The sequence below is a fragment of the Mauremys mutica genome, chromosome 3, assembly GCF_020497125.1.
Source record: "Mauremys mutica isolate MM-2020 ecotype Southern chromosome 3, ASM2049712v1, whole genome shotgun sequence".
NCBI lineage: Eukaryota > Metazoa > Chordata > Testudines > Geoemydidae > Mauremys > Mauremys mutica.
The window spans coordinates 941,533-1,224,669 of NC_059074.1; the positions used below are offsets into that span (position 1 = coordinate 941,533).

The following is a 283,137-nucleotide window of genomic DNA, read 5'->3' on the forward strand; positions in this document are numbered from 1 at the left end:
GTCACCAAAGGCCTCCAGAGCTAGGACACCATCCCCTTCAAGGAGCAAAGTTCCAATTCTCAAACGGATGCTAATGTGCCTCAAGAAAACCTGCACTAAGCTTCAGAACAAAGTGAAGTCCCAAATGTCCAAGGACTCTCGTTCTAGAACACCCGACACTAAATTTCCAAAGCCACCCTTTTGGAAGCGCCGAGAATTCCCGGCGGGAGTCCTGTGGGGTCAGCTCCGAAAATTTTCCCAGGCACCCCAAGATGTTAAAGGTGTACCGGGAAAGGAGCGCCATTTGGTTCGCTATGCGGAGCTGAAGGCCACCCGCTGAATAGATTTTTCGCCCCAAGAGGTCCATGCGCCGCGACTCCTTAGATTTTGGCGCAGCGGCCGGCTGCCCGTGCCTCTCCCGGTCGTTCACCGATTGGACCACCAGAGAGTCCGGGGTTGGGTGCACGTAGAGATATTCGTACCCCTTGGGCGGGACGGAATATTTCCTCTCCACCCCTCGCGCCGTGGGGGGGACTGAGGAGGGCGACTGCCAGATGGTAGCATTATTCCGCTGTATCGTGCGGATAAATGGCAGTGCTACTCTCACGGGGGCCTCCGCTCCCACGACATCGGTGACTTGGTCATCGACCTCTTGGACCTCCTTAATGGGCAGGTTAATGGCCTTCGCTACACGTCGGAGAAGGTCCTGGTGTGCTTTCAGGTCAATAGGCGGGGGTTCGGATGGTGATGCCCCCGCCACCGCCTCGTCAGGTGAGGAGGACGAGGAGTGTCCTGGCAGTACCTCGTCCGATGTCTGGTCTGCCCTTGGGCGATCAGCCGCCACTGCCTCCTGCCCTAACGCCGGGCCTTGAGGCGAGGTGGTCTTTCCCGTTGGAGAAGGGGGGGGTGGGCCTGCTGACTGTGGCCTCCGGCACTGAACGCTCCGTACCCGCCTGCCTCGGTGGAAGGGGAGGCCCTTGTTCGTGTTGGGCCCAGGGAACCCAATATCCCCAGTGTTGGGGTCCATGGTCCCGTCCATGAGACTCTGCCCTGAAGTCCACTGCACTGCCCTCAGGGGAAGCAATGGAGGGCTCACGAGAAGGCCAGGGAGGAGCTGTGGCGATCCCCGAGCGGGCGACCGATGCCGGCGTCAAGTGTCTTGCCGGTGCCGAAGGTCGGTGCCGGTCATCGCGTGACCTAATTGGGGAGCGGGACCTGCGCGTGGCGTGGTACCGGGAGCTCGACCGGCGGTGCCGGGAGCTCGACCGGCGGTGCCGGGAGCTCGACCGGCGGTGCCTGGAGCTCGACCTCGAGCACGAGCGGCGGCGGCGCGAGTGGCTCCGGGAGTCTCGGTGCCGAAAGCGATCCTTGGAACCGGACCTCCTGCGGTGCCGGTGACTCGGGGACCGGGACCGTTGCCGGGAGTGCGACCGGTACCGCGATTGAGACCGGTGCCGAGACGGGGAGCGGCGTCGCGATGTTGACCGTCTTCGGGATCGGGACCGGCGCGGCGGCGACCGTCTCCGAGAGTGGGACCGGGATTGAGACCGAATCCTGGAGCGCCAACCGTCTTGCTCGTCCGGGGAAGGAGGCCGCATTATCAGCGGTTTGCCCATTGACTTAAGCGCCCGCACCGGCGGGGCCGGAGGCTCGGAGCTTCCGCGAGCTCGATCAGCTCCCTCGCCGTCGCAAACGCCTCAGGCGTGGACGGGATCCGCAGCTCCTCCTCGGTGGGTACCGGGGAGCTGGGGGGTGCCGGACTCGACGGCCCTTGCGGCGCCGGAGTCGACGGCACGGTGCACTGCCTGTGCACTGCCTCAGCCTGAACCGGTTTTGTCGGAGGCGGCTGGGCTAACGGTCTCTGCGGCTGCTTTGCAGAGGCCGTCTTCGGCACCTTATGCTTCCTTCCTGGGGAGAGGGAGCGGTGCCGGGACTTCGGTGCCGGGTGTCGAGGGGCCTCCGCGGCACCGGAGCGGCTCGGTGCTGCCGGTGTGCTGCTAGCCGAGGAAGGCTTCGGCGCCGGTGGAGTTGGCGCCGGAGGCTGGAGCGAAGCCTCCATCAGCAGCTGTTTGAGGCGAGAGTCCCGCTCCTTCCTCGTTCGGGGTTTGAAGGCCACGCAGATCGGGCACTTGTCAGTCCTGTACGACTCCCCGAGGCAGCGGAGGCAGGAGTCGTGCGGGTCACTCACCGGCATGTGCCGCTGGCAAGCCACGCAGGGCTTGAATCCCGGTGCCCCGGGCATAAGCCCGCACCGGGAGCGGAAGAAGAGGGCTAACCCCTCTAATTCCCTACTATACTACACTATACAACTATATTTACAACTACAACTACTAACTTAACTAACTACTAACAACTATGTACACTAAAGCTATGGAGAACGCTAGGGCTGTGGAGGTAAGAGAGCACTCCACTGTTCCTACTGGCCGTCACGGGCGGTAAGAAGGAACTGAGGAGCGGACGGGCCGGCAGGGGTATATATCCAGCGCCATAGCGGCGCCACTCCAGGGGGCGCCCAGCCGGCCCGCCGGAGTTGCTAGGGTAAAAATGTTCCGGAGAGCCGTGCACGCGCGGCGCGCACACCTAAATGGAATGCATAGGAGCAATCACTCGAAGAAGAACAGAGGAGTCACCACCGAGACCGTGTCTAGACCTGACCTATGGACTCACGCTCTGATTGAAAAAGGGAATAAACATGACTGCCCCGAGGTTACATTAGAGCAAAGAATAGCCCTGATACAGGCACCCCCCTTGGAGGAACTAGATACCATTGGGATAGAGGGACACGTGTGGTTCACAGATGGGAGCTCAATGGTGCTTAAAGGCATAAGGAAAATTAAATATGCAGCAATTAACTTAGAAGAGGCAATACTACAGGGCTATTTGGATCATGGGTCAGCCCAGCATGCTGAACTCCATGCCATATATTGGGTACTACAGCAATATAAGAACAACCCCAGACCTGTGTTTATCTATGCAGATAGTGATTTCTATGTCAAGGGAATACAATACTGGATGCATGACTGGGAAAGAAATGGGTGGAAGGCAGCAGATGAGAAAAGCATTTCGTATGTAGAGGAGTGGAAATGGATTTACCAATGGGTAACACAACATCCTGGCTGTTTAAAGGTCAGGCATGTAAAGGCACATAGCAGACAGAACACTCCAGAGGCTTTTTGGAATAATAAAGTAGATGGTATAGCACGGCAGTATGATATAGCTGCAGTAGCAACTAGAAGTCCGGCGGGAAAGGTAATAGGGGATCCACAGTCAGTTGATGAATTTATTAATGACAATAACTGTTTAAATTCCCCAAACAGAACCCCAGGAAAGATAGAAAAACAGGAACTGGTTAATGTTGCACATCAGTTCATGCATGAGGGAGTGGAAGGGACGCTAAGCAGGCTAAGAGAGGTACCATATTTTCCGGCGTATAAGACGACTGGGTGTATAAGACGACCCCCTAATTTTCCAGTTAAAAACATAGGTTTTGGCCTCTACTCGCCGTATAAGACTATCCCCCCCTTCTGAGGCAAATAATTTTAATTAAAATGGTTTTGACTTACCGGTACTTAAAATCCTTCAAAATCCTCATCATGTTCATCATCTGACATCATAAGTTCATCAATGACATCTTGTGGTATATTTGTAAGACAGTCATCATATGGATCTAATTCCGAATCAGATGGTGTGGCTTCAGCTTCGGCTTCCCCTTCATCTTGCCACAAGAAGTCGTCCTCTATACCATCCAAAGAATTTGATATGCCACACTTCTTGAAAGACTTGATTACTGTTTCTGCATCAATATCATTCCAGGCTTTTATGACAAAGTTACACAAAACATCCAATTGTGGCGCACGCATGTTTCCTCCTTTTGTGAATGACTTTTCGCCGCTAACCATCCACTCATTCCACTGTTCTCGAATGCGATCTTTAAATGACTTGTTTTGGCACACATCCAGTGGCTGTACCAATGATGTCAATCCTGCAGGAATAACTGCCGCATCTGTGTTTATTCTTGCCAGCCTTTTCTTTGTGCTGGTAGTTAAATGAGCCCTGAACATATCCCACACCAGTAGGCTACGTTCTTGACGTACTCCATACATTATCAAGCCATAGCTTTACCCCTTCTTCATCCATCCAGCCTTTTTCATTCACATGTACAAAAACTCCAACAGGGAACTTGATTTTCGGCATTGTTTTTCTTTTAAAAATAATCATTGGTCTTAGTTTGGCGCCATCAGCTGTACATGCTAGTACCACTGTAAATCTGGACTTCTCATGTCCTGTTGTTTTAATTAACACTGTTTTTGCACCTTTTGGATTAACAGTTTTATTTCCAACCATATCAAAATTCATAGGAGTTTCATCCATATTTCCGATCTGACTTAACGCATAGCCATGTTTCTTGCGCTGTTGTATTACATATCGATGGAAAAGACTTACTTTGCCATCGAGATCTGCAGGTAATTTTTGTGCAATTCTGGTCTTTTGCCTCAGTACCAGACTATGCCTTTCCAAGAACCTAGTACACCAGGATACAGTGGCCTTAAATCCTTTGCTGTGATCTGGGTTAGATTTGGCCCACTGAAGTGCAAACATACGTACAGTCGAACCCATTTATCTCGACCTCGGTTAACTTGCCAACCCTATTAAGTCGACGTTTTACAAGTGGAACCGCCAAACTCCCTCTTTGTCTTATGGGTTTCTCATCCCTTATGTCGATTCCCCGAACCCTAATATTTCGAGCCCGGCTCCCCGCGTCCCCGACCCACCGTGTCCCCATCCGCCCGCTCCCCGGCTCTCCAGCCGCGCGGTTCCCCAGCCGCCCGCTCCCCGCGTCCCCAGCCGCCCAGCTCCCCGCGTCCCCGACCCACCGTGTCCCCAGCCGCCCGGCCCCGCATACCCGGTCCCTGCCCGGCCCCGCCCGGCCCCGCATACCTGGTCCCCGCTTCGCCTGCCGCCCGCCCGCCCGGCTCCGCTTCGCCGGTCCCCGCTTCGCCGCCCGCCCGGCCCCGCATACCCGGTCCCTGCCCGTCCCCGCCCGCCCGCTCGACCCCGCATACCCGGTCCCCGTTTCGCCGCCCGCCCGTCCGGCCGCCCCGCTTCGCCGGTCCCCGCTTCGCCGTCCGCCCGGCTCCGCTTCGCCGGTCCCCGCTTCGCCGCCGCCCGCCCGCCCGGCCCCGCATACCCGGTCCCCGGTTCGCCGCCCGCCCCGTCCGTCCGGCCCCGCTTCGCCGGACCCCGCTTCGCCTGCCGCCCGCCCGCCCCGCTTACCCGGTCCCGCTTCGCCTGCCGCCCGGCCCGCTTACCGGGTCCCGCTTCTTTGGCTGCCCGGCTCCGGGTCCCCGTCCACGGCCGCCCGGCCCCCACTTCCCCGTCCTGCTTCGCCGGATCCAGCCACGTGCAGGCACCGCGGTAAGGGGGCAGGGAGGGGGTGTTGGAGAGAGGGCAGGGGAGTTCAGGGGTGGGGGGGTGGATAGGGGTTTATCTCGATCATCGGTTATCTCGACGCTTTTTGGCAAACCCCTAGGCCGGCGACATAACAGGGTTCAACTGTATTTTGTTTCGTGTCACTACATAACCATTTTGACGATGCTCATGCACCATGTCTGCTACGTGCTTTTCAAGTTCTGACCAATGTGGGGTGCCTCTTCTTAATGCACACTTACTCCTTGGCATACTCTTTAATGCATCTTCATTTGCTTTCCAGTCTCGGACCATCTTTTCTGTTACTCCATATTGACTTGCAGCAGCACAGTTATTATGTTCCTTGGCAAAGTTTACAACTTTCAGCTTGAAACTGGCTTCAAATTTCCTTCTTCTTGCTGGAGCCATGATGGGGCCGCTGGATGTGCGGTAATACAGTCAGTGATGAGCTGCCAAAATGTTAGGAACCGGTTCCCTATGGGTCACTGAAACAAACATTGTGGCTGGATTTTTAAATGAACTAGGTAATTTTGACCATTAGTAACACTTACAGCTACACAAGCTAACAGATGAGAGTAACCACATTTCATGATTCAAAGCATGGCATGATTTTTTTTTATCACTTGAGAATGTGGGGTTAGGAAGGAATTTCTCATATGCAGAATTGGGGTTGTTGACATTTAATTTTGGGTTTTTTTGGAGTGGGGGGAAAGAGGGACAGTCACTTTTCTCTTCAGTATCTGATACTGAACACTATTGGAAGAAATTGAATGCTGAATTGCCTGCGCCAATAGATCTGTTCTAAGTTCCTTTGGTATAACTGTCACTGTTTATTTGCAATACAATACACAGTGCCTGAATTCCCTGCATACCAAATATATCTTATTAAGTAATGTTTATTTTGTTTATACAATAACGATGATTTTGGCATGCAGTTTATTTATAAAATGGTTTTGCTGCAACTGCCTTGATTGCAGTGAAAATAGTTAAAACAGTCTCCTCAGCTTTTATGGCTGAGGACTCAGGCTTTATTGTAACCCGGGATGCTGAGGTTAGCTCTGCTTATCTAAGTGTGCAGACTCCCCGGGCCGACACCGGGACTGGCGCCGCAGCCGCGGGGCCCGGCTCCCCGGGCCGACACCGGGACCGGCGCCGCAGGTAAGCCGTCCCTCCCCCTCCCCCACATGGCCGGAGCCGGCGCCACAGCCGGCTCCCCGGGCCGACACCGGAGCCGGCACCGCAGGTAAGCCGTCCCGCCCCCTCCCCCACCCCCACACGCCCGGCTTACCTGCCCACTCCTTTTTTCAGGCTTCCCGCGAACATTTGATTCGCGGGAAGCCGGGGAAGGGGAGGAGAAGGAGGGCGGAGCATTCAGGGGAGCGGTTTCATCTATTAAGCCTGCTCGGATTGGCTGAGTCAGAGAGGCGGGCCATTACAACCTTTGCCAATCCGAGCAGGCTTTGTATGCATTAATAGCATACAGCAGTGAGACCCCTCCCAGGGATTGGCTGTTTATACCCGGCGTATAAGACGACCCCCGATTTTTGGGGTTTTTTTTTTAAGTTTAAAAAGTCGTCTTATACGCCAGAAAATACGGTACATATTCTACATCAATCTTACAATACAGCAATAATACAGCAGTACAATAATAATACAGTAGTACAGCAATAATACAGTTGTTTTTACACAGTAACCAAGTTGAAATTAAATGACAGTTTTTCTGGTCCAGCTAGTGGTTTTTAGCTGTTTGTTAAATTAATTGTCCATATATGGTAGATAGAGGTGTATTTGACCAGTCTCTTATTTATAAAGCACTTCATTTTTCTTTTCTTGATGCTTGGGGGTTTCTTCACTGTATACAGATATGAACTGGTGTCTTCAGGGTGTGATATTTTTTGGCATCTTTTATCTGTGGGATGCAACTTAAACAACTTTTGTTAATTAACAATAAAGGTTTTGTTGTTGTTGTTTTTTGTTTTCAATAACCCAAACTTAATACACAGTTTTAACTTACTTTGTTTACAATGTAATAAGAACAATGTAATAGGGACCGAGTCTTTTATAACACAAGCTATACTTTTGCAATTGTTGTATAGACATTCATTTTCATTTGAGGTGCATTACTAATATTTCATAGTAAATATAATGCTTAACAGCTAAAATAAATGCTCACAATCTTCCATAAGAAGGTGTATTGCTTTTCCTTGCTGAACACTTTGTTTCAGCAAAAGAGTTAGTAACATAATTTTAACTAGCTTTTTAGAATTAATTTGCTTGTGATACCAACTTTATTTTTGTTAACTGTTTAGACGCACAAACCTTAACAACCATTGCTTCCCATTAACATAACATAACAAAAGAAAAGCATATAAAATTAAACCAACTATAAAATTAAACCAAAATAAATTTTAAATACAGATACATGCAAATACTTTGAGGGTATTTGAGGGTATACTCAGGGGTGAGCTGCAGACGGTTCGCAACGGTTTGCGCGAACCGTTTGCTAAAATTAGACACCGGACAGAGAACCCGATGCTAAAGTTCTCTGTCCGGTGTCTAATTTTAGCAAACGGTTGGCGCGAACCGTTGCGAATTCTACCTCCACCTCCTGCCATGAAGCTCCTCCTTGCTTCTCCTCCCCCACGGCTTCCCGCGAATCAGCTGTTCGCGCGGGAAGCCTGGGAGGACTGAGAAGCAAGCAGGCTTCCCCGGCCCAGGAAGACAACGCTGAGGTAGGAAACTGGGGGCGGGGGGGCGTGTGCCCCGGCCGGTCCCTGGCCGCGGCCCATCCCCGCCTCCCCGGCCGTGACCCTGCCCGGCCCCGCGTCCCCGACTCCCCCCGAATCCCTCTCCGGCCGGACCCGGCCCTGCCGTGCCCCCACCTACCGTCCCCGGGTCCCCGGCCGACCCTCCCTGGCGGCGTCCCCCCCCCCCGCGGTCCCCGCCGCGCCCCGGCCCAGCCCCCCCCCCCCCCCCCCCCCCCGCCCCGGGTCCCCGCCCGACCCTCACCGGCCTCCCTGGCCGCGTCCCCCCCCGCGTTCCCGGCCGCGACCCTGCCCGGCCACCCGCCCCCGGGTCCCCGCCCGCCCCGCCCTGGCCGCATCCCCCCCCCGGGTCCCCGCCCGACCCTCCCTGGCCGCGTCCCCCGCCCCGCGTTCGCGGCCCTGCCCGGCCCCCCCCCATCCCCGGGTCCCCGCCCGACCCTCCCTGGCCGCGTCCCCCCCCCCCGCGGCCCTGCCCGGCCCCCCCCCCCCGGGTCCCCGCCCGACTCTCCCTGGCCGCCCCCCCCCCCCCGGGTCCCCGCCCGACCCTCTCTGGCTGTGTCCCCCACCCGCGTTCCCGGCTGGGACCCTGCCCGGCAACCCGGCCCCCCCCGTGCCCCGGTGCCCCGCCGGCCCCTCCCTGGCCGCTGTCCCGGCCCCGCGTTCCCGGCCCTGGCCGGCCCCCCCCCCCCCCGTCCCCAGGTCCCCGCCCGACCCTCACCGGCTGCGGCACGGCCCCGCGTCCCCGACCCCCCCCCGAACCCCTCCCCGGTCGCCCGGCTCCGGCCGCACGCCCCCCGGCTCTGCCGTGCCCCCACCTACTGGGATGCTCGGCTCTGGACACGGCCCCCCATCTCCAGCCCAGCCTGGCCCCATGGCTCCAGCCGCCCCTGCTGTTTTGCCAGGGGGCCGGGCTCCGGCAGCGCGGGTCTGGGCGTGGCGGCGGCCCCGGCTGCCCAGCTCCAGCTCTGGCCGCAGCCCTCCCTGGCTTCACCCGGCCAGCCACCTGGCTCCGGCCGCTGGGCTCCCGCCGCATCCTCCGGCCGCGCGACTCCTGTCCCGGCCCAGCCACGTCCAGGCAGCGCGGTAAGGGGGCAGGGAGGGGGTGTTGGAGAGAGGGTAGGGGCGTTTGGGGGTGGGGGGGTCAGAGGGCAGGGAACAGGGGGATTGAATGGGGGCAAGGGTCCGGGGGAGCAGTCAGGAAAGAGCAGGGTTGGATGAGGTGGTGGGGGCACTCAGGGACAGAGAGAAGGGGTAGTTGTATGGGGTAGGGGTTCTGGGGGGCCATTGAGAATGAGAGGAGGGGTTGGGTGGGGCGGCAAGGGGCAGTCGGGACAGGGAAGGGGGGGATGGGTCAGGGGTCTCGGAGTGTGTGTGTTAAGGAACATGAGGGGTTGGATGGGGCACGACCCCCCCCCCGGAGGGGGGGGGGAAGGAGGGAACCCGTTGTTAAAATTTTGGAGGGAGGAGGGAACCCGTTGTTAAAAATTTGGCAGCTCATCACTGGGTATACTTTCATGATGCTCTGTTATGTTTGGGAGCCAAAGGTGGAAACCTTTTGAAAATGTGGAAACCTGTTGAAATTGTTTGATTAGCTTTATGCATAAATTGTTATTTTAAAACATTTTGGTTATGACATTCTTATAACTATATTTAAAAGTGCAAACAAGTTTATAAAAAGCCCAAACAAGAAATTAACATTTGTTAATATTATCTTTACCTTAATGTTGAGGTTTTCCCTTACATTTTTTTTTCTTTGAATAACAAATTTAAAAAAACCCACCAAAAACTGTGATTGATAAAAGAGAATTCTTTTTGTTTGCAATTGCATTATTTGTTGAGGCAGAAATATATGTACATATATTTGTAACTGAAACCTTTTTGAACTTTGCACAAAAATTGGTGCTAATACTACTATGATTACACCCCAACCATGATTTTAAAATAGTGTTGTACTGCATCTTATATATATATTTTTAAAGGGTATAAAATTGACTTTTGTTGCAACAAAATAAAAATAATTTTAAAAAAATAGTCACGTGACACACACAACATAGACACAAGACACACACATGACATACAGGACAAACTTACAATTAAAAACAAATGGCGCCAAAATTCTATTCATAACTATACAAAATAACACAACCAAAAATAAAAAGGGTTAAACATTTGAATAAACAAGTTATTACCTTATTTAAAACTTGTAGCATAAATTTGTTAAAAATATATTAATATTTGCCAAATGTATTGTATTAATTTGGTAACCAGGAATTTTGCATTACTTTATATTTAACATTATTTTAAAACTCTGCTATATGGAAATAAGAAAAGCCCATGTTTCAAATATTAGTTAGTGCTTAGGATTATAAGCAGAGAATGCATTTCTGTTGCTTGGCAACCATATCTTCAAGAAAGTTAGGAATAATTCCAGCTGTTGCATTCCTGAAGGGTTAAAATAATTAATTTACTGGGTTTAAAGTTTTTACCTTGTTTTCTTTTTGTTTCTTGTTTTGTTCTGTTTTCAATTGCTTTATTTTTTGGAGATTTTTGTAAAAACTATAACTTTTAACTTTTAAAATAAAGAGAGAGCGCAGAAGTGAGCAGAGATGGAGGGGAGGAATGTGGGGGTGAAGAGCAACCTAGGAAGGTAGCGAGACCTGAGCCAAGAGAGATTAACTCCATCAAGGTATTTGAAAGTACAGGCAGCAGCAGCAAGTTTAGCAAACTGAGAAAACATATAAAGGACAAAACTTAACTGGTATGTAAAAATATTTGAGAAAGAAGGTTCTATTTTCAGATATGAGCGCAGAGTGTGGTTCCATGGGTCAAAGCAATTGGGAACCTGCACAGTTGGGAATTGCGCCCCTGGTTTTTATTCCAGCTTTGAGGGGAGATTGGGGGTAGTTACCTGCTCTTGTAAAACCTGAATTTGTTCCCCCAGTGTCTGTTGCTTTTGTGTGCCTGCCAAATGGATAGTGGGAGTGCCCTTTTTTGCTGCAGTTAACTGTTTTTGGGCAGCTTCATGTGTTAATGCATCAATTCTAGGCGTTAACCCGCTTAACTTCAGTTTTTTACTTTGAAATTCTTTTTTATTCACTCGCCTGCGATCGAGTCGCAGCTCCTGTCTCCTCATGTGCTCTGGGAACTGTTCCATTTTTTCCTTCCTTTGCTTTACCAATTCAGTGAGAGTCTTGTTTGCTACTCTTTCCTTCTGTGCACTTACTTGTCCCGTTCTGACAGGCACCAGTCTAGGTTCCGGTTTAAGTTTAACTGGAACCTGGCTTTTATCATACGGTGATGGTTGCAATGCAGTGGACCCCATTTCATCTTTTAATTTTACTAGGGCCCCCTTTTTCCACTTCTGTCCCCATTCTTCAGGCACAGGGTAGCTACCTGAAGCCTGCTATTTACCACCAATATTTATAACAGGGGACGGCACATGTATTTTTTGTAAGTTCCTTACAGCTGTTTCCAGTGTTTCACTCTGTTCCTGTACTGGTTCTCTGGGCTGCTTGCCACCCTGCAAGGGGGGTGGGAGCATTCCAGGGCTGTGTAGCTTCTTTTGATTCTTTTAACTCTTTCTTTGTTACTGTTACTTGCTTGGCCAGCAGGCCAGCATGCTGTTTAAGCCATCTCACTGCATAGACATGAGTTGCAAAATTCTTGCTTTTTTACTTTTATTACTATTTCTCAGAGCCTCGGTTTCTACCATCACTCTACATATGGCAGTCCATGTTTCCCCACTCTTCAATTCATATGGACCCCCCTTACTGGCACTCCAGCGGGTCCAAGAGTTATCAAACTCTGTGGGGATCATAAGGGAGGGGATCAGGGGGTTCCCTAGCTCGAGGTTTGCTGCCATGTTGGATTGCGATTCTTACCATGGCAGGTTCGCTTACTCACCAGATCAGCGGTCGGGGTCACCGCTGGGGCAGAGTGGTACCGGTGTGGTGCTCTGCTCTCTCCAATGTTGATATCACTCGGCTGCGTGCGTGTGTTCCCTCTGTGTGCTGCCCCAGCTCTGCAGATAGCTGACACAGCCGACCCGACGAGAACCTACAATAACCACAGAGTCTAGTAAGATGCAAAGCCACGTCGGCTAGGTTTATTGCGACCTCGGACACGATTGCAGTTCCCTGTAGGTTTCTTAGCCTAATTCAGGGCATACTACGAGAAAGTGCCTCTTGGCAGTGGACCCGGCTCAGTCAGTGGCGGGACTTTCCACTGCCCCCTCGGCCGGACAAAGACACCGCCCCAGGAATGCATTCTTACACACAGATTACACATCACACCTGACGTATTGAGGTGCAACCCTTCTACGTAGCAAGGTTCAACCTCTCTACGTATTACGGTGCCGCCTTCTACCTTGTACATGTTGGTTCGATCAAAACAACTCTATCCATCATTTTACCCTTTTGCCCCTGTCATTGGGATGGGTTGGCCTGTTCTTTCGTTATCTATGGAATGTTTCAGTAGAGTGTGTTCTAGTGCTGTGTTTATACTTCGGTATGCTAGGTGAATATATGTTTATGTCAGCCTTTCTTCTGCCAGCTTCTGTGAACTGAGCCAGCCTTCAGCTCACCGCCTCACTTTGCTTTTTAGCTAAGTCTTGTTCATTACTTCAGTTCAGGCCTCAGGCCTCATACTGGGCCTTTATCAGGGCCTGCACTTTGAGTACAACACAGTGCTTGTCTGCTGGGGTTGGGGTGCCCATTTTTCCGGGGCCCCCCAATTGGCCAGGGCCCCAGGCATGGGTCCCATGAGCCCATTGGCTAATCCACAATTAGTCACACCTAGTTTTGTGAGAGAGCCCCATGCTGGCTTCCTTCAGGAAACCCAACTGAAACCTTCTTGGTCTCTTGCAATCCGTGGTGTCTCGGGGACCCGTATGGCCAGTGTCCCCCTTTCCCTTGTTTGAAAGGACGTTCAGCAAGGTCTTTTGGCACATTTGGCTTTCTGTAGGAGTCAGGAGTTCTGCGTTGTCTGCCACTGCGTGATACGGAGGAAGTCACTTCCCCTTTGTGTGCCTTGGTTGTACTGTCTGTAGAACAGGGATGAGAAGACTGACCTACCTCACAGGGGTGTTGTAAGGTCTAATTAACCAATGTCTGCTAAGTGCTTTGAAATCCTTCCATGAAAGCTGCTCTAAAAGGGCAAAGTCCTGTATTATTAATTCTTATTTATTGATCCCTGTTTTATTTCATTGTACACCTGTAATCTGATGGGGAAATCCTTCCAGAAGCTAAGGACCAAATTCAGACCCCACTGAAGACCATGGGAGTTACTGCCACTTACACTGAGGCTAAATACAACCCTAAATAAGAAGGGATTTAAGCATTTAAATCTACCGCCATATCAAGGAGACATTTAAAAAACCAAAACACTGGCTACTACTTTGGGACCCTTTGCTACCAGTGCAGCCTGCTCTGTCCCTGGTTGGGAGAGGTCTAGTCTGGCAATCTGAGCGCAGGATTGGGAGCCGGGAATGCCTGGGATCTGATCCCAGCTCACTCACTGGCTCTGTGTGTCCCTGGGAGAGCCATTTTCACCGCTCTGTGCCTCAGTTTCCCCATCTGTACAGCAGGAATCGCAGTGACATCAGTCCAAGGGGCAGATGTAATGACTGATGATTTGTTTGTAAAGCAGAAGAGGAAAAGCAGATTGTGCTTTTGCCCTGGCACAGGTGGGCACAGTCCCCCAGGCTGACAGGCATCGCCATTAGCCACGGCACAGCTTTTAGGCTGGCTGGCTCAGACATCCATTGGGCTCTCTTACAGTCTAGGCCAGAGGTGGGCAAACTACGGGCGTGGGACCATCCTGCCCGGCCCCTGAGGTCCTGGCTGGGGAGACTAGCCCCCAGCCCCTGCAGCCTCAGCTCGCCGTGCCACCAGCACTATGGATGCCGGGGCTGCGAGCTCCTGTCTGGCAGCGCGGTGGTGTGGCTGGCTCTGGCCGGGAGGCGCAGTTGCTGGTCTTGGTGCTCTGAGCGGTGTGGTAAGAGGACAGGGAGCGAGGGGGTTGGATAACGGGCAGGGGGTCCCGGGGGCAGTCATGGGACAGGGAGCAGGGGGTGGTTGGATAGGTGTGGGGGTATGGATGGGGTCGGGGCTGTCAGGGGACAGGGAGCAGGGGGTGGTTGGATAGGTGTGGGGGTATGGATGGGGTCGGGGCTGTCAGGGGACAGGGAGCGGGGGGGGTTGGATGGGGGTGGGGTCCCAGGGGGCCAGTTAGGGGTGGGGGATCCCGGGATGGGGTGGTCAGGGACAAAGAGCGGGAGGGGTTGGATGGGTGACGGGGCAGAGAGGCGTCCCCAGCTGCTCCAGCTCCCAGAGACTCGGACCACTTGGCGAAGCGAGCGGGAGTCAGGGGAGGCTCAATGGCAGGCCTGGGTCTGGATTTCTGGCTGCCACGCACTGCAAATAGCTGGGCTCCCCCACGACGTGTCCCCCACCACCTCCCTGGGCTCTCGGGCCCCTGCCAGGCCTGGGGCAGCTTTGGTGGTAGGGTGCTGCCTCGGGCACCTGCCCCAGCCCCACCATTATTCAAATGCAGAGGCTGGACCATGCTGGGCAGGAGGCAGCATTGGTTCCTGGTGGACGAGCATCCTGACCAGTGAGTGCTTCTTGCTCCAGGTCACCCCCCTCAGCCCGGGACCTGCGGAGCAACTGGTGTCCCTTCACCCCATCCCCCCACCAACGCCCCTGGGGAAGACCCAACACCTTCTGCCCCATCGCCCCCACCAGCACCCACCCATGGGAGAGGCCCATGTGTCCCTTGGTCCATCTCCCCCACCAGCTCCTGATCCAGTTTGGTCAAGCTGCAGCCAGGTGTGGCCCGGCTCGGTTTGGAGAACAGGAGCAGATTGACAGCAGGGGGTGGCTCTGGGCTGGGAGGCCCGAGAGTTGTCTGGCTCCAGATTCGGGGCGGGGAGGACTCTGGTTCAGGAGGAGCCCTGTTCTGGGAGGCGGTGGGGAGGTTCAGGTCGAGAGGGATCAGTTCATAGAGGGGTCTGGTCCAGTTTGGGCTGGAAGGGGGGAGAGTCTGGTCCAGTTTGGGGGCTTTGGTCTGCAGAGGGATGCGGGTCTGGTCCAGTTTAGCCTGGGGAGGGTCGTGGGTCTGGTTCGATTTGGAGAGTTGGCCCGGTCGTTTGTGGGCACAGCTGGTCCTGATCCTAGTCTCTGGGCCTCTGCCTGGAGGGAAGGAGGGACTGGCAAGACTAGTATGAATAATGATGCTGTAAATAAAATGTATTAAAAATATGAAAATTTTTTATTGTTAAACTATTTTAAACTGTTGTTTAAATCAGCCTTAATTTCATACAATGATGTAATTCAAGCCCTGGTAGTTCATGAAGGACGAGCTGGTGAGCGGGTCCCTGTTAGTGGGAGCAGCGCGCTGCTGGTGGTTTGTCCAGCTTTGGCTTTTGTTCACTCCTTGTACCCTCTGTGTTTTATTCTGTATTTTTTTTCTTTTAGAATTTATTCTATGTGCACTTGTGTGTATTGTTTTGCCCATGGGCTGCCAGTGCTGGTACCCTAACGGCAGCCACCTCCACCTGCAACGTAACCTTGTAAATACCGTAAATAAAACCTGTGCAGCTGTGTGCTGTGTCAAAGACCACTCCTGTGTCGGTCTCCTGTCTTCTACAATCGTTCCCCATGGGGGCCTATGGCGGGGCAACAACTCACTGGCGCGGCGCCTCCTGCTGGTTGTCCTGGGAATTAGCTCTTCCAGCCTCTGGAGCACCCTCTGCAGGCCGGTGTCTCCCCTGCCACTGGCCCCCGTGTCCCTCCCGGACCCCGGTGCCCTTTACATCAGGGTTCTGCCTCAGCAGCAACCCACAGTCTGGGTCTCCCCACCCAGGGAACCCCCAACCCTCTATCCCCACCTCACCTCAGTGACTACTGCCAGTCCCCATGTAGCCCCCGCTCCCTGCAGTCTGGAAACCATCAGCAGCAGCAGGGGGGTTGGACCAGCCGCCTCCGCCTGTCTCTGGGCTGCTCCTCTGCAGCCCCGGTACCCTTTGTGGGCCCTTAACTCAGCCTGCAGCCTGGGGCTTTGCCAGGCTGGAGCTCCCCAGCTCCCTCTGCCCTTCCCCAGCCCTGCTCCACCTCAGGCGCCCTGCTCAGCTCCCAGGCAGCCAGGCCCTTCGCTCTCTGAGAAGCTAGAGAGAGTGTCTCTGGCCCTGGCCCTCTTGTAGGGCCGGCTGTGGTCTGACTGGGGCGTGGCCCCACCTCCGGCGGCTTCCCCAAGCAGCCTGGCCTTTTTCCAGACACAGCTCTCTCCCAGGGCTGCTTCGACCCCTTCAGGGCCGGAGCGGGGTGACCACACGCCCCACAACTATCTATGGAGCCAGGCCCACAAGAAGTTAATGTGTCCCTGGCCAGGTGTGCCTCTGATACTGCCGTCTGCGGTGGGAGAAGGTCACGGCTCCCAGGCGGTTACACTGAGGGAGCGGCAGTGTGAGCTGATGCTCTGAGCACACAAGTGGGAGTGCGCTGGTCTAGTCTGCTGCTGTGTGACCTGGGGGCCGGCCAGTCCCCTGCTCTGTGCCTCCCTTTCCTTGGTAACATGGCAAGAATCACCGGCTGCCTGGAGGATTAACCCGCCTCTCAGCAAAGCGCTTTGAGAATGTAAAACCAAAAACCCTGTGAAGGGCTCTTATTCAGTGTCTCCTTGGGAGGCTCCAACCTGCCCCTCGGGCATAGGAGCTGAGTATTACTTCTCCCTGGGGGTGCTCCACCCCTGCTTTGCCCTGAGATCCGGCCCCCACTCCTCCCCGAGGCCCCACCCTTTCTGCCGCTTCCCACCCCTGCTCCGCCCTCACTCCACCTCCCACCCCCACTTTACCCCCTCCCCGAGGCTGCTGCTTGCTGCTCTCCGCCCTTCCACCAAGCCCCTCCCCGAGCCACCAAACAGCTGTTGAGCAACCCACCCCCCCCAGTAGGTACTTGGTCCTGCTAGTGAAGGCAGGGGGCTGGACTCAATGACCTTTCAAGGTCCCTTCCAGTTCTAGGAGATTGGGATATCTCCAAATATTACCTAATGTGAAATTGCAGAACTACTAACTGTAGTCTGTAACCTATCATTTAAATCAGCTTCTGTGCCAGCTGACTGGAGGATAGCTAATGTAGCACCAATTTTTAAAAAGGGCTCCAGAGGTGATCCCAGCAATTACAGGCCAGTAAGCCTGACTTCAGTACCGGGCAAACTGGTTGAAACTATAGTAAAGAACAAAATGGACAGACACATAAATGAATATAATTTGTTGGGAAAGAGTCAACTTTTTTTTTTTTGTAAAGGAAAATCATGCCTCACCAGAATTCTTTGAGACATGTGGACAAGGGGGATCCATGAGATACAGTGCACTTAGATTTTCAGAAAGCCTTTGACAAGGTCCCTCACCAAAGGCTCTATAAGCAAAGTAAGCTGTCCTGGGATAAAAGAGAAGGTCCTTTCATGGATCGGTAACTGGTTAAAAGATAGGGAACAAAGGGTAGGAATAAATGGTCAGTTTTCAGAATGGAGAAAGGTAAATAGTCGTGTCCCCCAGGGGTCTGTACTGGGACCAGTCCTACTCAACATATTCATCAGTGAGCTGGAAAAGGGATAAACAGTGAGGTGGCAAAATTTGCAGATGATATGAAACTACTCAAGATCGTTGAGTCCCAGACAGACTGTGAAGAGCTACAAAAGGATCTCTCAAAACTGGGTGACTGGGCAAGAAAATGGCAGATGAAATTCAGTGTTGATAAATGCAAAGTGATGCACATTGGAAAACATAATCCCAACTAGACATAGAAAATGATGGGTCTAAATTAGCTGTTACCACTCAAGAAAGATCTTGGAGTCACTGTAGATAGCAAAGAATCCTGTGGCACCTTATAGACTAACAGACGTTTTGCAGCATGAGCTTTCATGGGTGAATACCCACTTCTTCAGATGCAAGTGCACTTGCATCTGAAGAAGTGGGTATTCACCCACGAAAGCTCATGCTGCAAAACGTCTGTTAGTCTATTAGGTGCCACAGGATTCTTTGCTGCTTTTACAGATCCAGACTAACACGGCTACCCCTCTGATACTTGTCACTGTAGATAGTTCTCTGAAAACATCCACTCAATGTGCAGCAGCAGTCAAAAGAGCAAACAGAATGTTGGGCATCATTAAGAAAGGGATAATAATAAAACAGAAAATATCATATGGCCTCTATATAAATCAGTGGTATGCCCACAGCTTGAATACTGCGTGCAGATGTGGTCGCCTCATCTCAAAAAAGATATAGTGGACTTGGATAAGGTTCTGAAAAGGGCAAGAAAAATGATTAGCGGTTAGGAATGGCTTCCATATGAGGAGAGATTAATAAAACTGGGACTTTTCAGTTTGGAAAAGAGACGACTAAGGGGGGATATGAGAGAGGTCTATACATCATGACTGGTGTGAAGAAAATAAATAAGGAAGTGTTATTTGCTCCTCATAACACAAGAACTAGGGGTCACCAAATGAAATGAATAGGCAGCAGGTTTAAAACAAAAGGAAGTATTGTTTCAACAATGCACAGTCAACCTGTGGAACTCCTTGCCAGAGGATGTTGTGAAGGCCAAGACTATAACAGGGTTCAAAAAAAGAACTAGGTAAGTTCATGGAGGGTAGGTCCATCAGTGGCTATTAACCAGGCTGGGCAGGGATGGTGTCCCTAGCCTCTGTTTGCCAGAAGCCGGGAATGGGTGACAAGGGATGGATCACTTGATGATTCCCTGTTCTGTTCATTCATAGAATCATAGAATCTCAGGGTTGGAAGGGACCTCAGGAGGTCATCTAGTCCAACCCCCTGCTCAAAGCAGGACCAAACCCAACTAAATCATCCCAGCCAGGGCTTTGTCAAGCCTGACCTTAAAAACCTCTAAGGAAGGAGATTCCACTACCTCCCTAGGTAACCCATTCCAGTGCTTCACCACCCTACTAGTGAAAAAGTTTTTCCTAATATCCAACCTAAACCTCCCCCTCTGCAACTTGAGACCATTACTCCTTGTTCTGTCATCTTCTACCACTGAGAACAGTCTAGATCCATCCTCTTTGGAACCCCCTTTCAGGTAGTTGAAAGCAGCTATCAAATCCCCCCTCATTCTTCTCTTCTGCAGACTAAACAATCCCAGTTCCCTCAGCCTCTCCTCATAAGTCATGTGCTCCAGCCCCCTAATCATTTTTGTTGCCCTCCGCTGGACTCTCTCCAATTTATCCACATCCTTCTTGTAGTGTGGGGCCCAAAACTGGACACAGTACTCCAAATGAGGCCTCACCAGTGCTGAGTAGAGGGGGATGATCACATCCCTTGATCTGCTGGAAATGCCCCTACTTATACAACCCAAAATGCCATTAGCCTTCTTGGCAACAAGGGCACACTGTTGACTCATATTCAGCTTTTCGTCCACCGTAACCCCTAGGTCCTTTTCTGCAGAACTGCTACCCAGCCATTCGGTCCCTAGTCTGTAGCAGTGCATGGGATTCTTCCGTCCTAAGTGCAGGACTCTGCACTTGTCCTTGTTGAACCTCATCCTATTTCTTTTGGCCCAATCCTCTAATTTGTCTAGGTCCCTCTGTATCCTATCCCTACCCTCCAGCGTATCAACCACTCCTCCCAGTTTAGTGTCATCTGCAAACTTGCTAAGGGTGCAGTCCACACCATCCTCCAGATCGTTAATGATCGTTAATGCCCTCTGGGGCACCTGGCACTGGCCCCTGTCTGAGGACAGGACACTGGGCTGGATGGACCTTTGGTCTGACCCAGTGTGGCCATTATGAGTTGCTGGTTTAGGGGAAGTTTGCAGTTGTGTAGCAACTGGGGATTCAGATGCCGCCGCAACCATAGCAGGAGTGGGGCTCAGCAGAGGTTTCATGAGTAGATGCCGTGGCCAAGAGGGCCTGCACGTGTTGGTTCAGGGACCGCAGCTGCCTTGCTGACTCCACTAAGGAGCTCCACAGACTCCGTGGAGCATTGGCTATGCCATAGCCACCTGCAGTTCTGCCCTCATGTGACCTCAGTTGCCCTGTGCCCTGGTGAGCACCAGTTGTGGCGAGCAGGGCAGAGAGGAAGCTGAGTGCCAGCTCCCCAGGGTGAGGAGAGTCACTAAGGGCAGCGTGGACCAGTGCCCTGACACCTGGACTCACAGACCAAGGGGCTGCAGAAGGGCCTGTCCAGGGACTCTGAGGATCAGGAGGAGCGGATCAGGGCCCGGAGCCTCTGCATCGCAGCCTGGCTGGAGGCCCAGCACCCTTTGCCATGGACCCTAGCAAGGTTGTAGGGGCAGGAAGTGAAGAGGGAGCAGGAGCCAGGCAGCTCTCTCTGCTCCCGCTGCTCCGCTTCACTGCACATGCGCGCACACAGGCCATGCTGGGACGCGGTGCCTTAGAGAGCTGGGCTCCTGAAGAGAAAGCGGGATGTTGCTGGCGAGGCCGAGAGAAGGGGCGCGTTGAGGAGCAGGGAGATGTCAGATGTGAGGGAAGTGGAGCAAGAGGAGGGGCTAGGTGATGGGAGCAGGGACTGGGTGGGGAGAAGAGGAGAGAGGGTGAGAGCTAACTGGGACTTGGTTGGGCCACTGGCTGGGGTCAGGCTCTGGGGAGGCCAGAAGGAAGGGGCTGGAGCCTGCTGGAGAGGACAGACCTGAACCTCGCCTGGGGACTCTGAATCCAGGCTGACCCTCACTACAAACCACGTGGGGGGCAGAGTAAAGACACAGCACAGGGCTTCTGGATAGACTTAAAAATAGCAGGTGGCCCAGGCCGACACCAGAAAAAATGAGGAGGCTGGAAGTAGGCTGGAGAGGGGTTGGTTCTGAGCAGCGATGCTGGGGGGGCAGCGGGCGGGGCAGCGACGTGGAACCTGGTCCCATAGGCCAGGGCAGGGCAGGGAGCTGCAGCGGGGGCAGGCTAGGGGCAAGGAGCCTGGGGCTGTGCAGGGAGGTCCAGGGGCAGGGGTGGGTGAAGGGCAGGGCAGTGGCAAGGACCCTGGACCCATAGAGCCGGGTGGGCACCGGGCGGGGGTGGGGGGTGCAGGCCCCCGGAGCTGCAGGGGGCCGGGGGGGCACCGGGCGGGGGTGGGGGGTGCAGGCCCCAGAGCTGCAGGGGGCCGGAGGGATTTGCAGGGCGCACGGGGCAGAGGCCCCCGGAGGCCGGACCCAGGCGGCTACAGGGAGGCTGGGAGCGGGTTGCCAGGGGGCGGGGCCGGAGCGCGCGGGTTGCCAGGGGGCGGGGGCAGCGCGCGTGTTGCCAGGGGGCGTGGTCCGAGCGCGCGGGTTGGCAGGGGGCGGGGGCAGCGCGCGTGTTGCCAGGGGGCGTGGTCCGAGCGCGCGGGTTGGCAGGGAGGCTGGGAGCGGGTTGGCAGGGGGCGGGGCCGGAGCGCGCGGGTTGGCAGGGGGCGGGGGCAGCGCGCGTGTTGCTAGGGGGCGTGGTCCGAGCGCGCGGGTTGGCAGGGAGGCTGGGGGTGGGTTCGTAGGGGGCGGGGCTCGAGCGCTCTTGTTCGCAGGGGGCGGGGTCCGAGCGCGCGGGTTGGCAGGGAGTCTGGGGGCGCGTTCGCAGGGGGCGGGGGCAGCGAGCGTGTCAGCAGGGGGCGGGGCCCGGTGCTCTCCCCGCCCGAGCTCGCGCTCCGCCCCCGACGCCTCGCGCCGCGTTGCTTAGCGACGCTGGGGCCGGACCGGCCGGGCTGGGGGCGGCATGAGCCGGGCGGCGCTGGCCGAGGGGGAGCCCGAGGGGCCGGGGGAGCCGCGGGCGCGGCGCCCGTCGCTGAACTCGGAGGAGCAGGAGGAGCGGATCGCGGCCCGGCGCCTCCGCATCGCGGCCCGGCTGGAGGCCAAGCGCCGGTGAGAGCGGGGGGGCCGGGACCCCGAACCGGGCCCGGGCCGAACCCCCCGAACCGCCCCCCCCCGAACCGGGCCCGGGCCGAACCCCCCGAACCGCCCCCCCCCCCGAACCGGGCCCAGTGCGAACCGGGCCCACTGGGACTGACCAGGTAGGAGCCTCCTCTCCGGACGGAGACTGACGTGCTCCGCCAGGGCAGTGACCCCGTATTCAGTGCCAAGCTCTCATGCCATGATGGGGGGACCCCGTTATCTCCCGTCAGAGTCCGAGAGCATCTGGGTCCCTCTTCCGTCCCAGCCCTGAGCTGGTTCGCCCCTGTGGGATCTGACAGGGTCACAGAACCAGGTGGGGTGGCCCCATGGAGACCTTTCAGAGACGGAAGATGACGTGTTACTGAAGTGTTTCTCCTCCCCACGTCCCCACGCAGGGAGGCCCTCGGAGAAGATCCCGATGCGAAGAAGGCTGAGGCAGAAGAGCTGAGCAGGAGCCACAAGCAGATAGAAGAAAGCAGACAGGTTAGAACTAAGCTGTGGCAATATAGATCAACGCAGGCACGTTGATTAGGGCCAGTGACTCACATGTTTGGCTCTGTTCTCCTATTCGGGTAGCCTTTGATGTCACAGCCCAGAGTAAACCAATGGACCTGTGTGTTTTGACAGGGCAAGAACTAATGTTTGAAAAACATGTCCATATGCCAGGGAGATCTACAACCATAAGCTCATGAAAAATGTTGCTTCTGAAGCACCCAGCTTCTTCTACCTCTTCACCTTTAGGAGTTCCTGAAAACAGCCTCCTGCTTTCAACTCTGCAGCTAAAGCCAGGCAAATACACAATATACTGAGCTTCCAAGTACAAAACATGTTGTGTGATACTCTCATCACACTAAGGGTGTAGCGAAGCTAGAACCCACTGTGAAGAACTGGTCCTCATGGTGGTAACGATGATTCTTCGAGTTGATTGCCTGCAGAGAGCTGCCCTGCAGGTGATGCACATGCCTCGGGCACATTTGGTTCCTTCCTGTATATCGAGACTCTGTTGTGAGGCTCTGACGCAGTGAGGAAGGAGGGTGGGGCATGTGGGTCCATGCAGGGAGTCATCTCGAAGACCCACAGTCACCAGGGGAAATGAATCTTTTTTTCTTCTTCAGTGGACGCAGCAGGTGCACAGACTACTTGTATTTAAGTACCTAAATATGGATGTAGGAGGCAGACTTTAGACACCCTGGCTTGAAAAATGCTAGCCAGGTAGTCCTCCATTGCAATGAGTTTGGGCCTCTTTGCCTATGTGGGTTGCTCTGTCATTTTGCTGTGTTCACAGAGGCTAGCTGTGATGGAATAGGGAGGTTTGTGGGGTTGGTAGGTGAGAGCAGGGACCGTCTGTGTGCTTGGTAAGCGGAGACAGGTATGCAGCTGTAACATGAGCCTGGCCTGGGGGAGGGGAGGTCTCACCTCTGGCTGTAGCTAGACAAAGGGAGGGGGGAAAGTGGAATCAGTTTTTTCGGTTTGGAAGCTGGGTGGTGGGTCTCAGGGGATCCTAGGCTGGGATCTAAGCACCCTGAACCCCCCAGAAAGGCCAGATTGGGGGTCCTGGCCCTGAACCCAAGCTGGGCTGTATCCTGTGTTCCTGTTGTTCAATAAACCTTCTGTTTTACTCGCTGGCTGAGAGTCACTGTGAGACCAGGAAGAGGGGTGCAGGGCCGGACTCCCCCACACTCCGTGACAACTGCTCTGTCATTTTGCTGTGTTCACAGAGGCTAGCTAAGCTGCTCAATGACGGCACGCAGCTAGTGACAAATATCCAGGTGGCTGCAGACGCAAGGGAGACCCAGAGGAGGGCTGAGGAGGACGAACTCAAGCGACAGAGGTAAAAGATCCCACAGCTCTGCTGTGTCACTGGCAGGAAGATCTTTGCTCCTGTGCTAGGCCCTGAGCATCCCCTGAAAGCGCCAGCTTCGGAGCAGGGCCACCCACATGCCCATCAACTGGGGGCCTCTTTGGCAACTCACTGGCAGGCGAGAACTGGGCTTAATTTACACAAAGGAGCAAATGGCAGCCACCCTCATCTGTAATAAGCAGAGGTAGCATGGGGAAGCTGCAGGTCCCAGCATGCAATGCGGCCTGCCTGATTGGATCTGGATAGAGCATTGCATGCTGGTGTGTATAGCTTCCCCAGCCTGCACTCAGGCATGGAAGGTGATGGTGATTCCTTGTGAGAACTGTGTGGCCTGCAGGTTCTCATTTAGCCACCACCCCTGGTATAGAGGAACCAGCACTGGCCTCTCCTCTTTGGGATTGCAGTAGAGAAGCCTGGTTGTTCAGACCCATCTCTCTGCTGTGGGACTTACCAGTTGTCATGGGCAAACAAGTCCAGTGTTGCTGAATGGACCTGTGCCTCCTAAGAGCCCCCAGTCATTTTCATGGCACTCCTCAGGAACGTGCTGGTACCAGAGAGCCAGAGGATCGATACGAAATTGGGAGCCTTTCACTTGTGGGTCACTTTGGGAGGGGACCGTGTGCAGTGGTTTAGTCCTGGGCTAGTTCACTACGTGACCTGTGTCCATCTCTCGGCTGGCAGCCTTGCTGGAAGTCTCATTAGGAAAGACAAAACCCCTCAGTCCCTGGCAATGGCCCACTTGCAGGGCACGTGTGTGAGGGAAGCGTGTGCTGCTGCTGTGTGTACTGTACCTGCTCCATGGATGAATGGAGGTGTTGGGTCCCTAGTGCTGCAGATCCAGCACCTTCTGCTAATGCCAATCTTACTGGATCGGTGACAGCTGCTGGAGCTAGGCTTCCTTGGCCAAGCCTGCTGTCAGCAGTGGTAATGGTGCAGGGTGTCTGCGACGCTGGCCTCCTGACAGACCCAGCTAGCCAGACGAGCGTTTCCACAGTCAGTTTGTTCTGACCAATTTCTGCTTCTGTAATGTGCTCCCTTTGGATCCAGTGCATTCCCAGGGCTCTTGTACAGAGACCAGTCCTGCAGCCATGTTTTTAGTGTCCTCTACATACTGGCTGCAGAGTCGTCTTTGTTAGTGCATGGAGCCTGTTCAGATCAGGAGACGGAGCCAGGGATGAGCTGCAGCGGGTTCGCACGGGTTCGCGGGAACCCGTTGTTAAATTTAGCAGCCATTTTAGAACCGCTTGTTAAGGGCTGCTAAATTTAACAAAAGTTCCCGCCCACTCCTCTCCTGCTCCGCCCCCTTCTCCTCCCCCTCCCCTGCTTCCCGCGAATCAGATGTTCGCGGGAAGCCTGAACAAGCAGCATGGAGGCAGCCAGCAGGTAAGCTGGGGCGCGGAGGGGGAGGGGAGGTGCGGCTGGCTCAGCAGCTCCCGGTCCCAGACCGCGGCTCCCTCCAGCCCAGCGCCGGCCCGGGGAGTCGGGCCCCGCGGCTGCCGCCGAGCGGCCGGGCCCCGGTGCCGGCCCGGGGAGTCGGGCCGAGCGGCCGGGCCCCGGTGCCGGCCCGGCCCGGGGAGTCGGGCCGAGCGGCTCGGCCCCGGCGCCGGCCCGGCCCGGGGAGTCGGGCCGAGCGGCCGGGCCCCGGCGCCGGCCCGGCCCGGGGAGTCGGGCCGAGCGGCCGGGCCCCGGCGCCGGCCCGGCCCGGGGAGTCGGGCTGAGTGGCCGGGCCCCGGCGCCGGCCCGGCCCGGGGAGTCGGGCCGAGCGGCGCCGGTCGTGGTCCTGGCAGAGTGGACCCGGTCCCCAGGCGGTGTGGTAAGGGGGCAGGGAGGGGGTGGGTTGTGGGGGGGTGGGTAGGGGTCAGGGCAGTCAGAGGGCAGGGAACAGGGGGATTGAATGGGGGCAAGGGTCCCGGGGAGCAGTCAGGAAAGAGCAGGGTTGGATGAGGTGGTGGGGGCACTCAGGGACAGAGAGAAGGGGTAGTTGTATGGGGTAGGGGTTCTGGGGGGCCATTGAGAATGAGAGGAGGGGTTGGGTGGGGCGGCAAGGGGCAGTCAGGGGACAGGGAAGGGGGGGGATGGGTCAGGGGTCTCGGAGTGTGTGTGTTAAGGAACATGAGGGGTTGGATGGGGCACGACCCTCCCCCCACGGAGGGGGGTGGGAAGGAGGGAACCCGTTGTTAAAATTTTGGAGGGAGGAGGGATCCCGTTGTTAAAAAATTGGCAGCTCATCACTGGACGGAGCCTATCGTTAGGGCTACAGAAAAGCTTGTTGCCCCACTAAGATCTTTTCTACCCTTTGGTTTGAAACTGATTTAGTCCCTAGAACTGGTTGTCCAGGAAGACACTAACATGGCTGGAAATCTCAATGTGGACGGGGCCAAGGGCAGCCGCCAAACCCTCCGCCAGCCCCAATTGCATTATCTCCTTGTGCTGGCTGCTCTCTGCAGGATCGAGAAACTGGAGAATGAATCCAAGACTAATCAGGACAAGTTTGAAGAGATCACCTCAAAATGGGGCTCGGCCAAAGAGAAAACCATCCCGCAGGACCTGTGGGACGTGCTCAACCAGCAGCAGCAGCAGTGTGCTCTGCTCATTGAAGAGAAGAACAAGCTCATCAGCGAACTGCAGCAGGTAGGTTGCCAGAGCCAGGAGTGCGGGGTGTGTGTGTGGAGACAGCTGTGGGGCACCGAGGGACTTGCTGGAGCATGTTAATGTTAGAGAGACACTGTCCAAGAGTAAGTGACCCAGAACTGACTGTCTCTTCTCTTTGGCCAGGGTACTGTGCTACCCTACAATAACAAATCCATATACATAGGCTCAGCATGCACTCATGTCCTGGCAGTAACAGATCAGGACCCAAAAAACCTGTTCCATACTTTTCCCACCCAGATCCAACAACCCTCCAATTTCACACCAAGGGTTCTTCCCAGCAATTTGCTTCCCTCTCCTTCAGCTCCTCGATTACCCCGACTCCTCCAAGCCTTTGCACTGCTTCGAGGGGTGCGGGAAAGACGTGTCTGTATTGTAGTTTAAATTAATTACTCAGAGTTCTGTATTAATATGCCTAGTAAGGAATCTATTTGTCAAAAAACATTTCCTGAATCTTTGTTGTTGTCTGTGTTGTTACAGACGTACTTGCTGACAGGTATTATGAAATAACTGACCAAAAATAATTGAAACTGGTGTGATTATACAGTATTGTGTAATTTTGACAAATAAACTATGCAGAATTTTAAAATATTGTGTGCACTGTGACGGGTTCGGTCACAGAGACCCCCTTGGGACTGTCACCTGATGTGCTGAATTTACCTCTGAGCCCATTTTCCCAGCCAGTTGGGACTCCAGAACCCTGCCTTGCTGAGCCAGACACACTAGCCTGCTGTAGCACATCCCCAGGTCTGGTCCACATCCCCAAAGCTGCAGACTTTAACCAAAAACTGCTCAGCAGGTCACCTATCTCCAGCACCCAGACACCCAGTTCCCAGTGGGATCCAAACCCCAAATAAATCCGTTTTACTCTGTATAAAGCTTATTCAGGGTAAACTCAAAAATTGTCCGTCCTCTGTAACACTGATAGAGAGAGAGATGCACAGCTGTTTGCCCACCCCCAGGTATTAATCACTTGCTCTGGGTTTATCAATAAACAAAAGTGATGTTATTAAGTATAAAAAGTAGGATTTAAGTGGTTTCAAGACAGAACAAAGTAAGTTACCAAGCAAAATAAAACCAAACACTCAAGTCTAAGCCTAATGCATTAAGAAACCGATTACAGGTAAATCTCACCCTCAGAGATGGTCATAGAATCATAGAATCATAGAATCTCAGGGTTGGAAGGGACCTCAGGAGGTCATCTAGTCCAACCCCCTGCTCAAAGCAGGACCAAACCCAACTAAATCATCCCAGCCAGGGCTTTGTCAAGCCTGACCTTAAAAACCTCTAAGGAAGGAGATTCCACTACCTCCCTAGGTAACCCATTCCAGTTCTTCACCACCCTACTAGTGAAATAGTGTTTCCTAATATCCAACCTAGACCTCCCCCACTGCAACTTGAGACCATTGCTCCTTGTTCTGTCATCTTCTACCACTGAGAACAGTCTAGATCCATCCTCTTTGGAACCCCCTTTCAGGTAGTTGAAAGCAGCTATCAAATCCCCCCTCATTCTTCTCTTCTGCAGACTAAACAATCCCAGTTCCCTCAGCCTCTCCTCATAAGTCATGTGCTCCAGCCCCCTAATCATTTTTGTTGCCCTCCGCTGGACTCTCTCCAATTTATCCACATCCTTCTTGTAGTGTGGGGCCCAAAACTGGACACAGTACTCCAAATGAGGCCTCACCAGTGCTGAGTAGAGGGGGATGATCACATCCCTCGATCTGCTGGAAATGCCCCTACTTATACAACCCAAAATGCCATTAGCCTTCTTGGCAACAAGGGCACACTGTTGACTCATATTCAGCTTTTCGTCCACCGTAACCCCTAGGTCCTTTTCTGCAGAACTGCTACCCAGCCATTCGGTCCCTAGTCTGTAGCAGTGCATGGGATTCTTCCGTCCTAAGTGCAGGACTCTGCACTTGTCCTTGTTGAACCTCATCATATTTCTTTTGGCCCAATCCTCTAATTTGTCTAGGTCCAATAAGCTTCTTTCACAGACTAGACTCCTTCCTAGTCTGGGCCCAATCCTTTCCCCTGGTAGAGTTCGTGTTAGTTCCAGCAGGCATCTTAGGTGAAAAGCAGGGGTGTTCTCATGACTGGGCCCCCCTTTGTTCTGTTCCACCCCCTTTATATCCTTGGCGCAAGGCAGGAATCTTTTGTCTCTCTGGGTCCCCACCCTTCCTTTTAAATGGAAAAGCACCAGGGTTAAGATGGATTCCAGTATCATGTGACATGATCACGTCACTGTAAGACTTCATCCTTCATTACCCGGGCTGGCACACACCCATACAGGAAGGCTTGCAGGTAAATAAACCATTTGCAATCAATTGTCCTAGTCAATGGGAGCGCTCAAGATTCTAAACCACCATTAATGGCCCACACTTCGCATAATGACAATAGGATCTCAGAGTTATAGTTCATATTTCTAGCTTCAGATACAAGGATGATACATGCATACAAATAGGAGGAATATATTCAGTAGGTTATAACCTTTGTTATGATACCTTTCAAGAGACCTTTTGCAAAAAGCATATTCCAGTTACATCATATTCAAATTCATAAAGCATGTAGAGTGCAATGTCACATGCAGAATTTTTAATTTGTTGTTGCAGAATTTTTATTTTTTTGGCACAGAATTCCCCCCGGAGTAATCTCCCTGCCAATGCGTGATTATTCCCATAGTTTACTCTTGGGGCTTTCTAGTCCTGCCCCCTTAGTCCAGACAAGAGTTACATAGCCCAAGCATTGAGGCTTCCTCCTCCTTGCTAGCAAGTGTAGTAGATCTTCCCATCATCTCTTCTCCCTCCTAACCACTGTTCTGTTCCTCAGTTCTCTTCCCTAGTCACTTTCCATAATGTCTGAAGGGGCAGATGCAGGATATTGATTGTTAGGTTCTCTGGCTTGTGCTGAAGCTCTGCAGAGCGGCGTTTATCAGTTCAGTGTCTGCTCTTCTCCTGCAGGAGCTGAAAAGCAAAGATGACCAGTATGTGAAGGATCTCAAGAAGCAGTCAGACGACATTAACCTGCTGGTAGAGAGAATGGAGGAGCAGATCAGAAACCTAATGAAAACTTACCGTCGGGAACTCACGCAGATTGAGGTAGCAAATGGCTTCATAGCAGGATGGGAGCAAGCAGTGAATTATTCCCACAGTAAATCCACCAGGGAGTTCTCCTTAATGGAATTACCTCCGGCAAAGGGGTTTCTCGCTCATTACACTGGCATTTCAGCAACGCTGGGTTCTGGGCTGCAGTCAGATGTTTCTGTGGACCAGAGCTCTCACTTTGCCAGGTAGAAGTAAAACTGGAGATGAACGGAGCGCTGCGGTTCTGGTTATGTGATTCTGGGGTCTTTCCCTCTCTAAGTTACTGGGGATCCAGTGCAGCCCAGGTCCGTAGATGAAAAGTTGCTTCTGTGTGATGGCTGTTCATTCCCAGATGTGTAAGGCCAGAAGGGACCATGCTGATTATCTAGTCCGACCTCCTGTAGAATGCGGGCCAGAGAATTTCACCCAATGGCCCATACGTTTTGGTTGAGCTAGAGTGTATCTTTCAGTTTAATGTAGTGGCTTGTTGTGTGAGCTAGATTTCATCCTCGCACCCACGCTAAACTGTTCACAGACATCTTCCTACAAACGGAGAGAGCTAACAGCCCGCTTAACCCCAGACCCAGTCTTTATACCGGGCAACTGCTGGGTGTGGGGTGCTGTCGGGGCAATAGGGAGGGCATGTTGTTAGAGCAGCGCAATTAGAGTCCCAGGGACTAGAGTTTCCAGCCCTGCCACTGAACCCTGGTGTGACCTCAGGCACAGGGAGAGGATGCTGTGCCTATGTCTGGGTGGCACCCGGTGGCGATCTGGAGCTGGCTTCTGTCACGGAAGCCTCTTGCCATTGCTCCCAGAGCTTGGCCCGGTAAACAAGGCTCATCCAGCGTGGCGGAGCTGGCAGCAAGCTGGGAGCAGGCCTTGCGGTGTGCACGGCGACCCGCTCACAGCACTGTCTCCTCCTCAGAAAGCTTTTGAGCTGGAACGGCGAGAGCAGCTGAGCAGCAACAAGAAGAAATGGGAGCAAGCCATGCAGGCCCACAACGCCCAGGAGGTAAGGGCCCTAAGGGGAACGGTGATCAGCGAAGGAAGGCTCCTGGGCAGAGTCTCAGTCCCTGGGCCCGCTCTTGACATTGAAGAGCCTGGGGTCAGAAGGGGCCAGGTGTGGGCAGAGAGCAGGTGGGCCGAAGGGATGGTCTAGGTTAACTCGGTCCTGCCTTAGCGCAGGGGGCTGGGTAATGAATGCTTCACTCCGCCCTCCTCTTGGAGGGTTCATGCTTGCTACAGGGCAGGCGGAACTCGGCAGCCCAGCAATGCAGGGTCAGGCTGCCCTGCGCTCCCTGTCCTTATCGCTCTATACCTTGAAGAAGACACGGGAGGCTGGTGAGACCTCAGCTGGAGCACTGTGTCCACTGGGCGCCACATGCTGGGAAAGATGTGGGCAAACTGGAGCGAGACAGAACTGATAAAAGGGTTAGAAAACCTGACCTGTAGGGAAAGGTTAATAAAACTGGGCCTGTTTAGTCTTAAGAAAAGAAGATGAGGGGGGGACACCTGATAATAGTCCTCAGATCTGTTCAGGATGGAGATCGATTGTTCTCCATGTCCACTGAAGGAAGGACAAGAAGTGATGGGCTTTATCTGCAGGAGATTCATGTTAGTTGTTAGGAAAAACTCTAACTCTCAGGGTAGCTAAGCTGTGGAACAGGCTTCCAGGGGAGGTTTTGGAATCCCCATTACTGGAGGTTTGTAAGAGCAGGTTGGACAAACCCCTGTCAGGGATGGTCCAGGTTCACTTGATCCTGCCTCAGTGCAGGGGGCTGGACTAGACGACCTCGCGAGGTCCTTTCCAGGCCTACGTTGCTGTGACTCTGTGATTCTGTAACCTCAGAAAGGTGGGGCCCCCTGCAGCCACAGATCGTAACAACACCCCAGATCACACCAGCTTAGCTCTGGCCCCGGGTTTGTACACAGACTCCTTGCTGCCTGGGGCTCCTTGGTGGCTGTGATGTGCCTGGTGAAGAATCACAGCAGAGCAGGAGCAGCCGGCGTCACTTCAGGGGCCTGAAGGAAAGGGATGGAATGGGCACCCGATTAGCCTGGCTAGCAGCACATACCGGGCGGGCAGGCATTCCGGGACTAGAGCAGCTGGCTGGCTCTGTACCGCCTAGTCCAGTCACACCCACACTACACCCTGCATGCACTGTGTGTAAGGGAAAGACATAGTGTTGCACTCCTGCCTGGTTCGGTGATAGCCCGGGGTACGTTGTCCCCACTGGGCTGCTGCCTGGGAATGATCCGTATCCCTCCTTGCTTCGGACTGGCCAGGGCCGCTGGGATCCGGAAGGCTGAGCGGCCGATCAGAACCATGGTGATTCTCTGCAGTCATTTGACTCTCCTCTGGTCTCCTTCTGCCCCCAGCTGGAGAACCTGATCACCCGCATGCAGAAAGTGGAGGAGTACGAGAAGCAGCTGAATCAGCTGCGGGTGCAGGATGCTGAGGAGTACACTACCATCAAAATCCAGCTGGAGAACGACGTACAGGTGTGGAGAGCAGGGCCCTGGGGGAGCAGAGACACGACCCCACTGAGTGCATAGGGCCCACAAGGAGAACACAGCAACAGCTTTGTGCCTGTCATGGGGAAGGGACTCTTCTGTTTCAGCAGGGCTAAGCTAAATGGCTACATTTCCGCAAACTGCACAGCTTGTACTGAGACGGGAGAGACGGGCAGCAGAATCAAACTCTCAGCCTTTCTGGGCTTGGCTTCTGTGTACAAAAAGTTAACAGTAGCAACCGTCCCCCTCAGCTGGGCTACCCCTAGGGTTCCTCCCTCATGACCTCCTGAGGTCGCCACCCCGATATTCTACGATTCGATGATTGCTCAGCGTGCCCCCTAGATCCTCTCAGACAGTCACTTCCAGCTCTCTTCTCTCCAGAGCGAGTAGTGAGCCACATGTATTAGTGAGGGAGCAGTGCTTACTTGCGATCAGCACCTGCTAAGAGGGTGCGGGTTTCAAGCAAACACTGCCTGCCTCTTACAAGGATAGAAACCTTCATGCATGTTACCTTTTATCTGACTGCACTCAGGAGGGCACTTCCCTCTGGATAGATTATTCCAGAATGATCTGTGATTGTGGCTTCCTGTGAAGCCATCAGTGCTGGCCACTCAGCCGAGAGACTGAACTAGCTGGATCCCTGGTCTGCCCGGCATAGCAATTTCCATCTTCCTAAGTAACCACCATTCATATTGCAGACCTTGTGACTGAGCAGTAAAATAACCCTCTTCCTACTCATGCGTCTTCAAGTGCTTGAATGACAACATGTCCAACAGGAGGGCGGCAGAGAGGTTCTCACACCCGCCACCTGGATTGTGCGGCTTTACCTCGGACGGTAGATGCTGCCTCTTGCTGTGTGCTGCCATGACAGCTGAGGGCCCCTTAACACTCGTGCTGACATCACTTGTCTGGGGGCTGCTGGCAGGGAGTTCTGAGCCTGTGACTCTCCTTGCCAGCTGATGGAACAGGACCTACAGGGCCTGGTGCAGGGCTGTCTGTGCTGCTGCCTGAGGGGTTGGCAGGGGGTGAGGAAGCTGATGCACTCCCTGTCCATGGTACTGAGTCGGTGGGTGACAGGCTGAGTGAGGGGTTCGATAGCATGTCAGGACAGTGAATGTCGGTAGCACCTTTCTACCAAGGAGGGCTTCGTACAGGGCTTGTCCTTTAGAGAAGGAGCTTCACTGTAAGACTTCTGCACTGCCACTAGATCCTAGGGAGTCTGGCCTAGGCACCCTCTTTCTAGAGCCCCCTGGCCAGCCATGGGATGGCAGGGAGGGGCTCTGTAGTTGCAAACCTTTCCCTGTACACAACAGATGATGGCTTTTTATTTTGTTTGGAATCTCAGATCCTGGAGCAGCAGCTGCAGCAAATGAAAGCCATTTACCAGCTGAACCAGGAGAAGCTGGAATACAACTTCCAGGTGCTAAAGAAACGGGATGAGGAAAACACCATCATAAAATCCCAGCAGAAAAGGAAACTCAACCGGTAAAAGATCAGCCCAGTCGGTGTGGGGTCGGGGCAGCGCCTGCAGTTGGTGTGGGGCTCGGGCAGCGCCTGCAGTTCGTGTGGGGTCTGAGCAGCACTCTCTGGGTCAGCGTCCATGTCCTCACTGCAGCCCACAGCCCTCTCCCTGCTCCCACAAAGACTGAATATAATTGGGCTTTGCACAGGGGCTCTGTCAGCAGAGTCCTTCCCCCTCCAGGGGTGCTGCAGCCATTGGGCTGGGACGGGGGTGAGGAGTGGCCCATGTTCAGGCGCTAGGACATGCTTGCCCTTGTATGTCCGGCTCTGGCTGTGTGTATGGATTTATTTACTCCTGGGGGAATTCTGCACAGATACAGAGTTTATGTCCCCCCCAGATTTCTTTGCTTCCCCACAGAAAAATGACTTTCTGATGGGGAAGCAAAGGGAAGCCCCAAGCGCGGTCATGCGACCCTCCCCAGCAGTGTGTTCTGGGTGCCCAGGGCAGCCGGCAGAGAGGCAAATCACTGTGGGGCGGGGCCAGGACTGGGGAAGACCCGACTGGTGGCTCCTACCCTGCGCTGGGCTTAGCTGTTAGTCCCGGCTGGGCTGGGGTGGACGCGATTTCCTCTTCCCCTGCACGGCATCCGGGGCTGGGTCAGACCCACCCCCAGATTTCTCCCCTGGCTGCAGGAAGCTCTGCAAACTCCCCTGCTCACTTCCTGCACCCATCACTCCTCAGCTGCAGGGGGAGGGATCCCTGTACGGGGAGCTGCTCCCACATCTGACCAACCCCCGTGCATCCAGACCCCCCTCATCCCCAGACCCTCCCACTGAGCCTCACCCCCCTGCACTCAGACCCTTCCACCTGATGAGCCCCACTCCCCCTGCACCTGGAGCACCCCGATGAGCCACCCACACCTGGATCCCAACCCTACCAAGCCCCAACCAGCTGCACCTGGATCCCCACCCCATTGAGTCCCACTCCCCCCAGTATCTGGACCCCCATTGAACCCCCCAAACCCTGCCTGCTGAGCCCCACCCACCTTCACCTGCCCCCTCCTGCAGAGTCCCATTACTGTTGCACCCAGAACCCCTCAACAAGCCCTTGTGCATCCAGATCCCCACCCCGCCCCGGATCCCCCACTTTGCTGCTCACACCCGGATTGCCCCAGACAGAACCCTCTCAGCCCACACCTGGGTCCCTCCAGACTTGGATCTTGCCTTGCTGAGCCTGCCTGCCCACACCTGGTGCACCTGGCACAGAGGGGCAGGGCTCTGGGGTGTTTCTGGGGCAGACCCGGTCCTTGTGCTGTGTCAGGGTTGGGTGCAGCCTCACGGCTGAGTCTGTGCCCTGGGATGCGGGGTGGAGCTGCACCGTGATCTCCCACCTCTGTGCAGCCAGTGGCTTGTGCTCCCCAAGGCCAGGCTGGAGCCCCCACATTTATCTGACAAATAAAATTTGCAGAATTTTAAAATATTGGGTGCAGAATTTTAATCTTCTTGGTGCAGAATTTTTACTGTTTTGGCACAGAATGCCCTGGGGAGTAATTTGTTGTTGTTACCAGCCTGCCCTCCTCCTCAGGCTGCATGACGTGCTCAACGCCTTGAGAATGAAGCTGGCCAAACAGATAAAGCAATTCCAGGAGGAGAACCAGACCCTGACGGCCGACTACAAGCGCATCGTGGAGCAGTACAAGGATCTGCAGAGAACGATGAGGTACGGTGTGTCCTGGAGGCGCGGACTCTCTTTGAGTGGGGCACTTGAGGGCAGCTTGCCAGGACCCAGGGCCTCCTCAGAGAGCGGATAGCAGCCACCCTCCCCTGGCTGCTTGGCTCAGGGTGGAGCATTGCTGGGCAGCCTGTAGCTGTGGGGAGAGGGTTAATCGCGGAAGCCTGTGACTCAGCACTGTCAGGGGGCGTCTGAGCCACAGGGGGACCCCGTGGTCCAGAGCGTGGAATGCTGCCTGGGGCAAGCCTGAGTCACAGGCAGGGGCCTTTCCCCGCTCTGCAGACACTTTGCCGTCGTCGATGCCCAGAAGTTCCTGGAGGTCTGGCTGATGAACGAGGAGGAAGCCAAAGGGCTGATGTGGAAAGCCCTCGAGGCCGATCGCATCATTCACACCCAGCAGCTGGGGCTGCCCTGGGTGGAGCCTGACTACTGGTTCCTGGACAACGTGGGCCCCATCGTGCACCGCAAGGCCATCAGATCTGCCAGCAAGCTGGCCCAGGAGGTGATGGCATTAACAGGTGGGATACGTGGCGTCTGTAGTTCCCCGAGGATCTCAAAGCCCTTCCCATGCTCTGATTGCTGACACCTCCCTGCACCCCATCCCGGAGGAGGAGGCTGAGGCCCAGAGGGGTTCAGTGACTTTCCAGGAGGGCTCAGTGAGTCGTTACGAGCTGGGGATAAAACTACCTGGCCCCCAAATCTCAGTGCTGTGCTCTGCTTTGCCTCTCCGGGGCGTGGAAGGAAAGCAAAGGGACCTGTCGTCATTGTAAAACCCCTGGGACCGCCAGACCAGATCTCTCTCTAAGGACATGCACCTCTGCCCGCTGGCCGACGCTGGGGTGGTCACAGCCAGCCCTGCACCTTTTCTGCAAATCCAGTTTTAAAATGGAAATTCCTCTACCCCCAACGCCCCTGCTCCTCATTGTCTCCAGCTGCTAGAGACCAGTGCAATGACAGCCGCACCTGCTGCTGTGAACTGCTTGCTGAGGTTTGCATCAGCTGCTGAAGTGGTAACCACACGATATGGCTGGCACTGCTTCCAAACAGGCCTCCCAGCAGCTCCCCTTGCATGGCTCTCTGTCCAACAGCTCTGAATAGATTCCTGTGCCGATTCCCCGGGGTGGTGACCTGTGCCAGGGGAGGAGCGCAGCAGGTGACGCGCGTCTTCTGAGCTTCCCTCTCCCCTTGTGCTTCAGAAAGCAGCCAGCAGGAAGAGGAGGAAGGTGCTGTGGAGGAAGGTAGAAAAGAGGCTGGAGAGGAAGTTAAGCCTCCCCGGCACATCTCGGTGAAGTCTGTCAAACACATCCTGGAGCTCCTGTGCGACGAGTCGGTGAGTTGGGCCACCCTGGCCAGCTCCAACCGCAGGAGGCTCTGTGCGGGAGACAATGTCGGCCCTTAGCTGGGCTGCTCCTTCGCAGACCAGCTTCTTGGATCTGAGGATTGTCTTCATTTCCTCCCCCTGCCCACCCGGCTTCCAAAGCGTTCAAACACCACCCGGTCTGGGGACAGGTCCCCGTGCTTTCTACAGCAGCACCCGGCACAGTGAGCCCGCGATCTTCCACCTGAGCATGCAGCATCTCTGCTGCAGAATGTGTGTGTGAGGGGAGATGCTGACGTGTGTTTGGTGCCACCTGCCTGCCACACCTTGGGGGAGGGGGTAGAACGGGGCTGGTGCAATAAGGGATACATCGAAATAGCAATTGGCTAAGCTGCATTTGCAACAGCATGTAGGGAGCTAAACACGTCCTGGGGAGTGTCCTATGGATCGGCAGGGTCAGACAGCTGTTGCCCCATGGCACGAGCCCCAGGAGATCTGGTATCCTAGTGTGAATTGAAACACTTGTGAACGTCTTCCTGTGATTGCCTTCCAAGGGCTTCCTGATAGAGAGCAAGCTGCTGGGACTCCTGCAGCCCCTGGAGAGGCACGAGCGCTCCCTGATGAGGCTGGACGCAATCTTTGCGGTTAGTTGGGCATCTCGCGCAGAGCACATGCAGGAACACACCCCAGAGCCAGCCCCAGTGTGCTGGGGAAGGAGTATGGCGCCCACGGGCTGAGAGCTGCTGCTGGATGATGCAGCTCCACAGGGGCGGACCTGCTGAGACGCTGCCTTTAGAAGCATGTCACCTGCAAGGGGGGGAAGGGAGGAGGGGCATGGCCCGTGCACAGGTGACTTCCCTAGGACTCAGCGGGGCCATCTTGTGTGCTCTGGTGCCGGAGTTTAGCTGGGGGAGGGGCGGGGGGGAGGCTCCCTTCCCAAGAGGGATTGAAAGGCAGAAGGAATAAGAGATGGGACGTGCCTGAAGCCGGTTCCTCCCTTTGCCACCCCTAGTGCCGTCAGCTCCCGCTCCCCTGGCACTCCCCCCTCGCTCCCACTGATCCCCCATCCCCAATACACTCCTGGGCCTTCCGGCTCCCACCCTGTCCTGTGTCGTTCCCAGTACAGCCCTCCATTCCCCCCTGCAGCTAGCCCTGCCACTGCCACTAAGACTCCCTTCCCGCCGGGGCCTACCCTCTTGAGGTCCATTGTGGCCACCACCCTTTTGCCTGAAGAGAGCTGGGCTCCTCTCCCCTTATTTGGGAAGAGGGATGGGTTTGGAGCTGCGTGACGTCCTCTCTTTCCCCGGGGAAGCATGGGCTGCTGCAGGGCTCCCGGTGTCTGACATCTCACTGAGACAGACCAAGATTGTGATCTGAACCTGGTCCTTCCCTTGCCCCTGCTGAGCACTGCTGCTGGCTCTGCACTGGGAAGAGAAGGGCTGGGAATTCAGCTTAGGACCCCGGGCCGCTCCTCTAAAGGAAGCGGGAAGGGACCAGAGCAACATCTCGGAGTCCCAGCTGCCACCCGACCTGCTGTTTCTCTGCCTTTCGCCAGGCCCTCGACATTGACAATGAAGACGACGTGTATGCGCTGGTGGATTTCTTCTTGAAGTTCAAAGCCCAGCAGGTCGGCTCCAGCCAGGTACGATGAACGTGGGCGTCGCGGGATGAGAGCCCGCAGCCCTGGGAGGAGATGGGGCTTGGAAAGCTCCTCGCTGGGGGCGGGAGTTGGTGTCGCTCTTATCAAGAGAACGGGCGTGGTCCAGCGGCTGCAGCCGTTGAAATGGGAGAGGTCTACGCTGTTTCCACCAGTGCTGAGTTTGGCTCCCACGCCCCTGTGTTTTGTGCCCAGTAAATACAGATGTCACTGAACCAGGGCTCCGGATGGCTGGAAGCCTCCCGGGTTTGCAGTTCAGGGTAGAGGTGCTGTGGGCTGGGGGGAGCGTGAACGGGTTAGCTGTAGTTGGCTGGAATTCACTCCTGGCGCGTGTGGCTGCCGTGCAGGGCAAGGAGTGGGCAGAGGAGCAGGTCCCTGAAGAACTCGCTGTGGATGCAGCAGACAGCGATGAGGGATCCGCTGCCCTGCAGGAGGAAGGCACGGCCCATCAGAGCTCGGCAGCATCGCCGTCCTCTGTGCTCTTCCATCCCGATGACGTCCTCAAGGCCCTCAAAGCATTTGTCCTGGACTTCCAGAAGCCGAGGTGAGGCTGGGCCGTGAGCAGAGCGCGTTAGCTGGGAATGGGGTGGGGGGCTGGTTGGGAATACGAGGAGCAGGAGAGAACGGGCTGCAGGAGTAGCCCCTTGATCCGAGCGTGTGAACTGGAGGAGGGGCAAGGCACGGGAACCGCGGGAGTGAGGCTGGGAGAGCAGCGGGAGAGGGGCATCTGGGCTGGGGATTGGCTGCCAGGGCACTGGGCGGGTTTGCTGGGCTACAGAGGTTGGGCTGATCTGCTCAGCAGCAGAAAGGTCCCCGCCGTCTCCCCCCGGCACAACTGGTTTCTGGCGGCGACGTTGACAAGAGGTGGGGCAGGGTGGGTTCCCCACGGTGCATGGGGTTCACTCTGCGTAGCACAGCTGTGCGGTGGGGAGCAGGTTGGATTGCGTGGGGCAGGGTGGCTTCCCCACGGCGCGTGGGGTTCACTCTGCGTGGCACAGCTGTGCGGTGGGGAGCAGGTTGGATTGCGTGGGGCAGGGTGGGTTCCCCATGGCGCGTGGGGTTCACTCTGCGTGGCACAGCTGTGCGGTGGGGGGCAGGTTGGATTGCGTGGGGCAGGGTGGGTTCCCCACGGCGCGTGGGGTTCACTCTGCGTGGCACAGCTGTGCGGTGGGGAGCAGGTTGGATTGCGTGGGGCAGGGTGGGTTCCCCACGGCGCGTGGGGTTCACTCTGCGTGGGACAGCTGTGCGGTGGGGGGCAGGTTGGATTGCGTGGGGCAGGGTGGGTTCCCCACGGCGCGTGGGGTTCACTCTGCGTGGGACAGCTGTGCGGTGGGGAGCAGGTTGGATTGCGTGGGGCAGGGTGGGTTCCCCACGGCGCGTGGGGTTCACTCTGCGTGGCACAGCTGTGCGGTGGGGAGCAGGTTGGATTGCGTGGGGCAGGGTGGGTTCCCCACGGCGCGTGGGGTTCACTCTGCGTGGCACAGCTGTGCGGTGGGGAGCAGGTTGGATTGCGTGGGGCAGGGTGGGTTCCCCACGGCGCGTGGGGTTCACTCTGCGTGGCACAGCTGGGCGGTGGGGAGCAGGTTGGATTGCGTGGGGCAGGGTGGGTTCCCCACGGCGCGTGGGGTTCACTCTGCGTGGCACAGCTGGGCGGTGGGGAGCAGGTTGGATTGCGTGGGGCAGGGTGGGTTCCCCACGGCGCGTGGGGTTCACTCTGCGTGGCACAGCTGGGCGGTGGGGAGCAGGTTGGATTGCGTGGGGCAGGGTGGGTTCCCCCCGGCGCGTGGGGTTCACTCTGCGTGGCACAGCTGGGCGGTGGGGGGCAGGTTGGATTGCGTGGGGCAGGGTGGGTTCCCCCCGGCGCGTGGGGTTCACTCTGCGTGGCACAGCTGGGCGGTGGGGGGCAGGTTGGATTGCGTGGGGCAGGGTGGGTTCCCCACGGCGCGTGGGGTTCACTCTGCGTGGCACAGCTGGGCGGTGGGGAGCAGGTTGGATTGCGTGGGGCAGGGTGGGTTCCCCACGGCGCGTGGGGTTCACTCTGCGTGGCACAGCTGTGCGATGGGGAGCAGGTTGGATTGCGTGGGGCAGGGTGGGTTCCCCACGGCGCGTGGGGTTCACTCTGCGTGGCACAGCTGGGCGGTGGGGAGCAGGTTGGATTGCGTGGGGCAGGGTGGGTTCCCCACGGCGCGTGGGGTTCACTCTGCGTGGCACAGCTGGGCGGTGGGGAGCAGGTTGGATTGCGTGGGGCAGGGTGGGTTCCCCCCGGCGCGTGGGGTTCACTCTGCGTGGCACAGCTGGGCGGTGGGGGGCAGGTTGGATTGCGTGGGGCAGGGTGGGTTCCCCCCGGCGCGTGGGGTTCACTCTGCGTGGCACAGCTGGGCGGTGGGGAGCAGGTTGGATTGCGTGGGGCAGGGTGGGTTCCCCCGGGCGCGTGGGGTTCACTCTGCGTGGCACAGCTGGGCGGTGGGGAGCAGGTTGGATTGCGTGGGGCAGGGTGGGTTCCCCACGGCGCGTGGGGTTCACTCTGCGTGGCACAGCTGGGCGGTGGGGGGCAGGTTGGATTGCGTGGGGCAGGGTGGGTTCCCCACGGCGCGTGGGGTTCACTCTGCGTGGCACAGCTGGGCGGTGGGGGGCAGGTTGGATTGCGTGGGGCAGGGTGGGTTCCCCACGGCGCGTGGGGTTCACTCTGCGTGGCACAGCTGGGCGGTGGGGAGCAGGTTGGATTGCGTGGGGCAGGGTGGGTTCCCCACGGCGCGTGGGGTTCACTCTGCGTGGCACAGCTGTGCGATGGGGAGCAGGTTGGATTGCGTGGGGCAGGGTGGGTTCCCCACGGCGCGTGGGGTTCACTCTGCGTGGCACAGCTGGGCGGTGGGGAGCAGGTTGGATTGCGTGGGGCAGGGTGGGTTCCCCACGGCGCGTGGGGTTCACTCTGCGTGGCACAGCTGGGCGGTGGGGAGCAGGTTGGATTGCGTGGGGCAGGGTGGGTTCCCCACGGCGCGTGGGGTTCACTCTGCGTGGCACAGCTGGGCGGTGGGGGGCAGGTTGGATTGCGTGGGGCAGGGTGGGTCACCCCCCGGCGCGTGGGGTTCACTCTGCGTGGCACAGCTGGGCGGTGGGGAGCAGGTTGGATTGCGTGGGGCAGGGTGGGTTCCCCACGGCGCGTGGGGTTCACTCTGCGTGGCACAGCTGTGCGGTGGGGGGCAGGTTGGATTGCGTGGGGCAGGGTGGGTTCCCCACGGCGCGTGGGGTTCACTCTGCGTGGCACAGCTGGGCGGTGGGGGGCAGGTTGGATTGCGTGGGGCAGGGTGGGTTCCCCCCGGCGCGTGGGGTTCACTCTGCGTGGCACAGCTGTGCGGTGGGGGGCAGGTTGGATTGCGTGGGGCAGGGTGGGTTCCCCACGGCGCGTGGGGTTCACTCTGCGTGGCACAGCTGTGCGGTGGGGGGCAGGTTGGATTGCGTGGGGCAGGCAGACGTGAGGAGAGGAGCCTGTTGCCGCCAGCAGAGAGCCGTGAGGCTACGCCGGCGCTGCCCCAGGCAGTGGCCCCTCCTTTCAGACCTGGCTGGGTGACTGAAAGGCTGGGCAGAGCGGTGCCCTGAGCCCAGGGCTCCTCTCTCTGCCCCGTAGGGACAAGCGGCCGCAGCTGAAGAAGGTGTTGGAGGAACGGGACGACTCCAAGGACTCTGAGTATTGGGAGGCCCTGGCTCACGTCATCCCAGAGCCAAAGCTGAAGGTTTGGGACGCGCTGGAGGCGGCGTTGGAGAAATACTAGTAAGTGCCCCAGCCAGGGGCCCCCAACCATCCCACCCACGGGTGTGAGGGCACCAGGCCTGGCAGTGCTGATGGGGCTTGTCATTAGAGACGTGCTGCAGACACCAGCCCTCTGGGCCGCTTGCCCCCCCAGCTGACAGTGCACACCTGGGGGGCTTGTCTTCACGTGCCCTGAGGGCTCAGTGCCTGTACAAAGGGTTAACTGGCCATTAATTAACTCCAGTGCAGTCCCCTGCCCCAGCGCTGCTTCCTGGCCCAAGATCCCTTGCTGGGCAGTGGCTGGAGGTAGGGTGACCCCTGCTGGTGGGATAGGAGAAGATCAGTTTCTTGTATGTGTTTGATTCGTGTGTGGCTCTTTCCCATCCCTGAGTGCTCTGTAAATGACCAGAGCGTGACAGACCCCTTCCCAGCCCCTGGGCCCCCTGCAGTCAGCGGGGACCGTGCTGTGTTCGTGGCGTTCTCCGGGTGCGCTCAGCCGCGGAGGGCGAGCTGGGGAGAACCCAGCATCCAACTGAAACGCCAGGGGCCATTTGTGGGCACCACAATCAGTTTAGCCAGGTGGGGGCACCGCTCGCCCCCCGCTCTTGAGAAAAACAGGGCCACAGCTGTACGTGTGAAACGCAGAGGGTGCATTAAAAGCCCCCAGGCCCACGAGGAAGACACGCTGCTGTCGGGAGGTTTCACCCATTTCCCTTCTTTGTGAAGCTCTGTGCTGAGCCAGCGGTCGAAGCTGCTCACAGATCTTGACGGGCTCCAGCAGCAGAACACGGAGCTGCACATGCTGCTGCATCAGTACCTCACCTCCAAGGTGAGTGGCAGAGCCGGTGCCGCTCTGGGACAGGGGCCCAGGGCCTCTGGGGGCGTCACTCACTGACGGGAGCGCTTATTGCTAAGGGTGCCAGAGGCCCTGCATGGCAGCTGCCCCCATGGCCCTGTGGCAGCGAGGGGAGGTGATGCAGGGTGTAGCCTCGCGGGCTGCAGGCAAGCAGAAGAGGTGGTTTCCGAGCTGTGGGAGGTGAAACAGACTGGTCCTTGGGGCTGCAGCCAGGGCCTACCCGTGCATCCTCTGCCAGCCAAGGCAGGCAAGTGGAGGGGTGGAGAGATGCCAGGGGATGGGCCTAGGGCCAGCAGAGGGTTGTATAGTGGGGTGGGCCCAGCAGAGACCTCTCCAGGGGGTGAAGTGGTGGCGTGTGTGCAGAGAGAGGAGGCCGTTGGGCCAGATGAGCAGAGCAGGAGAGAGAAACCAACCCCGCAGTGTTTGGGCTGAGATGGGCAAAGGGCCCTAGGTCCCCAGTGTGCAGGCTTAGCGAAGGTGCCAGGTTGGGGGCGGGGGGGGGGGCATGCAGTACGTCCCTTATTGTTCCACGACGTGAGTATTCAGGGCTGGGAATCCGGTGCACTCGCTGGACACGGGGAGGAAAGGTGGGGATGGGCAGGGGACACTCACTGTCTGAGCCCTGCTGAGCGGCAGTCACCTCCCGTGGGAACGGGGAGCCCCAGTACTAGAGCCCGCCTGGACCCGGCAGGGGAAGAGAGCAGCTCATCTCCCCCCCACGGCTAGGAACCGGAGTGTAACACCAGCAGGCAGAGGGCAGTGGCACCACGTCCCCGCCCAGCGTGAGGGCCCCGGGGACTCTTCCAAGCCGGTGGGTGTGCTGTGCCCCCCAGAGCACCGTCACCCTCACTGTGGCCTCGGCTTGTCCCGGCGCAGGTGAACGAGGAGCTGCTGATTCCACCCACCCACGTGATAGAGCTGATGCCACCGTGACCGTCAGGGGGCCGGGAGCCCTGGCAGGCAGCGTGAGACCGTTGCCGTACGTCCCTACCCACGAGCCCTCGGTGCCGGACCCGGGGCAGTCTCTGGATGGCAGCGGCTGGAATAAACCCCCCTTTAAACCAGCCGGGCTGCGGGGTGTGATTGCTCAGGAGACACGCTGCCCTCTGGGATGATGCCAGGGCTGGCTGCCCTCTCACAGAGCAGCAGGCCCTCAGGCTGGCAGGGGGGTGCCCCTCGCTGTCTCTGCTACCTGGATGCTGAGAGCTGGGCTGGCCCATTTCCCTCCCCCCGTCTCCCATCTGTTTCCGGGGCAGCAGTCAGTGCCTGACAGGAGAACACACCCAGGGATGATAAGGCCAATTACTTCGGGCTCCCCAAATCCCTGCCCAGCCCCCCCACCTTAGCCCACCAAGCACCCCACCCTGCTCCGCCTCTTGATCAGCCCTGCCCCCGTGCACCCTCCCGCCCAGCCCTGGGGTCAGCCCTGGTCTCCCGCAGTGGGGCTGGCAGGTGGCCATGTTGGGGGGGGGGGCGAGTTTATGTTATGTTAGGCTGAGTGGTGGGCCCTGCACTGGAGTCCAAAGGGCGCATGGGAACAGTGCGCAGACAACACCCATCACCCCCCTGCCGCGTGAAGTAACAGCCGCAACCTGGAGACGCACACAGGGCCCGGCATGGCCCAGCCCAGGGATGTGTTGTGCAAGATGCACGTGCATTGCACGGCTGGGGAGAGCACGTCCCTGCTTCACTAACTGACACAGCTCAGTCCCACGGGGGCCCCTTCCCCCACACGAGCTGACAGGACGCCCCCCCCCCCACAGCAATGGCCGGGGGCAGGGCAGTGTGTGTGGCTGGGCCTGTGCTTAGCGACTATGGGGTGTGTGAGAGCATGATCTGCTGGGGAAACTGAGGCACTGAGCGTTGGTGACATGTCCAGGCTCACGCGCCAGGCGGTCTAGGGGCAAGTCCTGGCTGGGTGTAAGTGCTAAACTCGCCCCAAAGACCTGCTGGCTGCTCCTCTGCCCGCAGCCCAGGCCTGCCTGCTTCGCTAAGCCACCCGCCCAGGCTACCCCCAGGAGCTGTGCTGGTTACTGGGGGCTGCCCAAGTGAGACTGGTACACCCCACCCCCACCCCCGCTGCCGACCCGGGGGGTGCAGGTCGTTCGAGACGACTGGGATCGCTGGGCCCAAGCTCTCCCGCTGCGCGGCACCATTATGTAGAAAGCTGTGTCTCCCCCCCCCCCCCATCCCCATGCTCCAGTTACACTGGTACAAAGTGGGGTGGGGGGACGTGCAGGCCTCAGCCTGGGGCCTGGACCAGGCACATGAGCTACTTTGGCCAGTAAGTGCGTGAGCCCCGTGACTCATGAATTCCTGGCTAAACAGCCGTCTGGCTCTCTGCGAGGTGAGGGCTCCTGGGGCTGGGGGGCACTTTGGAGTCACCCTGACGGCTGTGCTGCTTCAGTGTAGACGCTTCCTATGCTGACAGGCGGGCTCCAGTCCCCACAGGCAACCCACTGCCCTGGGGGGAAGCCTGCGTCGCTCACCCTAGGGCTGGCTCCAGGGGGGCTAGCTTGGCTGGTGTTTCCCCCACGCCCCTGAGCAATGTGGCTACAGCCTCCAGACGTGTTAGTGGCGCCCAGGCCGTGGGCTGCTGCAGCAGGCGGTGGAGACGCAGCAGCGCCCGGTGAGGAGCCAGCTCTCCGCCCCGCAGGCCAGCTGAACCAGTTCCCGTTAGCCAACAGGCCAGGGCCCGATGCCTGCTGCAGGGTCCATGGGTCAGGGCAGGGTCGGGTGCTGCTCACTGACCCCCTGCCTCCGTCATGTAAACATGGAGCTCCTGCAATGACTGCGGGGGCGTCAGTCCCATCAGCCCCATTGTGCAGGGCTCCTTCCCCGCCCCACTGCAGCAACCAATCTAGGCACAGGGAGGGAGAGTGATGTAGGCTCCAGCCTCCTGGGCCTCGCCTGACTAGGGCGTACTCCCCCCCGCCCCCGCAGGTGTGTTGCTGCTATGCAGTGAGTGGCTAAGCTACGCTCCAGAGGGCAGCCAGCACCTTCGCTCCCAGCGCCCAGCGCCACACCAGGCCCACAACTGGGGCGGTTCCATTTTCTTTCCTCTTTTTTTATTGTCAGATAAAACACAAACATCATAAAAACAAACAAAAGAGGCTCCCCACCCCCAGCCCAAGTGGCCCCTGGGCCGGTGGCTCTCGTCCCCGGCAGCGAGTGGCTCAGACCCAGGGCCAGAAATGAGTGAACACCAGACACACGCTCTCGGGCCCGGGGGCGGGGAAGGGAACGGCTGTAACACGTCAGGCCAGGCATTAGCAGGGCTTGGGGCCAGCAGGGACCCTCCCGGGCTCCCCTGCGGCAACAGGCCCCGCTGCGTTTACTGGGCATCGGGGCTAGAAAAGGGACCTGCTGGGTGGCCCTCCAGCCAGCACCGAAGGGTTCCCACGCAAGCCGTGCACCGGCTCCCATGGAGTGGCTGGGGGGGGGGGGGGGGAAAGGGGGCTGGAAAACGGGCCCAGGCTGGGTCTTGGCCCACCCCACACGATGACGGCAGGCTGCCTGGTGAGCTGCCTCCTCACAGCCTGGGCATGTTTCCCCGGCTCTGCTGCTGCTTTCTCCACCGCCTCCGGGCTGACTGTCACCCCTGCCCGGGGGCTTTGGTCATGGGCAGCCGCCCAGCCAGCATGGGATTGTGGGTTGGGGGACTCGAGCAGAGGGGGCTGCTTGTCTGGAGCGTCCCACGGTTCCTCTCCTCAGGCTCCTCTGATGTGACCTCTCAGGGTGCAACGCCCCCGTCCTCCCTGGCACCTGCTCCCCAGGGCGGCGCTGGCCGTGGTGGCAGGAGGGCATGGAACAAACCAGAGCCGCATGTCCCCCCTTGCCAGGCCAGCCGTGAGCTTGGGTGACTGGCCTCCTGGGGCTCTGGGAGCCAGAACCGGGCCCGGCTCAGAGGCTCTTGCTGTGTATTGGGGGGGGGGGGTAATCCTAGAGCCAGGTGGGCCGCCCTGTATTCGCCGCCCTGCTCAGCTGCATTCACCCAGAGAAAGCGCTGAGGGAGCCTGGCGCCCCTGGCCCAACGTCCTTCCCTCCAGCCTCAGGAGAGAAATACACCAAAGGGAGCCGCCAAGAAGGAAACGCAAACAAGGAGAAGCCGCGGGCTCTTCCCCCAAGCCCAGTCCCGGCGCCGCCCCAGCCGGGCCGCTGCGCGTGGCGAGCGGGTACGTGGCCCCGGCCCCGGGCGGCCTCACGCGCCCAGCAGCTTCTTGACCATGTAGCCGGGCATGGAGTAGAGGAAAAGTCCCACCATGATGAGGAGCAGCAGCGCCAGCACGATCTTAATGATGAGCCACTTGTAGCGGGTGCAGATGAGGTACTTGATGGACTTGAGCGGGTTGAGGAACCAGATGAAGGAGGTGTCGGGGCGACTGGCCAACGGGCAGCGGCAGCAGGAGGCGGGCGGGGGGAAGAGCCGCACGGCCGGGTTAGCAGCATTAGACACAGCCAGGCCCCCGTGTAGGGGAAGAACCTTCTCCCCACCCCACCCCACCTTCGTGCCCCCCCCCGCTGCCCCCCTGCCTTGGGCTGAGCCAGTTCCCCTCCCCCTCGGCTGTGCCCCCAATTCCCGACTGCTCCCGCCTTGCCTTAGCCCAGCTGCTCCAGCCCCGGGAGACCCAGCCGGCCTCCCGCTGGCCAGGCTCCAGTGAGTCACCCCTGGGGCTGGCCAGGGCCCCTGGCAGCCCGACTAGGCCCCACCTTAGTCCCTCCCGCGCACCCATGCTGGGGTGTCCGGGGGGGAAGTACCATGAACACAGGGTGGTGCCTCAGGCCCCCAGCAGCCTCTTGACCAGGTAGCCGGGCATGGAGTAGAGGAAGAGGCCGGCCAGGAGCAGCACAAGGAGGAGCAGGAGGAGTTTCAGGAGGAGCCAGCGGTACGTGTGCCAGATGAAGTAACGGATGGACTTCAGGGGGTTCAGGAACCAGATGAAGCTGGTGTCGGGGCGGCTGGGGGGGCGGGGGGCGGCCGGAGTGACGGGGAGGAGGTGAAGAGAGGCAGGAAAGAAAGGTTGACAGACAGACAGACAGAGACACAGAACTGGACGTGTATGGGGGGAAAACAGCCCGTATCATGGGGTGTCCCCACCAGCTGCCCAGCCCCCTCCCTGCCCTGTAGCATCAGCTCCACGCACCTAACCCCCCCTCTCTACCCAGCCTTCATCCCCACTGCCTGCCCCACATCCTCCGCCTCCCCCACGCCCAGGGCCCCGCAGGCTCCGGCTCAGGCGTGATGTTTGTGGGTCCCCTCGCCGCCCCGTCACTTACTTGGGTTTCTCCAGCGGGTCGGGCTCGTTGCGGGCCAGCCCCGCGGGGGATTTCTCCGCCTCCTCCGCGGTCAGCAGGTGCAGCTCAGCCTCCACCTTGCCCTGGGGGAGCAGAGAGAGTCGCTCTGGGGCCCGGGACGTCCATGGCTGAGGACTCCCCCGGGCCAGGGATCATCCCGCAGCCTGGGATGGCGTCCTGGGGCCTACGGCTGGAAAGGTGCCGAATCCTCCCCGCAGAGCTGCCCCCAGCACACATCACCTGAGCTGGCGGGGTGACTGGAACCCCCCCACCCTGAGAAACGGTCTCACCACTCCCAGGATCTACCAGCGCCAGAGAGCGGAGCCAGGAGCGTGCCCAGGGCCAGGCAGTGCGGGTCGGGCTCCTGCTGGCTCGCTCCGATCTCACTCAGCGCCACGGGGCTCTGCGCTTCCTGGCTACAGCTGGACCGGCTGCACCGGCCACGCGGCTGGGCAGAGCACCCAGCCCCGAGAGCCGCATGGGGCGGAGAAGGAGCCAAACTTCTCCAGCCCTGTGGAGCCCAACCTCTGAGGGGAATGAGTCACCCGGCGCTTCTGCCCGGCAGCCCCCGCCGGCCCGGTCCCGGGTCCCCCACCCCCAGCTCTGCCGGCGCCCCTCAGTCCCGACCCGTGGCCCCCGGCTGGCCCGGTCCCGGGCCCCCCACCCCCAGCTCTGCCGGCGCCCCTCAGTCCCGACCCACGGCCCCCTGCCGGCCTGGTCCCGGGCCCCCCACCCGCAGCTCCGCCGGCGCCCCTCAGTCCCGACCCGCAGCCCCCCCGCTGGCCTGGTCCTGGCCCCCCACCCGCAGCTCCGCCGGCGCCCCTCAGTCCCGACCCGCAGCCCCCCACCCCCAGCTCCGCCGGCGCCCCTCCGTCCCGACCCGCGGCCCCCCGCCGGCCTGGTCCTGACCCCCCACCCCCAGCTCCGCCGGCGCCCCTCAGTCCCGACCCGCGGCCCCCCCTGCTGGCCCGGTCCCGGGCCCCCCACGCCCAGCTCCGCCAGCGCCCCTCAGTCCCGACCCGCGGCCCCCCACCAGCCCAGTCCCAGGCCCCCCACCCCCAGCTCCGCCAGCGCCCTTCCTGGTGGTGCCTGAGGCCGGGCGCACACTGTGGTGCTGCATCGGTGCCCCACTCCCCGGCATCCTCACCGTGAGCTCCAGCTCGTCGTTCTCATTCCTGGCCACAAAGGGCCACCAGCCCTTCACCCTCTTCTGCTTGAAGATGGAGACCAGGGGCAGGTCGCCCTCGTTGGTCACCATGTCCATGCTGCACTGCTTCGCCGTCTTGGCACCGCGCGGGAAGCGGTTCAGGTCCAGCTCGATGGCCCCTACCGGGGAGAAACAACAGCAGCCGTCCCAGTGCCAGCTGGGCCCCTGGACCTCTCGTCCCCTGCTCTCCCTCTCCGCAGGGCTCCTTGGGGTCTCCCCTGCCCTGATAGATCAGCAGCTCCATTGGTGGCTTCTCCGTCCCTGACCACCAGGTTCTCGCCTGCCGTCCCCCCTTCTCTTTATCCTCTCGCCCTCTCCCGCCAGCCTCGCCTGCCCGGCCGCGGGCAGCACACAGAGCGGGTCCCCGAGGGCGGCCTGGTGCTGCACGGCTCTCCCTGCCCCACCGCAGCCACGTGCCCAGGCCTGGCAGCGCGTCACCCCCCCACCGCCCTCGTCCCCTACGCACCCAGGAAGTCGTCAGCAGAGAAGTGGTCGGCGTCCCAGACTTGCAGGGTGAGGCGCGCCGGGATCTTGTACTCGGTCTCGTCCCAGGAGAACATGGACTCCTTCTTGGAGATGACGATCTTCTCCTCCGCCATCAGGTAGTCGAAGGGGAAGACGTAGCGCCAGTTGAAGTTGCCCTCGCCCGTGAGCGAGTGGTAGTGCACGTCCGTGTCCTGCTTGTCCTCCTGCTGGCCCTTCAGCCACCTGCAGGGACCAGACAGTCGGGCAGGGGGACGGGGCTGGTCACGGGGAGCAACGGGACAGCCCCCCAGCCCCCGTGCCAAGGAGCTGCCGAGACAGCCCCTCAGCTGCAGCCTGCAGCCCAGAGACACACACAACACAGGGGAGCAACCACCGCAGCAATGGGCTGGGGGACTCGACCAACGGGGCAGATCGCGCAGAGCTCAACAGCCGACCACTAAGGGCAGGGGCCCAAGGACTCGCTGGAAGGGCCAGCAGGGGACGCGCACCCAGAGGGCTGGGAGAACCCGGGTGGCCCAAGGGGACATGACGGGGAGGAGAGGGATGGGATTGAGGAAGGGGGGTGGGTGGGTGGGTGGGTGGGTGGGTGGGTGTGTGTGTGTGTGTGTGTGTGTGTGTGTCAGAGAGAGAGAGAGAGAGAGGTCTGCTTTGTTCCTCCAGCAACGCTGCCAGCCAACAGACTCAGCAGCGAGATGGGGCCTGCACCTGCGAGGTCCTGCTAGGGACCTGCCGAGAGCCAGGCCCTGGAGGACACTGGTGCGACCATCGGCTACACTGGCCCCACACAATGTGTCTGTGCACCCCCCTGCCCCCTTGGAGAGGAGACCCCTGGGGTAGGTGGCGCTGCAGGGAATCGCTGAGGAGCTGCAGGTTCTGGTTAGCGACTCTTGCTTCGGGGGACTGCCCGTTTGGCACCGGGGGCACCAGGTGGCTGTGGGGAGGGCGGGTTTGCAGATTCATAGGGCCCAGTGTGCTCAGCTCGTCTGACCTCCTGGCTAACACACGCCAGGGCACTTCCCGGGCAGCCTGGCTGCGGCGGCTCCTTTAGAAAAACATTCAACCTTGAGTTAAAAATCACCAGTGCTGGCGACTCCACCCTGACCCTTGGGCAACTGTCCCGGGGTTAATTACCCTCATTACTCAAAAATTACGCCTTAGTTCCTGTCTGACTTTGCCCAGCTTCAGCTTCTAGCCATTGGCTCCTGTTAGCCCTTTCCCTGCTGGACTGAACAGCCCACGATTCAATCTGCTCCCCGGGTATCGGCTGGGATCAAGTCACCCCTTAATCTTCGCTTGGGAAGCTAAATCGATTGAGCTCCGTGAGTCTAGCACTGTCTAATCCCTTAATCAGTCTCGTGGCTCGTCTCTGACCCCTCTCCAATGGGTCAACATCCTTCTTGAGCGGCGAAGCCACCAGAACTGGACACCGGATTCCAGCAGTGGCTGCACCGGTGCCAAAGACAGACACAAAATAACCTCTCGGCTCCTGCTCCAGACCCCCCAGTTGTGCAGCCCAGGAGTGTGTTAGGTCTTTTGGCCTCAACATCTCAACTGATTATTCACTACGAACCCCCCAAAACTTTCTCAGCGACCCAGGCTGCCCCTTCTGCCCTGCACCCCTCAGCAGCCCTTGCAAAATCTGTACCCAACCCCCACTCCCTGCCCAATGCCACGTGTCCCCATTATCCCAGGGACCCCTCCCTGCAGAGTAATGGCATGAAAGCCCAGCCCCATGCAGAGGGCTCAGCTGGGAGGGGTCCATGCAGAGAGGTGGCCAGGCTGGGGTGGGGGTGGGGATTCCTCCTTCAGAGGTGTGAAAAGAAATCTACACACTAACTATTTGCCTAGCTTGAAGCTACAGCAGCAACCCTGCCCCCCACCCCCACCCGGGGCCTGTGTGAGTGTGATGGTGAAGTCCCTGGGAAGCTCCAGCCCAAGGCAATTCATAGTTCACACTGCCCTGATCTGGGGTGACACAGGCTGCCTGCTCATGGGGTCCCAGAGCCTGGCAGATCAGCGACACCCCAATTAAACAGCCCCAGAGCCTGAGCCCCACATGCATGACATGGGTCGGGCGTGGGGCTTTAAGTGCAGTGTAGACGTACCCGTAGTCAGGGCTTGGGACTGGAACAGCACGAACTGGGTGTCACAGCCGCAGCAGGGAGTGCCCACGGAGCGCAGGGCGTGCCCACACTGAGCGCAGGGAGTGCCCACGCTGAGCAGGGAGTGCCCACAGAGCGCAGGGAGTGCCCACGCCGAGCGCAGGGCATGACCACGGAGCACAGGGAGTGCCCACGTTGAGCGCAGGGAGTGCCCACGCTGAGCATGGGGCGTGCCCACGCTGAGCAGGGAGTGCCCACGCTGAGCACAGGGAGTGCCCACGGAGCATGGGGAGTGCCCACGCTGAGCAGGGAGTGCCCATGCCGAGCGCAGGGAGTGCCCACCGAGTGGCTGAGAGCAGCTCTCAGCAGCTGCTCACCATGTAACGGCAACTGGGCACCAGACGCGGAACTAACCGGCCACTGAACTCGTCGGGCATCGGCCCAGGAATTAACGGTGCCTCATTGGGCCCCGGAAGGGGAATGAACGTGGCGGTGCCACAAGACACTAGCCGAGTCCTGGCTCACCGCTGGCACCAAGCGGCGTTGGGAGGAGAACTAATGGGGCCCTGGAAGCCAAATTCAGCCCTGGCTGCTGGGACTGGTCATGACAAGGAACCCATCGGCGTGTGGAACTGGAGTTAACTCGCAGCTGGAGCTGAGTGGGCTTGGGAGGAGCCCGGGGCCAGACGTATCGGGCCAGGCCTGGCTGATCCCCCCAGATCCCCAAGCTCTGGCTTTGGGTGGGGCAGCGAGGAACGGCGGCGACACTCGGGACAGGCTGAGCGGGTGCGCGGGTCCCTCTGCACAGCCTGCAGGGGAGGGGGCCGGGCGGCAAGGCCTCGTCCGTTACCCCCTGACATAGATGTCAGACATCTTCTCTCCTGTCATGAAAGCATCGTCCTCCAGCTGCACCTCGTCGGTGTTCCAGATCACCACCCGCAGCTCATAGCTGGGCGGCCGGCGGGGTGGGAACACAGGGACAGCCCACACCGGGCGCGGGGCAGACACGGCAAAGGGGGGTGGGGGGAGACACACACAGAGGCAAAACAAAGAAGCAGAATGTCTGTTATTCACCCCCATGGCCCCCAGACCAAGCGCCAGCGGGATCCCGGAGCGAGGCGCCGGCGCCGCGCTGTACCTACCCCCTGACAAAAATGTCACTGGATTTCTCCCCAGTGAAGAAATCATCGTCCTCCAGGGTTACCTCATCTGTGTTCCACACTATCACTCTAAGCTCATATCTGGAAGGGAGACAAGGAGGTGAGGCGAGGCCGGCGGGGAAATGCGGGGCAGAACGGCACAGAGCCAGTGGGGCGCTGGGGTCGGCTCCCCGGGACAGGACCCCTCTCCTGAGGGGAGCCACGGTGCAGGCCCACGAGGAGGGCTCAGCTGTGAGCTTCATGGCAGCCTGGTCCTGGGCCTTGCAGATGTTTCAGACCAGAAGGAGCCATTAGGATCCGCTAGTCTGACGTCCTGCCGGACACCGGCCGGGGGACCTGGGCAGGCAGCCCCGCTCCCGGGCTTGGTCAGCTTGCTCCCAGCTCGGGGGCTGGAGCGGGGCAGCCTGTTGCTGCAGCAGCCGCTGACACCTGGGCCCACAACATACACCTCCGAGTCCCTGGGGCTGCACCGGGGGCCAATGGGAGCCGAATTTCCCCTCCCTGCTCAAACCAGCATCCCGGCAGCCCAGATGTTCCAGCAGAGCCCTGCCAGCTGGGAGGAGCCAGAGCCCATGTCCCCTAGGTCGCGCTGTGGGTTTCATACCTAGGGAGCCCCCTCTCCTGTAGGCTCATTCGGGCAGGGGCCCAGCCGAGGCCCCTAGCATGCTGCTGAGTAACAGACTCATAATGAATACAGTTTAGGGCTCCAGCAGGTATGACCTGGGGTGGCTCCTTGCAATGGTTCCCTGCCAGGGATGCTGCCCCACAGCAGCTGACGATCATACGCATCACGCCCAGGGCTGCAACGCCCCCAGGGCTGCAGCCTCGGGCTCGCGGAGCCTGGCTCTGTCTCACGCGCAGGCTGGGCACATCCACACTCACACGCGTGCACAGAGCGGGCGGGGGCTTTGCTGGGTGTTTCACATCACTCAGGTCTGGCCCTGGCCACCAGTCGCCATCGGGAACAGACGGCAGGGCCCTGGCTCAGCTGTCCCGGTGGCGGGCAGGCGGAAGGCGCTTTGGTGCTGGAAGCTGTTGAACCCGCCTCCCTGCCCCGGCCACGGTGAGAAGGGCCCAGTGCCGGTTCATGGGCTGCTGCTCAGAGCCGGTTCCTCCATCTCCCTCCCTGCCCCGACTCTCTGTCCCCATCCCGCGGCTGGATCACGCCCTGGTCCTGAGCTCTCCTGCTCCCCTGGTAGACCTGGCCCAGTGCCAGTGCAAGGAGCCTCACTGATTTCACTGGCTTCGGATCAGACCCTTCTCTCTCTGGCCACGGAAGCTCACGGCCCTGCAGGAGCTAACAGCACCTCGGTGCCTGGTTGGGGCCCCGCACACTCCCTCCCTGTGGGCAGCCGGCGGGAGCAGGAGACGGAGAACGTCACCTCCCAACTCCCAGCCACCTCCCAAATCAAGGGGCCAGGAGCATGGGCTGGAGGGATGTGGGAGGAAGGGGTGTGGGCTGACCCCAGGCGACCACTCGGTTCGTTACCTCTTCGGCTTCCTGGGAGAGATGTCGATGGCGGGGCCAGGTGCCGGCATATCCATGGGGAACATGTCCACCCACATCTCCAGCCGGCCCTGCAATGTTGGGGAGACCCAGTTAGCTTCCCCCTGCTGCCTCCTCTCCTCCCTTGCCTGGGATCCTTCCCTTCCTGCCTGGCAGCACCAGGCATGGCAGGCCGTGTGCGCAGAGATCTGTGCCAGCTTGGGGGCTCAGCTGCACCCCGCCTCCGAGTGTCGCCTGCCCGGGGAGCAGAGGAGAGGCAATAGACGGGATACTGAGGGGACATGGGGTTTGGTGGGAAGGGCGGGGAGAGGTGTGGCCATGGGACGGGGTTGCAGGGTGGAGCTGGAGGGGATACAAGCGCATGAGGGTAGAGAACAGGGTCTGGGTATGAGGAAAGCAGCCAGGGCCGTGCAGCTGTGGGCTTGGGGAGCTCAAGGGAACGGGAGCTTGGGGAGGCATGGAAAGCGGGGGGGAGCTAAGCAGACGGTGCTGGGGCCTGGGAGGCAGAGATAATGGCTATTATTGCCCCCAGGGGTGGTTTTTTGTGGGAAGGGCTCCCCCTGCAGGATTCTCCAGCTGGGGGACAGGATGGGGCCGGTCCATATGGCCTTGGATCTGCCCTGCACGTGGGAACCCATGAGGCTCAGCAGGTCTGGCGTTCCCCGAGGGCGAGACGGGGTGCTGCGTTCACCTCTCCGTCCCTCCCGGCACCGGGCCGGCGACCCCGATGCCAGGAGGGCGGGCGGTACCTGTTCGATGCCGGGCTTGTCGGGATTCAGCAGCGGCCGCGTCTCCACGTGCTCTGGGACGAGCTTGCAGCCCACCCGGGGGATCTCCTCCCAGTGGCGCAGCACCGCCAGGGCCAGGTGCTCGTCCGTCTGCTTCTTCTGACCTGCGTGTGCAGAGCGAGCGCTGAGCCGGGCCGGCCGGGCCGCGCTCCCCGCAGCCGGCCCGAGGCAGGAGAACGCAGGGGCACAGAGCACGGGCTGGGCGTGGCCCAAGCCCAGCAAAGTCAGGAGGAGTCCACTGAGTTCAGGCCCCTCCCAGCGCCCCCTGCCCGGCCCGGCTGAGCCCCACCCTCGTCTCTCCACTGCAAAGCAGGCGCTCGATGTGCTGGCACGCGCCCTGCCTGACCTGTGGGGGTGCTCAGAGCAGGGGTGGGGGTGCAGGCGTCTGCAAGGACCGGGCAGGGGGGAGCTGCGGAGAAACCCCACGGCACTGGAACAGCCGGGCTGCCCCCGATCAGACACTGCGGCTACTTTCCACATAGCCAGTTCAAGCCGGCTGACGGGCGGCAGGGGTGGGGAGAGCGATGCCGCTGTCCGACCCAGCCCTCCCACCCAGCCGGGGCAGTGCCGCGCCCTCGGCCCCATTACCGTTTTCATCCTCCATCTCCCTGGGGCCGGTGAAGACCCGGTTGGCGACTTTCACCCGCCCTCTGGGGCCGTAGTGGGGCCCGTCCACCTTGCCCTCTCTGCACAGCTTGGCGAGGATCTGCGTGGGCTTCCCGGGGTCCCGCCACGTGTTGTAGCCGTGGCTGTGAACAAAGGGCTGGGGTCAGGGGGAGCCGCTGCCAATCTCACCGCGTCCAGCTCACCCAGGGAGAAGGGGCGGCCCCGCTCCCCCGGGGCTGGAAGGAACCGGGAATCGTACGGGAAGGGACTGTGCAAATGTCCCCTGCAATCCCAGCCCTGAGCGCCCCACACGTGGATCTGCCGGTGCCTCTCAATCCCGAACCGCAGCCCTTGTGGTCCCTGCTCTGCATTCCCCACACATAGCTCTGCTGGTGCCCCTCAGTCCTGACCCGTAGCCCCTTGTGGTCCCGGCCGTGGGCTCCTCATGCACAGCTCTGCCGGTGCCCCCCAATCCCGACCCACAGCCCCCTGCTGCCCCAGTCCTGGGCTTCCCCCGCCCCCTACAGCTCTGCCGGTGCCCCCCAATCCCGACCCACAGCCCCCTGCTGCCCCAGTCCTGGGCTTCCCCCACCCCCTACAGCTCTGCCGGTGCCCCCCAATCCTGACCCACAGCCCCCTGCTGCCCCAGTCCTGGGCTTCCCCCGCCCCCTACAGCTCTGCCAATGCCCTCCAATCCTGACCCACAGCCCCCTGCTGCCCCAGTCCTGGGCTTCCCCCGCCCCCTACAGCTCTGCCGACGCCCCCCAATCCTGACCCACAGCCCCCTGCTGCCCCAGTCCCGGGCTTCCCCACCAAGCTCTGCCAGTGCCCCTCAGCAGGGCCGCCCAGAGGATTCACGGGGTCTGGGGTCTTCGGCGGTGGGTCCCAGGGTGGAAGGACCCCCCACCGCGGGTCTTCAGGGCACTTTGGTGGCGGGTCCTGGAGCAGAAGGACCCCCCGCCACCGAATTGCCGCTGAAGACCCGGAGTGGAAGAAGCTCCAGGGGCCCAGGCCCTGCGAGAGTTTTCTGGGGCCCCGGAGCGAGTGAAGGACCCTGCTCCAGGGGCCCCGAAAAACTCTTGTGGGGGCCCCTGTGGGTCCCGAGGCCTGCGGCAAATTGCCCCACTTGCCCCCCCTCTGGGCAGCCCTGCTCCTCAGTCCTGGCCTTATGTGTCCCCTCTTGGAGTGCCTATGCACCCTCTGCTGATGCCCCATAACCTGCTGTTCCACGTGGGGTGCCCCACTCAGGAGCCGACAGGCCCGGGGGTAGGTAGCACACCCTGCGTTTCCACGTGCCCTGCTGGGCTGGGGGCGGTATAGGCCCGGGGCTGGCGCTCGGCCCGGGGGCAGTTTCGTCCCCACGCTGGCAGGGCCCGAGGCGGGAGGTGTTGCCGTACGTGGAGTAGGTCTGTGAGATGCCGCAGGTGGCCCGGTGCTTGCTGTAGTATCGGTTCTCCAGGTCGATCTTGGTCTCCCCGATCAGGTCGTCAGAACCCACCAGGTCCCAGTCGTACACGGCCACCGTCAGCATGGACTCCATGGGGAAGGTGGCCTCAATGTCGAACGACCTGGGGGACGAAAGAGCATTTACCCCTGGGCCTCGGTGCAGGCCCCACCCTTGCCAATGGCCCTGGCTCACCTCGCAGCCGGCTCTGCCCCAAGGCTCTGCCCCACACTCCACCCGAGGCCCCGCCCCTGCTCCGCCCACATTCTGCCCCGAGGCCCCGCCCCCACTCTGCCTGCGCTTCACCCCGAGGCCCCGCCCCTGCTCCGCCCACATTCTGCCCCCAGGCCCCGCCCCCACTCTGCCTGCGCTTCACCCCGAGGCCCTGCCCCCACTCAGCCTCTTCCCCCAAGGCCCCGCCCACTATTTGCATGGGGACGGGACAGAGAGGAGTGAGCCGCGGGTGCGGGGGGAAGGGATGGAGAGGAGGGAGCTGGGGGCGAGGCCCGGAGGGAGCCGAGAGGAGCAATCAGTGAACAGAGAGGAGCGAGTGTGGGGGCGGGGGCTGAATGGGGGCGGGGACATAGTCTGGGCACCGGTGCCCCTTCTGAGTGTGGGCCCGGCGCTGGATGAAACGGGGACGCCAAGCCTGCCTTTGTCCCGCTGCTCTGTTCCCATCACGAGCTCCTTGGCAAAGGGACTGTCTCTCACTTTGGCTTTGGCTAGCACTGAGCACAACAGGGCCTTGATCTCCATTGGCTCCTTGCCGCACGACCGGAAATCTACCATCCCTCAGCGCCCCCCGGGCGGCTGACAGCAGCCACCCGCTCAGCGCTTCTGCGTTCCTGCTCCTCTCCTACCCTAGACTTTATACTCCAGCCTCCCTGGTTGCCAAGACCCGGTTCTCTGCCTCCCTCTGAAAGCACTGGCCAGGACTGGAGACAAGCCGGCAGGATGGGCCAGTGCCTAGAGCACCGGGCTCTCTTCCTGACCCCGCTTGCTCTCTTCAGGGCAAGGCCTGTCTCCCACTCTGCGTCCGGACCAGCCCTCGCCCAGCGAGCTCAGCTGTGGCCACCACAGTAACGCCGCGGTGCCTTACTTCCCGAAGATGGGGTTGAGCTGCTTGGAGATGTAGCTCTCCTTGTCTCTGATGTCTGTCTTGCCCAGCTTGATGGCGATGTAGGGATCAGCTTTCCCGTTGATGTCGGCTGGGTGCAGGTCGGTGGCCTGTGAGGAAGACACGAGACACACGATGTCCCCTCGGGGTTTCCCTGGGCACACGTGGCCCCCATCAGCCATGTGTTCACTTTATGTAGGGTGGCTGCAAATCTCTTGCTCTTCAAACCTCCCCTCCCTCCATTTCTTCCAAGAGAAAACTGACAAACTGCGCCCTGACTTCCCTCCGCCCGTCGGAAGAACGTAGCTGGGCCAGCCCAATGGTCCATCTAGCCCAGGATTCTCCCTCTGGCTGTGAGAGGCCAGGGACACCCAGGGACTGTCGGTTTTGACATACAGCGCCGCTCCTCCACCCCTCTTGTCCACTCGCTCCTCTCTGAAGAGTTTAAGCCCATTGATTTTAACACATCCCTGGACTGGACCCCGTAGCTCACGCTGTCCGGCAGGTTACACTCACCCTCACGATGTACACTCGGACCAGCACGTTGATGGGGTCATTGCTTGGAATGCCCTGGAACATGCCGAAGTTGGGGTCGTATCCTGCCTCCTTGGTGATGTCGTCGGGAAGCGGCACTTTGTAAACACACATGGAGCCCTGGTGCAAGGAAAAACACATCCCGAGTGGGATTCCACAGTAGGGCTCAGCCTGAGGACCAAGCACCCCTACAGACCACATCCTGATCGCCGTTAACCCGGGGTAAACCCAGAGCCACAGCGCCCGCGGCTCCAGCCGTCACACCTCTGAGTTATGCTGCGATGGGTTCAGAGACTGAATGAGAAAATAGCATCAAGGATGCAGCAACGTTTTGGTGAGTCCTGTGAAAACAGTCCGCAGTCTGACTGGCCAGGGGTGAGGGCCGCGCAGGGTGACCACATGTCCCAATTTTATAGGGACAATCCTGATTTTTGGGTCTTTTTCTTATATAGGCTCCTTTTACCCCCCACCCCCTGTCCCGATTTCTCACACTTGCTGTCTGGTCACCCTAGGGCCGTGGGGGTGGCCGATACACCGAACCACTGAAAATCCGGCCAATAGCCCGCCTCTAGCTAGGTAGCTCAGATTTTGAAGCTTCACCAAACTTGCAAGTCTCTCTGTTTTATGGACTCTGAATGAGGAAAACGAACTCCCCGTGAATGAAGTCGGCAGGATGGCTGGACTATCTAAGCCTGTCTCGTCCGCTGACCTGGCTGCGTTTATTCTGGGGGCTAGGCTGGCGCAGGTCAGGGCGTGGTTTTTTCACACCCTTGAACAAGGTAGCTATGTCAACGTGACTTTTCAGTGTAGAGCAGGGGTGGGCGAACGATGGCCTGTGGGCCACATCCGGCCCATGGGACCCTCCTGCCCGGCCCCTGAGCTCCTGCCCCAGCCCCTCCCCTGCAGTACCCCCTCCCCCGCAGCCTCAGCTGGCTCCACCGCCGGTGCAATGCTCTGGGTGGTGGGGCTGTGAGCTCTTGCCGGGCAGCACCGGTGCTCTGTGCTGGGCAGTGGCGTGGCTGGCTCCAGCCGGGTGGCGCGGCTGCCTGTCCTGGTGCTCTGGATGGCGTGGCAGGGAGCGGGGGGGGGGGGGGGTGGATAGCGGGCAGGGGAGTCCAGGGTGGTGGTCAGGGGGTGGGGGGCTGCATAGGGGTCAGGGCGGTCAGCGGGCGGGGAGCAGGGGGAGTTGAATGGGGGCAGGGGTCCTGGGGGGCCGTCAGGAAGGAGAGGAGGGGTAGGATGGGGCAGCTGGGGGCAGTCAGGGGACAGGGAGAAGGGGTGGTTGGATGGGGCAGGAGTCCCGGAGGGGCCCTCAGGGGTCGAGAAGCAGGAGGGGGTCGGATGCGGGCGGGGGCCGGGCCACACCCGGCTGTTTGGGGAGGCACAGCCTCCGCTACCCGGCCCTCCATACAATTTCGGAAACCCGATGTGGGCCTCAGGCCAAAAAGTTTGCCCGCCCCTGGTATAGACTGAGTCTCAGCATCTGCAGGTAGCGAGTTTGGAGGTGGAAGCGGCGAGCGAGAGCGCCATGAAACCTAGAGCAATGGAGGGAGAGGACATTTCCTGATGGGCCAGAGAATTCAGGAGACACCACACATCTGCTGCTTTCCATGTCCCTGAACTTACAATAGGAGACAGGGTGGGCAACTGCCGGCCAGTTTCTTCTGATGGAAATTCATTGCGGTCATTTTGAAAATTGTCACTGGAACTGGTTGGAAAGCGTTTGTGGAAATCGTTTTCCAGGAGAAATGTCTCGTTTCAACATTCGCGGAACAAAAAGTTTTGATGTTTTTGTATCAAAATTGACTTAGATTTAAAAAAAAATGTAAAAGGGCCAAAATCAAAATGAAACATTTTGAACATCTCAGAACAAACCATTTCCATTGGCCAGACGCATGTTTTTTGGCAGAACTTTGGTTCGCAATAAAAATTTGTTGTTTCCTCCCAACCTGGGGATGAAATCCCCCCCCCCCCCCAAAAAAATAATCTTAACACTTTTGGCAGGATGGGAAACAGGTTTTCCATCCTGCCAAAAGTGCTTGTAACGGGCTGTGATTCCACCCCCGTGTGAAATACCTTTGTGAGGGGCTGTGACGTTATTGATAGAATCTGGGACCATATAGAACATGGCTGCAACCAAAGTCCTGTAGTGGCACCAAATCTTGTATAAAGGGGGTCAAATGAGGTGTCTAAGACCAGGTTCTGGGTTGCTGGTTATGATAATGCTGTCTGTATATGTGTCATTTTTGTAGTTGAAGTTATGAGTATTGGCTCTATACTGGCTGTATTTCAAATTTGTGCTGTGCTTCTGTGTGATATCCCAGACAAGTTGGTGTCAGCTCTGCCTAGCCTGCTTGATGGCCCATTAAGGACCATCAGCTACACAATTGACCCATGGAGAGAAGGCAGACACGCCTTGTGACTCAGCAAAGTATGCAGGGACTGGCCCATGTGACTGCAGACTCCATTTTGCTGTAATTTTCCACAGTAAGGACAAAGAGGTTCTTACACCTGGAAAAAACCTATATAAGCCTGATGCCTCATCTCCATCTTGTCTTCAATCCTGCTTCTTACCTCTGGAGGGACTTTGCTACAAACTGAAGCTCTGCACAAAGGACTGAATGACCCATCCCAGCGGGGGATGTTCCAGAGGCTTGATTTGAACCTGCAGTTTATTCCATCACTGCTACAAGCCTGAACCAAGAACTTTGCCATTACTGTATGTGATTGATTCCATTTAACCAATTCTAGCTCTCATCTCTACCTTTTTCCCTTTATGAATAAACCTTTAGATTTTAGATTCTAGAGGATTGGCAACAGCGTGATTTGTGGGTAAGATCTGATGTGTATATTGACCTGGGTCTGGGGCTTGATTCTTTGGGCTCGAGAGAACCATTTTCCTTTATTGGGGTGTTGGTTTTCATAACCATTTATCCCCAGGACGAGTGGCACTGGTGGGGATACTGGGAAAGTGGAGTGTCTAAGGGAATTGCTTGTGTGACTTGTGGTTAGCCAGTGGGGTGAGACCAAAGTCCTCTTTGTCTGGCTGGTTTGGTTTGCCTTAGAGGTGGAAAAACCCCAGCCTAGGGCTGTGACTGCCCTGCCTGAAGCAATTGGTCCTGAACTGGCACTCTCAGTTGGGTCCCGCCAGAACCGCAGCGTCACAGGGGCCAATCTCGTAAGCCCTTCCTCGCTGGAATGAGTATTTGCATAAGCCAATAGCCCCACTGGCATCAACAGGGCTACCTGTCTGAGTCGAGAAGAGGCCAGTGGAGGAGTCACAGGACTGGCCCGTAATCTGGGAAGCCTGGGGAAGGGAAGGATTTGCTGAGGGTCTGGGCACTGGCTCTATTTGCGGCCAGCCCATGTGGACACTGCAGGAGTTAAAGAGACGCTGACTGACTGGGGCAGGTTGTGACCAAGGGGGGGTTACCCCACGGTGGGCAGGGCAGGGCAGGCCACATGGTTCCACCCCTGCACTCTCCAGAAGCAGCTCTTAGCCCATAACAGTCTTGCTGATAGATCTGCTGGGGGTCTCCCATCCGTGTGCTGGTCTGTCTCAGCCCAGGAGAGCTTGCTCGGTCTAACGGGCTAACACCCCAAGGGAGCAGGGTTGCAGGTGCCGGAGCAGGGTTCAGTTGGGTTCCCTGTGAATTGATTTCTATTGTAGCTGATCCATTTCCCTGCCCGCAGGGGGGTCTCGCGGCTGGGCCCGACTCACCTTGAACCGGCCCACGATCCGCTCTTCCTCCGTCGTGGTGTCGTCGTTGTCCCCGATCTTGCCCCGGAAGAGGCTGAACGTGTGCAGCCAGTCTTCAAAGCTGTCGAACTCCATTTCCAGCTCTTTGTTGTAGACCTAGGAAGGCGGAGCGGAAAGTCGTGGGGCGCGCACGTTCCCTGTGCCAACAGCAGCAACCCAGGCTGGGAGCCCAGAGCACCCGCGGCAGTGGGCTCCCAACTCCCATTAAACGCCATTGGGGATTGGCCACCTAATGCTGGTAATTCCCAGCCAACAGCAGCAACGTGCGGGATGACTCCCGAGCTTCCTAGGGAACTGCCAGGCCAGACCTGGCCTCAGAAAGCAGAGAAGGAAAAACCAGATTACAGCCCAGCTCCTCCCATAGCCAATGCCGGTCTGCTTCCTGCAGGACCTTTCCCGGGGCTTTACCAAGTCCCCTTGTAACTGGAGCAAGTCAGGGGGTTTGCATCCATTCCCTTGGGCGACTGTGCCGTGGCGTAGCACATCTCGCTGCTAGGCATGGCGGAGCCCCAAGGAACGTCCTGTGTTGAAACTAACCTCGGCTTCCCTGTGACCCGCACAAATAATGAGAGAAACGCCCATGGCAATGACCACGGGGCTCTGTTCTGTTTGGGTTCTTATCTCCTCCTCCCCGCGTTATCTGAGCCCCTTCCAGTCCTAAGAACGTAGGAACGGCCAGACTGGGGCAGAGCATGGTCCATCTAGCCCAGTGTCCTGTCTCCAGCAGCGGCCCGTGCCAGAGCCCCTTGGGGCGTGTACAGAACAGCAGTTACGGGGTGATCCACCCGTCTTGTACTCCCAGCTCCAGTCAGAGGTTTAGGGTTGCTCCAAGCTTGGGGTTGTGTCCGTGACCATCGTGGCTAATAGCCATTGATGGACCTGCCCTCCGTGAACTTCTCTGGTTCTTTCTTGCACCCAGTTATAGTTCTGGCCTTCACAACATCCCCTGACAACAAGTTCCACAGGTCAGTTGTGTGTTGTGTGGAAAACGTACTTTTGGTTTGTATTAAACAGGTGCCTAATTCATTTCATCGGGTGACCCTTGGTTTTTATATTTCGGGAAAGTGTAAACACTTCTCTAGTCACCGTTGCCACATCACTCACAATTTCATACCCCCGATCACATGCCCCCTTAGTCGTCACTTTTCTAAGCTGAACAGCCCAAATCTTTTTAGTCTCTCCTCGTCGGAAAGCCGTTCCGTACCCCAATCATCTTTGTTGCCCTTCTCTGAACCTTTCCAGTGCCCCAGATCCTTTCTGAGACGGGGCGACCAGAACGGCACGCAGTATTCAAGCTCTGGGAGCACCATGGGTTTATAGAGCATCTGTCTTATTTTCTATCCCTTTCCTAACAGTTCCCAACCTTCTGTTACCCGCTGCTGAGTATTGAGCGGACGTTTTCATGGAACTATCGATGGTGACTCCAAGATCCCTTTCTCAGGTGGAACAGCTAATTTAGACCCCCTCATTGTGTCTGTAGAGTTGGGATTATTTTTACTTTGCACCTTCGGAGGTGTAACGCTTTCAGGACAAATGGCCAAGCCCATGGGTCACCAGCCCCTCCCCAGGCTGGGATCTGGCACCCACCCTAGCCCCTGAGCGGCTGGCACTCACCTTCAGTTCGTCAATCTTCTGTTTGCTCTTCTTCTCGGGGGCCTCAGGTGGCTGTTGCTGCTTCTTCTTCTTGTCCTCTTTGGGCGCCTTGACTTTCTCCTTGGTCTTTGCCTGGCCCTTGGAGCCTTTCATAGGAGAGTCATCAAGTTTGATTTCTGAGTCCAAGGGGAGAGACGGGTGGGAAGGAGGTGGAGATGGGGGTGGGGGTGGGATGAACACAGGACACTCAACCATGGTGTGCATGAAAGCTGACAGCCAACGGCTAAACCTACAGCCTACGGCTCACATGGGCAACCCCCATCCCAGCAGGTCGAGTCAGCCGGCACAACCTTGCCCCGGGGTGTAACGTCCAATTTGCTGATGGACCAGTGGTTAAATGTCCTTTTGGTCTCAGGAGCTCTGATGAAGGGCTGGATTCCCTTCTCACACAGGTGAGATCCAGGGGCAACTCCCCGGAAGTCACCATTGCGACACTGGAACAAGTGAGAGGAGAACTGAGTTTTAAGCCTCAGTTGAAAGAAAAATATTGAGGGCACCTTATTTACCCCAATAGGTCTTGCCATCCCACTGCCCTTGAGCAGAGTAAGTCTCCATGCCCAGCACCCATGATGCTTTGCAGCAGGGGAACAACCCCAGCATGGATTGTCAGCAGGTCTGAAGCCTAGATCTTCAGCCCACAGCACAGAGCTTGACCACTGGAGCTAAAGGAGCAATCCCACTAGGTGGCAGCAGTTGTAGGCTGTTACCCTCTATGCAGAGCAGCCACGACACACAAGTGTGTTATCCAGGCAGCCAACACAGGTTGGTTCGAAAGGGAACTGTGGACACTCATTCCCAAGATCTAAGGTTCCCCCTGACCCATCCCAAAGTCTTCGGGGGTTTCCTCTTCCTTTGCTGTCTCTGTCTTGCCAACTTTCATGGCGTCTTTGCCGTGCAGATGTGAACAGACAGACTGGGACAGACAAATGTGCAGTGTGAAAGGGGGTGGGTAGAGCATGTGGGGCGGAAGCTGACCATGGCCAGGCTCCGCTTGGGAATGGCTGGCAAAGACAGGTGAGGGAGGCCAGAGACACCGTGCCAAGAGCAGCCAGAGTGACCTCGCGACTGGGGTGAAGGGACTTGGAGCCAGGGCTGAGCGCTGGGGGTTCTGCAGGGAGCAACCTGGCGCGTCTCGTGGTGCAGAGCCCGGGGACTGAGCTGAGACAGGCCCCTCCTCCCGACTGGCTGCTGATTCCACGCACCCCGGTGCACCGGTGACCAGCACCCAGGTACACCCAGGCTCCCGCTCCCCCGGATGTCGGCCACGGGCAGAGACTACGTGGCAGCTGAATCGCACTGGATGCAACGGGACAGATCCCCAACAGGTGCGTGCAAACAGCGTATTGCTGCTGATGGCAACGGGCCAGATCCGCAGCTGGTGCAAATCAGTCCAGCTCCACTGACATCAATGGGCCAGATCCGCAGCTGGTGCAAATCAGTCCAGCTCCACTGACATCAATGGGCCAGATCTGTGGCTGGTGCAAATCAGTCCAGCTCCACTGACATCAATGGGCCAGATCTGTGGCTGGTGCAAATCAGCCCAGCTTCACTGACATCAACGGGCCGGATCCGCGGCTGGTGCAAATCAGCCCAGCTCCACCGACATCAATGGGCCAGATCTGTGGCTGGTGCAAATCAGTCCTGCTCCGCCGACATCAATGGGCTGGATCCGCAGCTGTTGCAAACCAGCCCACCGGGGTCAGCAGAGCTGCACTGACTCCCACCAGCTGACGGTCTGGCCCTACACGGTGAGAGGTGCTGGGCCGATGGCTTCCTCCCCAAAGAACAGGTAGAGATGGGAGCAGCACGGCGAGCTTCCTCCTCACCAACCACCCTGCCCCCAACGTGATGAGCCAGCCAGCGGGGAGCTACGCGGTACCATCTATGGCCCCGCCCTATAGCCCTTACCCACATGAGCGGCTCCGCTGCAGCCAGCGGGGATGACTTCCGGGAGTAAGGGAGAGTGGATCAGCCCCTAGAAGGGGATTGCCCAGAGACACCCAGCCACCCCAAACATCAGTCCTCTGAGGGGAACTGACCGGGGTCCAGAACTCAGAGGTGAGAGTCCCTACACCCCATTCCTGGAGCCCCCCCTCCCAGACTGATGGATTCCCAACGTACCGACCGTTTGCTGCACAGCCCGGACCATCCTTGGCCAGTTAGACACGGCCACTGACATTCGTAGCCAGCGTGGGCTGCATTAGTTCTTCCTGCTAGTCTGAATCAATCCCCCAGCGACACATGGACGGGGCCTGCCTTTCGCAGCAGGTCACTTAACCTCAGAACCTTCAAATTATTAAATAACCTAGCAAACAGGTGTGACCAGTCCGCCGGAGCAGCGATTGCAGGGATCACAACCACCCTGCGCGCCTCACCCGAGTGGTGAGTGAGATCCCAGAAGGGCTCAACTCCCGGAGGGGCCAGATCAACCCAGCTGCTTCTTAATGCTACTGGGATGCAACTGACATGATCAGCAATGCCTAGTGGGAAAAGCACAGGGTTGGGCATCAGGGATTCTGGTTCTGTTCCTGGCATCATCTACAGACTCACCGTGTGATCTTGGGGAAGTCACTTAATTGCCCTGTGCCTCGGTTTCCCCATTTGTGAAACAGGGCTAGTGATGCCTGCTCACCTCCCCAGGGCAGTGTTAGGGTGGATGCCTTTGGGGGGGTGAAGCGCTTGGAGATCCACGGGTGGCACGCACTGGAGACGCGCACGGCCATGTCTCAGGGCAGCCTGGCAGGGCAGGCACTGCTGTATGCTAGTCCCTGAGCTACGCCCACCGCCTCCCTGAAGGCAATGACATGACACCAGCGTAACAGGGTGCGGCCCAAGGGGATATAATACATCCGAGAAACAGGCCAGCCTGCTTCCGGTATGGCTGTCCTGGGGGTGGGGGCAGGACAGGCTGGGGAAGCCTGGCACGCTGGGTTATTATTAAGAATGATACTTGCCACTTCTATAGAGCCAAAGATCTCTGAGCGCTTCCCGCACACCAGCCAGAGGACCCCCGGGAGGAAGGGATGGACAGAGAGACTAAGTGACTCTCCCAAGGCCACACAGCGAGGCAGTGACTCTTGCTAGATGCTAACCACTAGACCACATTGTCTCCCTGCCATGGCACATCTAAGCCAGGCAGGCTGGGTCGGACAGACCTCTGCGCCGTGATCCATCATCGCAAGACGACGTGTGTCAGGTTTGGCCTCACTGAAATACGTGGCGAGACCCCAAACTGCAAGTTTGGAGCCAGAGGTACAGAATTTGGCAGAGGCTCAGATTTCAGTCTGAGCTTTCCGAATGCTGAGAGAGATCTTAGCGCTGACCCCAGTTTTATCGATCTCTATGTCGCTTTGGTATCACGCTTTCAAAAATTTACCCTCTGCAATCTCCAGTTCCTCCTTCTCCTCGGCTTCTGCTGCGGCCGCTTCCTGCTGCCGGAGTTGCTGGAGAGAGATGAGACGGGCAATGAGATGCAGAAAAGGGCAGGCACAGGAATGACACATTCTATTTCTACAAATACCTTTCAGCCTGCAGCCTGTTAGAAAAGATAAAATGTAGCACCACTGAAATGCAGCCTGCCCTGGGGTGAAGCACAGCGACTGTATAACAGCACAGTCACCATTTAGGACAGGAAGTGAAGACCAGCTAACATTGCATGGGGAGTTTTATGCATGCAAAATGTAAGCTGGAATTTGTCCAAGACTTTGGGGCTGATGCTAGATCTAGGTGAATAAAACTGATTTTTCAATTCACTGGCCATTCCGAAAAAATTTTAAATTTTTTTTCAGTGAACCAATTTTTTTTTCATTATTATTTTGGATCAAACAAAGCAGTTTGTTTTATTTTCAAGCCTTTAGCTTTTTCATTTTTTTAAATAAAACTGAAGTAAATTTCACAATGAAAAGTCATTTCAAAGCTAAAAATCTCAGAATCTGTCAGAACAAAATATTGTCATTTTAAAAATTTTTGGGGGGAGGTGTTTTTTCCCCCCGACTAAATCAATTTGGCAAATTTGACATGAACTTGCAAAATATTCAAAAATCTGGGGAAGGTTTTGACAAAAAAAAAGTTTCAGATGAAAAATTTCACCCAGCTCCAGTTCTTTGGGGCAGGGACTCTCTGGATTTGTACAGCACCGAGCGCACTGGAGGCCTAGTCTGTAACTGAGACTCCTTGGTATTACAATAATCGAAATACTAAATAAGAACAGTTAACATCCAGTACTGCAGTACACAAAACAGAACAAAACGTCCCATGGACCTTTCCTAACCACCAGCGGTCAGAAGCTCTGCTTCATTTCTGTTCCCAAACGAGACACCAGCTGCAAACTCCTCTCTCATGCCCACAAGGCAGGAAGAGAACAGAGAGGGGCTGTGAGAAGTGAGTTGGCTCATGTGAGGAGGAGTAAAGGAGGCTTTAAGTCACCTTAGTATCCCATAGGCCTTTGGGCCCAGCCAGAGAGTTGGCCAGACCCCTGTGTAAGTTAGAGCTGCCTTGAGGCTGCTCTAAGCTATGTTCTGGATGCTGGGGTCGCTCATGATGCTGAAGGCATTTACTGGCTGGGAGAGCGTCTACTTTGAAGGCCCCTGTATGCCGCAACGGGGAGTGGACTCAGAGCGGATAAGAATCAGCGACCTAGAGACAAAAGGCTCAGCATCTCATTGTCAGCTCCGATGCTTCCTCGGGGACAATGTGTGTGTCCATATCCTCTGCAATGCCCAACCTTTGCTCGTAGGGGCCAGATTCGCCGGGACCTCGGCATCGCTCTGGTGCCACAAAGCAGCCAAGCTACCGGAATCTGGCCCTAGAATGTTAACCGAGGAGATGAAATAGCTGCGCCTGGCAGTGTGAATTCTCCCATGGGCTGGACCCCATGCCCCCTCCCTCCCTGCCCCACTCCTACCTCCTTCATAGTCTCAATGGAAGCAAAGTACTTGGACCACCAGTCCAGCATGCTTTCGTCTGGCTCCTCCTCCTCGATCTCCTCTCCCCCTCCTTTCTTCTTCTTCTTTTTCTTTTCCTTCTCCTCTTCTGACTGCCGGGGCGGGAGGAGCACAGCAGAGGGGGAGAAAGAGCGAGAGAGAAATGGGGAGAGGCTGAAGGAGCCCTGCAGCCCAGATGGGGAACTAGATCCCCTCCCAACCCAGCCTGTGTACTGTTAGCTCAGGCAGGGGAAACCGAGGCACGGAGCAGTGACGTGACTCATCCAGTCACACAGGGAGTCACCGGCAGCTTTGGCGCTGCACTTGGAGACCACGGGGCCGGCCCAGGCTTGGGACATTTTAGCTACTGCTCAGAGCCCAGCTGCCAAGAGAGGAGCCCAAAGCTGCAGAGGTCCAATCCTGAGCTCAAACCCGCTGGCGAAGCCTGAGGTGTTGGGAGCGGAGGTTTGGGTTGAGGCTCCTCACTGCTCTGAACAGCATCCACTGCCAGCCCCCCGTTCCCAGGCAGCCCCCAAGGGCCAAACGCCACCCGCAGCCCTCCCGGGCCAGCGTCTCAGCCGGCGTCACTCCCGATTGCTCCACTGATGTCCACGGAGCCCGCTGAGGATCTGCTCTTCGCTGGGAGCCAGGTGGGCGGGTTTGGTGGCCGAGCTTGGCCCTAATAAGCCCATTTGGGGCTCCCATCGGTTGGGGTCATGCTGGCTCTGGGCTCGCCGCACCGTCTCCCCCAGGGGTTCTCACCCTTTTTCTCTCTGACGCCCCCCAACATGCTCTAAAAACTCCACGGTCCCCCTGTGCCACAGCAACTGGGTTTCTGCATATAGAAGCCAGGGCCACTAGTGGGTCGCAAGCAGGGCAACTGCCCGGGGCCCCACGCCACAGGGCCCACCACAAAGCTAGCCCAGGTGGCCGGGCTCAGGGCCCCGGGCTTCGGCTTTCTGCCCCGAGCCGCAAGCAAGTCTAATGTTGGTCCTGCTCGGGGGACCCCCTGAAACCTGCTCCGGACCCCTGGTTGAGAACTACGGCTTTAACCCCGTGGCTCCGGCTTTCACCGACGCTGCTCATCACAGATGTGCACAGATGTGCAGTCCAGTGCCCAGTGAACAGACAGGAAGGGCTCCCTTGAGGTCCATGGGCTGGGGGTCAGGCCCCTGCTGCGTGTGTGCCCGCTGGCTCAGCTCCCCACGTGCCCCATAGCAGCACCCGCTGCGTGTGTGCCAGCTGGCTCAGCTCCCCACGTGCCCCATAGCAGCACCCGCTGCGTGTGTGCCCGCTGGCTCAGCTCCCCACGTGCCCCATAGCAGCACCCGCTGCGTGTGTGCCCGCTGGCTCAGCTCCCCACGTGCCCCATAGCAGCACCCCCAGAGCCAAGCAGAGGGGCAGGGGCAGGGCAAAGCCCACCAAGCCCAGCACTCACCACGTCAACCTTCACCACCGCGTCCGAGTTCTGCCACATGGAACGAGAGGGAACGGGGGGGAACAGTTAGTGCAAATGCCCAGCAGCGAGCGAGGATGCACCTCTGTGCTTTGCACACGCATGCACGACACCCACCCAGCCACAATGAGCTGGGAACAGAGACCCACGACACACACACACCAAGGAAATGAACAAGGCGTCTGGTGGCCTGAAATGAACAACTGCAATTACTAAAAGTGAACAGGCACGGACACCTCCAGGGAAGTTTGCAAGATGATTCGCTGGGAGATGCTGCTTCTCCTGCTCTGCCAGTTAAATATCACGGGGCTAGATAGCAGGGTGATGGGCTCAGGAGAAATGCATGGATCCACAGAGCAGATGCAGCCATTTCCCTCTTCTTCAGCTATGCATGCTGGTTTGTTATTGTAGGGTTGCTCACACATGCCAGGGTGGGGCACCCTAGTTTGTTATGTGCTGGGCTGTGGGTGCTAGTTGTTATTGTAGGGTTGCTGAGGCAGGTACCCTGGTTTGTATGAGTGCTGTGCTGTGGGTTCTGGTTGTTACTGTAGGGTTGCTGAGGCGGGTACCCTGGATTGTATGAGTGCTGTGCTGTGGGTGCTGGTTGTTATTGTAGGGTTGCTGAGGCGGGTACCCTGGTTTGTATGAGTGCTGTGGGTGCTGGTTGTTATTGTAGGGTTGCTGAGGCGGGTACCCTGGTTTGTATGAATGCTGCACTGTGCGTGCTGGTTGTTATTGTAGGGTTGCTGAGGCGGGTACCCTGGTTTGTATGAGTGCTGTGCTGTGTGTGCTGGTTGTTATTGTAGGGTTGCTGAGGCGGGTACCCTGGTATGTATGAATGCTGCGCTGTGAGTGCTGGTTGTTATTGTAGGGTTGCTGAGGCGGGTACCCTGGTTTGTATAAGTGCTGCGCTGTGGGTGCTGGTTGTTATTGTAGGGTTGCTGAGGCGGGGTACCCTGGTTTGTATGAGTGCTGCGCTGTGTGTGCTGGTTGTTATTGTAGGGTTGCTGAGGCGGGGTACCCGGTTTGTATAAGTGCTGTGCCGTGTGTGCTGGTTGTTACTCTTTGAAGCAGAATTCCAATCTCTATGTGCTCTCAGTCCCAGACGGGGGCTCTCTGTGCACGTAGCACCGTGTGCACCCTCCCAGGCCAGCGTGGGGCCAGCCTAGGCCTTTCACTCAGGGCCTCAATTTGGTTGCACGTCCCACCAGATGGGTGGCCCCTGCTCTGGGTGGAGCAGCCCCGGGGGGCTGTAGCTTGGCAAAGAAACACGCCGCTCAAGGAATGAGCTTGGCTGCTCGGATACTCACAGCCTCCAGCTTCACCATGGTCTCCATCTTCTTGATGGGCACGTCCGGTTCCATGTTGATGACAATGTCACCTGGGGGACGATAGTATGGGCCTCCGTTGGCCAGGGCCAAATAGCCGTTGAGCAGTTTAGCTGGACAGAGGACAGAGAGAGAGAGGCAGAGAAGAGCCAGTGTAGAGGAGACCCGAAGAGATCGGGGAGCAGGAATGCGAGGGAGGGGGGTGATGGGGAAGAGAGACAAGAAACGGGAACGGTCCCGGGAACAAGAATCCGGGGAAAGGAAACACCTGCCCTCAAAGGGAAACCCAACCCGGCCGGAGTCGCCGTAGGGGAAGGGCCACTCGGCCGGCGCTCAGTACCAGCTAGCACACGGGGATGAGTGGGAATTTCGTGCTGGAGCACGGAGCTGCGGGGATGGCCTGGGGGACGGTGGCTTCTACCTCTCCACAGCACAGGTGCCGTGTGGACGGAGGCGTCTGCCGAGGCCCCCGTGCCCTCGCTACGGAGGAGCCTGCGTGGCTGCACAAGAGGTGGCCTTTGCCCCACTAATCCCTGGGTTATTTCTTCCTCACGCGGTGCCATCGGCGCGCACGGAGCTCTCCAGGCACGGTCCCTGCCCCAGGGGATGCTGCGGCCGTCGGGCACTGGGCCTGCACCGGTCCGGAGGTGGGCTGGGTGGGTTCCACAGGGATACTGATGCCTCGACCCACTGAGCAAGCCCCTGAATCTCCCACCCATCTGACCCCCGTCCCTTGTCCTGACCTGACGCTCCCTCCCTGGAGCCCTGCCTGGCTCTCGCCTGCCCTCTGCTCAGTTAGACGCGTTAATGAGCAGGAAACCCCACATCCTGTCTATCACTCTCTGCCCAACCCCGCCCTGTTCTGTAGCCGGACGGGGGCCACACGCAGCCCAGGGAATCCGCCCCTCCCGCCGGTACCTGCAGTGCTCCAGTGCTGGGATTTCTTGTCCGGGGGCCGGTGGATGAACCTCCGCAGGGAGCTGACGGCGTGGGAGCCCACCAGCGTGTACCGGCCAAAGGCCCGGCAGTCCACCACCCGGATGTTCAGGGGTGGGTGGAGCAGCTCGTTCTCTGGGAGGTCCTGGAAGGGAACGGGTCCCCGTCGTAGGGGGTCAGGGTCATTTCGGGGGAGGCTCAGACCAGGGTCCCATCGGAGGGTGAACGCTAAGTCAGTTTCCTTCGCCAGCCAAGCAGGACTCATTCCCGTTGGGGGAAGGGCAGCCCTCAAGCGACCCCTCGGCAGGGGAGAAGGGGATTGCTTTCCAGTGGGGGAGAGCGCAGGGCCCCGAACCACGCGGGAGCGGGATGGGCCCTACTAATCGGCCTACGTTAATAGAGCCCTTTGTGACACGGCGCTGCGCCAGCACTGCCGAGCAGAGCCCCGCAGCCCTATCAGCCCAGTGGGGAAACCGAGGCAGAGAGGGTCAGTGACTTGCCCATGACCACCCAGGGAGTCGCTGCCCGAGTCAGGGTAAGAACTCGGGTGGCAGCTGGATCCCAGGCCACTAGCCCCCGCCCCCCCCCCACCAGCGGCTCCCGCTGCCCCCCTCCCCCATGGGACTCCCACCCCTGGCCCTGCCCAGGGGGGGTAGGAATGGCCTCTCCCGGCCAGGCAGGGCTCAGCTATCCCCCTCCCCACTGCCCCGGAGCAGGCCCGACTCACCACTTCAAACCACTTGACCAGGGTGCTGAAGTTGGGGTTTTTCTTGTAGTTCTGGATCAGGGCCGACTGGACGCTCTTGCCGGCGCACTCGATGTCCACCCGGGGCCGGTCCACCTGGGCCAGGTTCACCCGCTTCAGGTCCCGCAGGCCCCAGAACAGGATCTGGGCCAAAGGGAAGGCGCCGAGGTGAGGAGCTGAGAGCCGCCCACGGCCTGTGTCTGACAGCCGGAGGTGGCACCGGGAGCCCCGGGTAAAGGGCCGGGGTGTGATATCGGCTGGGGACGCACAGCCCCGGGCTGCCTGTTCCTGGATGAGAGCCTCCGCCTCTGCCATCCAGCAGCTGAGCAAGCTTCCCTGCCCTCCAGCCGTGCCAGGGTGCCCCAGCACTGCGTCTGGACCCCGCCCCAGATAGTATAGTGGGCTCTCCTACGCACTCCCGGCGCCAGCCGAAACAGCCCCACGCGGCCTCTGCCGTGCAATTCGGACGTGGCCGTTTGGGCTGTTTATTGACACCACTGTGAGCCCAGACACCGAAAGCCAGTGACCCAGGAAGCAGCCGGGGCCTGCAGATGAGCAGCATCCCCAGGGTTGTTACCTCCACTCTGTATTTACTCAGCACAGGTCGGATCCCCAGGGGCACCGGCAGGATGGGACCCTGCTCCGTGTCCGTCGGCCCATCGATCGGAGGCAGGTCCGACTTGCCAGCCGGGCCGATCTGGAAGAGACACGACACCGATTAGGAGCCGCTCCATCGAAACGCCCCGCGAGCGTCTGCTCAGCGCCTCCTTCCCCGGTTCCCCTGTGCCCGGTCGGGACAGGAGGGTTTTACGTTCCTGCATTCGCTCCTCAGGGTTTATTGCTCCACCCCCAGCTGACTGACGCCCTCCCAAGTGAGGAGCACTGAGGAGACGACGTTCAGCTCCAAGACACCCCGTCCCGGCAGATGTGCAGCTAAAACCCCGCCAGGCAGCTCCCCGGCATGGTGCCAGGAGACACGCTCCTGCACTCACAGGCTGCACCCCCAACGGAGGCGATCGGCCCCGGGGGGCTCTCAAACCTGAGGCAGCTCTGCTGTTCGAGCTCCAGGAGACGCGCCCGTTGGCACCTGTCATGATAGCGCTGGTGCACTAGAGTTGGCGAGAAGCAGGTGGGCGGGCAAGGTTCACGCCGGGCGTCTTTACCAGCGCGGTGATTAACCACCGGAAGGAACACCCAAGGGAGGGGTGGATTCGCCTTCCCTTGGCGTCTCCCAGCCCAGGCTGCCTGTCTGGGAGGCCCGTCAGCCAAATGCCAGTCGTGAGGGTCCGTCCAGGGGTGACTGGTGAAATGCCAGTAGATCCCCACCCCAACACGCTGCCCCCTGCTGGCCCACTCCTCAGCACAGGCCTCCGCCCAGCCGGCGGGAAGCGGGGACTCGCTGAACGAGGACTTAGCCAGCCCCTCTGCTGCACCTCGGCCAGGAGAGCCGGCAGGCTGAGCCGGCAGGGGCTCTGCTCGCCCGTCTCTCCTGGGAGCATCTCCAGCTCACGCCCGCTGCGATACACGAGTCGCATCCAGCACCCCGCGTTGCCTGTGCAGCTCCCAGCGCAGGGGGGTCGCGCAGGGTGGCGTTATCTGCTACCTGACTCCGTGGGCTGGGCTGTTACCTGGAGCAGCTCGAAGGCCGCCAGCAGGTCCCCGGCCGTGGAGTTGCCCCGGTAGATCTGGTAGTACTCCAGCTGGGGCGGGAAGCGCGGGGGGCCATAGTCCTCGTCCGACATCTTCACCACCGGCTTGGCAAAGGTGCGGCCCATGAAGTCCGCCTTGCCCTGGAAAGGCAGGGAGAGAGCTTGGGCTTGTCCCAGGAGGCCGCTTCCCACCCCCCAGCCCAGCCCCACGGCTCGCCCCAGCCCAGCCCCACGGCTCCCCCCAGCCTGGGTGGGCAGGTTTGTGCGGGAAGCTGATCGGCAAGTGGATCGAGAGGAAGAGCCGGAGGGCTCGCTGAATCAAGGGATTCTGCCCAGTTCTCCAGTGGGCTGTGGATGCCAAGGTTGCTTCGTGGCTGGCACCTCCTTAATATACCACAATCCCTGTGTCCTGTGTGTGGGGAGCCCTGTGCTGGAATAGCAGGGGGCTGCAGGTCGGGATAGGGGCATCAGCAAAGCGGGGGGGGGGGCAGGTGTTGATAGCAGGGGGCTGCAGGTCTGGAGGGAGGGGCATTGGCAGTGTTAGGGGACAGGAGCGGATATCAGGGGGGGCTGTGGGTCGGACTAGGGTGACCAGATGTCCCGATTTTATAGGGACCGTCCCGATATTTGGGGCTTTTTTTTATATGGCCTCCTATAACCCCCCACCCTCAGTCCTGATTTTTCACACCTGTTATCTGATCACCCTAGTCAGGACATGAGCGGATACCATGGGGCTGAGGGTCAGGAGGGAGGGGCACTGGCATTGCTGGGGGACAGGAGCGGATAGCGGGGGGCTGTGGGTTGGGAGGGAGGGGCACTGGCATTGCTGGGGGACAGGAGCGGATTGGGGGGGCTGTGGGTCAGGAGGGAGGGAGGGGCACTGGCAGAGCTGGGGACAGGAGCGGATACCAGAGGAGCTGTGGGTTGGGACACGAGAGGATACCATGGGGTTGCGAGTCGGGAGGGAGGGGCACTGGCAGAGCTGGGGGACAGGAGCGGATGGGGGGGCTGTGGGTCGGGAGGGAGGGGCACTGGCAGAGCTGGGGGACAGGAGCAGATACCAGGGGGCTGTGGATCAGGAGGGAGGGGCACTGGCATTGCTGGGGGACAGGAGCGGATAGCGGGGGGCTGTGGGTTGGGAGGGAGGGGCACTGGCATTGCTGGGGGACAGGAGCGGATTGGGGGGGCTGTGGGTCAGGAAGGAGGGAGGGGCACTGGCAGAGCTGGGGACAGGAGCGGATACCAGAGGGGCTGTGGGTTGGGACACGAGAGGATACCATGGGGTTGCGAGTCGGGAGGGAGGGGCACTGGCAGAGCTGGGGGACAGGAGCGGATACCAGGGGGCTGTGGATCAGGAGGGAGGGAGGGGCACTGGCAGAGCTGGGGGACAGGAGCGGATTGTGGGGGCTGTGGGTCAGGAGGGAGGGAGGGGCACTGGCAGAGCTGGGGACAGGAGCGGATACCAGGGGGGCTGTGGGTTTGGTTCAGGAGCGGATACCAGGGGACTGCGGGTCGGGACTGAGGTGCTGTTACAGAGGTAAAGGCCTGACTAACGTCCCCCTGCCTTCGGCCTCACAGTCGCTGTTACATGCAGCACTGGCTGTGTAACTGGCCCAGGCCTTGTGTTCTGCAGCCTCTTCCTTCTGCTGGGGGTGGTGCCCGGGGTAGTTAGGGACAGTGCCGGGGACAAGCGGCTTTCCACAGCCAACACCAACACCAACACCGTGTCTTCTGTGTGCCCGTGACTAATCCGCCCCCCTGGTCCCTGGCATGTGCTCCCAGCGGGCCGCGCCGGGGCGCTCCCTCACCACCGTGTCCTGGTCGTAGATCTCAATGACGATAATGGGGGGGTCGTCCCGCATCTCGTGGGCTTCCCCGTAGAGCTCCAGGTTGTCGAAGACCAGCAGCTGGTCCCAGGTCGGGCACAGCGTCTCGTTGAGCACCTGGAGGAGCAGGGAGGGGAAGGAGCACCAGGGCTGTGGTTACAGGGAGGAGAGGGGCAGACGTCCTCTCCTGGTACTTCCCGCACAACGCACTGGAGATACACGACGGGACGCCCGAAGGCAATCTCCTCCCAGCTTGCAGAGCTTTGCCTTTGCTGGTTGAGCCTTGACCACATCTTGAAGGCCCCGAGTGAAAGAGAAGTGAGGTCTAGTGGCTGAAGCACAGCACTGGGAGCTGCCCAGAGCTCCGACACTGACTCGCCGTCGGCCCTCAGGCAGGTCACTTATTCTGCTCGTGTATCAGTTTCTCTCCGTGTAAAATGGGGATTACAACAGGCACCCCCAGGGGAGCTGCCAGGATCAGTCAATGGTTGCACATTGAACAGCACCCAGCAGGGTTCAAACCCCAGATTTTTACACCCCAGTGCAGCCCTCCCTGGCTTGAGCTAAAGGGGAATCTCCACCAGCTAGCAGCACTAAGTAGACTGTTATCCTGCCGGGGGCCAGGCCCAGAGGGGCACCTGTCGCACACCTTGCCAGCGTGTTATACATCCGGGCAGCACCTGATGTGCGGTGTTTTCATTACCCCTCACGCTTCCACCAGGTTTGCTGCAGCCCAGAAATTCAGCCCAGCGAGTTCAGATGCAAACCCACCCACCTCCCTGTCCCCGATTTAGGGGCCTGGCTCTTACCTCCGTGCACTGGCCCTGGGTGATGAAGAAAACCCGGGCAAAGGGGTCAGAGAGGCCACTGCTGTCTGCGGCGAACAAGCTCCTGGCCTGGTACATGTGGGCTCGGAGCTGGAACACCTGCTTCTCTGGGAGGAAAGGAGGGGGTGAGACTCCCGGGCAGCACCTGAGCCGCAGAGCTCAGAGCAGGACACCCCAGGGCATTCGGGGCAGGGATTAGCCCTGGCCCAGCATGGACGGGGGCTGCTCCGGACGGAGAGGTGCCTGCGGGATGTGCAGTGTGCTGGGGCTGCCTTGCAGATTCCTGCTGCACAGAACCAGCGGTGGCAGGCGTCTGGCGCAAAGCCCCACTCCTGACCCATGGCTGAGGGGCTCAGAAGGGAAGGGCCGTGTGGGGCAGGAAGGCCACCAGAAGTAGAGTCCCCTGGCCGGCTTCCTGTGGGGCAGCACGGCTCCCCACACCGGGCTGCCTTCAATCCCAGCGTCGCCCTGGGAGTGACTCACCGGCAGGGCCCCCAGCCCTCGCCCAGCACGGCCCCAGGAGCAGCCCCCGAGGGAGCAGAGGGGGAGCGGGCGGCTCTTACTCGTGTAGAGGAGGCTGATGGGCGGGAAGGCCTGGAGGCCGAGGCCCTTGCTGGCTTTCTTCTCCTCGAAGCCGCAGGGCAGGCCGCTCAGGAAGTCCTTGCGCTGCTTGGTGAGGCCCAGCCACAGGTAGATCTCCATCTTGGCCTGCACCGTCCAGCCGGCCGGCCCGAAGCCCCTCTTCCCGGGCAGCTGGGCACGGGGGGAGAGCTTCAGCTGGGGCCAGACCAGACCAGACCCACCTCCTGCCCTCTGGGGTCAGACCCACAGCGCCATTCAGCCCCACCCCCCTCCCCCTCTCCTACCTCCTGCCCTCCTGGGTCAGACCCACGGCGCCATTCAGCCCCACCCCCCTCCCCCTCTCTTACCTCCTGCCCTCCTGGGTCAGACCCACAGCGCCATTCAGCCCCACCCCCCACCCCCTCTCCTACCTCCTGCCCTCCTGGGTCAGACCCACGGCGCCATTCAGCCCCCCCCTCCCCCTCCCCCACCTCCTGCCCTCTGGGGTCAGACCCACGGCGCCATTCAGCCCCCCTGCCCCCTCCCCCGCCTCCTGCCCTCTGGGGTCAGACCCACGGCGCCATTCAGCCCCCCCGCCCCCTCCCCCGCCTCCTGCCCTCTGGGGTCAGACCCACCGCGCCATTCAGCTCCCCCTGGCGCCCCCCCCCTGCCTCCTGCCCTCTGGGTCAGACCCACTGCACCGTCCAACCCACTCCCCACCTCCTGCCCTACGGGGTCAGACCCACTGCACCGTCCAACCCACCCTCCACCTCCTGCCCTACGGGGTCAGACCCGCTGCGCCATTCACCCACTCCCCACCTCCTGCCCTGTGGGCTCAGAGCCACCTGGCATTTTTCGTCGTCTTCCCCACCTACCCCTGCTCCGTGTAACCCAGCGGGAGGCCTCCCACTCGTACAGCTCAGATACTGGTACCTCACCTGCAGCAGCGCCCAGTGCCTGACACTCAGCTCCTTCCTGCCCTTTCCCCAGGCTCTAGGCACCTCCCTGCCTCTCTTCACCTCCCCTCCTCCTCCTGTCTCTCTCTCCATCCCCCCCGCGAGGGCCGCGGCGGCCCCACCCGAGCACAGGCCGGTTACCCTCAGGAAGACGGTCTTCACTTTGGCGCAGTCCTTGCCGGTCTCCTCGTCCACGATGGAGTACAGGATGTCCTTGGAGGGGATGCGGGCGTAGGCGATGCGCTTGCCGTTGCTCATCATCCAGATGAAGATGTCGGGGATGCTGTGCTGTGGCTGCGAACCCCAACAAGGCCCCGCTCAACACGGCAGGCATGGCCGGGCACCCTTCTCCGGGACCGGCGGGAGGCGTCCCACCAGCTCTCCCCTCCTTCGTGATACTGACTGAGGCACCAGCGGATGGACTTGTCTAGTGTCTCCCAGGGCTCAGTCACTGCAGGGTCCCCCACTCCCTTCCTTAGAGACGGTTTTAAGCCTCCCCGTGTGGATCCACAGATTCCAGGCCAGAAGGGACCGTGGTGATCACCCAGTCTGGCCTCGTGCAGGGCACCCAGGCCGTGTGACTGCCCTGAATTAACTTCATGAGGCCTGACTGCTCCGGGGCAGTGCACAGATCTCACGCCCCGGTGAGGCCTCAAGGAGCTTTAACTCTCTGGCTGGGCTCCCAGCAGCACGCCGAGTCTCTAGTAAAGCCGGGAGGAAATCGGAGTTCCATCCCGCGGGACGGGCCAACATTCCGCCCTTTGGTTTTGCCCCAAATTGAAATTTTAATTTGGAAATGTCCCAATGTAGCGTTTTTATTTGCTTGGTTTGACAATGAACTGCCTCTGCCTGAGCTGCCCAGGGCCTCAGGAGAGTTCATAGACTCCGAAAGATCAAGGCCAGAACAGACCATTGTGATCAGTGAGTCTGACCTGCATGACACAGGCCAGAGAACTGCCCCATAGTAATCCCCAGAACAGATCTTTTAAGAAAACACCCAATCTCAATTTAAAAATTGTCCATTTCTCAACATCCTTCCTGAATTGTGGGCACCAGTTGTTATTCAGTCACATTCTTCTCTATCGGCTGAGCTCCCTGGCCAGACTACATTTCCCATGATACATTGCAACCACGGCACTCTTGCAACCCAACCAGAGGGGGCACTGTGGTGCATCATGGGAAATATACGCCACGCAGAAAGCCTGGTCCATAGGCACCAACAAACCGAAATGTTTTGACCCCACCTGAAACAATTCTGCATCACTGGAAGTTAACCAAAAGTTAGGAGGTGGCCAGTCGCATGCTGTCAGGAGCAGGGACCAGGCTGCCTTCGCTGGCCGGTTTACGGACAGACCTTCAGCCCTGTTCCAGGCTGGTGATTTATGAGAGTTATTAACCTCATCCCCGTTTTCACAGCACCACTCACTGCGCAACCTGAGTCCCACTCTGTTCAGCAGGTCCCAGCCCCCATTCAGCCGCCAGCCTCCCCACCAATTCTCCCCCTTCGGGCCACGCCCATGCACAGGGCAGAATTGGCTGCGTGTCACCCACGTTAACACTGTGTGGCTCTTTGTCCCCCTCTAGCAGCTGGCCCATATGAAGAGCTTCCCAGAGGCTCATAGCTCAGGAGCTAGTGGCTCATGCCTTTACCTGCAGAGGTTCCAGGTTCAATCCCTGCAGAAGACCCAGCCATTGCTACCTGCCCATTCAAATCAACCAATGCACTTTTGTACAGCAGGCAAGTCAATGAGGCCCAGACACCAGCGTGGGTATCATAAGAACGGCCAGACTGGGTCAGACCAAAGATCCATCTAGTCCAGTGTCCTGTCTTCTGACAGTGCCAGGTGCCCCAGAGGGAATGAACAGAACAGGGAATCATCAAGTGATCCATCCCCTGTCGCACATTCCCAGCTTCTGGCAAACAGAGGCTAGGGACACCATCCCTACCCATCCCGGCTAATAGCCACTGATGGACCTATCCTCCATGAACTTATCTAGTTCTCTTTTGAACCCTGTTATGGTCTTGGCCTTCACAACATCCTCTGGCAAGGAGTTCCACAGGTTGACTGTGTTGTGTGAAGAAATACTGCCTTTTCTTTGTTTTAAACCTGCTGCTATTCATTTCATGTGGTGACCCCTAATTCTTGTGTTATGAGAAGGAGTAAATAACACTTCCTTATCTACTTTCTTCACACCAGTCATGATTTTATAGATCTCTGTTATATCCCCCTTTAATCGTTTCTTTTACAAGCTGAAAAGTCCCAGTCTTATTAATCTCTCCTCACATGGCAGCTGTTCCATACCCCTAATCATTTTTGTTGCCCTTTTCTGAATCTTTTCCAATTCCAATAGATCTTTTTTGAGATGAGCCGACCACATCTGCACGTAATATTCAAGATGTGGGGGTACCATGGGTTTATATAGAGGCAATATATTTTCTGTCTTATTATCTATCCCTTTCTTAATGATTCCCAACATTCTGTTTGCTTTTTTGATTGCTGCTGCACATTGAGTGGGTGTTTTCAGAGAATTATCCACAGTGACTCCAAGATCTCTTTCTTGAGCTAATTTAGACTCCATCATTTTCTATGTCTAGTTGGGATTATGTTTTCCAATGTGCATCACTTTGCATTTATCAACACTGAATTTCATCTGCCATTTTCTTGCCCAGTCACCCAGTTTTGTGAGATCCCTTTGTAGCTCTTTGCAGTCTGCTTCAGACTTAACACACTTAACTGCGAGCAGAACCCAACTGGACACCTTTAAGGAGAAGCAGAACCCAACTGGAGTGGGGCACCTTTAACCCACACAGGTTTATAAAGCCTCAGTAAGCCCGTTTCCCTGGTCCTCGGCCTAGGATCGATGCACAAAGCAACAGCCACCCGCAGAGGCTGCTTGTTTTCCTCCTCTGAGGGCCAGCAGCTCCCCGTTAGCGGCCAGCCAGGCTCACACCCAGGGTCAGTGGGGGAAGGCGGCTCCTGCTCACCTCGTCTGCCAGGAAGCGGAGCTTCTGCAGGAAGTTCTGCACCAGCTTCAGCTTGTCCCGCATCGTGTTCTTCTTCACCTGCGACCGCAGGGTCTTGGCTTGCTGGCCCATGTTCTCCTGCGGGTACGGTGTCGGCGAGCGAGCGGTAAAAGGACCAGAGAGAAGGGAAAAAGACAGGGCAGGTCTGCATGCAGTGAGGAGGGGTGGAAGGACGGTGCCTCAGTTTCCCCATCTATAATAAGGGGATGGTGATTCCGACTTCCCAGGCAGTGAATTCGTTAACGCCTGTAAGTGCAGGAAGGAGCTATGCCAAGGGACAGAGAAAGTCGCCCTAGTGCAAGGGGCTGGCGTGGCAGCCCTGGACACCTCTGTGCAGTGATTAGGGACAGCCTGGGAGGTAACAGGGCAAGTCTCTCCCCTGTTCACCGCGGGAGCGCAGCTCCCATACTCCATACGGTCCTGGAGGCTGCCAAGCAAGAGCCAGGAGAGCCAGGAGCAGCGGTGGGTAGCTGGGCTGCCAATCCCATTTCACTGAACACCACCAGCAGGTACGGCTTCCCCCTTGCGCACTGGGCTCCATATCCCATTGACAGCACCCAGAGACACGCCCCCTACCCCTCGCTGACCTTTCACCCCGCCCCACCCGCCAGGTGCTCTCACCAGCTCCCGCATGCAGGATTTGAGCCGCTCTCGGTCCAGTCGGGTCCGGGCAGAGAGGCTCTGGTCTTTGTTGGCGAGGGTCACAAAGCGGCTGGCGGGGGAGAGAGACACGTCGTCAGTCCCGTGGGGCTCAGGAGAGGAGAGACCGCGGCCGAGGGCGTGGGAAGGGCGTGAGAGGGATGGAAGTGGGGCGCCGGCCACGCACGGGGTGAATTTCACCCAGTGGGGACAGACCAGGATGCCTCCAGCAGGATCCCCCGCTCCCAGCCAAGGATCTGTGCAGCAGGTAGATCGCCTAGCCGCCCACCAGGCCCCGTCAGCCGCCCTGCAATACAGCTAACGGTAACTGGCTTGATGGCACATGCTGCTGGGGGACGCCCCGTGTACGAGGCTGTAACGCTCACAGGGCCCTGGTGGCTGAGTCCTTGAGACTTTCCGCTGTCTCTCTGCCTCTTTCCCTTCCCCCTTCCAACTCACAAGCATCCGCTGCTCAGCTCCTCCAGGACCCCTCGGAGCCGGCGCTCAGGGTGCGGCTTCTCGGTCTTGATCATCTCCTGCACGTCGTTGAGCCCCTCCTCCTGGAACAGCGAGGAGAGAAGGAGGCGACGTGTCACCGGGGCAGGACAGAACCGCAGCTCCCCCGGGGAGAGCCACGTTGGGCTGGCGAAGCGCCAGCGAGAAGCCCCTTCCCCTCTCTCTTCTGGGCCGGGGCGGGGGAGTCGGGGGTGCCCTATTCAGCAGTCCAGCCAGCCAGGTACAGCTGGCTCACACAGTCAGAGGAGACCAGTTCTGGGCCTTCTCTGGGGCTTTTCCCCAGCGACTTCACACCTCCTTGGGTGGGGCTTCTGGGATGTCTCCTTGGGGATCCCTCACCGTTAGGTTAACGAGGCCAGTCTCTGGAGCTTTCTGCTCTCCCTCAGCTTCGAGCTGCAACTAGGGCTGCCCCCCGCATCCCTCTGGGCCCCAGGGTCCTGGGCTTTGGCTCCCTGCGCGGCTGGGTTCACCAGCGTGGTCCCTGCGATGGGACCGTTCATGCACAATGAGCAGCTGCAGGGTGCAGACACAGATGTCAATGCAGGGGAAGTAGGTGTGGTGTCCGCTGCCCCCCTGGGCTCCTGGTCCCCTGGGAGCCCTGCCCCATCCTCGGACTGACCAGCTTGTCCGCGATCTTGTCCATGATGTTGGCGTTGTAGAGCCTCCGCCTCTGGTCCTGCCACCAGCTCTTGATGTAGATGCAGGGCTTCTTCTCGAAGTACGGCAAGTGGAAGTAGTTCCTGCAGGGAAGGGAGGAAGGATACCCCGGAGCGTGAGCGCACCTGGGAGGGAACCGCCGGCGTCCTGACAGGCCCGCAGAGGACAACGTGAGGGCGCTGATGCCGCACAGGCTTGCACGGTGCCCAGCAGGGAGCGCGCGGTGGATGGGAGTGGAGGTCACACTAAGTGCTGGAGGCCTCTTCCAAACCCACTGAAGTCAACAGAAAGACTCCCATAAACTTCAGGGGGCTTTGGGCCGAGCCCCAGGATCAGACCATTGCCCTGAGCAGAAGGAAATTGCTGGTCGCTCGCTTGTAAATAGCCTCATTCATAGGTTCAAAGATCCCAAGGCCAGAAGGGACCGTTGTGATCATCTGGTCTGACCTCCTGTATAGCACAGGCCAGAGACCGGCCCCAGAATAATTCCTAGAGCAGAGCTCTTAGAGAAACATCCGATCTTAATTAAAAACTTGTCAGTGACAGAGAATCCAACGCGACCCTTGGTAAATGGGCAATTACCGTCACCGTCACACATCTATGCCTTCCCACCAGAATCTGTCTAGCTTCAACTTCCAGCCATTGGATCCTGTTAGACTTTTCTCCGCTACACTGAAGAGCCCATGATTAAATATTTGTTCCCCATGTAGATGCTTATAGTCTGGGATCAAGTCACCCCTTAACCTTCTCACTGCTAAGCTAACTAGACTCAAGGAGCTCAACCTATCACTGCAAGGCAGGTTTTCTGTTCCTTGAAATATTCACGTGGCTCTTCTCTGCTCCCTCTCCAGTTTATCAACATTCTTCCTGAACTGTGAGCACCAAAACTGGACCATTGTGATCGTCGGGTCTGACCGCCTGGATAGCACCGGCCAGAGAGCTGCCCCATAGTAACTCTGGTGTAAGCTCCAGCAGATCTTTTCGAAAATCATCCAAGTGTCATTGAAAATTTGCCAGCGACAGAGAATCCACCCAACCTTTGGCAAATTGTTCCAATGGTTAATTACTCTCAGAGTCAAGAACTTGCACCTCGAGAGCAGGAGAAGAGGTGGAGTGTGGACAGAGAATAGACAAGGCAGAGGGATCATAGAATCATAGAAGCTCAGGGTTGGAAGGGACCTCAGGAGGTATCTAGTCCAACTCCCTGCTCAAAGCAGGACCAACCCCAACTAAATCACCCCAGCCAGGGCTTTGTCAAGCCTGATCTTAAAAACCTCTAAGGAAGGAGACTGACACTAAGGGAGGAAGGACTGCCCAGTGGTTAGAGTGCTAGCTTGGGTCTCAGGAGATTTGGGCTCCGTTCTCTGCTCCAGCAGAGATTCCCTGGATCAGTCAATTAGTCTCTCTGGGCTTGTCTATACTGCAGTCAAACACCCACAGCTGGCCTCTCTCGGCTGCGTGCTGGAGCACAGATCAGAAGGGACCCTTCAAAGCTGCCCGGAGCTCCAGCAGCTTCTCTGCCTGGAGGGCCTAACCTGTTCTCCTGTAACCCTGCTGATGGCTAAGAAGGCAGTATCCCCGTCTCAGTTTGAAGCACCAAACTCACCCGATACTGCACTGTAGTGTATCCTAATGAAGCCAGCAGGGTGGGAGGAGCCCAGTCACTCTGCTTCCCCACCGCCTGGGAGGCAGGAGACCCCAAATTCTGTTCGATCTAATTACACACCACAAGGGTCCCCCCTCTTTTATCTTCCGCCCCCCAACCTTCAGCAACACCCCATCCCATTGGCCAGCCAGGCACACTTGCCTGTCAGTGATCAGGGGCTTCATTGGCTGAGTCGAGGAGACGGAGACCAGCTCCCCGTCGTCATCGGCTTCGTCCTCGCTCGAGTGCTGGAGCAGCTCGGAGTCCTCCTGCTCGCCATCCCCGCCCTCCTTCTTCTTCTTCAGGCTGGGCTTGGCCATGCCGTCGATCTGGTTCCCGTAGTTGCCTTGGGAAGAGGGTGGCGAAAGGAAACCCTTACCCTCTCAGCCCACCATGGGTGGGACTCGCCCCAGGTCCGTCAAACGCTGTGGATTTAGGATGGGGCGGAATTTCCCCCAGGGATCCTGGGGAGGTCAGGGAGGTACAGCGACCGTGAACACTGACCGGGGCTCATATCCCAGACTCCTGAACATCTTCTCTCCCTCCTTGGTATTTATTTCATCCCAGGATGGATTGCACCAAGTTCTCCAGCGCTAAAGGCAGGAACCACCACAGCTTGAGCTTGATGACTTCCCGTCCGTCTACACCACCGCAGCATGTGTAGACCTGCCTGAGCGAGATTTGCTGGAGCTACTTCCAGCAGCACTAGCAGCGAAGCTGGGGCAGCCTGGACCACTAGCCACTTACGTACATAGCCCGGGGCTCAGGTGGACTTCCCCAGCCCGTGCTGCCGTGGCTTCACCGCTACCGTTATTGGAGCTAGCAAGATCAAAACTAGTTCAGGTATGTCTACACGTGCTGCGGTTTCACCTCTGATTGCAGTGTAGACAGACCCTACGTCTGCCAGTGGGGAGGCCTGTCGTCATGTGCGGATCAGGCCTGGTGGGTTACGTTTACCCCCATAGAACGTGGTGATCATATTCTTTCTAGTGCAGCGAAGGTGTGTGTCAGCCTGCCTGGCTTTGTCACGTGTTAGCGTAGATACGGAGCCAACCAACCCTCTTGACAATGGAGGATTCCTTTGACCCTCGATACTGCATCCTGGGCCATGGGCCTTCTCCTGGGATTTCATCGACTCCATTGATTGAAACCCATTTCACAAAAATACCAACCTATTGTGACCTCAAAGTTGATGGGTTTGTCCCCGATCTTCCTGTCAATCATGGTTGCCTCCAGGAAGGCTCCAAAGAGAAAGAACTCTTCCATTTTGCCAGTGCAGTTCTGCAGGCGAAAGTACTGGCTGTTAACATGGCGGGAGGGGGCGTTAGGGACTGGCTGAACTGGCTGATGCAACTACAAGGTCCCTCTACATAGCAGTTGTGAAGCCTGCAAATTGGCAGTGTGTTTTGGTACCCACAGTAGCTCTCAGTTCAGGGAGGCAGTTTTGTTGGTTTCCAGTGGACTTTATTGCCAATAAAAGATGCCAGATTCACAGCCCTACAGACTGAAGGGCTGCGTTTATTCACAACATGAGCAGTAGCAACCCAAGCTGCACTGCTAATGTACCTTAATCTTGATCTGTGGCGCACCCCTCTGGTTGATAGAGGGTAGCTTAGTCTCTCTTAGGCCTTCCGGGCCGTGCTGAGATTGGTTATGAGATAAGAACAGAGCTGGATGAATAACAGGCTTCTCAGTTTGTTTGCAATTTAAAAAAAAATCATTTTGGGTCGGACCAAAAATGAACATTTTGTGAAACTTTTCATGACCTGAAAGGTAAAAATCCCAAACGCTTCAGGTCCCACAAAACGTTTTGGTTTTGATTTGGAACATTTTTCAAGGTTTTTGATTTAAAGAAAAGAAATAAAGGAAACTTTGAAACCAAAAGGCGTTTTGAGCTGAAAATGGCAATGTTTCATTTCAAAAAGTCTGAAACAAAAGGACGCCATTGTTCAGAATTGGTTCTTAGTTTCTTTCTCCCTCAACGAACCATTCAGTGAAATCAACACAAAATGGCAAAACGTTTTGGGTTTGCCAAATCTACATTTTTTCTTTGGCCGAAAAAAATGTTTTTGTTGAAAAATGTCGTTCACCTCTAGATACGGAACCTTTCACTGCTTGGTCGCTGGTTCAATCCCCGCCAAGAGGTGGTGGGGGGGGGGGCGGAGTGGACACACAGCTGTCACCGCATGAAGGGCTGTTTGGTAGCCGTGTGAAACCAGGGTCTCTGGTGACCTGTTTCTAACAGGACCGATGTCTCCAGATCCCAGAAACCACCCCATGGCTGGCACTAACTTTCCCTGTTGGTAGCTGTCCCAATAGGGGCCAGGGTTGGAATGACACAGAAACGGCCCATCTCTACAGGGATGGCAGGACTGCCCTGCCCCAGGCTTGCTGCACTGAGAGACAAGGGGTGAACAGGCCTTGGCGGGGTGAAGCAACCTGACCGTCAACTCTTAAGATGTGTTACGGGAGCCGGCTAGGGAAAGTCGGGGTTGACTCACGTCAGCGACCGGCGTGGTCTGTTCCACTTGCACCTCGGTGGAGCTGGTGATCTCTGGGTTGCTGGTGTCCAGGATCTCCACAGCAAGGCTGAGGAGGAGCCGGGCGCGGAAGGAGACGCCCTCGCCCAGGCCTTCGTTCAGGTCCTGGTGCTCGTCCATCAGGGTGTAGTTCCGGGTGGAGCCATACATGTTCACCCAGGCTGGGCCGAAGGTGGGCAGGAAGCCTGCAGCAGAGAGAACACACCTGGTGAACGGGGTGAGGGCAGTGCAAACCCCAGGAAATGGCCTCACCTGAGTGGCGTGGGCATGGAGGTCTGTGTGAATGTGCACAATTGCACCGGTACGTGCTTTGACGTGTGCCCAGACGTGTGCGTGTGAACACAGGCTGCCGGTGCGCAAATACCACTGCCTATCATCACGCTGACCAATATCATCTCACCGTTTCCTTGTGCTCCCCCACCTGCCTGTCTCCATCTGCTGCCTCTCATCTTACACTTGGCTGGTTAGTTCTCTGGGGCAGGGTGGACTTTTGTTCTGCGTTTGTACAGAGCCTAGCACCGATTAGGGTTCAGAGGTGCTACGGTAATACAAATAACAACAACAAGGTGGAGTGTATTAGATTTGCACCTGCCTGTGGCAGAGCTTGTGAAAGTGACTAGTGGGTTTGGGGATGTCTTACAAGGGCCTGATTTGCAGAAGATGGGTGCGCAGCTCTTTCTGAAGCGAGGCCTCTCAGGCCGGGCACCCAAGCTCACTAATCTCTAGACTGAAGGGGGAGGTAAGTGGTGCCTACGCCGTCATGTCGGCCCTTTCCAGCAGGGTGGAGGATCAGCCCCCAGGCTCTACCTTTGTCCCCTTCGTTGGAGATCTTGCGCAGGTCGATGAAGTGGGTGCCGATGGCCATGTCATTGACCTTGTCCGAGTCCCGGATCTGGACTTTGAGCCGCTTGCACAGAGGGGGGAACATCTCCGTGAAGATGACCTGCTCGTTCCACAGGGGCTCATAGCTGCTTTTCTGCACTGACGTTTTCCCCTGTCGGATGGGAAGAGCGGGAGCAGGATGGCGGAGTGGCCTAGGCTAATGCCACTAGGCTGCCTTCGCCTGTTGCCCCTGCCGGTGGTAACCAATGGACCATGCACTGAGCCAGCGATTCCCCCTCCCAGCATAAGCAATGGGACCGTCCCATGACTGGTGACTATCGCAAAGTGCTCAACAACATTGTTCACGGTGTTTGGACACAACAGAGGAACGTGGCAAACGGGGAAGCTTTGCCTGGTGATTGCCTCTCCCAGGGGATCTCCCAGTGCCACAGCTCAGCAAGTAGCCCGCTTACCTTCTGCCCTGCAAACAGCACCTGGACGTAGGGGTCTACCAGATCCTTGTTCTCCCCAATAAGTGCCTTCTTCACGTTGGCCATGAGGCTGGTGTTCATGCGGGGCAGCCCCTCCGCACGGTAGATCTTGATGTAGAAACGGGCCCACTGCCGCTCTGGAGGGACGCCATCTGGAAGAAGCAGGTTCCTGCAACATGGACACAGACAGACAGGGCTGGAGGTGATCACTGGGCCCGAGGGGAGGAGTTGGTTAGTCACGCCGTGGTTGAGGGACCGACTCGGGGGGCGAGACTTTCAGAAGTGGGAACAGCTTCCCCTGCACGCTCTGCCGTCTGAAGAGCGTCGATGGGTGACCACGTCTGGAGCCTACTTGGCTTCATTGCTACATCTCTGCCAACCCCCCGATTCAGCATGGAGACCGGCCGTTTTATGCAGGGCTCCCCATGGATCTGGCCTTGCAATGCATGTGACCAATGGGCTGGATCTCATGAACAGGTTCTCATCATCCATCTGGCCTCTGGCCTTGCTATTTATTTCTACCCTGAGATCTGTCCAGGGATAAGTTGCTTAAAGGGGTGTCATTCTGAATGGGCAATGACCAGAACGCCCCCGCCAGTGCGGGAACACCCCCGCTAGCGCGACCTCCCACGCACCGAGCAGAGGATGCCATTTCCTCAACTAAATGGTATCTTCCATGTAGCGTGATCATCACGCTGAGCAGAGGACGCCCTTTTGAGAACAAAATGGCATCCTCCGTGTGGCAAAAGTGCCAGAATGCCGCTCCGGCCCCTCTACGGCTCAGCAAGTTATTTATTTTATTTATTTACATCACTATGTTGTCTGGGGCGAGGCGGGGGTAACTTCCTGGCTACAGCAGTGGATAGCACTACCTGCTGGGCAAAAATGGGCCGGCTTGCGCCCTCAGTCACCCCTCTGCAACCTCAGTGATGTCAGATGGGGCCAGAATAAAGCCTGGGGTGGTTGCAGCACATGGCGTGGGATGTCCCTTCTAGCCTGGTTGCCGGGGATGCCATATAACCAGGGGGATGCTAGGTAACCAGACAGGGACCCGGAGTTTGGCTTTAAAGGGCACAGGCACTGCTAGAGCCATTTCATTGGTCTGTGGGGCTGAACTAAGTTTTGAACCTCATGGACTTTTCTCCCGAGGATTTTGTAGGGATTTTCAGTGCTCTGCATTGACCCCTCTACAGGCTTCCCACCCGTGTCCCCCACAGACCCAGGCCAGCATTGGGAGTGGCAAGACAGCTTCCCTGCAGTACCCTGCCAATGAGTTTAAGCAGGATCTGAATGAACTCTCTCCCGACAACTAGTTCAGGAGGGGAGAGACTTCGGGAGCAAACTGTATTTACATGAACACACCTGCTCTGCATAGGTATCCAGCAGACAGGAGTTGTGGAGCTCCAAGTGATCAGCTTTGGCTGGTGTTGGGTTACAAATCACTGAGTGCAGGGGTAGTGAAATGCTGTTACTAATGTTGTTATCTTCCTAGTGTGACTAAAGGGGAGCAGAACTGTGCTGAGCTTGTCCCAACTGAGGGGTCACCCTCAGCTGAAGGAACTTGCTAAGCCAGGGGCTTGAATGCCCAAGGCCTGTGACCATAAGAGGGGTGGGGACAGGTTTTTCAGACAGGACATGGGAATTCTGCTAAAGGTTTTTGGTCAGGTTTAAGCTATTTCTACCCACTGTTAAAAAATTAAGCTAAATAGGCTTCCTTAGGAGACTTTTGTTACGTTAAAGTGCTCAGAGAGGAGCTGACGTCACTTGCACCGGGGCAGTGTTTCTCCCAAGCCTGCACAGAGCTGATAATCACTAAGAGATGGTTCTGCAAAGGTCACAGCAGAGAGGCAGGTGGCAGCAGAAGGTGACTGACAGTCGGACAGTGAATGAGCAGCTAGTGAGGCTGCCAGGAACTCACCCATGTGCACCTCTGAGCCCTGGGTGCTCACTGGCCAAGGACAACCACTGTGAGTGGGGTGCAGTGAGGGAGGAGAGGGGGTTATAGTAAAGGAACTGTTGTTGGTTGTAGCACTCAGGAACATGAGGCAGAAGGCTCTGCCCCACGCACTCCGGGGTGGGCATCCTGCTCACAGTGTTATGATTATGAATCCCGCTTGTGGCATTTTCCCTAATTAATGTCAGGTGACTTCCCTCCTTTCATTAAAAGTTTCTTTTCTACACTCAGACTCTGTGCTTGTGAGGGGGAAGTGTTGCCTCTCAGAGGCACCCAGGATTGGAGTATAAATTTCCCAGGTTACTGGGTGGGGGCTCGAGCCGGTTCTGTGTTGTAGTGTTGAAAAGAAACCCCTCGCTATTGAACCCGGCACTGACTGCTGCTGGCTCCACCTGGCAGAAGCTACAACAACCCCCTTTTCTAGAGGGGAAGACAGCCTCCCTGGCCCCACAGTCCTTGGCATCTTTGCTGAGGCTGCCAACAAGGTGGCCTGCTGGCAGGGCCGGCTTTAGGAAGCGTGGGGCCCGATTTGAACAGTTTCGATGGGGACCCAGGAGGGATGACTAAAAAAAACAAAAACAAAAACACGTTAAAAAAAACACATGGTGCTTGTATTCACCGGGTGGCGCTCCAAGTCTTCGGTGTCGGGTCCTTCACTCGTGCCAGGTCTTCGGTGGCACTGAAGGACCTGCCACCGAAGTGCTGCTGAAGACCTGGAGCGAGTGAAGGACCCCCTGCCGAAGACCCAGAGCCCTGCCGGGTGAGTAAAAATTTAAAAGGAGCCTCTAGCCAGGGAAGGGATTCTCGGGCATTTGCCCCACCCCCTGGCAGCTCTGCCACTGGGTGTGGGGCCTGATTCAGGGGAATTGGTGGAATTGGCTTAAAGCCAGCCCTGCCTGCTGGAGCAATGGTTTAACCTCTCAAAGGTGTTTTGCCAATGGACACCAACTTGGCTGTCAGTCATGACTGCTCTGGCCTGGATTGGAACTGGTGACCTAGCAGTGGAAGCCCTGTTACAAATCATAGATTATTAGGGTTGGAAGGGACCTCAGGAGATCATCTAGTCCAACCCCCTGCTCAAAGCAGGACCAGACCCCCAAATGGCCCCCTCAAGGATTGAACTCACAGCCCTGGGTTTAACATGCCAATGCTCAAACCACTGAGCTATCCCTCCCCGCCAAATCCCTGCAACCCATCAATCTACCCCATGGGGATCCGCGGCACAAGGATGGTCCATGAACCGTGAGAGACGGCAAATGTTTGGAGGTGGCTGTGGCAAGCTGGAAGACAGACAAAACCCAACAGGTAGGGAAAGCGTGCGGCTAATTCCAATGCGGTGAGCCTGGCTCCGCACCGCCTCACCCCTCGATGTCGTCCTCATCTGTCTCGTTGGCTTTGTGCGGCGTCTTTATGTTGTCCCCTTTCCCCACCACAGCGACGTCACACTTCAGGTACCCTTTCACGCCGGCCGTGATGTCCTCGGGGTCGGACAGGATGGCCCATTTGTGGTAGAACTGGTGCTCTGGAAGCCAGGAGGCAGGGAAAGTCAGTCACCAAAAGAAAGTCCGGGGGTTATTTATGGGTAGGAAACTGTCCGACCCTTTTCTGCGTCCTCCATGTGGGCGTGAGGAATACAGATGGCGCTCCGTGCTTTCTATGCCCAAAATCTTTCTCAAAGGGGAAAATCCCAATGATCTAGCCTGTAAAATCAGGGCTGCCCCGGGGGGGGGGCAAGTTGCCCCAGGCCCCGGCCCCGGCAGGGGCCCACACGAGAGTTTTTCGGGGCCCCTGGAGCAGGGTTCTTCACTTGCTCCGGGGGCCCCGGAAAACTCTCGTGGGGCCTGGGCCCCTAGAGCTTCTTCCGCTCCGGGTCTTCGGCGGCAGTTTGGTGGGGGGGGGTCCTTCCGCTCCGGGGTGGAAGAACCCCCCGCCGCCGAATTACTGCCGAAGCGGGACCTGCCGCCGAAGTGCTGGGTCTTTGGGGCACTTCGGCAGTGGGTCCCGAATTACCGCTGAAGCGGGGGCCCCCCACTGTGGAACACCCCAGGCCCCCTGAATCCTCTGGGTGGCCCTGTGTAAAATACTAGCTGCCTGTAATCTGAAGCTCTCCTGAGCCCACTCCAATGCCTATATATTTTGAGAGCTATATCAGGGTTTTGTGAAGTGCTCATAGCTTCTCAGTGGAGGCAATACCCATATGATAGATAAACTGCGGAGTGACCTTATCAAGTGCATTTTTCACACCCTTTTGCTTGTTTCACCTGCACTCTGCCCACCAATCCAGCTCAGTCGGGACAACCACTAACACACTAACGCTGCTGTCAGTTTAAAAAAAAAATCAATCTGCCACAAACAGGTTTCCTCGGACCCCACCCCAAACGTGCCATTTCTCCCCAGTTTCACACCGGCCAAGGTGCCGGATGGGTGAGATTCATTCCTGGACAAGAGGCAGGGTGGTGGGCCACTGTCTTGTGAAACGCAGCAAGTAGCGATGGGAACTTCCTGGGGCCTGATTCTCGAGTACACCTGATGGTCCGGGCCCTTTCACGGTGCCAGAGCAGAGTGAAAGGGCCATGGCCTACAGGAAAACCAAGTGTGGAGCCTTTTCCAATGGGATACAACCTTTGGCATATTGTGCCTTAAAATTGCACCATTATTCTGTATAGAAAAAAAGTAATTTTAGGCCCTTTTTAGAGGTTTCTTAAATGTGTTAGCTATGACATATCTCCTTCCAAGGCAAGCCCACTGTGACTCCTGGGTCTAGATAAGCCCTGCGATTCAGGGATCACTTGATGCCAACTGGCGGAAGGTCTAAGTGGTGTGTAAGGGTTTATAGGGATCCCCTGGAGCTGATGTCTATATAATAATGGGCCAAAGGGTGGAATGTGAGGTCTCTCCCAACAACTAGTCATCACGGAACGTATGTAAGGATCCTATTTAACAAGTTAAGTATCTATACTGAAAACTATGCTCTTAAGGTACATAAGTTAAGACAGGTCAGCTGAAGGTGACAAATAGGTTCTGTTCAGGCAGGGTTAGGAGACACTTATCTCTCCTTGGCTGACCATTGTGCATGTTGTATCTTAGGATGTAAGGCTCTTTGCATACAGAGCCATCAGCTTATCAAGACTGCGGAGACAAGAGATCTCAAAGTTTCCAGGAAGGAAGACACAACAGGAAAATTGCAGAATTAGTCAGATAGATCAGGAGAATGCAAGGGAATACATGGTTTCCTTTCCCTAGGAGACAAGCTGAGAACGTAAAAAGGGATCACAGCCAACCTGGCAGAAAAACAGTGGGAAAAAGATTTTGAGTGAGCTAAACATCCTTAGAGAAGACGTATCGGGGGGTAGCCGTGTTAGTCTGTATCCATAAAAACAACAAGGAGTCCGGTGGCACCTTAAAGACTAACAGATTTATTTGGACATAAGCTTTTGTGGGTAAAAAACCTCACTGAAGAAGTGGGTTTTTTACCCACAAAAGCTTCTGCCCAAATAAATCTGTTAGTCTTTAAGGTACCACCGGACTCCTCATTGTTTTAGAGAAGACGGTGTCTTGTTAGTTAAGTCTAGACTCTTGTGGAAGCAGGGAAAGATTCAATAAGGATTTGAAGCGGATTTTAATGCGTGTCAGTCAGTTAGCAAGAGTCAGGCCATACTGTAACCCTAATGACGTGAGACTTGTAGGAGCAAAGATAGTGCGAGGCGACAGGACAAGAACTGTGTACAAAGTTATTACGACCTTGCAATCACTAACCAAAATGCAGGCTTGCTTTTCTTAGGATTGAGACAAATAAGATAAGCCTTTCTGCTATGTATAAACAAAATGTATTTGTTGCTTTTTACTGTCTCCATGATTGCTAGAAATTGTCTGTAACAAAGGTATAAAGGCTGCTGTAATTGTTTACCAGTTGAGAGACCTGTCCAGGACTGGGGTGACCCTGTGTCCTATGGCACTCTCTCCCTCCATTGTAATTACTGGAGAAATAATAAAGTATTTGATTTTGCTGCACCCAAACAAAAAGCGAGAACTGAGTTTTTCTTCGACACTCTAGAAGGCGTATTATGATTTTAGTTTAGATGTAACCAATTGTTTCCAATACTTCTACCTACTTGCAATAATTTCTCTCTGTCTTTGTTAAATAAGCGTAAGCTTGTTTTCACAATAAACATCGCTAAGCCCTGTATGCAGTGCAGTTGTAGCCGGGGCGGTCCCAGGATATTAGAGACAAGGTGGGTGAGGGAATATCTTTTATTGGACTGACTTCTCTCCCCAACAGAAGTCAGTCCAATTAAAGATATTCCCTCACCCACCTTGTCTCTCTAATATCTCAGTGCTGCGAGTGATCCGGAGATGTGACTGCTAAGCAGAGGTGCCCTCGGCCTAGTTTGACATAAGTAACTTGCCTCGTTTTTCAGTTGGCATCACTGGGAAGGTGAAAGGAAGGCTAAGCTGTAAATAGGGAGTTAGGAGGTCTGTGCTCGCTAAGAAAAGCAGCTAGGGACTATGGACAAGAGAAACCTGGGATGCAAAGCTCAGGTTTCACATGCACAGCACATGGCCAGAGCATGCTGTGCAGGGACTGGTTCCTGCCAAGTAGCCAAGCCCAGCATGTGTGGTGTAACGTAGAGCAGCGTTTCTCAAACTGGGGTCCGTTGGCCCCGCTGATCAACTCCTCCTCCTCCCCTCTCTCTCCCAGTGCCTCTTGCACGCTGGAGAACAGCTCGTCCACGGTGTGCAGGAGCTGCTGGGAGCAGCGGGGACGGGACTCACTCAGGGGAGGGGGTGGAATCATGTCCGGAGCCGCTGGCTCTGCTGATCAACTCCTCTGCCTCCCCCCCAGTGCCTCCTGCACACCGGGGATCAGGTGTTCAGCGGCATGTAGGAGGTCCTGGGAGGGAGGGGGAGGAGCGGGGACGGGACACACTCAGGGGAGGGGGTGGAAAGAGGTGGGAAAGAGGAGGGGCAGGGGGGAAATGGGGGGCAGGAAGAAGTGAGGCAGGGGTGGGAGCAGGGCCTGGGGCTGAGCGGGGGGCCTGGGGGGATTTAAATGGGGATCCTCAGATTGCTGAAGTTTGAGAAGCGCTGATGTAGAGCAATTGCTACACAGTGTGTAAATACATCGAAAGGAAGAGCTGTCTGGAACTTCGGACGTGTGGTACGTCCTATACCCAGCCCCGATGCTTGAGTCTGATCAGCCCAGCGAAGCTTTGCTGTGTGCCAGATAAAGGCACCGGACTGAGGAACCCCAGAGGCAAAGGGAGTGTTCTGGATCCCAGCGAGCTGGACGAAGTGTCCTCCCAGAACTGGACAAGGTGTTCTGGGGAAGCCGAGCGGGAAAGGTCTCAGAGGGGATCCCAGCAGGTGTCCTAGTCCTTTGGGAACAGCGTATCTGTCAATACGGGGAGTGTCCAGTGGACCAGGGGCCAGGTGCTCCAGGGGAAGCTTGGCGGGCTCAGGATGTGCCTATTGCTAACCTGTGGAGGGACAGCAGAGCCCATGTCGGGTGGGTGGGGTGCGCTCGAACTGCCGGGGGCTGGTGGATTCAGGGACCTCAGCCTGGCAGGTGGTAGTGAGGTGCCTTGCAGCCCTGGATAGCCCCGAGAAGCGTCACCACCCTGCCTTGCCAACTGGAGGGACGGGCCAAATGAGTCCCAATAGTAACATTTCTTGTTCAGGGGAGAAAGCAGACGGGGCGACATCTCCTTGACAGGCCTATCAAACAGCTCCCTCCGTCACTGGCGGGGCAGAACGAAACACACCGTGGGACGGGGGCGGCCCGAAGGTTCTGTCGGCACATCGCTCGTGAGCACGGCAGCCATCCCGAACGAGCGCTGACAAAGCCTTACGCCCCCATCCCCTTCTCTCCATTTCAACTGACCCCTCTGTTAACGACGTGGGGTTTGAGCACAGACGTTTCCCCAGCCATGAACCCCCCCCTCCCCAAGCCACTGCTACGTACCAGGCTGCGTGTAAACAGTCCCAACATCCATTTTGAAGGAGCCCACCAAGGTCCCACTGCGCAAGAGGTTCTTAGAGTGGATGACCTTTCAATCAACAAAGGCACAAGTGAGTCAGTACGCGCAGAGCTACTGCGCCGCCCCCAAGCCGAGCCGTGCGGGGAGTGGGGCAGCAGGTCCCAGAGCGAGGATTCAGCCTCCCAGATCTGGGAACGTCATGAACGAGATGGGTGCGTGGGGGGGGGGGGTCTCTGAGTCTCTCTTGAGCGTGTGCCCACAGATGGCGAAACCCAGCGTCTCTGCTGAGGACTGGAACGGCAGGAGGATGCTGAGCGGCGTGTGACCGGACTGGAGGAGCAGGATGGGGCTAAGGTGAACTGGCTGGGAGTGAGGTGCTGAGACCGGAACTGCAGCATGTGCTCTAGTCTACAAGCGAGCCCTGCGTGGGTGTACCCAGGCCTGCAATAACGGAGGGCCCTGGACTAGCAGAGGGGGCTGGGGGCCAGGACAGAGGGGCACCGGCAAAGCTCTTGGTCAGGGAAGCTTGCGCAGTGGCTGACAGCGGCATCCCCCAGCTCCTTCCCGAGCTCTCCTTCCCTGCAAACGCCACAGGCAGGCGAAACGGACTCTTTCCACCAATACTCGGAAAGGGCAGTGAAAGGGCACACGTGCTCGCTCATGCACGCTCCCACGCGCACACGCCTCGCACGCACACGCTCATGCACTTGCTCGTGCACGCTTACCGACAGTTTGATGATTTTGTCGAACATGACGTCCGGGGGCACGTGGAAATCAAAGACGAAGTACTGCAAAGGAAAGGGAAGCCGTAAGGGAGGGGGAACAGAGGGAGGGAACGTCAAAATGGCTGCCAACGACCAGCCCTCGCTACCAGAGACAACCGTCACATGGGACTGGCTCTGGGCGACAGAAGTTGCTGGGGAGGTGGGACTGGGGGGCGGAAGGGGGGGGTGGAAGGAAGATCCAAATCACCTTAGAAAATGACAGCGTTTGTGGTCAAATGGAATGGAAAATATGATCCACAATGAAAACTGGATAAATCAGACGAGGGTCAGTAAATTCAGCCTAGATCAAGCGAACAGACGCTTTCTCTCTTTGTAGAAGCACTCCGAGGCATTGGGGTTTTGCCCATCCTGGTTGCACAGGTGCTGTCGGGGCAGGTGGGATCTGGTTCTGAATTCCGTCCCCCTGACCCTGTCAGGAAGCAGGGCCTGCAGCAGAACCAGACTCAGGGGGACCCAACGAGCACGGGTGGCCTGCAGCAGGCTGCCCGATGGGGAGGAAGCGTCAGCAGACAGGCTGCTCAAAGCATTTGCCCCTGGCTCCGATAGCGCTTCGGCTGCTTGTTTCCAGCCTTTCCTCACTCCAGTTCTGACATCTAGGACCTGCGGCTGCAGAACCACCAGGCAAGCAACAGCGCCAGGCCGTCACCCAGGGCAGCTGTAACTAGCTCGCGCTCTACTGCCCATGACTCACGGTGGACACAGACCACAGGAAGTCCTGCCTCAAGGGTTGTGACAGGCAGCAGCCTCCTGTCTCCTTATTGGCTCCCAAGGGGTGGTCCAAGATGTGTCCACGCAACACGGTGGATCTCCTGCATGTGCCAGGACCAGCCCTACTCCTGAACTGGCTGCAGGCTTGATTTGAACTTTGCCTCCTGACCCGGACCCTGAAACCTGACTTGAACTCAGACCCTTGGCGTCGACCCTGGCCTGGAACCTGACGGCAAACTCCCCCGCTACTCCCAGCCTCAGGTTTGACTCTGCTCTGACCATTGGTCCTGACTGCCCTTCTTAGGATCCTAAGCCTGGGCTCTGATTCCTGGCTATTGACTCCTGCTCCAATCACTGGCATGACTGCCCATGTCCCAGGCACTCACAGACCCATCCCGAACACAAGGACACGTATGTTCAGAGTGGACGGACCCTGGGCCAGGCACTGCCTCGTTCGCATGGAAAGCCCACAGCCAAGCAAGCCACTTTCTGTAGTGCTGGCATGCTTTGAAGAGCCAGTATTCTGCTGGAACGTGGGGCAGGCCCCACGGCCTCTCCTGCCCCGGGCAGCTAGCCCCACCAGGCCCATGGAGCAGTACAGGAGGGGCATTTAATCTCAAGTATTTGGCTCGTTAGTCAGCAAGGCAGCACTTCTCCAAGCCCGTGTATTGCCAGTGAGGTGTCCTGTGACTATCAGTGGCTAGATCCCACCTTTATCTTCCGCTAACCCTGACCCAAGAAGGCAAACGCCCAGCTCAGCGGTCCCTTCATCTGCCTACAGCCAAGGCGTGTGGCTCAGCACTCCGAGCCCGGAGCCAGGTCTGGGGAGAGGCCAGCTCACCTCGTTGTAGTAGGGGCAGTTGGTTGACTCCTTCATGGATGTGTATTTCTTCTCTTCCCCCACCTCCACGCACACCACGGGGTCCATGTTCAGCCCCACCAGCTGCCGGGCCTCGATGACTGTGATGCTCACCTGGGGAGGGGAGATAGGGACACCCACCCTTGTGAGAGCCGGGTTCGTCGCTTCTCCGCGGTACCCACTGGCCTGCATCCGCCTGCTGATGTGAAATCAGTGCTAGCGGGGAGATGCCAGAGCAACAGCCCTGGAGACCCCAGGCAGGGTCAGCTCCCCTCCTCCCATGCTGCTGATGTCTGTGTTTGTAGCAGGCTAGCGTGTCTGGCAAACCAGGCAGGGCACTGAAGTCCCAAGCTTCCAGAAAAACAGGCTTAGAAGCAGGCTCAGCACATCGGGTGGCAGTTCCCAAAGGGGTGTCTGTGACCCAACCCATCACATACGGCACGTCTCCCTTGCTCTTGCAGGATCGCAATGATCTCCCAGCTGGCCTGCCTGCTCTTCCATCTCTTGCTTGCGACTGGTTCAGAATTTACCAGCAAGCTGCATTTCCCCTGTACCCCTTGACACTTCCATTACCCCAGCTACACTGGCTCCCCATTAGCCTCCCGATCCGGTTCAATTTATAGTCAAAGCTCTTTGGTTTATGTCTCTGTTGTATTTGCCTAATTTTATTTGCACTGCTGCTCCCGCGTGGGACTGGCCATCCACTGGCGATGCCCTCCTGGGGCATTCTCCCGTTTGGTGGAATGCTCAACAAGTCCACCTGTGGCCGAGCGAGTCACTCGTGTCCCTTTCCCCTGACCAGCTGTGATCTAGACGTTTGAGGGTTCTCTGGGCAGCTGCCTGGTATTTGCAAAGGACCACGGATACAATCCAGCCAATCAGTCAGCAGCCAGACTTCTCCAGGACTCCCTGGCATGAGCTGCCCTCCCCAGGCTGTTTCAGAAGGGTCATTCAGAACGACCAGACCCCTCGGTGGGTAGGGGAAGTGCCGTATTCTGCACATGGATAGCCGGGCATTGTCACCCTCTACCAGAAACATGGGGAAGATGGAAACATGGGCTCATGCACATGTCAGCCCTTTTCTGGCACAGGTCTGCTCCTTTAATTCAGAGGATGCTAGAGACCTGGGATTATGGAGGCTGACGGTCCCAAGAGTGAATCCTTGAGGGTCTCAATCCTGTGCTCCCTACGGTCAATACATCATCTTGAGAAATCGCCACAGTGACAAGCGCCGGTCTTTAGCCCAGCCACAGGTCATGAGATGTGGCTTGGTGACTCTTTCCAATAAGGAGGAATAAATAAAGTTTTTGTGGCCACTCACCCAAGCTTTAATGTAATGTTCCCTAGACCTAAAGGCATCTCCTTGTAGCTATCTATAACAGACAGGAGCCTGCTTCAGAGGTCTCCGTGTCAGACCCTAGCCATAAGTTACATCCTGGCCTTTCAGACCAGGGAGTCCCTCAGCAGGCCGGGACAAACAGAAACGAAGACACACTCTGTAAATAAATGGAACCCTGGGCATCACCCGTTTCTGTCCCACGCCTTCGGCCCCACGGCCTGACCTGCCAGCTGCTCGGTTGGGATGGGGTGGGGCGCGCAGCTCAGCTCACCAGGCGGGGCTGGGCCTCTGCCCCTCCCCTAATCAAAGGACCCTCTCCCAGACTGCCCGAATGAGTCTTCTCTTCCTTTCTGGAGAATGTCTGGCCTGAGCATCCTCAGCCTTTCCTCAGCTGCTGGCGTGCACCGTTTTCTAGCCCGTCCGCAATAAACTTCCCAACTGGCCTGAGAGCGGCGAGGCAGATGACTGAGTTTGGAGGTTCCCCCAAATGTTCTCAGGGAGTCTCCTTCTCCCCCTCCCTCTTTTAACCTCCCCAGCAGGGCATTCCGGCCCCCTCCCCCCAGCCTCTAGCCCCAGGAGCATGTGGAGGGTAGGAAAGGGGTCACAGCGGCTCCACTTACTTGGTAATCCATTGGCCGGCCAGCACTGGGCTCCATTTTAATGTCAGGCTTTGACCTTTGAAGGGGGGGAAAATTAATGGTCATAAAACAAAGAGAGGAACAGCGTATTCTGGCTGCTGCAGATGTGGAGCCCTTGACAAACTATTTGCAAAGTTGTAGAGTCTCTTCCTGCCTCTCTCTCTGGATGTAAGCGATATGAACCCCCACCCTCACCCCCGCCCCGAGTTTTGCCTTCTGCAGGTGGCAAACTATCAGGCAGGTCTTTAAAAAGCCATCACGGTAACAACCCTGGCTCTTCACCCCCCACCCCCAACGCAAGCGGAATGTGCATCTGGACTGTGGGACGTGATATGTCACTTCCTGTCTCGTATTGGCTCACATCCTTCCCTCACCTCTTATTCGACACGTTGGTGGTAACAGCTGTGACCGAAGCCAGAGAAATGGTGTCTGGGTCGAGGCCTCCTCCGAGCCGCATGGCTTTCCGGTCCAGGTCTTCTGTCTCCAGAATGGCAGGTTCATCTGACGGACGCACATGAACACAGGCAAAAGAATGAATTTCCCTGGTGCCTGTGTCTCCTCTATATAATAGCACGTTAAATACCGAACGGCTCAGCGAAGACCAGTCAGTAACTCCTATTCCTCCAACCCAGAATGCAAAGGCAAGAGTCACTGCCTCAAATTACAGGGAACAGTTTTCAAACCGAGAGAGAGGAAGTCTGCTTCTGTGCTGCATATAATTAACCTGTGACATTTGCTGCTGTAGGATGTTATGGAGGCAAATATCTTAGGAGGATTAAAAACCACAAAGGATCAGAAACATGGAAATTAGCATAACATCTGCAGTTACACTGGCCAGGAGAAGAGTTAGAAAGGCTAGCAAATCTCATAAATTCAGGACATGGTGGATCAAGAAGAATTTCCCCCTATGGTTCAGTGTTGCTCAATTAGATGTATGATGGGTGTACGGGGGGTCCCATGTTCTCCCCTAAAGCACCTGGCATTGGCTACAGCCAGAGAAAGCATACCAGACTTCATGGACTGCAGATGTGGCACAGAGTGGCATAAAGAGGGATAGAGGCAGTTCCTGTATAATATGAGGTGAGATGCTGAACTGGATGGACCATTTGTCTGCTTGGAGATGGCAGAAAGTGGAATACCAGACTAGATCATAGATGTTTGAGATGGGGGAATCATAGAATCATAGAATCTCAGGGTTGGAAGGGACCTCAGGAGGTCATCTAGTCCAACCTCCTGCTCAAAGCAGGACCAACACCAACTAAATCATCCCAGCCAGGGCTTTGTCAAGCCGGGCCTTAAAAACCTCTAAGGCTGGAGATTCCACCACCTTCCTAGGGAACCCATTCCAGTGGTTCACCACCCTCCTAGTGAAATAGTTTTTCCTAATATCCAACCTAGACCTCCCCCACTGCAACTTGAGACCATTGCTCCTTGTTCTGTCATCTGCCACCATTGAGAACAGACGAGCTCCATCCTCTTTAGAACCCCCCTTCAGGTAGTTGAAGGCTGCTATCAAATCCCGCCTCACTCTTCTCTTCTGCAGACTAAATGAGACAAGTTCCCTCAGACTTTCCTCGTAAGTCATGTGCCCCAGCCCCCTAATAATTTTCATTACCCTCCACTGGACTCTCTCCAATTTGTCCACATCCTTTCTGTATTGGGGGGCCCCAAACTGGATGCAATACTCCAGATGTGGCCTCACCAGTGCCAAATAGAGGGGAATAATCACTTCCCTCGATCTGCTGGGAATGCTCCTACTAATGCTGCCCAATATTCTGTTAGCCTTCTTGGCAACAAGGGCACACTGTTGACTCTCATCCAGCTTCTTGTCCACTGTAATCCCCAGGTCCTTTTCTGCAGAACTGCTGCTTAGCCAGTCGGTCCCTAGTCTGTAGCTTCTGTCCTAAGTGCAGGACTCTGCACTTGTCCTTGTTGAACCTCATCAGGTTTCTTTTGGCCCAATCCTCCAATTTGTCTAGGTCACTCTGGACCCTATCCCTACCCCCCAGCGTATCTACCTCTCTCCTCATTTTAGAGTAATCCGCGAACTTGCTGAGGGTGCAATCCATCCCATCATCCTGATCATTAATGAAGGTGTTGAACAAGATCAGCCCCAGGACTGACCCCTGGGACACTCTGCTTGTTACCAGCTGCCAACTAGACATTGAACCTTTGATCACTACCCGTTGAGCCTGACAATCTAGCCAGCTTTCTATCCATCTTATAGTTCACTCATTCAACCCATACTTCTTTAACTTGCTGGCAAGAATACTGTGGGAGACCATATCAAAAGCTTTGCTAAAGTCAAGATATATCACATCCACCATTTTCCCCATATCCACAGAGCCAGTTATCTCATCATAGAAGGCAATCAGGTTGGTCAGGCATGACTTGCCCTTGGTGAATCCATGTTAACTGTTCCTGATCACCTTCCTCTCCTCCAAGTGCTTCAAAATAGATTCCTTGAGGACCTGCTCCATGATTTTTCCAGGGATTGAGGTGAGGCTGACTGGTCTGTAGTTGCCCAGATTCTCCTTCTTCCACTTTTTAAAGAAGGGCACTATATTTGCCTTTTTCCAATTGTTTGGGACCTCCCCTGATTGCCATGAGTTTTCAAAGACAATGGCCAATGGCTCTGCAGTCACATCAGCCAACTCCCTCAGCCCCCTCTGCTGAATTAGATCTGGGCCCATGGACTTGTGCACATCCAGCTTTTCTAAATAGTCCTTAACCTGTTCTTTCACCACTGAGGGCTGCTCATCTCCTCCCCACACTGTGCTGCCCAGTGCAGCGGTCTGGGAACTGACCTTGTCTGTGAAGACCGAGGCAAAAAAAGCATTGAGTACTTCAGCTTTTTCCCCATCATCTGTCACTAGGTTGCCTCCCCCATTCAGTAAGGGGCCCACACTTCCCCTGACCTTCTTCTTGTTGCTAACATACCTGTAGAAACCCTTCTTGTTACCCTTCACATCCCTTGCTAGCTGCAACTCCAATTGTGCTTTGGCCTTTCTGATTACACAGCTGCAGAGCTCAGGCAATATTTTTATACTCCTCTCTAGTCATCTGTCCACGTTTCCACTTCTTGTAAGCTTCCTTTTTGTGTTTAAGCTCATCAAAGATTTCTCTGTTACACCAAGCTGGTCGTTCTTTCTGCACATCGGGACGGTTTGTTCCTGTGCCCTCAATAAGGCTTCTTTAAAATACAGCCAGCTCTCCTGGAATCCTTTCCCCTCACATTAGCCTCCCAGGGGATCCTGCTCATCCAGTCCCTGAGGGAATCAAAATCTGCTTTTCTGAACTTCAGAGTCTGTATTTTGCTACTCTCCTTTCTTCCTTTTGAACATCTAGGCCATTTTCCCCAGGCTTGTTCCTTACAGCACATGTCTTATCTGGTCTAGTTTGAAATGTTTCCTGAAAAGGGGCTTCCTTCTACCATTTCTCCTGGGAGCCTATTCCACTGCCTAACCCATCAATCTCTGCGATGAAGATTGTTGTGATATTTATCTTGAGTTTCCTTTTCCCAATTCCACATCATGGTCCCTAGTTACATCTTCCAGCACCATGTTAAACTACCCCGCTCCCTCCCAGGGATTAGAGTTTCAGAAACCCATCGTCATGTCTACACTGAACCGTCACTAAGCCAAGCTAGACAGGTGCTTGGTCTGCTCCAGTCTGGGATACTGGATAAGATGGACCAGCTCTGGTACAGAATGGGGCGGGACACCAAGCAGAGGGCCCAGTGATTTGTCTGGTGTGGTGAGAAGAAGGTTTGACACTGTGCTGGATGCACCATTGCTCCGTTTATTCCCACTGGCCAGTCCGATGCTTCTCTTCCCATCCTTGTTTCGTTGCAAAGGAAGCTGCGTTACAGAGCACTAACCTATCGTGTGACAGTGCCCGCTTGGGTCACACGTGACTGCTTGACCCACTAGTGACACGGTAAGTACCGCACAGTGTATTTCGATATTAGCGCAATGCAAGGCAAGCGGCCTTGTAATCACAGGGTGCAACATACACGTCTCCTGGCCTCTCAGCTGCCAGCACCGAGGTGACATGGTAATTACACCTAAGCCAGGTGAGCCCGCTACAGCCCTCTTGAGCTGCCACGGTTATTTAAGCAGAGAGGCATCTGCAGCTGGAAACACAGAGCCACGGCACTGGGGGAGAAATGGATGGATGGGGACAGGATATTCCTCCATTACACCCTGCACTGATGCTGCACACGGTGCCCAGCCCCTGCAGCCCAGCTGCAACATCAGCCAGGAAGAGAAGGCCCAGCCTGCCCTCACCCGTGCATCCTGCCCAGAGATCAACGCTCCCTTGTCTTAGCTCCCATGTGGTTTGAACAACGACGCAGGGCAGGTGCCGAGGTGTGTATCAGTATCGTATTTCTATAGCGCCTTCCTTCTCCAAAACTCTAATCAGAGAAGTATAGGAGTGGAAGGGACCACTCGAAGTCATCCAGTCCAGTCCCCTGCGCTCAAGGCAGGACTAAGTAATAACTAGACCATCCCTGACAAGTGTTTGTCCAACCTGGTCTTAAAAACCTCCAATGATGGAGATTCCACAACCTCTCTAGGTAATTTGTTCCAGTGATTAACCACCCTGAGAGTTGGGAATTATTTCCTAATGTCCAACCTAAACCTCCCTTGCTGTAATTTAAGCCCATTGCTTCTTGTCCTGTCCTCAGGGGTTAAGGAGAACAATTTTCATCCCCCTCCTTGTAACAGCTTTTATGTCTCATTTTTCCTACCAATCCCTTTCCTGTGGCTCTATTTCCATTGATGTCTCCACACATGGGGGAAAATCCTAAGCATGCCTACAGAGCCGTCCGCCTATCACTCATTCGGGCTGGCTGGCAAATGGTAAGGATTTTCCATGGAAAATATTTGAAAAGAAACAAGATTTTTCCCTCCCCCCAAATTTGAATTTTTTTCATCTAAATGAAAAAAATTGTTTTGATTTGAACTGAAAGAAAATGAAAAAACCAACCAACCTGTTTTCCTCCCCCCATATTTTCCAGGGGGAAGAAGAAAAAACCTTGAGAACGAGGGTTTAGTTTGGTTTTGATGAAAAATGGGACATTTAAAAAAAAGATGATTTTTTTTAAACATTCACCCTCTCTCTCCCGGCCCCCCAGTCGGTCTGCAATATACAACATAAAGAAGCAATGGAACAGCACAAGTTCGTAATGTCACTGCTAACTCAGCCAGCAGCTGCCTGGCCACCCAGGCTTTGACGTATTCTCCCCCGACCGGGGCCCAGCTCTGCACAGCTGCACGTACCTTGCTTTCGGTGAGGGTCCTCCTTTGGGGGCCGGATCTTGCCCAGCTTCATGGCGGAAAAGACTCCTTTCCCAGCTCTGCAAGAAGTGGGGGCAGAAGGCAGAACTCATTGAATCGGGTAGTTGCAGATATTTTTCTGTGGGCATTTCTGAACAGAAGAGCACTCTGGGGATTAACCTACCCCAAACCAGGACATTCTACTCTGGGACTCAGATGCCATCTAGATTTTCATCTGTAGATCTCAGAGTGTTTTGCAGAGGAGGTCAGCATCATCAGCCCCATTTCACAGATGGGGAAACCGAGGCACAGAGCAGCGATGTGATTTACCCAGGGTCACCCAGCAGAAGAGGAGGGAATAGAATCCAGCTTTCCTGAGTCCCAGTCCAGTGCTCTATCGACTAGACCACTCTGCCTCTCTTGCTGAGTACCCATACCCCAAACTAGGGTGAGAATATCAGCTAAAACAGTCCACTCTGAAGGTTAAATACTAATTAGCCTGTCCCAGGCTAGAGCCAGAATACCCCCAAACTGGGGCTAAAACACCAGGCTGAAATGGTGCCAAGACACCGCAAATTGACAACGGTGACGCACCACGTACTCTTTCAGTGATGTGACTTTTTGTCCATAAGCTGCCTACCAGCCACAGGTCAGCGGGGGGTGGATTTCCCAACGCAGAGGGGCCAGCACGAGCCCCAGGCACCACCAACACCCCACATCGGTTGTGCTTGGTCTCTGCGCCAGGGGGAAGTTTCACCCTGAATCATTTTGAGCCATAAGACTTGGCCTGCAGCATGTCTGCCAGCCGCTCCCTGCAAATATTCAGCATCCGGGCCTGGATCCCTAACTGGCGCGAGTTGTCCTGGAGCGCCATTCACTGCAACGGAGCAGCCACAATTTATAGTCACTGAGGAGCTGGCCCCTGAAAGCCAAAGTGTGTTGATTACTTTGGATTGGCTACACAGATCACATGGTATTTTTTATGTTGCCCGATTGGATGAAAGTGTTTCAGGTTTCTGGCATAAATATTCTCACTTATGGGTTCAAATTCACTTGCTGTTAATATTCACTGAAAACTCATCAGCCCCACGGACATTCCTGCCAGGAAAAAACGCTTGCTAGACTATGTGCTCAACACTTGCTGATTTATACTGGCATTAAAAATGGGGATCAGGGGGTATTCTGGCTACCTTAGACTCATAGACTTTAAGGTCAGAAGGGACCATCATGATCAACTAGTCTGACCTCCTGCACTTCACAGGCCACAGAACCTCACCCACCCACTGCTGTAACAGACCCAGAACCTCTGGCTGAGTCACTGAAGTCCTCAAATCATGGTATAAAGACTTAAAGTTACAGAGAATCCACCATATACACTAGTTTAAACCTGCAAGTGACCCATGCCCCATGCTGCAGAGGAAAGCAAACTCTCTCCCCCTCCTCCAGGGTCTCTGCCAATCTGACCTGGAGGAAAATTCCTGCCCAACCCCTAATATGGTGATCAGCTAAACCCTGAGCATGTGGCCAAGACCCACCAGCCAGACACCTGGGAAAGAATTCTCTGTAGTAACTCAGAACTCTCCCCAGCTAGTGTCCCATCACCGGCTGTTGGAGATATTTGCTACCTGCAGTCATAGATCTGATTTAAAACTACATCATGCAACCAAGGCAAAGCTAGGCACAAAGTGGGTTCAAAACACAGCCAATGTGAATTTAAACAGATAGCCATGGCAAACATTTAGTGGTGTTTGTGGTTGGTTCAGTATAATATGCTAATCTGACATAATGATAATTTAATATACCGGCTCCCAGGCTGAACAGAACTTGGTATGCGGGGCTAATAAAATACAGCTCTTTAATACACTGACAACTTTAGCACCGCAGACTGGGTTAATTTCATAAGATGGCATAATAAATATGCCGAGCTTGTCAAGTAATAGAACAACTGATTGCAAGTATTTTTGCTCGTTGGTTTCACTGTTATTTGAGTTGGGGAAAGAGCTAGGTGAAATTTTTCAACCAAAATTTTTTAGCTGAAAAATTCTGATTTGACTAAAAGGTTTCACAAATTCCTGTTGATTTCACCAAATTGTTCATTTCAAAGCACCGCCCCCCTCTCGCATTTAAAAAAATCAAAATGTTTCATTTCAACATTTTCAAAATGAAATGTTTGGATTTTTCACTTGGAAACAACTTTTGGTTTAGAAATTTAATGTAATTTAAAACAATTAGAAAACTTAAAAAATGCTCGAAATTGAAACAAAACATTTCATTTTGGGTAGAACAAAACATTTAGTTTGACCCCAAACAATTTCTTTTTTACTTTGATTTGCCAAAAATGTTGAAAATGTTTCACATCTTTTCTACCCCAAACCATTTTTTGTTTCAATTTTTCAGAATTGCCAGAGATCCAAAAAATCCCTTATTCAGCCAGCTGTAGCTGGGGGTTCACTGTTACTTGTGAAATCATTTTATCTGCTGTTGGTCTTGGACGGGCACCAGTTATCTTGGTGAAAATAGTGCTGAATCTGGAAAGTTTCATGAATTTTTCGTTTCAAGAATGATTCAGTTGGAAATCAGGATCAGAAAGAGTATTCTTCGCTATTCGCCAGACATCAAGAAGCAGAAACAAGGCCACGTGGCACAGCTGGCCAGTCCTATGCCACAAATACCAAAGAGCAAACAGTTGTAGCTATAGAGTGAACTACTTGTGAAGAACCCAATGGCTGAAGTTTGTTTGCTAATCTCTGAGTAGGAATTTGCTTGAGGGTCACACATACATCCACAGCAATGAGGATCGGGGAAAAAAGGATCCATTGGATAATTTGTACATTCACGATGAGTGAAACTCACCCCGTGCAGTAGGGCAAGGCACAAGACCCGTCACCCACGTCCATGCAGCGTTTAAGTGGGACTGAAGTGATGTAAGCAGGGTTAAACTCAAAGGCCAGAGTTCTCCTTGCTGTTACTCCACACGTGTGAGTTTGTCTGGAGGTGATTGAGGAAAGAGCAGAACTGCAAAGCAGTTTATAAATGTACTGATCTCTGCTTAACAACCACCGTCTAGTATTCAGCTTGCAAAGAGCTTTTGCTTTAAGAACATCATTCTCTCCAACATCCTGCTTCCACTTGGCAGCTGGAGAACTGCAGCAGATTCTGAGCCTTTGGGCAGGACTGCAATTATTCCTCCAGATGTAATTAAATGTTGTTCTTTTTAATTAGTCGCTCCAAACCCAAATCCACCTCCAGCCCAGGGGTGGTACAAGAGAGCAGCTAACTGGCAGCTGATTAGCACATAATGAACAGCCACTGAAGCCATGTTATTAAATATTAAGGTTTGTTTTAATTTGGGAACAAAAAAGAAGGCAGATGGCGTGTGTGTGTGTGGGTGTGTGTGTGTGGCAGGGGTGTTGTAGTACTGCCGGGTGGGCTGCTCAGAGAAGAAAATAATGCTCCTAAAACTCCCCTATGGACAGCAAAGAAAGGACTCATTCCAGTGGCATGAATGGGAATCACAGCTCCCATTCAGCACAGCCCTTCAACACACATCTAATCCGGCTCAGCAAACCAGTTCAGCACCAGTGTACAGTTCAGCATGTTCTTATGCCCTTTGCTGAGTAGGGATGGGTTTAAGTGTCTGGTTGAAGGTTTGCACGTGGGAATCATTAAGAAAGGGATAGATAATAAGACAGACAATATCATATTGCCTCCATATACACCCATGGTTCACCTGCATCTTGAATACTGCGTGCAGATGTGGTCACCCCATCTCAAAAAAAAAATATATTGGAATTGGAAAAGGTTCAGAAAAGGGCAACTAAAATGATTAGGAGGATGGAACAGCTTCCATAGGAGGAGAGATTAATAAGACTGGGACTTTTCAGCTTGGAAAAGAGACAACAAAGTGGGGGATATGATCGAGGTCTGTTAAATCATGACTGGTGTGGAGAAAGTGAATAAGGAAGTGTTATTTACTCCTTCTCATAACGCAAGAACTAGGGGTCACCCAATGAAATTAATGGGCAGCAGGTTTAGAACAAATAAAAGGCAGTATTTCTTCACACAACACACAGTCAACCTGTGGAACTCCTTGCCAGTGGATGCTGTGAAGGTCAAGACTATGGAGGATAAGTCCATCAATGGCTACTAGCCGGGATGGGCAGGGACAGTGTCTCTAGCCTCTGTTTGCCAGAAGCTGGGAATGGGCGACAGGGGATGGATCACTTGATGATTCCCTGTTCTGTTCATTCCCTCTGGGGCACCTGGCATTGGCCACTATCAGAGGACAGGATACTGGGCTAGATGGACCTTTGGTCTGACCCAGTGGGGCCGTTCTTATGTTCTTATGTGCTCCAGCGCTTTGCTAAATATTTCAAGGGAGGACTACGAATAGCCCCCTGTACTGTCTGATCTTTTCACTAGGAGGCTGTCATGATTGCCCCACCGCTGCCCTCAGTGTTCCCCGAGCACCTTTGCAACTGTCTCCAGGGACCTCATCCCCAAGCCCAGCTCTCTGCCTCATTCACCCACCCTCTGAATCCAGTCAACAGAGGACACCCCTGTGCTGGCACTGGAGCCGGATCTGCTTCATTTAAAGGGGCCAGCTCCCCCGCGACACAGTGCAAACGGTGGCTCCAAAATACGTGTCTTGCCTTAAGGTCACTACCGGATCGTCTAGCCCGTGCTGGAGGAGGGTTCCCAGCCGTGGCTGACCGAGGCGGAGTAGGGTTCATAGGAACAGGAGGCTTCCCCCGTGAATAAGAGCTCAGGGTTAGGACCTGCCACACACGTGCACCCCTTCCCCGCTCCTTCCATTCTCTGTAAGGAATGAGGCAATTTCCCCTTCTTTCGGTCTTTTTTCTTAAAGGCTGCACGCTCTGGGAGCGAGGACCCAGCAAACTGCCGGCCACGCGGCAACGGGGAAGAGCTAGAAAAATCGTTGGACAGAGAACGCTCTAGCTCGCTACCTCCGCCTGTCCCCAACCCTCCCATCGCTCCACGTCCCACCTGTCACCCTTTCAGGTCCAGGCAAAGTGAGAGATGGCAAATACCTCCCCCTCCCTGGACCCCCCATTTCCATGCACGGCCAGGTTCTACCTTCACCAGCTGACAGTCCACAGTCCGGCTTTCCCCGCGAGATCGGCAGAGACAGGAGAGCACCTACCTGGCTGCTAGGGCGCGTGACGGCGGCTTTACTGGTGCCACGCAGCAGCCATCCCTGCCAGAGCCCGCCTGGGGCAGGGCGGGGGTGCTACGAAGCCTCTGGCCGTGCTGAGTTTCCCGGGGTGGCCTGGGGGTGATTTGGGGGTGGATGAGGAGGGGATCTCCTGCTGATTCGCCGCTCCCAATGCCTCTGGCTCTTTGCTGTACCACACAAAGGTTAAGCCCCCCGCCCCCCAGACAAAGAGGGGAGGGGAAGGGAGCTGGCTGGGAGGGCGGCGGTGGAGAGCTGATACCATCCCTGAATGAATATTGGATGAGAGCCTGAGAACCTGAGATGCCAGGGCCTGCTCCGCAGTCATTGCAGGTGGCACCAGCCCTTTGCAAAGGGCTCCGGCCTGGGGTTTTTCCGGGTCACTTTGAAATCCAGCGTCCGGGTTCCCCTCCCTGTCTCTCCCACTAGGGGTGCAGATAGAGAGGCGCCCTGTGGGCATGTGTATGTGCAGGGGTCCTGGCCGCCTCTCCCCACTGCCTGCGTCCCAGCTGGGGCCTAGGCCTGGATCTGGTTACAGGCTGCCGCTGAATTATTCACAGCTGACTGACTTTTTAACCATCACTTTTTTGGGGGGAGAGGGGGAGGGGTCACTGGCATCTTTCATCTCCTGCGTTCAAACCAAACATCCATGATAGTGCCTTAAAGAGACAGGATGTCAGCTGAAAACCAGTGGCCGGCCCCTGTACCCCCATCTAACAACCCCACCCAGCAGAGCCAGTGGGTCAGGACCCCCTGAGGATTTCCCCTCCGTATGCAAGTCTTTGCATGGTCACAGAAACGCCATAACTGCTTCTGTGCCACCTCCGCCCGGCACCGAGCGCTTGGCTGAGGGCAGGGGTGGTGGGCCGAATGTTACGCACCCTGGCAATCATCCACAGAGAGTGGCATGGCCCCTTGGGGCAAGGGGCAGCCAGGTGTAAATTAGAGCAGCCCCGAGGCTGCCAAATCAGAATCCTCCACTCATTTGTATCAGTGTCAGTGTCCGATACCAACCTGGCACAAGGTGCACGGCCTTGGGAACCAGTATTGTTCCTATTCCTTTTTTCAGAGTGGATTGAAATTCTCTCCAGGGCAGAGAGTCAGCACCACGTCAATCCAGTGGGGTTGTGAGCTGGGCTTTGCACTGGAGTCATTTTCACCCAGTAAGAAGGTGAGAGGCCAGGGGGTGGGCTAGCACTGTACGTTACCGTACGTTACGCTAGCCCACCCCCTGGCCTCTCACCTTCTTACTGGGTGAAAATGACTCCAGTGCAAAGCCCAGCTCACAACCCCACTGGGGTTGTAACAGGGACCTCGTTAACTTTGGGCATGCCAAAGGCATCACAGACACGGTAAGCCATGGTCACCACAGCTGAACCGGAGAGCTCAGAAACCAGCCAACGGCACCCTCCGATTTGCCCCTACAAAGCCAGGGATCCAGGCGGAGCAGTGCTGCCGAGTTTGCTCTCTAGCCCCCAGGGAGCGCTAGGGAGTCCTCGCAGCAAAAGCCAACTCTGAACAGGATGGAATCGGAAAGCTGAAAAATGTGGATGTTAAAATAAGGGAGAACAAGTTTGAGTCTGTCTTGGGAGAGAGCTGGGGGAGACTTGGATCAGATACAACAGAGAAACAGAACATGGCTTTGAAACATCTTAGTGCCATTTCTTAACACACATCAGAGAAAGTGGGTTCTTTGTCCCTTTCTATCAGCTGGTCCTTGTAAGAGGATAAAAGTCTCCTACTGCTGCCAGCTAATGGAGCTACTCCTCTAGCTCAATAAGTAGAGGCTCATGCTTTTAGCACTGAAGATCCCGGGCTCAAACCCCACTTTTGGCCCTAGCAGGGTCTCGCTGGGAAAAAAGCCCCCAGTCCTGGGCTCTTTCTTTGATCAGCGCTCAGCTGACAGCCCTGCAGACCGAAGACCCCCAGCCCAGCACCCACACTGTGCTCTGCCAACGTGCTTCCACCCTGCCAGGGCCGGGCTGCCGAAGGGAGAGGAGGAGAGGAGATCGCTCGCTCGCTTGCCAGGCCCACTCTGACCTGGGGCCCTCTGCTCACACTGCCAAGAGAGGGGCCATAGGTTCATAAGAGATAAGGCCACGATGCTCATCCCGTCTGTCCTGGACGATTGAATTCCTGTCAGAACTAGGGCGTCTTTTAGAAAACCGTCCAGCCTCCCAGCCGCAGCCCTGAGAGCGAGCGAGCTGGCTTCCCCTGGGCCCGGCGGCTGAGAGTTTCAGAGGAGGAGCGCCCCAGAGGTCGGCTCCGCCCCGCCAGCCGTGCCCGGGAGCTAGCGCGAGCGCGCGGAGAGAGGACACCTACCTGTGCTCGCCGTCTTTGCCCCTTTTCGTCTTCTCTTTGCCTTTGCTGAAGCGAGCGGCCGGGCAGCGAAGGAACAAAAGGGAAACAAACCCGTGGGTACCGTTTACAGACTGGTCGCCGGCATCAGCCAGTCAATAAAACGTACACGCCGCCCCTTCCCTGGCCGCTTTCTCGGTCCCCTCTAACTCGGCTAAGTGGAGCTGGCCATCACGCAGGGGCCCATCCCCAAATGCCCCCAACGCTGATGCCACCGGGCTCAGGTTTGGGTTCAGAGGTCACCTTTAGGACCTGGACCCATCTCTCTAGGTCTAACCCCCCTTAGACCTCTGAATGAGCATCCACTGAGCGTCCGCCATAGGGGGTGATGGGGGGACCACGTAACAGAGCAGTGGAGCTCAGGGGAGATGGAGGTGATTTGCAGATGAATGAATAACGTGTGTGTGTGTGTGTGTGTGTGTGTGTGTGTTCGTTCTCCCCACCCCAGGCAGCACCACCTTCCTCACCCAGTTTTATACGTCCGGGGGCCCTTGCACAATGGATCAGAGTCCCTCAAAGTGAGGCTGGAATTTGGGATGCCTGGGAGAGGTGAATGAATTCAGGATGTTCTTCCCGATCCACGCCCCCATTCCCAGAATCCTCTGGGTTTCCACCGGGGCTGATCAGAGAATGGAGGAGTGAGGAATTGGTGGGCACGGTGGTGTCCTGGTTTTCATTAGAAAGTCCTGATCATGAACACGCCCATCCCCGTGGTATCCAGGCCCTGACTCAGTGCTCTGAATCTCAGCACATTGTCTCTCCTCTCTGCCCTCAGCCCTGTTTCCTTTTCCTGTCTTGTCTTTCCTCTCTGTTTCCCTTTTCTTTGGTGCGTCCGCATGCCTTTAGTCTGATCCGGCCTCCTTTTTCCTGCCACTTCTCTTTCCCTTCCTTGCCCCAGGCTGCTTTCCCCTCCTCGTCCCTTTCTGCTCCGCTCCTGGAGCCTCTGGCTTGCCCCACGGCTGCGTGGAACGGCAGACATGCTCTGATGTGCGCTGGTACTTTTGGAGAAATGTCATGTCACCTCTGCTCTTCTCAGCCTCGAACTCTGGGAGGCCGAAGAGCAAGGGAGTGGGTGGAGAGAGAAATTAACAAATTCTAGTGCTAATGGACCCGGCTGATTGTTAACCGGAGTTTGCTGCTCTGCGCGCAGAAGCTGGAAGGGGAGCAGTTGGTGAGGAGGAATGGAGCAGATGAATTCACTGAGCTCCTAGATCAGAGGTGGGCAAACTACAGCCTGCGGGCCACATCCGGCCCACGGGACCGTCCTGCCCGGCCCTTGAGCTCCTGGCCAGGGAGGCTAGCCCCCGGCCCCTCCCCCGCTGTCCCCGCCCCCCATAGCCACGCCACTGCACGGGCAGCACTCTGGTGCCGGGGCTGCGAGCTCCTGCTGAGCAGCGCGGCGGCGTGGCTGGCTCCAGCTGGGTGGCACGGCTGCCAGACATGCTGCTCTAAGGGGGCCGGGGGTTGGAGAAGGGGTGGGGGGTCCTGGGCGGCAGTCAGGGGACAGGGGGAGGTTGGATGGGGCGGAGGTTCTGGGGGTGGTCAGAGGATGGGGGATGAGGGGGGTTGGGTAAGTGTGGGAGTTTCGGGGGGGGCTGTCAAGGGGCGGGGGTGTGTGTGTGTGGATAGGGGTCAGAGCAGTCAGGGGACTGGGAGGAAGGGGGTTGGATAGGGGGTGGGGTCCTGGGGGCAGTTAGGGGCGGGGGTCCCGGGAGGGGGCGGTTAGGGGACAAGGAGCAGGTGGGGTTGGATGGGTAGGGGGTTCTGAGGGGGAAGTGGGAGGGGGCGAGGCTGTTTGGGGAGGCACAGCCTTCCCTACCTGTCCCTCCGTACAATTTTGCAACCCCAATGTGGCCCTTGGGCCAAAAAGTTTGCCCACCCCTGTCCTAGATAATGACCTTCCCCGGGGACCCCGAGAACAGCACGTGGGCCTAATACACACGGTCCATTCCCACTCCTGGCTCGAAGCCGCCTAGCCTGGTCGGGGTTCCCTTGGGGCGAGATTCCACCTGTGCAGAGGGGTCAGTACAAAGTCTCACCTCCGCTTAAGCTCCTGGCACTGGCCCTCGGCACAGGGGGAATTTCACGCTTTGTGTCTCACCAGGATATTCTGACAGCCCTGTAGCAGTCGGCTGAGCTATTGGTACGTGAGGGCACGGTGGCATTTCTTGTTAGGGTGAAGGCGGCTCACTCCACGTCTTGAGTCCAGGCAGAGTGAAGGCAGGGAATTAAAGGCACCTTCACGTTCTCACTCATACATGGCAGAAGCTTCCTGAAAACATCTGCAAAGCCACCTGACTGTCCTCCTTAAAACTCCCCTACCAAACCTCAACACCAGCAGGGTTGTCAACTCTCACAATTTTATCACCAGCCTCCTGCTATTTGGGGTTTTGTCTTAAAGCTCCAGCTCCTGGGGTCACGTGAATCTCTGAGAACCAACTTTCATTTTTAAAAACAAGTTTCTAGCCCTCCTGATTGTGAAGAAATGCAGGAAAAGGTGACCCCCCCCCAAACACAGACACCAAAAGCCAAATATTGTTGGATTTTTAAGTGAATCTCATGATTTGGGGGGCGTGTCTCATGATTTTGGAATGTGCGAGCAATACTGATGTGCTGAGACCGCTGCCTGTTACGCGGACCAGCTCTCCTTGCTTACTTGCACTCCCCGTCTGTCTATATCTCTCTCTCTGGCCCTACACTTAGGTTGTACGCTCCTTCAGATAGGGACTGGTTTTTCTGTGTTTTTACACCTAGCACAATCTGTGACTGCAACCCCTAGGCGCCATGGTAATATAATAACCAAAACAATATATGCGTGTCCGCTGCACTTGTGCAAGCACACTGCTGCCCTCTGCTGGCTGCAATCAGACATGCTCAAGCTCTTTTGGCGGCTACGTCTCCCTCTAGTGGATGGAGGTCCACATGGATGATCTAAGACCCGGTACTACGAATAGCTGATGGAGATTGCCCCTCAGAGGCCTGCATCCCGGAGCAGCAGGTGCTACATTCTGCTCTCCTGGCAGCCCACGCTTGGCTAGAGCCCACGGGGCGTGGAGGTACTGAGTACAGACTGTTGGGAGGGTCTCACGCCACCTGATGGCGCAGACAGGGACTCTCTCTCTAGGGAAATCACTTTCTTCCCCCTTTTCCACTTTGCAGAATGTCCAGATTTGACTCACCTACTTTACAAGGGGGCGTTTCGCGGACCTCTGGGCTACCCGGCCTCCTCCCTGCTCCCTCACTGCCTAGCAGAACTACCGTTCCTCCCGCTGCCTCCAACCAACATTGGGCTCTTTGTACGTGAACCCCGGTGGAAGGACGGATAACGGGAGAGATGTACCACCGGCCCCTGGACATCAGCATACACAGCCCCACTCCCGCCAGCAGGGAATTTGACCCTAGGTATTTTCATTAAGATAAATTAAGACAACACCAGGGGAATTGAGACAGGAGCCAAAGTCCCGTGACTTCAGTGGGCTATGGATCAGGCCCTTAAACTACAAAAACCACATCAAAAGAAGCAGCAGCTTGTACTGGTGCTGAGGAAGAAATGAAAGTAGACTCAGGCATGAAATAAGCATCTATAATAAATGGCTCACTGGCAGCTTTGCATCTATGCGTGTATATATATATATATATATGTACTCATCAGCCAATAACCAGACACAAGTAAACAGCAGAGAAAAGAGAACACAAAAACTAACATATATACATACACATGCCAAAAGATGGCAACTCAGACATATGCATATATGCCATATATATATACACACCCACGCTAAAGGGCTTGCATTCTGGGCCTTAAAAGCAGAGGTGGCTCTAGGAATTTCGCCACCCCAACCACGGCAGCACGCCGCGGGGGGCGCTGTGGCGGTCGCCAGTCCCGCGGCTCCGGTGGACCTCCTGCAGACCTCCTGTGGGAGGTCCACCGGAGCCGTGGGACCAGCAGACCCTCCGCAGGGACGCCTGCGGGAGGTCCACCGGAGCCGCCTGCCGCCCTCCCGGCGACAGGCAGAGTGCCCCCCGTGGCATGCCGCCCCAAGCACGCGCTTGGTGCACTGGGGTCTGGAGCCGGCCCTGCTTAAAAGGTAAAATGTAATCGGTAGCATTTGCTTTTAATACTCAAAAGGGTTAAATGTTCATCGTTTTGTTGTGGTCACAATTCAGCAGCCCTAGTCCCATAGACAGGAAGGAGCCAGTTAAATCCCCACATATGGTACTTAATAAGTCTGATTTGTTTCTCTCCATCCAGGTGTGTGTGTACCTGCCCACACACATGCGCATGAGTGAACCCGAGTGAATTTCAGTGTGCTGTGTCCCCCTCTGGTGGCCAGTTCCTCTAGTGGATAACAATCTACTGCTGCTGCCAGCGAATGGAGTTTCTCCTTTAGCTCAAGTGGTAGCGTTACACCCTTTTAGTTCTGAAGAGCTAGGGAACAAACCCTGCTGGGGAGCCAGGACAGGGGCTGTCATGTGGAGGAGTGACACAGCAGGCTACAGCAGTTGTATTCAACCTTCCCAGGCCGTTGCTCCCCTTTACTAGACTCAGACCCCCACTGTGCCAGGCAGTGCCCTCTCCCCTGCCGCTGTATGTGCCCTAATGTGCTAGATGCTGTGGGTTATAAAGCACGCTCAGCTGGGCGGGAGGCTGGCAGGGACCCAGCATGGTGGCTTGCTGACAGGGCAGCGTGGAGCTCCGTGATTACATGGGTGATCTCTGAACCCTGGGCAGGGTCTGACCGTCCCTCTCAATTCTTCCCTGCCGTCGGCCAACGTTCTCTGGGTGGGGCCAGAACACGTGGTCCTTGGCGGTGCCCAGTGTCGATTCCAGGGCTGGGGCTGTCCCTCCCCGTCGAACCAGGAGCAAGGCACAGGAGAACACAGGGGGCTTGGGTCTGATCTGTTATCCTCCATGTGCCAGCCGCAAGCCTGGGTCCAGCCCCAGAAGATGGGCTCACTGGGGTCCGCTCAGGACCACAGATCCTGGCCTCACAAAGACCCTGTACTCTGGCCCTTGTCCGGAAGGAAAAAGGTTTCACACCAACCAGAAACGTGGGGAAGAGAGACCAGCGGCAGCCCTGCTACTGAGGGCTATGAGCTGAGGCTGGAGAGGGAGCGCCGACCCCTGCTAGCAGGGAGGTGGGGGGTAGGGTCAGGGTACCTGAATGGCAAAATGAGGTGCTTTTTCTCTCTCCCCTTAGCTCTGAAATCACAAAGATCAGTCGATTCAGACACAATCCGCTCGGCTGCAAGAACACAGCCCTCACCCCCCACGCGCCCCCAGAGCTCATGCACCAGGCAATCAAGCAAACCACGGCAAAACCTCACCGCAACGTCCACGAGGCAGGCCAGGGCTCCGGGACTGAGAGAGCAAGGCCGGGAGACGGGGGCACCCGCAGGGCCCAGACACGGTGGGGAGGGGTGTGGCAGACAGGCAGGTAGATAGATATGCATGGAAGCCCCACACCCCCAGGGCAAGTGGGGAAAAGGGAATGAGCAGAAGGAAGCCCTGCCCCCATTCCAAAGCCACGCCATGCCACGTGCCACGCCAGGGCCGACACGCCAGCACACACACACACCACCGGCCACGCGCCCAATACCTGGGGTCTCCGTGTGCGTCGCTGTTCAGGGGAAACACCATTGATGGGGTGAGTGCCGGGGCAGAGCGAGGCCAACCACAGCCCCCCCCCATCCTTCCCCTGTGCCATCCGCCCTCAAGCACCCACAAGGAGAGGGGAAGAGACCCAGGGCTGCAATGAACCCCAACAGGACAGCTCCCTGCTCGGGCTGGGATGTACTGAGAGCAGCTCAGAGCCCCTCCTTGGGGAGCCAGACGCCTGCCCAGAGCACCCATTAGGCTGAGACTCCATCACTGCCTGGGGGAACCTCCTCCCAGCTCACTGGTACCACCTTGGCCCCCATAGCTCAGCCTACCACCCCCAATGGCTTGCCAAGTGCAGGCCTCTCCCCTCCCTCTCCTGTGAACCCCCCAGCCCCTGCACTGCCTGGAGGTGCAAGTCGGCAAAGCCCTCAGGAGCCCGTCAGCACCGCTCGGCCCGCCCGACCCAGGGAGTGCTGAGCGAGGGGTGCGGGTACATCTGCCGGGACCCAGGAGCTTGGGGCCACAGACACGCAGGGAGAAAATCTCTGCTCTGCCTTCCCGGGTGCAGGGCAGCGCTCCCTCCCTGCTGCCTGCGCAAAGGAAAGAGATGCCGCTGGCGGGAAATGTTTCCCGTTGTGAAATTCAGTTTCCCTGAATTCAAAACCTTCCCCAGCAACGTGTCGCCGTTAATGGAATTTTGGACAGCAAAGAGTTGAAATGACCCGCTTCGCCCTTCTCCTTCCCTTTCACTGACGCCAAAACATTTCGTTTTGATAAAGTACAAACGTTTACTGTCGGCGTCATTGTGTCAATTAATTTTGGTTAGATTTCTCTATTCTACTAAAATATTTATATTGGTAGAATCCGAGACCCATAGGGTTTGAAGGGACCGCAAAGGTCATCTGGTCTAACCCCCTGCGGAGATGCAGGATTGGCTGTGTTCATTAGGTTTATTAGGTTGTATTTATTAGATCTATAATCTGTTTAATGCTGTAGAATATAAGAGATGAAACAAAATAAATCAAAACAACAAAGACAAACCAGAGCATTTCAATGGTTCCAAATCAAAATGGGTCCAAATTTTCGTTTCACGGGAAATTTCGTAGTATCTGCTTGTGCGATTCAAGAAGAAAAAAGTTTTGAGATGTGGGAATTTCCCACGGAACGGAAATTCTCCCAAATGAGGGTTTGTGCCTCTGTCCTGTCCCCCAGCCACCCCTCGGAGCTCAGCGTGTGTGAGATTTTCCTGCTGCTGAACAAGGCACTTGGGTCACAGGCCTTCGGCCCCAGGACACGTAGAGCACTGGCGCCGTGCGACCTTTCCCCATGCTGCCCTGGGATAGTCCAATCTCTAGGTCCATTCAATCCTGGGGCCTCGGCAGAGAATGCCCACAAGGGGGGCTAAGGTGGTGGCTCTGAGACCCAAGACACAGGGGAAGCGGATACCAGCGGATACCAGCTCATTGCCAAGCAGATAAGCCAGGTGGTAATCGGATTTACTGAGACCCTGAGTGTGTTTCTATGCAGAGTCATACGGGTTGGCAGGATCGTGGGGTGTGGAACCGGTGGCGTGTGGCAGCAACCCAGAACAGCACAGGCATAAGAAGATGGGTGGGATCAGAGAGAAAACCCTCCTCCCACACTGCACACAGCCTCCCTCCAGCCCCAGGGTAGTGGTACCTTGCTACTGACTTGTGTCCATCACTGAGTTTATTCCTCATTTCAGACATTTTGCTGAGTTAGGTGCAGAAAGGAGGGGGGTGGGGTGGGAAAGAAACAACATCACATTGTCAGATTTAAAAGCAACCCACCAACAGCAAGAAAACCATTATCCCTGGGACACGTCATTGGGACTGATCCAGTCGGCTCTGCCCTTGCCAGGTCAGATCTGCTCTAAGCAAGACAATCTACAATGTTGTGCCTTGTAATGAAACGTTTACTTGTAACCATATTACCCAGCCACCAGAAAGCTCTGTGTGCTCTACGGAGTTATAGGCAGAGTGTGGTTTGTGGTTAACAACACAGACAAAGCTGGGACTTAAGCTGTGTAGAAGCTGGCCTGTTTGTGTCAATAGTTTGTATCCGTTTAATAAATGCCTCCTGTGTAAGATGGACTGTGATTCCATATGCTGTGACACCTCCCAGACCATGGCTGAACAGGATACCTTCTCAATCATTTGAGACCAATCCCTGGAGAAGAGATTGCGGGGACCAGTTTTGCCCTGGCCTGAATGGGGGTGGACTGTATGCCCCAGTTCAGTCCTTCCCATCTGCAACTCCTCTCCTCCCAAGACCAGACTACAACACTCAGAACATTGGATTGAATTGTGGTTCATTCATATCAAACATCCGCTCGTATCCTTTTCTTCTCCAGTCTCTGCATGCATCTGGTGGCCTGGTGGACGCCTAGACTGAGCAATTCATTTGACTGACAATGTTTGCCTTTGCAATTGAGCCACACGGAGGTGCTAGTCCAGCGAGCTGGTGTGTGAGCACAGCCAGGGAGTGAAATGGAGATGCTACCTAGTTGTGCCTGAAATTGTGAATGCAAACCTGAGCCCACAGAAAGAGTCTGCATTGAGAAACCAGGTCCTATTTATCTCAGAAGGTGTCGCTCAAGCCTATAAATGAACGACTGAATACAGGGGCTCTAAATCCAGATATAAATATTGACAGACACATCCAGGGGGTTCATTAAATGGTACCAAATTGCTGCAAGAATCTGCAGCCAGGGCTCAGCAACCCCTATCGTTCAGCCTCCTTCCTCTGCATTCGCATAATGGGTTCACACTCGGCTCCCTGGCTCGGAAGCAACCAGCCCACTGAACTAATTAGCAACGGGCCGAGCTCACGGAGCAGCCGGGCGCAACTTGGCTGCATCAGCAAAGCAAAAGAAAGGGAAGCATCAATAATTCACTCCGACCAGATTGCAGTCGGCTAAAGAGCTCCGTGCCCGCCATGCATTTTTAAAGGCAAACAGCTATCAGGTTATGGTTTTTAGTCTCTTGTTTTGTGCTAGCTGGCAGCCCACTCGCTGCGCTGACATTCTGGCTCTGTCTTAAGTAAGGAGCCCTTGAGAGAGAGGGAGAGAGGCTTTGACACCATCACTCTCAGCATGGCTGGGACGCTGCTCAAGGGAGCCAGGTCTACAAGTCTGACAGTCTTTGTTCCCTGTCCCGCGCATCCACACAGGTATTTACCCAGAATTCTCCTCTTCGGCATCTTCTCCCAGGCTGGGGTGTTCCAAAAATACAATGAAAAAGAGTCAGTCACAGAGGGTCTCTCTCTTTTATAATCATTACTTGCTGAAAGGGGACACGTATTTGACTGTGAAAGAACCATGAACACAGCACACAGAGATAGGGAAAGAACTCCATGCATACACCCCCAACAAACGTTCTGCTTCTTCCCAGAGCTTTGCACCCAGCCCCGCTGTGCATTCTGGGTAAAACATACACCAAACGGCAACGACATCTGGACACGGGCTGGGAGCCCAAGAAAGAGGGAATCCCTGGTAAGTCCGGCTCAGGCCCGCCTGGCTGAGAACGCCATTGTGGGGACCTGATCCTCAGGATGACTTGTCATTATTTTTCAGGCGTCTGAAAGTGCGCTCAGCCCCTCCCAAAGCAAATAAAAACACTGCAAAGCAAATAACGACACTACCAGAGCTTGCAAACCAAAAACGTTCATGCACCTGCTTAACTTGTAGCATGTGAGTCGGTCCCATAGACTTCAGCGAGTCTCCCTGTAACGAGGCGGGACTCACCCCTGCGGCGCCTCCTGCTGGTCGTCTTGGGAATTAGCTCATCAGTCATCAGAGCGCCCTCTGCAGGCCAGGTGTCCCGCCTGTCGTTGGCCCCCATGTCCCTCCTGGACCCTGGTGCCCTTGTCTTGGGTGCTGCCCCCCCGGCAGTACCCCAGTCTCTCTGGGTCTCCCCACCCAGGGGAACCCCCACCCCATATCCCCACAGCACCTCAGTCGTGGCTACTGCCAGTCACCGTCTAGCCCCCGCGCCCTGGGGCAGACTGCCGTCTATCAGCCAATCATCACAGGGGACAAGGGGTCTGGGCTGGCTGCCTTTACCCACCTCAGGCTGCCCCTCGGCACCCCCAGTACCTAGGTGGGCCTAGGACCAGGCCCTGCAGCCTGGGGAGTTGCTGGCCTGGGGCTTCCCTGCTCCCAAGGCCTTTCCCCAGCCCTGCCTCCCTCTAGGTCCCTGGGCGAGTTCCCCAGCAGCCGGGCCTGTCTCCCTCTGGCTGCCCTGGCCTCCTTATAAGGCCCAGCTGCTCAGTTTGGGGCGTGGCCCCAGCTGCAGCCACTTCCCCCAATCAGCCAGGGTTTTGCTCCTTCCCCCAGCCCCAGCCCTCTGCAGGGTTTTCCCCACCCTTCCGGGCTGGAGCGGGCGTTCACCCCGCTACACTCCCCATGAGCGTCAAGTGAAGTACGCCAGCGTTTCTGGGATGGGGGCCTGGCATTTGCTGGGATACAACAGAGGTGGTTCAAAAAAACATATTCAGAGGGGTCAGCTTAGCGCACAGCAGCTCAAATTAGCGAGGCTATTTCAATCTGGCTTGTGGGGGGGTCGGTTTTGTGTTTTAATGGCTTTCTTCTCCTGGGTAAGCCAGGGTGGTCTCTTGCCATACGCAGGGGGATAGTTTGCTCTTGTGCCCTTCATAATGTCTCTTTGAAAAACTACCAACTGTCTTCTATTGTTTTTCCCCTTAGACTTGCTTCCCCTGGGATCTTACCTACCAAGTCCCTGAGTTTGGTAAAATCTGCCTTCTTGAAATCCATTGTCTTTATTATGCTGTTCTCCCTCCTACCATTCCTTAGAATCATGAACTCCTCCATTTCATGATCACTTTTGCCCAAGCTGCCTTCCACTTTTAAATTCTCACCCAGTTCCTCCCTATTTGTCAAAATCAGTAACGATTTTAATACCAATGCTTGGTACTTTTCACCACTAGAGCGCACAGTGCTCTGAGCATAATGTGACAGATGGAGAAACTGAGGCACGGCAGTGATTTGCCCAAGGTGATACAACAAGTCAGCGGCAGAGCTGGGAATAGAATCCAGGTCCCCAAGGCCTCCCATGGTCTCTTTGCTCCAGTGGCATAAAGGAGGTACAACAGCCGGTGCCGGGCAGCACAGGGAAGGCATGCCCGCCCGTCTGCCCCGCAATCCCTGCTTTAAGCATGGGCTGGACCTCTAGCTATTCTGGCCTGCCGTGAGTTAGAGCAGCCCCAGGAGGCTCCCCAAGTCCATGGAGCAGCTCAGAAGCCTGCCCCTCCCTCTGTGGCCTGCCTCCTGTCCCTGTTCTAGTGGGCCGGTTGTCCTGGAGAGCTGGAGAGCTAAGCTGTAACACTCAGGGATGGACTGCCCCAGGCAGCTTGAGGGCAGGAAGAAATCCACAGGATCCAGCGCTCGGCAGAAGGAATTACAGGTAAAATGCACCAGTGCTTTGGAGACACGTGATTGAAGCGCCACCTAGTGGAGACAGACCATCCCATTGAAAAGTGCTACGGTAAGTCATCTAGGTCAGTGGTCTACAAACTTTTTTGATTGTGCACCCCTATCAGTAAACATTTTTCGAGCGCGCACCCCAGTCCGTGCCACAGGGCCGGCTCTACCATTTTTTGCCATTTTGTCAGACGGGGTGTTCAGGCTCGCGACTCATTCAGCCCTGGGCCGCTTTGCTGAAGGGGGCCCTGATGGTGGTGACTGGAGAACGGGTGTCCCCCTCAATAGCTGGGCTGAGCCCTCCAGCTCTTTCACACGGGTCACCCCACAGCCACCAGCCGAGAAGAGCGTTTGGTCACCCCTGCTCTGGCTGCACTGGGACCAGTGTCAGAAGGGTGGATGGATCTGCCGCTCCGGAGACACCCCCCTCCCACACCCTCTGTCCTCTGAACTCTTGTTAGAATAGAGCGGCTCCATCAGGGCCGTGTCCCCAACTCGTGTCGGACGTGGGGGGCAGGCGAGCGGGGAAAGCCCCAGCCTTTGTGACAGGACACACCATGCACAGCACAGCACAGCACACTGCAACCTGACGACCCAGGCCCGGCCTGGCCCGATACCTCGTGTTGAGGGAGCCCTGGCTCAGGGTGTCTGCCTCGCCCAGGAGTTCGTCCTCGCTGTGATAATACATGTCGTCCTCTTCAGACCTGGGAGCAGCAACGCGGCACACGTCAGCCTGCTGCTGCTTGCAACCCTCAGCTCAGCCAGAGAGGGCAGCAGGCCCACGGGGCGACGGTGACATTGGGAATAACGCAGCCGCTGGGTTGCCGGGGTGCAGGTGGACCAGGGCAGGGACAGCCTGCAATCCCTCAGCTTGGACGGCTGCTGGATATTGCTTGCTTTGGCGCAATTCCCGAATCTCAGCCGTGAGGGGGTGCGCTGGGTGAAACCCCGGCCCCACTGAAGTCAGTGGGAGTTTTGCTGCTGATTTCAGTGACGCTTTACCATTCACGCGGGCTGCTGCAGTGGCATCCTCTGACCCTAAAGACTTTTCAGACTCTGCGTACAGGAACCAGCACTGAAATGCAGCTACTTCTGGGGTGGCAGGTGGCCGCTGGTTAGCAGTGAGCATGAAGCAATGCTGCAGAGCCAGAGCGATTTAAGGAAGACAGGCTAGAATTATCCACGTCTGATTTGCTCAGGACAGCAGGCCTAACACCTCCCATCTTAGGGGAAGTGCCACAGTTGGTAGTTTGCCACCTTGTCATTATTTCTTCGTCCCTTAACCAAACCAGGGACAGCCCAGCCCATCTCCTGCATTAGCTGTGATCACGAAAAAACAGGAGGGTGCTAAAATACTCCTGTTTCATGCACAGAGCCGGGGCCTGGTCCTGAGGGGCCCCGGGCATCAGCAGCTCCCCAGGACTCAGCCCCTCTGAGCAATAAGGCCCACGCAGCAGGTTGGTCACTGGAGGGCATTTTAGTGATCTCTGAATGTGAGTAACTGAAGACAAACTTTATGGGGCCGTAGTAGGAGACTTAAGAACTGTCCGTGCAGAGATTGACTCCCCCATCCACTAGGGGACACTGACGTTTTGAGGCAGACTGCATCCTAATGGTGCTAACACTGGGTCCTAGTGCAGTTTAGCCTCTGAATCCCACAGCTCCGACTCGGGCACTAGCTGGGCTGTTAACTTTGTGTCTGACTCCAATCGACTGCACACAGCGTCTCTCACCCTGAACAATCGCACTCAGCCCCACCAAAATGCAGCCAGCTCTGGGGTGGAGCCAGATGACACACATCAACAATACTCAACACTGAGGAAAGAAGGGAAATTTTGACCCAGGGCATAGCTCCTTCTCTGGCATCTTTACAGCCCATATGGAGCAGATCGGACGTTGATTTAGAAGCTCTCATCGGAACAGCTGATCTGTTGTAAGCTACATGGCTCTGCGCATACCTATGCCAGAAGGATGGAAATGGGTGTTGATTGTTCCAGGATTTGAACCTGTTTTTGTAGAGATTATAAATCAACCGCCCCCTCTCCCCTGGCTACTAAACCCCAGCTACTGTTACGCAATGTGCACACTTGACAAACAGCGGTGCTAGCTCTCTTTTAAATCCATTAGCATCTTCCTCATCCAAAAAATGTGCAGCGTATTGAGCTGGGAAACTGATCTATTGTTTCAATTAGACTGGAAATCCACAGGACACAGCCCAATTCACAGAGCAAATTAGCTGCTTGCCAGAGCATTTCTGAGCCTCCGGGAGCATCCTCCCTCAGCATTCTGCTAGGAGGAAAGGACAATCTCCTCCTTAAGTGGCCACGTAGGAGACAAATCTCTAGAGAAAAACTAGACAGCGTAAGTACAGAGCGTGTGGATGAGTCTGCGAGCGACGTGGGAGACACCAGGCTGGCCCTTTGCTGCAAAACTGGAGCGATTTTAAAACGCCTTTGTGGAAAAGAACACGGGTCTAAATCCTACAGACCTGATCTATTTCTAAGGCACGTGACCGGCCACTGCAAAGCTAGCGTCTCACCCGTCTCGCTTGGGACAGGTGCTGCGTCGCTCTGGATATACCCTGCACGGTGCCACATTCAGGGAGGGCCCTTAGGAACGATTGTATCATAGAGCAGGGAACAGGCCCCCGCCCGCGTGGGAGGAGGGGCGAGAGAGCAGATCCTAGCTTGGAGGTCTGAGAGCTGGTCCCCGCAGGGCTGGGTCCACACCGGGTGACCTCATGTTATGACAGTTTCCCTGGAGCTGCCACGGCGTGAGGTAGAAGTACGGCAGTGGTGACCCAAGCCCCTATCCTCCAAGCTGTTTTCAGTCTATTCAGGTCCGGTCAGCTCTCCGGGCCACCTTACCATGGGAGTCACTGATCAGCACCTCCATAAATAGACAGCTCATACAAACGCCCTGGGCCTGCTCCTGCTTTCAGATGTGCCAGTGTAAACCAGAATCAGGCCCGACGGCCCTAGCCCCTTTGGCTGCGAAGAGCCCTCTGGCTGTGTGTAACTTGCCTCCGGCGGGTGTGTAAAATGGGTGCAATCTGCACCCAGGCGTTATTCCACAGAGGCAGAACCCGGCGCTGCTGCGGCAGCTACCATTGATTTGGCTGCATCTGGCTCCAGGAGGGGACTGGGACCCTGGGGTCTTTTCCTCTCTGGCTGGCTGGAGCTGATCCTGGTCTCAGCCACACCCCTGGACGTTCAGCACCACTCAGTGGAGCCGCTCCAGTTCCCGGTGGTGTGAACGAGAACAGGAGCATCAGCTTCCCCCATCCTCTGCCTCGAGAATTCACCCTCCATGGCCCATTCAGCCCCAGCCTCTCTGCTAAGACTGACAGCCTGAGGGTCCCCATTAGCGCCAGCTGCTTGGGCGGGTGGGTTCGGGTCGTGAGAATGAGGAGCTCCGTGTTCTCCTTTACCCCCATAAAGTGGCCGAAAAGGGCACAGGCCAGCCAGGCAGGCCGTTTCTCTCTCTGTGCCAGCCTTACGCACCCCACTAAGTCACTGGGAAACCAGCTCCCGTCCTTCCTGCTTCTGGCACCACCGCCAGCCCAGCTGGGTTCATTGCCGATACGCGCGGCAGAGCCGGGCGTGGTTCTGCCAGGCTCCCTTTGGGGACGGCTTGGCTTGGGCCCCCCTAGAGCCAGGTGAAACTTTTGGATCAAAACTCGGGGACCTTGAGACATTTCGTCAATTTGTGGTTATGTCGCTGAACTGTTTCAGCTGAAAAAACCTGAAAAAAGTCCCGAAAAAACGGAAACTTGTCAATTTTTCAATTCAAAATGACGTTTGGCTTTGGCATTTCCTTTCATTTTTAATTTTTTTAAAATGTCAGATGTGAAGAAATGCGCCTAGTCCCAATGCAGCCTTTTGTTCGCCCCAAAGTGATTTTTTTTTAAACTTTTCGATTTGTTGAATGATAGGGGTTGCTGAGCCCGTCCACCACCCAATTGTTCAGAAATGCCAACAAACTGAAAAATGTGCTGCTAGCTTCCAACGCAGGGTTACCTAGATGGGATTAATTCTGTCTCTTCTTGTGAGCACCCCTTACCCGTTCATGCATGTGTGAACCCAGGCACTGCTCCTCCCCTCCTGTCCCTCCGCACACATGCAAACTCGGGTGTCCCTGCCTTCGCCCCCCAACCCCGTGCGTCTCAAATTCACGTGTCATTTCATCTTCACGCCCATGTGCATAGGCCTGGCTCCCATCTAGTCACTGGGGTGAACAGTGCTGGGTGCTTCGTAACGGTCTCTGTGAGCGGCCGCCCCAGGGGTGTGGAGTCGGCAGGAGTCAGATTAGAGCAAAACAACGCAGCAAACAAACTCTGGGCAAGAGCTTAATGGGGATTTGACTGGGTACAGAGCAAAATCCGTTCCAAAGCAGAGTGCACTTCTGCCTGCGCGTCTCCTCCTTCCTGCCTGGCCAGCTAAGCAATAAGCTGGTCCGAGCACATGCAATGGATCAGGAGGAAGAATTTCTGACACTGACGCAGAAGGGTTCAGGGAGGCTAAGGACCAATTGTACAGGAATAAATCTACGGCTCTGTAAGTGTAACGTGCTCATAAAGCGTGTTGGGTCCGTCTCTAGTGATACGGCCACATAGTGGATAGCGGCTGACTGCTGACCTGCACTGGAGGAGTTACTCCTTTAGCTCTGGGGTAGAGGCCAATGCTGTAGTATGGAAGGCTCTGAGTTCAAATCCTGTTGAGGATCCATGAGAGGGGACAGACTAGGAAAACTACATGGTTACCACTATGTCACATACAATGGCTACTTGGAGCAGTATCTGCCAGGGACAGACCTTGGATCCTTCTGTTACAAAAGCCCAGGACATTGTGGGGGTTTACAGTCTTGTCAGAAAACCAAGGCCCCAGCTGCTCAGGGTGCATGTTAAAAGTTCAAAGGTACAAGAGCTTGTCCTTTACCCTAGACCAAAATATCCCCATTTGATCTGTCTAGCTAGGTGCTTACACCATGTCCATCACCTCACGGTGCTAGATGAGCATCTGTTTTGCTGTGCACTTGTCAGCTGAGCTGCTGCTCCCAACCCAGACACAGCTGCATGTCAGTGGCGCTGTAACCCAGCTGCCAGATCCCACCCAGAGGTAGCTGCAGGTCCACAGCTCTGTAACCCAGCTTGCACTCCAGAGGTGGCTGCATGTCAGTGGCGCTGTAACCCAGCTGCCAGATCCCACCCCAGAGGTGGCTGCATGTCAGTGGTGCCGTACTCTGCCTGTGAAATGCTGTGGGATCCTTTGGGATTCAAGGCTCTATATAAATGCCAAGCATTACAGACCCATCCAATATGAAGAGGCCTAACCAACAGCCAGCCGCCTAATCCTCCCCACATCTGTATTTAATTATATTTGCATTTCCCGCTCCCCCCGGGCACATTACAAATCTCAGTAACAGGTTCGCTTTAACACTCAGCTCCACACCAGGGCCCAGGAAATGGTCTCTAGGAAATCACCAGCTACTCGCCCCAGCGATAACCGACATTTCCAATTCATTCCTAACCGATTCTCAGTGAACAGTCGGAGCTGCTCTCCTGATGGCTGCTGAACGCCTCCTGTGCGCATGTGTCTGCATGGGACAGACCTCACCCCCAGCTATATTTAAACCAGCGTTGCAGGCCTCACCTGGAACCCCAGTGAGAGGGCAGTGTAGCGCAAGCTGCCGATCGCTGGTTTGAAACCGCACCCAGCACCGGGGTTATATTTCTGGCTTGCCATAACACATCTGCATTGCCAACAGTTACCACCTGGGGGCAGCGAATATCACCCCAGTTTTCCCTTCTACTTAGCCCTGCAGTTACAGTATGTTAGAAGCGCAGTATCTAGACAAATGTTGTGTTCCCCCCGTAATTAGCCTGTAACCAATGTCTCTTTCAGGGGCCATCTCTCGATGTGCACGGGCAGACTCTGGCACTGAAGCAGCCTGGACAATGTGTCTTATTCCATGAGGCACGGCCACCAGGGAGGCAGGAATCCCAGAGTGAGTCTGTCAGGCTAATTCTCCTGTGTCTTACAGCCTTTTTTTTTTGGCCTGAGTTTCGAGGCAGAGGAGAAGCAGCTGCAGCCACGTCCTGCCATGCGCCCACCTGCGCATCGACCTGTTTAAAATGAACAGGGTGAATACGCTGTTGGAAATGCAAATCCAGCCACAATGCGGAGGTGAGACGCATCTGCGCTAGCACGTACATCTATCTCCCTTTGCTGCATTGTTACATGAAGACGGTGGAGCTATGAATAAGGACAAACAGGGCCTTGTATCCCCCCCTCCGTAGCCATACTGAGGGCACATTGCCATTGCACGCTCGAGTCGGTGCCGCGGGTGGAACGTTACCTCCTGAAGTTCCTCTCTGCCGGTTTCAGGCTGGGGTTGGATTTGCCAGAAGACACCGCAGAGCCCTGCCGGTGCCCGGGGAGCAGGCTTTCTGTCTCCAAGGGGCCTTCACCCTCCGACCGGGAGTTAGGACTCTCCAGAAATTCCCCATCATTCCAGGTGCCCACGGTGCCATCCATGGCCTGGTACCTGATCTCTATGGAGACGCTGGTCTGGAACACAAACCAAACACACCCTCAGCGAGTGAGGCCAGCGCGCGAGCATGCAGGTAAGAAGATTTGTTCCTAAATACTAAGGCCAGACGAGATCATTAGGTCATCACACTTGACCTCCCATGTAATGGAAGGCCAGAAAAATGTCACCCACTGAAGCCTGCCTTGAGTCCTCCACCGGGCGTTTGGCTAAATTAGTGATACGCAGACTGAGGCTCGCTAGCCGCAGCTGGCTCCTAAATGTGTCTGCGGCAGCTCTTTGCAGCACATGATATTAAAACACGGTGTGATTTAATCATTAACCGATCTAAGTTATTAACCAATCAGGATGCTTTCACTAGGTTATTAACCAATTAAATTGTTAACTTGCACTAGGTTATTAATTTATTTGCTGTGAGAATAATATATATATATATATATCTAGATGGTGGGTGAATCCCACACCTTTGGGGAGGCTAGCCCCAGGCCCCACCCCTTCTGCCTGCCCCCCAGCTGCAAGGACCCCATTCAAAGCTTAGCCCCTGCCAGCTTAAGGGGAGAGGAGGAGCGAGGGTCGGGCCTCGGGGCAGAGCGTGGGCGGGGCCACAGCCTGGCCGTGGATATCCATTGCCCATGTTATAAACTAAATATCTCCCCTGTCATACGATTTAAATATGATGATGTGGTACTGTGCTCTAGTAAATGAAGCAATGAATTCCCCCTCCTGGGGCTCTTTTGGGTAACGCTGGTCTCTAATTTGGCTCCTGAAACACGGAGGTCTGAGTATCACTGGGCTAAAGCTTCTTCCAGAATGGCAGCCAGTCTGGATTCAAAAAATTGGAGAATCCACCATTTCCTTTGGTCGTTTGCTCTGATGGTTAATCACCCACGTTGGTAAAAATGGGTGTCTTATTTTTAATTTGAATTTGCCTGGTTTCAGCATCCAGCCATTGGTTCTTGTTCTGCCTTACTCTGCTAGATTAAAAAATCCTTTAGTACCTGGTATTTCTCCTCTCGAAGGTGTGTTTACACTGTAATCAAGTCACCTTTCCATCTTTTTTTGAAAAGCTGAACAGATTGAGCTCCTTAAGTCTCTCACCGGAAGGCATTTTCTCCAGCCATCCAGTCATTTCTGTGGCTCTTTTCTGCACCCTCCCCAGTTTCTCAATGGCCAGTTTAAAATGTGGACACCAAAACATGATGTATTATTCCAGCTTTGGTTTCACCAATGTCGTAGACAGAGGTCAAAATCATCTCCCTGCTCCTACTGAGTACTCCCAGGTTTAGAGTCATAGAATCATAGAATCTCAGGGTTGGTAGGGACCTCAGGAGGTATCTAGTCCAACCCCCTGCTCAAAGCAGGACCAAAAGTAACATGAAGGAGGATGTGCCTTGTGAAATTCTTGGAAGATGCCACAGCAGGAGAGGCTCAAAGGATCACATTGGCCCTTCTTTGTCACTGCATCACGCCCTTGATTTCTGTTTGAGCTGCAGCATTGTCAGTCATGATTTAGAGACTGCAAATGATCAAGTGATGCAGATGTCACCAGGATGCAAAGATGTGGACTTTGCTTCCCACCAGCAGACCTCAGAGCATTTGACAAACAATCACTTAATTCCCATCATTATGGTCAAAAGGTTTTGGCCAAAAATGATATTTTTGTAGGAAAATCGATTTTGTTATCTAAATGGAACTTTCTGTGGGAAATACTCATTTATGATCCAATCGTAGGGGTTTTGTCGTGAAAGCGAAAAGCTGAAAAATGTAGCCAAAAAGCAGAAAAAAAATGTTTTGTCTATATTCTTCAGGGATCTACTCACAGCTTCTCGGGGAGACAGCTGAGTGTCATTATTAGAGCTAGTCAAAAAATGCTAATAATGTCCTGAAGGAAATTTAGAAAATTTTCAAGTTAAAAAAAATCCCTGCCACTTTTTTGGTTTGTTTTTCTATGAAAAAATTTAAACTAAAACCTGGGGAAAAATTAGTTTTCAAAACGAGCTTTCAGTTAAAAAAATAAAAATTGTTTCTCAGTAAAATATTTCCATTTTTGTAAACCAAAAAAAAAAAAAAAGAACCCTCACAATTTTTTACTGATTTGCTTTTTCGGTGAAGAGCCGGAAAAATTTGACCACCATGAACATTTTATGTTGATCAAAAGGCCATTTAAAAAAAATCAGTCGCCTCCGATCATTATCCCATTTATACGTGGGGACAGTGAGGCACAAAGATGGGACGTGAGTTGCCCAAGGTCACCCAGAGAGTCAGTGGCAGAGAACAGGTCTCCTGGCTCCCAGCCCTCTGCTCTGACTATGCTACTGTAACAGCTCTGCATCTGATTCCCTCTGGTCCCCCTATGGGACTGTCCAAAATTGCAGGTGATGCATTTCTGTGACTGACAAAGGAAACAGCATCTTTCAAAGCCTGGAGAAAATGGGTGTCTCTCCAGCTCTGGTGATTACGTGGTCAGCTCTGAGAGGAGCTACTCAGTCCAGAGTTGTTCACAGGGCTTGCATCCCCGCTGCCTTATCCCTTGCAGAGCGCCATGGGATGTGTGCTTAGAGCGGCAGTTCTCAAGCAGGGGCACGGGTACCCTGGTGGTACGCAGGGGGTACATCAACTCATCTAGATCAGTGTTTCTCACCCCAGTGGGGTCGTGGGATGGGTTTAGGGAGGTCACAAGTGCAGGGCTGGCATTAGTGGGTGGCAAGCAGGGCAGTTGCCTGCAGCCCCACACCACTGGGAACCCCGCAATGCTAAGTTACACGCTTCAGCACCGGGACTCGGGCTTCACACGCCTGAGTCTGGAAAGTTGAGAACCGCTGGTTTAGAGAACCCAGCCTCTCCCCCTATTTAACACAGTCACTGGAGCTGCAGCCACGGGGGGGTGGAGCTAGACGGGGTTTTGAAAGAATTTACATGGCTAAATTGTCCTTTCTGTCATAAGAAGTTGCCATGGATACTGCATGGGAAAAGGCGAGTCTAAAATCCTATTTAGACTCTCTCTACCCACCAATGCAAGCAAGTCCCGCGCAGCCCAGGTGACCAGGACCTGAACCCAGAGTTCAGACAGAGGGTGTCAGCACTTTAGGGACAATATATTCCAGGGATGTGATAGTTATCCCAAAGCAAGCGGCATGAACCCAGGAATATGTATATTAGCTACATATCAAATGTGTTTCTCTCATTCACACGTGAACACACAGGATGCGACTCCAAGGACTTACTGAGGGACCTACGGGGGATCGAGATGCTATTCACTCTATCGTTCTGCCTGCCAAACATTTATGCCAAATTCCCAGGAATGATAGTTTGGTATTGGCACTAGGCACAAACGTTGGCTCATTCATCCCCACAACATCCCCGGGAGGCAGGGAAGTATTATTTTGTAGGTGGGGAAACTGAGGCCTTGAGACCAGATGTGACTTACGCTGGTCAGTCAGTCAGTCTGTAGCGGAGCCACAGTTAGGTCACTTCTGCTCTTGGTCTGCAGTCCTGCACTGAGTCCTCTAGTTACAGATTCATAGAGTTTACAGCCAGAAGGGACCAGCAGGTCCGCACAAGCCAGAGAGTTTCACCCAGGTACCCTGTCCTGAGCAGAAGGACTTGTGTGTGGCTAACACATCTTCCATAGAAACAACAAGGAGTCCGGTGGCTTCCCACTTCTTCAGATGCATGGAGTCAGTGAGGTTTTTTATCCACGAAAGCTTATGCCCAAATCAATCTGTTAGTCTTTAAGGTGCCACCCAACTCCTTGTTGTTTTTGTGGATACCGACTAACATGGCTATGCCCTGATACTTGACATCTTCCATAGAGGCCTCCAGTCTGGCTCTGACGACCTCAAGCACTAGAGACTCTCCCACTTCCCTTGGTAGCTTGTTCCAATAGCTAATAACGCTCCCCGCTAAAAATGTGTGCGGCACTGCTGATTGGAATTTGTCTGGCTTGTTGGTTTTTTGTTGGTCTTTCTGCACCAGACTGAAGGATCCTTTAGTACCTGGTATTTCTTCTTCAGGAAGGTCCTTATATTCAGGCTTGGCAGAATTCTATTTTTTTAAAACAATTTCCATGGATAATATCGATGTTTATTTTTAAGCATTAAAATTGTTTTTAGTCATTTAAATTTTCACAGTTGTGCAAAATGGTGGGTTTTAAAGCATTTTTTCCTCTATTTTTATCAATTTAAGTTTTCACAGCTGCAGGAAATTAGAGGGGGGCAGACAATGTGGGCGACCAGACAAGAATCATCTAATGACAGGAGACACTGAGCTTCAAAAAGTGAAAACTTTACAACCATCAAAACATAAATGGTTAAACGTCACAGGCCAAAACGTACAAAGTAAATATCCTCCCCGCAAACTAATAAGTCCTCAAGCAGCATTTCTCTTACGCTGCCTCCTGCCAGTGCCGAGTACCCCGGCTGGAAATACTTTCCCCTGGGCTGGTGTGGGTGCAAGGGGACTGCTGCCCCCTTACTGACATTCAGGGGGGTGTTTTGGTTGGCTACCTCCCAGCACTAAAGGACTGGGGAGAGGCCAATGCTCCAGGTCAGCCTCAGCCTCTGAGCCTGATTGACAGGGCGGGCAGGCTAATCAGGGAGTCAGGAGGCTGGGGGGGGGGGTCCCGGCCTCCGTGTGAGCTGGAATTGTCTGGGTCAGACAGAGTGGGGCCGAGCGAAGGAGAAAGCAGGGCCCAACCTGTGCCGTGCCAGCCAGAGAGCCAGCTGTGGTGAGCAGCTGGGGCCAGCCAAGGCGGGACCTTGGGCAAAGGGTTCAGTGCAGAAAGACACCCCCAGCCAAGGGTCCCTGCAGGCCAGGCTGGGAGGGGGATCTTAACCCGATGGGAGGCTGACGCTGGGAAGAAGGGTCCCACCACCCAAAGCCCGGAGGTGTGTGGCCACCACCATTGCAAGCGTCCAACCCGCAGCATCCCTGCAGCCCAGCCAGGGCCTGAGAAGGAGGCCTGGGACCTACAAGGAACAGACTGAACTGCCTTGATGTCCAGAGACACTGTTTGTGATGTTCCCAGCCATGGAGCAGCGTGAGGTGTTTTCCTGTAACCTTTCCCATTTTTCCTTATTCTTTTTTTAAATTAATAGTTAATTAAACAACTTGTATTTGCTTTAAATTGTATGAAATGATCAGTGGGTCAGGGAGGTGCTCAGTGCAGACAGGGTACCCTGGAGTGGGGACACCCCAGCCCCTGTCCTAGGGGACCACAGCAGAGTTGGGGGTCGAGCCCCCAAGGAATCCTGGGCCCAGCCTTGTGGGGGGTTACGAGGACTCTGCCAGACAGGAGAGTGGAAGGGGAGCCCTCAAGGGCAGGGAGGCCTCTGGGTAAAGGCAGTGGGAGCGAGGACTCAGATCCTTTCACTAGCCCACTTCACCGGGGTAGTGCAGAAGCCAGGAAAGTTCCCCACAATAGTGGGGCCATTCCCTGCTTACACGGGTAGGGTGAAATCGATGCTATTGACATTTACTAATAAAAACCGAATGCTTCCCACCCTACTTACACACCGTGCTCAAGTCACCTCTTCATCTTCCTTTTTGGCAAATTAAATAGATCGAGCTCTTGAAGTCTCTCACCGCAAGGTGTCTTCTCCAGCCCTCGGCTCATTCTTTTGGCTCCTCCCTGTTCCCTCTCCAGTTTTTCAACAGCCATTTTAAGGACTGGACACCTTAGCGGGATGCAGTATTCCAGCATCGCTCTCACCCTTGCCGCACACAGAGGTGAAATCACCTTCCTAGTCTCCTAGTCCTCATGTTTGCTAGCAGCTGGCTAGCACCGGAAGCACTTTTCTCCGATGTTTTTTAAATTGATCAGGGAATTATATACAGCTGGTTTTCAAAACGCCAGCCTTTCTGCATAGAACTAATTCAGAAGATGATGGGTGGTGTGTATAAGAGGCCTGGGGAGAAAGGCTGGCCATGCAGGAGAGCAAATGCTGCAGATGTAGCACGGGTCACCTCTGTGACGGTGCACTCCATATGATGTTATGAAAATATGCTAATGAGTGTGAATATAATGTAACTGGAACATGCTTCATGCAAAAGGTCTCTTGTAAGGCATCATTACAAAGCTTATAATCTACTGAGTGTGGTCATCCTATTTGTATGAGTGTATCATTCTTGTATCTGAAACTAGGAATATGAAATATAACTCTGAGGGCCTTTTGTAATTATGCAAAGTGTGGGCCATTAATGGTGGCTTGGAATCTCGATGGCTCCTATTAACCAGGACCATCGACTGTAGATGGCTCTGTTTGCCTGCAGGCCTTCCTGTGAGCCAGGCCGGGAAGAATGAAGGCTTGGGGGGGGTCTCACAGGGCATGCGACCATATCACCTGGTACTGGAATCCATCTTTAACCTGGTGCTTTTCCATTTAGAAGGAGGGGTGGTGACCCAGAGAGGGACAAAGGATTCCCGCAGTGTGCAGAAGAAATACAAGGGGGTGGAACAGAACAAAGGGGGCTGCAGTCGTGAGAAATCCCCTAGCTACCCCCTGAGCTGGAACAAGGGCTGCACCAGGGGAAAGGATTGGGCCCAGACTAGGAAGGAGTCTAGTCTGTGAAAGAAGCTTATTGGAACATCTCTGAGGGAGAGATTTTATCTGTAACCAGTTTCCTAATGTATTAGGCTTAGACTGGTGTGTTTTATTTTATTTTGTTTTGGTGATTCACTTTGTTCTGTCTGTTACTACTTGGAACCACTTAGATCCTACTTTCTGTATTTAATAAAATCACTTTTTACTTATTAATTAACCCAGAGTATGTATTAATACCTGGGGAGCAAACAGCTGTGCATCTCTCTCTATCAGTGTTATAGAGGGCGAACAATGTATGAGTTTATCCTGTGTAAGCTTTATACAGAGTAAAATGGATTTATTTGGGTTTAGACCCCACTGGGAGTTGGGCATCTGAGTGCTGGAGACAGGAGCACTTCTTAAGCTGTTTTCAGTTAAGCCTGCAGTTTGTGGGGGACGTGGGTCAGACCTGGGTCTGTGTTGCAGCCGGTGAGTGTGTCTGGCTCAACCAGGCAGGGTTCTGGAGTCCCGAGCTGGCAGGGAAAACGGGCTCAGAGGTAGCCTGGGCTCAGAGGTAGCCTAGGCACATCAGGTGGCAGTCCCAAGGGGGTTTCTCTGATCCAACCCTTTGGAGGCACATCGGCCTGCCACCTTCGGAGTGCCGGAAGCGAAACTCCCTAGAAGGGGGGTGGGGGCCACTGGTGCCCAGACTGTGACCCTGTCCACGCTCTGCCCTGAGGCCCCGGCCCCTCTCTGCCTCCTCCCCCAATGACCACCACACAGAGGAGTGGGCAGGCGAGTGGCCGGGCCTTGGGGGAAGAGGCGAAGGGGAGCGAGTGGCAGGGGGAGAGGTGGAGAAGAGTGGGAGGGGTGTCGGGGGAAGAGGCAGAGTTGGGGCAGGGCCCTAGTCCAGGTGCCAGTGGCCCCCCCCCCACCACACACACTTCTAGGGAGCTGCCAGCGCTCATGTGTAAACCTCCCCAAACGGAAGACTCCGGTGCCACCTATGCAGAAGTCACTTAACTTCAAAGCGTCTCATGTAGCCTCATCTCAGCAGGGAACAGCTGTTGATTCAGTCTGACAAATATATTTCAATAATACCGGGTTAAAAACCCAAGGGCTGACCCCAAGGCAGGAGGAGTTTTTCCCACTGACTTCAGTGGGCTTTGGATCAGGTCCCAAATCATTAAAACATGGTTTTCCTACCTCCATGCTGTGGAAGAGTGGGAAGTTTCATCATTGCCAAGGGCACACAGTTGCCTGTAGGGCTGGGACGGAGTAGGGTCTACAAGTCCTTATTCCCAGGCTTCTAGTCTGCCAGCAACGGTGCGCTCTGCTCTGCTGCTTTCTGGGGAGCATGTTTCGCCAATGTGCATTGGAGAGGCCACGTTAGCTCCCTGCAGACCTAGTCTGCCATCCCCTGCAGCAGCGTCGAGCTCAGGGCTCTGACAAAGCCACGGGACCAGGTTTTACGCATCGTCTGAGCGTACCCCAGAAACGGGGTATGTCTGCACTCCGAGCTGGGGGGTAATTCCACTCGGTTTTCAGCTTGCTACCAGGATCAGCGCTAGCACAGGTGTGTCTCCTCAAGCTGGGAATTCCACTGCCAGCTCGAGGTGCAGACACACATCCACAGTTTCATACCTCTGGATCCTGGACGAGCCTTCGCCAGAAATCAGTAAGGACTGATGGGGAAAGGCTGCCAAGATTTGGAGAGTCCGGTGCGTGGGTGGACACTAGAGGGCAACAGTCTCACGTGCACTCATGCAGCTCTGCCATTCCCCCCAGTAGGGGGCAGCGGTGCCCCATGCGCACGTTGCCGGAGGACAGAAAGGCAGAAAGCAGCCGCTGCTCTGTGTCACCTACCTGAATGGCAGAGTTATTGTCGTCTATTAACGTGTCCGTCACCTCCAGCTGGCCTTCCTCCACCACCTTCTGCAGCACCATCCGGAACGTGCCGATGAGTCTAGGAAACAAACGGGAGGGGGCGTGAGGCGCCCAGAGGCTTCACTTCCATTGCCACCTTGGTCTATATTTGCCTAGCTCTGGGGGAGACTTTCAAAAGGTGCAGGATCCAGGGAGAGCCCAGGATGCTCCCTGCCGCAGGTGCTGTCCCCAGCCTGGCACCCATGGCTGGGATATCCCATTACAGCCCAAGCAGAAGGCACAGGGTGATGGAAACCTCCCTGAAACTACCCAGGAAGGCAGGAGCTTAGAGGAAGCACAGCCTAGCGGCTAGCGCAGGGTCCGAGGAGTTAGGGAACTGCCAGGAACAATCTGCCCTGGATTGGTCACCAGGGCTGGGGAGAGATGGGACCCGCTGGGACCGTTTTCCATCTCTAATTCCTATAGGCCCGTAGGAAACGTACTGGCGCGGTGTATCTGAGTGGCTGAGCCCACAGAACGGCTCCGACTCCCGCTAGCGAAGGGAGCTCAAGCCGTAGCAGAAGCCTGAGGACCACAGCTCTCAGCCCAGCTCCCAGGTGCGTGATCTCGCTCATCCTTTCCTCCGCAGTCAGTGGCACGGGGGCTCGCTGCAGCGTGTGGACGGGTTTGTACAGTCAACGTGCCCCCTGGCGTCTGCCGCGGTGCCGAATTATACCCCGGCAGCCAGATGCCGTGGCAAACCGGCCCCTCGTCCTCCAGCGAGGCCCCTCGGCTCTGCAGTTTGCCAGCGCCGCAGCCTGGGACTCCGGCATCATTGGCAAGTAAATTAACCCCTGGCCATGTCTGCCAGATGATGGGGGAACTGATACAACGCTCAGCGTCAAATCCCCCTGGGCTGTCTCAGCAGGAGTGGCAGAAGGTCCCTAAAAGTGTGTGTGGGGGGGGCCACTGGTGCCCAAACTGTCCCCCCGTCCCCTCTTCTCCCTAAGCCCCCACCCCCCCACCGCCCCTGCCCCCTAGGCCCTGCTCCCATGCCACCTGTCCCCTCAAGACCCCGGCCCCTGCTTGCTCCTCTCTGTCCCCTCCCCCCGTCGCTTGCCCTCACGTCCGGTAAAAAGTGGGAAGGCCTAGCGCTCCTGCTTGTAAAAGTGCCATGGTGCCCTCACCCTCCCTGTTCCTGTGCCCCTGTATCTCGGCATCAGTTCAGTGTCTTTGCTGCTGCTCCGTTTGAGGCTGCTGTTTCCGGCTTTGCGTTTCTGGCGTGGCACCGGAGCGAGCGGTGCACCTCACCAGGCCGTACGAAACGAACAATGCTGCAAACGAGGCCACCTATTAAACACCGAGCTGCTGATAGCTCGGTAGAAGCCCTGGCACGAAGCATGTGCTACGCTCTCAGCTCAGCTCCGCAGAGCTGATAAAAACCCTCCTGCTATCCCAGAGCTACAGACAATGTATTTGGAGGGCTTGTCAGAAATAATTGCACAGAGCTCCGCTAGCAGTGAGAACACTGCCATTAATTACAATCTCTTCCTTGTAAGCCTCAGGGCATTGTTCAGTCCTGGCAGGGCAGTGATCTATCTAGCCATTGTTTCACAGAAGCTCATTGGGCTTCAGATTGGTCCTCACACTGGCTAGCTAATGTATTTACCTGGTCTCCAGCACCATATTATCTGAGCACCTGGCAGTCTTCACTGGATTTATCCTCATGGCACCCTTGTGAGGCACAGCAGGGCTGTTACCCCGCTGTGCAGATGGGAAACCGAGGCAGAGAGAGACTAAGGTTATGTCGACACTGAAAACAAAGAAAAATCCCCGGCAGCAGCTTGAGTCAGGATCTACAGACTCAGGCTAGCGCTACGGTGCTAAAAACAGCAGTGTGGGCGTTCCCAGGTGGGCTGGAACTTGCACCCTGAGCTCCACCCTCCTCGCTGGGTTTCACAGCCGGAGCAGGCACGTCGCACAGCTGCTCTAGCACCGTAGCGCAGGACCGGGCTCTCCGACTCGCTGTCATGGGGGGTTTTCCAGCAGAGACAGACCCTGCATGTCTTGGCTATGGTCGCTCAGGGAACGTGCAGCAGAGCAGGGAACGGAGCCTGAGTCAACCCAACTCCCAAGCCAGCGGGCCCTCCGTCCTTCCCGTCACCAGCCCAGCTCTGCTCTGCAATGAGACACTGCTTCTGCACAACTCGCAGATCATCCATCCATGTCTACACAACACCCCTCCATGCAGCCGCCCTGGCCATTACATTGCTCCTGCGTGTCTACGCTTCGCTCCTTGTGTCGGCGGGCGCGTCCTCCCCAGGAGCTCTTGCTGTACTGTCAGCCTGGGGCATTGTGGGCTGGCTCCCAGAGGCCAGTGTCTGCACTGACACTGCATTGACCTAACTACATCGCCCGTGACACCACACCGCTCGGGAGGCAGAGCTATTAAGTCGCCGTAGTGGGGCAGTTACATCAGCGGGAGCCAAATTTAAGTGTAGACACGTCCATAGTCAGGTGGATGTAAGCTGTCCTGTAGTGTAGAGTAAACCAGACCTCAGTGACTTCGGATCCAGGCTTATCTGAGACTTTCTGATGATCTCTTCCAACCCCTGTGCTATTCCCTCTGCACTCACATCCGTGGAAACACCATAGTTTGCCGAAGGGTTTGGAGACCGGCTGCTCTTTGCACCAGTTGCTGTGGTCCTGTGTGAACACACTCACCTAGCCAGGTCAGAGCAGGAGAAGCCTTTATTGGCTAGTCTCACATTTTTAAAAGTTTCAGTTATCCAATCAGAGAACAGAAATAATACCACGTGACCAATCACAGGTCACTAATTGAACTGTTCACGAGCAATGAAGATGGTGGAGATGGTTTGACCAAACCACCTGGCAAAATTTGCTTGTTTGGCCAGCGCCATCCAGCCATAGCAATGGGGAGATCCTGCATGAGCCCTTGCCTGCCCCGGACTATCCATCCCTCCAGCCTGGTGACATGCCTATGAGCTGATGCTTTAGAAGAAAGGCAAGTCCACCGGTCCCATTGACAATGCTGTCCATTTGGTGGGAGACTCTTCCTTTATCAGAGAGATCTACTAGGGTCACGTCCGAGGGACCCTTTGCTGCCTCGCCCCTGAGATTCCATGTCGAGCAAGCTCAGCGATACCAGCGTTCAGCTGTTGTGTATTCATTTAAGATGCCATGTAGCCCATTAAATAAGAATTGCGTGTGTATTTCATTCCACTGTGTATGCAATGAATAATGCATAGCCACCTCAAACAGGGACCTGGATCTTCTTTCAAGTGTACTTGACGCTGTGTCCGTCTATATTTCCCTCAATGGTCAAAGAATTGGTAATACTGTTCGTAATGCTGGAGCCTTGCAAAACGCTTGAAAACATTTCCTCAATAAAATGCATTTATTTGTTTAAAATTCTGGCATGTGGTTTGTTATTGTAGGGTTGCTCATGTGGGTAGAGCTCTGCGAACAGGTTTTTTTCCTAGGGTTACTCACCGTGAGTTGGGCATCGCAGACAGGTGTGTTTGCGTAGGGCTGCTCACCCGAGCCGGGCGTCGCAGGCAGGTTTTATTGCTCACTCAGATCTGCAGACAGGCAGGTGAATTTATATAGGGTTGCTCAGGGAGCCATGCTGCTGGCCCATGACATTCTTTTTTTCATTTTTTAGGGGATGTGGGGAGGGGAAAAAGCCGAGAGGTTTGTTCTCAAAAAGCAGCTTTAAAAGATTGCGCAGACATCGTCGGGTTTGGCTCAGTCTATAAGGCAACCTACATCTCCCCCTCTTACTTCTGTTGTGTCTTTTTAACCCGTCTGCTGCGAGCATGCCCGTGTCGCTAGCCTCCTGGGACCGCTCGGCACCTCAAGAGACCCACGGTAAGACTGGTGACCACTTCAACAATGCCGTTATGGAAAACCAGACCTCAGGGAGCTTTGGCTTGAGGGTTGAACTTTGCCAGAGTGGAGAGGTGGTTGTGCGGATACCTCCCTCCTGGGTGGGTCATTGACAGTCGGGATCCAACTCCTGGGATCTCGATGCGTGAGCCTCTACTGCTTGAGCCAGAGGAGGCAGCGTGCCCCAGCACGTGGGCATGGCGTACAGTGGCTTTCTTGGTTTAACCGAAGTTGATTGAGAACAGATTTCCACTTGACTGAAATAAGACACTCTTAAACTGAGCTAAGAGTGGCCACCCGGGGGTTGGAACTGGTTTAACTATATATTGGTTTAGAAATCACTTTAAGTTAAGCTAGTGGAATTTCCTGTGTAAATGAGGCCAAACGCATTAGAAATTGCTAAAGAAAAATCCAGCTTCTACAAATGGACTTGATACTGGTCCTCAACCCACCCTACAATCCGGTACCCACCATAAAGTGGGGCATGCCAATGAGAGGTTATCTGCATACTAACTACCCGATTGTGCCCACCAATCCAGGACCCAGCAGTCTAAATGCTTTGTGGGCAGAGTCCAGATGTTACACATCGAAATGCTGTCATCGTTTCCACTGGAAATGAATTGCACCTGCAGCTTAGTTGCAGATGCAAAATGAAAGGCTGCTGTTTAGCCCAATGCATTTATATTTTTTGCAGACTTGATGTTATTTCTTTAGGAATGCCTTAGCTGGCAGTGGAGCTTTTCGTTCAAGCGTCAATGACTAAGTCATTTAAGGGACCCGTTGTTCTCGCAGTACGAAGCTACTGCCATGGGCAATCCCGGCTTGTGTTAATGGTGGCTACCGGTGATGATCCCCACGCACGGAGTTGGAGTAAAAGCACAATCTGGGAATCTCACACCCACCTAGGACTTCATGTTGTCACTGGGCTGCACTCCACAGACACTGGGAACTTCATCGCCACAGTGGGGACAGGACTCAGATGCTCCTACCCCAGAAACCCAATCCCCTGCCACCCGAAGAGACTCTCCATTAGCTGTTAGCGCTATGGTGCCTATGACACACATGGTTCTGATTCCTTCCTTTAGATGGCAGTGGGAGCACATGAACATTATGCCTACGCATTACAGTAATGAAGCACTTTTCATCCGAGGAATGTAAAGTGCTTTGACAAGCATTGGTTTCACAAATCTCGGGTAAGTAATATTAACCCCACTGACACATGGGGAAATTGAGGCACAGAGTAAGGTCACGTCACTTGTCCCGTGTGACACAGGGAGATAGGGAAGAGAAGCCAGGAGTCCTGACTCTTGTCCCTCTGGTCTCTGGGAATGGTGGGGGGGCCCATCTGATGGAATCCACCACTGCTCAGCACAGCCAACAAGCATAACTGACAGCGGTCAGGTCAACAGTGCAGAGAATCAGACACCTCTGCTGATGACCGGGAGCGACGTTAACCATCCCGCCAGGCACAGGTACGTGCCCTGCACTCCAGCAGCCCACAGAACAGGCCAGACCAAAACCCTGGCAAGGCAAACTCTGCACAGAGCCAACAGGCTGGCCTGGCTCCAAACTCAGAAACACGGGCCCATGGGATCCTCCCCCCCACCAGAATATACTGATCGGGCGGGAGGAGAGGCAGAGAGCGTCTGAACTTATCTGGCCTGCTGCGTGAGTCTAAAATACTTTAAAAATCTGGACCCCTACCTGCAGGACTTAAAGTTATTCAGGTGCCTAATTCCCATTGAAATCAACGGTTTTAGGTACCTAAACACCTTGAAAAAGCTGGCTCTTACTTGCTACGCCAGAGGCCAGTAAAACCTTCAGGCCAGGTTCTCTCCTGCTGTAATGCCATTGAGTTCTAGCTGCGGGAGGGCAAAGCAGAACTGGTATTTACAGTGCTCACAACCGAACCTAACCTAAGAACGGCCATACGGGGTCAAAGCAAAGGTCCATCCAGCCCAGTACCCGTCTGCCGACAGTGGCCAGTGCCAGGTGCCCAGAGGGAATGAACGGAACAGGGAATCATCAAGTGATCTGATAACAAGTGATCAAGTGAACTGAAGACAACCTGTTAGCGGCAATGCATGACTCCACACAGAGTACCGCTGGCTGTCTCGGGCCTGGGAACAACATGTGTCAGGCCCGGGTCACTGGGTACTTTGGCAGGGTCACGGCGCGGCCGCCCAGCTCAGCTTCTGCTAAGAGCTCGAGAGAACGGCGCCCAGGCTGCCTGCTTAGCCTGCTCCTGCAGCTGCTGCCGGGCTGAGTACGGACGCTCACCTGCCGCAGCGGGCAGGATGCCCAGCGCGTAAGCCTTAGGGGCGCATGGCTAATTCAATGGGCCTGTGCTGCAGGCTGGCTGCTCCATCGGCTCTACTAGCACAGATCCCCGTGTGTGAATGAACCCCAAAGGGACCCCAGCATGGGCTGGAGAGTCTGTACTTCAGATACAGCTGCAGGATCCTGTGTCTTGGTTACTCCAGATATAAAATGGGAATAATGATACTCACCTCCTGGAGGGGCAGGTACTTGTGAGGACACCTCTATCGAGCCAGAATCATCCGCACTAGTATCCCAGGCCCCCTCAAGGAAGTTACACCGGGAATAAATTTGGACCACTAGTTTCTACTGGGCCAGATTTTCATGCCCCCCTCCGCTTGCTCACCAGTCCTGGTGCCAGCCCTGTCTGGGGAGACTCCCAATGCCTCATACGTCCCTTCCCCCCCCCCACAGAACGACTTCTGCGGCACTTTCGGTACAATAATTAACTACTGCAGTGGCACTGTTATGCCCTGCTACCCCGCTTGTTCCTGAAGTCCATGACGAACGTCATCTACAGCCGCCTGGGAAAGCCCCTGGCGCAGAGCAGGCCCAAGGGATCCTGTTGGGGAATGCACGGCAGCGGAGGAAGGCTCAATCCATTGAGTGCAGACACCACCGGTTGTTACAAGGGCGTATTTTGCCCGAGGTGCAGTTGTGCTCAACTGCAAACCCCGGCTGCAGAATCACAAGCGCCTCGCCACTTGTCAGTGTAAGCAGGGTCTGCATGAGTTCAGCCCTGACACCTAGTGATGAGCTGGTGGAGAAGACTTCAGCAGCTGACCTCGTTTGCATGGACACACCCACGCTGCCTAGGCACGCAGCATGATGGGGCCGTTTGGCTGGCTTGCGCCCATCGCTAGATCCACTGGAGGGGTCTGGTGTTGATCAGGGAAGGCTTTAGTGCACTAGAGCTGCTCTGTCTTGCACTGGCCAGCACCCACTTGACACAGGCCAGGGGATTCAGAGCTGGAGCTCCAGTGCAGGCCCATTACCACGAGCATCTTCAATGGAGTTACTCCAGGGATGAATCTAGTCCATTATCTTAGCTGCCTTAGATGCAGAACATTCCTGGTCCCCCTGGCACAGGTGCTTGGCCATCCGTGCAGACTGCTTTGGTGGGGCAGCTGCGTGACGACGAGTCAGAGGGCTGACTGGTTCTGGGTGAGCTCAGGGATAAGTGTGCACTGTTATGGGGTGTGCAGGCTACTGGGCCAGGAGGATCTTTAATCTGAATGCCCCATCAGTGCCCAAGCTACGCCTTCCTGGCTCTGCCTGTGCTGGGGAATCTAGTCGAGGCAGATGTCTATCAGGTAACATCCAGCCTGACTCCCAGTGAAGCAGGGAACCAGGGTTTGCTTCGTCCAGGATCCCAGACTACTATAGTCTCAAGCGTCTTTGAGAGCAAAAGGTGAATTCACTAGTGTTCCTGCTGGGATGATAGTAGGGGGTGGGTGGGACGTGAGAGATGGTGAGTGTATGAGCATTTACACCACTGACCCCTTCTGGAGGGAATCAGAACTGCTCCGCTCTATACCGCTAACAGCTAACAGAGATGTTCCTGCAGCTCAAGGGACAGGGGCAAAAGGTAATAATTGGAGATATACCAATCTCCTAGAACTGGAAGGGACCTTGAAAGGTCATCAAGTCCAGCCCCCTGCCTTCACTAGCAGGACCAATTTTTGCCCCAGATCCCTAAGTGGCCCCCTCAAGGATTGAGCTCACAACCCTGGGTTTAAGCAGGCCAATGCTCAAGCCACTGAGCTATCCCTTCCTCCCTCCCTGTGATTTAAGGGCAGGAGGGTCTGAGTTCTAGCCCTGCTTTCACCGGCAGTGTGAAGTCTCTGCTGGCCCTGCAGGCGTTACGTGATACGTTCCCCTCCTGGCCATTCCAGCAGCGTTTGTGCGTCTGGTAGAACAGGCACGATGCTGCTCCCAGCAATGGCCAATATAAAACTGTCACAAGCCAATGTCCATTTCTAGCTTGTCCCCGTTCCCTTGGCAGAGAAGGCAGAGCCACATCACCACCACCTCGGAGCGCCTGGCTGCTTTGGATCTGACAAATCTGGGGTCACAAAGTCGAGGGAATAAAAACGTCCATCAGCAAGTTCTTGCCGTGGCGGGAAGACAAGTCGGTCGACCAGAGATGGTGCTGTCCTGCCGAGTTCGGATTGTAGCCAATTACTTCCCATTAACCCTCCATAAACAATTCCTCTCCCTTCATGGCACTGGGGCCATTCAAACACTCTGTCCCTCCCCAGAGACGTTAAGCCAAGCTAGACACACTCAGGTCCGACACCTTTTCCCTTCTAAGCCAGTTCCTGTAACCCCCTCCTCATTTTCATTGCTCGCCTCTGAATCCTCCTCCTCTATATCCCCAAAGCCCAGGCCTGGGTTTGTACATTAGCGTGTGAATTATTGAGAAAGTGCTGCCTCAGTGTTTGGCTTGTGATCAGTCTTCTCCTACCCCTCCCTCCTCCTGGCCAGGCAGGAGAGGATGAAATATTCAGCAGCCATCTACACAAGACGTTACTTCTAAGTGTTTCATAATTCATCGAACGTCCCGCTCCTTGCCCGTCTCCTCTGCTGACAGAAAGGCAAAGAGTGTTTCCGGGTCACTCCGGACATCTGCAGTGACCTCGGCTGTGTCAAACACACTCTTGCTGCCAGCTTCCTCCCAGGGCTGCGGGTTCTTCTCTCCTTATTAGCGACCTCCTCCCGGAGCCTCTGCTCCCTTCAGGGGAGCAACATGTGCATCTTGCCAGACCGCCTGGGGCCTGCATCTCTCCGGACTGGACTTTATCTTCTAATGTGTTTGTGAATCAGTGTGCGAGATAGTCACCTTTCACATGTCCGGTGCTCCAGCCACGCTCTTGTCCTGGTCATTGTCACCCACGTGGGACTTACCTTCTTTCAATCCATCCCTATACTAGCCTAACGTGACTCCCCTGGCTGGGTCAGCAGGGGCAGGTATTGAACTCAGAACTTCTGGATCCAAAAAGCGCATGTCTCTAAAGAACCTCTCTCCTTTAGCGAGAAACACTAGCTATGGACTAGCCCCCAAAGGGGGCTGAGAGCTGCGCTGAACTAGCATGGGTGAGACCAGGAACAGCCTCCCCATTAACCTGCATCCACTTCCTCCCACTCGTCCTACAGTTGATACCTGCCCCAATCACCGCATTCTGCACGTGCCCTGGCAGCCTGGGAGCTTCTAGGCCCGGGATCCATTTTCTTTATGGCACAACGACTTATTGTAAAGCCCTGGACAATGACTGCTAGCACAGCACACCTCATCCCCCCATCCCTCCACTCCCAAACACCCAGCACAAGGTGCGTGAAGAGTTCAGGTTTTAAGCCCAGAAAACCCAGGATGGTAAAGGCCAGATGCTCCATCCTGTCCCCATGGCCAGGTTTGGTTTGCACGCTCTGAATGACTGTGTTAGCTTTAGCGAAGGTCTGAAGCCAGAACCCTGGCTCTGAACCGCTTGGAGTTTCTGCAGGTTTGGCTCTGGGTCAGAACCGAACCCAGCAAGGGCAATTTGCCAGTTCTGATTCAGCGGAAGTCTTGCAAGTACGGCTTTCGAGTTCATGTCAGCGTCAGCTCAGAACTCAAACCTAGTCCTGCTCCAGCCCTGAACCCCAGACTTCATTCATCCTTGAACTCCAAAAGTGAACCTCGACTGATTCGTGACCCCCAAACCCCAGCCCTGATTCAGCTGTGAATCCCCCCAAAGCAGCAGCTTCAGCCTCCTCCAAGCTCACAAGCTGAACACAGCCTGCTTAGCCTGCCTCTCGCTGGCCGTCTGGCTCCCATGAACACCCCAGCGCTGGTCGTGGGTGAGAGCAGAACCATTCATGGTGGATGTATTCAGCCCTTTGAGACGGGCCTAACCTGCAGCACTACCACGGTCTGGTAGTCAGGGCTTCTGGGACGTGCAATGCACAGGGGACAGCTGGAAGTTACGGACTACAACTGCAAGGCATGCCGGGTGGGGAGATTAATAGATTATGAAACCAAACTGCACCATTTTGATCATCTGGTCTGACCTCCTGCATAATGCCAGCCAGAGAACTGCCCCCCAGTAATTCCCGTTTGAACTGCAGCAGGTCTTTTAGAAAATCATCCAATCTCAATTTAAAAATTGCCAGCGACAGAGGATCCACCACAACCCTTGGCAAATTGTTCCAATGGTTAATTACTGTCACCGTTAAAATGTGCAGCGGCCAGTTTAAGCCTGAGCGGCTTCCGTGGCCATTCCTTTGTCTGCTAGATTGAAGAGCCCTCTCTTAGGAAATTTCTGTTCCCCCTGCAGGCACTTAGAAACTGTGATCAAGTCACCCCTGAAACCCTCTCTTTGATAACAGAAATCAATTGAGCTCCTTGAGTCTATCGCTATAAGGCAGGTTTCTAATCCTTTAATCTTTATCATGGTTCTTCTCCGAAACCTCTGCAATTTATCAACATCCTTCTTGAACTGCGGGCACCAGAACCGGAGACAGGATTCCAGCAGTGGTCCCACCAGTGCCAGATACAGAGGTCATCCTACTTCAGATTCCTGTGTATACATCCAAGGATCCAAGCCTTGCTGGCCACCACGTCACACTGGGAGCTCACGTTCAGCTGATTATCCACCAAGACCCCCAAATCTCTTTCCGAGTCACTGCTTCGCTGGATAGAGTCCTCCATCAGGTAAGCATGGCTTACCTTCTTGGGTCCTAGATGTATACATTTACAATTAGCCATACTAAAATGCATATTGTTTGCGTCCACCTAGCTTACCAAATGATCCGGATCACTGTGTATCAGTGACCTGCCCTCTTCATTATTCATCACTCGCCCAGTCTTTGGGGGATAGTCAGACATTATTAGCCATGATTTTGTTTTCATCCATATCAGTGATAAAAACATTAAGTGGCGTAGGGCCAAGAACCGATCCCTGCAGGGCCCATTAGAAACACGCCCTCTCGATGAAGATTCCTCCTTTACAACGATAATCGAGGCCTATCAGTTCGCCAGCTTTTAATCCAGGCAATGTGTCCTATGTTCATTTCATGCTGTTCTGGTTTCTTAATGAGAACGTTGTCCGGTACCCAGTCCAGCACCCTACAGAATCTGAGTCTATCACATCGACCGGTATCAACCTAACTTGTAATTGGGCCCCAGGTTGGGGCTTCCAGTAGAACATGGAGCAGGTGGGAATTTATTGTAAACCTGGTGGAAGGGCCCGGGACCAAAGCCTGGGGCAGGTCCGATTGATTTTGTTTGGCTTTACCAGGCACTGGGAAGAGTCTGTGCTCTCAGGAGAGGTGGGGGAGGAAGAGCCCTGTGAAGGGGTACTGGCCTTTCATTTACCCCCAAAGGGTGTGGACTCACCCCTGCGGCGCCTCCTGCTGGTCGTCGGAGGGAATTAGCTCGTCCCAGCTCCGGAGCGCCCTCTGCAGGCCGGTGATCTGCCTTACCCCACTCTGGCCCCCATGTCCCTTCCAGGACCCGGTACCCCGTTATCTGGGATGCTGCCCCCTGGCAGTAACCCCACAGTTCTGGGTCTCCCCCTCCCAGGGGAACCCCCACCCACTATCCCCACCTCACCTCAGTCTTGGCTACTGCCAGTCATCACTTAGCCCCCGTTCCCTGGGGCAGACTGCAGTGTCTCAGCCACTCATCACAGGCAAAGGGGTTTGGACCTGCTGACTCTGCCTACCCATGGGCTGCCCCTTTGCAACCCCAGTACCCAGTTGGCCTTCCCCTAGGCCTGCAGCCTGGGGGTTTCCAGGCCAGAGCTCCCCAGCTCCTCTGGCCTCCCCCCAGCCCTGCTCCACCTTAGGTACCCAGGTACACTCCCTAGCAGCCAGGCCCTTCTCCCTCTAAAGGCAGAGAGAGAGTATTTGCTCCTGGCTTCCTTGGTCTTTGTAGGGCCAGCTGGGTCTGTTTGGGGCATGGCCACAGCTGAGGCTGTTTTCCCCCAATCAGCCCAGCTTTCCCTGCCACAGCCCTCTCGAAGGGCTGGTTTAAGCCCTTCCGGGCAAGAGCGGGTGACCACCCCGCTACATACCCCCAAAGGGGAAGGATCTGCTGGAGAGTTAAGCCAACCAACAAGCTGGGGAAACTGAGGCAATGGTGGAGTGGCAAGCCACGGCCACTATCAGCAAGAGCTGCTGGTCAGGGAGCTCAGTGTACGCAAGGCGTTTCTCGGCCCAGCCCATCACACGCCTGGGCGGCTCATCTCCAAAAGCATCCCTTCACCACTGACTCGTTTCCATGGAGATCACGCCGGGAGGGCGGGAGCGGGACGTGTGACTGCCTGCACAGCTGAGGCTGGAGCCACGCTGGAGGGAGATGGTTGAATACGATTCCTGCAGCCACGCTGAGCGGGGACGCCAATGAGACAGGGAAAGCTATGAGATATTCCCCACACAACAAGGGGGCTGGGGGAGCCTTAATACCAGAGAAACACAGGAGCTGCCAGGCGGCAACAGACCACAGGCCCATCTACCCCGGCATCCTGGCTCCAAGAGCAGCCAGCAGAAGGTGCTCCAGAGAAAGGTGCACGAAACTGCAGCGGCCATTAACGGGCTAATCTGTCCCCAGGGAAAACTTCATTCCTGGCCCCCATAATGAGAAAAACTTGAGTGTTTTTAATAAGACGTTCAAAGCTTTCTAAGAAGCGCTGTGATGAATGAAAAAAGAATCCTCTCTCGCAGTGCCATTCCCTCCGGATATAGCCAAGGCACTGCTTGACTTCCGATCAGCTACACACACACGGGCCGCATCCGGAGCCGACGTAAAGCAGCCGAGATCCACTGAAGTCAACGATACTCCCCTGTGTTACCCCTGCCAGGAGTCTCTAATTCAAACAGGATTTAATTGGGGGAAGTCCTACGTTATACAGGATGTCAGGCTAGTAGATGATCACTCTGCGCTTCCTTCTGACCTCAGGATCCATGAAAGTCAGCACAGGAGCTGTCCCATTATTCTGAATGTGAATTCCTGCAAGGGTTTGCTAAAACTAACAATTAAGTCACTGCAGCAACTCCTTATCTCCTGAGGTTGCTTGGCAGAGTGGCTGTGGTTCCCTACACTTCATTTATTTACCACACACTTTATTCCAAGCGTTTGAAAATAAGACTGTTATGCATTTTGCAAACGTAGCACAGATGTGGGAACTGAGGAGGCTGTGCTGCAAAGGGGATAATGGCTGAGGGAAACAGCTCGGTAAGCTTTAATTAAAAAGGCTCTGACAGTTATGCTTGTTCTAGGGGGGGAAATGTACTGCTTCATTCTGATTCAAGCTCCAGGTCACAGACAGACTGACTGAGGGTCAGGAGGAAATGGAGCACCTGAGATAGTGCTGCATGTAGATCTAACGTACTGAAACCCCTAGCACCAAAAAATCAGGCAAGCCCCTCCCCCGCAATCATGACACTAAACCCCCACCATCACTTTGGGGTCTTTTTATTTGCCTTCTGGTTTTTGAGTCTAGGCTGTTTTTGCACAACCACAAGAGCAGGAGATTGACCATTTCTATTTAATGAAAGCAGAGATTCTCATGCACTCCCACGACTCCAGAATAGGGTGACCAGACTGCAAGTGTGAAAAATTGGGATGGGGGTGGGGGGTAATAGGAGTCTATATAAGAAAAAGCCCCAAATATCAGGACTGTCCCTATAAAATCGGGACATCTGGTCACCCTACTCCAGAAGCTGGGGATCCAGAAAAACACCATCTTCTGCAAGGGCTTATTTGCCAAACCCGAATGATACATGGAAACCTTGATGTGTGAAATCTGTTGAGTTCCCCCCCCCCCCCAGAGCCTGCAAGCTGAAGGGGACAGGACATCCCAGGTGGGGGGAAAATGGGACTTGCCCAAGAAAATCTCAAGATGGTGAGCAAACTTGTAACCATCTCAGCAGGAGCACGGGCAACACCCATTTTAAAAGTCAGCTGGAAATACATAAATGTGTATGTCCGTAAGCACTCGGATCCGTTTGGCTCTCTGCGTTTCAAAGCACTTCAATCACTCAGAGCATTTTCTGGTTGAAGGTTTCATAATTTTTCATTTGGCAAGTATATCTAGAGGCGGTAACTGGGCATGTGCTTTTCGTTTAAAGACGAATGAAAATCTTTTCTCTCTTTTTTTTTTTTACTTTAGAAATCTGAACATAGAATGTAAAATCTGGGTTTTCAGGATGACCCTGCTGTGTATTCTGAGCTCTCAAATCTTAAACAAAGGGCCGCTGAGCCTTCAAAGAGATCCTCTCTCCAACAAGGGCGCTGGTCAACAAAATTAAATAAGTGTTTTTAATGGCTGGGAGGTGTAAAAAGACCAACTAAAAATCTTCTTCATTGCTTGGCTTTCACCATCTTGGCTCTTGTGATGTCACCGATTGAATGGTCCTCAAGTCGCCACAGAGTTTCGTAGCTTAGACAGACCTGGAATTTCTAATGTAGAACCCCCCCGCCCCACAGGCAGAGGGAACCCTTCTCTGTCAGCAAAAGCCCATGCTGCCTTCGTACACCATAAAGAAGCTAAAGAAAAGGCACAAACAAGGCCGGCTCCAGACACCAACCGACCAAGCACGTGCTTGGGGCGGCACCTTGGGGCGGGGCGGCGCTCGGGGTTTGTTTGGGTTTTTTTGGTTTGGCTGGGCAGCGCTGGAGGGTTTTGGGGTTTTTTTGGTTCGTCCGGGCAGTTGTCATTCACTGTACACCCAATACACCGATTCAAGCAAATCAGGGCTGTTTCCTTCTCTCGTTGACTTAAACCCAGCTCTTTGTAAGCAAAGATTATTGTAATTCCATCCTCCCCCACGAGAGACCCTGACTCCACAATTCATTGTTCTCTGCCGCCTTCTCTTTGGTTAACACACGGCCTGTTCTGAGCAGCCTCCCTTTCCAGATGCCCGCGCTCGGCATTTCACAGCCACGCGTTGGCGAGCTCTGCGTTTACTGCTCCACCACGGTTCAGGAAATGAACCAGAATAAAACCTGCCCCTTGAAAACGCTCTGAGCGGCTGAACTGGTTTAAAACGAGCTAGTGAGTCAAGCAGGTCGTAGTGGTCAGGTAGGTCATCTGGTCCCCCCCCCCCCCGCATGGCGACCACCTTTCCAAAAGGCAAAAGCAGGACACGTGCAGTAGCCGGGGCCACAGTGGGGTTTCATCTAACTCGCTGCTCGCTCAGTTCAGCCAAATTAGTGCACAACAGCCAGGGCTTAATTTGGGCGAGGGCTTGTCAGGGCTGAGCCCCGGCACCTCCAAGCCTGGCAGGTCACAGCCCCAGCTCCTCCGGGCTTCCGCATCCGTTATGAATGTAAAAAAATTGCTTGAGCCCCGGCACCTCTTTCATTACAAATTAAGCCCTGACAACACCCTGACCAGATACTGTCCACCCCACGCAGATCAAATTCTGTTGATATTTTCCAACAGGTTAGGGAAGTTCAGGTTTCAGAAAGCTGGTGAGGAGCGACAGAAGAGTCTAGCAAAGGAAGGGAAGATTTTAGATGCTATTTGTGTCATGTACATGCTATAATAAAAATTAATCATAGAACCATCGGGTTAGAAGGGTCATCTAGTCTAACCCCCTGCCATAGATGCAGGATTTGTTGTGTTTAAACCATCCAAGAGAGATGGCGCCAGCCTCTTTTAGAAAACCTCCAAACTTCCACAGACAATTTGTTCCATTGAAATGAAATGCAGCTCTTATCTAGCACTGTCCATCGATAGATCTCAAAGGAAATCAGTACTAAGATCCCCATTTCACAGATGGGGAAACTAAGGCACAATGACTTGCCCAAGGTCATCCAGCAGACCAGTGACAGAGCCAGGAATAGAACCGAGGTCTCTGGAGCCCCAGTGCTATGCTCTATCCAACAAGCCATACTACCTCCCACCACTGAAATGCAACCACCTCTGGGGGCAGCACATGGGAGCTAGTTTAAACAGTGCACGGCAGCACTGTTGAAGACATGTCCAGTGCAATGTTATATCCAAATGGAACTGCACTGGGAAATTTTCGGCAGGCAGGTTGGAATTACCCAAGCTGGAACTGGGTCAGAAGCGGAAGATAACATTTCTGCTCTGCTGCAGGAAGTGCTCTGGGTTCTTTAATGGCCACAAGGGGTCAGAACCTCGGTTTTACTGAAGCACCTTCACTCACACAGCACCTCCTAGAGCCCTGGCCCAAGCACTTACTAAGGAGACAAGCGGCCCCCACTGAATCCCAACCACCCCATCCTGGGTTTTCCTTCGAGGTCTCCCATCCAAGCATGGACCAGGCCTGAGGCAGGGTAAGCCGGGGAGAGCTGCCAGGATCACAGCTGGCCGAGAGACGACTTCTCCTTTCCTTTCCCAAGTTGGGCTGTTTTCCCACATTCTGCGGTTGCTACAGTGATGCTGCATTTGATCACTGCATTCATTCTTGGGGACCGAAATGGCACCAATTGGGAGCCCGGGCCTGAAAGCCTTGGGGGAGGCGGTTTGAGACAAAGGAGCTGAATTCTGCAGCGATCTTCAGAGTCAGAGATGCCTTATAACAAAGGCCCAAACAAAGCCCCTTTTCACACTAGCACAACATTCAAAGCTCTTGGGATTAGTCTCTTTGTTGCTCCAGGTAATGAAATCCAACCCCCAGCTATTGTCTCCCGCTCTGGCTCAGTGGCATGTAGGTGGAATGCTCTTTGCGCCCGCCTCTGCTCCGGGTTCCCAGCGCCGACACATTCACAATGCAGCTTGGAGCCGGGCGGCAGGCGGGACTGCAGCTTCCAACAGTGGAGAGGGCGAGAAACAGCTCTGACAGAGCCCCCCCCCAGATCTCAACGCACTGCACAAAGGTGGCCAAGTATCATTAGCCCCATTCCATAGATGGGGAAACTGAGGCACAAGGCACTGCAGTGCGTCACCCAAGGTCGCCCAGGAAGTCAGAGCTGGGAGTAGAAGCCAGGTCTCCTGAACCCCCCCGGACTAGTGCACTGTCCATTGAACCATGATGCACCCCTGACTGGTAACCAGTCTAAAGAGGTTGACCCCTTCAAGGGCCTGATTCACTCTCCTAACCCAGCTCGGATTGCCCTTGGCTCTCCCTGCACCCCCCCCCTTGCATGTGTCCCCCTTCCCTTCACACACCCCTTCCCCCCATCCCAATCTGGCGCCTCTTAGGGGACGTCCACATGGCGAGCAGAAACCCGGGGCAGCGAGTCGCAGAGAGCCCTGGTCTGTAGACTGGGGCTCACGCTAAGGCAGTAAAATGAGCTTGTACACGTGCGGACTCACCCCTGCGGCGCCTCCTGCTGGTGACTTCTGGGAATTAGCTTGTCCCAGCTCCGGAGCGCGCTCTGCAGGCCGGTGATCCGCCTGTCCCCTGGACCCTGGTACCCCGTTATCTGGGGTGCTTCCCCCTGGCAGTAACCCCCCAGTTCTGGGTCCCCCCTCCCAAGGGAACCCCCACCCCACTATCCCCACCTCGCCTCAGAACATGGCTACTGCCAGTCACCATCTAGCCCCCACGCCCTGGGGCAGACTGCAGCGTCAGCCTGCTCTTCACAGGCAAAGGGGTTTGGACCTGCTGCCTTGGCCTACCCCTGGGCTGCCCTCTGCAACCCTCAGTATCTGGTGGCCTTGTGCTAGGCCGCAGCCTGGGGCTTTCCAGGCTGGAGCTCCCCAGCTCCTCAGCCTTTCCCCAGCCCTGCTCCCCTCAGGTTCCCTGTCTCTAGCTCCCTGCAGCCAGACCCTTCTCCCTCTGTAAACAGAGAGACTCCCTGGGCCTGTGGCTCACAGCCTTTTGTAGGGGCCAGCTGGGCCTGATTAGGGCATGGCCCCAGCTGAGCCTGCTTCCCCCAGTCAGCCCCAGCCCCAGCCCTCTCCTGGGCTGTTCTAAGCCCGCAGGGCAGGAGCAGGTAACCACCCCGCAACAGAGCTGTGTCAACACTGGGGCTCTGGCTAATGCTGGGAGTCTGAAGCCCACCCCTCTCCCAAGGCTTCAGCGCCCGAACACCAGCCCAGGCTCGAGCGTCCGCACTGCTCGTTTTAGTGCCAGCGGGCGAGCCCGCCAACCTGAGTCTGTAGAGCTGGGCTCTGCCCGTTTCCACTTGCTGTGTAGACGTACTGTGCACATCTGGTGCGTACACCCCTCCCCCCCCACGTCTCTTGTTCACACCCACTCAGGGCTCCTGCACGATGCCCACTGCCGGCAGGTTTCCACTGCCTGTGCCCACCTGATTGCCCTTCTCCCCGCCTCCTTCTCACTCCCTGCCCCTTCCCCCTCCGTGTGCAGGGCAGAAGCACCTGTTCACAAAGGATTTTGAGATTTGGCTTTGCTCTGAAATGGAGCAAAAAACCCCAATTTTGAAACTCTCCACAAAGGAAAAGCCCCCCAAACTGTTTATGTCGAGTCATTAAAACGCTTTTTTCGATTTCAACTCTTTTGACCAGGTATTATGCTATCAACACACCACAACGTGAAATTAGAACGTTCTGCAGCAAAAAAAGTTGTTTCACAAAGAAAAACGGAAACGGTTCACGTCAAAAGTGTCAAGCAGGCGTTTGGATGGGGTGGGCACCGGTTCCCATTTCTTTTTCTGCACAAACTTCTGGCCACAAAAATCGGCCCGATGTCACAAAGCATTTTGATGTCGATGGAACTGCAGATTCAGATGGAAAATGGTTCCATCAGAGTTTTTCCAGCCAGCGTGACTTGTAGCCCCTTTAATAGATCCCAAGGCTGGAAGGACCATTGTGATCATCTAGTCTGACATCCTGCCTAACACAGGCCAGAGAACTTCCCTCAAACAACTCCTGTTTGAACTAGACCCAGGGGCTCCAGAACGGGGGAGGGAACAGACAGGAGTGGAGAGGAGTGAACAGGGGGTGGGGAAAGAGGAAAGGGGCAGTGTGAGGGCAGGGGTGGCGTGTGGGGGGGGGGTGCTCAGGGAGAAGGAGCAGTGTGGGGGGATGGGCCTGTTCCCCCCCCCCCACCTTTAGGATCCTTCCGCTGTTCCTGACTAAAGCTGATCTTTTAGAAAAACATCTAAACTTGATTTTAAAATTGCCAGTGATAGAGAATCCTGCCCATCCTGAGGCCAGTTGTTCCAATGGTTAACCCCCCTCACTACTAAACATTTACTCCTTGTTTCCAGTCTGAATCTGTCTAGCTTCAAACTTCAAGCCATCGGATCCTGTTAGACCTTTGTCTGCTACACTGAAGAGCCCTCTGTTGTCATATTTCTGTTCCCAGTGAGGCTCCTTTTAGGCTATGATCAAGCCACCCCTTCGCCTGCTCTCCGTTCAGCTGTATGGACAGATGTACAGCGTACTGCCACCCATCCTCCCCTTGGCTGGCTTGCCATAACATTTGGGGGGCCTTAAAAATGGTTCTCCAGGAAAACCCTGCGTGTCCTGCCATTGGCTCTCGAAGAGCCAGGCCATCTGGCGCATTTCCCTCTGCCCTCCAGCGAGCCGGCAGACACGTGCCCGTCATAATGCGCTTGGGCCCCACGCCCAGCCCGGGGAAAGGATCGTTTTCCAAACTAATTAGCTGTGTGGCAACTGCTACCCTGGGATGGAACAAAAGCCCCACAATGAGCCATGCAACAGCATCTCAGCTGCAGCCCTTTCAATAATTCACACCGAGCCAGCGTCGGGTGTCATGTCTTTATCTGCAACTCCAGTAGATATCCCTTACCAACACCTGTGCATTATTCAGGAGAAACAAGGATTGCCTTCCCCACCAGGGAGAGAAGGCTCTGTGTCCTGCGTTGCCTCATTCCCCTGCCACTGTAGGATTTAACATTGGGCTAAGTCTCAGGGGACCTGCAGTCAGTTCTGGTGTGAGTCCAGGGCAAGTCCCTTTATCTCTGCGTGTCTCCGTTCCCCAGCTGTGACATAGGGGTAATAACCAAATAGTAACACACCTGTGTGGGGGCCGGCAGTGTTTCGGGGTCCGTGTGCTCGCCCCACCCAGCACAGCAGCCTTGGGCCGGGAAGTCCTGACTGTTTAAGGACCTCCCACAGATATGCCAGCAAGGCAGCCGGACTATGCAACAATCAATACCAAAACACAGAGCTCTACCTTGTGAGCTAAAGGAGTCGCTCCATCAGCCAGTGGTGGTGCAAGGTTGTTAACCTCCATGTGGGCGAGCCACTAGAGGGAGATATGACAAGCTCAAAGAGGCATCCCAGGTCATTCCCCCGTTTGGGACAGCGGGTTGCTTTCGGGCACTATAGTGCTCTGCCACGGAGCCGGAACAGTGCCACTTGAAAGCGTGGCTCTGCTAGCAAACGTGCCTCTGTACATGGCTTCCTATTGAATGTCTCCAGGCCAAACTTTCAGAATTACTCAGCCCCCACGTAGGCAGGAGTAAGCGGCCAGATTTCAAAGAGAGCTCAGCTCACTGGATCTGGCCCCAAGTGCTCAAGGCCAGATTGAGCTTAGTCAGTTTATCTAGGAAAAGGCTCCGGGGTGACTTGATCTGGGGCTGTAAGTACAGACTTGAAACAAGTGTAAACGCTCCCAGCTGGTGGCTCTGAAGACCCAGACAGGGGGAGAGACCCTGCGTCACACCCTGGCTTTTAGACCGTTAGTCTCTGTAACTCTTGCCTGCGTTAGGGTAGCTATTAGCAGCCTCCGCTGAGATCTGGGCCCCACTGCGCTAGGGGCTGCACAAACACAGAGTGAGAGCCACTCCCTGCCCCAAAGAGCTTCCAGCCCAAAGAGACAAGACAAAGGGCACGCGAGGAAACAAAGGCCTGGACAGACGCGACTAACCCAAGGTCACCCAGCAGGTCAATGGCTCTTCACTCCCAGTCCAGGGCTCTACCCGTGAGTTCAGATGTCGCCAGTCAGTGGCTGTCCCCAGGGGTGTTGCTCTCCCCCATCTCCCCGAGCTCTCTATTAGCTCACGCAGTAAGCGCAGCCTTTGTTGTGCTACAAGTCTTGGGTTCAGGGCCCGCTTGTGGTGCCTATACGTGTAGGTGACCTTGTTCTAGGGCTTGTGTCCCCTGCCGGAGACTCTCGTATGACTCCAGGAATGGCTGCGTGCTTCAGTAAAGCCGACGGTCGAGTCGTGGCGCAGAGCTGTACGTAGCATGTGGGGCCGTCCTTTGGACAGGACGCTGCCTAACAGGCATGGCATCTCGGATGGGTTTGTTCATACTTGGGGGTCAGGTGCTGATCTCTGGTGTGAAGTCTGGGCTGGGAGGTGAGCTGCTGGCCAGCTCTTTCCTCCGACACATTTAGTGCATGTCAAATCCACGTAGCCCCAGTTATCATCCAAAGAGCAACTCCCTCCCTGCTCCTAACCCAAATATCACACCACGCGCTCACACCTGTGTAACAAACTGGCTGCGTGCCTGCTCCTGGGCCACTGCAGGATAACAGCCTACAGCTGCTACCGGCTAATGGAATTACTCTTTTAGCTCCAGTATGGATAACCCGTCGGGGCAGATTGTTGACTTATATATATATAAAGCATTAAACATACATTTAAGTATTAATATAGCAGTTATATAGCCCAGACTAGCCTGTACCTTTGTTATAATCCTGTTCATTTATGCTAAGCATCCCATAAGACCTTGCAATAGTTTCGGTAAGATTTGATTTAAGAGATTGGGAAAGTTTTCAGTAGCAGGATCTATGATTGTTTCCTTGTAGCAACAGAAAGTGAATTACCCTCGCAAGCCTGATCTGGGCCTAGGAGGCGTGCTCATGCCCCTTGGCATGTGGAATGCATGTACCCGGAACAAAGCTAAGGGTGCATCACAAAGCTAACTGGTTATGCCTAGCTTCCAGCGACGGCTGCGGTACCTTTGACTGGTGAAGGGCTGAAAGCCAGTAACAGAGCCGACCAGAAGGGGAAGGGCATTGATCACGCCTGAGGCTGGGACCCACGAGCGATGGATTCAGACCACCGGGATCCAGGTTAGAAAACAGTTTCCGAAGTTGGGCTGGCCGAGCCCAGTCAACTGCCTCCCACGCTTAGTGATAGCAAAACTGGGGCTCAATCTAACTCTGCCCTTTTATTCCCTGTGGTGTCTGATCCCCATTAGCTGGGCAGAGGCTGAGCGAGAGTGACTTCCTCCCATGCGCATGGGAATGGCAACACGCAAGTCCCACTTCAGGGGAGTGGGTGGGTCAAAAGGGGATTTTACAGCCGTTCTGTGGGGTTCATTCCAACGCATGTAGAGACCCACCTTTGTAAAACACCCCTGTTTTGTCCGGTTATTAACTGCCTGTCAGTATAAGCAGTATGAGGACTGTAGGACTGCAGATCTGTCTTTCCCCTCCCCCAGTAGTGGGTATAATGATTGCAAATTTTAGCTGATTTCCAGGCCATGGACTCGGCTTGGTTCTAATTCAGGTAGTAAAGATTCCGGTGGACTTGGCTTGCTAGTCTCCTTGGAAGGTCTATTAACCTCTCTCTCTCTCTAGACAGAATCATGACACCAGCTAGCAGGGGGGTGGCCTATTCCACACGGCATGGGACTGGCCCCACCACCGGTGGTGGGGAAGAGAAGAACTCGCTCTCACCTGTTGGTGAAGACTTTGCTGTAGTTGAACACCTGGATCTCCAGCATCTCGTTGCCGTCAATATTGCTGGCGATCGGCCACCGGAAGGTCTGCGGGAAAACAATGGAAGGAGAAAGTTAGGGTTCTCCTGGGGTTTGTTCCAGGGGAGAGGTTACGTTGGTGGGTTTTTTGCACCCATAGGAATCAGATCCTCAGCTGGTGGAAATCAGCAAAACTTCCTTCATTATATTATCCGTGTTACAGTCGCTCCCAAAGGCTGCAGCTGAGATCAGTGCCTGGCACAGTACATAGAAAGTCCCTGCTCTGAATAGCTAAGGGCAGACAAAGGGTGAGTGGAGACAGAGGCGGAAATCATTTGGAAATGTTGGGAACCATTAGGAAAGGGATAGACAGTAAGACAGAAAATATCACATTGCCACTATATAAATCCATGGTACCCCCACAGCTTGAATACTGCGTGCAGATGTGGTCACCCCATCTCCAAAAGGATATTGGGGAACTGGAATAGCTTCAGAGAAGGGCAACATTGATGATCAAGGGTATGGAACAGCTTCTATAAGAAGAGAGACTGAAAAGATCAGGGCTGTTCAGCTTAGAAAAGAGACGACTAAGGGGTGATATTGTAATTGTCTATAAAATCATGAGTGGTGTGGAGAAAGTTAGTAGAGAAGTGTTATGTGCTGTTTCCTACCGGACCAAAACCAGGAGTCACCCAATGAAATTAATAGGTGGGAGATTTACAACAAACAAAAGGAAGTATTTCTTCACACAACACACGGTCAACCTGTGGAACTCCTTGCCAGGGGATGTTGTGAAGGCCAAAAATATAACTAGGTTCAATAAAGAATTAGATACATTCACGGAGCAGAGGTTCATTGATGCCTACTAGCCAGGATGGGCAGGGATGCAACCCCCTGCTTGAGATCACCCAACACTACTGACTGCCAGATGCTGGGAGGGGAGGGCAGAGGTGGATCCATCCTGTTCTATATACTCCCCCTGAAGCTGTGCTACTGGCCATTCTCAGAAGCCAGGACACTAGGTCAGATGGACCTTGGGTCTGACCCACCATAGCAGCTCCTCTGTTCTTACAGCCAAAGTCACATGGCAAGTAAATAGCAAAGCAAGGCACTGAACCAAGATCTCCAGGACACCAGGCCAGCATCCTGCCCACTGGGCCACATGCCCGCTGCGTCAGCCCCTAGGTTGTCAAAGGAGATGGCTTTATTTTCTCCTATATGATGTTGCTGCATTTCCAAGCAAGTTTAATGGAGGAGAGTGACCCAAGACAGACAGGCCGAAAGGGGTATCCACTTGCAGTCCCCGTGAGGACGCGAATGAGGGGCTCTTTCAACAGGAGCTGCACTGAAAACACAGGCCTAGCGCTGATAAGGTTTCATTGTCGGTGCTCGGGCTAGCATAAGAACATAAAAACGGCCACACTGGGTCAGACCAAAGGTCCATCTAGCCCAGTGTCCTGTCTTCTGACAGTGGCCAATACCAGGTGCTTCAGAAGGAATGAACAGAACAGGGAATCATCAAGTGATCCATCCCCTGTCGCCCATTCCCAGCTTCTAGCAAACAAATTCTACTTTTATTGTTTTTTGCAAGCCAAGCACTCAGCCTGCTGGGACAGTTCACACAAGGAAGTTAACAGCGTTATCCAATTGTCCAAGACATAATCCTTTTATGCCCACTGGGAGCAGAGGAAACCTTATTACCAAACTGCAAACAATTCATTACAGGAAGGCAGCCCCAGCGAGCAAGTCAGAATAATGCTGAGTGCGAAGGCAAGATCCCCAGCTGCTGAAACATCCCCGCAGATCTCCGGCTTTATTGGAGGAACACAACAATAATTATGTGCAAAGGGCTGAAAGGCGGGGGTGGGGGGTTATCAAGACATCACCCAATGTTTGGAAGCTCCGGGAGACACAGCCAAAGCAGAAATGGCCTGATGGGTCTATTTCCCCTAACTAACACTAACACGAATACACACAGCAATTTATGTAAACTTTCCTGCAGACCTGTTATTGCAGCATGGAGGAAAGGAACAAATTGAGTTCTGATTCCCACTAAGTGAGAGGAACTGGTGAAGTGAAAGAACATTTAATTTGTACAGGATTTGTATTTCTAGGTAATGCTTTTTCACTGCCTGGGAACGTATCCCCATCATAAAGTGCTTGGCTGAATTTGGAAATGATACCCCTATGGGCCTGAATATTTTATAGACACACACAGACACGAGAGTCACTAGATCGTTGGCCCTGCTCCAGCTGCTTTGTATTACAATAGAACCTCAGCATTATGAACGGCTCGGGAGTGGAGGTTGTTCGTAACTCTGAAATGTTCATAACTCTGAACAAAATGGTACGGTTGTTCTTTCAAAAGTTTACAACCGAACATTGACTGAATACAGCTTTGAAACTTCATATGGACCCACGGGAAGGAGGCCCTTGAAGAATTCCACCTGGATTTCAACAATTTCCACCCCACCATCAACCTCAGCCTGAACCAGTCCACACAAGAGATCCACTTCCTGGACACTACGGTGCAAATAAATGATGGTCACATAAACACCACACTATACTGGAAACCTACTGACCACTATACTTACCTACATGCCTCCAGCTTCCATCCAGACCACACCACGCGATGCATTGTCTACAGCCAAGCCCTTAGATACAACCACATTTGCTCCAGTCCCTCAGACAGAGACAAACACCTACAAGATCTTTATCAAGCATTCTTAAATCTACAGTAGCCACCTGGGAAAGTGAGGAAACATATTGACAGAGCGAGATGGGTACTTAGAAGTCACCTACTACAGGACAGGCCCAACAAGGAAAATAACAGAACACCACTAGCCATCACGTACAGCCCCCAGCTAAAACCTCTCCAGCGCATCATCAACGATCTACAACCCATCCTGGAAAACGATCCCTCACTCTCACAGACCTTGGGAGACAGGCCAGTCCTCGCTTACAGACAGCCCCCCAACCTGAAGCAAATACTCACCAGCAACTGCATACCACACCACAGAAACACTAACCCAGGAACCAATCCCTGTAACAAACCCCATTGCCTACTCTGTCCCCATATCTACTCTAGCGACACCATCGGGGCTCATTCACCTGCACATCTACTAATGTGATATATGCCATGGTGTGTCAGCAATGTCCCTCTGCCATGTACATTGGCCAAATTGGACAGTCTTTATGGAAAAGAATAAATGGACACAAATCAGACATCAGGAATGATAACATATAAAAGCCGGGAGGAGAACACTTCAATCTCCCTGGACACTCAATAACAGATTTAAAAGTAGCCACCCTTCAACAAAAACACTTCAAAGAGAAACTGCAGAGCTGCAATTCATTTGCAAACTTAATACCACTAATCTGGGCTTGAATAGGGACTGGGAGTGGCTGGCTCACTACAAAAGCAATTTTCCCTTTCTTGGTATTGACACCTCCTCCTCAATTGTTGGGAGTGGACCACATCCACCCTGACTGAATTGGCCTTGTCAACACTGGCTCTCCACTTGTAAGGTAACTCCCTTCTCTTCAGGTGCCAGTATATCTATGCCTGTATCTGTAATTTTCACTCCATGCATCTGAAGAAGTGGGGTTTTTACCCACAAAAGCTTATGCCCAAATAAATCTGTTAGTCTTTAAGGTGCCACCGGATTCCTCGTTGTTTCAACTGAACATGAACTTCCAGTGCTGTGCTGTAGGTAAGGGAGCACACGAGAGCCTTGGGTGTATAAATATCAAATAGGAGTAAAGAGATGTTATTATCTCTGTATACAGTGTTAGTGAGACTGATACTGGAGACTGCGTCCTGTTCTGGTGATGCTGAAAAACCGGAAAGGTTCAGAAAGAGCTACAAGAATGGTGTGAAGTCTGGAAATTATGAGTTATAGTGAGAGGCTCAGAGAAGCTCAATCTGTTTAGTTTATCCAAGAGAAGGTTAGGATGAGACTTGGCCAGTCTGTAATTAGCTGGAACCAGGTACGTGACTAGCAATCCCAAGCTCCCATTACTCACCATATGTTCCATTATGCTAAAATCATGCAACCTTGGCCTGCGAACCTGTCATCTTTTCGCAGCTCGGGCCTGTGCCGTGACTGGGAAGCAGACCTCCAAGGCAAACCAAACAGGGCGGTAAAAAATGGTAATTCAGTAGGTGGCCAGAACAGAACCAATTCCCTCTCACAGCCCTAGGAGGCGCTGTGCTGCTCCCTTTCCGATGGGAGTTAAAGTGCAGATTCATGGTCACTGGTGTCCCCACAATGTTTTCCACAGGAACCTGGTAGTGTCCTATTGCCAAAACCCAGTTTGAGTTCTGCTGTCCCACTCCCTACCTGCAGTGTCAGCTGGATATGGGACTTCCCTTCCTGTTCTGCACTGCAGCAGGACATTGCTGCTGCATTCCACCCCAGAGACAGCTGCATTTCAGAGGTGAATGAAACGATTCCTCTGTGTAGGAATCATTTGCCAACGTCTTCCCTAGGAAAGGCTCCATGCAAATGCCAGGGTTCACTGTTACTTTTACAGAGCCTGACCATTTGCTGCTTTTCCAGGCCCAGAACCTCCCAGGGTTTCTCACGCTGAGAGAAAGAACCTTCCTTCCATGACCAGCCTGCACTCTGGGGCCGGGCCGGCTGGGTTCTGTTTGACTCCTCTCCACCCTCCCTGCTGCTCTGGGCTTCCTTGCCACTCTAATGAAGCCTTAACTTGGCCATCTGCACCACTCTCCGTCCCCTTGGCAAATGCTAGACCATGCCACTGGCTCACCCCTGCCTGAGGAAGAGAACAAACCACAACACAGACATTAGCGGCTCCTTATTTGCACTAAGTCTCTACCAGAAACAAGCGGTTCTGAGACATGGCAAAAAGCTGAAAGCACAGACTAGCCAGAATGCACTTACAGCCAAAGCGGAGCTCTTCCAGCTGAGCCACACAGGCGAGGGACCGAGTTTAGCTACTCACAGCTTGCAGCTTCCCCTGTGTCTCATGAGGGAAACTACAGATGTACCCAAGCTCTGGATTCTGGGGTGCCCCAGGTTCAAGCATGCTTGGGCTGAGCCCACCACTGTGGGGAAGGATCGCCGATGGAGGGGTTTTGGGATGTGTCGGATTTCCGAGAGCGTGGTGAAAATGTCACAAATAGAGGTGACTGGAATTCCCCCCTGAGAATTGCAGTGTTAACCAACAAGAAGTCAGTTTGTCTACATCTGGAGTTGAAATCTGAATACTGAAACCTTGTGGCTGATGATCAATTGGGGAGAAGGGGGAATTGGCTGAAATTGACCAATTTTGGGGTGTTGGATTATTGAAAACAATGACAATTTCCCTTGGAAAGCAGGTGCTTTCCCTGAATTTTTGCATTCAGCTGAACCCCCAACTTTCCACTGAAAAACAGTTTTGATGAGAATTTTGGACCGGGTTCTCTTATGAGCCATTCCTTTCCAACAGCGTGGCAGCCGGTGGGCAGAGGCAGGCTTGGCTTCCTTGGGAGGAGAAGCAGCAGGAACATCCCCATGGGAGTGACAAATGGGCTGGGAAGGTGCATGCCCATCTTCCTGTAGGCAGGGGCAGCTCTAGGATTTGCGCTGCCCCAAGCAGGGCGGCACGCCGCAGGGGGTGCTCTTGTGGTCGCCGGTCCCCTGGCTCCCGTGGACCTCCTGCAGACGTGCCTGCGGAGGGTCCACTGGTCCCGCGGCTCCGGTGGACCTCCCGTAGGCATGCCTGTGGGAGGTCCACCGGAGCCGCCTGCCGCCCTCCCGCGGGACGCCGCCCCAAGCGCGCGCTTGGCGCGCTGGGGTCTGGAGCCGGCCCTGCCTGTAGGGCACTGTTGTGACCGTCAGACCCACACAGTCCATAGGGGATACAATGCCCCTTTTCACAACTGCATCACACTGCGGTTTGTGATCCACTGTAACCCCCAGATCCTTTCCAGCAGTCCAACCACCTAGCCACTTGTTCCCCATTTGGTAGCTGTGCAGCTGATTATTTTCCCCCTTCTTAAGTGAAGAACTTTGCGCTTGGCTTTACTGAATTTCATCCTGTCGAGTTCATACCAATTCTCCAATTTGTCAGGGTCGTTTTGAATTCTAATCCTGCCTTCTGAAGTGTTTGCAACCCCTCCCCGCTTGGTGTCATCCACAGATTGTATAAGCAGATGCTCCACTCCATTATCCGAGTCATTAATGAAAATATTGACTAGTCACAGACCCAGGACTGACCCTATGGGAGCCCATCTAGGCCACACTTCCCTAGTCTGCTTATGCCTGCAATGAGTCTTCGTGCTTCAGAAAGAGACAAGTGATGTAAAACACACACAGACAGAGAACTCTGGTCCCAGAGCTCCAAAACCACAGCCCTATAGGCAGCTGAGCTACAGGAGATGGCTACAGCTGGTCTCTTCAGCCTCTCAGTGGGCTGGCAATTAGAAGCTATACACGCACACCACCTCCTCTCCCACCTGTGACAAGCAGCAAACTCCAGGAGCTGGCGACAGCGGTGCTTATCTCGGCATTGCGGCACTAGAATGAGAGGTATTGTACCACCATCCGGCTTTTGCTAAGCAGACACCGTCCATGCCATGACGTGTTACAATACGTGTGTCCACACTGGAGGCAGCTGTAAATTTCATCAGGAAAGGGCAATGTAAATAGGGTTATTATAGTATATGGTTCTACAGGAGAAAGATATATTTCAGTTGTAAGAATGTAAAGTGACCCTGGCTATGTATTAGAACAAATCAGAATCTTCTGCATGTGGAAACTGATGACATGTTTTGCTGAAATTTCAAATTTCCATGGAAGAATGGGCACTTTGTAACAAAAAATGTCACTGAAAGTTTTTCCATGTTTTGACCAGCTCCACTAGGTATGTAACCGCCTTCCTGATCAGCTGTGCAAAGCACTTGCCAAACTATGTGCATAGGGATCACCGCACCAGCCAGAGCTAGGCTACCACCTCTGGGGTTCAACGTGGCAGCTGCTTAACAGCTATGCTACGAGGCTACACAAGACTGGTATGATCAGATGTTCAGCTGCGTGTGTGTGTTCTCCCTGTGTGCTGCCCCAGCTCTGCACAGACAGCTGGCACAGCAGACCGCAAGCAAACCACCCAATGACCTCAAGATCTGTTAAGGTGCGAAGGCGCCCAGCCAGGTTTATTGTCAACGAAGCAGGGTAATAGCCCCCGGCAGACTCTACGAGGAGGCTAAGACATGTGTGCTACAGAGGTTTCCTTCTCTATTTCTGCACCAAGAAAGAGATGGAAAAGTTCAGATGCTGTCTCAGCCATACAAGAGAGCAAGTCAAAGCATTTACTTTAATTGGCTGACGAGAGACTAAATGAAAATGCAGATAAATGAAAATGCAGATTAGATCTTATTTTAACTGGTGACTTTTCTCATTTTCCACTGCCATTTTCTTGAGTCATTCATCTCCTCCAGGAATTGTTTTCAAGTAAAAAAACGATCTGTAAACCGCACTACAGACTTCAGCAAAATGGGAAGAGAAGATGCAGGCAGCTTCATCCAGGAAGCTCATCTGTGTGTTCACATACCAGGCTGTGGAGAGCCATTCGAGTACCTAGGTAGAAGGCTGGGATTCTACAGCCTGTGTTGGATTTTATGGCAGTCCCTGGATGGACTTGGATCTCTGCTGCAGGGCCGGCTCCAGCTTTTTTGCTGCCCCAAGAGGCGAAGAAAAAAAAAAAAGATAAAGCCGCGATCGGTGGCAGCTCTACCGCGCCGCTTTGTTCTTTGGTGGCTATTGGGCGGCCGGTCCTTCCCTCCGAGACGGACCGAGGGACCCGCCGCCGCCGAAGACCCAGATGTGCCATCCCTTTCCATTGGCTGCCCCAAGCACCTGCTTCCTGCGCTGGTGCCTGGAGTCGGCCCAGCTCTGCTGCATGCTCACAGTTCCTGGACGGCCTGGAAAAGCTGGGGATGTGAAGCAGAACCCCCAAACGCAGCAGGATCGCCACAGCCAGCTGCTCTTTAATGACTAGAGGAATTTACATGAAACGGGGTAGGCAGCGTGATCTGGTGGTTAGAACAGGAATCTGGGGACCTGCCAGTGAGTTACCAGCGGCAAATCATTTATCCTCTTTGTACCTCAATTTCTCTACCTCGTAAAGAGAAATTGACAAGCCCATCTCTCACTGTCTCCCCCCATCAAAGGTAAAGAAATAGAACCAACGGTGAGAAGGACGTTTCTACTTTTAAGATTTAATGTTGAATCATCTAAAGTGTTGTGTGGCGCACAGGCAAAGAGATACACCTGTCAAACATCCATGACACGGAAACCGACACCCTGTCCCTTTGTTTTGTTTCGGCTCTGGATTTAGCTGCCTTGCTTTGGTGCTGAACTCGGCCTTGCAGAGACTGTGTCAGCTTGAAATCGAAACAATTGAAAGAAAGAGTTAAAAATGGTCTCAGGTCCTTCCTCTGCCCCTGCCAGCTTTTGGGAGGTTGTGCTTGCATGTTCCTAGTTTGAGAAGTGCTTTGCTGTCCTCACTCAGGTGCTGTGCAAAAGACCCACACAAACCTCACAGGAAACTCAGTGACCTAGGCGTGAGCCGAAGCTCACAGAAATCAAGGGGAGATGTCCATGGGCTCCACGTCAGACTGTAACTGACGCACACAGGTGATGCTTTCCATCCTGTCCTCCCTCGCCTCCCAGACACACATGGCCTCTGCTCCAGTCCACATCAAGTGTGGCTGTTTCAGCGACCTTCCTTACCCATCAATGTCACAGCGTTACTCCTCTGCTGGAGTCCCTCTGTCGGGTCCCCACGAGTTACAGAATCGCTCATCACTGAGCGTACGTTTGATCTAACTGGTATTCCTGAAACCTGGTGGGATGAGTCGCAAGATTGGAATGTCACAATCAATGGTTATAACCTATTCAGGAAGGAGCCGGTGGACAAAAAGGGAGGGGGAGGGGCGCTTTATGTCAAAAATAGAGTTACCTGTTTCCGAGTCACAAAAATGATCTTGACTGCTTAAGGATCAATGTCCTAACAGATAAAGCACAAGATGGGATATTCACTGGTGTCTGTTACAGACCACCAAAGCAAATGAGGGAACAAGATGACCAGCCCTTTAGACACCTATTTTAAATGGTAGGCAAAAAAGCTGCGTGATCGTGGGGGACTTCAGTTTGGAAGCCACATGCTGGAGGTCTCTTGCTGCCAGTATGAAAGCATCCTTGGAATTTCTGAACACTTCAGATGACAATTTCCTTACTCAAAAAATGTTGTAGCCAACACGGGGAATTGTTTATTAGGCTTTCTTTTAACAGATAGAGAGGACCTGATTACAGAACTAAAAATTAATGGTAACTTAGGTACAAGTGGTCATGACTTGATCAAATTTATAATGTGTAAGCGGAATAAAGTCCAGGCCAGTAATATATACACTTGCTGCTTTAATTTCACAAAGCTGAAAACAATTATGAGCCAAATCAACTGAGAGGCAGAATTGAATCAGAAGAGTATTAATAATTGGGACTCATCTAAGAACACCTTCTTAGATGTCCAAAAAGTCACAATCCCACAATTGAGGAAGAAGGGTGTGCTGGTTAAAAAACTGGCTTGGTTTAGAGGGGAAGTAAAGGCAGATATAAAAATATTTAAAAGTAATATATAACAAAAGGAAGAAAAGGGAAGTTAGTAGTAATTAATATAAATCAGAAGTTAGGAATTGTAGATATTTGATAAGGGATGCAAAGGGACACAAGGCGAAATCTATGGCCAACAGAGTTAAGGACAATAAGAAATAGTTTTTTAAAATATACTAGGAACAAAAAGAATCCTGACAATGGTACTGGTCCTAGATGGTACTAGATGGAGACGGTAGAATTATCAATAATAATGCAGAAAAGGCAGAAGTGTTCAATAAATACTTCTGTATTTGGGGAAAAAACAGATGATACAGTCTGTTGGTGATACAGTCATATGGTGATAACATTCTTTACATTCCACTAATATTTCTGGAGGATGCCAAACAGCAGTTATTAAAGTTGGAGGTTTTTAAATCAGCAGGTCCAGATAACTTGATTCCAAGAGTTTTAAGAGAGCTGGCTGAGGAGCTTGCTGGACTGTTAATGTTGATTTCAATAAGTCTTGGAGCACTGGGGAAGTTCCAGGAGACTAGAAAAAAGCTAATGTTGTGCCACTTTTTAAAAAGGGTAAATGGGATGAACCAGGTGTTTGACCCCGACATCAATCCCAGGCAAGATAATGGAGCAGCTAACATGAGACTTGATTAATAAGAACTAAAGAAAGCTAATGTAATTAATTCAAATTGACATGGGTTTATGAAAAACAGATCCTGTCAAACTAACTTGATTTTTTATGAGATTACAACTTTGGTTGATAAAGGTCATAGGGCTGACATAATATATTAAGATTGCTGACAGGTACTTGACTTGATACCACATGACATTTTGATTAACAAACTAGAATGATACAGAATGAACATGACACACATTAAATGGATTAAAAACTGGCTAACTGATAGGTCTCAAAATGTAACTGTAAATGGCAAATCATCATGAAGCTGATGTGTTTCCCGTTGGGACCCACAGGGATTGGTTCTTGGCTCTACGCTATTTAACCTTTTTATCAATGACCTTGAAGAAAACAAAATCTTCACTGATAAAGTTTTCAGCTGACACAAAAATTAGGGAGTGGCAAATAATGACGAGAACAGGTCACTGATCTAGAGCAATCTGGATCGCTTGGTAAACTGAGCAAGCAAACGATGCATTTGAATATGGCTAAATGGAAATGTATTCATCTTGTAACAAAGAATGTAGCCTGTACTTCCAGGCTGGGGGACTCTACCCTGGGAAGCAGTGACTCTGACAAAGATTTGGGGGTCATGGTGGATAATCAGCTGAATACAAGTTCCCAGTATGATGCTGTGGCCAAAAAAGTGAATGTGATCCTGGGACGTATAAATAGGGGAAGCTCAGGTAGGAGAAAAGAAGTTATTTTATCTCTGTTTTTGGCACTGGTGCGACTGCGGCTGGACCAGTGTCCAGTTCTGGTGCCCACAATTCAAGCAGGATGTTGATAAATTGGAGACGGACCAGAGAAGAGCCACAAGAGCGATCACAAGATTAGAAAAGCTGCCTTGTGGTGAGAGACTCAAAGAACTTAATCTATGTAGCTTAGCAGAGAGGAAGTTAAGGGGTGACTTGATCACAGTCTATAAGGGGAACAAAGATTTAATAATGGGCTCTTCAGTCTACTAGAGGAAAGTGTGACATGACCCAATGGCTGGAAGTTGAAGCTAAACAAATTCAGACAGGAATTTTAAGAGTGAGGGTAATTAACTATTGGAACAGTTTACCCGGGGTCATGGTGGATTTTTCATCACAGACAATTTTTAAATCAAGACTGAGGGTTTTTCTAAAAGCTCCGGTCTGGGAATTATTTGGGGGAAGTTCTCTGGCCTGTGTTACACAGGAGCTCAGACTAGATGATCACAATGGTTCCTTCCGGACTCTGAGTCTAGGAATCCCATCAAATTTAAACTCCTTGTCGTCACCTTCAATGCTGTGCCCCTCCCTGCTTGATCTTGTCACCTGTGCTCTGCCAACTTTGCAACCGTCACCTGCCCATTCGCCAGCATCTCCCACTGCTGCTGTCATGCTTTCTTCTGCATGGCCTCTCTATGCATGGTTAGTCCACTCTGAACTCATCTGTAGGGCCCCCACCCTGTCCACATTTAAGTTCTACTTAAAGGATCACATCTCCCATGCTGGCTACAGTGAATTGGGTCAACCTGTAAACAATTCCCTATTCGTTTGTTCCCCTTCCCCTGAGCGCTGTTTACGTGTCTGTCTGTCTTCTGACAAGGTGCTCTTTGGAGCTGGAAATGCCCCGTCTGGAATGTGCCTAGCACACGGTGAGTGCTACCATGATCATAATAAATGCAGCTGATGATTTATACCGTGTCATCAAATGCACAAAGTAAAGAAACCGAACAAACCAGAGCAACATTCATTCTCCTCTCTTTCAGTTACAGTCGTCACAACAACAGCAGGGGAAACATTTCAGAGAATTATGGTTTAAAGTCAGCGATTTTTTTAGAGCCAGACTGGACCATTATGACCAGGCAGTCTGACCATGTAGAACCCAGGCCTGAGGATTTCACCCAGTGGTTTCTGAATCAAGCCCATATCTTATGGTTGAGCTAGCGTATATCCTTTAGAACGAGACATCCAAACTTGATTGAAAGACTTCAAGAGATGGAGAATCTAGCAAATCCCTAGGTGAATTGTTCCAGTAGTTAATTACTCTCAATGTTAAAAAATGTGTGGCTTCTTTCTTCTTTGAATTTGTTTGGTTTCAGCTTCCAGCCATTGGATTCAGATCTGCTTTTGTCTGCCAGATTGAAGAGCGCTCTACTGTCAGAACTTTAGCTGTGTAATATCAGAATGTGATGGTGTCCTTGTCACATCTGTTGAGATACTCTGAAATAGTGACTGGCTAGCTAACTACAAAAGCAGTTTCTCCTCCCTTGGTGTTCACACCTCAGCTGCTAGAAGAGGGCCTCACCCTCCCTGATTGAACTACCTTGTTATCTCCAGACTGATTCTGGCCTGCATATTTATACCTGCCTCTGGAAATTTCCATTACATGCGTCTGACGAAGTGGGTATTCATCCACGAAAGCTCATGCTCCAATATGTCTGTTAGTCTTTAAGGTGCCGCAGGACTCATTATTGCTTCTTAAATAGCTGTCCTTGGTCCTGAAACTACAAGCAGCCAGGGTAGATCCACTTGTAAATGGCAAATGTCTGTTTCTTTGATTCCTGCCCTTAAAACAAGCCAAAGCAGGCCTCAATATGGAAACCGCAGCTGCGTTTTCAGCTTCTCCAAAGGAAGCTCCTCTTCCTACAGGCAAGAGCAAAACTGAGGGTGTTTCTAAAGTGGCCAGTTCATTTTATTAGTATGTGCATTGCATTCACACCAAGGGGCTGCAGTCAGGATTGGGGCCCCAGTGTGGCAAACAGAGGAAAATACAGACCCTGCTCTAAGGAGCTTACAGGGAAAAAATGCTCTGAGTGAACATAACAAACATTCAGAAGGAAGAAGGGAAACAGCCATAAGAACGTGTCTGTGTAGATCAGATACATTCGCATTTCCCTACTAAAAGCCAGTAGCTTTGAATGTGCTGAAAGCAAGTGCCTTGGGCTCTGAAGTGTCTTGCATAATCTCATTGCAAATTCATGTTCCTCTCCTCCTTGCTAGTTCAGTTGCACGGCCCCAAGGGACTTGGGCTGCACTCAGAGCCGCTTCTCTTTGCAAAAAGGGTTTGATTTTCTTCACACAGCTGCTGAGTCTGCAGGAAGTGAGGCACCAGGGCAAGTGTGTGGGGCTCACATTGGCTGAGCTGTGGGTTACCATTAGATCATTCTTAGCCCTGGGAGAACTGCATCCTTGGTCAATTCAGCCTCGCAAAATGCCTGGAGGGTAGGAAAATAGCATTTGGCCTTTAAATCCATTGGGTAAACTGAGGCATGCAGTTTTGCCTACATTGGCATCGCAACTCAGTGGCACAGCTGGAATTAGAATTCAATAGTTCTTAAACCTGCATTCTATCCACTGCCCGATATGCCTCTTAAAGGGCTAAGAGCCACCAGCAATGTGCACTGTCGTGCAGTGACTCTGAAGCGAAGGAGCCTAGGACAATACTGGCTGGCATTTATGTCATGCTTTTCATCCAAAGATCCTAAAGGGATCAGAAAACATTTACTGAGATCACTAACCCCGCCTTTCAAATGCGACCGCTTCTGGGGAAGAACTCAGCAGCTGTTTAACAACTCACAGCAACATGATAGGACAGTTTAGAGGAAGAAGCAAAGAATGGTATGGCAGAAAGGGATTTAGGGAGGAAGAGAATTGGGATTTCAGCAGGATGTAAGAAATAATGCCCCAACCTTGCAAAAATTATCAGCATTGGCCAGGACCTTGGTTTTAAGTCTCATGTGAAAAAAGGCAGAAGCCCAGTGCCCCCTATCACTCGTCTGGGGCTTTGATTTGGTATTGACTCAGCAGGAAGAGTACCCCCTATTGAATCAGAAGCAAGGATGTGTTTTCCTAAAGGTCTCCGTCCCATCCAAATTTTGAACAGGCCCTATCCGGAGAAGATCACAACCTGGCGTGAAAATGGCTGCAGGCGAAGGACCTAGCGATCACAGTGGTATTGTTAGACATGAAATATTCCAGAAGGCAGAAGCCAGGAGGAAAGAGCACTTGTCTGTCCTTAGCAAAGCCGAATGAGCGGCTGCTCGCATTAAGACATCAATGCAGAGAAAATCACACTACGGAGAAGCAGATCATTAGGAATCAGGCTGAGAGGCTGCTGCAACTCATGCCTATTCTGTACAAGCAGGAGAACCTGCTCCAGCGAGGATGTAAGAGTTAGTCAGAGGGCTAGAAGCCACAGACTGTAACGCATGCGGATGCAAACGGACACTGCCGAGGTCCCAAGGCCCAGAGTTGGATCCGTGTAAGCCCCTTAGACCAATTTTCAAAGGAAGTGTCATTCGCTTCATTTCTTCTGTTCAAAACAAAAGTTGCAACGTGGAAGGTTTTTTCCTTCCAAAATCATTCAGCCCTGAGCAACCCAACACTAATATACCAGCATACAAAGCCCAGCCCTCATGACAATAAAAACCAGTTTGCTTGTCCACATGATAAAGAAACATTCCATTTTCCGAGCTTCCAAGAGGTGGTTATAATCAGAAAGCGACAATTATTTTTAAAAATTCTGTAAGATACCTCACCAGCAATGTCCCTTCTATGGAGATGAGCATCAAAGTTTTTGAGGAAACATTCCTGTTGTACCACCATGGACATAAGTCAGGAAAAAGAGACTGCACAGAGAAATACACTTCAAAAGTTGATATTTAGATGGTGGAACTCACTGCCACCGAAAGTTGTTGAGGCCAAGAACTTAGCAAGATTCAAAGAGTGATTGGAGGTTGATGTGGCTAACAAGAATATCCAGAGTTGTTACCATTAATGATAACAAAACATTTGGAAGGGAGATTAAACCTTGTGCTGGCCAGGAGACAGGGTACTGGACTAGGTGGTCTGCAGCTCTGATCTAGTCAGGCAGTTCCTATGTGCCCATGGCTTTACCTATTGCATTGGCCAGGTCCACACTACCCCTTATGTTGCTCTGGGGTGTGTGTGAAAAAACCACTCCCCTGGGCGACGTAACTTACGCTGACTTAACCCGGCGTCTACACCACGCTACGTGAGTGGGAGACGCTCTCCTGCCGACATAGCTCCCACTTCTCGTGGAGGTGGATTAATTCCGTTGACGAGAGAGCGTGCACCTGTCGACATAGTGTGTCTTCACCAGATGCGCTAAATCGATGCTGCCGCATCGATTGCAGTGGCGCCGATTTAGCTGGCGAGTGGAAACAAGTCCATTCTCTCTGTCTGTACTAGCTCTCTTTGGAGCAGGCACATTGCCCTCTGAAGTCTGTAACGAACCATCCCCACCTCTGGCACTATACAAATAAGACATATTTAATAAAATAATGAAATCTAGCAATCAAAACAGTTCCATGCTTTTATGATCTAGTAGGAAATTATATTTTAATTGCAATAGATTCACATCAGTGACAATCTGTCCCCCAGGACAGAACTTTTCCATTAGCACAGTTTAATAAAACATCTCCTTTGCTAGATCATGCTTCACTGTCACCTGGTGAGCCGATGTGTCTTTACTGCCAGGCTCAACACGCCGTACTTCTGACTGTATCTAGACTGCTCCGTGGTGCCTGGCAGCCAGAGAGGATTTTTACCGAGTAGCTGACAAATTGCTTCCGTAGCTTTGCCAAGGAAAGAGCAGAGGGGACTGGATGGGTTAAAGGATCACAGGTGGGGATACAGGATACAAAACCCTCTGGCCTGCAGGGTCAGGTGGTTCAGATCTGGCCCACATCACAGCGATCCTAGTCATGCTAGCGCTTACGCTAGGGCGGAAAATACTTTTGGCATCATCCTTCAACAAGCCAATCAGCGGTGGAAATAGAAGAAAGGCTGGCCAATTAGAGTGGAGCGAAACCACGGCCGATCAATTGCAGTGGAGCAAAAAAAGGGACCAGCCAATAAGCAGAGCAAGAATAGACGGTGATTCAGAGTAGAATAAAAGAAAATCCAAGCAGCACAGTGGGCCCCACAAGAAGGAACTGAGGGCAACCAGCCCACTAACCCGCCCTGTATCTAGCTTTATCCAGATCTCACTGGTACAAATTCAAGAGTTTTACACCTGACAGTAAATGTCATGACCCCATTTTACCAATAGGCAACTGAGACATGCTTGGACAAGGTCTCAGAGCAGGTCAGTGGCATAGCTGGGAATAGAACCCAGGTGTCTGGGCTCCTGCCCGTGGATGGCTGTGTGTGTGCAGTACCTGGAGAGGTTTGCAGCTTGTCACAACATCACAGTGTGAAAGAGAGCCCAGGATTCTAAGCCAGAGGGCTCAGCGGTATCCCAGTTCCAGGGGCACCCCGGGAAAACCCATCACATGGGTTTCCTAGGAGTGGGAATGAGGGATGCTGGCAGAGAGCAGGGTGTTTGTGTGTGCATGCAATATAGGATGTGTGCTGCATCTCCCTTTAACGTCTGATCCTCTAGAGCAGTATTTCCCAAACTTGGGACGCCGCTTGTGTAGGGAAAGCCCCTGGCGGGCCAGGCCGGTTTGTTTACCTGCCCCATTCGCAGGTTCAGCCGATTGCGACTCCCAGTGGTCGCGGTTCACTGCTCCAGGCCAATGGGAGCTGCTGGAAGTGGCGTGGGCTGAGGGATATACTGGCCTCTGCTTCCAGCAGCTCCCATTGGCCTGGAGCAGCAAACCGTGGCCAGTGGGAGCCGCAATTGGCCGAACCTGCAGATGTGGCAGGTAAACAAACCGGCCTGGCCCGCCAGGGGCTTTCCCTACACAAGCGGCATCCCAAGTTTGGGAAACACTACTCTAGAGGATAACAGCCTACTATTGCTACCAGCCACTATTATTCTCTAGCTCAACACTGAACTCAAACCCCACTGTCAATCCATGCCCATCTCCTGTGAACCAACAGAGAGCTGCATCACCCAAGGCTGTCCATCTGGAACCTCAGCCCAGCACAGAACTCCCCAAAAGCAATGAAGAGAGAGGGAGCAAAAGCCTTTTGTCTGGTACCTTCTCTGCTCTGGGAAGGTGGGTTGGAGGACTCCTGGGGGAGGCGGGTAATTGGGCTCCCATGCCTGGCAGAGCTATTAAAACAAACTGTCTCATTCCGATTGGTGAGGCTCTGGCAGAAGTGATTCCTTCCATGCTTTGTTGATTTTCTCCCTCTTTTTTAAAGACAATGGTTTAAAATGCCGGTCGGGGAGAACAAGGCCCCCTCCGACTGACGCACACACATATTGAGTCCAGGGGGACTTTTAGCTAATGCCTGGCACATGGCATCACCAGAGAGCCTTGGAAATACCAATCAATTAGCACAGCCCAACCTTTGACTATTACTCCCGTTTACAGAAGGAGAAGCAACTTGTCCCCAAGGTGAAATTCACCCCAGTACACGGCCCTGTAGGCTAAAGTGGGACTTATTCCAACAGTCATGACCAGGCCACATGCTGGCGCTCCACCCAGGGGTGAATTTCACCCACAGTGGATCCATGCCCCCATGTCCAGCTGGGTCTGCCCCCCAGCCCCAGGCCCACACTGCCTTCCCTACAGCTGAACTCACAAGCTGCTCTGCACTCACATCCAAGGGGATCACGTCCACTTTCACCCCTTCTTAAAGGAACAAAGACCCTCCACCCCACCCCAGCAAAACGTGCAAGCTACTATCTGCACAACGGATACACCAGCAAACCTGGCGCTTTTGTGCACATGTTCCTGGCACCCTTCCAGAGGCTCCCTTGCACTGTTGGCTCTTTAACACCCTTCACGGAGAGCGTTTAACCTCTCAGCAGCAGCAGGTAACAATGGGGTTGTTAGAAGGCGTAATTGGCTGTTTTCCTTAGCAGCCTGCCTCGGCATCAAGGCATTCATCTCCCTTTGTGCCTCGTGAAATAGTTCAAACTGAAGGTGAATTCAGACACGGAGCTTGGGCGATGCGGAAGGTCACCGCAGCAGCTTGCTCTTTGATGGTGGAAAGAACCTGACAGCGATTAGAAGAAGCTGCAGGTGGGAGCAGTTTGCTCTATCATTTAATTGCCTTAGCGCTTGGTACTGTGCCTAAGCCACACGGAAAGATTTCTACAAGGAGAAAGTCTCTGTAACCTTCTGTAGCGTCAACAATTCCAAAAGGCTACGCAGGGACCCCCATTCCACTCAGGCTAGGCCAGAAGAGTCCCTGCGTGTATGTGGACACTCCAGTCTGGAATCAAATCATTTTTATTCTGGAGTCACTCTAGCGAAAATGCTTATTCCGGTATAGCTCTGCCAGTCAATTTCCCCAGGTAGACAAGCTCTTGGCATTGAGTAGGGCACTGCCACGTTCACGGCTGTGAAAAACGCATCATGGACCGTGAAATCTGGTCTCCCCCGTGAAATCTGGTGCTTTTACCCTGTACTATACAGATTTCATGGGGGAGGCCAGCGTTTCCCAAACTGGGGCTCCAGACCCAAGAGGGGGTAGCGGGGGGGTCACAGGGTTATTGTAGGTGGGTCATGTTATTGCCACCCTTACTTCTGTGTTCCCTTCAGAGCTGGGCAGCCGGAGAGCTGCGGCTGTTGGCCGGGCACCCAGCTCTGAAGGCGGCGTCCCGCCAGCTGCAGCCCAGAAGCAAGGGCGGCAATACCATGACCCCCCTATGATAAACTTTCAAAACTCCCCCTCCCCCCTGCACAAACCCCTTTTGGGTCAGGACCCCTATAGTTACAACACTATGAAAGTTCACATTGAAATATCAGAAATCATGAAATTAACCATTTTAAAAATCCTGTGACCGTGACATTTACCAAAATGGACCACGGATTTGGTCGGGACTTAGCACTGAGCCACACAGCCTTCCTGCAACTGGAAATTCTCCCCAATCCTGGGCATACACTCCCCTCTCTCCACACACCCAGCCGCAGAATAAGCTTTGGGCACTGCAGGCCTACAGACCTAGTCGGCAGCTGCATCACATGCAGCGAACCCAGGGCCTTCCCGCTCCAAACTGCAAGGCCTGTCTTCACTGCAAAGCTGCAATAGGGGCAACACTGGTGTTGAACCCCATCCACACCCAAAACCCCTTAGCCTGAGCGTGGTGGGTGCTTTTCCCTGGAGTTGGCACAACTCATCAGCTAACACCATGGCCATGTGCTGCTCACACCATCACGCTGTGCAGGTCTCACTCGAGCTTGGCTCACCTGAGAGGAGTTAACCCTGCCGTGAAGACACAGCCTAGGTTAGACTTCTCTGCCAGTGCCAGCAAAGGGACCCCTCCCTAGCTTTGGCGAGAATCGCCATGAGCTCAAGCATTCCCCTCTCTCCTTGCACTGGGGCAGTTCATGGGCACAGGGGGCGGCGCTGGGTTTTGGTCCCCTTGGTATTAGCCGCACGTGCAGTTTCCAGCTGACGTGTAACAACCAGCACAGCAGCTCCCCGGCTCCCCACAAGCCTCCATAAAGGACTGTCAGGGTTGCCTGGCAACCAGGAGGCCGTGGGAGCAGAGGGCCCAAAGGAAGCAGCAGATGCGCGAACAGAACCAGGCCGCTTGGATCTGCTCGGGCGGCTAATTGCCACCAGTTCTGGCCGCTCAGCAGGGTCGGCACAGCATGCTGCAGCGTTCGGGGTGGGGAGCCCACAGGAAACGCCGCTTCCTCGTACCAGGGGGGTGTGAGGAGCGACGGGCTCCTGCAGGGGGCTGAGTCTCTGCACCACCAGGCAAAGCAGGGCGAGCTGAGGATGCTCAGACCCTGGCAGGATTGGGCCCGCAGTAACTCGGACCGTGGCCCATACCAGGGCTTCAGGAGGAGTGTACAAAACACCAGTTAGGGGTGATCCATGCATCTTCCACTCCCGGCTTCTGGCAGTGAGGGATTTCGGGTTGCCTCAAGCATGGGGTTACCTCCCTGATCACCTTGGCTAATAGCCATCGATGGACCTACCCTCCATGAACTTATCCAGTTCTTTTTTGGACCCAGTTATATCTTTGGCCTTCACAACATCCCCCGGCACTGAGTTCCACAGGTTGCCTGGGCATTGGGTGAAAAAGGACGACTCTGTGTTTGCACTAAACCTGCTGCCTGTTAATTTAATCAGGTGACCCCTGGTTTCTGTAGTGTGGGAAAGGGTTAATAACACTTCTCTAGTCATGTTTCCAAGCCCATTCATGGGAGTATAGACGTCTATCATAGCCCCCTTAGTTGTCTCTTTTCTAAGCTGAGCAGCCCTCGGGTGCTGGCCAGCCAGAGCCAGGAAACTTGGCCAGATGGGCCCCAGGTTTGATCTAATCTAGCAACAACTTTGTTTCTAGGAGGTAAAAACTTGTACGCACTGGTGTCCTGCTATTGTCTCTTGGCTTATACTTAGCGACAAAGAGTCCTGTGGCACCTTATAGACTAACAGACGTATTGGAGCATGAGCTTTCGTGGGTGTGTCTGACGAAGTGAGTATTCACCCATCAAAGCTCATGCTGCAAAACGTCTGTTAGTCTATAAGGTGCCACAGGATTCTTTGCTGCTTTTACAGATCCAGACTAACACGGCTACCCCTCTGATACTTGTCTTATAAAATTAGATTGTTAGCTCTTTGGGGCAGATCCCGGCGCTTTGTTCGGTATTTGTACAGCACCTGGCACATTCGGGTCCTGGCCCTTGCCTGAGGCTCCGAGATGCTACCTCAATCCAAATAACACATAGTAAGTGTGTTGCTCTCCCTGCTCTGAAGACGATTCACAGGAAGTTCAAGTGTTTCTGGGGCCGTGTTTTAACCGTCCAGCTGTAGGATTTGGCCTGGCAGGGTGAGCAACCAGAGCTGGGTCAGATAGGCCGGATGGCAAAGCTGCCCCTTTATCTGCCACGCCTGGCTCACTCCAGCCCAAATGCAGATTGCACACCAAGAAAACAGAAGCGGTTCAGCTCCTGGTGTTTGAAACGCCCGGCGGCCAGGCCTGCCCTCGGTATAGTTAGAGCGAAGGAAGAAGAAATACTCATCCCAGCAGAGGAGGGGAAAGCAAAATGATTCCACCCCCACCCCTTCAATCTCATCACATTGAATTTCATCTGCAGCAAGGAAGCTGCTAATTAGCATCTTCCAGCAATAGCACTGCCCCAGATCTGCACAGCCCTTGGATCTGCAGGATCCCGTCCCCTTAGCCACCTGAAACGCCAGTCGAGGACGCTCTAGTGGGCGACTGTCTGGTTCATTAGCTATCCATCAGCAGAAAGTATCAGAGGGGTAGCCGTGTTAGTCTGGATCTGTAAAAGCTGCAAAGAATCCTGTGGCACCTTATAGACTAAAAGACGTTTGGGAGCATGAGCTTTCGTGGGTGAATTCAAGTGTTTGCATTCTCATTAGCGAGTCAATCGCACAAAATGACTCAAAGCGCAAACGCCCAGAGGGGAGGTTCCCAGCAGGCAGCTTTGTTCCTTTCTTTCCCTTCCTAGACATTCTGGGGGGCTGGTGGAAATGAAGAGGGTGATGAGACTGGGAATAGCCAGGCCTGGGGGCCAGAGGACGGTGGGTAACCTCCCCTCCCCTCATCCTGCCCCACTGGCCCCCTCGTTCCGGACTCCCCACACACCGCTCTGTCGGTGCCCCTCAATCCTGACTCGCAGCCCCCAGCCTTTTGGTCCAGTGCTGGGCTCCCCCTGCAGCTGTCCTGGTGCCCTCAATCCTGACCTGCAGTGTCCCTGTCTCTGCTGTTCCCCTGCTGTCCCCGCCCCAGCTCTGATTGACCCTATTGTTAACCCTGCTGTGCCCTGTCTGTCCCTCATCTATCCTCAGGCCACACAACCTTGCCCCAGTGATTCCTAGTGCCTGGCTGAGATCGATGTTCTATCACCATCAGTCTCTGATTTCGGAAGTCAAACCCCAGGATAGGACGGGGGAATCGGACCCTCCCCAGCCTGGCTAGGCTTTGGGGTGAGTTGAGGGCTCTGGTTGGCCACACTTTACACATGGAAACATTCAGAGTAAAGGGGATTTATTTCACCCGCTGGGGAAACTATGGGTCAGGAGGGAAATGCCAACTCAGCGTTAACTATCCAGGATCTGTCCGGGAGCATTTCACACGTAGCACAGGGATCCCTGGGCTACCCCAGTGAGTACCACAGTTCCAGTAGAGCTGGTCCCAACACAGACCGCTGAGGAACCGGTCTAGGACCCTCACTCTGCTGCGAGCGGCAGCTGTTCATGGCCACTCTCTTTCCAATCACCCATTCGGTTTTTAACACACGTCTTCATCCCTCGCCCGGGGGTTATTTATCTTCCTTAATTGTTTTTTATGTGTTACCCTTTTAAAAGCTGTACAAAAAGCCAAGCCTCTGGGTGGCCTTTAGCTATTTGATTAACTAAAAGTGCCCTTGCAGATTAGAATGGATGATTCGCCTCCTACAGAATCTGCACTGGCTTTGGCTTGGGTTACGTTCACACACACTGAGAAGCTGGATAGATAGAAACAAACAATACTCTTGCTGGAGAATTGTTACAATGTCACCCTGCTTTATTCCTTAGAAGTCAGAATGACACCACACAAGAACCCCAAAACAGAGAGGGACAAAGCAGGCTGCTCCCTGTGGCCAAGAAGCACAGCCCCCCTGCCTTATTCTAGGCTGGCACGGCGCAGACTGACTGCTGAACACATCGATTGCACCTTTTCCTACAGAGCCCCCATGTCTGCAAGTGGGACCAGAAACTCTTAGGATTTAAAGTGACGGTGTGTAATTTTTACAGATTTCAATGCACCACAGCTCTTCACATGAGAGTTAGCCAAGTGTTGCACCATTCCGTCCTGCACTAGACAACCTCCGTTTCCCCAGCAACCAGGAGGAGGGTCCCCAGCCAGTGACGGCCTGCATCCCATTTGACCCCCCCTTTTTTTCCATCAGCCGATTGAGCAACACAGAACACGAGGTCGGGGCCTCCCGCTCCGAGCAGATTTCCTGCTAGTTGGAATTAGGGTTCACGAAAGCTATGCAATCCTAGACATTTAGCCGTTCTAGGACACAGCCCATAGTATGGGACAGACTGTGGCTTCTCCACCCCAGGAGCAGGAGGAACTGTGGCTTAGGGAGACGTCGTCCCCCCTCTGCTGCCCCCTTGGTGCCATTTGGGATAGTGCTGCTGGTCTTCACCACACCTACCCTAGAGGGGGTGGAGCCAAGGCTCCTTCTGTCCCCGCCCACCTGCCCCAGCTGGCACTCAGCTCCCACACCTGCCTGGACCCAAGATCTGATTAGCCCACACAGAGAAAGGTGTGTGTGGGGAGGGAAGGCTCCTCTTCCCCCAGGTGGACATGAAGTCCTAACTAGCCCATAGGGTTGGAATGCCATATTTGCCAAAGCCTCTTTATCCACTGTTCACTACAGCCTCTGAAGAGACCCCATGGATGGGTGCAAACTCCTCCATCTCCTGGCTTGGCAGTCAAGATCTGCCTGGCTCTCAGGGATTGCAGATTAAGCTCCTCGGGGAAAGGCGCCTCTCCGTACATTTGAAAAGCATTATGTCACGTCCCAGGCCTGTGCAAACAACAGAGCAGAGGCCAGGAGAGAAGAGTCAGGACTCCTGGGTTCCCCTTTCCCATTTCTTTCCCTAACTTGCTGTGCCCCCTTGGGCACTTTACTTCACTTCCCTGCACCTCAGTTTACCCATCTGTACCAGGCGGATTGCGGAGCTCACTTAAAGTTTGTGAAATGCTTTCAAAGAGACAGACAGACTGCAAAGAATCGGTGCTACAGGAACGCAAAGCCATCTAATCACGCTGCAATCCTACGGTGCCTTTAGTTCTGCATGAACACAAGCATCCCTTCCTACAGAGAATTTTAGATCCAAGGGAGTCTAAACACACCCTAACCCTGAAGAACGTTCTCTTCTGATCAAGAGGTGTGGTCGATAATGCTACTGCAGTGACTCCTCCTGCCCAGGTCATGGGGTGGGTTGAATGACCCACGAGGTCTTCTCAAGTTGTAAACTGCTGTTCTATTAGTGGGTGCTCTTTGCTTACTATTTACATTAGAGGCCCTGACATCTAGGCACTGTACATACAAGAGACAGTGCCACAGAGAGCTAATCTGACTAGACAAGACAGTCAAAGGGTAGGAGGGAAGGCTTATTATCCCAATTTTACCAAAGGGAAACTGAGGCACCGAGAGAGGCCCAAGGTGACCCAGGGTAGAGTCGGGAACTGAACCTAGAGCTCCCAAGTCTAAATCTAGAACTTTAACCACAGCGGCCTTCCCCTCTGCCAGCCGCATTGGACAGAGCAAAGCAGCCGGCTTTACACACAGGAATACCCAGGGGCTTATCTCTCCTGCGCTTCAAAGGGCACAGGTTTTGCATAATTTATTAAGAAATGAATAGCAAAAACAACAAACTATAAAACTTTGGAGCAGCCAAAGTACAGCCTGGGAGTGGGTTTGGGGGGATTTTAAGAAGTAGCAGGAGGAATTAATTCCTGATTAGCTCTCCTCATTCCAGGGGGGCTCCGAACCCTTTAGCGTCTTGCAGACGGAATGCAATTATCCTTACTTGTTCGTCATCCCGGGCTCTGAGCTGAAATGCTGAGCAAAGCATTCTCTCATCGCAAGGCACCGGACTTTACGTGAGATGCAGGATGCAAATGCTGACCCTCCATGGGGAAGAGACTAAGCGACCATCGCTGACAAAGCAGCCTGGGCGCTGGATGGCAAAGAACTTCCCAGCTTTGTTCTTTGCAGGGTCTTTGCTATTTCACCTGGGCAGCATCATTTTTGGGCTGTCTGGTTCATGAATAATCAGTGCTGCATATGCCAGTTTGAAAAGAAGGCAGATAGTGCCAGAGACGCTGAAACGAGAGGCTGGTTTCCCCCCACCTGCCTTGAGTACTCAGAGAATCCTAGAAGTCAGAGGGGAATTGGGGCTTGGCTCGTTCAGTGAGTTGCTCTGCCAAAGCAGCCATGAGCTTGGGGTTTTTGCTGCACTTGGCCCTTGCAGTTTGTTTCTTAGAGGTTTTAAGTCAGGACTGAGGCCATTGGCAGATCCATGTGTGGATGCACCAGCTGTGACTGCCTGGCCTGGGCTCTAACTTTCCCTCTTATCGTGAGGGTTAAACCTAAATGCTACTCACGAGATCAAGCAGACAGACCCTGGTTGGTGGCAGACAGAATAGAACCTGGGTCCTGTGGAGCTAAATGCATGAGCTGCTCCTGCATGAGCTAAAGCCACATGGCCCTTGGCTAAGGCTGTAGCAGACTCCATCTCTCTCTCTAAGTGGTCTTGGTGCCACTAGCACCCCCCACAGGAGGTGTGTGAGTTACACAAGCAAGCAGCCTGTTTCCCAGGTACCCGATCCAACATCCCAGCCTCCTGCTCCAGTCCTGGCATATGCATCTCCTCTATAAACACCCCGTCTCGCTCATTTCCTCAATCCAACGCCTTCCCACCCAGCCGCCCTTCCTTGCTGCAGTGGCCCGGCTCGCCCCATCCAGCGCTGAGCACGACGGGAGAGCTGCCTGGCGGAGCTCGGCTAAGCACACAGCCTGGCTGCCGAACTGGGTGCCGGGCCCTTCTCCAGCAGTGACCAAAGGCAGAAGGGACGCCAGCCATTAACACCCCTCCCCTTCCATGCGGGTGGCTAACGGTAAAGCCGGCTTCTCATCCGGGGTGACAGAGTGTTCTCGCCGTACTGACCTGCTTCGGGGACAGGCCGGTGCAGAGGAACGGCCTTGTCATTAAATACCTCTCACCCCTCCAGCACCAGGCTGGAGAATCAGCCCCGGGCTTAGACAGAGGGGAGAGGACCAGCATGCCCATGGATTTTCCTGCCCAAGTACTGAGCTGCCAGACACTGCAAAGCTTCCCCCCGTAACAGTCCTCCTTGCGGTGGGAGGGGGTATTGCAGCAATGCTTACAGAGACGGAGCTACGTAGGTTGTGGGAGCCCGATGGGATGAAATCAGACGTCCAGCAGGACAGTGCACGTGAACAGCGAGCCCCGGGCATGGCAGAACACAAGAGCTTGAGGACAGATGGTTTTTGTACTGGGGGACAGTACAGTGCTGAGCATCAGGAAGGGAAGGCGCTGGCTGGAACAGGAATCATGCTTCCTGTGTGCTCCTTGGCAGTGGTCCCTGGCAGGGTATCGGAGATGTTACATAAACCTTCTGTGCTACAAACCTTATGTAACGTTCTCCTCCCCTGCACTGCAGGCTGCAGAGTGTGAGCTGGCTCAGGTTGCTAGAGCCAACTGCTCCGTGTTCACTATTGCAACTAGCACGTTTCCTTTGGCTTCCCTGGCAGTACAAATTCATTTTCAATGTGCCAGGAATAGCTTCCCCCTCCAAATCCCTGCTGAGCCTCGCAGCGCTAATGAGACATGTAAACAGATCAGGAGAGCGTCTTCTCCTCTGCCCATTGTTTGATGTGACATACAAAGCAGGATAATGACTGCCAATGAAATTAGCCAGCTAGGAATGGCATTCAGTCGCCAGTATATACACAGCCCAGTGTGATACCTGCTTCTCATGGGCACTCTCATTAGCTAATTAGCTTTGAAGAGTCCAGGACAGATGCTGACTGACTCACACCAAGATTAACCCCCGCCCCCAGCCCCATTGCATTAAGGTCAGCAGTCAAAGGGGTCTGCATGGCATTGTGTTTCTTTCGCTAGCATGGTAGAGGCAGGATGGCCCAGTGCTTAGGGAGAGATCCAGATTCAATTCTTCGCTCCACCACTGGTTTCCTGTGTGAACGTGGACAAGTCACACAGGGCGTGTCCCCACTTGGAGCTGGGGGTGAGATTCCCAGCTCGAGGATACGTACTCTATCCATAGGGTCTGAGTGGGTTTGTACTCGGGGCGCCTAGCCTCTCTCTCTGCCTCCTGTGCTATCGTGGTGTCACTACTGTTTTTAGCACACCAGTGCAATGACAGCTACCAAGAGTATGTCTCCTCAAGCGCCAAGTCACGCCCTTAGCTCCAAGTGTCGATACACCCTTAGTGGCCCGGTGCCTCAGTTTCCCTTCTGTACACTGGGAATCAGAGCACTGCCCTACCTCATAGGCGTATTATGAGCATAAATACATGAAGTGGATGGGTGAGATTCTGTGGCCTGCATTGTGCAGGAGGTCAGACTAGATGATCATAATGGTCCCTTCTGACCTTAAAGTCTATGAGTCTATTAACATAAGAACACAAGAATGGCCCTACTGGCTCAGACCAAAGGTTCATCCAGCCCAGTATCCTGTCTTCCCACAGTGGCCAGTGCCAGGTGCCCCAGAGGGAACGAACAGAACAGGTAATCATCAAGTGATCCATCCCCTGTCACCCATTCCCAGCTTCTGGCAACAGAGGCTAGTGACACCATCCCTGCCCAGCCTGGCTAATAGCCATTAATGGACCTGTCCTCCATGAATTTATCTAGTTCCATTTTGAACCCTGTTATGGTCTTGGCCTTCACAACATCCCGTGGCAAGGAGTTCCACAGGTTGACTGTGCGTTGTGTGAAAAAATACTTCCTTTTATTTGTTTTAAACCTGCTGCCTACTCATTTCATTTGGTGACCCCTAGTTCTTGTGTTATGAGAAGGAGTAAACAACACTTCCTTATCTGCTTTCTCTACCCCAGTCATGATTGTATAGACCTCTATCATACCTCCCCTTAGCCATCTCTTTTCCAAGCTGAAAATTCCCAGTCTTCTTAATCTCTCCTCGTACGGAAGATGTTCCATACCCCTCATCATTTTTGTTGCCCTTTTCTGAACCTTTTCCAATTCCAATAGACCTTTTTTGCGATGGGGCGACCACATACTGCATGCAGTATTCAAGATGTGGTTGTACCATGGATTTATATAGAGGCAACATGATATTTTCTGTCTTGTTATTTATCCCTTTCTTAATGATTCCCAACATTCTGTTCGCTTTTTTGACTGCGCTGCACATTGAGTGGATGTTTTCAGAGAATTATCTACAGTGACTCCAAGATCTTTCTGGAGTGGGAACAGCTAATTTAGCCCCCATCATTTTATACGTATAGTTGGGATTATGTTTTCCAATGTGCATTACTTTACATTTATCAGCACTGAATTTTATCTGCCATTTTGTTGCCCGGTCACCCAGTTTTGAGATATTCTTTTGTAGCTCTTCGCAGTCTGCCCGGGTCTTAACTATCTATCTTTAGTAATTTTGTATCATCTGCAAATTTTGCCACCTCACTGTTTACTCCTTTTTCCAGATCACTGATGAATATGTGGAATAGGACTGGTCCCATTACAGATCCGTGGGGGACACCACTAGTTACCTCTCTCCATTCTGAAAACGGACCATTTATACCTACCCTTTGTTTCCTATCTTTTAACCAGTTACTGATCCATGAAAGCACCTTCCCTCTTATCCCATGACAGCTTACTCTGCTTAAGAGCCTTTGGTGAAGGACCTTGTCAAAGCTTTTAAAAAATCTAAGGACACTTTATCCACTGGATCCCCTTAGTCCACATGCTTGTTGACCCACTCAAAGAATTCTAGTAGATTGGTGAGGCATGATTTCGCTTTACTAAAACCATGTTGACTCTTACTCAACAAATTATGTTCATCTCTGTGTCTGACAATATTGTTCTTTATTATAGTTTCAACCAGTTTGCCCGGTACTGAAGTCAGGCTTACAGGCCTGTAATTGCTGGGATCACCTCTGGAGCCCTTTTTGAAAATTGGTGCTACATTAGCTATCCTCCAGTCATCTGGTACAGAAGCGGATTTAAATGAGAGGTTACAGACTATAGTTAGCAGTTCTGCAATTTCACATCTGAGTTCCTTCAGAACTCTTGGGTGAATACCACCTATTCCTGGTGACTTACTGCTGATTAATTTATCAATTTGTTCCAAAACCTCCTCTAATGATATCTCAATCTGGGACAGTTCCTCAGATCTCTCACCTAAATAGAATGGCTCAGGTTTGGGAATCTCCCTCACATCCTCAGCCGTGAAGACCGATGCAAAGAATTCATTGAGTTTCTCCGCAATGACCTTATCGTCCTTGAGTGCTCCTTTAGCACCTCCATCGTCCATGGCCCCACTGGATGTGTAGCAGGCTTCATGCTTCTGATGTACTTAAAAAAAATTGCTATTACTTTTTGAGTCTTTGGCTAACTGTTGCTCAAATTCTTTTTTGGCCTTCCCGGTGTTTATGCTCCTTTCCATTTTCCTCACTAGGATTTAACTTCCACTTTTTAAAGGATGCCTTTTTGCCTCTCACTGCTTCTTTTACTTTGTTGTTTAACCATGGTGGCTCTTTTTTGGTTCTCTTACTATGTTTTTTAATTTGGGGTTTAAATTTAAGTTGAGCCTCTATTATGGTGTCTTTAAAAAGTTTCCATGCAGCTTGCAGAGATTTCACTTTTGGCACCGTACCATTTCATTTCTGTTTAACTAACCTCCTCATTTTTGTGTAGTTCCCCTTTCCGAAATTAAATGCTACAGTGTTGGGCTGCTGTGGTGTTTTTCCTGCCACAGGGATATTAAATTTAATTATATTATGGTCACTATTACCAAGTGGTCCAGCTATATTCACCTCTTGGACCAGATCCTGTGCTCCACTTAGGACTAAATCAAAAATTAAATGAAAGAGTGTGAAGTGCCTAGAAACTAAGGTAATGTGGCCATGTAATTGTACCTATGATAAACAGATGGAATGTAAGCAGCACTTCAGTGCTTTGCAGTCTCAAAGTGCTGGGCATTAAAATAATCCTCCCAATGTGTGGTAGGATTAATAATAAACACTTTGTACAGCACTTCTCATCCGCAGATCACAAAGCAATTTGCAAAGATGAGGCAGGACCATCAACCCCATTTCTGCAGCGGCAGAAGTCGAGGCACAGAAAGGTTACATGCTTTGCCAACTGTCTTCAGAATCCCACTCAGTCCAGTAGACCACAATAAAGTAAAGCTCAGAATTCTCTGTCAAAATGATTTGTGACTCTCCCAAACCTGAAATTTTCCACAGAAAAATCACAATTTTGCTGAAATGTTTCTGTTGGGGAAAACTGAAATCAAATATTTTGTTTTATGTTGGGTCAGTTCAACCTTAATATGTGGCTGAGCTGCCATGGTGCCTTATGGGAATTTTAGTTCAGGCATCTCCTGCCCCTATTCACACTGAGGGCCTGAGCTTCCTGACTGGACTACATCTCCCATGATGCATCGGGAAGGCTATAGTGCATCATGGGAGATATAGTCCAGCTCATGGGAAGAATGAGGGCAGGAGATACCTGAACTACAGCTCCCAGGAGGCTTTGTGATGGTTCAGGCAGATACACTTTAACGCTGAACTGAGCCAAAACACTGAATCAAAATTTTTCATTTCATGCAAAGAACAATTTGGGACAAAGCCAAACATGGAAATACTGGAATTTCTGGTGGGATGAAAAGTCTGATTTTTGATCAGCTCTACAATTAGGTATGATTATCTCTGTTTGAAAGATGGGGAAAAGGCACAGAGGAACTTTTCCTGATTTGGGGCAGCAGCAGAGTGAGCCGATGTCAGAACCCAGGCGTTCCTGGCTCCTGGTCCTGTGTTTAAAGTCCACCGGTTTCTCAACACTGATGGTTCTTGCAGGAGCAGCCTATTGAGGAGAATCCTGATTTAGCTGCTCTTTATAAAATTCCTCGTCGGGGCTGGTGTACGGTTACCTCACCGGAGAGAGGGTCAGTCTGGCTCAGTGACTCAGATAAACGCTTGTCTAGCTGAACCACTAGATGCCCAGAAGTCAACACCCCAGAAGGGGGGAATTTTTATCCTCTCCCATGGTACCATCTCCTGGCTCTTCCACGGCTGGATGGAGCTTTGTGTGTTCTTTCAAAGCAGGACTTACCAAGCAAACCCAGAAAGGAGGTAGACCCAACCCAACGCAAACCATTCTGGGTGGGTATTTATGCCTAGTACCGGCTGGGCAATCAGAGAGCCCTGGGATCTCTGCAGATCGATCTGGACCACAAAGCTGTCGCTGTGTACCAAGGATCATGGGGCTGGAGGGATTAACTGATGAGCTGCTGAATACGTCTAGCTTGGCTGAGTGACAGCTCCAGTAGGGACGGGAGGGAGAGGATAACCTGGAAGGCGTAAACATCACAGAGGGGGGAGGTTTGTGTGATCCAAGGGGTTAGAACCCGGGCTGATGGGACAATCTTGCAGCCCAGCCCTGGTCCAGGAAAGCACTTCAGTACCTGCTTAGCTTAAGAAGCCAATGGGCCTAGGACGTGCTTAACTTCTAAGCACCCGGGACACATGCTGTGCTGGATTGGGGCCAGCACACTCAGCACTTTCCAGCCTCGAGGCCATAATGAGCAAATGGATGAACACCAGGGACAACTTCCTCCTGATGGGAGCTGCCGGGCTGTGGAATAGTTTTCCCAGAACGAGAGGTGTTAAAAGCTAGGCTGGGCTAAACCCTGGGGGTAACAGAGCAGAGGGGCAATCGGATGCTGTAGAGCTGGAGATTTTTGATCCCTGACCTGTCGGACGACAGATTAATTCAGATCTGGTCCTTGCACCTAGCCCAGGTGGAAGGATGAAATTCACCCCTGTGCAGAGGGGCGCCAGGAGGCCAAAGAAACCCCCTGAACCTTCTGAAATGAGATCCCAGCTCCCCTGCACACAGACGGACAGACAGACTCTTCCACAGGCAGGAGCGGCGCCAGGGTTTCTGGCACCCTAGGCAGAATTCGGGGGGCGGCATTTTGTGCGCTCCCCACGGGGCGCGCGGGAGCTTCTGGTTCCACTCCCGTCGCGCCGCCGAAGAAGGACCCTCCGCTGAAATGCCGCAGGTGACAGTGGCAGTCACTGAGCTGCTCACTTGCCTGCCTCGGTTTTCCGCGGCACATCGGCAGAAGGCCCTTCTTCGGCGGCACGACGGGCGCGGAACCGGAAGTTCCCGTGTGCCCCGTGGGGAGCGCACAAAATGCCGCCCCCCGAATCCTGGCGCCCTAGGCGACCGCCTAGGGTCGCCTAATGGAAGCGCCGGCCCTGTCCACAAGCACGTCCTTCCCCGGCACTGCAGCATCCTCAGTCTGCGGGGCCGGCAGGTCAGAGCAGGGCGGCGGGCTAGCCAAGCTGTGCTCCGGTGCCGAAGCTCAAAGAGGACACGGCGCTGCTGGGCACCGAAGCCTGTAACGCGGTCAGAGGTCAGCGGCTCCATGCCACGCTGTCCTTGGCAGAGACCCGGCGCCGCTGCAGCGGCTAATGACACACAAAACCAGGCAGGTGGGGAGAGCCCATCCAGCGGGTCTGAAACCCCAGCCCTGCTCCCGGCGCATCTGTGGGAGCCTCCCAGGGAAGAATCATTCAGGGGGGTTTAGGCACCAGCAAATGTCCTGTGCCACTAGGCCTGGTGCATCCATTTACCACCTTGTTTCTCAGCTACCCAGTCGCTCAGCTCAGTCTCCCCAGGTAATCGTCCCCTCCCAGCAAACTATTTAAGCCAAGCCAAGTGAGGGGGCTACACTGTACCTCCGTTCCGCCCCCACAGGGCACGACAGCCAGGTCCTGCTGCTGATACATTTCCCTAGAGACCTACCCACCGCCCAGCTCTGGGACCTTCCCGCCATCTCTTTCACCGCCAGCCTCCTGCCTCCTCTCGCCCTGGGGAGACGCACTGGTGACCCTGATCGTCCCCAGCCCGGCATTCCGGGCCAGGCCTAGTGGAAGGGAGGCCAGCGATGCGGGTGACACACACAGTGCGGATGAGGGAAGGTCTCCAGCCGTGGCAGGGTAGGACCCTGCTCCCAACAAGAGATCCGAACTCCCTGATGCCTCCTGGAGCCCTAGAGAAGTCCTCCCCTCCCTGCAGCTGAGCCTAGTCAGCTCCCAAGCAGCACAGCACCTGTCCCCCAGCGAGCCGCTCCAGGGGACGTATCCATGCCCCCGGGCTGGCAGACACCCCTCCGCCCCCGATCCTGCATACGCCAAGCTCCTAGAGCATCGCCCACGCGCCGTAGCTGGGTGGCGAGTCCGTGTGTGGAGCTGGCGGATTACGTGGCTCAGGCTCTGTGTGTGTGTGTGTGTGTGTGTGTGTGTGTGTGTGTGTGTGTGTGAGAGAGAGAGAGAGAGAGAGAGTCCCTCCCCCAAGCCCTGCTCTTTCTCCTCCTCCATCCCCAGCCCGTGAGGGACGGATCTGAATAAATAACGAGGAAGAGGAAGGGCTCAGGGAGGGAGCTCACTTGGAGACGGACGGCAAGGCAGAGCTAAGTCAGTTCCCAGCTACGCTTCCTCCTGCAAGTGTCTCTCTCCTTCAGGAAAGCCTTCCCTCCAGCGTCTTGTGTGTCCCCGGATGGATTTCTATTGCTCCCAGCATCATCCTAGCAGAGGAGCCAAGCACAAGCCCAAGGCCCCATCTCCATGCAGAATTGCTCCAGTTTAATCACAGGTGTGATTTAGTTACACTGACGCAACGTTAAACCGATTTCAACCCAGCTTGCGTTGATAAATTCACAGGCACAAGCTGAACAGCTAGAACCAGTCTGACACCAACGAGAGAGCGTCCATGCAGGGGTCTGCACCGATTTAGGTTAAATGGATGCGAACTGTGTGTGTAGACGCACTCCGAGCGACACCCTTTTTGTACCATTCTCTGCTTCTCCTGAGTGAGGTGCTCCACAATCTTCTCACCTTGGAGCGTGACCTCCACCAACCTGGTCAGCACGCGGATGGGAGACCTCCCAGGAGCCCCCGGGGTGCTGCTGTAAGTGGCGCTAGACGCTAGCTGGTGTTCCTCCTTCTGAGTCAGTGAGGCAAGGCCCCAGGGTGCTGCTAGGGGGCGCTGTGATGGGGGAAGCATCTTTGACGGGCTGAGTCCAAGACTGTCCTAAAGTCATGGCGGCGTCACTCAAGATCCCATGACACTTTATCCGGGAGCTGAGGGGTTACGTTCTGGCGCCCCGGCTACCTTCCATTCCGGGACATTCCAATTTACCTCTGAAAACTCGGCCTGTCGTTTCTATTGGGAAGGGTGGTGTTCGTCCCTTCCTGGCCTAACCGCTATTCAGTGGAAGTCCTCCTCCAAACGCCCTTCTTTCCGCTAGCTTCCCGTTGGTTCCCCCCAGTCTCCCCTCCAGATGCCATCTGCCCGCACCATGACAATCAAAGGAAATAACTAGATGTGTATGTAACATCCCCCCACTCCCAGCCTGGCACAGATCATCAGAGGATTTGAATTCCAGCACCATCAGGACTGGAGCCAAAGGGTTAAGTCCATTAGCTGGTAACAGTAGTAGGTCATTATCCTCTATATGGACTAACTGCTAGATGGGGCCATGACACACATTGTGGAGGGGTATTACACCATACACGACAATAAGCTTTTCTCACCATCTTTCTCTTTTAGGGTCCTTGGCCTTCCATATCCCATTCCTGACTCGTCTATTTCTATCCTTTGTGGTCTTCTATCTAGCTGAGATCAAAAGAGTCTCAGAGCCGAGGTGTGGTGCTCATAGCGGGTCTGTACAGCACCATGCACACCTCTGGCACTATCTGAAACTAAGAAGTGCTGCTGTGCACTGTTGGACAGCTGCCCTGTCCCACCTCAGAGGGGGCAGCATCTCTGTGGTGGGGGAAAGGATCCTTGTATTTCATTTGCACAACATTTTGGGATGGAGGCTGCTCCATTAATGCTCATTATCAGCATTGTAATAAATGGCCTCATTTCAGATCCATGGAAATTTGCATCCCGTTAATCCGAATGGCTTCCCCACAATGATTCTGCTTTAAGAGCGGTATTTTTGGACTTCACCCCCTGCTACCATAGTGACTTCATTTTGTCTGAAGCATCTCCCCTAGTCTTGGAAAGGGAGAGGGGGGCTACCACAGATCCACCTGATCAAAGAGGGAGTGTTGCCTGATGATTACAAGCAGGGCTTGTGACCTAGTAACTACTCAGTTCTTGTCCCAGTCCTGCCACTGACTCCGTGTGACCTTGGGCAAGTCACTTAACCATGATCTGCACCTCAGTTTCCGCATCTGCAATATGGGGATTAGCCCACCACGTGGGGATGTGGTTGGCTCAGTCTTCTGTGCTCGGAGACCCCTGGATTATCTCGTTTCCTTCTGCAGCCCACTTCGTGTGAGAGATTCTCTCTAGCCGGGTCTGAAATATTTCGTTCTGCTGTTTACCTAGGCATCGCATGCCCGTTGCCATGTCAACCCACTAGGTTTGGATCTCAAGAAGGGTGGGTCGGATAGGCGGGCTCTGGAGTGAGCCTCTCGCTCCAATGGAAGAGGACACCACCTGGATTTGGTACCCCCAACCCTGCGTCCCCAGTTTGAGAACCGTTAAGTGCAATTCCTTCACTGTGGCTCCTGCAAGGGGGCTGTGATTGGGGTCCCCACTCAACCCAACATGGCCCATGCACAACGCCTATTGTCTAAACTCACTCCTCTGCTTCCTCCCTCCCTGGGATCTCCCTCTATCCATCAAGTACCAAAGCCCTAAGACAGGACTGTGCCATACTTACAGACCTAACCCTTCGCCTCCTGGCTCCCTGGTGCGTGGGATGATTACAGTACCTGTCCAAGGCACCTCCTAGCTCCATCTTGCCTCTTCCTGCCTGGTGCTAATGAGACCAGCTGGTCTGGCTGTCAGGGTGGGTCAGTAGCACCGACTCTCCATTCACTCTGACCCTAAGTTACAGGGTGCCCAGCAAACGCTCACGGGTTCTCCTTTGAATCCAGCTAGTGCGGGTAACAGCAGCCGTGAAGACAGCACCACGCAGCCTTCAGAGCGGGCAGTGCCAACCTGCCACAGCCCAGAGGGCCACTCGCTGGTGGGATGGCCTCGAACAAGTGACGGCCCTCATTTTTCAGATACCGATTTCAAGGCCAGAGGGGACTCTGAGGAGCATCTACGCTGACCTCCGGTATGAGACCGGCCAGAGAACCTCCCGCGTAAGCCCAGAACTTGGTTGGGCTAGAGCAGATCCTTTGGAAAGCCCGAGCCGTACCTACCCATCTTTGTAAAGCACGCTGTAAGTGCTCAGGATTAGCCAAGGGAAATCGATATTCAGCCTGACCTGGGGGGTCACGGCCAGCTCTGCACCCCGGTGATCACCGACAGGCTTTTCTGTGTTGCTCCCACTATAGCACCTGATCAGCTGAAACCTGAATGGGTGGGTTAGCTTTACCCCAGCCCTGAGCGGGAGGGAAGTCCTGTTTTCCCCATTTTACACGGGGAAACTGAGGCTCAGCGAGACCGAGGTACGTCTACACTGCAATGAAATACCCATGGCTGGCCTGGGTCTGGGCTCTCGGGGCTTGGGCCGCAGGGCTAAAAATTGCAGTGTGGCTGTTCAGGCTCAGGCTGGAGCCTGGCCTCTGAGACCCTCCCCTCACACAGAGTCTGGGACTCGGTGCCATGGGGTTTTCTCTTGCCGTGTAGACGGACCTGAGGGACTTGCCCTAACGCGTGTGGAGCAGGGCCAGGGTTAGCTCTCAAGTCCTAGTCCAGAGCGTGAACCCCCAGAGCGTCCTCCTCCTGCAGGGACATCTCGAGGGAGGAGCCTATGCTACAGTCCTCCCTTTGCACCCCTCCAACGGCTCCCCCTTCCCTAGCGCATCCCTTTGAAAGCCCTTCTCTGTCTAACCCACCCTTCCCGTCCTCCCTCCTTCGCTATCGACACCCGTCACCCACGCGTTACATTTCCAAGGGCTGCCTCTGCCCCGCTGCCCCTCACGCTTGGGGGGTGCTCCCCGCAACCAGCCACCAAACGACATCCTCCTCCTTCCGACCCTCCTTGGCCCTGCCGCCTGGACAAAACTAGCCAACAGGGAAGTAGCTGGGGTGCCGAGACCACTGCCAACCAATACACCCGCTTTGTTTTCTGGTCACTCCCACCCCCATCTTCATCTGTTGTCTCTTGTCTTATGCTTCGGTTGCAAGCTTCTTAGAGCAGGGACCGTCTCTGTGTTCTGGCTTCGTACAACACCCACTGCAGTGGGGCCCTGCTCCATGACTGGTGTTCCCAGGTACTATGGAAACACAAATCCTTAACAGACAATAATAACCATTGCGTTTCTCCAGCAGAGCAGCAGCAGCACGGACAGGTACGGACTCAATGAAGCAACACTCTGAGGCCTGGTCTACACTACGGGGTTAGGTCGAATTGAGCCGCATCAGGTCGATTTAAAAATGACAAGCACACAACCAACCCTGTTCCATCAACCTAAAGGGCTCTTAAAATTGACTGTTATACTCCTCCCGGCGAGGGGAGCAGCGCTAAAATCGACTTTGCTGGGTCGAATTTGGGGTAGTGTGGATGCAATTCGACAGTATTGGCCTCCGGGAGCTATCCCAGAGTGCTCCATTGTGACCACTCTGGACAGAGCTTTGAATTCCGCTGCACTAGCCAGGTACACAGGACAAGCTCCGGGAACTTTTGAATTGCATTTCCTGTTTGGTCAGCGTGGCAAACTCAGCAGCACAGGTGACCATGCAGTCCCCCCAGAATCGTAGAGCGTAGAATGTTTCTACGCTCCCCCTATCATCTCCGTCCCTGAGGTTATCGCAGATTAGAAGGTGAAAAAAACGCACTCGCGATGACATGTTTTCCGAGCTCATGCAGTCCTCCCGCACTGAGAGGCATTCAGTGGCAGAGGCCAGGAAAGGACATGATGAAGTGTCTGTTGGGGGAGCAAACGGACATGATGAAGCATCTGTTGAAGCTGCAGGAAAGCCAACAAGAGCACAGACCCCCGCTGCATCCACTGTATAACCGCCTACCCTCCTCCCCATGTTCCATAGCCTCCTCACCCAGACGCCCAAAAACGCGGGGGAGGGAGGAGGCTCCGGGCACCCAGCCACTCCACTGCAGAGGACGGCCCAAGCCACAGAGGGCTGTCATTCAAACAGTTTGATTTTTAGTGTGGCTACAATAAGCAGTGTGGCCTTGTTCTTCCCTCCTCCCCCACCCCACCCGGGCTACTTTGTCCATTGTCTATTTTTTTTTAATTAATAAAGAAAGCATGCCCGGTTTCAAAACAATAGTTACTTTATTTCGAAGGGGGGAGGGTGGTTGGCTTACAGGGAATTAAAATCAACAAAGGGGGCGGGTTTGCATCGAGGAGAAACAGACACAACTGTCACACCGAAGCCTGGCCAGTCATGAAACTGGTTTTCAAAGCCTCTCTGATGCGCCGCGCGCCCTGCTGTGCTCTTCTAATCGCCCTGGTGTCTGGCGCAAAACGAATGTCTGCCGTTGCTTTCACGGAGGGAGAGGCGACTGACGAAATGTACCCCAAACCACCCGTGACAAAGTTTTTTGTCCTATCAGGCATTGGGAGCTTAACCCAGAATTCCAATGGGCGGCGGAGAGTGCGGGAACTGTGGGATAGCTACCTACAGTGCACCGCTTCGTAAGTCGATTCTAGCCACGGTAGTGAGGACGCGCTCTGCCGACTTAATGTGCTTAATGTGGACATACGCAATCGACTGTATAAAATCGATGTCTAAAAATCAACTTCTATAAAATCGACCTAATTTCGTAGTGTAGACATACAATAACTGCTGCTGGGATACTTAGGGTAACTTGGATTGTGACGGTCTCTGAAATAAAACCGGATCATCACAGATGAACTGAAAAGCTCTAAAAGGTTAAAGAGTTTCAAGGTGTCGCTCACAACCCACTCGTGCAGTTTATCTTCTGTAAACGATACAGTAGAAATCAAAGGAAACACCCGCTCTCTTTTTCAGTGCGACATGCTGGTGCTATCTTTAGTCCATGCTTATCTGTGATCTTATGTCATTGTACGCCAAATATTTCTGCTGCCAGTGTTTAAGAGAAAGCTACATTTTAAAACCACAAACCCTCTGAAATCCAACTGCTCTTTCACATCCTTTCCAAGTGCCGCGTTGAGAGTCTGAGGTCAATAAATCTGGGCGTTCAGGCCAAAAGAAATAAGCACTTTCTCGTAATGCTGCGTGGGGCTGCGTGAGCATGTGAAAACGGGCCCCGTTGTGATGGAGAGCAGCAAGCTGGAGCCGGAGGCATTTGCTCTGAGACTCTTAAACTTTGAATTTTCTCCCTTTTATGCAATTAAAGTCTAGGAAAGGCGAAGGGCACGGCCAGCAAGGTGTGCACAATCCAGTACCGACAGCAACATTTTTCACGCCATTTCAGTGCAAACAGTGGGGATCTTTTCTTTAGAGACTCATTCCCCAAATGCACCAACACTGATCAGATTGGCACGTGAAAACCTCTTTGGGATCCATTTCCACTGGAATGCTGCATGTGTCTCATTGGACCAACTTCTGTTGGTGAAAGAGACAAGCTTTTGAGCTACCCAGAGCTCTTCTTGTATAGGCTCGAAAGCGTCTCTCTTTCACCAGCAGAAGTTGGCCCAATAACAGATATTACCTCACCCACCTTCTCTCTCGAGTATCCTTGGACCAACACGGCTATAACACTGTGTAAAGATCAGAAAGGTCTGCGAGTCGTCAGCACACTGAATGCATTGCAGCCACTATCTCAGAAACCTCCAAGCATGTTGAACTATAGACCACCTATGCCACCCTCTAGGGGAAAACCCTTGGGGCAGAGAAACAACTGGCCACAATCAAAAGACATACATCAATTGAAGCTCATCAGCTGTAACTAGTTTTGTTTTCTCTGCAGGACCCCTCCCTAATCATCTTTGCCTCAGACAGACAAATCAAGCCCACTTACACTCTTGGGATGGAGCTGATAGGATCCACCTGGTCTGCTGTCAGAGTAGGTCAGCAAAGAGAGCTCTGCATCTCTACCCAGGGACTTGACATGAGGGGGAGTCAGCGAAAGAGCTCTGTATTTGTACACAACTATGAACTTGATACCATGGTTACAGCTTTATGGATTAATATTTGTTCTTAACGCATTATAATAAAGGGGGAAATACATTTCAGAGGGTGTTAAAGTTTGAACAGGAAGAGAATTATTTAAGAAACCCCCCCAACCCATCCCTGCAAACCGAACGGTGAGAAGTCAACTGGCCTGAAGAACAGCTCGTCTCTTACCTCATCAAACCTGGCCTCATCCTCGCAGTTTTCCAGTACTCGGGTGTAGAAGGAGAGACCTGCAGAAAGCAGAGAGGAAAAGAGCGTTGTTACTTCAAAGCACGTGGGGCCGGTGAGAGGGAGAGTTAGCGGGAGGAGAGGGTGCCTGGGGGGGATGGGAGGAGCTGTCCTGGACCTGAGAGGACCTGCTAACAGCACTGCACTGTGGGAGTGCGTCTGAGAGCGTATGGATGCGACAGGTTCGAGTCTGAGTGGGCACGCAGAGTGCGTGTGTGTGTGCGCACCATCTGTACGGGGGGTACGTGTACACTGAGTGAGCACCCCGGCTGTATATGTACCATCTCTTCTTTACCATGAGAGACGACAGACCCGGGGGGCTGTCGCACCCCCTGGCTTGACGTGGTTTCCATCATATGCAGGGTTTACAGTTTGGTTCAATGGCTTTCAGCACCCCCACTGTTCCAGCCCCCCTGCGACAGACCCAGACTCTGGATCTGGATTCAAACCAGAGAGTTTGCAGCTGAATTTGTATCGCTCCTATTTACTGCACGGGTGGGGGGAGGAAGGGTGTCCTAATCTGGACATCTCAAACTTCAGGGGAGTTTGGGTTTAGATTTCCAACCTCCTGCTTCAGGGGAGTTCAGCCCCAGGGGCTTGGCTGGGGGCCAATCTCTCCCCACGCTGCTCATGAACTGGAGGGAATCATTTGACCAACCCACTCTGAGTTTATAACAAACCGTGAAACTGGGTGAGTTTTCACAGGCCTAGGCCATCCCAGGGAATAATGGCTCATGCAGCTCTAACAATTAAACGCTGAAACACAGCTGTAGCCCATGGCCCCCGTCTCACTCTTCCTGCTCAGTAAACCGACGACCCAAACAGGTCCAGGGAATGAGGGTTGCATCTGCAGAGAGCATCCCTTTAAACAACCGCCCCCTGGAAGCTGCTTCTGCTGCTCCTGTTCCAGTTGTTTGATCAGGGCTCGTGAATTTCATTGACTCGTTCAAAATAAACACAGAGAATTTGAGAGGTTTCGCTTCTCCGGGTCAGCGGGGATTACGACAGGTTTGAAAGCAAATCGCCGGCTGGGAGGATGCAGACAGATGTGCTGGGTAACCCCTTGGGATGGGCAATGGGAATTTGTTAATGTTTTTTTCCTTTACTGACTGCGTGAAATTAATAAATAATTCCACCATCCGATCAAAGGGTTCACATTGTGCTTTCAGCTGTTCTGGTTTCAATAACCTTTCTGACTTTGCAGAGCCAGTATTGTTATTTAATATCCACTGGGCAATTCTGCAGAAAGAGAAGTGAATAAAATGCTCGTTTTAAGGCACTGAATCCAAACAAACCCTCTCTGACTCAAAGGCAATCATGCTTCTTGGGTTATTAAATCCTTACATGTTCCCAGCGGGCAGGACCATGTATGTATTTGACCAGGGTCCAAAATTCCCAGGACAGCTGAGCATCTGCAATACCATGCTCAGAGCTTTGTGGGGGGAACTTTGGGGATATTGAGTTGTTATAACAAGGAGCCAGGTTCCAGCATGTGATCCTCTGCCAGCATTACCGTCCCCTTTCCGACTGGACTCTGAGATGAGTTTACAAAATGAGGCAATTACAGGAGGGAACTGAGCCTCTGGATTTCTGGGTTCTCTTTCTAAGGGAAAATCGGGCCGTGCTTTAGGCTTGCACAAAAACTGGAGAGTTTTGTTTAAGTCTTTGTTTCACGAATCGTTTCCCCCACGAAATCATTTTAAACTCCAGGGAAACTTAATAAACAGCATCTTTTCTAACTAAACCGAAGCCTGTTGTCCAGGAGCGTCAAGCTTCTGTGCGTACAGGCGCCACTGATCGCCAGTGGGGGTACGACCCCTCGGCTCTCCGTATTAATGCTCTTCAGGGCAGTCACCACACCTACCGCTCTGCCTGTACAGCACCCGGCACACCGGACCCTATTCCTGCTCCTCTGGCCTTCAAACAATCCCCAACCGCTCCAAGCTCATCATCAGAAACAAGCTCCCCACAGACCAGGACACACCAACTCAAAGCAGCACCAGACCCTGCCAGAACAACAGACATCGAACCAGCAGACATACCTCCACGGCTGCAGTGACCAACACCCCCAGGGGTCCTTGTGATGGGGTGTACAAACCCCACACTAGGCAACAAGGGGTTAAGGGATTACGTTGGGCTCAGCCAGCCCCGCCCCACCTGCAGCAGATGCTCCATCTGCTGGGGCAGTTAAAAGGCAGGGAACTGGCTCTCTGGGGGCAGAGCCGGAGGTGAGGAGACCTGCAGCCCAAAGCTCCAGCAGAGCAGGGGGAAACCTCAGGTTCTGACACGGGCGCCCAAGGGGGCCCTCCCTGAGGGAAGGGGGGACCCACCCCGGAGGCCGCCGGAAAGGGAAGGATCCTCTGGACCTTGGCCTTTGGTAACCTCCTCTTGTGGTCTGGGCTCTGCAGCAGGCGAAGGCCTGGGACTAAGCTGACCCCAAGGGGGGTGGACGAGAGGAAGAGGCCCAGAGACAACAGCCTCAAGCAGCCTTGGTTGCCAGGCTACTGGGTAGCCCAAAGGGCCTGGGTTGGAGCCCGGTGCAGTGGGAGGGCCCAGGCTCCCCTCCCCACAACCCCCTTGGCAGTCAGGAGGTGCAGCCGTGACCACTAGGCCAGGCTCCCCAAGTGGGAGCCGTTACCGTCCTGCACGTCTATCACAACATGTGGGGTGCCTCATCCACCGCACTACATGCCCCAACAACGACGATGTGGGTGAAACCAGGCAATCGCTAGGCTCTCGAATGAACTCACCCAGAAAAATGGCCTGGGGGTGAACGCGTTCTGTGGTAGAGAGACGGCTGTACCGCCTGGCAGACATCACAGCGAGGGCATGTTTCCAGATGTGGCAGGGTGAGATCCCAGCTCATGGACAGAACTCGGAACAAACCTGACGACTGTCACTAGTGGCTGCTGCTGATTTTCTGGGTGACCGGAGGCATGGCACACCTCTCTGTGACTCAGTTTCCCCATGTGTAAAATAGACGCTGTGATCTGTACAGAGGGTACAGATCTACCCCGCAGGGAGTCTGTCTGGACAAATGAATGCTTGGGAGGGTGCAGAGATCCCTGGATGGAAGAATATTCACTCTACACTTGCCTTTTGCTAATTGTATCCCTTTATGCCGAAACAATTCCCTCTGTCCTGGCTCCTTTGTGGAGGATTCTACAGATTTGTGACTTTTTATCCACTACTTGAACTAAAGTCAAGCAGCAATTCAGAGCAATCCTCCTGCTCAAGTGCACATGGAAACCTGTCATCTCCTGGCCTGTCTTCTGACTTAACTTCTTTCTTGCAGTCATAGAATCCTGCCACTGACGGAACGCACACCCACACAACGCTCTGCTCCACACCCACCGGCTGCACTCCTGGGGAGATGCCAGCTGCCAGCAAGAGAAGCTAAACAAAGCAACCCACGTCCACAACACTCAGCTTGCTGTAACAATGAGAGAGAAGTAATAATAATAATGACTGGCATTTGCATAGCACTTTTCGTGTTGAACCTAAAGCCTACAGCAAAATTACAACCGACTGTGAGCGGTGTTCAAGGGTCACCGCTTCACCACCACTGAAATTCAGCCACTTCTGGAGTAGAACGGGGTAGCCTGCAAACGGCTCACAGTATGCACACCGTTCAGGACAGAATGTGGTGGGTACTGAAACTACAAGGGGCATGAATGGAATTATTTCGAGACACTGTGAATAACACGCCTGGTCCTGGGAAAGTGCCCTGGGATCTCTGATGGTCCCGAGGGGCGGGATCTCGATGGCTCGTTATTAGTTGTATTGCAGTAAAGTCTAGGAGCCGGAGCGATGGACCAGAGCCCTGTTGTGCAAGGTGTGGTGCAAAGGCACAACCACAACCATGGTCCCAGCCCCGAAGAGCTTACAGTCAAAGTCTGAGGCTGACAGCCGGCGGATACAATCAGATGGGAGGAGCATAAGGAAAACGCGGGACGATTGTGTTCACCACGTGGCAACTGCAAGATCGTGGCTCCCATGAGAACAGCGCCCCCTAGCGCCACCCTGAGGTATTGGCTCAGTACCAACTCAGAGAAAAGCATCTCTTGCTGAATTTTCAGCGCTAGTGTTTTCCATCTGAGTGTTTCCTACCAGTTATCATCTCTCTAGCGCTGGAAGTGCTTTACACAACAGGACAACAGACTGGGTCTCCACCCCATGGGGCCTGCAGTTTGAAAGGCAGATACATTGCAAGGCTGCGAGCAGTTTACTGAGTTTTTGAGGAATTAGCCAAAACAGCAAGAAAGTGACGCATTGCTGGTTATTGTCTCCACCAATAAATATGACAACAGTGGCACAAATTTCTTAACAGCATGGAAGGATACAGCATCACAGCAACGTCTGACTCAAGAGGTCATCGACTCCAGCACCCTGCACTGTGGCAGGACCAAGTAATCTTAGACCATCCCTGACAGGTGTTTGTCCTGCCTGTTCTTAAAAACCTCCCATGACGGGGATTCCACAACCTCCCTTGGAAGCCTGTTCCAGAGCTTAACTCCATTTAGAGTAGGAAAGTTTTTCTTAAAATCTAACCTAACTCTCCCTTGCTGCAGATTCAGCCCATTCCTTCCTCTCCTACCTTCAGTGGATGTGGAGAACAACTGATCACAAACCGCTTTATAAGAGCCCTTCCCATATTTGAAGGCTATCAGGTCCCCCCTCAGTTTACCATGCCCAGTTTTCTTTAACTTTTCCTCACAGGTCAGGTTTTCTAAATCCTTGATCCGTTTTTGTGGATCTGTCTCCAATTTGTCCAGACCTTCACTCAAGTGTGGTGTCCAGAATTGGACGCAAGACTCCAGCTGGGAGAAGAGCAGGATAATTACCTCCCATATCTTAAATACGACACTCCTGTCAATAGATCCGGAATGAGTGTGACGTTATTGATATAAATGGGGACCATATAGAACATGGGTTGCAACCAAGGTCCTGTAGTGGCTCCAAATCCTAAGTAAAGGGGGTCATATAAGGTGTCTAAGACCAGGTTCTGGGTTGCTGATTATAATTATGCTGTCTATATGTCTGTATCATTTTTAGTTGAAGTTATGAATGTTGGCTCTATGCTGTCTGTATTTCAAGTTTGTGCTGTGCTTCTGGGGGAAGCCTCCCAGACAAGCTGGTGTTAGCTCTGCCTAGCCTGTTTGATGGCCCATTAAGGACCGTCAGCTACACAATGGACCCATGGAGAGAAGGCAGACACGCCTTGTGACTCAGCAAAGTATGCAGGGACTGGCCCATGTGACTCCAGGCTCCATTTTGCTGTAAATTTCCACAGTGAAGACAAAGAGATTCTTACACCTGGAAAAGTCTATATAAGGCTGATGCTTCATCTCCATCTTGTCTTCAATCCTGCTTCTGACCTCTGGAAGGACTTTGCTACAAACTGAAGCTTTACACAAGGGACTGAACGACCCATCCCAGTGGGGGATGTATTCCAGAGACTCAATTTGAACCTGCAGTTTATGCCATCACTGCTGCAAGCCTGAACTAAGAACTTTGCCATTACTGTATGTAATTGATTCCATTTAACCAATTCTACCTCTCATTTCCACCTTTTTCCCTTTGTAAATAAACCTTTAGATTTTAGATTCTAAAGGATTGGCAACAGCGTGATTTGTGGGTAAGATCTGATGTGTATATTGACCTGGGTCTGGGGCTTGGTCCTTTGGGATCGAGGGAACCTTTTTCTTTTATTGGGGTGTTGGTTTTCATAACCATTCATCCCCAGGACGAGTGCACTGGTGGTGATGCTGGGAGACTGGAGTGTCTAAGGAAATTGCTTGTGTGACTTGTGGTTAGCCAGTGGGGTGAGACCAAAGTCCTTTTTGTCTGGCTGGTTTGGTTTGCCTTAGAGGTGGAAAAACCCCAGCCTAGGGCTGTGACTGCCCTGTTTGAGCAATTGGTCCTGATTTGGCACTCTCAGTTGGGTCCCGCCAGAATCGCTCCGTCACAGTGGCGTAGTCGTGCTTGGATCCACAGAACCAGGTCAATTAAGCTTTGGGTCAGAACCCCACGCTATCCAAAATTTAAATGTGGGATTGAGAGTTTGGTTGGTTAAAGATCAGTGACCATGAGACAAAAAGCAAGGAAACTGCAAGCCTTGAGAGACAGCCTGCAGTTTGATTATGAGCAAGAACTGGCAAAAATTCGAATGGAAGAGAAGCAAGTCTTGGCCCAGCTGGAGAGAGAGGCGGCTGAGAGAAAGAGAGAGGCGGCTGAGAGAAAGAGAGAGGCGGATGAGAGAAAGAGAGAGGCGGCTGAGAGAAAGAGAGAGGCTGCTAAGAGAGAAGAAAAAGCTCGTAAGGGACGTCTGGAGGTGCTGGCTGCTGAGGAGGAGACTCGCAAGGTGCAGCAGGAGACTCACAAAATACAACAAGAAACTGCTAGACTCCAGCTCCAAGTCAAAAAAGCAAGGGAAGAACGGCAGAAACTGTATCCTCTTGGAAATCCAGTTTATAACTGTGTTGATATATGGGGTTACTCTGGGCAGTTTTCTGTGTTTAACCAGTTTTGCTATGGCTGGGGAGATGGAAGTTCTAACCTGGGGAGAAATATCTGTTTGTCTGTACAAGAAAGCAGTTTGTCTGGGAATGAAGTTTCTGAATGTCTGTCTGATGTCTCAGAAGTTAATCTGGAGTTAGATCAAGAGCAGAAAGATCTCATTGGGGAGGAAAATGTTTCTCAGGAGCAGATTAAAGTAGATGGTCAGGTTAAATCCCTAACTGAAGAAGGAAAGGGTAAATTTGTAATGGGTAATGGATTGGTGGCTAGTGCAGCTTGTAGAAGTAAACCTGAAATGGGTAACTGTGATTTGCTAAAAGTAGCTCAGTGTAGTGAAAAAAGCAGCAGCTTATCTGTTGGGAGTGGCAATGTGCCTGGTAGGGAAAGTTTGGAGGAGCCTAGGCAGCCTTGTGAGCTGATGGCTTTGTCTAATCAGCAGTTTGGGAAGGGAGGGATAGTGGAAAATGAGTGTCCATATCCCTTACCTGTTTCCTGTGAGGAGAAATGTGACAGTGGAGGGAATGTGCCTGTGTCTGTCAGGAGTATTGACTTGCCTATGAAGGAAGCTACCCCAGTCTCCAAGCAGTTGTCTGTGAACAGCCCTGTGTGCTGGGACAAGGGAAGTGAAATCCCAAGCTGTGTGTCTGGTAAAGGAGAATGTGTCTCCGGCTCTTCTGTGTCTGTGGAGCAGACAGAAGGTGCCTTTCAGCCTGTGATGGTTGAGGGTGATTCAGTTGTCTCGAAGTTGGTTGTAAATACAGCTAAAGCCCAGGAAGGGAATGGTCCTGAGTTTGGGTCTGCTGGGGAGAATGGCACTGTGACTAGGTTGCATCCAGTTAGTGTCTTAGCAAAATCCCAGAGAACAGACAATTCTGGTGCTTGTGGTTTGCCAGTTGCTAATGTGTGGTTGGAAAAGGGTGCAGCAACTCTGTCTGATCAGGGTGATACCCCAGCCAGGGCACAAGGAGAGCATAAAGGTGATTTAATTGTGTTACCGACTGACAGTTTGACAACTTGTAGCAAGAAGGAAAAGATTCCTGAACTTGTTCATGGCCAAGGGAAGGAGATTGTTTCTAACCTGTTATCTAGAAAGTCTGTAGCATCTGTGGTTGCTCAGGGAAGTGTTCCTGTAGAGCAAGCCCTAGGTGAAGAGGGGAAGGGCAGAATTTCTGTGAGGGGTGAATTGCTGCTTAGAGAAGCTCCTAGGGAAAGGAATCCTCATGGTAGCCTGTGCAAGCAGTTTACTGCAACTGAAGGGTGTAAAAGTGATTTAATCAAGAAAGTTTCAGTTCCTAACAGCCAGAAATTTTCTGTTGTGAATGGATCCACTGACTTTCCTTTTGAGAGATCCAGTGTGGGCAGCTTTGAAAAGGTCTCAGGTGGAGTAGAAGCTGTTAAGGAAGTTGAGCAGCCCTATAACCACCTGGCTGTGTGTGGCCAGCTTGTTGGTGGGGAGACAATGCTGTTGGGACAGGAATGTCTCCATGCTGAATCTGTAAGTAAGCAGTCTGTGCTTCAGGATCTGAGGACAGATTCGGTTACTGGTGTTTCAGAGCAGAACAGTTGTATGGCTAAATGCTTGAGGAGGCAGGGGAGAGCAAGCCAGCTCTCACCCTCAGACTCTTTGGATTTGTGTGGTACCTCTGTGAGACAAAGTCCAGCCTTGGAATCCATAGCAGCTGAAGAGTTAAAAGCTAGTGTCTGTGTTGATGCGAATTACTTGGCTGGCAGGGAGAAGACAGAATTGCTAATAGCTGTTAGCACAGAGGGCCCGCCCCATCAGCCAGTGAATTCTGTTAAGCAAGAGAAATCAGGGTTTAATCCAGAAGGAAAGAGAAGACTGAATTTTGCAAAGGGAAGCCACAGGTTAACCCTAAAATGCCCAAACTCCAATGGTATTGAGCCAAGGGTGTGGCATGACAAACATGTTTGTAGATGGACACTTGCAATCAATTTGTTGTTATTGCTAATGCTAACTGTAACAATGTACAATGTGCCTAATCTTTTGGAAAATCCCTTAAACATGTTGAAAGGAATACATGAAAACACACTTTATGTTAAAGGGCCTTGCTATACTGATGTTTCACAGTTAATGCATGTAAACAGTGTTGGAACTTTTCACAGGGGAAAATACATTCCAGACCTGATGTGCTGTATGAAAGGGGAAACTGAGGCACACTACCATATTGCTTTCATGGCTAAATGCCAAGATTCCTGTACTATGAACAACCTCAATATCTACATTGGTTTAATGTTATTTGGGTTCAAAACATTGGCCAGAACTGGTATGGATAAAGTAGCAATTTTCTTTAGCTCTTGGCAAGATCACATGAAACATACAGGAACCATGCTGCAAAAGCTAACCAAGTTATACCTTGAGTTTGTAAAGAGATCCATTCATGTTATTGAACATGACTTTGATAAACCATTTCGATTATACACTGGTACGGCCTCTAGCCCAACACTAGCTGTAGTGAGACAGACCCAAGGAAAGGGGGCTCTTGGGATGCAGTCAGCGATGTTTTGTCATCCCTTCCTGCATCAATTTTGCGTTGGGGGTGTGACGTTATTGATATAAATGGGGACCATATAGAACATGGGTTGCAACCAAGGTCCTGTAGTGGCTCCAAATCCTAAGTAAAGGGGGTCATATAAGGTGTCTAAGACCAGGTTCTGGGTTGCTGATTATAATTATGCTGTCTATATGTCTGTATCATTTTTAGTTGAAGTTATGAATGTTGGCTCTATGCTGTCTGTATTTCAAGTTTGTGCTGTGCTTCTGGGGGAAGCCTCCCAGACAAGCTGGTGTTAGCTCTGCCTAGCCTGTTTGATGGCCCATTAAGGACCGTCAGCTACACAATGGACCCATGGAGAGAAGGCAGACACGCCTTGTGACTCAGCAAAGTATGCAGGGACTGGCCCATGTGACTCCAGGCTCCATTTTGCTGTAAATTTCCACAGTGAAGACAAAGAGATTCTTACACCTGGAAAAGTCTATATAAGGCTGATGCTTCATCTCCATCTTGTCTTCAATCCTGCTTCTGACCTCTGGAAGGACTTTGCTACAAACTGAAGCTTTACACAAGGGACTGAACGACCCATCCCAGTGGGGGATGTATTCCAGAGACTCAATTTGAACCTGCAGTTTATGCCATCACTGCTGCAAGCCTGAACTAAGAACTTTGCCATTACTGTATGTAATTGATTCCATTTAACCAATTCTACCTCTCATTTCCACCTTTTTCCCTTTGTAAATAAACCTTTAGATTTTAGATTCTAAAGGATTGGCAACAGCGTGATTTGTGGGTAAGATCTGATGTGTATATTGACCTGGGTCTGGGGCTTGGTCCTTTGGGATCGAGGGAACCGTTTTCTTTTATTGGGGTGTTGGTTTTCATAACCATTCATCCCCAGGACGAGTGCACTGGTGGTGATGCTGGGAGACTGGAGTGTCTAAGGAAATTGCTTGTGTGACTTGTGGTTAGCCAGTGGGGTGAGACCAAAGTCCTTTTTGTCTGGCTGGTTTGGTTGGCCTTAGAGGTGGAAAAACCCCAGCCTAGGGCTGTGACTGCCCTGTTTGAGCAATTGGTCCTGATTTGGCACTCTCAGTTGGGTCCCGCCAGAATCGCTCCGTCACAATGAGATACGCCTTTTTTGAACTGCACCGCATCATTGGCTCATATTCAGTTTGTGATCCACTATCATCCCCTGGATCCTTTTCAGCAATGCTACCACCTAGCCAGTGATTCCCCACTTTGTAGTTGTGCATTTGATTTTTCCTTCCTAAGTGAAGTACTTTGCAATTGTTTTTAATTAATTTCATCTTGTTGATTTCAGTCCCGTTCTCCTGGAGGGTAACTCAGGAGGGGAAGGTGGAGGAATGCAAGAGCCCAGACAGCCGGTACATATTTTCAAGGAAAGTATGATTTAGTTGGGGTTGGTCCTGCTTTGAGCAGGGGGTTGGACTAGATACCTCCTGAGGTCCCTTCCAACCCTGAGATTCTATGATTCCATGAAGCTGTAAAGGAAGAGAATTACCCAGAGTCTTGCAGCAACAAAGGCAGGAAGATAGAACTGGTCAAAAAATGGGTCCCCCTCCACCTACTGAAAATTTTGTTTTTTTGACAAAAATTCAAATACTGAAAAATGTCAGGCAAACCCCACAATATTTCTACTTGGAAATGCTGCGGTGCCTCATGGGAGTTGTGGTTCAGATTCCTCACTCTCCCATTCTCCTCTAGAGGCAGGGCTCTCTGGTTGGACTACATCTCCCATGAGGTACCATGGTCTCTTCTCAGAGAGGGGAGAGGCAGTGCATCATGGGAGTTCCTGGCTCCCGGGGCCAGCCACCCCATGAGAGGGATGCAGAGGAAGGATCGTCCACTGAAAAGCAGCTTGGAGGATCATAAAAATTAAAGATGGGAGAGACCTTTTGGGCGATGATCTGTTCTGAGTGAAATTCGCCCCTCGGCTGTGTGCCTAGACATGCCTAGACGGGGGATTATTTAGTGTCCAGTGCCAGGCCGAATGCACACTCAAAAGAGGAACTTTTGCACACTAAGCAGTGAAAGTGCGGCCCAGTGGGTAGGGAGGGGGATCAGATTTTAATCCCCTCTCTGCTACTGATCCACTTTGTGCCCCTTGGCAAGTCACTTCCCCTCTCAGCGCCTGTTTCCCCTGCTACCCTGTGGCTGTCTTGTCTATTTAAACTGGGAAAGCTCTCTGGGGCAGGGCCTGTCTGTACAGCACCTAGCACAGCGAGGTCCTGAGCACAGCTGTGACCGCTAGGTGCTGGGGTGATACAAACAGGGATTTCACTCTGTGTTCCTAGGTTTGAGGGTCTACCGACGTGGTATTCCTGAGCTCGCCAGCAGCGAGAAACGCTCCCTTTCTCCGCTCCTGCTGGGATTTCATTTAAAGCAGCCAGGTTACAGCTGAGGAGGGGGAAGCAGAGAGGCACCGGTGAGGCGTCCGAGCCACAGCTAGCTCCTAACTCTCCTGCGGACAGCACCGACGGCCTGTTCCTGTGCCTGCACCGCTCAGGCGGAGGAGAGGCGTCTCGGGGAGAGAAGGGGCTGAAAATAGACCCATCTTAGGGACAAGCAAAGCAGCAGCAGGCCTGTCTGAGAGGCAGGGGAGAGAGAGAAGATGCCACCGGAGGAGAAAGACAGGCCCGTGTGGGGGTCTCTCGAGTTCACTCTTAGTGAAGGAGAAATGAAAGGCCAGGAATAAATACGTTCAGTGAACAGCTTCCACCTCTGTGCAGTGTCACGTAACTTCAAGAGGAAGGCTGGGCTGGGGTCAGGGCACCAGCCAGAGACGTGGCTCACCCAGGTTCAGTTCCCTGCCTTACCACAGACTCCCTTAGGTTTTGTGCTGTGGTTTCTCATCAGTCACATGGGGAGCCTTGCAGGGGTGGTGTGAGGATTGATGCATTAAAGATCGTGGGGTGCTCAGGCACTATAGTAATGGGGGCCAGATAAGCACCTTGACAGATAGAGATCAATGGTAAACTCTCCTCCTGCACCCCCACTGGAGTCAGACGCTGAAATGAACAACCGAGCGCAGAATTCAGCCCTGACACGCTGGTGTATCGATTTGGGCAGTGCTTGTGTCTCATAATAGAGCACAAGGGGACATCTGCTGAAATACCAAGGTGGCAAATTCAAAGCTGGTGGGAGAAAATATTTTTTTCACACAATGCACAAGGAGCCGGTGGAACTCATTGCCACTAGACAACACTGGGGGATTGGGACCCCCACAATCTGGGGGCGCTGTATTCCTCTGCGCAAGGGGTACAAAGGGGAACCTGGTGGCCTGTGTAATTACTTTGTATTGCTCTATCTAGGCACTTGTACAGCCTCCATCCCCTTAGCTTGTGAGGGTGCTTGCCAAGCGGGCCGTGCGTAAGGTGTCCCACGGCGATGTCCCATGGGACCCTTCTTAATATGAGGCGGTGATCTGGCCATTAGAGCTTGTAAAGAGCTTTGAGCCCTTCCCTGGAGAGCTGGAGAGACCAGCAAAGGGGCTGCTGTTCCCACCGCTCGGGGGCTCCTGGAGATTTGCAGTGGAACTAAGCAGTGAATGGAAGTTACCGTGTCCGTCCGTGGAGCACTGGCAGGGTGTCTGAGCAGCCCTCGCCATTTTACTGCAGGTCTCGCAATCCTTGGTGTTTTCCTTAAAGCCCCAGGCTCCTGGAGGCTCCGGATGAAGCACGAATCTCGGCTTCCAGTTATAAAAAAAGGAAAATATCTAGCCTTCCGGGCTAGCTCAAAATGTGACCTGCGTGCGGCCTCGAGGCTCAGAAGGCAACGCAGAAGATCTTCCCTACTGATTATTTTTTAAAACTGCATGAACTAAACCACTCTCAGGGGGCCTGACTCATGATTCAGTCCTGCCTGGATCTGGTCACTTAAACACCCTGGCTCTGGCTGAGCTGTCACGGATCCTCCTGGGCTGTGTCTACACTAGGAGTGAGGGGTGGGATTCCTCTACCTGTGCGCCCAGGCTGGCCCTCTCTCTCCTTGAGCTAGTGCGAGTGTAAATAGAGGGGTAGCCGTGGCGGCACGGCTTAGCCATGTCGATTACGTACCCGCTGGTGTCAGGCGGGTTTGTGCTCAGCATGGCTAAGCCGGGCCTCCGCTGCCGATGGCCGGGCGACCGCAGCTTTATCCTCACCTAGCTCCACGACAGCCACTGCGAGTATGTGCGTGCGAGCAGGGGAATCGCCCCCTCGCGTGGAGTGTAGACGCAGCCAAAGCGAGCGCCGCACGGACACTTACCGTCATGAGGGTTTAGTGTTATTTGGCCGGACGGGGAGAGGAAGGAGGAGCCCCGCTACACGCTTGTGACCCCTGTTGTGTTTGCACCAGCGACTGGCCCCCAATAAACAGTGGGCCTCTGATTGCTGACAACACTGCGCGCCAAAATCACGCCCAGTCCTGGACACATCTGGGGTCCTGGCACTTCAGAGCCAGGTCTGAATGGAAGTACAGTTGCAAAACTCGCTCCGTAATCGCCGGCTGGAGCGGCTGTCTCCCGGCACGCAGCGGAGGGAGCGACACAAGAGGGACTGCGCTGCTGGGATGAATCCAGCAGACACAGGGACTCCCCGCTGTGGGCGCGGCCTGTGGAACTGGACAGGAATGAAGCCAGTGGGGTTCTGCAGAAAGGACTCGGAAAGCCGAGCGAACGTAACAGAACTAGCCGAGGGTGCTGCCGGTCAGGAACAGGACGTGTCGGCAGAGCTGGGAGTAAGGCAGAGAGCAGGATAGGATGAGCAGGGGGACTGCAGGTCAGAGTCGAGCACCAGTGGCAGAGCCATGGAGGGCAGGCCTGGGATAGCAGGGGGCTGCGGGTCAGGATTCAGGGGCACTGGCAGAGCTGGGGGGCTGAGATCATAGGCTCCGACTCCATGGGTGCTCTGGGGCTGGAGCACCCATGGGGAAAAATTGGTGGGTGCTCTGCTACCCACCAGCAGCCAAGCTCCCCTCACCGCCCCCCCGCCTCACCTCACCTCCTCCTCCACCTCCACCCCTGAGCACACCACGTCCCCACTTCTCCCCCTGGCGCCGAGCTGCTCTGGGAGGGACGGGGAAGGAGCAGGAACAGGGCTCGCTCAGGGGAGGAGGCCGGGCTGGGGCGGGGATTTGGGGAAGGACAGGGGCGGCTCTAGCTTTTTTGCCACCCCCAGCACGGCAGGCAGGCTGGCGTCGGCGGCTTGCCTGCGGGAGGTCCCCAGTTCCGAGGCTTCGGCAAACCTGCCGCCGAATTGCCGCTGAATCTGCGGGACCGGCGGCCCCCCCGCAGGCAAGCTGCCAAAGGCAGCCTGACTGCCACCCTCGCCGGGACCGGCAGGGCGCCCCCTACGACTTGCCGCCCCAGGCACGTGCTTGGAGCGCTGGTGCCTGGAGCCGCCGCTGGGGAAGGAGTCCAATGAGGCAGGGAGGGGCGGAGTTGGGGCAGGGACTTTGGGGAAGGGGTTTGGAATGGGGGTGGGGCAGGGGTGGAGTTGGGGCAGGGCCGGGGCAGAGGCAGAGGCGAGAACCCCCTGGCACCAGCAGAAGTTGGCGCCTATGGCTGGGATAATGGGGGGATGCAGGTCGGGACTGAGGGGCACTACAGGGCTGGGGGGGGGTGACCTTTCAGGAGCCTCCTGAGGTAAGCGTTGAGCCAGGACCCCCGCCTGCACCCCAACCCCCGGCCCCCGCCGAGAGTCCGCACTGCCGCCCGCAGCCATACTGCCTCCCAGAGCCCGATCCCCCTCCAGCACCCATACGGCCTCCCAGAGCCCGATCCGCCTCCCGCACCCATACTGCCTCCCAGAGCCCGATCCCCCTCCCGCACCCATACTGCCTCCCAGAGCCCGATCCCCCTCCCACACCCATACTGCCTCTCAGAGCCCGATCCCCCTCCCGCACCCATACTGCCTCCCAGAGCCCGATCCCCCTCCCACACCCATACTGCCTCTCAGAGCCCGATCCCCCTCCTGCACCCAAACTCCCTCCCAGAGCCTACACCTCACACCCCCTCCCACTCCCAAACTCCCTCCCAAAGCCCACATCCTGACACCCTCCTGCACCCAAACTCCCTCCCAGAGCCCTCATCCCGACCCTCTCCTGCACCCCAACCCCCTGCCCCAGCCTAGAGTCCACACTGCCTCCCGCACCCATACCGCCTCCCAGAGCCCGATCCCCCTCCCGCACCCATACTGCCTTCCAGAGCCTGCACCCTGCACCCCCTCCTGCACCCAAACTTCCCTCCCAGAGCCCGATCCCCCTCCTGCATCCAAACTCCCTCCCAGAGCCCGCACCCTGCACCCCCCCCGCATCCAAACTCCCTCCCAGAGCCCTCACCCCTCACCCCCTCCCACACCCATACTGCCTTCCAGAGCCCGCACCCCGCACCCCCTCCCACACCCAAACTCCCTCCCAGAGCCCGATCCCCCTCCTGCACCCAAACTTCCCTCCCAGAGCCTGCACCCTGCACTCCCTCCCACACCCATACCGCCTCCCAGAGCCCGATCCCCCTCCCGCACCCCAACTGCCTCCCAAAGCCTGCACCCTGCACCCCCTCCTGCACCCAAACTTCCCTCCCAGAGCCTGCGCTCCTCACCCCCCCCAAACCCAAACTTCCCTCCCAGAGCCTGCACCTCACACCCCCTCCCACTCCCAAACTCCCTCCCAAAGCCCACATCCTGACACCCTCCTGCACCCAAACTCCCTCCTAGAGCCCTCATCCCGACCCTCTCCTGCACCCCAACCCCCTGCCCCAGCCTAGAGTCCACACTGCCTCCCGCACCCATACCGCCTCCCAGAGCCCGATCCCCCTCCCGCACCCATACTGCCTTCCAGAGCCCGATCCCCCTCCCGCACCCATACCGCCTCCCAGAGCCCGATCCCCCTCCCGCACCCATACTGCCTTCCAGAGCCTGCACCCTGCACCCCCTCCTGCACCCAAACTTCCCTCCCAGAGCCCGATCCCCCTCCTGCATCCAAACTCCCTCCCAGAGCCTGCACCCTGCACCCCCCCCGCATCCAAACTCCCTCCCAGAGCCCGATCCCCCTCCCGCACCCATACTGCCTCCCAGAGCCCACTCCCCCTCCTGCATCCAAACTCCCTCCCAGAGCCCACTCCCCTTCCTGCACCCAAACTTCCCTCCCAGAGCCTGCGCTCCCCACGCCCCCAAACCCAAACTTCTCTCCAAAAGCCTGCGCCCCTCACCCCTCCCACTCCCAAACTCCCTCCCAAAGCCCACATCCTTACACCCTCCTGCACCCAAACTCCCTCCCAGAGCCTGATCCCGACCCTCTCCTGCACCCAAACTCCCTGCCCCAGCCTGAGGACAGTGAGTGAGGGTGGGGGAGCGTGGGCGACGGAGGGAGGGGGGATGCAGTGAACAGGCGGTGGGGCCTCGGAGAAGGGGCAGGACCAGGCCGTCGCTGCTAGAGCTGCACTGGGACACAAAAGCACTTATCAATTACCCCGGGGTTCCCGCCCCCCGGTCCTGTGATCTAGCCACTACCCCACCTCTGCGCACAGGCACCACTAGCTATTTCTTTGCGCTGTTCCCTGCTGGAGTTACAGCGGCTGCGGTTAACACATTGTGAGCAGAGTAGTGCTCCTCGGTTACAGTCATCCATCGTTAGCTAGAATCCCCCTCCCCTTGCCGCCACAAGGCTGCCGGCTACCGTCCTGTGGGCCCAGAGTGGGGTGCCAGGCCCGTGAGCTGGTGATCCGCTCCCCTGGACGTATTCAGCACTCTCCAGAAAGGGGTTTGTGCATCTCCTTCCGGAGGAGAGGATTCCTAGCGGGCTTACGGGTGACTACGAATGAGGCTGGGAGAAAGCACTGTTGGGGGAATAAATGCAGCAGCCCTGGATAAAGTCTGGTTCCCGGCAGGATCTAGGACCCACAACGCATTCAGTCAATTTCATTTCATAACCCTTAGCCAGTCACTTTTCGGGGGAGGGGAGGGGCTGATCAAACTACCTGGTTTAAAACCTTAGGATTCCATGAAGCGACTGGGTCAAATCCTGGCAGATCTGACTCAGCGCCGGCCCTTTCCAAAGTCCGGCACTTCCACCCAGGTCCACGCAGCTTGCTGCCTTTTCGCCACCCAGGCTCCACGGCCTGTTTGGCCAGAACAGGGGTTTGTCCGGGTTTTCTCTGGCAAACCTGCTCTCTGTGCGGTGGCTGCTCTCCTACGCTTTGGGGGCTGGGTGCCCCATGGGGGTACGATGCCATGGGGTCCCTGGGTTGGAAGGTGCTACAGAAACATCTGAGGCCGCGGGGTCCCTGGGTTGGAAGGTGCTATAGAAACATCTGAGGCCGCGGGGTCCCTGGGTTGGAAGGTGCTATAGACACATCTGAGGCCGCGGGGTCCCTGGGTTGGAAGGTGCTATAGACACATCTCAGGCCGTGGGGTCCCTGGGTCGGAAGGTGCTACAGACACATCTCAGGCCACGGTGTCCCTGGGTTGGAAGGTGCTACAGACACATCTCAGGCCGTGGGGTCCCTGGGTCGGAAGGTGCTACAGACACATCTCAGGCCACGGGGTCCCTGGGTCGGAAGGTGCTACAGACACATCTCAGGCCACGGGGTCCCTGGGTCGGAAGGTGCTACAGACACATCTCAGGCCACGGTGTCCCTGGGTTGGAAGGTGCTACAGACACATCTCAGGCCGTGGGGTCCCTGGGTCGGAAGGTGCTATAGACACATCTGAGGCCGTGAGGTCCCTGGGTCGGAAGGTGCTATAAACACATCTCAGGCCACGGGGTCCCTGGGGAAGGGGTGAGCACCCCCTGGCACGGAAGGTGCTACAGAAACATCTTACACTGTTAACTGGTGCGCAACCACCTTCAAGAAACTAGCGCAGAACTCGGGGTTACAGACTGGAAAGCGACCTGGTGTGACAATAAGGACCGAAGTCAAGCGGTCTCAGAGGCACAGTCGCAGGTACAGATCCGGCCCTTTGCCCGTCTTCGAGGCTGTGTGAGCCCCACCAAGGCAAGGGAGCTGCTGTGGCCTGAGCACGGGTTCTGACCCCCGCCCTGAGCACGGGATCTGACCCCCACCCTGAGCACGGGATCTGACCCCCACCCTGAGCACGGGATCTGACCCCTGCCCTAGGAAGATGCCAGGGGTCAATAGGGCCACACGGACAGTTTCCAAACTTTACTGGCTCATGTGCCTCCTTTGCTGGGGTGTGACTGGGGGGCAAATCGAGCTCCCGGGCCAGGACCCCTGGGCGACTCTGCCCCCTGCATAGAGCACAAACCCCACAGGTGGGTCTCTTCCCCCCCGCCTCAGAGCTGGTGGGGATCCCCGCTTCGCAGAGGGGGGACACAGAAGGTGGGTCTCTTCCCCCCCATCTCAGAGCTGGTGGGGATCCCCGCTTCGCAGAGGGGGGACACAGAAGGTGGGTCTCTTCCCCCCCGCCTCGGAGCTGGTGGGGATCCCCGCTTCGCAGAGGGGGGACACAGAAGGCGGGTCTCTTCCCCCCCGCCTCGGAGCTGGTGGGGATCCCCGCTTCGCAGAGGGGGGACACAGAAGGTGGGTCTCTTCCCCCCCGCCTCGGAGCTGGTGGGGATCCCCGCTTCGCAGAGGGGGGACACAGAAGGTGGGTCTCTTCCCCCCCGCCTCGGAGCTGGTGGGGATCCCCGCTTTGCAGAGGGGGGGCACAGAAGGTGGGTCTCTTCCCCCCCGCCTCGGAGCTGGTGGGGATCCCCGCTTCGCAGAGGGGGGACACAGAAGGTGGGTCTCTTCCCCCCGTCTCGGAGCTGGTGGGGATCCCCGCTTCGCAGAGGGAGGACACAGAAGGTGGGTCTCTTCCCCCCCGCCTCGGAGCTGGTGGGGATCCCCGCTTCGCAGAGGGGGGACACAGAAGGTGGAAGAGAACGTGGGGGCCCTGCTCCCAGCCAGCCCTGCCCGCCACTGGGCCACCGCCAAGCACGGCCAAGCTGCGCCCGGACCCTGGGGGCAGGTGACTCTGTCTCTCCCCATGGAAAGACCCGGGGGCTGTTTGCCTGGGGGGCCCGAGAAGGCAGCCAAAGGGGGGTGAATCTGCAGCGTCCTCCGCGTGGGGACACTAGCCCCGGCCACAGAGCCCGGGCAACGCGGGACCCCGCGCCCCGCCTCTCCCCTGCCCCGCGGGACCCAGCAGCCCCCAGCCCCGCGGAGAACTTTTCCTCCCCCCCGCGGGCCAGCGGCTCCCCCCTACCTCTGAACGCCGCCTTGGCGAGCCGGTCCCCCTTGCCCCGCAGCCCGGTCACCGCCTTGAGGCGCACGAGCAGCGCCATGGTGCGCCCTGGAGAGCCCCTGCGCCGCCGGAGCGCAGCGCAGCCTCCACGCCCGCCTCTGCTCCGCTGGCCGGCGCCGGGGAGCCGCTCAATTATTCAGGAGCTGCCCGCGCCGCGCTCCGGGCCGGCCGTGCGCTCCTCTCCTGCGCCCCAGCGCTGCAGCCAGCCCCCGGCGGGAGGGGGCCGCGCAGCCTTCCACGCTCCGCCAGGCAGGCGGGGAGGGGCGCCTTTCCCGGACTCCTGGGTCCCCCGCCCCGGCCTTGGACTTCAGCTCCCTGCGCCTCCCGCTAGCCTGGGACTTGGGTCCCACTCCCTGCCCTGCCCTGCCCCAGGTTCCCTGCGTCACCTTCTGGCGCCTGCAGGAGCCAGGCTGGGGGCGGGGGTTGCACCCGGACCCGAAACATGGCTTTGAAGTTGCACCTCTGAAGCCTTTGCTGGGCAATTCCCCGTCCCCAGGAGGGAGCTCCTGGCACTGCCCTGCCTCAGGGTGGGGGAGGATAAACACCTGAGCGCTTGTGCGGTGCTTTGAGATCTCCGGATGAAAAGTTCTCTGCAAGAGCCGGCGATGGTTCGTCCCCACCCCACAGAAGCCAGGGGAGGGCGGGAGGGAGGGCGGTGTGAGCTCTCACCGACTCCCGCTCCCTGGCTGGGCTGGCCAGGGGTGTGTGTTTAATGGGGAAGATGCTATCTCAATGGGAAGTCAGCACATACAGCTCTGCACCTTCGCACCTCTCTGCTTTCCAATGCACAGACATGAAGGGACCCTCAACATCCCAGTGACAGGGCAGGGAATTGTCATTCATTGACAGAGGGGGAAACTGAGGCACCGAACTGTTAAATGACTTTCCCAAAGACACATGGGGAATCGCTGTCCAAGCTAGGATTAGTCTCCATTTCCCTGCCCATGGAATGGACCCAACCCCAGGGCCAACGAGGAGGGGTGGGGGAAGCCGGTACAAATTACCGGGGCCCGGCTGCCCCGGCCCTGTTTAGCCGGTCTGCCCTTGCTGGGGGGCCTGAAAATTTTTTTCCACCAGGGCCCAAACCCGCTCTTGGCGGCCCTGCCCAACCCATGGGTGTCAGTCGGGTTAGAACCTGGAGCTTTCAACACTGCAGCCCAGATTTCTATCACTTGAGTTAAACAAGTAACCCCATTAGCAGGCTGCAGCAGTAGGCTGTTATCCTGTAGGCAACCAGCCAGTAAAAGGGGCAACACACACGCTGACAGCAGTCTGGATTACAGCAGCCACAAGAGGGGCACATTCATACCGTTTATAAACGCATTATCTGAGCCATAGATCAAAATGGGATTTCGCCACCTCCCCCACTGCCTTTTCCCCCAGCAGCTGGACCTGCATCAACACCCCAGCTCCAACAAGCCATCGCAAACACTGGGGCAGTTTCATGTCAGAGCCAAACTCTCGGGTCCAGGCTGCTCTCTATGAGATGGGATCCCATCCCCTCAAACCCACAGCCACGCCACATGTCCTAGCACTGCCCGGGGCTGCTGCTACTTGTTTGGGATCCCCCCTCTGTCCGCCTGTCTGACTAAAGAGCGGGCAGGCTGCACCGAGGGGGCACACGCCTGTCCCAGCTCTGCCCCTCCCCGGCCCAGTCTGTTCCCTAGTCTCCTCTTCCCTTTCCTGTGTTGTGATTCCCATTAGCCAAGTGCCTACAAGCCCCCGTCACGGACCAGGACCCCAGCGTGCTGGGCACTGCACCCAGAGCAAACACAGCCCCTAGACTGACCCGCCTCCCTGCACCCGGAACAAAGTGCCTTTGCTTCTGAGGGAAATTTCAAATCCAAAATGGAAGACAATCACTTTATAGAACAAGCCCCCTCCACAGGCAAGGGACGGGAGGCGGGCCCCTGCTGACTGAGCCGGCACACAGCGAGGGCTGCACTGACGGACCAGCCAGGGGAGCGGCCAGCCCCACACGCTGCATCTGTGTCCTGCCACCAGCCTTGCACACCCACCCCCCTCGTCAGCCACTGGAAACCCCTCACACACACCGCTGGCGGGTGGGCGGCTGGTGAACAGGGATCTGGCCGGCAGCAGGCCCTGCCAGTACTGATAGGGGAGGGGACAGAAACTATGGGACAATTTGCCCGTTTTTAAGAAAAAGTCGTGACCCCTGCAGGATATGCGGTCACGCTATGCATATATCTAGCTGGTGATCCTCAGCCAGGAGGCACGCGCCGGGTCACTACTGCTCCTGCAGCAGCTGTCCTGTGGGCTACGAAGCAGTGGAAAATCCTTGGGCTGAATTTCAGAAAGAACAGCTTCCCCTCGCTTTATTCACCGTTCACTCCACATGTGCTCCCTTGGGTGTTTCCCCTCATTCTCTAGTGGCACAAAGCGTGTCACCAAGGCCTTGTCTAAACGGTGAGGAACACAACTGTGTCCTGACCATGTTTTATAACACAGTTTGGTTTTGCTTCTATAGAACTGACCAAACTGTTATACCCATGGCAAAGGAACTACGCTGATCGCTGCTCTGCCTGGGGAAACTGACCGGCAGAACTGCAGCAGTGTAGTTCGACGGCTGTGGCTTTGCCAGTAGGTCTTCCCATGGGGACACTATTCCAGAATAAAAATGATTTTTACTCCAGTTTAATTACTCCGCTTATACTGGCATAGCTGCAACCGTCCAATTATACCACTGTAGTTCTGCCAGTCAGTTCCCCTGTGGAGATTAGCCCTAGCTAAAAGAGAAGATGGATCTTGCTGCAGAATTGCTGTACGCAGAAGGCACATGGAGAAAGAGAGTAGCTCGAGCACTCCTGATATGTTAGCTCTCTCTTTTTTTATATCTTCTCACCTATTTGAAATAATAAACATTCTTGCTTTGGAAGTATCTTTGCTCACATGACAGTACTTAATAACATGGTGTATTTTAGCAATGTACCTGCTCTACGTACCTTTTGCTTTCTGTGTACTGCATCTTTAAGTCGAAGGTCTACCAAAGACAGGCAGGCATTGTGGGAGTTAGGGGCCTAAATATCTCTGAGAGTGCCGTTGTGTTCAGTTTGGCGCAGACTGCCCCAGGCCTCAGGAGACACATATACTATCCTCTCGCCTGTAGACTTTACTTTCGTTCTTTCTTGTTTCCCTTTATTTCAAATAAATCAATTTCCACTGAGAATATAAGGCTGCTACTGATATGTGGGAAAATGTGATGAGAGTATATCTGTAAGGGCTTGCTGTCAGCCTGCTTGTGTCTCTGAAATTATAAATTCCGCTCACTTGCTGCTCGGACAATTCCAAGAAGTGTGAAGTACCAAGCTAGCCCAGGACACCCTTTGTATTTTCAGAACGAGACAGGCAAAACCCTCAGAAATATACAATGGAACACAGGAAATAAGGCATCATTCTCAATCTGTTCCCATCCACTTCTATTAGAGGGCTTTGATTCTTGTCATTCTGCCAGAGAAAAAAATCATTACACTCATTCAGAAGTACATGTAAGTGAACTAACTTTGGATTAATACTGTGTCATTTTCTATTAGGGTCATAATTATATCCTGGCAGTGCTGCCGAAGTAAGAGAATATTCTAACGTAGGAGAGAAGGGTGATAGTCCATATGCAGGACTTCTGCTTGCTGTATATTTGGTCAGTGGGCATTGCACAGGATGGAGCTGTATATCTGGATGGCCCAGCAGGCCCCGTTCTGCTGAAGATAATTCTGGCCTTATGCAGGGTGTATCTTCACTGCGGTAAAATACCCACGGCACTGAATCTCCGAGCCGGGTCAGCTGACCGGGGTGTGCACAGCTCAGGCTGGGGGCTAAGAGTATCAGTGTAGATGTTTGGGTTGGCTGGTGCCTGGGCTTTGAGACCTTCCTCCCTCTGGACTGAATGCCTACACTGCAGTTTTATGGCCCAGCAGCCCTGGGAGCCCGAGGCAGCTGCCCCAGTCTTTTTAATCTCTCCTCATCCGGAAGCGGTTCCATACCCCTTGTCAATTGTGTTGCCCTTCGCTGTACTTTCCCCAATTCTAATCTCTCTCCTGAGATGGGGTGACCAGATTTGCACGCAGTATTCAGGATGCGGGCGTACCGTGGATTTCTATAGTGACATTATATTTTCTGTTTTATTCTCCATCCCTTTCCTAATGGTTCTGTTTGCTTTTTGGCCTGCCGCTGCACACTGAACGGATGTTTGCAGAGAACTATCCACAGTGATTCCAAGATCTCTTTCTTGAGTGGGAACAGCTAATTTAGACCCCATCAGTTTGTATGTATGGTTGGGATTATGTTTTCCAATGTACATTGCTTGGCATTTAGCAACATGGAATTTCATCTGCCATTTTTGTTGCTTCATCACCAGGTTTTGTGGGGTCCCTTTGTAGCTCTTCACAGTCTGATTTGGACTTAACTATCTTGAGCAATTTTGTATCATCTGCAAATTTTGCCTCCTCTGTTTACCCCTTTTTCCAGATCACTGATGAATATGCTGAACAGCACTGGGCCCAGTACAGACCCCTGGGGACCACACCGTGTACCTCTCTCCACTGTGAAAACTGACCCTTTAGCTCTGCCTTTTGTTTCCTGTCTTTTCTGCCTACTTTGCTTAAGAGTCTTTTACAAGGGCCCTTGTCAGAGGCTTTCTGAAAGCCCAAGTACACTGCATCCACCGGATCCCCTGGCTGCCTTCCCGTGATGTAACTGAATGGGACTCTTTCCTTTGGCTGTTTCTCTTCAGTTCCTACTAGTACTTTACCAGCTTCTAGCCTCTCCTCTTTACTAGGCTATAGAGTATCCCCTCTAATGAATCCTCTCTTAAGGGAGGATCCCGGAGCACTATTGGATGCACGAACAATCCACTTTCATCCACTTCCTATTCGAGAGGCACTGGGCTGCTTCTCGAATCCTCCGAGCACACTGCTAGAATTCAATAAACACAACAAGAACGAGCAGAGCCATCTCTGCTGGGCCCTGACATCGATCCCGCCCTGTCTACGGGTGCTCCCGCCTAACCTGACAAAGATCTCATCCCACCGGCATCTCTGCAGCAATCAAACGCCCTAGATTCTCGTCACTCGATCCGTCTGCTGCTTCCACTTCTGGGCAGACATCAGCCCTCACCCCAGTGCGCCAGTGTCCACTCGTGGGGAAATGAACCATGCAGGAGATCTCTCCTTCAGGGTGGAGTTCCGCGTCCTGCCAGCTGCGGACGAGATGCTGTGGGCATGGTGCATTGGCAGTGGCGCGGTGTCAACAGGCCGGTTTAATTGCAGAAGAGAAGTATGGAACCATTACGTGGTCGAGGCTGGAGCCCAGTCGAGAGTCTTTCGAGTGTGGGCGAAGAAGACGTACTTATCAGAGACAGCCCAAGCCGGGACGCGCGGCAGCTTTGTACGAGGCTGGAGAGCATTTAATTTTCCAGTGGGTGGTTTTGCTAACAGAAATATCCCCAGTCCTTTCTTCTGGGCTGGCTGTTCTTTAAAATGCTCTCAGCGCTCGGCTGCGCTGCTGTTCAATGGGAGCTTGGTCACTGACTTCCGCACCAGCAGGCCAATCCCGCTCAGCCCTTTGATTAATAATTGAAATCTCTTTTAAGGCCAGTTAAGAACCCAGGGCCCCTTATACTATCTTGTCCTTCCTGTCCAGAGGCGAGAGGGGAGGTCACGTTACCAGGATGTGCTTTAGGTCTGTCTAGTCATATCAGATTTGGGAGACTTGATGGCTCGAGGGTCTGTCGTGGGCCTGCAGGCAGCCAGCAGATCCCACCCGGGGGGTTTGTGATGGAGAGATGTTACCAGCTGAGGGCAGCTTGACAAGAGGTTGGCCCAGTGGGTAGGGTGCTCGGAGGGGACTTGGAAGAGGGGGTGTGATCCTTTGTCCACCACTGATTTCCTGTGTGACTTTTCCTGTGTGCCACTTAGCCTCTCTGTGCTACTAACACCTCACAGGGGTGTTCGGTGGATAAACACCGTAAGGATTGTGAGGGGTGCAACTACTGTGGTAATGGGAGCCAGAGAAGAACCTTAGCCAGACTGTCGGCTTTCTCGGCTGGGATCCGTTCTGTGGATCATGCATGCTAGGTTCTACTCCAGTTATATACCTGAGCTTGCATGCTCCCTTCCTGCGTCTGTCCATCACCTTGCACGCTGATGAATGCATAGTTAAAGTATCACAGTAATATGTAGCTCTCCAAGTGTTTTACAAAGGAGATCACGCTCTTTCTTCCCATTTTACAGAAGGGGGAAACTGAGGCACAGAGAGGTCAAGTGACTTGCCCAAGGCTATCCAGCAGCAGAGCTAGGAATATAATTGAGGTCTCCTGAGCCCCAGTCCCGTACTTTGTCCACAACCAATTATTCCCTGGTGAGCCACCTGCAGAGGGTCTCCTTCCCGGTCAGATACCCCCTGGCCCATACACAACAGTGGGAAGAAAGAGAGTGATCTCCTTTGTAAAACACTCTGGAACCCGTGCCAGGGGAAGAAGTGGTGCAGAGGGAGGCATCTTGTCTTCCCCCAGACACATCAAACTGCAGGGAGTCTGCCCGAAAGGTCGTGGATTCTACGGCAGCATGACTCCAGTGGAACTGTGCTGCCCAAAGCGAACAGCTGGGTGGGCATAGATCTCAGAGGAGATCTATGGAGATCTGGAGAGGCAGAGCAAACCCTAGCTCCCAGGAGAGTCCACCAGGGGACTCCGATGGAATTGTGGTGGGGCAAACGCCTATCAGGGCGGCAGGACAGCAATACTGAGCGACAGCTTCAGCAATGAAGAGACTTTTGCCACTTCCATACCGACGGGCTTCGGCCGTCCTTGTTGTCTGTCCCATGACTGCGATTGTTTTGCAGTTTCCTCGCCTGCCATGGCTGCAGCATGGCACCTGGAAACCGAACGTGCTTTCTTCCTTGCACTCCTTAAAGTCAATGGAGACTTAACTGAAAGCAGGACTGGGCTGGAAAACTTTTATTAGGAGAATGACAATTCTTCAGGAGTCTCTAATACATTTATTGGAAGAGCTTAAAGCATTTTACAAATGTTGCATAAGACTCACGACTCTTCTGTGGGGACCAGCCACATTAATACAGTGTTACAAGTTGGTAAACTGAGGCACATGTTGGTGACTGTGCTCTACTGACATGCTGGAGGCATGAGTCTAAACAGCTGCTCAGCGAGTGCACAAACCAATGGCCAGGAACAAGCAGAAGGAACTCCAGGGGCACCATTTATTCCCCATATCATTCAGTTTCACAGGGCAGCTCTGCCTCATTGACTCTCCATCTCTTTTCCCATCTCAGCTGCAAGATTCTCGCCCCTCACTTGCCTCAGTTCACTCTACAGGGTTTGGAGGCTGCAGCTGCCATGAATAAGGCTCTAGCTGCATTACGCTGCAATCTACAATTACCTGCACCAAAGTGGGTGGCTCTCTCCAGTGCCGAAAATGCCACGGGGGCGGTTTCCATGGCGTGCACGCGAGTGTGAGCGAAGGATGGGCTGGCTAAATACAGCTCATAGGCAGTGCCAATCAATCAAAAACAGCTGAGGCTCTTCTGTCTGCCTCCCAGCTGGGACTCCCCTTTACCATGGGCGGCAGGTTTGTATAATGTTTGGTGGTGCCCAGAATGGGTCCAAGCAGAGTTGTCCTGTCCATAGGACGGACCGGGGCAACCACCCTGGGCCCCACACTTTGGGGGGCCTCCACGCTTCAAGGGCTGCGAGTTCCAGGGCAACCTGGGGGGCTAGCGGGGGACCTGGCTCCGCTCCACTCCACCCCACCCCGCTGGCTCCTGGCATCACTTGGGGGAGGGGGTGGAATCCGTAAAGAAGCGGGGCGGGGGCTTGGGGGAAGGGGTGGAATGGGGGTGGGGAGGGGGCATGGTGGCGGAGCAGGGGCGGGCTGGGACCGGGTCACTTGCTGCTGCCAGTGCCAGGCGCCCTGCTAACTCCCAGGCCCCCCTGGACCCCGCATCCCCCTGAAGCACGGGGCCCCCAGAACACAGGGCCCGGGGTGGTTGCCCCGGTCTGTCCTATGGATGGGACAGCTCTGAAAATATCAGCCCAAACATTGATGGAGCTGGGCCCACGTTCCTGAATATTGGTGGAGCACAGGCACCATGGACCCATATAACTCGCCGCCTATGCCCTTTACAACACGGAGTCCTGTTGGGCTGCAAACCTGCAGGCCCTGCGGAGAACCAAAGTCTCATGAGAATGAGCTCTGTTCCTTTAAATACTGATCAGCCAAACATGAGCTCCCAGGGTGACTCTGTTTCCAAAAGAGCTAATGCAATCCTGGGATGCATCAACAGGGGAATCGCAAGCAGGAGCAGAGACGTTATTTGACCTCTGTATTTGCCCCTGGTGTGATCGCTGTGGGAATACCGGGTCCAGTGCCGGTGCCCCACCGCTCAAGAAGGATGTTGATACATTGGAGAGGGGTCAGAGAAGAGCCACGAGAATGATTAAAGGATTAGAGACCTGCCTTCTGGCCAGGGCCACCCAGAGGATTCAGGGGGCTCCTGCCACCGAATTGCCGCTGAAGACCCGGCACTTCGGCGGTGGGTCCCGGGGCAGAAGGACCCCCAGCTGTGGGTCTTCGGGGCACTTCGGTGGCAGGTCCCAAAGCAGAAGGACCCCCCGCCGCTGAATTGCCACCAAAGACCTAGAGCAGAAGAAGCTCCGGGGGCCCCGCGAGTGGGGGCCCCCAGAGCGGCCCCGAACAACTCTCGTGGGGGCCCCTGTGGGGCCTGGGGCAAATTGCCCCACTTGCCCCCCCCCAGGTTGCCCTGCTTATGGCAGTGGACTCAAGGAGCTCAATCTATTTAGCTTAACAAAACGAAGGTTAAAGGGTGAGTTGATCACAGTCTATAAGTGGGGGAACAAATATTTAATAATTGGCTCTTCCGCCTCGCAGAGAAAGGTCCCCCAGGATCCAATGGCTGGAAGTTGCAGCTAGACAAAGTCCGACTGGAAATAAGGTGACATTTCCAGCGGGGAGGGTAATTAACCATTGGAACAACTTAGCAAGGGCCGTGGTGGATTCTGCATCGCTGACGATGTTTAAATCAAGACTGGCTGTTTGAAGCTCTGCTCTAGGAGTTACTGTGGGGCAGGTCTCTGCCCTGTGCTATACAGGAGCTCAGACTAGATTATCACAACGGTCCCTTCTGGCCTTGGGATCCATGAATCTGTGATATAATAGCTGCTGTATTTGGGCTTGCTCTTGCAGGCCAGCACCAACACTCCCATTGACTTGAACAATGGGGGCCCATGACACCAAATTAAGGAAGGACCCTGTGAAACCCTGGCACCCCACTATTCACCACTGTCAGTAATTAGGATACATTTTGTACAAAGTCTGCCTTGTGAGCTGTCATTGTAAAAGTCTTGGTCTGCTGGACATGAATACCTCGTTGGATTGCATGTGCTATCGCCGTCTGGGAAGTTCTGAAGCTGGCTATGTAGGTGTTACTGAAACATGCCGTGAGGGTGAAAACACCCCCAAGCAGCCTTTCAGGTGCAAGAGTAACAGGACCAAACAATGTTAATGGCTCCTTGAGGAAATGCACACGAGCACCAGGGTTACCCAGGAGCTGTGTACAGAGACAGCACCACACCACGGGAACTGTCTGACCCAGGTCACAGCAAAGGAGCTTTGCAGCAAGTGGGGAGAAGATATAAAAGGGGCACAATGACATCATGGGGGCACCTCACTCTCCCTGCAACCACACACCTGGAAACACCTGAGGAACAAAGACTGAACGGGGGGAAATGATGATCATAGATCATAGAACAGATGGTCCCAGGCTAAGGGATTTCTAGCCTCTGTATGAAAACCTGGGAACCCCACGCTGAAAAGCCAAGGGAGCTTGTGCCTTAAGAATCTGCCAGCCCGTGTATCACTCAGGGTGAGAAGTGTGTTAAGCTCAGTTTGTGGTTTTGTTTATTCACTAGGTGATCTGCTTTGATCTGTTTGCTAGCACCTAGAATCTATTCTTTTGTAGTTAATAAACTTATTGTATGTTTTAATCTAAACCAGTGAGCTTTGACGGCAGTGCTTGGGGGAAATCTCTGCTCGGTTACCATGTGTGTGCATTGTCCTTGTCACACTGAGGGAGAGGCGGACCAAGTATTAAACCCACATACTGGCCAGATTTGACCAGGGCATGTACTGCTCTGGGGTCCCTGGCTGGGAAATCCTGCCTGTAACTGCAGCTGGGTGTGTCCCTACCTGTGTGAATGCTGGTGAAAGTGCAGACTGAAGGGCTTTGCAGCTTGTCACAGCAGCACAGTGTGAGAGGGAGCCCAGGCTGGTGGGTCAGGGGGCTCAGTGGTACCCCAGTTCCAGGTGGCACCCTGTGGGGAACCCGTCACAGACCGCAACCGTCCATTTTAGGGCTTTCAAAAATGCTGGAGGGGGCAACCTCCGAAGGCTCAGGATTTGGGTTTGTTTTGGATCAGTGCCCCAGAGTTGGGATGTTTCTCTGAACTATCCCAGCTGCTCAAACCTGCGACAATGGGCTGCAGATCTCACCAAAGCAGACTCATTTCAAAGATCCCCAGCTCCCCTCTTTCTGGCGCCAGCCAGGAATACCAAGGCAGGTGCCTCTTTTTGTGGGATTCCATCACGTCCCATCCCAGCTAGAACCCCGAGCTCACGGAGACGGGAGACGATTCAATAGCAACCCAAAAGGTTCGTTTTGAGAGCTGTGATTGTAACCAACCTGCTTCACCCACAGAAGGGACAGGCCAGCTGTGTGGCCAGCCTGCCCGTGTGCTCTGGCAACTCCTGGTTCTGGGAATGGCTCCTCGGAGGTCACTGCGGAGCAACAAAACAGCCCTGAGGCTACTCAAGTGGTGCCAGGTCCGAAACTGCCTCTGGCCAACCCCAGGACTGGGGTGGAATAAAAGCTCCCCCTGCTCTGCACCGAGCTCTCCACCTCCGGCTCTGTGGCCTGCCTGCCGTTTAGCAGCATCAGGGTAGCGTGGGAATTGTGCGGCTTTCTCCTGGAGTATAAAATATTTTCTTCAAGCTGTTTCAGGGGTGGGGTGCTAACTGCTTTTCACTTGCAAAATAATAGTCTGATAAAGCATGTGTGTGAAATGCCTGAATTTCAGGCTGCATTAAGTGAAAAAGCTTTTACCAGCAAGCTGAGCTGGACAAAGCATTCCTTTGTCTCCACCTTACCTTTGTCTGTGGGCTGATATGAATTCCTATACAGCTGTATCCTGCCAGGGATCCGCAGGCATCTCTGTGCAGCAGATTGGAACTCGTGGGTTCTATTTTCTCACCGGTCCCTTTGTTAAATTTGCATTTGACTGAGAATTAAAATGTGCAGTGATAAGAGCACAGCTTGATCAATGAGGTTTTACACTGGTGGCCACTGAGCCTTGAAGAGTCATTCTGCTCCTCGAAGTGGCTCCGCAAGATATCATTGCGGGGGGTGGGGGGGGCGTTTTGACACCCTGGGCAATCTGCTCTGTTTACACACCAAGTAATGCAGTCCAATCCTTAGGCTATGTCCACGCCGCACACCAGTGGCAGCGGCACGTAGGGAACGTGTACACGGCCCAGGGAGAAGCAAGCTGCGTCCACTCTGCGGCATGTAGCTACACGTGTCTGTGACAGGCTCTGGCAAGGGGGAAGCAGCGAGGAAAGCAGCAGGCCGCTGCTGGAGCCTTTCACTGCGGTGAGAAAAGGCTCCGGCAAGGAGAAGGTAGCGGGGAAAACCACTGCAGTAGGGAAGGACATAAATAGCAGCATCGAGGGGGGAGGCACTGCTGGGGCACGTAGGGAGGTGTGGAGGGTATATACCAGGGGTGGGCAAACTTTTTGGCCCGAGGGCCACATCTGGGTATGGAAATTGCATGGTGGGCCATGAATGCTCACAAAATTGGGGGTTGGTTTGCAGGAGGGTGAGGGCTCCGGCTCTGGCTGCGGGCTCTGGGGTGGGGCTGGAGATGAGGGGTTGGGGGTGCAGGAGGGTGCTCTGGGCTGGGACCAAGGGGTTCGGAGGGCAGGAAGGGGATCAAGGCTGGGGAAGGGGTTTGGGGCATGGGAAGGGGTCAGGGGTGTAGGCTCTGGGTGGCGCTTACCTCAGGCAGCTCCCAGAAGCAGCGGCATGTCCCCCCTCTGGCTCCTATTCAGAGGTGTGGCCAGGGGCTCTGCGTGTTGCCCTGTCCGCAGGCGCCACCCCTGCAGCTCCCATTGGCCGTGGTTCCCAGCCAATGGGAGCTGCGGGGGCAGTGTGCAGAACACCCTGGCTGCCCCTATGCATAGGAGTCGAAGGGGGGACATGCCGGCTGCTTCCAGGAGCCGCATGGAGTAGGGCAAGCCCCTGACCCCGCTCCCCGTCTGGAGCTCAAGGGCCAGATTAAAATGCCTGGAGGGCCAGATGCAGCCCCCAAGCTGTAGTTTGCCCACCCCGGGGTTCAGGCATGTCTTTATTCTACTCGCCTAAGCAGTGCCTCTCTGTCTACACTGCTACTTATACCGTGCTAGGGGCCTGTGCAGCACACGTACTCTACGCGCCTCTGTACACAGCATGCAGTGTAGCCGTGCCCTTGGAAGTGCTGAACCCCAAGGCCCTGATTCAGGAAAGCACTTACACGTGTGCTTCCATCAATGGGATTTACGCACCTGCTTCAAGTTAACCGTAGGTGTAGTGCCTTCCTCAGGCAGGGCCCATGGGTTGCAGATGAAGCCGATGGGAACTGTAGGTGCTCAGCAGCTCTGAAAAAATCAGGGCCACACTTCGAAAGCTAGATAACTGCCAGCCCTGCAAACTCCACCAGCCTCAGAAGCGTGTCCGGGTTAGGATTTAAAGATGTCAGGTACACGTTAGCGTTATGTTCACCGCACACACAGAGCAGATAGATTAAAACATCAAATACTCTTGCTAGAAAGTTGTGCCGGGGCCCTGCTATTGACCCCAGGTCTGCCGGGTCCCTAAACAGCTTTGCTAGCCTCCAAGCCCTAACGGTGTGTTAACCACGGCCCCTGCCCAACAGCTGCTCCAGGCCTGCAGCGCCCAACAGTCACATCCGAGGCCCCTGATTGACTGGACACACGGGATTTTCATTGGATACTGGACTATGGAAAGATCCCAGAAGGAAGAGGAAGCTGTTTGAGCAGCCGGTCATTGCCCACTGCTTGCTGCTCGACCGCCTTTGCGTGACCTCACCTCAGCACCCTACTGCCTCGCCTGAGCCTATTGCACTTGACCCTGCCCTGCTGCCAAAACCAGAGAGAGACAAAACAGGCTGCTCCCAAAGGCAGCAAGGCACAACTTCTTTTAGACTGGGTCTTTCCAGACTAACTCTGGTTGCACGATTTCCTACGGAGCCCCCTGTCCTGCAAGAGGGCCCAGGAAACCCTTCACAATTAAAGTAACAGCCTACAATTCCAACAGGTTTCCAATGCACCACATTTAGCACATGCTAAATTGGTCAAGTGAAAGCCTTGGCTCTCTGCAGTCTTTAATGTGACTGACTGATCTAGATCAGCAGTTCTCAAACTGTGGGTCAGGACCCCAGAGTGGGTCGTGACCCCGTTTTAATGGGGTCACCAGAACTGGCTCAGACTTGCTGGGGCCCGGGGCCAAAGCTTGAGCCCCACCTCCTGGGGCCAAAGCCGAAGCCCAAGGACTTCAGCCCGGGGTGGTGGGGCTCAGACTTTGGCGCTCCTAACCCAGGGTGGCAGGGCTCGGGCGGGCTCAGGTCTTGGTCCCCCCTCCCGGGGTTGGGTCGTGATTTTTGTTGTCAGAAGGGGGTCGCGGTGCAGTGAAGTTTGAGAATCCCTGGTCTAGATAATACTTAGTCCTGCCATGAGTGCAGGGGACTGGACTAGATGACCTCTCGAGCTCCCTTCCAGTCCTGTGACTTAGCCTGACACGGTGCCTCTTCCCATCTAGACTTCTCAGATGTGCTGGCTACCCCGTTGTAACACTGCACCTTTTATTCCAGCCTAAGACAGGCCTGAGAGCCAGGCTACCTTTGTTCTCCTTCTGGCGATAATAAAGGTGAAGCAGATCTTCATATACGTCTGTCTGATCCCATTGTCTACAAACTCTGTCCCCACGTACACCTGCGCAGCTCCACTCAGTCAAATGGGCCTGTGTGAATGTAAGCGAGTGGAGAATCTGGCCCCGCGACTGGAATTTTATCATCAGTTCTGTTCGTGGGTGGGGGACGATTAAGTCGTTGGGGGAGGCTAGCCCTCGGCCCCTCCCTCCTCTTCCATTGCCCCCTCCCCTGCTGGAGCCCAGAGCATCCCCCCGCGGTTGCCGGCCCCACCATGCGCCCCCAGCCCTGGGCAAGTGGCTTGGCCCCAGCACCTCAAGCTCCAGAGGGGCAGCCAGACGGTGCCATCCCAGCGCTCCCAACCACAGGTGCCGACTCCATAGGTGCTCCGGGGCTGGAGCACCCACGGGGAAAAATGAGCGGGTGCTTGGCACCCACCGGCAGCCAAGCTCCCCCCATCCCCGCCTCGCCTCCTGCCCCCCTCCCAAGAACGCCGCGTCCCCACTCCCCCGCCCCCGCTGCCTAACAGCTGTTTGGTGGCACTTAGGACTTTCCGGGGGGTGGGGAGAAGCGGGGATGCAACATGCTCAGGGGAGGAGGCGGAGAAGAGGCAGGGCAGGGGTGGGGAATTGGGGCAGGGGGTGGAACGGGGGTGGGAAGGGTTGGAATGGGGGCAGGGCGAGGGCGGTGCAGCGGCAGGAAGAGGTGGGATGGGGCGGGCGGGGTCAAGCACCCACCGGGCAGAGGGAAAGTCGGTGCCTATGCTCCCAACCACAGCCCCAGGCCTCGCGAGCACCGGCCCCAGTGTGCCTGCCCCAGTCCCAGCCTCTGGGCCATGGAAGAGCAGGAAGCAAACTGGAAGCAGGCAGGAGGGGGCCTAGGAGTGGAGCGTGGGCGGGGCCATGCCAGGTGGTTTGGAGAGGCACAGCCTCCCCCGACTATCATACCTGCTGCCCGTGGTTCTGCTGATGACGTTTGAATGACAGTAGAATCCAGCTCCCTGGATTCATCGGGAACGACAATGGATCCGCCTCGTGAAATAGCTGGGCTGGCTCTGCAGGGTGAAACAGAGTCGAAAGCATCAGTAGCTTATTCTAAAGTCAACATTTAGGACTCTGAATACACACAGGGAGCAGTTCTGTTAAGATCTTTTCAGAGGAGCAATACACTCTCAGCCTGTCATCTACGACTGAAAGCTAAGCAGTTCCCACCATTCTGGGGTATTATTATTTATTAAGAACATAAGACCAGCCAGACTGGGTCAGCCCAGGGTCCATCTAGTCCAGAATCCTGTCTTCTGACAGCGGCTAATGCCAGCTGCTTCACAGGGAGTGAACAGAACAGGGCAATTATCGAGTGATCCGTCCCCTGTCTTCAAGTCCCATCATCTGGCAGTCAGAGGCTTAGGGACTCCCAGAGCATGAAGTTGCTCCATGAACTTAGGTCGTTCTTTTCTGAACCCAGTTATACTTTTGGCCTTCACAACACCCCCAGCACTGAGTTCCACAGGTTGACTATCACTGGTTGGTGAAATTGAAGTACAGAACTTCATAGCCAATTTGGGACTTGTGCTCTGGTTCCTAACAGTCTGCCCTGAGGTTGATACCAATGCTCATGAGGTGCTGCAGGCAACTTTTTAGGGACAATGGGTAAAAGAATCTGTGCCCACTAGGGCATATTCCCCTCCAGAGCCTGGAATGGAACCCAGCATCCTGAGTCTTACCCTTCCTCTGCTGTCAGCAAAGATCAGTGAAACCCAACCGAAAGCATGGGGCTCACCCCTCACTTGTGCTGGGCCCCATAGCAGGAGCCAGCCTGCAACTACTGTAATTACTCAGGGCTAGTCTACACTTACGAGCCGGGTCAACGCGGTGAGTTCGACTTCTCGGAGTTCGAACTATCGCGTCTAATCTGGACGCGATAGTTCGAACTCCGGAAGCGCCGCGGTCGACTCCGGTACTCCACCACTGCAAAAGGCGGTGGCGGAGTCGACCTTGGAGCCGCAAACTTCGATTCCGCGGCGTCTGGACGGGTGAGTAGTTCGAACTAGGGTACTTCGAATTCAGCGTCGCTATTCACGTAGCTGAATTTGCGTACCCTAGTTCGACCCCGCTTCTTAGTGTGGACTAGCCCTCAGTTAGCTAACGTGGTAGAGCTCTGTGTGGTGGAGCTAAAGGTTCCACGGCTGATGAGCCACTTGGGAGTCAATATGATGCCACTTGCTGGAGTTTCTGGGTTTTCAGTTTGCTTTTTAAAAAATCTACAAAATTACACACAAAACCCTCGGTTAGAAGAACATTTTAAGGTTGCCATGTCAAGCACTCCTGTGGAAAAAGCCGCCAGGGGATTACATCATTATAGACTGTACCATGATGTGTACACACAAGGGGGCCAAATTAAATTGCACGGGAAACTTTAATTATGGCACTTCCTAAGTTTTAAGTGCTTGACTCAGCAACCTTAAGAATGTTCTTTTAGCCGCAGATTTTCACGTGTAATTATGTATTTATGGTAGCAAGCATTATGTACTGCAGGGATCGGCAACCTTCGGCACGCAGCCCATCAGGGTAAGGTGCTGGCGGGTCACCCAATGAAATTAATAGGCAGCCTGTTTAATACAAACAAGTGGAAGTAGTTTTTCACATAACACACAATTAACCTGGGGAACTCATTGCCATGGGATGTTGTGATGGCCAAAAGTATAACTGGGTTTAGAAAAGTTCATGGTGGATGGTTCCATCAACCATTATTAGCCAAGCTGGTCAGGGATATAACTCCATGCTCAGGGTGATCCTACACCTCTGACTGCCAGAAGTCAGGAAGGGAACACAGGGATGGATCTCTCCAAAATTGGCCTCTTCTGTATACTCCTCCTGAAGCTCTAGTACTGGCCACTGTTGGAGATAGGATACTGGGCTAGACAGACTGTATAGCAGTTCTTATGTTATTAACCTTTCACAAAAAACGCTCTGTGGATGGGTATTGATCAATCACTTCCTCTTTGACTCCCACATGTCTTCCATGGCCCTGAACTCTCCTGATTTTCCTCCTAATTCTCTGGCAGCTTCTTCAGTGATTCCCTTGCTGGCCCCTCTTTTTCACCTCTCTGCCTGATCCCCCTCTTCTGCTATGCTTTGTCCTCTCAAGGGCTTCTGCAGCTATCATCCCCATTCTAATGAGACTCAAACCTCTCTCCCAACATGGATCTAGAGCTGGGAAGAGAATTCCACTTAGCAGAGGATCTTGATATTTCAAAATCTGGTTTCATTCCAAAAACTTCAAAATTCTCTGCAAAAACGAATGGAGGCCCTGAGCTGCGGACCCTGGAAGTCCCGGGATCCCTGCTCCGAGGCAGTCCAGCAGGCATGTAGCCGAGGAGCTGGGAGTAGGGTGACCAGACAGCAAGTGTGAAAAATTGAGATGGGGGTGGGAGGTAATAGGAGCCTATATAAGAAAAAGACCCCAAAATTGGGACAGTCCCTATAAAATCGGGACGTCTGGTCACCCTAGCTGGGAGGAACCAGGCAGGATTCCCTCAGAACTATGTTGAAATTGAACCGGCTCTGCCAAACTTTCAGATTTGGACAAACTGGAAAATTCCAATGGAAAAAAAATTGAATCTAAATGTGACCCTTCTGCCCGGTGGGGCCAGCAGCAACTAGTGCTGGATTTAATATCGAGGGGTTCCTTTTCAACACTACAATACAGAACTGGCTCGAGCCCCCACTGCTGGGTGCCTCTGAGAGGCAACACTTCCCCCTTGCAAGCACAGGGTCTGAGTGTAGAAAAGAAACTTTTAATGAAAGGAGGGAAGTCACCCAACATTAATTAGGGAAAATGCCACAAGCGGGATTCATAATCATAACACTGTGAGCAGGACGCCCACCCCGGAGTGCGTGGGGCAGAGCCTTCTGCCTCATGTTCCTGAGTGCTACAACCAACAACAGTTCCTTTACTATAACCCCCTCTCCTCCCTCACCACACCCCATTCACAGGGTCAGGGAGGACCTGGGTTCAGAGGTGCATATGGGCAGGAGCAGTGCCAGGGTTTCTGGCGCCCTAGGCAGAATTCGGGGGCGGCATTTTGTGCGCTTCCCATGGGGCGCACGGGAGCTTCCAGTTCCACTCCCATTGCGCCGCCAAAGAAGGACCCTCCACCGAAATGCCGCAGGCGACAGCAGCAGTCATTGAGCTGCTCAATTGCCTGCCGCTATTTTCCGCGGCACGTCGGCAGCAGGTCCTTCTTCAGCGGCGCGACGGGAGCGGAACCGGAAGCTCCCGCGCGCCCCGTGGGGAGCGCACAAAATGCTGCCCCCCAAATCCTGGCGCCCTAGGCGACCGCCTAGGGTTGCCTGATGGAAGCGCCGGCCCTGCATATGGGTGAGTTCCCCTCCCACCTGGGGAAGAAGGCATCTTGCTTGCTCTGCCATCTGAGCACTTGCTCTGCCTGGCAGCCCTGCCAGCCACGGTTCCTCGCCACTGGCTGCCCTCCCAGCCACGGTTCCTGGCCGCCCCACCAGCCGATTGCTTGCCACGTTCACCGATCGCACCCACCAGCTGCCTTCTGCTGCCACCTGCCTCTCTGCTGTGACCTCAGCAGGTCAGTCTCTTAGTGATTAGCTCTCAGAAACACCACAAATCATTTCAGTTCTCAACGAATACTTAACATAACAAAGGCTACTAATGAAGCCTATTTACCTTTATTTTTGAACAATGGGAACACATTAAACCAGACCACAGACCCTTAGAGAGAGTCCACATCTCCTGGCTAAGATACCTGCCCCCATCCCTCTTATTTTTGGGGTCTGGCTTCAAGCCTCTGGCTTAACAAGGTCCTTTCAACTGAGGGTGACCCCCTCATTTGGGACAGGTTAAGCACAATTCTGCTCCCCTTTATCCATTCGATAAAGAGCAGCACGGCTTTATGTGCTGGATACCTATGCAGAGCAGGTGTGTTCATGTAAATACAGTTTGCTCCTGAAATCTCTCCCCTTCCAAACCAGCTGTCAGGGGAGATTCAGACCCTGCTTACATTAATTCTGCTGTTCAGCTCTGCTGTCTAGCGGCTGACTGTCTTTCTGGCATTTCCAGCCTCCAGCTCATAGCAAAACCAGAGCTCTTCATTCCTCCTGCCAAACACTTTGGTGGGTCGCCATGGCACTTCGGGGCTAATGTAGTAGGGAGCTTTGGCGGGGTGGGGCTCATGGCTCTTTGGGGTTGGGATACCAGGGGTTCTTCAGATGGAAGGGGGGGGGGGCTCATGTTTCTTTAGAGGTGGGGGAAAGCTCTCCTGGCTCTTTGGGGCTGAGATCTGGAGTCCTGGGGGGATTCAGCTCTTTGGGTCTTGTCTTGAGTCCATGAGGCTGTGTGCGTGTGTGTGTGTGCGCGCGCGCAGGGCAGCTCATGGCTCTGGGGGATGTGTATGTGTGTGTGGGGGGACTCATGGTTCTTGGGGGGGAGTCCAGGGGGCTCTGTGTGTGGGGACTCATGGTTCTTGGGGGGGAGTCCAGGGGGCTCTGTGTGGGGGGACTCATGGTTCTTGGGGGGAGTCCAGGGGGCTCTGTGTGGGGGGACTCATGGTTCTTGGGGGGAGTCCAGGGGGCTCTGTGTGTGGGGACTCATGGTTCTTGGGGGGGAGTCCAGGGGGCTCTGTGTGGGGGGGCTCATGGCTTGGGGGGGTGCTGGGGGGCATGTTTTTTTTAGGAGAGAATGTGTGTGTGGCATGGAGGTGCTAATGTCTCTTGGGGGCTGTTGGGAGGTGGGGGCTGATGGCTTTTTGGGGATGTGGAGTAATGTTGGGGGGGTTCATGGCTCTGGGAGTGCTGGGGGGGTGCTGTGGGGCCAATGGTGGGAGTGTGGGGGGCTCATGGCTCTGGGGGCGCTGTGGGGGGGTGCTGCTGGGCTGATGGCTGAGGGGGTCTCATGGCTCTGGGGGGTGCTGTGGGGCCGATGGCTCTGGGGGGCGGGGTGGGGGGGCTCATGGCGCCGGGGGGGCACTCGGGGGCTGATGGCTGGGGGGGCTGATGGCTCTGGGGGGCGAGGTGGGGGGCTCATGGCTCGGGGGGCGCGAGGGGACACTAGGGGGCCGATGGCGGGGGCGGGGGGGGGGCAGGGAGTGTCCGTCCCCCTTGCGGCTCCGCCCCGCAGCCGGGCCCCACCCGCGGCCTTGCCCGGCCCGTTGCCCGGTGACGGTGTTTGTGACCCGGCCCCGCCCGGGCGCCGCCGCGGCCTCACTTGGCGGCTGCTCCGGATCCAGCGAGGGGCCGGACCGCGCCGAGCCGCGCCATGGCCTCCCGCAGCGCCGGGACCCTCCTGACCCAGAACCGCGCCACCTACCTGCCGCCGGCTCTCATGCCCGGGTAACGGGGGGGGGGGACCCCCATAACCCCCTTCCCCCCATAGCTCCCCTGTAGCCCCACCAACCTCCCCTGCATCCCCATAGCCCCCTGTACCCCCTGCATCCCCATAGCTCCCTTCCCCATAGCTCCCCTGCAGCCCCACCAACCTCCCCTGCAGCCCCATAGCCCCCTTCCCCCCATAACCCTCTGCACCCCCCATAGCTCCCCTGCACCCCCACCAACCTCCCCTGCACCCCCCATAGCCCCCTTCCCCCCATAACCCCCTGCACCCCCATAGCTCCCCTGCACCCCCCATTGCTCCCTTCCCCCCATAACCCTCCGCACCCCCATAGCCCCCTTCCCCCATAGCTCCCCTGCACCCCCATAACCCCCCTGTATCCCCATAACCCCCCTGTACCCCCTGCATCCCCATAGCCCCCTTCCCCCATAGCTCCCCCGTACCCCCTGCATCCCTATAGCCCCCTTCCCCCGTAACCCTCTGCACCCCCCATAGCTCCCCTGCACCCCCCAACCTCCCCTGCACCCCCCATAGCTCCCTTCCCCCCATAACCCTCCGCACCCCCATAGCCCCCTTCCCCCATAGCTCCCCTGCACCCCCATAACCCCCCTGTATCCCCATAACCCCCCTGTACCCCCTGCGTCCCCATAGCCCCCTTCCCCCATAGCTCCCCCATACCCCCTGCATCCCCATAGCTCCCTTCCCCCCGTAACCCTCTGCACCCCCCATAGCTCCCCTGCATCTCCACCAACCTCCCCTGCCTCCCCATAACCCTCTGCAGCCCCCACCAACCTCCCCTGCACTCCCCGTCAGCCCCTGGACTCTCTTACCTCCCATCAATCCCCTTCCCCCCATAACCCCTTCCCCCACCACCTCCCCTGCACCCCCATAGTTCCCTGCACCCCCACTAACCTCCCCTGCACCCCCATAATCCCCCCAAGACCAACCAACCTCTTCCCCCCTCAATCCCTGGGTCCCCCATCAATCCCCATAATCCTCTGCACCCCCACTAACCTCCCCTGCACCCCCATAACCCTCTGCATCCCCACCAACCTCCCCTGCACTCAGAGACCCCCCATAGTTATTCTGCACCCCCACCAACCTCCCCTGCACTCCCCATAACCCCTTGCACCCCCATAGTTCCCCATACCCTCACCAACCTCCCCTTCACCCCATCAACCTCCCCTGCACTCCCCATAATCCCTTGCACCCCCATATAGCCCCATCAACCCTCAAGAACCTCCAGTAGCCCCCACCCTGCATCACCATCAAGATAAGTGTAGGGGACTTAGGAAGCCCCCTACATCAGCCCCCTACATCCCCACCAACCTCCCCTTAGCCCCCCTGGATCCCCATAACCCCCCCTACATCCCCACCAACCTCCATCAACCCCCGAGCCTCCAATCAACCTCCCCATTGCCCCTTGTATCTCCGTCACTCACTGCACACACAACCCATCAACCCCTGGGCTCACCCCCTGCACTCCTCATAACCCCCGTCACCCCCACCAACCCCATAGCCCCCATGTACACTCATCAACTCGTAGGGACCCCCATAGCCCCCTGCACTCCCCATCAACCCATAGGGACCCCTGCATCCCATCAACTCCCCGGACTCCCCATATCCCCCTGCACCCCATCAACCCCTGGGACCCCCATAACCCCCTCTACCCCCATTAACCCTCCCAGGGATCCCCATACCCCTATACCCCCTACTAACTCACAGGACTGCATAGCCCCTTGCACCCCCTAATCAACCCACAGTGCTCTCCCATAGCTTCCTGCACCCCCTCCCATCAACCCACAGGGGGACCCCCCCATTAACCCCTGGAAACCCCATAGCTCCCTGCACATACACCTCACTAACCCTCATTGCTCCCTACATCCCCATTAACTCCTGGGGACAGCCATAATCCCCATATCAACCCCAGGAGAACCCCCTCCGCAGTCCCCTATGTCCTCCCGTTAAGCCCAGGACCCCGCTTTTGAGGGTACGTCCTATCTCTAGCCCCCCACATGCTACTTCTATCACTCCATATAGCCCCCTTTTCCAGGAGTAGGTGTCCCCATCCATTGCTCCCTATGTTCCCCCCATCCTGCAGACACTCCCCCATTCCCTCCTCCACTCCCCCTTCCCTAGAGGCATCCTACATCTGATATCCCCTACACACCCTCTCTGGGGCATGGGAATCCCACATAATTTCTTCCTAAGTCCCCTACACTTATCTTGGGGGGAAACACCCTCTAACTACCCACGTACGGAAACTACATCAACACTATTCCCTCTCTCAACCAAACTAGTCATCTCATCAAAACCATGTGCCAGCCCCCTGCTCTGGTAGGGGAGAATGGAGCGGGTTGGAATCACGCATAGAGGTGGAGATCGGGGTTGTACACACAGAGTCATAAGATAGGGTTGTGCATGGAGGCTGCTGTTTACGGGGGTGCAGAGAGGGCGGGTGCAATTTATGGGGTGGAGGAAGGGCATAAAGGGAGAGGATTCAAACCAATAGCGACTCAAGAGGTGCAGATACCCCTCTGCCCACCAAAGGTGTGTCCAGGAAAGGGGACCCTTGTCATGTACTCCCATCAATTACTTTGGGCTTGCAGTATTGAAACCTGGGTAGGGCAAACAGATTCTCCTGGGTTATGATGGAAACTTAGCCTGTTCAGGTCCCATCCCGCTCTGGACTGTGTTGGATCCATAATGCAAATTGCAGAGGCTGCCCCCCACCCCCACCCCAAGAAATCCCTCTTGCCCAGCTCTCAGATCTAAGGAGCTCTGCTCACTCTAGCATTTACTAGGAGACCAGAGCCAAGGCAGCCAGGACCTCTGAGAGCCGCTCTTTCCTTCTGGTGCTGTGGGAGGAATAGTCACACCTGCCAACGCCTCCAGGCAAAACAAGGAGATTTTCAATGCACATAAATCTGCAAATTTCCATACATGTAAGCAGGCTCTGCCTAGGACAGAACCGCCATACTGGGCAGCCCAATGGTCCATCTAGCCCAGGATCCTGTATTCCGACAGTGGCTGATGCCAGGTGTTACAGAGGGAATGAACAGAACAGGGCACTTTATCGAGCGATCGATCCCCTGTCATCCAGTCCCAGCATCTGGCAGTCAGAGGCTTCAGTCCACTCAGAGCAGGGGGCTGCATCCCTGACCAGCGTGGCTAATAGCCATGGATGGACCTAGCCTCCAGGAACGTATCTAAATTATTTTTCGAATCCAGTTATACTTTTGGTCTTCACAATGTCCTCTGCCAACAAGTTCCACAGGCTGACTGTGCGTTGTGTGAAGAAATACTGCCTATGCTTGTTTGAAACCTGCTGCCTGTTCATTTCACTGGGGGACCCCTAGTTCTTGTGTTATGGGAAGGAGTAAATAACACTTCCCTAGTCACTCTCTCCACACCAGTCATGATTTTACAGACCTCTGCCGTATCCCCCCTTAGTCGTCTCTTTTCCAAGCTGGGGATTTGCTCCCAGTATTGCTATCAGTGTGGCTATCCCAGTTCCAGTCTTTATGTCAGAGGTGGGCAAACTATGGCCCACGGGCCACAACCGACCCGCAGGACCCTCCTGCCCGGGAAGAGGCTCGCCCCCAGCCCCTCCCCTGCGGTTCCCCCTCCCCCACAGCCTCAGCTTGCTCCACCACCGGTGCAAGGCTCTGGGTGGCGGGGCTGTGAGCTTTCGCTGGGCAGACCCGGGAGAACTGCGTAGCCGGGGCTCTGTGGGAGGGAGGGCTGGGTGGCCGGGGCTCTGTGGGAGGGAGGACTGGGTAGCTGGCGCTCTGTCGGAGGGAGATCTTCCAGCCTGAGACCAGAAGTCTACACAGCAGTGAAACAGCCCCTGAGCTGAGTCAGCTGGCATGGGCCAGCTGCAGTTTTTTCATGCTGTGTAGACATACCCACAGTCATTGACTTCTCTGGAGACTGTGCCAGCAAATGCTAATTGTGGTGGTGGGTTTTTCTGAAGGGGACAAGAAGTCCAGGAGCTGGATTGCAGCCCACCAAAGAGCCCTCAGATGGGAACTGTTTTTGGTCTACCCCTCAGAATGGATTTCTAGGAGGTGGTAGGATCTCGATCCCATTACCAGTCCTCTTCGTCATCCAGGCCCCTGTTTTTAGACTACAGGTATTGTACTCCTCCGCACTGACAGCTCAGGACTCCACGTCAGTTACAGTATTAGCTACAAACGTGCTGTCTGCCGTGCTCCCTGCACAGAGCACGCTGCTGCCAAGAGGAGCCTTCCAGCTGGGTCACATCATTTTGCTCCTTGGTTTTCAGAGGGAGCCGTAAACGATGCAGTCGGCTGTTCTGGCTGGGATCCGGACTCTGGAAAGCAAAGTCCCTGGGCTTTGTGTTGGGGGGTTTCCCATGGGCCCCTTTTTTTGCACAGCCAGAGACAAATGGGCTGATTGCTTTCTCAGCTGGCTTCCCTTATTTATTGTTTGTATAGCAGCAGCTGTGCTCTAGGTGCTTTCCAGCCTGGTCATTTGACTCAGTTCTTGCCCAAAGCGCTTAGAACCAAAGTATTGTAGGTCCCTTCTCTGGTGACTTCCGGCCCGTGGGAGCTGCTCTGTCTCTGGCTGATCCAGCACCCACTCTCCGCTTGCCCTCTCGTGATGTCCCATGTTCTCTCGCCCTGTCTCTCTGTGAAATAGACAGCAGGGTCGTTGGGCCTTTCCCTGCCTTGGGTCCCTTCCTCCCCCCCCCCATTCATATTTTGCTGTCCTAGTGCCTAGGATCAGCTAGTCGGATTGTGATGTAACAGTGCAGGCTGCCCAGGCAGATTCAATTGGGCACTAGCAGAGAATTATCCTGGCATCTGGATGCCACTCCATTAACACCACAGAGGTGGGAAAACAGTAACCCTAGTCCTCTAGTGTCTCACGAGTCCCATTTTGGTTTCTGGCCCCCATGTCTACGTGCTGAGTCCAGAAGAGTAACAATGGGATAGTGAGACACCAAACCATGTATCAGTTACGCTGCTTGGAAAATTAGCTTTAATTAGGTCATCGCTGGGCACAAAGTGCTTTTCCATGGCCTTTTGTGTAACTGTGTAGTGCCTCTCAAGCAGGGAGGGCAGCTGTCGTCTCTAGATTTAACCCATTAGTCACTGCAGCACTGTGTCCACACCTTAGAACCAGTTTTCCTTAGGAACCTCTGTGTTAACAGAGCACAAGGAGGTACCTGATACATCCAGCCATATTTGGGAACGGCAGTTCATGGATTGTAACAGACTGGAGTTCAACGTAGATTCCCTTCTTTTGTCGATGAACCCCTGAATGACGATGTACCTAGAAGCAGTTCCACAACCACATAGGGCTTTATGCTGATTTTGTCCCAGTATAATAATGGGAAACGTGATCATAATTAGGCCTAGTCCTGAAAGAGGAAATAAGGGTTCTGGTGTATTTCCCCTCACCCGCAAACCTCTGTCAGCCGCACTCGGCCAGTAGATTCTCTCTGCTCCCAGAGCTATTATTGCTGGGAAGGGAAAGGCACAGTAAGTAGCAGGCTGAGTCGGAAAGAGCTGCCTGTGAGAAAAGATCAAAGAGCTACATATGGGTAGCTTAGCTAAGTGACAGCTAAAGAGGGACGTGATGGTCTGCAGGTATCTGAAGACTAAAACACCAAGGAGGCAGAGGTGGTTCAGGGTGGCAGAAGAGTGTGTGCGTGTGTGTGTGTGGGGGGGGGGGATTAGAAGGTGGCAAATTCAGTCCTATTAGGTGTAGAATTGTTTCCCAAGGGAAGTGGGACATGTAAATCCAGATGAGAGGGTTTAGATGATCTAATTATTTGTCTCTCTGAATATCCATTGTGATCCCGTGATCCTATTTACATCCCAAAACATGGAGAAAGTGAATAAGGAAAAGTTATGTACTTGTTCCCATACTATAAGAACTAGGGGCCACCAAATGAAATTAATGGTCAGCAGGTTTAAAACAAATAAAAGGAAGTTCTTCACACAGCGCACAGTAAATCTGTGGAACTCCTTGCCTGAGGACGTTGTGAAGGCTAGGACTATGAGAGGGTTTAAAAAAAACCTAGATAAATTCATGGAAGTTAAGTCCATTAATGGCTACTAGCCAGGATGGGTAAGAATGGTGTCCCTAGCCTCTGTTCGTCACAGGATGGAGATGGATGGCAGGAGAGAGATCACTTGATCATTGCCTGTTAGGTTCACTCCCTCTGGGGCACCTGGCACTGGCCACTGTCGGTAGACAGGACACTGGGCTGGATGGACCTTTGGTCTGACCCAGGATGGCCGTTCTTATGTTAAGAACGTGAAGTTTGCAGAGCCAGGCCCTCAAAAGTTAGGAAATGCCCCAATGAAGGCTGCCCATGCAACCTGTATTCATTCCCCTGTGTGTGTGCATTGTATTTACCGGTAATTACACGATTGCGTACTCGTTTTCCCCACAGGCCCCTGCCTTGTTCAGTGACTGGGTAGCTCTTCAGTATTTCATTTCATGCTGTACATTCAGTGTGTAGTGCCAGGCCTTATTTAACATGCACTATCCAAAGCCTGCGCTGACTACAGAATGACTGATTCCCTCATGTATGCAGTGTTGATGTAGCCATGTCGGTCCCAGGATGTCAGAGAGACAAGGTGGGTGAGGGGGTAGCTTTTACTGGACCAACTTCTGTTGGGGAGAGAGACAAACTTTTGAGTCACAAAGAGCTCTCCTCTGAGCATCACCGCTGAACGCACGGCGGAACGGATTATGAGCTAATTACTTGCACCAAACAATTGTAGTACTTGGGATATTTTTATGTTCAAAGCACGGCTCCAAATCAGCATGGGCTGCAGCTGCAAGTGCTCGGCCCGTCTGCAGATCAGCTCCCAAGTGAGTCAAGATGCACACCCAGCCAAGCAGGAACACGCGAGTAATGCCCGACTGTGAAAAGTGGGGGTTAAATGACTTGCCCCTCATCACGTAGGAACAGGCAAGGATAGACTCCAGTTCGCCAGGGTGGCATTCAACTTCCTTAACCACGAGGCCAGACTTTCTCTTCCTGCAATCCCTGGCCTCCTTCACTATACATTTTTCCACTTTTGCAACAACAAATGAGGCAGGGGTTTTAATAGACAACAGCCTCCTTCACTGCACAGCCCTGATCAGGGCCGGCTTTAGGCCAATTCAACCAATTCCCCCGAATCGGGCCCCGCGCCTAAGAGGGCCCCGCACACAAGCCCTGACAGTGCGCTGTACCGGGGTGGCCCAGCTTCCCCAGGGGGCAATTTAAAGGGCCTGGGGCTCCCAGCAGGGACTGGAGCCTCAGGCCCTTTAAATTGCCACCAGAGCCCCACTGCTGGAGCCCTGGGGGCTATTTAAAAAGTCTGGGGCTCCCCTTGCTTCTACTGCCCCAGCCCTTTAAATAGCCCCTGGAACCCCACTGCTTTGCCAAGGCTCCCGTGGCTATTTAAAGGGCCGGGGCTGTAGAAGCAGGGGAGCCCCGGGCCCTTTAAATAGCCCCCGAGCCCCGGGCTGCTGCTGCTGCTACCCTGGTGGGGGAGGGAGGAGGAGGAGGCACTTACCGTACAGGGTGGGCTGTACCCCCTGTACCCGCACCCCCTGCCTGCACCCAGCCCCTGCCTGCACCCAGCCCCGCACTCCCTGCCCTGCCTGCAGCCAGCCCCTGCCCGCACCAGCCTCGCACCTCCTGCCCTGTCTCCAGACAACCCCTGCCGCACGCCCCTGCCTGAAGCCAGCCAGTCCCGCACTCCTCTGTCTCCAGCGCTGCCAACCCTTGCCACACCCCCCTGCAGCCCTGCCTGAAGCCAGTCAGCCCACCCCACACACCCCTGCCTCCAGCCAGCCCCACACCCCTTGCCCTGCTTGCAGCCAGACCCTACCTCCAGCAGGGCCGGCTCCAGAGCCCAGCGGGGCAAGCACCCGCCTGGGGCGGCCCTTTCCCGGGGGGGCGGCAGGCTGGGCCGGCGGACCTGCCGCAGTCATACCTGCGGGAGGTCCACCGGAGCCCCGGGAGCAGCGGACCTGCCGCAGGCATGACTGCGGACGGTTCGCTGGTCCCGCGGCTCGGCTGGACCTCCCGCAGGCATGCCTGCGGCAGCTCAACCGGAGCCGCCGGACCAGCGAACTGCCCGCAGCTGCGGGAGGTCCAGCCGAGCCGCGCGACCAGCGGACCCTCCGCAGTCATGCCCGCGGGAGGTCCGCTGCTCCCGCGGCTCGGGGGCGCCTCCCGGGCATGACTGCTTGGGGCGGCCAAATTTGTAGAGCCGCCCCTGACCTCCAGTCAGCCCCTGCCCTGCCTCCAGCCAGCCCCATGTCCACTGCTGCCCTGCAGTTCCCAGGGCAGTAACCCTGCTTCAATGAGGAGGGGCAGGGAGCACCTGGGACCCACACATGGGCACACCCTAGGGTGTCCAGAGAGCAAATGTGAAAAATTGGAACGGGGTGGGGGGTAACAGGAGCCTATATAAGAAAAAGAACCCCAAATCGGGACTGTCCCTATAAAATCTGGACATCTGGACACCCTAGCACACCCCCAGGGAGTGGCGGGGATCCACACATGTGAAATGGAGCTCAGTTCTAGTTCAGGCTCATCTTTTTAAAAAAGAACTTTAGGTCTGGTTAACGTACATCTGTATTTTCCCAGACATGTCCAGCTTTTTGGTTCTTAAATCGCCATCCGGGAGGAATTTTTTAAAATACGGACATATGGTAACCCTATTGGTACAAAAAATACATACTGTGGCACATCCCTTAAAGCAGAACTTTTTACAGGGAACCGGTTGCTAAGAAATGAAAGGCTTTTTTTTACATGGTTTTTTTTTTTTAGTCATCCCTGCCGGGGCCCTGCCAAAAATGTTCGAATTGGGCCCCGCACTTCCTAAAGCTGGCCCTGGCCCTGATTATTCTCTGAGCAGGTCCAGCCAGTGCACTGAGGCAGGAGTCCTGTGGAAGCAATACTATGTGATCATGCAATTAAAGATTGTATCATCCTGCACATGCACAAGGGTTGGAAAGGCAACCTTAATTCTGGCATCTCCTAAGTGCTTGACTTTGCAACCTTAACGTTATATTAACATAGTTTAAGATGTAGTTTCCTAATTTTAAACAAATAAACAGTAATTCAATCACATGGAATTGCACTGACTCCTGCCTGAGTCATCAGCAGTGTTTGGCTCTTTAGATCCACAGCCCAGATCTCTCTGACTTGAGCTAACAGTAGTAGGCTGTTATCCTCTAAGTGACCCAGTCAGCGTGGGAGTAGGAAATTAGGTCCACGCCTTGCTAGTGGGTTTCACAAAAATAGTTCTTAAACAATCCCAAGGAAAGTCAAGATGCAGAAATATTAAGGTTGAGATTTGGATCAAATCAAAGTTGGGAAATAATTGCAGGTGTGGTTGACTTGGCAGCCATAGTTTAACCGCATTGCACATATAGGTTAGAGGGATATTCAACAATTAATAACATTTTGCATTTAGAGAACACATTTCATCCATGCATTAATTTCAGTTTGGCCTCTAGGCATTACCATGATAGAAATCAATCAGTCAACGGTTTCAAAGTGCTTTGCAAGTGTGAACAAGTATCATTAGCACCCCTTGACAGATGGGGCAGCTCAGGCATAGAGAGAGGGGATGTGAGACCATCAGCCTCAGGGAGCCATTGGCTAAGCTGTGATTAGAAGCCAGGTCTCCTGGCTCCCAGCCTTGGGTCCAGTCCAGTCCCATAGATAACAGCACTTAGTCATGCAAAACACTGCACATGCACAAAGAGGCCAAGATATGGTTGCTTGAGGGTGCATGGTTTTGCACCTCCTGTTTTTTTTATTCTCAACTAAAGTGCACTATAAACCAGCCAAAGCTTTTCATTCCTGGTGAGCTTCATCTGTGTCCTTTAAAGTCCTTGCAACTCGCAGGCTTTCTCCAGCTGAAATTTAGGGCTTCGCTGTCAGACCAGTTTTGTGGTGTCTAGTCTCAGTAATAAGTCTGAGGGTTCTGTAGGTTCAGACTGTCCTTGTAGATCATTTAATGGATCAACCGGTTTTCAGAAGAGCGGCCATACAGGGTCAGACCAGCGGCCCACCTAGCCCAGTATCCTGGCTGTGACAGTGGCCAGTCCCAGAGCCTCAGGGGGAGGGAACAGAACAGTTAATTAAGTTAAAATCCCATGCCGTTAATTTCTTAAGGTGATTGTATGAGTCGGAGGTACCTTTTTGACTGTGTGGTAGAAGAAAACTGCGAAGGATTGTCTCACCTCATTAATGTTTCCGTATTGATGCATTATACGTTAGGTGATGGAGCGAGACAGACTTTTCAAACACACTCTACTACGGTATCTTACCATGTCTTGAAAGTAGTTTTAGCCTTACTTATCTTCTGTTAGGCCTGAAACAGCCTTGTCCCAGGGAATTCAGATGAGTATCTGCTCTTCCTCCTTTTCTGTGTGGAGAGCAGCACACAGTGCCATACCATTTACCACCACTCTTCCCATCTTCATCTGTTTTCTTTCCCTGTTCTTTTTCTTAGGCTAGATTTTTAAAGGTATTTGGACCCTTAACTCCCATTGATTCCAGGCAAGTTTGTGCCTGGTGGGAGCCAGTTTCAGGCAGGGCACCACCTGCATCAGACTGACCCAGCAGCAGAGGGTAAGTCACTGGTGATAAATGAACAATAGCCCCAGCTCAGGCCTGCCTACACTCATAGAGGCTCTGGCAGGCCACAGTCTCGTGTGCAGCTCCTGCTGCCAACCTGGCCTCTCTCTTATGAAGTGCGAGCTCCAGATCCACCCTCCTTCCCACTCGGCTGAGCTGTGCTCTCCCTTCCAGCCAGTCACCTGCCACAGGCGGCTCATTAACTCTTTCTTAGCCAGTGCGGGGTTGGCCTACGCCGTCACAGTTGCTCTAGCCACATTTTGGGGTAGGAGGCGGGAAGAAGACCCCCCCCCCCCCAAGCCCCATGTGTTGCACCCAAATCTGGCTGCATCACAGTTATTTACCGTTCTCCACGCTGTAAAAGGCAGAAGAATACAGTGTCCATAGTACAGAGGAAGCGATGGACCAGGTGCTCATGCTGATTAGTCTCATACTCAACATGAATCAGATGATCAGAAAAAGCAGCAAAGAGTCCTGTGGCACCTTATAGACTAACAGACGTATTGGAGCATGAGCTTTCGTGGGTGAATACCCACTTCGTCGGATGATCAGAATCTGGCCCATTGTTGGAAACAGCTGTTTTTTACCAAGGACCCTGAGATTAATGCTCCCGTTCTCATGAAAAGTGTCCTGGGGCCTTTAATGACCACGAATGAGCAAGACCTTGATGTTGCTTCTCATTCGAAATAGGAGCACAGGAAAGATCCTGGCACTGAACGCACTTACTGTCTGAAAACCCAGCGGGTGCTCTAGATTTTCCGTGCCAGTCCAGGCCTTTTTGTGCACAAGGAATTTGGATCGATAGGAAAAGAAAGGAATAAAAAAAACCCCAGTTAGTTGTAGGGTTTGGGTTTTCTCCCTCCCCCAGTGCAGATAGAACGGAGCTAGCTGGAACAGGTGCTGTTTCTTTACCCCTCTGGGATCAGGAGAGATGAAGCAATTTGGAGCATTCTGTCCATCAAATAAGCAGCACACAATGATTTTATACGAGGCGTACAATAACTGCCAGTTATGGTACGTCTGTGTAATGAGGACTGGCTGAGATCCAGGAGAACTTGGCAACACCAAGGACTGTCTTCAAGAGACGTGTCTCAGGCTAGCGTCTCTCAGGATTCCACCACTGAGACACGGGGGAAAAAAATATCCCAGGACAACCTAGATATGTTGAGTCATAGATGTTTATCTTAAAGCAGAATTGATCTTGTTCTCACTCCATGTCTGGATCCCACGTACCGTGAATTATACACATTGATTCTCTCCCCATCAGTCCCTTGCAACAGAGACTGTCAGGCTGAGATTTTCACAGGAACCAATGGGATTTAGGAACCCACCTCCCATTGAATTTCATTGGTTTCCTCTCTAGACCCTTTGGGTTCCTTTGCATCTATTTTTTTGTTTGTTTTTTGGTTTTTTTTGTTCACCGTAACAGTAGTTATTGGATAGATTTCTCTCTTCTCCTCTGAGATGTTTCAGTTGTTTACAAAGCATATATCCTTAGATTTCTAAGCAGCAGCTTATTTGGCAAGATCCTATTGTTACAACCTCGCCACTGGGTTATTTTTCACCATCCGAAATGCTCTTTGGAGGCAATATGCAGAAAATCTTTATCTTGCAGCCAAATTCACTCTGGATCCCCCTATGAATTAACACAGTCAAAAAGAAAAGCCAAATGCTCTGTTCAATCCAGCCTCGTGCAGAATCAAAACCAGGGATCAAACACACTGTCTGTGAATCCATCCCAAGTTTGCCCACTTTGCTTTCGCTGTAATGTAAATTTCCCCCTGTGAAATCAGAAAGCCTAAGGGTATTAGCATTGCAGTAAAGCTGGTCCCATGCAATCATTACAAGGAGCCACAGCGAGAATAATGTCAACGTGTATAAATTCTGTGCAGAGTTACTGAAGGCATAAATGGCTTTTTTGGGGGGTGGGGAGGGGAGAAGAGGAGATATATTACAGCGTCATAACTACTCTTTAAGCTCTTTGTTATTAGTAAGATTTTCAGCTACAAATGTTGCCAGAGCTACCAGGAATTCCACTTAATCTATTTGACGAGCCAGATCCTGAAGTGAATGGAGCAATGTCAGTTTACACCAGCTGAGGATCTGGCTTTACATATTTACCATGGGGCTGAAGCAGGATGTAGGTGTGGGGTAGGAGTGTTATGTGCATGGGCCCTGCGTACAGCCTGTATTACCTTGTTCATCTAGCCCCACCCGGGTGGTACCCGAGGGGCGCTGTGATGAATCTGGGGGATGGGACCACCAGGGGCTGGAGCAAGAATAGTGGGATGGCCTCAGCCTCTCCTGGATCTCTGGGAGCCACGTGGATCCCAGGACCCCCACCCAGTTTTGAGTGAGGGGCCCATATCCTTTCACAGAGTGGAGGGCAAACCCAGCCCCTCTCCAATGACATGCTGTTGCGAAAACTCTGCAAGGCATTCCTCATGGAGATTTTCACCGAGAGAGCCCCTCCCCATGGATTGTACCACAGGAGCGAGCCCACTGGGCCCTCAGCCTTACGCTGGAGTCCTCCGTTCCTTGCTTTGCCACTCACCTGCTGAGTGGTCTTGGCCAAGTCCCGTTAACTTCTCTGTGCCTCGGTTTCACTTCCCTATTTGTTGTGAGGCTTAATCAAGTGCTTTGGGATCCTCGCACGAACGGTACCTGGGAGGTGTGAAAATTGTTAATAAAATTAGAGCTTTGGCCCGTAGGAAATTCAGAGTCCCTCCTCCCCCGTGTCACTGAAAGCGCAGGACCCGCAACGGTTCGAAGAAAGGCTGAATGCAGCCCTGTGCGTTGTGAACCTGGCATTGTTGACAGGGAGCCTGTTTGATCCCTTTGTTCATTGTAGGGGGGTAGCTCTTATCGATGTCAAGGAAGAGCAGTTAATGAGGAAGATGAAGGACTGCACATGTCCTGGGTCAGGAAGGCCAGTATCAGTTAGATAGCAATTTACCCTCCTATGGAACATCCCACGTGAAATGTGCCAATGACAAGACCAAAGCCGTGATAAAGATGTCTCTGCCGTCACCCTCCAGTCTGTTCTAGTCTGACTATTGCTAGATGCCTTTCATAGCCCACCTCACAGCTTGCCAAAGTCTGTTTTATAAGTTGCATGTTTGCGGAAGTGTAGAGCCCTGTACGGAGGCATCCGTGAGGTGTTTAGCCATGGGAAGGCCCGTGATTCTGTTACCATCATGAATGTACAACAGTCCTGGGATTTATAATCCGGCCAAGGTGATCTTTAAATTGACAAGAGCCTTTCGTCAATGCTTCATCTCTTCTTAGGACTGTGCAAAGATTCGGTAACCCCCCCCAACCCTCTCCTCAGCCCTAGCTGGTCATAACCCCATTTTGCAGATGGGGAAGTTGAGACACTGGAGGTTAAGGTGCAAGTGCCTGTTAGTTCCAACGGGGGCCTGAGTTCCAGAGATGCTGAGCACCAGTAACCGCTGTTGACGTCAGCACTTCTGGAGAGCAGGCCCTAGGAGTCTCCAGTTGGACCCACCCAAGGAGGTGGGGTGAGGCTTAGACAGCAAGTGTGAGGCCCTGCTGAGACCCGGGCTACAGAGCTCCTGGCTTCCACTCCCATGCGTCTCACGGGTAGGCAGTCCCAGCAGCTGGCCAGCTGGATGGCTGATAATATCTTCAGTTATGCACGTGAAGATTAGAGTAAGAAAAGGCTTTAGAGTGTAAACTGCTGGCCCCCAGGACCTGGGAGGAGCCCCTCCCTCCTCCCTCCCAACGTGGCTAAATCAGCCAGGAGCAAGGTGGGACTTTGACCTGGGGGCCGCAGGGTGTATGTGCAGGAGGGCTGCATGGCCCCTCTCTGAGGTATTTAAACCAGAGCCATCAGCCCCTTACTTCTGCAAGCTGCATTTAGAAGGAGAGACAAGGGCCCTGTCCCCAGGGGGTGCCCCCGGCCTTTCCCGGTCCCTCACTGGCTCACTCTCTCCTCTGCAGGTACCGTGGGCATGTCCCCAACACGGTGTTTTCCTTTGGCGACACCTACGGGAACACCACTCTGAAATACTTCCAGGATTTCCGCAATGCTGCCATGGAGACCAGCCGCTGCCCCTACAGCAAAGGCGGCCAGTTCCCCACCCTCTTCTCGCCCGACCCTGGCTTAGTGCTGGGGTGCAGGGCGCGGGGCTGGGACAGGTGGCTGCATGCCCCTTCCTATTCCCACTTCAACTTGGATTTCAACCGCTCCGAAGAGCTGAAGGAGTTTTACAAGGTGAGAAGGCGTCTCTCGCGGCGGCATGCCCTGCACGCAATGGCACGGCGGGTCTGATCCAACACACAGCACCTGAGTGCTACACAGTAGCCAGTGCAACACAGTCAGGGCAGCATCTGGGCAGCACCCACGGGCCCCAGTGAGAGGTGCCTCGGAAATGCCCTGGACTGAGCCAAAATGCAATCAACACAAATATATAATTAGTCACAACCAAAAGCCAGTGCTCTCGGCCTCTGGCACCCACCTGCCACACTGAGATGGTCTTTTTCACTGCCCTGGTACTGGTTCTGAAGGCAGCTTCTTGACCATAAGAACCTAGGCAGACAGTCCCCAGAAAACCCAATTGGCATTGTTCTAGGGGAGGCTCCGGTCGTCCCATCTCCAGCAGTTTACATGTGTGTGACTGGCATGCAGAGGGAGGAGTCAGCGTGGAACGCAGTGGGTGGTCGCTGAAGAGCAGGGCTCCCCTCCCAAGGTTACCGTGCAGACATCTCTGTGTGTGCTGCTGCGGGCAGGATTGCCTGGGGAGCTGTTTGAGGAGTCATCGAGCTTTGCTGAGTTGCCTGAGAGGATGTGGCAGTTAACGGGGGAAGGCATGAGAGTGTAACCCAGCTGGTGCAGCTCACAGCATAGGTAGGGTAACCAGACAGCAAATGTGAAAAATTGAGATGAGGATGGGGAGAATAGGAGCCCATATAAGAAAAAGACCCAAAAATCGGGACTGTCCCTATAAAATCGGGACATCTGGTCACCCTACAGCATAGGACCCAGCGGGAGTGTAGCCCCATTGCTCAGCACAGCAAAACTTTGTCCGTCTCCCTGAATCTTCACTCTGGAACGGGAGCAGGGAGGTGGAGCCTAGAGCATGTTATCCCAGTAATAAATAGCGTGAGAGGAGGACAGGTGTGTGTGTGTGTGAGTGTGGGAGCATGCAGGGGCCTGGGCGCATCTGATTGTACATGGGAGATGTTCCCCTTGCTAAAGAGAGCAGCATCTCTCTCATCTGACTCGGCCAAGCCGCACATTTTACCATTTGCGCCCAAAACACAGTGTTGTCTCCCCACTTCTCAGCCATAGTGACGGCACAGAGCCCCGCCTCCATCGCGGTGCATCGGGAATAAGTACAGCTTGCATCAACGAATTCCCAAGCCAAGCCCCCATGTGATCTAGCACGGTTGTCACTCACTCTGCTGCCCAGAGAGCACCTTAGGGAGGGGAGTTTTAGAGACATGGTTGTTATTATTTCTCTAGCTGCGGAGGGTGTGTTGTGCTTTGCACATCTCTACGCAGAGATGACCCCGCCCTAAGGAACCTATCCCAGCTCGTGGATAAGGCTTTAGGGCCCTGGGCCCTGCATAGGAAGGAGGGATGCAGCAGAAGACCTGTTATCTTTTCCCAATAGTTGGTATTTTAACTCCTCGGTTGCCTGGCCAGCTAATGCAGCTCTGCCCTGTGCCGGAAGCCTGGGTTCTGAGTAGTTTGCTTGTCCTGCAGCTGTCCCAGAGGCACCGCGAGCATTACCGCGACAGGACCGGGACAGAGCACGTGGTTCCCTACTTTGTGCTGCCGGTCAAGGAGAAGGACAAGTACCCCCACCCTCTTGATCTGTGAGTAGCAAAAGCAGCCCCCAGAAGGTGTGCTCGGTAGCAGCCCTTCCCCTGTAGGCAAGCTTGGCCGGTATGGCTGGGGGGAGAAGGAGGCAGACCTTCCTCAAGCAGGTGCTTGGGGCGGCCAAGGGGAAGCGGTGGCACGTCGGGCTCTTCAGCGGCGGGTCCCTCGGTTGCTCCCGGAGGGAAGGACCTGCCGCCGAAGAAGAAAGCGGCGCTGATCGTGGGTTTTTTTGTTTTTGTTTTTTTTTCCCCTGCTGCTTGGGGCAGCAAAAAACCTGGAGCTGGCCCTGGAGAGGGGATTTGAAGATGGATCTGCCACCTCTCTGGTGAATGCCCTACCCCCGGGGCTCTGGGGTATTCTGATGTGGGGCTCTCAGTCTCGCCTGTTGAAGATGTAGGGGAATAATTTAAAAAGTCATTGGAGCAGGGGGCTGGATCCTGGTCTCCCCACTTCTATGCAAGTGCTCTAACCACTAGGTTACAGAGCCATTCTAATGCATGCTGGTGGTATAGGTGGTGCTCTCTCTCTCTCTGGTTCTTGCATTGTTTATCCACAGTGGAACAGCTTCACCAGGCGAGAGTGAGGGTATGTCTACACTATAGTGGTATAGCTGCAGCACTGTAGTGTAGATGGTTGCTACAGCAACAGAAGGGGTTTTTCCATCACTGTAGTGACTCCACCTGCATGAGCTAGGTCAGAAGAAGAATTCTTCCATCGACCTAGCCCTGTCTACACCAGGGCTTAGTTTGGCTTAACTGCATCTCTCAGGTGTGAATTTTTCACATCCCTGAACAACATCACTAGGTCAATCTAAGTTTTAGGTGTAAACTTGGCCTGTGGGAGCCCCACACCAGATTTTCCCATAGCCCCATGGTGAGATTACTCCCCAGAGAAGTGGCAAATCCCCATTGAAATCCCTTCTCCCCCTCAGGTGGAGGTGGGATTTGAACCAGGGGTCACCCACGTCCAGGTGAATGCTCTGACTACTGAGCTAAGGCATGAGGGTGGTGCTCCTCCCCTGCTCTTGTTAAAACGGTGCAGGTACCTAACTCTGAGAGAGAGTTTTCAGCTGAGAATCCCAAGTGGAAGGAGGCATCTCCCACCAGAGGGGCGGGGCTTAGCACACACCCTCCCCCTGGCTTGGCCCCGCCCATTGGTAGGTTAGGGGAGGAGCCGCCTCGCGTGCCTCCCGTTCTGGGGCACCTCACCGTTGCCAGGCATTGTGCAGGGGGCTGAGGTGCTGGACTCCGCATCACCACGCCACCGTTCTCTAGCCCACAGAGATTTAAAAAGCAACCCCCTGCCCTGGGGGACTAGTAACGCTCAGGATCGTGGAAGCACAAATCCATTTCAAACTGGAATGTGCTTCCCTCGCTGCTGCTGATTCTGCATTGCGCCTGGCAGGTCACTTTCACCTTTGTTCCTGGGCAGTTTCATGTTCTGGGCCTGGGGGTGCTCAACCCTCCACTTCGCCCCAGGCCCTGACCCCTTCCCCTGAGCCCCCGCCCCATCCTGCCTCTTCCCACCCGCTGTCTGCCCTGAGCTCTGCCCCCACCCCTTCCCCCAAGACCCCACCCCCACCCCACCTCTTCCTGCCCAGCTCTGCCCCCTCCCCTGAGCGTGCCCTATCCCCACTCTTCTCCCTCCCTCCTGGAGCCTCCTGCACGCTGCGAAACAGCTGATCATGGCGGGTGGTAGGCACTGGTGGAAGGGAGGGGGAGGAGTGCTGATCAGCAGGGCAGCAGGTGGGCGGGGGGTGCTGGGGGGGGAGCGGGCTGCCGGTGCTGGGGAGAGGGGTGCCACTAGTTTTTTTCCGTGGGTGCTCTAGCCCTGGAAACTTTTTTATTTTTAAACTCCTCAAGTCTTTTGGGGGGGTTTGTTTTTTGGTTTTTTAATCCTGGGAATATTTCTATGGATCTCAAGTTTTTTTAGAAATCCCAAACTCTGGGCTAAATTTGCCCCGATTTGTGTCTCTTGAACCATTTCCCAGGTTGGGGTGATCGTTCTGGCGCCTCCCCAGCCTCACAAATATTTGCCTCACTGAAGTTTAGTGGCTGCCCTCCCCGACTCTTCTGTGTGCAGGCTGGACAGCGTTCTGGTCCCCGCTGTGACGGGCTGTATTGCTCACTGGGCTGCTCTCGCCCTGGATTCAGCCAGCGGATTGTGGATTCACACTGCTGCTTTATGAAACTGGGCAGTTTCCCTTGGCATTGCCTCTCATAAAAAGCCACATCAGCTTTTGCCTGAGGTGTGGCTTCAAACAGACCCCTCAACCAGGCCTCAGCCCTGAGCTCATCTGGGTGGGCTTGGATTTGCCAGCGAGGTTAGCAAGCCCTGGCGAAACTTCTGGTCAACGTGGTCTGAGCGTTGAGTTTGTAACAGCCTGTGACGGTGCTGCCTGTGGGAACCAGCTGAGGTCACTCAATGAGGGTGAACTGCAAACAGACCGGGGCAGACAAACCCCAGAAGCTGGCGGTTATTCCAGTACTTAGATTTACCAACCAGCTCAGAACAGCTTCTGCAGCACCTCACTGGTTACTCAGAGTCCAAACACTGCAGTTCCCTTGAAGTGCCCAGCCTCAGGCCTCCATCCAGACACACCTGTCAGAGATGATGATGGTTCCTGAAAATCTTATATCATATAAACGAAAAGTTTCTTCCAACCCCAAAGACTCAGCCACACACCCAGGTTCAATTATAACTTAGATCTTATCCAAAATACACACTTAGAGCCAATTCTTATTAACGAAACTAAAATTTATTAAAAAAGAAAAGAGCGAGAGTGTTGGTTAAAAGATCAATATACAGACTGACTCGAATTCAATTCTTGAGGTTCAGGTACACAGCAGAGATGAGCTTGTAGTTGCCAAAAGTCCTTTTAGAAATAGTCCGTAGGTTACAGTCCAGTTTCCATATTCAGGGTGGCTCCAGTCAGTGACTGGGGATCTCAATCCTTGTGGCTTAAGGTTTCCCCCTCTTGAAACCCAAAGCAGATCTGAGATGAAGCAGGATCGTGTCCCAGGGTTTTTATACATTTCCAGCAGTCTTTTGGTCTGAGAAAACAATAGGCTTAACTCTCCTTCTCTCAAACATCCTGGCAATTAGCACAGAGTAATTTATCCATTAAACAGTTCAGATACAGGTTACCACAACCTTCAAAGAGACATAGAGACAATAATACTATTTCACTCAAGTATCTTTCTAAATGTTAATATTCTTTTTTTGATCTTTGAATCAAAGCTGTAGCAATAGACAAGACTTGTTTGCTTACATCCCAAGACCTGAGCAAACACCTCCCCTTCTACTTCTAACAATGCGGCTGCATTTCAAAGCTCTGGTCATTCACAGATCTTCCTAACCAGTTTCTAAAGTTTGGCCCTGGGTCAGGTCAGTCTGTGAGTGAATTAACTCTTTCTGGCCCTGTCATCCTTCAATGAGGTATTAGATCAGACTCAATGTCACACAGCCAGGGGTGAAAGTAACATACAGGACTTACATACTTCTGGAGTCCTGAGGGGGGCGTGGCCTCATCTGGAAGAGGCGTGGCCTAGACCGGAAGAGGCAGGGCCTCTTACAATTTAAAGGCCCTGGTGCACCAGCTGTGGCTGGGAGCCCCAGGGCCTTTAAATCAAGCCGGGGCTCTCAGCTGCAGAGGTGGCTGGGAGACCCCGGGCCTCAGGGGCAAATGAAAGGGCCCAGGGCTCCGGCCGCTGCGGAGCTCTGGGCCCTTTAAATCCCCACTGCAGCTCCTGCTGCCGGAGCTGTAGGCAGGATTTAAAGGGCCCGGAGCTCCCATGGCTGCGGGGAACGCCCAGCCTTGCTGGGCTGGGGCCGGGATTTAAAGGGCCCGGAGCTCCCATGGCTGCGGGGAACGCCGAGCCTTGCTGGGCTGGGGCCGGGATTTAAAGGGCCCGGAGCTCCCATGGCTGCGGGGAACACCCAGCCTTGCCGGGCTGGGGCCGGGATTTAAAGGGCCCGGAGCTCCCATGGCTGCGGGGAACGCCCAGCCTTGCTGGGCTGGGGCCGGGATTTAAAGGGCCCGGAGCTCCCATGGCTGCGGGGAACGCCGAGCCTTGCTGGGCTGGGGCCGGGATTTAAAGGGCCCGGAGCTCCCATGGCTGCGGGGAACACCCAGCCTTGCCGGGCTGGGGCCGGGATTTAAAGGGCCCGGAGCTCCCATGGCTGCGGGGAACGCCCAGCCTTGCCGGGCTGGGGCCGGGATTTAAAGGGCCCGGAGCTCCCATGGCTGCGGGGAACGCCCAGCCTTGCCGGGCTGGGGCCGGGATTTAAAGGGCCCGGAGCGCCCATGGCTGCGGGGAACGCCGAGCATTGCTGGGCTGGGGCCGGGATTTCAAGGGCCTGGAGCTCCTGCCGCTGCGGGAAGCTCTGAGCCCTTTAAATCCGTCCCCAGTCCGGCCGCCGGAGCTGTGGGCGGGATTTAAAGGGCTCTGGGCTGCCCAAAGCCGCGGGAGCTCTGAGCCCTTTAAATGCCGGCCCCAGCCCGGCTGCAGGAGCCGCGGGCGGGATTTAAAGGGCTCTGGGCTGCTCTTGTCATGCACGTGCCTCGATGGGTAAATCACTTGTCCACCCCCTAATCCTCTGCCACCACAACTGCTGCAGTCTCTTCTGCTTGGGTCCTTTTGAAATCAACCATGCTTGCCTCCAAAACGCTGCCTGAACGGTCCTGCTCTCCCAGAGCTCTGAGCATGGCCCCGAACCTCCCTTTGAGTCGCTTCCAAGTCTAACCTCTTGTCCTTCTTCTCAGGGCCATTCGTCTCCTACTTCCATCTCTGATCTGCTCTCCTTCTATGTTCCCCATCTCTCCTTCCGCCCCGTGCCTGGCGATCTCCATGCCATCTGTGTGCCAGCCGTGGTGCCCGGTCTGTATCCTCCCGCCCCAGCCGTCTCTGGCCCGGCAGTTAGGAACCACCTTCGCCTCATTCAAGTGACCTGTAATTGTGTCCCTTCTCTGTGCCTCAGTTTCTCTGGCTGTAAAATGGGGGTGATGACTCTCCTTTGCAATGGGCGCTGTGCTCTAAGACCGAAAGACACCAAAGGAGAGCTAATAACTCACACACTTCTGCAGCCCTGCCTGGTTAAAGGGGCACATTTGTCCTTCAGTGACAATAAACAGGAGCCACCCAAAGGGACGTCCACCTGACCTGAGTAACAGTGTAACCTGGCCCTTTCCTGGTGTGTTACATCCTCATTCAGCTGCCAAGCCTGTCGTCTAGGCTGTTCTGGACAGTGCTGTTCTAGGAGGAGCCCAGCAACCCGATGGGAGCTCTAAACTAATAGTAACACTTAGAAGGAAGGCAAAATAACCTCCCCACGCACCTGGCCAGTTGTGCAGTGCTGTAACTGGGGGTGGAGAGGGGGCAATGGTAGGGTGGGATTATTCCTTCCTGTTCCACTCCCCAGCAATCAGCAGTGCCCTGAAGCATGGAGTGGACTGGCCCAGGCTTCACATTCAAAATTACACCAGCAAGTCACCTGCCAGGGTTACACTGGCTGGAACGGGATGTCTGCAAGTCCGGCCACCCCACATTTGAGGTGAAATAGCTTCCAGGCCGGGACCCCAGAAAGTTGAATCAAAAGAGCCAGCGAAGCCATGGCCAACTCCCCTCCCCCTGCCCGAGCTTTCCAGGGCGGCCAGCGTTAATAGCATCTGGTAACATTGACACTGCCCGTTTGGTAGCGTCGCTGTTTCAAACCAGGGATTTGAACTGCTTCCTTCCAAGAGTCCAGGCCCAGTCCCACCTCCCTACAGACAGAAACCCTCCATGCCCTGGCACAACATTTCACCTCCCCGAACCAGCCAGCCAGTAAGTCCCTAAAGGGTTAAACACCCAGGGTTCACCAGTGGGCACAGAGGTTAGTTTTGTGGGGGTCCTTCAGAATCTTCTATCGCAGGGGAGGGCAAACTATGGCCCGCAGGCCGGATCCGGCCCATTGCCAGCGCACAGAGCCCTCGGCCCCCTCCCCCCGCCAGGGGCCACCGGGACGTGGTGCCGGCTTCTTCTGGGAGCACAACGGGGCAGGGCAGGCAGGGGGCCTGCCTGAGCCCCACTGCGCCCTGGGGCTGGCAAGCCCGGGGGCCAGATTGAAAGCCCTGCTGGGCCGGAGCCGCCTGCCGCCCCCCATCCCCAGGAGTCACTGCTGGACACGCTGGCCAGGGCCGGCAGGGAGCTGGGTGCACAGAGCCTGGGCCAGCCGGTCCTTTCCAAGTGCCTGTGGTCGTTCATTTTGCTGCCCGTGTTTTGGTTTTGTTCTTTTCAGCAGCGTCTTCCTCCCCCGTCCCAGCAGGGTCCCTGGCACAACCCTCTGCATGTTTCCATCGCTCCCGGAGGATAAAACACACGGCTTATTTCTAGGCACGGATTTTGTCTGGGGGGATTGAGGTGGGCTCTGTGCAAACATGAGCCCTTCCTATTACCTGACATGCTGCAAGGAAGGAGGCTTCTCTTCCCAGTTTCCCAGGCTCGACTGAGTCTGTTTTAATTAACCCTTTGGGTGCTGGTTCCCCCACTGCACCTGCTGTGCAGCCTCTGGCCGTCTGGGATCCTTTAGGAGAAATGGAAAGTTAAGACATTTTTGGAATGGTCAGACACAGGGAAGGCACCAGTCCCTGGTACGTTCAGAGCCTTGCTCCATCTCCGTGTGCTGCAGCACATCCAGCAGTGCTCAGCGGCTTTGGCTGTCCTCTTTTGTTTAGCTGCGAAGCAGGCGAGCGCTGCATGGACAGACCTGGCGCATGCGGCCACTTTCTGTCTGCACACCCTTGAGAGAGCATAGCTGGGCATCCCTGGCATGCTGATCTGTGAGTGAAGAGGGAGCGCGCCTGGCGCGTATGTACTGGGATGGAGGGAAGGGGACGCATTGAAGAGTGCCTGCTTAAAACCCGGCCTAGCCAATCTCATTCTTTCTTGTAGTTTGCAATAGGGGGCGCAGACTCCGCCTCTGAGGAAGAGGTGTGAACTGTAACCCATTGGCTTTGCTGACAGAGTCCTCACTCACCTGGCGAGCTCTTCGTTAGGACTCTCAGCAGTGGAAGGACATAGGCACTTGCAACAGTGGAAATAGATCACTGGGTTCAGAATAAAACCTACCCCATGATTTCAGAGGCCCAGCTTAATATTCCAACAAACTATTTCTTCTGTTTCCAGCTGTGTAATATTTCTTTCCATTAAACCCTTTTTAGCCCTATTCCTGGCATGTCTGCCCTGGAAGGGTCTTTGGAGAACTAATGAAACCAGGACATCGCACGACACCAGAGCCTGGAAAGTGAGCACCAGAGACGGGACAGGATTTTAGTCAGACTCTGCTACCTAAAGAACACTTGGGAGAAAGGACGTTTTTGTTGAAATTGGCTCTCTCGCTGCACATTTCAGAGCGCGCAGCAGTCCCCTAGCAAAACCGGGGAAGATCAGACTTGACGTTCCCGGTATTTCTAAGGCAAAACACAAGCAGGCACAAAATGCCAAACCTCTTGGGCTTTGTGCATCCCTGCCCAAGGAGTACAGAGCCAGCTGGTGGCACTCCTTGGCTGGTTACCTCTGGAGCTACCGAGCATGTGATGCAAGGGTAGCATCTGGGACTCAGAAATACAGGGCCCAGTCTTTAGCCACAGTACAACTCAGGCTCAGGGCACTCCCCCAGCTCATTCTGGGCCGACTCTGTGCTGGATTGGGCCGCAGCCTGAGTTAGAGTAGCAAGAAGGCTGCTCCAATTTACGCTGGGTGCCTACATCCCCGAGTGGTCGATAGATTCCAAGGCCAGAAGAGACCATTGTGATCATCTAGTCTGACCTCCTGTATAGCACGGGCCAGAGACCTGCCCCACAGTAATTCCTAGAGCAGAGCTTTCAGAAAAACAGCCAGTCTTGATTTAAAATTGTCAGTGAGGGAGAATCCACCACAAACCTTGGTAAGTTGTTGCAGAGGTTGATTACTCTCACTGTTAAAAATGGACGCCTTATTTCCAGTCTGAATTTGTTCTGCTTCTACATTTAGCCATTGCATCGTGTTAGACCTTTCTCTGCTAGATTGAAGAGCCCAGGACTAAATATTTGTTCTCCATGTAGATACTTATGGGTTGTAACCAAGTCATCCTGTAACCTTCTCTTTGTTAAACTAAATAGATCAAGCTGCTTGAATGTGTCCCTATAAAGCAGGTTTCTAATCCTTTAATCATTCCTGTGTCTCTTCTCTGGCCCTTCTCCAATTTCTCAACATCCTTCTTGAATCGTGGGCTCCAGCGCTGGACACAGGATTCCAGCAGCAGTCGCACCAGTGGCAAATACAGAGGTCAAATAACCTCTCCCTTGTTTAGAGGGAAGCCCTGGCCACACCCCCGATCCCTTTGCCCGGCCCCTTTATATCAGCAGCCGGGTGGATGGCGAAGGAGCCATGATGCCAGCACTGCCCTGCAGGACGGTCCATGCAGTGGTGACACTGGCTTTAGGGACCCCGTGGGCCGGCCCAGCAGTGGGGAGGAGAAGCCGGGCCAATAGATTAACAGTCTTGTGATCCGACTGAGGGTCTTGGCTCATGCCCAGGTGCATGTCAAGCTCTGCAGAATCACCCTGGGACGTGAGCCGCACCTGGGCCCCGTGGTGTGCTAGGAACCCTGGGCCTGGGAGTTCCGGAGTTCCGGGACTAATCGGCTCTCGCTGGCATCTCCCCCACGCCCTTCGTTCACTGCCTTCCCCCAGCAGGCAGAGCTCACCACGCGTTGGACTGCCTGCCCCCGGGAGCTGCGAATCGGGAACACACCCAAAGGGATCTCACAGGCCGAGGCTGCGTTAGTACCCTGCTGGGCTCCGCTTTCCCGGTCGCAGCGCCTCCGAACGTCAGCCCAGGCCTCAGGACCTTCGCTTACCTAGTGGCTTGGCCAGCTCCCTGCCCCTGTGGCTACGCGACCTGCCTTAAAGCCTCCAATGACCAGCCACAGGCCTGCTTTAACTGTGCACTAAGAGCGGTGAGTCAAGTTCATCCCTGGTGTAACTCCCCTCATGTCACTGGGGTTACACCAGGACCACAGTGACTTCAGGACACAAACCACCACCACGAGCAGCACTAAGTGATCACCCCGGGCTGGAGATTTTGGCAATCTCCGTGGAGACTGGATCTCTTGCCTGCCCTCTAGCGGTGCCCCCGGCTGGCGGCACGGCCGAGGGGGTGGGTGCCCCTGCCATAGAGGAATTCAGCCCCCGGGTGCTCAATCCAGCGTCATTCACCTGTCTCTCATACCACTGACCCACCCTCCCAGTCTCCTTTTCTTTTTGTTGTTGTCCCAAGCAAGTGCGTAATTTTTGGCTCCTGTGGCTCCTCCTTCCTGCGTGGGCGGGTGGTTAGTTCCTGTTGGCTCCATCCACCCCCCCAGACTTCCAATCAGCCAGCCCCAACCCCGCCCTCACAACAGGATTGCCAAGTAAGGCGCCAAAGGGAACAGTTGGGTTGCCATGCTGGGTAGGATGCTATAGAGGAGCATCGCCTAGCGGTTACAGCGAGAGCTGAGGCAGATATTTTCAGCACTGGTCTTCAACCCAGATCAGGACCAAACGTTGAAATATCGAAAGATTTCGTGGTACAGAACTTCTGAAGTTTTTTATTCAGAAATGTTGAAACATTTCGACCTTCCTGAAATCCAACTGGTTCGTTTCTGGTTGTTGAAAGGACCCAACATGCTTCATTTCAAGTCAGTTCGACATTAAGCTGCCTTTTGCCACAGGGACGCTTTCCTCCCAGGAGCTGCTGTTCAGGTGCTTGGTGCTGTTCTGTCCTGTGGGTCAAGCTCTGTGAGCAGACAGAAATGTTACCCTGGAACATCAGCCTGATGGAAATTGTCTGAGCAGCTGTAGTTCAAGCACATGCCTGGGCTTCAGGAGACCTTGGTTCTGTTTCCAGCACTAATTTCCTGGGTGTCCTTGGACAGGTCACTTAAAACAAACCTCACAGAGCCTCATTTTCCCCATCTGTAAAATGGGGGTGCATCATAGGGCCACCCCACCTGGAGTGCCCTGCGGTGGTAGGCTGCTACACAACAGGCACGCCTGCCTCAGTTTCCCTCCTGCAGACTCCCCAGAAATAGTCCAAAGCCTCTTCCCAAGTATAAATATATCCTGGGGTTCATTTGTTACAAGAGTCCTGAGCACATAAATCATAACAAGTCCCAATTCAATACCCCAGAATTCCCCCAACAGAGTTCTTACAGTAACTGCAACATATGCCCCAGTGTCCCTCACCCCATCCCGAGTGTCTGGCGTAGCCCCAGCATCCCTCGCCTCACCCCACTCCATCCCTAGCCCCCCAGCGTCCCCTACCCCCACCTATCCAGCCTAGCCGTCCCCTGTCCTTGTACCAGGATAGCCACCCCAGCGGGAACCTCCGCAGACACTCTGCTGGGAGATCATCTTTAGCAGGGAGCATCCCTCAGTCCCCCCCCGGCCCTCCCACTGTTCCCTGGGTCCAGCTCTCTGGCCCTGGAGATGTCAGCAGGGAAACTCCTCTGCTGCTCTCCAGCCCTGGCCCTCTGGCTTGGGGATGTCGGACAGAAATCCCTCCTTGCTGCTCTGCTGCCTTCAGCCTTCTCCCAGGAACCACCGTCTGGCTCTGGCAGCTCCCATGCCCAGCCTGACTCTCACTCTCACCGGATCTCCTGTCTCTCTCTGACTGATCCAGGCGGCCCTTGACTCACCGGCTCTCTCTGGTCCTCTATAGACTCCAGCTGTTGTCCTGCCCTCTTAATTTGTCAAATGGCAGCACCTGCTCTGGCATGAGGGCCCTAGACCTGCTTGATTTACTGGGCCCAGCCAGCCTGTGGCAGGGTTCTAATACCGTCTGTCTCCTATCTTAGGTGTGACATGCCCCCAGCCCCATAAAAGCTGAGCCCCTCCCTGCCTTTAATGCACTGATTCTCTCCACACCCCCATGAGGTGGGGGCAGGTGCTATGAGCCCCACTGCACAGATGGGAAACTGAGGCACAGGGAGACTAAGTGACTTGACACTGCGGATGTACTTACCGACCTGGGACATTCTGAGACTCGGTTCAGTTTTGCACAAAGCTCTGACACTGGGAAGCACCCTGAAGAGGAGAGAGAGAGGTTTTATTTGCTTTGTGGCCAGAGGGATGTGCTGGGGAAATAAGAATTATTCTCTCCTGTGAAAACGGTGTTCTGTGTGTCGAACTGTTCAATAATACATTGAGTGCTGATGCTTGTACTGCAGTGCAGAAAAGTGACTTCAAGAGCTGCTCATGTGCAATCTCCAGGGGCCCTGGGCATTCATAAGGAACGAACAGCTTTGGAACCATCTCACATGGCAATTTCTTCCCTCCCATTGCATTTACGAATGACCTTTACGGATTCATTGAGGCAGCCCTTTGGCTAATGAGCTGTATCTGCCTAGCCCACCGAGGCGCTTGGCCTGCAGCCGTGATGCCAGTGCCAGAGCGGGTGACACCTACCCTCATTATGTGATATGCCTTCACTTTGATAGTCATCGGTGCATTCATCCAGGGATCTCAAAGCACTTCACAAGCTTCACCTGACTCATCTGCACATTTGTCTGGCGGGATCGGCATTAACTTGCCATTATTATTGTTGTTATTCATTGTAGCACCCAGGAACCCTAATCAATACTCCTTGAGGGAGATTTCATCCCGCACCCTGATATGGACAGAGCCACCTCTGATCCTTCTTTCTCCTACTCTTCATGGCTAGGGGTCATGGTCAGTCCCTGGGTGGTCAGAAGGGCACAAGACCATTTCCCATAGATGGTCTGAAAGTGCTAGGCATACCTTCCTGCTAGCACCTTGGAAATGTGGGGGAGCCCATCTGGAGCTCCGTAGGGAGACAGCTCCCCAACTCCGTGTTCCAGCCCTGTCCATATCACGGGAGACCAAGTCATCACAAGAAAGCTCCTCTGCTTGGAGACACCCCCTTAGTTCCTTGATCTCCTGATTGTCCCACATCTGCAGGGAAGACACACTAGGTTTCCAAATGGTCTATTTAAACTATGGAATAAATTAGTGGATCTGACTGTCCAGTCCTTACCCACAAACCAAATCATTAGCATGATGCCACCACATTCTGCGAGCTCATTGTTCCGGTGTGTGTCAAAACTCTCCTTGTTTCACATAATGGCACTGGGAGGCTTCTTCTGAGGGAAATATTGGACCAGGTGTTTCAGGAACAGATGGCAGATTTGAATTGTCACATTGTGTCTAGCCATCTGCTCATGAGTATAAAAAGTAAAAATCCCAGGAACATAGACACAGTGATTAGATTATTTCTCCAAGGAGAAGCAACTATACATAATTTCATTTTTTTAAAAAGTAAAAACCTACTTTAAAAGGACACTCGGGTTGCAAAGTCAAGCATTCAGTAGTCAGGAAGTGACAAAGTAAGGTTGCCTGGGCAACCTTAACTTTGCTCCTTTGTGCATATGCATTACGAGATAGTGATCATGTAATTAAAGACTGTCATGACATATAGAAGCACAGTCTATGTGAAACCAGAGGCACGTAGTGCAGGCTATAGGCACAAACAAACAGACTTCCACATAGCTTGAGTTCCAGCTTTGTCCTCTGTTTGCCAGGAAATATAACATGTCTGCAGTTCTACATAGCACTCAGACATCTAGTGGCTGCTTCACATACTGCAAGGTAACATATTACAGTCAGATGCTATGTTTTCCCCAGAACCCCTCGTTCAAAACCCTCTGCAACTTCATCAGAGAATCGAGCTTTTGTTCCTTTCTGCATCCCAGTGTTACTCCCCACACCACCCTGCCTCATTCACTGTCCAACCTGTGCACAGAATGTGACAGGGCTCCTGCGGAAAAAGTATCTGAGTGTGTAGTTAAAGAATGTATTGTAATGTGTACGCACAAGAGGGTGGAATTACAGATGCACATCGCCAATGAACATGATCGTTGTACATATGAAGCCATAACATTATTACAGATGCATCCCTGCCTCCTCCTTACACACACGCTGAGCATTCAGAATTTGCCAGTGATTTCTGTGATGATGCTGTATAGAAATAAATACTGCGATCTCAGTCTGTTCTTCATAGACTGTATGATGCTCAGCATCCCCAACTCCCAGACTTTGGTCTCTAAAGTTTCCTGAGCAAAAGACTAACTGCATATGGCAATCAGTTTCTGCCAGTCTCTGGGGTGGGTTGAGATAGACAGAAATTGCCTATACGTTGTTGTCTGAGTGGGAATTCAACCCTGGCCTCTTGTGGGCTGCAAAATGCTAAGAGGTTCAAACCAAGATGCACAGATGCCATCTAGTGCTGGGACGCAGGTTAATTTTCACATTACCCAGCATGCAGTGGAAAATACAGTAGGAAGAGATATATATACACAGAGAACATGAAACAATGGGTGTTGCCATACTCACTATAAGGAGAGTGATCAGTTAAGGTGAACTTACAAAGTAAGAATATACATTAATTTTTTAAACCTAACCAGTGTCCTTTAAGTGAATTGACACAAGTATTAGAGCTGGGTGGGTCTAATACAGTATTTTTTTAATTTTCTTTCTTTATATAGGAATTAGAAATTATTATCCGACAGGAGCACTGTAGCTAAGTTATTATCTGCAAAAAAACAAGAGTTTTCAGGTGCCCAAGTAGCCTTTGGAATCACGGTTAAAGTTACCCCCCCAAATCTGAAATGGTGCCCCTGGGTTAGAGCTTAGCAGGCAGGGCTGGCTCCAGACCCCAGCGCGCCAAGTGCGCGCTTGGGGCGGCATTTTGCCGGCAGGGCGGCAGGCGGCTCCGGTGGACCTCCCGCAGGCATGACTGCGGAGGGTCCGCTGGTCCCGCGGCTCCAGTGGAGCATCCACAGGCATGCCTGCGGGAGGTCCACTGGAGCCGTGGGACCAGCGGACCCTCCGCAGGCACGTCTGCAAGAGGTCCCCCGGAGCCGCGGGACCAGCGACCGCCAAAGCGCGCCCCGCGGCGTGCCGCCCTGCTTGGGGCGGCGGAATTCCTAGAGCCACCCCTGTTAGCAGGGGATAAATTGATGGTCAGGTGCACTGCAGAGTCACGTCCTGTCTGGCAGCACCGTAACTTGCCGTGGAGACATGCCCAAAGGAATCAAGATGATGACTAAGCTGGGCTGATTTTCAGCCCCTTGAACATGGATGTTACCCTTGGAGAGTGAACTGGCCCATGTCTTCACACCAGCGCACTGCAAAGCCTGACCCGCGTTAGTGTGTCCTCACTGGTGTTACGCCCGGCCCCCCAGCCTATGGGCGTTGCAGGCTCTCCCGCGGGGCACATCCCATGGGAAGCAGAGCCGCTCTGTGATTCTTTCCTAGGGAATTGTGGGAGAGCTTGTCTGTCCTTTGGCCACCCAGGCTGCATGGGGGAAGGCACTGGAGGACTGGCAGCGTTCGAGGGGTGGGTTGCCAGCTTCAGTGAAAGCAGCCCCTGGGGCTCTAACGCACCCCCCCAGGTAGCCCAGGTTGAAAGCACCGGATGGAGAGGGCTGTGTGTGTAGATGGAAGGGGGGCTAGGGCCAGCCCCTGAGTGCGCGCTGCATGCCATCTCTGAGTAGGATGAAAGGGGAGCACACTCAGGGCTGTATGGGTGCGTTTGTACAAGCAGAGCCTAAGACACACACACACACACACACACACAGGTCCTCCACCAAGTGTGATCCAAGAGCGCTTGAGAAGATCCATGGGATTCCAGCTGTGACAGGCAACTGGATTTCCCTTTCCAACCTGCCTAAACATTTTTGCAGTTAGGGCCAGACTGTGCAACCCTTATTTGCCCCAGTGAGCACGTACGCACCCCAGTGAACTCACTTGTGCAAGGCTCCATGTCTCCCCTGCCCACCCTTCCTCTCCCACTGGACACATCTGGGGCAGGGCTGAGCTTTCAGGGGCTGATCCCGAGCGGGTTAATCCACGTTCTGCTCTTCTGTTTCTCCCCAGCCCACCTCTGAGCGCGAAGACCCAATGGCATTTATTCCGCGTGTCTCCAGAGAACCTGCGGACATACCAAACCTTCCCCTCGGGGAAGAGGGTGACCGCCCAGGAGAGAGAAGTCAGAGACAGCTATTTTGAATACAGAGCATGAGGAGAGAGGTTCCTAGATGAGGAAGGAACGGTGAGAAATAAAGCCCTGGGAGTTAGCGACCCCCTGGATTCTCTCTCCAGGCTGCGGCTGTTTTTAAACAGGACAGCTCTTTCATTACCCACCCGCAGTGCCAGGAGAGGCTATGCATGTGGCTGCAATGAGTCACAGACCCTGCGCCTGCCACGGTAGATGTACATTTTACACAGAGATAAAGGACAAGTGGGGTGAGCACTGAACGCAACAGACTCAGCAGCTGTCGGTGAGAATGTAGAGGCTCAGCTCTGGCCGGCACAGCCTTTTATTGTCCTCCAGAGAGATCGGGGTCAAAGCGGAAGCTCTGCCCACAACTCTAACTGTACCAACAATCGCGGCTCAGCTCTTTCGTAATGCCAAGAGGCACCACTCACAGCAGATGGGCAGGCCTCCATAATAGGTTTTCCTCTCCCCTTCCTCACGTAGTTTGTTGGAAGAGAAATAGTTAATAATGTTGACAATTAAATGGTCACCATTAGGCTTCAGGGTTAACGCCCATCGGTGTAAACAGAACCATTGACGCTTCTCTCAGAGTTGTTGTTTCAGGCTCTCTGAGGACTCAGGGTCACAACTGGATGCTTTTTCTACTCCAGTATAAGGGCCAGAGACTTGTTTTTAAATGAAAGCTTAGATTCTGGAGCAAAGAGGGCAGGCAGCAGGGAAACAGACTCCTTTGCCAACCCCCTGGGAGAACTATTTATACAGAGAATATAAAAACTGCTTTATGTTCGGTGTTCTTCCATCTTCTGTAAAAAAAGCAGTCGCTCATAAACCTAAGAACCAGAGTGCAGCCTGTCGCTGGGCTGATCCTGAGCCGCAGGCCAGCCCAGGAACCAGCATAGTCTGACGAGCCCCATGCTGATTGCCCGTCAGCTCAATGTCAGGTGCACAGGGTGAAATTCACCAGCCCCAGGAACTCCCACCTGAGCACATAGGGCTTGTCTGGGTGAACAGTGAGAGTAAAGCAGCAGAAGTGCTGAAAGAAGCTGCCCCAGAGACAGGGGACTGTGAGTCAGAGGTCCCATTAATATAAGCCTTATCGCTCCTCTTTGGCACGATAGATCATGAGTCATGCTGCTGTCTTTCCCAGGCAGTTCCTAGACTCAGAGCGTCCTAGGGCCACGAGATCATCTAGTCTGGCTTCCTGTGTGGCACAAGCCAGAGAATTTCACCCAGTTCCCCCCATCCTGAGCCCAGCCACTTGTGTGCGGCTGAGGGATGCCTTCCGCCAGGCCACCAGCGAGGATCTGAAGACATGGAGAGATGGACAAGCTGCCGCTTCCCTTGGGAGTTTGTTCGAACGGTTAATTGCCCTCCCTGTGGTCTTACTGCTAATTTGAATGTGTCTGTGTGCTGTGGGCCTCTTCCTGCCAGAGTGCCCCTGGCCAGCAGCGGGCGGTTTGGCAGGGGATTTTGCCCCTGTCAACCTCTGGTGGCCACTTCCTTGGCCTGGCTCTGGGCCTTCCTCTTAAGTTCAGCCCCTTCCGCAGTAACGAAAGGTCCAACTGAAAGTCTGGATAATACTGCGTCTGCTTCTCTTGGGCTCGCGGACATTCCTGGCTTCTCGGCCCCTGTTCCTGGGCCCTGCCGAGCTTCTCCACTGCCCCTTCCTCCTCGCAGGCTTTCTCCCCACTGCCTCTCCTGCCCCAGGGCTCTGGCTGCGTCCCACAGGGATTCCCCTGCTCCTTGTAACCCCTAGCTCAGTGCTCTTGCTGGGGAGCCTTGCGCCCCCAGGCCCTACTCCGAAAGGAAACTTCCCAGAGCATCAGAACAGCCAGACTGGGTCAGACCAAAGGTCCATCTAGCCCAGTATCCTGTCCTCTGACAGCACCCAATGCCAGCTGCCCCAGAGGGAATGAACAGACCAGGGCAATTATCGAGTGATCCATCCCGTCGTCCAGTCCCAGCACTGGTCCCCTTGTCAGCGGCTTAGGGACACGCATTACAAGGACAACTCCATCATCGGCAGCTTGTGACAACCTGGCTTCAGCTGCTCGCCACTGGTTCTTCTTGTTATTTTCTCTCTGCTAGATTGAAGTGCCCTGTAGTGCCCATTGTTTTCTCCCCAGGGAGGTACCGGAACCCTGTAATCAAGTCACCTTTCAATCTTTCTGATGAGGCAAACGGCTGGAGCTCTTGAAGGGTCTGTCTACACTGCAGTAAACACCCGTGGCTGGCCCAGGTCGGCTCACTTGGGCTTGCGGAGCTATAAAACTGCAGTGTAGACAGCCAGGCTCAGGCTGGAGCCCGAGCCCTGGGACTCTCCCCATCTGAGGAACCTGTCTCAGGAAAGCAGTCCCATGCGTACAAGGCTAGATTGTGTCTGCTTCGGGCACCTCCCCACAGCAAAACTGGCTCTTTCACTGTAAGGATTAAGTCTGAGACTTGGAAAGGAGCCCAGAGGAGTTCCCAACTCCCATTAACTTTCTGTGGGATTCAGGCACCCAACTCCTCTAGGCTCCTTTGGAAATCTCAGTCTAAAAAGAAAGACACTGACTAGTGCCCATGCTGTGTAACTGAGCCTCATCGCTGCTACAGGCAGGGCTCCAGGAGTCGTGGTTAGTGCAGGGGCAGGCTGTGCTGGGAGGTGTAGGCGGGGGGCTGGCTTGCAGGGGTCAGTCATGAGCATCTGAAGACATGAACTGAAGGCTGCCACCCTGTACAAAGAACCTGCTGCCTGCCCAGGCGCCGCAGATTTTTAGTGACAGTTGATTGACGTTACCTCCCCGCTCTGCTGCTCTCAAACAGAGCCAGCTCAGGGCTTGTGTTCGACTGGAGTCACATGTAAGCCCGAAGAAGGCAAGAAGCAGCATTGCCAGCTCCAGCAATAGTCTCTGTCTTTCTCCAAGCCCCAGCTCCTGGAGTCAGGTGATCATGTGAGAATCTCAGCTTTCATTTAAAAAATGCAAGTCAGTTTCTAGTTCCCATGGCTGAAAATGCAAATCCTAAAGGCTCAAAAAGCAGAAAACAAATAAAAAGAAGCCCATGTGTGTGTTTTGTGAAGCAATCTCATGCTTCTTTTAGGCCAGGCATGATTTTAGGGGCCCTGACTCATTATTTTTGAGCACTTGGGGTTTGCAGTATTGAAGAAGCTTCCTGTTCCTCTCGCACGTCCGCACAGCACCAGTTCTCACCCCTGGGGGGCACAAGACACCCCACAGGGGTAACCACGAGACTGGCCATCAGGGATATCGACCCTGGGCTAACAGAGACTCCTGTTCCCATTTCTTGTTAGCGCAGCTGTGCCAGAGTCTTAGCACAGGAGGGTGAGGGATCAGGCCCCATCCCCCTTCCACACCAGCCTGGAGAGCATACGCCGGGTGCACCCTTAGCCAGGGGAGAGTACGCTACACCCCCAAAAGAGCATCTCCCCCTCTGCTCTGGGAGGGCTTGGGACTCCCCGAGGCAGGATCCCAACCAGAGCCTGGGGCTAGAGGGCCCCTCTGAGCCCTTCCCGGGGAGCTGTGCACAGAAAGCCACCTCAGGTACTTAGCTGGCCCCACAGTCTTTAAGGGCTCGTTGGGATAACCCCTGAAACCGCTGAGGCTAACAGCCACCTTTCCTTCCCGTGAACGGTGTGAACTGATACAGTCCCCGGGATCAGCGCACCACTGGGCGGAGGGGTGTTTTCTCCCCCAGCGTGTCATGGGGGCGGAGAGGGTCAGACAGCACGAGGAGCCAGGCACGCAAGGAGGGAGAGGGCGAGCAGGAGAAAGCAGCCATGGCCTGCAGGACCGGTGCGTGGGAGATGCCTGGAGAGGTTTGGGGTCAGAGCGCTGGTGCTGGGAACACGGCAGCTGCGTCCTGCTGTTCGGTGCCTCCTGTGCTCTGGGACACACGGCTTTGTACATCCTTTGTAAATAAAGATTGTGCCACAGGTACCCGCCTCCAGCCTCAGTTTCTCCTCCCACCTGGAACAGCCCTGAGGGCCCTGAACTTTCATCAGCTCTGGGGAGCAAAGGGATCGTCCTCTTCACCCTCCCAATGCCCCTTGTGATGGGGGTGTCTGTGACGGAGCGATTCTGGCGGGACCCAACTGAGAGTGCCAAATCAGGACCAATTGCTCAAACAGGGCAGTCACAGCCCTAGGCTGGGGTTTTTCCACCTCTAAGGCCAACCAAACCAGCCAGACAAAAAGGACTTTGGTCTCACCCCACTGGCTAACCACAAGTCACACAAGCAATTTCCTTAGACACTCCAGTCTCCCAGCATCACCACCAGTGCACTCGTCCTGGGGATGAATGGTTATGAAAACCAACACCCCAATAAAAGAAAACGGTTCCCTCGATCCCAAAGGACCAAGCCCCAGACCCAGGTCAATATACACATCAGATCTTACCCACAAATCACGCTGTTGCCAATCCTTTAGAATCTAAAATCTAAAGGTTTATTTACAAAGGGAAAAAGGTGGAAATGAGAGGTAGAATTGGTTAAATGGAATCAATTACATACAGTAATGGCAAAGTTCTTAGTTCAGGCTTGCAGCAGTGATGGAGTAAACTGCAGGTTCAAATTGAGTCTCTGGAATACATCCCCCACTGGGATGGGTCGTTCAGTCCCTTGTGTAAAGCTTCAGTTTGTAGCAAAGTCCTTCCAGAGGTCAGAAGCAGGATTGAAGACGAGATGGAGATGAAGCATCAGCCTTATATAGACTTTTCCAGGTGTAAGAATCTCTTTGTCTTCACTGTGGAAATTTACAGCAAAATGGAGCCTGGAGTCACATGGGCCAGTCCCTGCATACTTTGCTGAGTCACAAGGCGTGTCTGCCTTCTCTCCATGGGTCCATTGTGTAGCTGACGGTCCTTAATGGGCCATCAAACAGGCTAGGCAGAGCTAACACCAGCTTGTCTGGGAGGCTTCCCCCAGAAGCACAGCACAAACTTGAAATACAGACAGCATAGAGCCAACATTCATAACTTCAACTAAAAATGATACAGACATATAGACAGCATAATTATAATCAGCAACCCAGAACCTGGTCTTAGACACCTTATATGACCCCCTTTACTTAGGATTTGGAGCCACTACAGGACCTTGGTTGCAACCCATGTTCTATATGGTCCCCATTTATATCAATAACGTCACACCCCCAACAACGCAAAATTGATGCAGGAAGGGATGACAAAACATCGCTGACTGCATCCCAAGAGCCCCCTTTCCTTGGGTCTGTCTCACTACAGCTAGTGTTGGGCTAGAGGCCGTACCAGTGTATAACCAAAATGGTTTATCAAAGTCATGTTCAATAACATGAATGGATCTCTTTACAAACTCAAGGTATAACTTGGTTAGCTTTTGCAGCATGGTTCCTGTATGTTTCATGTGATCTTGCCAAGAGCTAAAGAAAATAGCTACTTTATCCATACCAGTTCTGGCCAATGTTTTGAACCCAAATAACATTAAACCAATGTAGATATTGAGGTTGTTCATAGTACAGGAATCTTGGCATTTAGCCATGAAAGCAATATGGTAGTGTGCCTCAGTTTCCCCTTTCATACAGCACATCAGGTCTGGAATGTATTTTCCCCTGTGAAAAGTTCCAACACTGTTTACATGCATTAACTGTGAAACATCAGTATAGCAAGGCCCTTTAACATAAAGTGTGTTTTCATGTATTCCTTTCAACATGTTTAAGGGATTTTCCAAAAGATTAGGCACATTGTACATTGTTACAGTTCTTGGCCATAGCAACACATTAGTTACAAAAATTAGCATTAGCAATAACAACAAATTCATTGCAAGTGTCCATTTACAATCATGTTTGTCATGCCACACCCTTGGCTCAATACCATTGGAGTTTGGGCATTTTAGGGTTAACCTGTGGCTTCCCTTTGCAAAATTCAGTCTTCTCTTTCCTTCTGGATTAAACCCTGATTTCTCTTGCTTAACAGAATTCACTGGCTGATGGGGCGGGCCCTCTGTGCTAACAGCTATTAGCAATTCTGTCTTCTCCCTGCCAGCCAAGTAATTCGCATCAACCCAGACACTAGCTTTTAACTCTTCAGCTGCTATGGATTCCAAGGCTGGACTTTGTCTCACAGAGGTACCACACAAATCCAAAGAGTCTGAGGGTGAGAGCTGGCTTGCTCTCCCCTGCCTCCTCAAGCATTTAGCCATACAACTGTTCTGCTCTGAAACACCAGTAACTGAATCTGTCCTCAGATCCTGAAGCACAGACTGCTCACTTACAGATTCAGCATGGAGACATTCCTGTCCCAACAGCATTGTCTCCCCACCAACAAGCTGGCCACACACAGCCAGGCGGTTATAGGGCTGCTCAACTTCCTTAACAGCTTCTACTCCACCTGAGACCTTTTCAAAGCTGCCCACACTGGATCTCTCAAAAGGAAAGTCAGTGGATCCATTCACAACAGAAAATTTCTGGCTGTTAGGAACTGAAATTTTCTTGATTAAATCACTTTTACACCCTTCAGTTGCAGTAAACTGCTTGCACAGGCTACCATGAGGATTCCTTTCCCTAGGAGCTTCTCTAAGCAGCAATTCACCCCTCACAAAAATTCTGCCCTTCCCCTCTTCACCTAGGGCTTGCTCTACAGGAACACTTCCCTGAGCAACCACAGATGCTACAGACTTTCTAGATAACAGGTTAGAAACAATCTCCTTCCCTTGGCCATGAACAAGTTCAGGAATCTTTTCCTTCTTGCTACAAGTTGTCAAACTGTCAGTCGGTAACACAATTAAATCACCTTTATGCTCTCCTTGTGCCCTGGCTGGGGTATCACCCTGATCAGACAGAGTTGCTGCACCCTTTTCCAACCACACATTAGCAACTGGCAAACCACAAGCACCAGAATTGTCTGTTCTCTGGGATTTTGCTAAGACACTAACTGGATGCAACCTAGTCACAGTGCCATTCTCCCCAGCAGACCCAAACTCAGGACCATTCCCTTCCTGGGCTTTAGCTGTATTTACAACCAACTTCGAGACAACTGAATCACCCTCAACCATCACAGGCTGACAGGCACCTTCTGTCTGCTTCACAGACACAGAAGAGCCGGAGACACATTCTTCTTTACCAGACACACAGCTTGGGATTTTACTTCCCTTGTCCCAGCACACAGGGCTGTTCACAGACAACTGCTTGGAGACTGGGGTAGCTTCCTTCATAGGCAAGTCAATACTCCTGACAGACACAGGCACATTCCCTCCACTGTCGCATTTCTCCACACAGGAAACAGGTAAGGGATATGGACACTCATCTTCCACTATCCCTCCCTTCCCAAACTGCTGATTAGACAAAGCCATCAGCTCACAAGGCTGGCTAGGCTCCTCCAAACTTTCCCTTCCAGGCACATTGCCTCTTCCAACAGATAAGCTGCTGCTCTTTTCACTACACTGAGCTACTTTTAGCAAATCACAGTTACCCATTTCAGGTTTACTTCTACAAGCTGCACTAGCCACCAATCCATTACCCATTACAAATTTACCTTTTCCTTCCTCAGTTAGGGCTTTAACCTGACCATTTACTTTAATCTGCTCCTGAGAAACCTTTTCCTCACCAATGAGATTTTTCTGCTTTTGATCTAACTCCAGATTTCCTTCTGAGACATCAGACAGACATTCAGAAACTTCATTCCCAGAAATACTGCTTTTTTGCACAGACAAACCTTTGGAGCAA

At 54.3% G+C, this 283,137-nt stretch overlaps 3 protein-coding genes across 6 annotated transcripts; 2 read left to right on the top strand and 1 right to left on the bottom strand.

Moving 5' to 3' along the window:
• Positions 1–21,824: 21,824 nt before the first annotated feature.
• LOC123365760 (dynein regulatory complex protein 1-like) lies at positions 21,825–43,983 on the top strand. Of its 2 annotated transcripts, XM_045008628.1 has the most exons (17): positions 21,826–22,024; positions 22,450–22,537; positions 23,773–23,885; positions 26,363–26,546; positions 29,525–29,662; positions 30,573–30,659; positions 32,027–32,149; positions 33,507–33,646; positions 35,208–35,342; positions 35,637–35,872; positions 36,551–36,684; positions 37,227–37,316; positions 38,228–38,314; positions 38,677–38,873; positions 41,955–42,098; positions 42,804–42,906; positions 43,810–43,983. In XM_045008628.1, the coding sequence occupies exons 1-17, from the start codon at positions 21,879–21,881 to the stop codon at positions 43,864–43,866; spliced, it is 2,202 nt and encodes a 733-aa protein (XP_044864563.1). In that variant the 5' UTR covers positions 21,826–21,878; the 3' UTR covers positions 43,867–43,983. The 2 variants fall into 2 exon arrangements, with proteins under 2 accessions (XP_044864564.1, XP_044864563.1); XM_045008629.1 differs by lacking the exons at positions 23,773–23,885; positions 26,363–26,546 and having other exon boundaries at positions 21,825–22,024.
• Positions 43,984–46,381: 2,398 nt separating this feature from the next.
• Positions 46,382–223,543, bottom strand: LOC123366017 (otoferlin-like). Its single transcript, XM_045009095.1, has 47 exons — positions 223,465–223,543; positions 204,168–204,226; positions 163,974–164,062; positions 141,228–141,327; positions 132,649–132,860; positions 115,193–115,237; positions 107,680–107,756; positions 102,769–102,895; positions 102,377–102,431; positions 100,400–100,531; positions 98,791–98,853; positions 98,050–98,134; positions 93,450–93,609; positions 90,116–90,302; positions 89,628–89,814; positions 88,782–89,005; positions 87,453–87,561; positions 86,443–86,626; positions 84,598–84,718; positions 83,922–84,022; positions 83,445–83,535; positions 82,785–82,901; positions 79,940–80,092; positions 78,845–79,034; positions 78,264–78,388; positions 77,437–77,571; positions 75,608–75,769; positions 74,557–74,676; positions 73,962–74,123; positions 73,217–73,379; positions 72,281–72,411; positions 70,953–70,982; positions 69,496–69,627; positions 67,969–68,035; positions 64,554–64,708; positions 62,901–63,035; positions 59,162–59,299; positions 58,628–58,755; positions 57,482–57,652; positions 56,067–56,227; positions 55,440–55,582; positions 54,673–54,761; positions 53,166–53,264; positions 49,902–50,143; positions 49,376–49,554; positions 48,211–48,311; positions 46,382–47,315 (listed from the first exon to the last, which is right to left on the bottom strand). The coding sequence occupies exons 1-47, from the start codon at positions 223,541–223,543 to the stop codon at positions 47,135–47,137; spliced, it is 6,096 nt and encodes a 2,031-aa protein (XP_044865030.1). The 3' UTR covers positions 46,382–47,134.
• Positions 223,544–243,724: 20,181 nt separating this feature from the next.
• Positions 243,725–279,320, top strand: LOC123365685 (protein FAM166C-like). 3 transcript variants are annotated; one of them, XM_045008494.1, is made up of 5 exons: positions 243,725–243,888; positions 258,483–258,756; positions 260,251–260,363; positions 275,324–275,498; positions 279,093–279,320. In XM_045008494.1, exons 1-4 carry the CDS (start codon positions 243,815–243,817, stop codon positions 275,466–275,468), a joined length of 606 nt encoding a protein of 201 aa, XP_044864429.1. In that variant the 5' UTR covers positions 243,725–243,814; the 3' UTR covers positions 275,469–275,498; positions 279,093–279,320. The 3 variants fall into 3 exon arrangements, with proteins under 3 accessions (XP_044864429.1, XP_044864428.1, XP_044864430.1); XM_045008493.1 differs by lacking the exon at positions 279,093–279,320 and having other exon boundaries at positions 243,726–243,888; positions 275,324–275,602; XM_045008495.1 differs by lacking the exons at positions 275,324–275,498; positions 279,093–279,320 and adding an exon at positions 267,569–268,546 and having other exon boundaries at positions 243,730–243,888.
• The last annotated feature ends 3,817 nt before the right edge of the window (positions 279,321–283,137 follow it).

Excerpts from the sequence above, each read along its gene's own strand:
- LOC123366017 (XM_045009095.1), bottom strand. The coding sequence starts at position 223,543 with ATGGCGCTGCTCGTGCGCCTCAAGGCGGTGACCGGGCTGCGGGGCAAG. Across the intron at positions 75,770-77,436 it reads TCTACGACCAGGACACGGTG|GGCAAGGCGGACTTCATGGG; the intron begins GTGAGGGAGCGC and ends CTGCCTTTCCAG. Across the intron at positions 64,709-67,968 it reads GGAACTGGAGATTGCAGAGG|AAATCAAACTTGATGACTCT; the intron begins GTAAATTTTTGA and ends CCTTGGACTCAG.
- LOC123365685 (XM_045008494.1), top strand. The coding sequence starts at position 243,815 with ATGGCCTCCCGCAGCGCCGGGACCCTCCTGACCCAGAACCGCGCCACC. Across the intron at positions 243,889-258,482 it reads CCGCCGGCTCTCATGCCCGG|GTACCGTGGGCATGTCCCCA; the intron begins GTAACGGGGGGG and ends TCTCCTCTGCAG. Across the intron at positions 260,364-275,323 it reads TACCCCCACCCTCTTGATCT|CCCACCTCTGAGCGCGAAGA; the intron begins GTGAGTAGCAAA and ends GTTTCTCCCCAG.
- LOC123365760 (XM_045008628.1), top strand. The coding sequence starts at position 21,879 with ATGAGCCGGGCGGCGCTGGCCGAGGGGGAGCCCGAGGGGCCGGGGGAG. Across the intron at positions 36,685-37,226 it reads AGCTCCTGTGCGACGAGTCG|GGCTTCCTGATAGAGAGCAA; the intron begins GTGAGTTGGGCC and ends TTGCCTTCCAAG. Across the intron at positions 42,907-43,809 it reads ATCAGTACCTCACCTCCAAG|GTGAACGAGGAGCTGCTGAT; the intron begins GTGAGTGGCAGA and ends GTCCCGGCGCAG.